General features: G+C 41.0%; 2 protein-coding genes, 1 long non-coding RNA gene and 2 pseudogenes across 9 annotated transcripts; 1 reads left to right on the top strand and 4 right to left on the bottom strand.

The window, feature by feature from the left end:
- Window positions 1–8,697: 8,697 nt before the first annotated feature.
- On the bottom strand, window positions 8,698–9,540 carry LOC101431515 (latexin-like; annotated as a pseudogene).
- A 3,560-nt stretch (window positions 9,541–13,100) lies between these two features.
- Window positions 13,101–13,815, bottom strand: LOC101431080 (protein N-terminal asparagine amidohydrolase-like; annotated as a pseudogene).
- Window positions 13,816–62,611: 48,796 nt separating this feature from the next.
- Window positions 62,612–191,062, top strand: ARHGEF6 (Rac/Cdc42 guanine nucleotide exchange factor 6). Of its 7 annotated transcripts, none has more exons than XM_058291291.2 (22): window positions 62,612–63,387; window positions 64,606–64,689; window positions 95,548–95,632; window positions 97,872–97,996; window positions 99,350–99,551; window positions 121,801–121,871; window positions 136,233–136,327; window positions 139,272–139,367; window positions 140,993–141,115; window positions 166,673–166,811; window positions 169,482–169,541; window positions 171,530–171,676; window positions 175,702–175,788; window positions 176,604–176,682; window positions 177,691–177,836; window positions 178,928–179,053; window positions 180,622–180,642; window positions 181,832–181,925; window positions 182,859–182,948; window positions 185,567–185,666; window positions 187,454–187,508; window positions 188,677–191,062. In XM_058291291.2, the coding sequence occupies exons 1-22, from the start codon at window positions 63,223–63,225 to the stop codon at window positions 188,815–188,817; spliced, it is 2,331 nt and encodes a 776-aa protein (XP_058147274.1). In that variant the 5' UTR covers window positions 62,612–63,222; the 3' UTR covers window positions 188,818–191,062. The 7 variants fall into 7 exon arrangements, with proteins under 7 accessions (XP_058147274.1, XP_004457560.2, XP_058147276.1 ...); XM_058291294.2 differs by lacking the exons at window positions 62,612–63,387; window positions 64,606–64,689 and adding exons at window positions 73,315–73,420; window positions 74,358–74,566; XM_004457503.5 differs by lacking the exon at window positions 178,928–179,053 and having other exon boundaries at window positions 62,652–63,387.
- A 25,194-nt stretch (window positions 191,063–216,256) lies between these two features.
- On the bottom strand, window positions 216,257–228,894 carry CD40LG (CD40 ligand). The gene is made up of 5 exons (XM_004457502.4): window positions 228,630–228,894; window positions 226,691–226,822; window positions 222,620–222,677; window positions 220,339–220,401; window positions 216,257–217,515 (listed from the first exon to the last, which is right to left on the bottom strand). The coding sequence occupies exons 1-5, from the start codon at window positions 228,783–228,785 to the stop codon at window positions 217,139–217,141; spliced, it is 786 nt and encodes a 261-aa protein (XP_004457559.1). The 5' UTR covers window positions 228,786–228,894; the 3' UTR covers window positions 216,257–217,138.
- An 18,811-nt stretch (window positions 228,895–247,705) lies between these two features.
- On the bottom strand, window positions 247,706–252,560 carry LOC131277182 (uncharacterized). The gene is made up of 2 exons (XR_009184349.2): window positions 252,262–252,560; window positions 247,706–249,115 (listed from the first exon to the last, which is right to left on the bottom strand). It is a non-coding gene; the product is annotated as an uncharacterized lncRNA (long non-coding RNA).
- Window positions 252,561–282,018: the final 29,458 nt, after the last annotated feature.

Raw genomic sequence — 282,018 nt, 5'->3', positions numbered from 1 at the left:
CGCCTCCACATCTCATCTCTTCCTCCCGTTCCCCACACCCAGCAGCCCCCATGGCTACCGTTCCCACACCCATTCCACATTTTCTCTGTGGACATTGGATTGGTTGTGTCCATTGCACACCTATGTCAAGTGAGGGCTTAGATTCCACATGGGTACTGGATGCACTCTTCCCGCTTCTAGTTGTAGACACTCTAGGCTCCATGTTGTGGTGGTTGACCTTCTTCAACTCCATGTTAGCTGAGTGGAGTAAGTCCAATAAGTCAAAGTGTAGGAGCTGAAGTCTGTTGAGGCTCTGGGCCTGGGTGTCATATTAGATAACTGATGATATTGAACATCATTTTATGTGCTTATTATCTTTGGAGAAATGTTTATTCATATTCTGCCTCCTTTTTAATCATGTTATTTTGTTGTTAAGTTTCGGAGTTTTTAATATATTCAGGATGTTAAACCCATATCGGATTAATTATTCGAAACTATGTTCTCCCTTTCTGTAGGTTGTCTTTTCACTTTCTTGATAATGTCCTTTTTTTTTTTAAAGATTTATTTTTATTTTATTTAATTCCCCCCCCGGTTGTCTGTTCTCTGTGTCTATTTGCTGTGTCTTGTTTCTTTGTCTGCTTGCTTCTGTTGTCGTCTGCGCATGGGAAGTGTGGGCAGCGCCATTCCTGGGCAGGCTGCACTTTCTTTCGCGCTGGGTGGCTCTCCTTACAGGGCACACTCCTTGCGCGTGGGGCTCCCCTATGCAGGGGACACCCCTGTGTGTCAGGGCACTCCTTGTGTGCATCAGCGCTGCGCATGGGCCAGCTCCACATGGGTCAAGGAGGCCCGGGGTTTGAACCGCGGGCCTCCCATGTGGTAGACGGACGCCCTAACCACTGGGCCAAGTCCGTTTTCCCCTTTTTTTTTTAAGATTTTATTTTTTATTTATTTCTATCCCCTTCCCCGCGTTCCCCAACCCCCAGGTTGTCTGCTCTCTGTGTCCATTTGCTGTGTGTTCTTCTGTGTCTGCTTGTATGCTTGTCAGCAGCACCTGGAATTTGTGTCTTTTTTTGTTGTGTCATCTTGCTGCATCAGCTCTCTGTGTGTGTAGCGGCACTCCTGGGCAGGCTGGACTTCCTTTCGCACTGGGCTGCTTTCCTTATGGGGCCCACTCCTTGCGCATGGGGCTTCCCTATGCGGGGGACACCCCTGTGTGGCACAGCACTCCTTGTGTGTATCAGCACTACGCATGGGCCAGCTCCACACAGGTATGGAGGCCCGGGGTTTAAACCGCGGACCTCCCATGTGGTAGGTAGATGTTGAGCCAAGTCCTCTTCCCTATACGTAGAAAATTGAACCAAGCAACTTCCACTTCTGGCCGTGATGGACAAATTGGTACTGGACCTGTTTCCCCACCATCAACAACTCTAAAACTGGGGAAAAATATAATGAGGCAACTAATTTCAGGCATTGTACAATAGGTGTCATAGGAGTACAACTTCTGAGAAAAGGAAAATACGTGAGGTGAGCCTCATGTTTACTCTGGTTCTCTGCCTGGGGACAATTTTCTGACTAGCACAGGAAGATAGAGTCCAAGCAGAGCACAGCGGTCCCAGTGAACAGAGGAGTCAGAGAATAGAGTTTGGGGTTTGGAGAGGAGAGACCCCAGATGTCAGTATGGGGGTTCTCTGTGGCTCCTTTGTTGAGGGATGAGCTGCACGTGCGCAGTATGAGATTCTGAGGCCCAGAAGAGAGCAGTTGTTACAGGATTGAAAGAATAATGGAGACACTAGAGTTTGCACAATGCTAGGAGATATTGTTATTCTGACCGAGCCAGAGTGGGAAGAACTTTTTTTTTAAGATTTATTTTATTTATTCCCCTCCCCTTTGCCGCTTTTGCTTGCTGTCTGTTCTCTGTGTCCATTCACTGCATGTTCTTCTGTGTCTGCTGGTCTGCCTTTGTTGCTTCATCTTGCTGTGCCCGCGCTTCGCGGGCGCGGGCCAGCTTGCCTTCACAAGGAGGCCCTGGGATGTGAACCCAGGGCCTCCCATTTGGTAGACGGAGCCCAGTCGATTGAGCCACATTCGCTTCCCTGGAAAGAACTTTTTAACATCCAAATATTCACTTGAAAGGGCATACCTTAGGAGAAAGAACCACACTCCAGAATAAGGACGACTCTATAACTACCTTAAAGCCTAAATTAAACCTCAGCAGGCTCAAGGATCAGGTAAAATAACTGCTTGTCAGAACAAAGCAACAGTTTTCAAAAGAAGCACTATAATCTAGCTTCTTTACTCAGTGTACAGTATACAATGAAAAATTACCAAACATGCCAAGAAGCAGGAAAACATGACCCATAAAAAAAAAGCAGCCATGAAATTCCCATGTTTTGTTCCCTTATATGCACATCTTCCCTTTCTTTACCTGCCCTGCCCATTTCCCTTCACTTCCTTCTCTTTTCCCAAACATTTTCCCTTCCCACCTTTCCTTTTCTTTCCTTACCATCTTTCCTATATTCCCATCGATTCCGACCTTCCTTTCCCTTTCTCATTTTCCTATCCCTTCCCTTATTTCCTTTCCTTCCAAGCCTTCTCATAGTTTATTCCCTTCGCACCTTCTCGGTATGAAAAGAGTTGGTAGTTAGCCACCATGGGTCACTGAATAGATAAGGTGAGAGCTACAAAAAGGCATATTTGTAACACGTACACCATACTTAAATGTTGTGGGGCACTGGGGCAGAGGAGGGTAGTGTGTGTCCCAGAAGTGGTAAGAAGATGAAATAGCTGGTGTGTTTGGGAAATTAGTTACATTGAGCAAATAAGTAAATTGATTAATAATAATGAAAGCAAGTTTTCTCACTGTTGGAGAAGGTACTTACACACATGGAATGCAGGAAAGCTAAAAGAACCTGAGGTGCTGGCTTGGAATTGAAGGTATCTGCTTGAACTAATGGCTTTAAATATATGTATACAGGTAGATACAGAAATGTGTGTGTATATGAGTGTGTCTAGACACATAAGTTTATTTCCTAGAGCTAAACACTGAGCCTAGAAACAATAACAACCCAATAGAATGGATATGCCAAGCACCCAAATCTTGGTTTCTGAATATAGTGGTACCTTGGTATTTGTCATTAATTGGTTCTAGGAGGTATGTTGAATACTAAAAATGATGAGTATCAAACAAATTTTTCCCATAAGGAATAATGTAAATAAATTTAATGTTTTCCCGAACCAAAGACAATGCACATTTTTCAGGCAATATGTAAAAAGATAGGGTTCTATATCAGTACTTTATATGAGAGATCTAAAATTTAACAAATACTTAGATTAAATAAAACAGAAACTCCACTTTACCTGTACTAAGAGTCCATGGCCCAATGGGATGGTGGGAGGAGAGTGGTAAGGGGGAGAGGTTACATGGAGTGTTACTTGGAAGGCGAGTCCCCTTCCAATGGAACATCCGGCACTTGCACTTTAGGTGTTCTTTCTCTTTTCTGCCTTTTTTCAACTTGCACCACAGGCTGTGACATATTCTTTGTTACCATCACTAAAAAATTATCCAGCGAGGACTGTTTATTCTTTTCAGAATTCCTCAAAAGTGTGAAATTGTTTGGTCATTCAATAAATTCACATTTCTGCTTGTCAGAGCTTTGTCTGGATGGTACTTCTCCCCAGAGTTTTGAACTTCTGCAAATTTTGCACACATTTCTTTTATCAAGGAACTGGGGACATCTGTCCTTCTCCTCACCTGAAGAAACCTCTTCAGCCATCTCTTGTTGCTGCTCCTTCTATAGTTTCTGCAGCTCCTCAGTGCTGAGCTCTTCACAACATTCCTCCAGTAATTCCTCAAATCAGCAGCATCAACCTCCAGACCCGTGGATTGGCCCAAAGATACACCATCCTGCACAACTGAACCCTCTGTACCTGCAGTCTTGGGGTCAGCCTCAAACCCTTCCAAATCTGAGTCACAGCTTCTGGCCACAAATTCTGGTCTAGTAGTGCCAGTTCTCCTTTCTTGTGATGTAGGTTCTATTTGGCATTTTTTTCCCAAAAAACTCTGGTCTCATCACAGTTAAAAGCTTGGTGGGGAATGAAACCCTCAGTCTCTACATAGTCTTGAAATTCACTGACAAATTCATCAGCAGCCTTTTCATTAGCACTCACTGCCTTGCCATGTCTCACAACACTATGGACGCTGTTCCTCTTTTTAAGATTATCAAACCAGCTGTGCCTGGCCTTAACTTCAACCCTGTCATCACTTGTTCTGGTTTGTTTTTCAAAAGATCAGTTTGCAACACTTTCACTTTTTCACATATCATGGCTTCCTATATACCTCCACTGCTAACTGCTTCCTGTTTACGCAAATTAATAACAGATCTTCAACTTCCTCGAGCATTTGGGAATGCTGATTTGTTACTGCTTTAACTCCTTTTGCAATATCAGCCTTTTTCCCCTAAAGATTTATTTATTTTATTTATTTATCCCCCCACCCTTGTTTGTGCTCGCTGTCTGCTCTCAGTTCTCTGTGGTGGCATGGGCCAACTTGCCTTCACTAGTAGGCCACGAGAATCAAACCCAGGGCCTCTGATAGGATAGATGGGAGCCCAATCGCTTGAACCACATCTGCTTCCCAACATTAACCTTTTTTATCACTTCTTTATCCTTAGTAATGGTGGATACTGTTGTTCTAGGCATACCATATTCCCTAGCAAGATCAGTAATGCAAATACTGCTCTCATATTTACTTTTTTTTTTTGCTCATTGGTGGTGTGAAGTTTCTGCTCAGCATTATCACTGCTCATTTTCTTAGGTCCCATGATGAGAAGAAAATGCAAAAATACACAAAATGACCACAGAAGCTAAGACAAGACCCCTTGCTCTTGCATGGAGCAAGGGCTACTGTGTGACTAATATGTGACCCTTTGCTTTGGCTGCAGAGGGTAGCAAGTCATGAGGCAACTGACACCGCTTGCGTGTTGAGTATCAAACAAATGGCGAGGACCAGGACAAAATTTTCACATCAAAATGCCTTGATTAGGGAAACGGACTTGGCCCAGTGGTTAGGGCGTCCGTCTACCACATGGGAGGCCCACGGTTCAAACCCCGGGCCTCCTTGACTCGTACAGAGCTGGCCCATGCGCAGTGCTGATGCGCACAAGGAGTGCCCTGCCACGCAGGGGTGTCCCCCGCGTAGGGGAGCCCCATGTGCTCCCAAGGAGTGCGCCCGTGAGGAGAGCCGCCCAGCGCAAAAGTGCAGCCTGCCCAGGAATGGCACCGCCCACACTTCCCGTGCCGCTGACGACAACAGAAGTGGACAAAGAAACAAGACGCAGCAAATAGACACAGAGAACAGACAACCGGGGGAGGGGGGAGAATTAAATAAATAAATAAATCTTAAAAAAAAAAAAGCCTTGATTACCAAATTTAATGATTTTCAAAGCAGTCGGGTAACAAGGTGTTTTTATACTATCCTCCATTTTTAAAGGGACCAGGACTTCTTGGAGAAATGACTGATTCCAGGGCTGGGGCAAGAAAATCTAAGACAAGCAAAGGATATCTTTTTGTACCAGAAAGGGGACACACAAAGCTTGATGGTGACATATCAAAAGGACACATGTTCATAGATAAATGGAGCAATTACCATGTTTTTTTGGGGGGGAGGAGAAGAGTAGAAAAAATAAGAATATTTATTGGGCATTTACCGTGTGCCAGGTACTATGTTAAGTGATTTAAATGTATTACCTTGGGGAATGGATGTGGTTCAAGCAGTTGGGCGCCCACCTCCCACACGGAAGGTCCCGGGTTTGGTTCCCAGTGCCTCCTGAAGAAGATGAGCAGACACAGCAAGCAAGCAGACTGATAAGGGAGCCATCTCGGGGGGTGGGGGGGGGTGGGGAGGGGGAATCATTAAATGCATTACCTCTCATTATGAGAGTAGATGCTATTATTATACTCACTTTATAGATGAAAAAACTGAGGCTTAAAGAAACTAACTTGCCCAAATTCATACTCCAATAAATGGTGAAATTGGAAAAAATTCTCAAAGCAAATGTTGGAAATCTATATAAAAAGAATCCTTTTTTAATCTTTGCTATTTATTTAACATATGATTGCCCATTCATCTCTGTTTTGGAACATAACTAGTGTTATTTTTTAAGAAACTTTAGTTCTGCCCAGGGAGGAGCCCTGAGCTAACTTCTTTCAGAGGTGAATTGATGTCATGTTTAAACACTTGTCACACATATTCATTTTTAGAAAAGGCTATAATTTCTACCACTACCTCAGGCATTACTTTTTTTAATGCCCCCCCCCCCCCCCCCGCATTGCTCCCTTTTCTGTATGCTAGTTGTCTTTAGGAGACACCTGGAACCAAACCTGGGACCTCCCATATGGGAGGTGAGTACCTAACTGCTTGAGCCACTTCTGCTCTCTGCTGGTTGCATTGTCTGCTGGTTGTGTTGTCTGTCGGTTGTGGTGTCTGCAGCATCTGCTGGTTGAAAAATCTTGCTTTTTGAGGCATCTGCTCATTGTGACCTTTGCTCATTGCGGCATCTGCTTGCTGCAGTATCTGCAGACATTACTTTAAAAATATATTGTGGTTATAACGTGTGTATTTGTGTGTGTGTGTGTATATATATATATATATAACATAAAATATCCCATTTTAATTGATTTAAGTGTACATTCAGTGGTAGTAATTACATTCACAGTGTGTGCTGTCATCACTGCCAACTATTATCAAAATATTTTCCTTATCCCAAACAGAAACTCATTACCCATTAAGCAATAACTCATTTCCTCTTACCACCAGCCCCTGCTAACCTCTAATCTACTTTCTGTTCCTATGAATTTGCTTATTCTAGATATTTCATATAAGTGGACTCACACAGGGAAGCAGATGTGGCTCAGTTGATACAGCATCTGCCTACCATATGGGAGGTCCAGAGTTCAATACCCAGGGCCTCCTGGCCCATGTGGTGAGCTGGCCCACGGGCAGTGCTGCTGTGTGCAGGGAGTGCCATGCCACGTGGGGGTGTCCCTCGCATAGGGGTGCCCCTTGTGCAAGGAGAGCCACCCCCCACAAAGGGCGCAGACTGCCCAGGAGTGGTACCATGCAGGCGGAGAGCTGACGTAGCATGATGACACAACAAAGAGACACAGATTCCCGGTGCCACTGACAAGAATGCAGGCGGATGCAGAGGAGTGCGCGGTGGGTGGACACAGAGAGCAGACAATGGGGTGGGGGGGAAGGGGAGAGAAATAAATGAAATAAATCTTAAAAAAAAAAAGTAGAATCACACAGTAGTTGTCCTTTTGTGTCTGGCTTATTTCATTCATTATAAGTCATCTGTAAGGAAAAAGAAATGGACATAAACCCTTCCCTTAATCCAGGAGTTGGAAAACACTTTCTTAAGGGTAGATACAGAAATATTTATGTGTATGAGTGTGTCTAGACAAATTTATTTCCCAGAGCTGAATTCTGACTGGCCTAGGTTTGTAGGCCATAGGTTCCTCTCATAACTACTTACATCTGCCATTGCAGTACAAAAGCAGCCATAGACAAAATATAAATGAGTGTGGTTGTGTTCAAAGAAGACGTTCACAAAAACAAGTGGCTGGTCCATAGTCCTGGTTTGCCAACCCCTTCCTTATATCATACACAAAAATTAACTCAATCATATTCGAAAATGATAGAATTATATAGAATATCTATCTAAAAGACAACAGGCATTTTTAAAAGTCAAGAGGAGAAAATCTTTATGGATTGGGGTTAAGCAAAAATTTCTTAGAGGGGACACAAAAGCATGAATAACAAGAAAAAAATAAATTAGACTTCATCAACATTGAAAATATTTCCTCTTTAAAGGACAGTGTTAAGGAAAATAAAAACCACAGAATGTGAGAAAATATATACACTATATCTGACAAAGGAATGTTTATAGACTATATATATAAAGAACTCTTTTTTTAAAATTAGAGAAGTTGTAGTTTTAAAGAAAAATCATGTATAAAATAGTGTTTCCATATACCACCCAATTAGTAATACCTTGCGTTAGTATGGTACCTTTCTTACAATGAATGAAAGAACATTTTTATAGTTATTAACTGTAATTAATAATTATAATTGTTAACTAGTTTATGGTTTACACTAGTGTACACTGTGTTGTACAGCCCTATGGTTTTTAAAAAAAATTCTAGAAATATGTATAAAACTAAAAAAATCCTGGACATAACACACAAGAACATGAAGACTCTGAAAGGTGAAAGAAGGTGGAATGCCTAGGGACCTCAGGACTTGAATGGCATTTGGTGACTTCCATCTGTTTTCTTTTTGCCTCCCATATATCCCAGACTGGGTGCTGCAGATAGCACTAGCACAGAACCGCGAACAGGCACAAATACAATAAGCTCCAAGAACACCCAGTTCCTCCTAGGCAAAGGACCAGGAAAAGGGCGACCTAGTAGAACCATTTTTTTTGAAAGGATGAAATTGAAGCTTTTTATTATCCCATATACACAGCACTATATTGTCATTAAGGCATTTTTACAGAGTGACACTTTTTATTATGGAGTATACTTCTACACTGTAATCAAGACATTGATACAAAGTGACCTTGTGGAATTGGCTTGGCTACATATGCTAGATACCAACGAAGACTGGCATACATTCATTAATAAGCGTGTTAGATGTCATCTCAGTGTTAGGGTCTTGGTTTATTCTGGCTGTGCTTCCTTTGGCAGATGGCTGTTATGTTTTATCTTAGTACCATATTGCAGATGCCAGAAAACTTGCATTTGCCAAGGAATAAACTTTTTTCCCCCCAAGGAATAATCTGTTTGAGATGCCATGTCATGGTATAGTCTAATTCAATAAAGTCATTTCTTTGCACTTGCTTGGCAATTTGAATTTTCACCTTTTTATATAATACCATGTATTTTCAGTAGACTTCTGTCATACTATATAACCACTGGTAACCCAAGCTAAATGTCCAATTGGCTTAATTTCTGGAGATATAGTTCCCAGACTGTCTGGAATATTTTGTGCTTCTAGTGGTTCCTTCATGGACTTGAGTCTGATAAAATGTGTTATCCTCTTCATCTGGGTTCTTTCTAATTTCTCCCTTAAATGTGAAATTGACTTCTGGTGCAAAATCTTGTCCTACTAGAGAAGAAATCCTGTTCTGCTGTGCAGTTCACTGTCACTTATTTTTTAAAACAGATTTTATTTTATTTATTTCCTCCCCCACCCCATTGTTTGCTCTCTCTGTGCTTGTCTTCTTTTTTTAAGAAGGCACTGGGAACTGAACTCAGGGCCTCCCATGTGGTAGGCAGGTGCCCAACAGCTTGAACCATATCCATGTCCTGCTTATTTTTGGATACTTTCTTCCTAAGAAAATTTAAGGTGATATTTATGTTCTCTTCCCAGAACATGCTCCATGTTGTCTGCATCAGAAACACCTTGTGTGTGTGTGTGTGGGGGGGAGGGGCCCCCTGCTGGTAACTGATACAGTTCTCTGTCACCAAGCTGCCCTGGGTGCTGGTCGGTGGGATTTCCATTCTTGGTGAGTGGCAACTGGGTGACTATGGGGGCTGTTCAGTTTAATAGGCTTGGTATCAGTGCACTTCGTGTTCAACCTGCTGCCAAGTCACCAAGGGGAGAACAAGAACAAAAAATAACAGGGAAGCGGATGTGGCTCAGGCAGTTGGGTACCCACCTACCACATGGGAGGTCCTGGCTTTGGTTCCTGGTGCCTCCTAAAGATGATGAGCAAGACTGTGAGCTGATGTGATGGGCTGGCACAGCAAGCTGACACAACAAGGAGATAGTGAGGAAACACAATGAAAGACACAAGAAGCAGGGAGCAGAGGTGGCTCAAGTGATTGGGTACCTCCTTCCCACATGGGAGGTCCCAGGTTAGGTTCTTGGTGTCTGCTGAAAGGAAGACGAGCAAACACAGTGCACACAACCAACAGACACATGTGAAGAGGACGTGGCTCAACTGATAGAGTGTCTGTCTACCATATGGAGGGTCTAGGATTCGATCCCCAGGGTCTCCTGACCCGTGTGGAGCTGGCCCACATGCAGTGCTGCCACGAGCAAGGAGTGCCGTGCCAGGCAGGGGCGCCCCCACGTGAGGGAGCCCCATGTGTAAGGAGTGCGCCCCTGCAAGGAGAGCCACCCTGCGTGAAAAAAGCGCAGCCCACCCAGGAGTGGCACCGCATACACGGAGAGCTGACGCAGCAAGATGATGCAACAAAAAACAGATGCAGTTTCCCAGTGCTGCTGGATAATGCAAGCAGATGCAGAAGAACACACAGTGAATGGACACAGAGAGCAGACAACGGGGGGGGGGGGGGGGGGAGGGGGGAGTGGGGAAGGGGAGAAGGAAAAAAAAACACACCAAATAAAACCCAGACACAGAGAGCAGACAGCAAGCACAAACAACGGGGGGTGCGGTGGGGGTGGGGAATAAATAACAGAAATCTTTAAAACACAGAAAATCTTTTTTGGCAATACTTGCTCTACTCCAGCCAAACATGGATGGAATAACTGCCTTACCCCCTGGTTTCAGTGGGGCTGGTTGGGAAGCTGACCTTCCCCTCACCTCTGTCTCCCTGGAAGCAGGTGCAGGAGCATTTCAATTTCCTTGCCCAGTGGTGTCAGCGAGACCAAGTAGGCGTTAATCTTCCATTCCCCGCTGGGCAGTAGCAGGCAGCACTACAATTTCCCTTCCGAGTGTCAGCAAGGCCAAGTAGGAAGCTAATCTACCTCTGCCCACTGCCGGGGTGGAATCAGCAGGGCTGAGCAGCCAGCTGCTCTTCAATGCCCTGCCTCTGGTCAGCAGGTGGTGCCTCGATTCTCCTGCTGGCGTAGCAGCAGCCAGGCTCAGTGGGTAGCTGTACATCCACCCCCCCCCCCCATCTGGCAGCAACAAAACTGAATGAGGATGTCTGAGGGAGGGCTCTTCAGCGCTCCAGCCCCTCTCCTCTATCCTTTATGTCAGCAGGGCACAGTGGGAATCTGAGTCCCCACCCCCGCCCAGTGGCCCAGAGGAGGACCTCATGAGACTGAACAAGGTGGTGTGAGATCGGCAGCACTAGACTTACCCATACACCACAGCGTCAGCAGGGCCCAGCGGGGAGTTGACCCTCTACCATCATCTGGAATCAATGAGGCAGAATGAGGAGGTGGAAGATGAGGCTGATTGGCTCCACTTCTCCCCCTGGTGTCAGTGGAGCCTATTTGTTGCTGAACCTGTATCTCCACTTGGACACAATGAGGCAGTGCTGTGTTAAGGCTCCACTTCTGCTTGGGAAGTGTTGGCATGGCTGAGGGGGGAGCTGAATTTCCATTCCACCCGTCTGCCATGAAGCAGTACGAGCCAGACGGGAAGCAGTGTGGAGGACGAGGCTGTTAAGTGGCTGAGGCCAGACCAGATCTGGGTCAGGCAAAGGCTGCTGACCCCAGCCCTGGCCTGGCCAAAGCCACCTCCTCCCCTGCCCTCCCCTCCCCTCCTCTTCCAGGATGTAGAGGTGCCGCTGGGCCACTGGGCTGACCCAAGCCTTCAGGACTGGCACGACTGCTCTGCCCTCCACTGTCCAGCTACTGGTATTTGGGGGTGAAGAGGTGAATACGCGGGACTCGCTGGGCCCCATGCCCCTGCACTGTGCCTCCCAGGAAGGCCACATGGAGGTTGCCAGCCACCTCCTGGATAAGGGCACTCAGGTCAGTATTGCTGGCTGGTTGCACAAGATGCCTTTGCACTTTGCTGTGCAGCAGCACTGTGGCCTCACTGCTGAGCTTTTGCTGTGCAGAGCAGCCAGCCCTGTCCTGAGGACTCAGTGGGCAAAGGAGAACCGGAACCTTGGGTATGAGGTGGGGGGCTGCCACAGGGCACCTCCTGCCCTTCTGGGGAGTGATCAGAGTGCTAGGGGCACCCAGCGCCACGAGGTTCTAAATTTCTTCCTGCACGGCTGGAGCCTCCAGTGCCAGAGCAGGAAAGAAAGCTCCTGGCCCCACAAGCCTTCCTTCCCTGAGTTTGAAGCCTTCTTTCTCAGGCATCTTCCTACTTGGCTTTTCTGAGGGTCTCCTGGAGGTATAGGTATGGGCCTGAGTCCCCACACATGGACCCGTGGCCATCCCTGGAACCACCTCCTCACTGTGGGGGACTGCCCATTCCCCCCACAGCCCAGAATGCTGCAGTAATAGGGAGGCCCCAGCCTTACTGGTCTTCCTGCTCAGGCCTTGCCTCCCTGCAGTCCATTCGGAAGACAGTAGCCAGAAATCGCATTTAATGAACTGCATAATTTAATCCCCTCTTCAAAACCTCTCTGAGAATAAATCAAATGGGGCCTACTGTATTTTTTACAGATGGCCCTAACAATCTTTCTCATCCCTCGTACTCTTTTTATAATGTCATCTTGATGTTCCTTTCATCCAGAGGTGGAGTCTGTCTCCTCCCCTTTAAATTGGGCAGACTTTTGTATTTTGATCAACAGAGTACTGTGGAAACAATGTTAAGTAACTTCCAAGGGTAGGCCAAAAAGGTGATATAGCTGCACTGCTGTCTGGAAGCCAGTTCTTGAAAACTTCAATCACCAGGCAAGCAGATAGACTGCTCTGGAACCGCCATGCTGTGAGGAAGTCCAAATGAGCCCATGTGGAGAGACCACACAGAGGAATCCTGGGACTACATAAAGAGAGAAAATGCCCCCAGCACCTCTCTGCCATTTTTCCAGCTCCATCCACCAACTGACCACAACCACTGAGACACCCTGAGCCAGATCTGCCTGCCTGAGCCCTTCCAAAATTCTTGTCACACAAGATCCTGAGCAGAATAAAACTACTGTTTCAAGCCACTTAGTTATACAATATGGTAGCCAGAATATCAAAGACCTCACAACAACTTACAAGCTGTACACAAGCTGTACCTCCTCATTTCTTAGATCTCCCACTTGCTCCCTCAGACGAGGGGGCCTGATCCTGGCACCCTTACTCACTCTCTCCAACCTCACTTGTTGCTTTTTTTTTTAGCCAAAATAAGATTTTCTTTCAAAAGTCATTTGTAAGACACTGAATAAGGAGACCTAAGACTCCACCAGTGTAGATTACAAATTCATGTTCTTTCCAATTCCACCAATGGTCTTTGTCTTGCCAAAAAGTTGCTTTCTTTGATAATTCCTCTAGAAGAAGAAATCTTTTCCCATAAGCCACCATCATTTTTTTTGGGGGGGGGGGTAGAGTCATGCTTTATTTCCAGGAGACATGGTATTAGTTGGAGATGTGTATTTAAAAAAAAGTCAAGGGAGGTCTGATGTGTTCAACGCAGTGGGAGGGCTCAGCCAGAGGTGAAATGGAAAGGTTCTCCGGTATTTGCTTATCATCTTGCTGCACCAGAAATCCACATATGGAAATGGCATCCAGGAATGCAGCCCTATATAAGCTATTCTGTTTTGGCATCATATATATTAATCATTGGCCCTCCTGTGAAAGCTCATGCAACACATAGCTCCTCCTCTGGATCTTGACCTTGAAAGGATGCTCTGTAAATTTCTGCAGTTTTCATGTTGACAGCAATGCCATAAATAATTGGAAAGTGAGTTTCATTTTCTTCTTGGTCATTTAATTCTGTCATGCATAATATCATCTTCTCTGTCAAATTCACTAAGAAGTTGATGAGTAAGTTTTTGTGACAACTGCCCATTATCCCTGAGGCTGCCCACGAGATGTACTTCCAGCCTTCCACATTGAGTGTGGTCAGAAGAGGATTTTATGGAGTTCATGATTGAGGGGAACTCAGATTTGGTGTCAATTCTGTCACAATGTGTCAAGCAGGTGACCCATTACCTCCAAAGGTGGATGGGCTCATACATGGCTCCTGGTGGACTGCTGCACTCATTGCCCTTGACCTAATTGCAGTGCTATCACCAGAGGTGGCTATGTGGCATTAAAACTTATTTTTTAACATACATATGACATAGAATTTCCCTTTTTGGCCACTTTCATGTATACAATTTAGTGACATTAATTACATTTATGATGTTGTGCTGCTAACATCTCCATCCATTGCTAGGATTTTTCCATTGCCTCTAACAGAAACTCTATACCCATTGAGCGAGCATTGACTCCCCAGTCAACACTCATTGGCTTTTTTGCTGTTCCATGACCACACCAAGCACACTCCTGCTTCAGGTCCTTTGTCCTTTCTGATCCTTCTGCCTGGCATGCTCTTCCTTCAAATACCTGTATGACTCTATCAGTCCTTCTTTACTCAAACATCACCTTCCCAGGGAGGATTCTTCTAACATTATTTAAAATTGCATCCCCCAAAAGGTAAACCTTCTCTTTAAGTAGAATGCCAAATAAATATGGGAAGAGTAACTGAGTTAGAAAATCACCAATGGATGCTAAAATTAGCAAGTGCAACTTTGATGAGGAACAAGATATTTACATGATCTCAAAGTCATGGAAGGGCATTGCTCAGGGCATGTCATTTAGCTGTAAGGAGAGGGAAGAACAAGGGTAACGTGGGGCATTTGGGGACATTGAAATTATTCTGCATGGTATTGCAATGACAGATACAGGCCATTATACATTTTGTCAAAGCCTATAAAATTGTGCAGTGCAAAATGTAAACTATAATGTGAACTATTGACCATGGTTAGTAGCAATGCTTCAATATGTGTTCATCAATTGTAATAAATGTACTACACTAATGAAAGATGCTGTTTTTTAAATTTTTATTTATTTCATCCCCCCTTGTTGTTTTGTGCTCACTGCTTTCTGTGTCCTTTCCCTGTGTGTTCTTCTGTGTCTGCTTGTCTTCTCTTTAGGCAGCACTAGGAACCGATCCTGAGACCTTCCAGAGTGGGAGAGAGGCACTCTATCTCCTATACCACCCTAGTTCCCTGGTCTGCTGCATCTATTATTATATCTCCTCTGTGTCTCTTTTAGTTGCATCATCTTGCTGTGCCCGCTCTCTGTGCAGGCCGGCATGCCACACAGGCCAGCCATGTGGGCCAGCTTGCCTTCACCAGGAGGCCCTAGGAATCAAATCCTGGACCTCCTATATGGTAAATGGGAGCCCAATCGCTTGAGCCACATCCACTTTCCTGAAAGATGTTAATGTGGGAAAGTGGGGGTATGTGTGTAGGAATCCCCTATGTATTTTTTTTAATTTCTCTCCCCCCTGCCCCCAGTTGTCTGCTCTCTGTCTATTCACGGTGTGTTCTTCTGTGTCCACTTGTATTCTTGTCAGCGGCACCAGGAATCTGTGTCTCTTTTTGTTGCGTCATCTTTCTGCGTCAGCTCTCCGTGTGTGTGGCGCCACTCCTGGACAGGCTGCGCTTTCTTCGCACGGTGCAGCTCTCCTTACAGGGTACATTTCTTGCGCGTGGGGCTCCCCTAGAAGAGGGACACCCCTGTGTGGCACGGCACTCCTTGTGCACATCAGCACTGTGTGTGGGCCAGCTTACCACATGGGTCAGGAAGCCCAGAATTTGAACCCCGGACCTCCCATGTGGTAGGCGGATGCTCTGTCAGTTGAGCCAAATACGCTTCCCTCCCTGTATTTTTAATATAACATTTATGTAATCTCTAAAGTTTCTTTTTTTAAAGATTTATTTATTTCTCTCCCCGCTCTGGTCTGCCTCTGTGTCCTTTTGCTGTGCGTTCTTCTGTGTCTGCTTGCCTTCTCTTTAGGCGGCTCTGGGAACTCATCCTGGGACCTTCTGGAGTGGGAGAGAGGCACTCCATCTCTTGTGCCACCTCAGCTTTCTGATCTGGCGTGTCTCTTATTGTCTCTCCTCTGTGTCTCTTTTTGTTCTGTCATCATGCACTGCCAGCTTTTCACACGGGCTAGCACTCTGTGTGGGCCAGCACTCCTGCATGGGCCAGCACTCCATGCAGGCCAGCACTTCATGTGGGCCAGCTCTCTGCTTGGGCCAGCTCTCCACACAGGCCAGTTTGCCTTTACCAGGAGGCCCTGGGAATCAAACCCTGGACCTCCTATATGGTAAATGGTAGCCCAATTACTTGAGCCACATCCACTTCCCAATCTATAAACTTCTCTAATAAATCAAAAGGGAAAAGAATAAAACATGCGGTGAATGTGAAAATATGTTCAATTTCATTCATTGTTACAGAAATGCAAATTAAAACCACTGAGACATCATTTCATATCCATTAGAATGGCTAAAATAAAAATGATAGACCATAACAGTTATTGGCAAGGATGCAGTGAATTGGGAACCCTCATAAATTCTTGGTAGGAATATGTATGGTACAAACCTTTGGGAAACACTCTGAGCAGTTCCTCAAAAGTTTGAATATTGAGTTACCATATGAGTCAGGAACTTCACCCCTAGGTATATACTCAAGAGAATTGAAAACATATGTCTATACAAATATATATATATGGATTTCTTTTTGTTTTTTTTTTTACAATGTACATATATTTGTTTTTTCAATTGAGATAATTCTTTTTTTTAAAGATTTATTTATTTACTTTATTTATCACCTCCCCTTGTTGTTTGAGCTCACTGTCTGCTCTCAGCTCTCCATGGTGGTGCGGGCCAGCTTGCCTTCACCAGGGGGCCCTGAGAATTGAACCTGGGACCTCCTATGTGGTAAACAGGAGGCCCAATCACTTGAGCAACATCCACTTCCCCGTGGATGTATTATAACATACACTGTAGTATAATAGTAAAATGTCCAAACAACCCAAATATCCATCCACTGATGAATGGATAAACAAAATGTGGTATATCCATACAATGGCATATTTTTCAGCAATAAAAACTAATGAAGCACTGATGCAATTTGCAACATGGTTGAACCTTGAAAACATTATGCTAAATGAAAGAAGCCAGAGACAAAGGGTTACAAGTTGTAGATTCCATTTGCATGAAATATCCAGAATGGCAAATTTATAGAGATAGAAGGTACATAAGTGGTTACCTGGGCCTGATGATGGGAACAGGGATTAACTATAAATAGGGTCTTATTGGGATGAATCAAAACTGATTTACTGTGATAATTACACTTGATTAATTTACTAAAAAAATCATTGAATTGTACACTTTAAACAGGTGTATTACATGATACACAAAGTATGCCCCAATAGAGTTTTTTTTTTTAAAGCTGGTGAATATTAGGAGGGTGTAATGGTTACTGTTGTTCAGCCCAGATATCCTCCAATCCATTTAACAATTTCTAAGCACCTCTCCCTTGGCTTTTTAATTTTATTTTATGGAGAGTGGCCAAAGGGGGCGGGCGCTGTGTGCTTTTGTGGGCTGGGGTAGAGGTGGGCCTGTGCTGGAAGTCCCCAAACTAACCTGGACCAGGGTTGGGGAGTGAGATGTGTTCCCTCCCTTGGCTTTTTTTTTTAAGATTTAATTTATTTCTCTACCTTCCCCACCCCCCACCTCAGTTGTCTGCTCTCTGTGTCCATTTGCTGTGTGTTCTTCTGTGTCTGCTTATATTTTTGTCAGCGGCACCAGGAATCTGTGTCTCTTTTTGTTGCGTCATCTTGCTGCATCAGCTCTCCACGTGTGCAGCGCCACTCCTGGGCAGGCTGCACTTTTTTCGCACTGGGCGGCTCTCCTTACAGGGTGCTCTCCTTGCGCGTGGGGCTCCCCTACGCGGCGGACATCCCTGCATGGCACAGCCCTCCTTGTGCGCATCAGCACTGCATGTGGGCCAGCTCATCACATGGGTCAGGAAGCCCTCGGTTTGAAACCTGGACTTCCCATGTGGTAGGCAGACCTTCTATCTGTTGAGCCAAATCGGCTTCCCCTCCCTTGGCTTTTGTGTATGTTTGATTCTAAAGGCCTGCAACTGTCTCTCTCTGGCTCTCTTTGAGGCTCGTTTTTGGGTTAATGGAGATGATTTACTTGTATATTCATAGAGTTGGAAATGCCTGTGAGTTTTCATCTTTCCTTACACCACCTCACCCCACTTCCTGGACAGTTGTTACTCAATGACTGACTAGTGTGGGAATATGAAAATTTAGTTCCTTTGCCTCAAATAGGGACAAACTCTGAGGCAAACTGACATTCAAGAATTCATCTGTGGGATCATGCTGAAGCACCCCTCCATGAAACACTGCCTGTAATTATACATTTGTTTAATTTCTTCTCCTTTCCTGTCCTGCTTCCTCCATTCCCCCCTTTTATTTTAAAGATTTATTTATTTATTTATCTCTTCCCTCCCCACCCCAACCCCGGCTGTCTGTTCTCTGTGTCTATTTGCTGCATCTTGTTTCTTTGTCTGCTTCTATTGTTGTCAGCAGCACGGGAATTGTTGTGTCAGCTCTCCGTGTGGGTGGCGCCATACTTAGGCAGGCTGCACTTTCTTTCCACTGGGTGGCTCTCCTTACAAGGTGCACTCCTTGCGCGTGGGGCTCCCCTACGCGGGGGACACCCCTGTGTGGCAGGGCACTCTTGGCGCGCATCAGCACCTCGCATGGGCCAGCTCCACACGGGTCAAGGAGGCCCAGGGTTTGAACCGCAGACCTCCCATGTGGTAGATGGACGCCCTAACCACTGGGCCAAGTCCGTTTCCCCCTCCATTCCCTTATTGCTTCTCCTGGGAGCACTTCCTTAATTTTATCACATATAAACATAAGTCCTCATATCAGGATCGGCTTCTGGTGAACCCAAACCAAGACAAGGGGGTTTACTTATTCCCTATTCCTCCAGGTGGGGGTAATCCATTCAAATAACATCCAGAATTCTCAAAGCCCCATGGGAGGGAAGATGTCTTGCTGAATTGTGAACTCACAACTAGAAATTAGAAATATGTGACTTTAGCTCTTTTCTGTCCTCTTTGGGGTCTTCCTGCTTGCAGAAAGCATGTGCTCTGGTCTGCTCTCAGTCATGCAGTAAGTTCAACAAAAAAGGTTCTACCCTTGCAGGTAAGGCCTATGATTCTTGAGATTTCTATGACTGGGTGGGAGTCATAGGTTGCATTCCCTAGAAGCAGAGCCTGATCAGAGATATGGGTGAATGGGATTTATTGAGGGAGGATTCTTTAGGAAAAACCTATTGTGAGGGTAGCATAATAGAGAAGGGGAGGCAATGTGTTCTCAGGTAAAGTATAGCCTTGTCCTGTTCCATGTGGCAGGGAGGGCTTGAAGAGTTCTTTCACCATGAGGAGAGGGGGTTTGGCCTATCAGTCAGTCACTGGTCACTCCTGGTGGTGGTGGTGCCCAATGGGGATGGGTTGGAGGATGGGGTTTGGGGATTGTTTGAACTTCCCAGTTGTTTTCAGGGGAGGTGGTTCTCTTTAACCAAGGGTAATTATTTGGAGATAGTTGAAGGTGTAAACTATTAGCTGCAGCACTCATAGCAGCTGGGAGATGGATCCACCAGCCGGTAAAGGGGATCAAGTTGAGGCATCAACAGTGTCTACTATAGTCCATTGCTTGCTTCAGTCAGATCTGCTTGGTACTCCATATTAAGATCACTGTATTCTGGCATAGCTTTTCCAGGATACTGGTTGGTCATAATTCTTTTGGAAATTTATAAGAGATTTAAACAAACCATAGCCTTGGCTGCTGCAGTTGGTCTTGAGATTTAGGGCGGTACTGTGGAATGAACCCAGGACCCTGTATATTGGAAGCAGGAATTCAATCACTGAGCCACACCTGCTTCCCAATGAGAGTTGGTGTTTTGTTTGTTTGTTTGTTTTGTGTTGAGGAGGTACTGATCGAACGCGGGACCTCGTACGTGGGAAGCAGGCAATCAACCACTTGAACTACATCTGATCCCCATAGCCTTTCATATTCCCATCACCCATTCTAGATTCCCCTCAACTTTGTCTAGTACTTTGCTGGTCTAGGTGATTTGCCTGGTGGGATGACCTAGACACTCATCCTTGTGGGATCTAAGCCCTAGCTCCCATGCCCTTATCAGATATATAGTTGCTGTACCTGCACATTCACTATTGAAATTGTGCATGGAGTTTCAAGAGATGCCCAAATAGATCACTTGATGCCAAACATACTCCTCCCTGCCCCATTATATAGCAGCAACCCTATAGCCTCATGATGATCAGGGTCAATTACCAATTTGGTAACTGTTTTCAGCACCTGCTCTTCTACTGGCAGAAGTTCAAAGTGATCAGGCTGTAGCTGTAGTTTTAAGTTTCATGGTGTAAGGGATCCTTCTCTGAGAACCAGGACCTCTAGACCTACATAGCTTAAAATTATGGAGACAGGAAGCACAAATTCCCCAAATGGGTCATTAGGAGTGATGGTGGAGGACCCATCCTTCCTTTTTTTTTAACTTGTTGGGGAAAGAATACCATATAATGACTTTTGGTTTAGAGCTGGAATTAGCAAACTTTTTCTGTAGAGGGTGAGATAGTAAATATTTTATATTTTGCAAGCCACATGGCTTCTGTTGCTTCTAATGCACTCTGCTGTTGTAGCATGAAGCAACCAAAGATAATACATAAATGAATGAGCATGGCTGTATTGCAAAATAAAAAACAACCTTTATTTACAAAAAAACAGACAGTGGGCCAGATTTTGCTGGTGGGCTATAATTTGCTAACTCGTAGTTTAGAGTCTATAATACAACCTAAAAGATAATGTCCCATCCTCACAGGATGGATATACTGGTCCCTCAGCTGTGCCTTCAAAATGTCATTCTGTCACTCTATTAAGTCAGCAGTTTCTGGAAGGAGCAGAATGTGGTAGGACCAGTAGATCCCATTGCCATGTGTCCACTGCTGCATCCCCTTTTTAATAAAGTGGTACCCACTTTGGTTTTCGGTGACATTATGAGGGATCCCATGTTGGTAGACCAGATGCTAAATGAACCCTCAGATAGTGGGGCTAGTTGAGGCCTTGCAAGCAGGGAAGGTGAACCCATACCTGGCATATGTGTCAATCCTGTGAGAATGAACCACTGACCTTTCCGGAGGTATGGGATGGAATATAATAATTTTGACACCAAGTTGGTTCTCAAGAGATGGTGCCATATTGGGTGTTTGTCTCTGTTATCTAGATCAGCTTTGCTGAGAAAAAGCCCATGCCATTGGGCCAATGCATCACCTCCATTTCTACCATTGTCGCGACTCCATTTATGAGCCCATTATTGCAAGCATTGGAGTGGCTAAGGACAGATCTGCTGATATCAACTGGCCAGGTCATTTTGTCCCCTCAGTTGTTTAGCATTTTTTTTCTGCAGGGAATATGCTCTCTTTCTTTTTAAGAGATATTAAATGCTTTTATTTTCAATATTAAAAATTAGTATTTTAAAATATTGAAACAGTGCTAATTTTAACAAAATGGCAGAAAAAGTGCCAGTGGAGAAACCAGTACAGTCACATAAATACACACACACGTGAACTCCTGTGGGGTCTGGGCAAGGAACAAGTACCAAAATAGTTTTAGAAATTGACTGTCCAGCCGAGCCCAGGTGGGAATGCTCTCTTGAGGGTGGTAATGTGAGGAGACAAAGACCTTCGTACTTTACACCCATTCCCAAAGTTTCAACTCACATGCTTCTTCCTCAGACCTCCTTTACCCAGATCTTTCCATCTTTCCCTTCCAAGCCCCTGATAAACCAACCAAGTCATTCATTGCTATACATGAATCAGTATGTATTTTTAAAAAAAATATTTATTTATTTATATCTCCCCCCACCACCCCCATTGTCTGTTCTCTGTGTCTATTTTGCTGCATCTTCTTTGTCCGCTTCTGTTGTTGTCAGCAGCACGGGAATCTGTGTTTCTTTTTGTTGCGTCATCTTGCTGTGTCAGCTCTCCGTGTGTTCAGCGCCATTCCTGGGCAGGCTGCACTTTCTTTCGCGCTTGCGGCTCTCCTTACGGGGCACACTCCTTGTGCGTGGGGCTCCCCTATGTGGGGGACACCCTTGCATGGCAGGGCACTCCTTGCGCGCATCAGCACTGCACATGGGCCAACTCCACACGGGTCAAGGAGGCCCTGGGTTTGAACCACGGACCTCCCATGTGGTAGACGGACACCCTAACCATTGGGCCAATTCTGCCGCCCAGTATGTATTTTTAAATGAGGTCAATTCTTCTTCTACACAATGTGAATGACAAAGTGTTTATTAAAAGCTCTGTCCACTGTCTTTCAGGTACACTCTTGAGTGGGACTGTAGGGAAGCAGCTGCACATTTTCAGCTTGTACACAGTTACTGAGTGGACCAATCAATGAACCAAGTTTGAGCTCTTTCTTTTTAGGCCAGATGGTCGTTAAGGTCCTGCCCCTTTCCATGTGCCCACAGATGTGAATTGAGGGAGAGGCACCAGTATGCAACAGTGATGGGTCACATAGGGGTCTGGACCACCTCTTCCTGAAGTTTATTTGTGCCCTCTGGGCCTGTTTGAAGTCAATCCTGCTGGATGTATCTTTGTATCTTACAATGGACTGCCGCTGGCCTGCTCAACCATAAATCTTGGTGGGCCTAACTGAACTCAGCTAGTGTGAAATTCTGAGAACATTGTCCCAAGATCAGGTGCTCATTCTCTACCAGGGCCCAGTAGCATGCCAAGAGCCCCTTTTCAGTGGCATATAATTCTCAGCTTCTGGATGACCCTAGGGGTCTGCACTGCACTGCTCTGTTTGAACTTGCCAGTGATTCACACAGAATTTTTTTCTATGGAGTTTGTTGGATAATATGACCCATGTGTCAGGATTGCATGTACATGCATCTGTTGCTTGGACTTGCAACAGATCCCTTTCTTGCTCTGGGCCCTACTCAAAACTAGTAGCCATTGATGTCATCCAATAAATGGACCAGTGGAAAAGTTCCCAAGTGCAGAATATGTTGCTTCCAAACCGACCTTTGGCCTCTTTCTTAGAAGTAGGAGTGTGACTATGTGATAATTTGTCTACCAATTTGGAGCAGATATCCCGTTATTCCTCAGACTCCAGACCTTTGAAAACTTCATTCATGGGAGCAGAGGTGGCATAAGCCATTGGGTGACTCCCTCCCACATGGAAGAGTCCTGGGTTTGGTTTCTGGTGCCTCCTAAAAAAGAAGACGAGAAGACAATGAAGATTCAGAGAGCAGACAACGAACGAAAACAATGAGTGGGGGGTGTGGGGGAGAAACCAATAAAATAAAAATAAATCTTTAAACAAATAAATAAACAAACAAACAAAAAGAACTTCAATCATATGGCTCACCCCTGAAATTTTGTAGCATTTATCTCCTATTCTCTAGAATGTGTATATCTTACCAAAGTATCCAGGGTTCTTTTACTTCTTGTTCATTAATTCCAATTAACATGATAACATCAATGTAGTGAACCAATATGATGTTCTATGAAATATCCAGATGGTTTAGGTTCCTTTGGGCTATATTATGGGAGCGAGAAGGAGAAATAGAATAGGCCTATGGTAAGACTATGAATATATCCTGTTGTCTGCCCTGTGTGAATGGGACCCATTTCTGATGGGTATGAAAATAATAAATTTACCTGAATCAACAGCCATATATCACCTACCAGAAGCTGTTAATCTACCACAGTACAGATAGCACATTCCTCTCAGTAGTTGTAATTGGGACTATTACTGGGCAAGTGCCAGAATGATGAATTAAATTGGAATATGATGGAAACCACCACACCTGCATCATTAATGTTTTGAAGGTGATACTACTCTTTGCCACTCCCTCCCAGGGATGTGATTTTGTTTTTGTTTTTTTAATTTTATTGAAGTATGTCATTCATACATAAACATACATAAACAATAAGTATATAGTAAAAGTTGTGAACTTACTAAACAAACATGCATATCATCACACAGGGCTTCCACACATCACCCCACCATCAACACCTTGCATTGCTGTGAAACATTTGTTATAAACTATGAAAGAGGGATGTGATTCCTGCCCTCCCAGAAGAAAACTCCCTCATCTGTTTGCTCGTTGTTTGCACTTGTTGTCTGCTTGTTGTCTATTTTTAGTTTAGGAGGCAGGAGGAACTGAATCCAGGACCTCCCATATGGGAGATGGGCACTCAACTGTTTGAGCCACATCTTTCCCTGTTCGTTTGTTTTTGCTTGTTGACTGCTGGTTGTCTTGCTCCTTTTTTTGCTGGATGTCTGCTCATTGTCTACTTGTTTGTCTTCTTTAGTAGGCATGTGAGAAGCAGGCACTCAACTGCTTGAGCCACATTTGCTCCCTGGGATGTGACTTTTTAAAACTTATCTAGGTCATGGGAGGGTTGAGAGGGTAGTATCAGGGTGTTCAGGGTTTCCCATGGGGCCTTCCCTATTGTAAGAGCTCTTACTTCATAGATCAAGAAACTAATGTAAGGATATTTCCAACTGATAAGTAGATTCATTCGAATTATTCATCTGGGAGCCATGGAGATGACTCCGGGACCCACTGCAAGACAGGTCTTGACCAATACTCCATTTATTATTACCAGAGCCCCATAAGACCCTCTCTAACAAGGGGGCCACAATAATACTTTGAACTCCTGGGTACCTGTGCTTACTCACTTCCTGGGTCTAATGGACCTCAAAAGATCTGTATATTCCCTTTTCCTCAGCTATCTGAGTAAATAATCAGATGGAGAAGGACTGGCGAAATAACTAGTGCATATACACACCATGATGTTGTAGGGTCCTTCCTCATGGGAACCTGTAATCTCCTTCATTTTAGAAAACTGAATGAGAACTGTCATAGGTCTGAGATTTGGGAAAGAGATTGTGACTTTCTATTGAGAAGTTGACCTCAGACTTCTGCTTATCCGAGTTTTATCTTTCTTTAATTATATATATTAAGCAATACCCTTGTTGGCAGATCTTCTATCTTGCCCCTAGGAATGCTATGTTCTATGAGCCATCTCATTAGATGCCTGTGGGTCAGGCACTCCTGGGTACCATTCTAGCCTTGCTGCCCATTACAGTAATTATGCTCACCTTGTTTATGATGATTAAGTGCTGCCACTTGGCCCCCACTAGCCCAGGATCCTATCACCCCCTATTGCTATTAGAGAGCCCAGTTCTGTAATAGCATCACCTACCATCAGTTCTGGGTTATGAAGGAGAGCTACTGTAAAGCTTTTCAACAATATTGTTGCCCCCTCACTATTACATCCCTTATTGCTTTGATAAACAAAGTATCCTCTGCATATTCCCAAACAATGTAGCTAAATGGTGATCTTCTGGTCTCATATAACAAATCTATTCTAATTATTTACTTCTTTAAGCCTTTTGTTGCATTCCTCTATAGTCTACAATGGCAGTTCTAGCATCACTACTACATTTAACGGGTGCCATTACTTTTTCCTGGCTTCCAAGAACCACCCCCAAACTGGCCTCAGGGACCCTTGGCAAGTGTTTTATTTATTTATTTATTTTACTTATTTCTCTTACCCCGTCCCCCTGTTCCCTCCATTGTCTGCTCTCCGTGTCCATTCACTGTGAATTCTTCTATGTCTGCTTGTATTCTCATTAGGCGGCTCCAGGAACCAATCTTGGGACCTTCTGGAGTGGAGAGAGGCAATTACTCTCTTGCACCACCTCAGTTCCCCCAAGTTTCTAAAATTCTAAGTCACAGGAGAGTACCTCTGTATTAACGTACTTTCTCTTATTCAGTTTTTTTTTTCAAAGATTTATTTATTTATATAATTCCCCGCCCTCCCCCGGTTGTCTGTTCTCTGTGTCTATTTGCTGCATCTTGTTTCTTTGTCCCCTTCTGTTGTCATCAGTGGCATGGGAAGTGTGGGCGGTGCCATTCCTGGGCAGGCTGCACTTTCTTTCACGCTGGGCGGCTCTCCTTACGGGTGCACTCCTTGCGCATGGGGCTCCCCTACACGGGGGACACCCCTGCGTGGCAGGGCACTCCTTGCACACATCAGCGCTGCGCATGGGCCAGCTCCACACGGGTCAAGGAGGCCTGGGGTTTGAACCGCGGACCGCCCATGTGGTAGACGGACGCCCTAACCACTGGGCCAAGTCCGTTTCCCTTAGCCAGTTTTATACTCTGCCATGTATACTTTACAGTTCCTGCTGATAAACCATCAGCTAGGTGCTTTCTGAAACTGCTTTGGTGTAAAGTCCTTCTTCTCCAGTCATTCCATGCTGAAACTTGACCTTAAGTATTGTTCTGGTAGGGGAAGATACTAAGGAGGGCAGGCATTATCCTGTAAAACAATCGCTCATTTTAGTTCTTTTTATGTTCTTCAAGCAAGGAGGATCTGCTGTCCTATAAAAGTGGGAGTGCAGCATTTCTACAGACCCAGAAGGTTTGGGAAAATCTTGGGATTCAAGGGTCTCACATGGATCTACTCACTAATCTCCATCACAAGTGCCAGGTTCCACTCTTTCTTTACGAGGGCCCTTACTTTGGTGTAGGAGACTCACTGGAACTGAGAATTCAACCTTCCCTGAGTTTTTGCTTCTTTTATGATTCATTCCTGAGTCTAGATTTTTGCTCAGTCAACTCTCTGGGTACAGAGGATAAGAGCATATTTAATCACTGCCAAAGAGGCTATTTGGCTTTCCCCCTTTACTTTGAATCTGTAAATGATTGACCTGGGCATTTTTTTCTGCCTTCAAAGCATCAGAGGTACTCAGCAACAGTCATCCTTATAATTACTATTCCCCATGCCTTTCAATTGCCAGAAATATTTTGCAGGCTAGTGCAGCCTTGTTCCCCTGTATCCCATCCCAGTTAACCACAGATGAAAGCCTTAATAGCTGCATTGCTACAAAAGGCCAGGGACTATCAGTACTCCAGGTACTACTAGTGATGGGGTCCTCATTGCCAACCAATGATCAGACAACCCAACTCTAGAGTCTAGAGATCCATTCCATGAACCGATTACCTTTAGGGGGGTTATCTAGAATCCTTAAGATAGGCATTTGGGTGTATGTGATTTATTGAGGAAGTGCTTTTTATGAAGAAGCCTGTAAAGTAGTAAGAGGAGCTGTCTAGGGCAGTGAAGGGACCGAATAAAGACATGATCTCAGGTATTATTGCACTGCAGTTATCCTGCCTTAAGGCAAGGAAGCTGGCATGTGTATTCCCCATATCAGTCATTGGCTGAACACAAGTGTGGTAGGTAGAATAGTGGCTCCCCATGACATTCATATTCTAAAACCTGGAACCTGTGAATATGTTACTTTACATGGTAAAAGGGATTTTGCAGATGTGATTAAGGATATAAACCTTGAAATGGGGAGATTATCCTGAATTATCCAGTTGAGCACAGTCTAAGTCCATGACTCATTAAAGGTGGAAGAGGGAGGCAGAAGAGTGGGTCAGAGAGATGTGCATGTGAGGATTGGGCCCTGATGTTGCTGGCTTTGAAGATGGAGATGGGGGCCATGAGCCAAGGAAGTCAGGTGGCCACTAGAAGCTGAAAAAGGCCAGGGAATGGATTCTCCCCTACAGCCTCCAAGAAGGAGCACAGCCCTGCTGATATCTTCATTTTAGCCCATTGAGACCCATGTTGGACTTCTGACCTAGAGAACTGAAAGATAATACATTTGTGTTGTTTTAAGCCACTAAGATTGTGGTAATTTTTTACTTCAGCAATAGAAAACTATAAGAGCAGAGCAGTTCTCAATAGCCAAGGGCAATTACATGGAGGAGGCAGCAGTTGTAAGCTTTTAAAAATTTATTTATTTAGTTTTTCACTTTCTTTTTTTTTCTTTATTTTCTTTTAAATGTTACATTCAAAAAATACGAGATCCTCATATACCCTCCACTCCCCCCCACACCACTCCTCCCACATCAACAACCTCTTCCATCATCATGGCACATTCACTGCACCTGGTGAATACATTTTGGAGCACTGCTGAACCACGTGGACAGTGGTCTACATTGCAGTCTACACTCTCCCCCAGTCCACCCAGTAGGGATGGCAGGACACACAATGTCCAGCATCTGTCCCTGCAGCACCACCCAGGACAACTCCAAGTCCTGAAAATGCCCCCACATCATATCTCTTCTTCCCTCTCCCTACCCTCAGCAGCTACCGTGGCCACTTTCTCCACATCAATACTACAATTTCTTCCCTTACTAATCACAATAGTTGCCCAGCAGAATACTAGTAAGTCCACTCTAATCCATACTCTATTCCTCCATCCTGTGGACCCTGGGATGGTTATGTCCAGTCCCCTCTACATTAGGAGGGGGCTTAGATTCCACACGGATGATGGGTGCAATTCTCCTGCTTGCAGTTGTAGGCACTCTTGGCTCCCTGGTGTGGTGGTTGACCTTCTTCACCTCCCTGTTAGCTGGCCAGGGTAAGATCAATAAACCAGAGGGTAGGAGTTGCAAGTCTGCTGGGGCTCAGGGCCTGGCTGTCACATGGACAGTCCAGAGATTCAAAGTCTCCTGAGTATACACCAACCCAAATGCCAAGTTGCACCACTCCTAGGAGCTGGAGGACTGGTGTATTGATAAGTAAAGGGGCAGGGCACCAGCACCTACTTCCATAAATAGGTCTGCCTAATTCTGGGATGCAGTGTAAGAACCTATTGTTTATGTTTTTTTGTTGTTCTTGTTCTTGTTCTTTTTGGGGAAATAGTCCTTACACCAAGGCCAAAATATATCCTTTTACATTTTCTTCTAATAGTATTTTAGTTTAGTTTTATACATGTAAGTATTTAATCTGTATTTTCTGAGATTTATTTTTGTGTAATATGAGGTAATGATCTACCTTGATCTACCTTTTTATCTTTTTCCAGATTGTGGTGTATCCCAGAAAATCATGTTTTTAAATCTATCCATTCCTGTGGGTGTAAAATCCATTGTAAGCAGGACCTTTTGACAAGACTGCTTCAGTTAAGGTGTGACCCACCTCATTCAGGATGGGTCTTAATCTTCTTGTTGGAGTCCTTCTATAAATTGAATGGAGAGAGAGAGAGAGAGAGAGACAGAGAGAGAGACAGAGACAGAGAGAGACAGAGAGACAGAGAGAGAGAGAGAGAGAGCACATGTAATTCAGAAGCTGAAACTTGGAAGAAAAGGGAGAGGCCAGTAGATGCCATGCCACAATGTGCGTTGCCATGTGGTGGAGGAGCCAGGGGTCGCTGGTAGCCAGTCTTTGGAAGAAAACACAGCCTTGAGTTGGACATTCTCATGGCCTCAAACTGTAATCTAATAAATTCCCATTGTTTAAAGCCAACCCATTTCAGGGTATCTGCTTTAAGTAGCCTAGCAAACTAAAACACAAATGGATAGCTAATTTTCTGAACATTATTTATGGAGGAATCAAATTTTCCCTATTGATTTGAAGTACCATATCTATTATATACTGAATTTAAATACATGCTTGGATCAGTTACTGGGTTTTCTATTTTTTAAAGATTTATTTATTTATTTATTCCCCTCTCCCTGGCTCCCTACTGTTTTTGCTGTCTGTGTCCATTTACTGTGTGATCTTCTGTATCTATTTCTTTTTTTGTCTTCTCGTTTTTCTCCTCTAGGATTCACTGGGATTCGATCCTGGGGACCTCTGATGTGGAGAAAGGTTCCCTGTCAATTGTGCCACCTCAGTTCCTGGTCTCTGCTGCACTTCACCTTGACTCTCCCCTTTGTCTCTCTTTTGTTGCGTCATCATCTTGCTGCGTGACTCACTTGCACGTGCAGTGGCTCACTGCGTGGGCACCTGGCTTGCTGTGCAGGCACTTGGCTCACCATGTGGGCACTGGCTTGCTGCATGGGCACTGCCTCACCACGCAGGCACTAGCTTACCACATGGGCACTCGTGTGGGCACTAGGCTCACCATGTGGGCACTTGGCTCGCTTCATGGGCACCCACATGGGCACTTGACTTGCCATGCCGACACTTGGCTCACCATGTGGGCACTGGCTCGCTGCATGGGCACTGCCTCACCATGCAGGCACTAGCTTACCACGTGGGCACTCGTGTGGACACTAGGCTCACCACGTAGGCACTTGGTTCACTGTGCGGGCACTCGGCTCTCCACGCGGGAACTGGCTCGCTGCACAGGCATGCTTTCTCTTCTTTTTCACCAGGAGGCCTCAGGGATGGAGCTGGGGTCCTCCCATATGGTAGGCGGAGGCCTTATCACTTGAGCCACATCCTCTTTCCTGGGCTTTCTATTTTTACTACTGATTTATTTGCTTAATCCTCAACCAATACTACACATAATTATTATAAAATAGGCTCTGCTATCTTATAGGTAAAATACCTTTTTTATTTTTTTACGTTGCCCTGGCCATTATTTGGGGGAAAGAGGGGTTGAGTGCATCTCTTTTTTTAAAATTCAATTTATAACAGCTTTACTGAGATATAATTCTTATACCATAAAATTAACCCATTTAAGGTATACAATTCAAGGATTTTTAGTATATTCACAGATATGTATCACAGTTATCACAATCAATTTTAGAACATTTTCATTACCCCAAGATGAAGCCCCATATCCGTTAAGCAGTTACTCCCCATTCTTCCCTTCTCCCAGTCCCTGGCAACCACTCATCTACTTTCTGTTTCTATGGATTTGCCTATTCTAGACATTTACTATAAATGGAGTCATATAATATGTGATCTTTTGCGATTGGTTTCTTTCACTTAGCATGGTGTTTTCAAGGTTGAGCCATGTTGTAGTAAATATCAGTACTTTATTCCTTTTTATTTCCTCTTTATGGATATACCACATTTTATTTATCCATTTATCAGATGAACATTTGCATTGTTTTTACTTTCTGGCTATTATGACAAATACTTCTATGAACATTCATTTAAAGATTTTTGTGAGGACATGTATTTTCATTTTTCTTGGGCGGATACCTAGGAGTGGAATTGCTGGGTCATAGGTTAACCCTACATTTAACCTTTCGAGGGACTGCCAGACTTTTTCAAAGCAGCTGCACCATTTCACATTTCCATCAGCATGGTGTGAGGACTTCCAATTCTCCACATCCTTCCTAACAATTATTCTCTTTCTTTCAGATTATAGCCATTCTAGGGGGTGTGAAGTGATAGCTCACTGTGGTTTCTATGATCATTTCCCTGATGGCTATCTTTGCGCATCTTTTTCATGTGATTATTAGCCATATGCGCATCTTTGGAAAAATGTCTATTCAAACCCTTTGCTCACCTTTAAATTGGGTTATTGCCTTTTTATTATTGAGTTGTAGTGCTCAAGATACAAGTCCCCTATCAGATATGTCTGTTTTCATATATATGATTACAAATATTTTTTCCCACTCTATGGATTTTTTACTTTCTTGATGGAGTCCTTTAAAACAAAAAGGTTTTTAATTTCGGTGAAGTCCATTTTATCTATTTTTTTTCTTTTATTGCTTTGCTTTAGGTGTTATATCTAAAAAACTTTGCCAAACCCAAGGTCATGATGATTTATGCCCATGTTTTATTTCTACGATTATTATAATTTTAGGTCTTAGATCCAATTTGAATTAATTTTTGTATGCTGCTAGGAAGGGCTCTTACAATTCTTTTACATGTGGATATACGGTTGTCTTAGAACTATTTATTGAAAAGACTGTCCATTCCTTATTAAATTGTCTTTTTAAAAAATATTTATTTTATTTATTTATCCCCCCCCCCTTGCTGCTTGCACTTGCTGTCTGCACTCTGTGTCCATTTGCTGCATATTCTTCTGTGTCTGCTTGTCTTCTCATCTTCTCTTTAGGAGGCAATGATCCTGGGACCTTCTGACATGGGAAAGAGGCACTCAATCACTTGAGCCACCTCAGCTCCCTTGTTTGTTGGGTCTTTCATTATCTTTCCTCTGTGCCTCTTTTTTTTCTTCTTTTTTTTCTTTTAAATTTACATTTAAAAAATATGAGGTCCCCATATATCCCCCACCCCCCCTACCCCACTTCTCCCACATCAACAACCTCTTTCATCATGGTGGCACATTCATTGCATTTGGTGAATATATTTTGGAGCACTGCTGCACCACATGGACCGTGGTGTACATTGCAGTCTACACTCACCCCCAATCCACCCAGTGGGCCATGGCAGGACACACAATGTCCAGCATCTGTCCTTGCAGCACCACCCAGGACAACTCCAAATCCTGAAAATGCCCCCACATCATATCTCTTTTTCCCACTCCTTACAAGTTTGTGCCTCTTTTTTGTTGCATCATCTTGTTGTGCCAGCTCTTCATGCAGGCCAGCTTTCTGTGTGGGCCAGCTCACCTTTACCAGGAGGCCCAAGGAACTGAACCTGGGACCTATCATATGGTAGATGGGACACCAATCACTTGAGCCACATCTTCTTCCCTAAATTGTCTTTGACTTGGCTAATTTTGACATTTCTTCTTCCGTGTGACTTTTTAAATCAGTTTTCCATGTTCTATGAAAATGAATTAGTGATTTTTATTTAGTTTATACTAAATATATTGTATATTAATTTGAGAAGATTGCCATCTTATCTATTTAGTCTTTCCAACCATGACCATGATATATCTCTCTGTTTATTCAGACATTTTTTTTGGTAAAGCTTTCAAATTTTCTCCATAGAGCTCTTTCCTATTTAAAAAAAAAGATTTATTTATTTATTTCTCTCCTCTTCCCCTCCCACCCTGGTTGTCTGTCCTCTGTGTCTATTTGCTGCGTCTTTTTGGTCTGTTTCTGTTGTTGTCAGCAGCATGGGAATCTGTGTTTCTTTTTTTTGTTGTGTCATCTTGTGGTGTCAGCTCTCCAAATGTGCGGCACCATTCCTGGGCAGGCTGCACTTTCTTTCGCGCTGGGTGGTTCTCCTTACCAGGCGCACTCCTTGCGCGTGGGGCTCCCCTATGCGGGGGACACCCCTGCGTGGCAGGGCACTCCTTGTGCGCATCAGCACTGCGTGTAGGCCTGCTCCACATGGGTCAAGGAGGCCCGGGGTTTGAACCACGGACCTCCCATGTGGTAGACAGACGCCCTATCCACTGGGCCAAGTCCGCCACCTCTTTCCTATTTTTTGTTGCATTCTTGTTTGGTTGCTACTGTTAATGGGGTATTTTAAATAATTGCCTTGTCTAATTGGTTATTGTTGGTGATTAGACATTTTGCTGAACCTTTTTTACTAGTGCTATTGATTGCCAGTAAATTTTCTTTGTTTTTCTATTAGTGGTCATATTTTCTGCAAGTATTAACAGTTTTATTTATTCCTGTTCAACATTTATACCTCACTTTTTTCTTGTCTTCTTGTTTTTATCCCCACTGATACAAAATTAATTTGTAAGAATAATGGTAGATATCCTAGTCTTTTTTCCTGACTTCACTGGAACTGTTTCTAATGTTTAAACTTCCCTGTTCACCAATCTCCAGCTATCTTCCTTTAACATTTGTGAACATCTCTACCCTTACCTGATTCTATTTTTTCACACAGATTACACAGCTTGTGACTTAAACTTGGCACACCATAACACAACTTAGCTTATCTCTGAAGGAACAATGCAGTAAATTTATTTATATGCTCCCTTTTCCATCCCCTAATTTTATACTTGTCTTTCTAGACTACTGTGATCCTCCTTCATTGAACATCACTAGCCCTTTTTTATACACATATGTACGTGGGGGGAGTGGGCACTGCTTGGGCATCATCTCATTCAATAAAAAATGACCATAGACTTCACTCCTGTCCTCAAGGAGCTCACAATCTAGTTCAAGTGGTAAGCAAAATTGAATGACAGGAGTGGAGGTGGCTCAAGTAGTTGAGTACCTGCTTCCCACATGGGAGGTCCTGGGTTCAGTTCAGTTGTCCTAAAAACAACAACAACAACAACAAGTAAACAAACAAAAAAAAACCAACTCAAGGTAGCCAATGTGGCTCAGTGGTTGAGCACTGGCTTCCCACATGAGTTCCTGGGTTAAATCCTCAGCCCCAGTACCTTAAAAAAATTGAGGGGGATCAGATGTGGCTCAGGAAGTTGGGTGCCAGCCTCCCACATGGGAGGTCCCAGGTTCATTTCCTGAGGCCTCCTAAAGAAGACAAGCAACAAGCAGACAACAAGCAGACATCAAGCAAAAAACCCCAATGAGCAGACAATGAGCAAAAACAATGAGCAGACAATGAGCAAAAAATTTAGCAAAAACAACAAGCAAGACAATAAGCAAACAATGAGCAGGCAGCGAGCAAAAAAAAAAAAAAAAATGAGCAGGAAGAGGATCTGGCTTAAGCAGTTGGACGCCCGGTTCCCACATGCGCGTTCTTGGGTTCAGTTCCTGATGCCTCCTAAGGAAAAAAAAAGCTGAATGACAACTACCTACAAGACAATTAAGTTCACAGAATATTAGAGCTGGCAGAAGCATTAGGTATCATTCAAAATAACAGTGTTTGGCTAGATACATGATTTTCAAATACTTTTCATTAATTCGTTTTAGTTTTTTTTCAAGTATTTTTAAAACAACACAATTGTTTCTTCAAACAAAATATTGTACCAAACACTACCTTATAAAATTGATAAAATCAGACCTATAGTGGTTAAAGGGGGATATGTGGAACTAGAGCACTACCCACAAAAGTTTCCCTTCACCTTCTTGGTGGTCCCTGAGGCAATGCTGAAGAAATCTAGGGTTCTGAGGAAATCAGTCTGAAAATTAGTGATCTAGTTCAATCATATCTATTTAATAGATTCAGACAATGAAGTGAAATAAAGAGACTTAAATCAAAGTGCCTTCAATGAACTCTTTTACTGGAGTTATTCATCTAAAAACAACATTTCTGATAAAATCTCAACTTGCCTTACTGACCATTATATCTGTCCAAAATTAGGGGAAATAACAGGAGGAATTACAACTCTAACCCTAGTACTCACAAATGGAAAGGAACTGTTTGAAATGGTAGGAACCTTGGGAAAAACACACATGTCTTATAGTTCATGAGCATCAAGGAAGAAAACACTGGGTAAAGGGGTGTTCCTCAGTTTTAGGAGAAAAAAACAAGTTGAAAGAATATATAAATGCATCATTTTAGCCTTGGTTGGGATTCTAAAAGGGAAAATGGCCTGGGTTCCGCCCCTCGCGGTGGAGGTGGCGAGGTTCTGGCCTGCTCCCAACTGCAGTCTCTCTGTAGCCTCCTCATCCTCCCCACCGACATCATGCTCCAGTTCCTGCTTGGATTTACTTTAGGCAACGTGGTTGGAATGTATCTGGCTCAGAACTATGATATACCAAACCTGGCCAAAAAACTTGAAGATATCAAAAAGGACTTGGATGCCAAGAAGAAACCCCCTAGTTCCTGAGGCCGACTTCAGCTGCTTTCTGGATACACTGATTCTACTATTTTGAGGGCCTCCTTTACCATCTGAACCAAAAGCTTTTGTTTTAATCTCCAGCCTCAGCAGTTTTCTTCGTTGCTAGACCCTGAGTTGCCTTAGAGCAAAAATGAGGCCACAAGTTAAGAACTATACTTATTTTCCAACGTCCTCACCTCTTCCCATCCTTCTTCCAGCTACTTGGGACATTCTAAGACTGGAATTATGGTGCTAGAATAGTAAACATGGCCTTTATTTAGTAGTTACTTCTTTATTCTTTGGGATTTCTACCATCTGTCTTTAAGAGAAAAATTGATGTTCTGTATAGCTGATCAGATACAAATACTGCTAATTTGAAATTACAACAATTACAATGGGTGCCTGTTAAGCTTTTGGTACTAAATTATGTTGTTTTAAAGTAATTAAAACTAATATCTAGAAGCCAAAAAATAAATAAATAAAAAAATAAAAGGGAAAATGGCTCAAGAGCTTGAAAGGCTGTCAAAAACACAATTTGTTCAAGAAATATTTATCACTATGTGCTGTGATAAACTCTAGGCATACAATGGTGAACATGAAGATCTGGTTCCTGTCTTCTTTGAGCTTTTATTTGGACCATGGTTTTGTGCACTGTGCAAATAGCACTTAGCAGGAGCTCAATAAATATTTTGTAGAAAGCATAGTTGATCCCCATTAAAGTTCATTTCTCTTGCTATATTATAAACACCATAAGGTTTGGAAATAGATCATCTCTTTCATAGCTCTATCTCTAATGTCTAGAAATGCACTGTCCAGTATGATAGCCACATGCGGCTATTGAGCACTTGAAGTCTGGCTTGTCCAAACTGAGTTGTGCTCTAAGTGCAAAATGTACACTGGATTCTGAAGTCTTAGTATATGATAAAAGTATCTAAAAATATCTCATTAATAATGTTTTTTCTTGATTATATGTTGAAATGGTATATACTGGGTTAAATATAACATAACATTAGTGCTATTTCTTGTTTGCTCTTTTTTAAAAAGATTTTATTTCTTTCTCCCCCCTCCCTCCATTGTCTGCTCTCCGTGTCCATTTGCTGTGTGTTCTTCTGTGTCTGCTTGTATTCCCATTAGGCAGCACCGGGAACCGATCCTGGGACCTTCGGAGTGGAAGAGAGGCGATCATTCTCTTGCACCATCTCAGCTCCCTGATCTGTTGTGTCTCTTATTATCTCTCCTCTGTGTCTTTTTTTGTTGTGTCATCTTGCTGTGCCAGCTCTCCATGTGGGCCAGCACCCTGCGTGGGGTAGCACTCCTGCAGAGGCCAGCACTCCATGCAGGCCAGCACTCTGCATGGGCCAGCTCACCACACGGGCCAGCTTGCCTTCATCAGGAGGCCCTGGGCATTGAGTCCTGGACCTCCTATATGGTAGACAGGAGCCCAATAGCTAGAGTCACATCCACTTCCCCTGTTTGCTTTTATTTTTTAATCCCCCCCCCCCCACACACTTTGTGGCTTTTTGCCTGCTGTCTGCTTTCTGTGTCTATTCTCAGTGCATTCTTCTATGTCTGTATTTATTTATTTTATTTCCCCTCCTCCCTGTGGCTTGCTTGCTGTCTGCTCTCTGTGTCCATTCACTGTGCGATCTTCTGTGTTTTCGCTTGTCTTCCTTTTTTATTGTGTCACCTTGCTGAGTTGGCGCTCCACAGTGCTTGTGGGCCAGGCGGTGCTCTGCGGTGTCTGTAGGCTGGGCGGTGCTTGTGGGCTGGGCAGCTCTCCGCAGCGTGTGGGCGAGCCTGCCTTCACAAGGAGGCCCCAGGACTCAAACCCAGGGCCTTCCATATGGTAGATGGGAGCCCAGCTGATTGAGCCACAGGCACTTCCCCCTTCATTTGCTTTTTAATGTGGTTATTAGACAATTTAAAATTGTATGGTGGCTTGAATTATATTTCTAATAGATAGTGCTGGTCTAACACAATATATGGTATGATTGAAAAAAAAAGAATTTGTTGGAGCCAGTGTAGCTCAGTGCTTGAGTGCTGGCTTCCCACATATGAGGTCCCAGGTTCAATCTCCGGTCCCTGTACCCCCCCCAAAAAAACCAAACAAACGAAGTACTTGCTCCAGTGAGGGACTAAATGGACAGGAGAGGTATAACAATTGATGTTAATACACAGGACACTCTCTGGTGAATTCATATTTTAAGGATAGTCACAATGATAGTAGGAGGGCTGTAAAGTCAAAGACGGATGCAAAGAAGTGCTATGCACTTACAAAAACTATTTTGGAAAGATTAAGGTCCAAAATGAGCTGTAGACTCCAGGAACACTAATGACTCACAGAGTGCTTCTTTTACCTTCTGTACATTTAGAGCAAGAAGAACAAGAAGATATGACTACTTCTTGGATCAGATCATGTGTTATTAACATATGTGTATTAGTCAGCTGAAGAGGTGCTGATGCAAAATACCAGAAATTGGTTGTTGTTTTTTTTGTGTGTGACTCTTTCTCTTCTTTTTTTTATTTAAAAATTTTTAAAAATGTATTTATTTATTTATTTATCTATTTACTTATTTATTTATTTATTTATTTCCCTCCCCTTCCCCACTCTCCCCAGTTGTCTGCTTTCTGTGTCCATTTGCTGTGTGTTCTTCTGTGTCCACTTGAATTCTTGTCAGCGGTACCAGGAATCTGTGTTTCTCTTTTGTTGTGTCATCTTGCTGCATCAGCTCTCTGTGTGTGCGATGCCACTCCTGGGAGGCTGCACTTTTTCACGCGTGGCAGCTCTCCTTATGGGGCCCACTCCCTGCACGTGGGACTCCCTTACGTGGGGGACACCCCTGCGTGGCATGGTGCTCCTTGTGTGCATCAGTACTGTGCATGGGCCAGCTCACCACACGGGTCAGGAGGCCTGGGGTTTGAACCTTGGACCTCCCATGTGGTAGGCAGATGCTCTATCAGTTGAGCCAAATCCACTTCCCTGGTTGGTTTTTTATTAAGGGTAATTACTTGGGGTAGGAGCTTACAGATATCAGACCATAAAGCATAAGTTACTTCCCTCACCAAAGTCTATTTTCACGTGTTGGAGCAAGATGGCTGCTGATGTCTGCAAGGGTTCATGCTTCCTGGGTTCCTCCTTTCCAGGGTCTTGCTTCTCTCCGGGTTCAGGGTTCCTTTCTTCCAGGGGCTGTCTTCTCTTTCCTCTGTGTGCTTACTTCCCAGGGCTTCAGCTTAAGGTTTCAATATCAAACTCCAACATCAAGGGAAATGGATTTGGCTCAACTGATAGAGCATCCACCTACCACATAGGAGGTCCAGGGTTCAAACCCAGGGCCTCCTGGCCCATGTGGTGAGCTGGCCCATGCTCAGTACTGATGTGTGTAAGGAGTGCCATGCCATGCAGGGGTGTCCCCTGCATAGGGGAGACCCACGTACAAGGAGTGCACCCCTCAAGGAGAACTGCCCCATGTGAAAAAGCACAGCCTGCCCAGGAGTGGTGCCATACACATAGAGAGCTGGTGCAGCAAGATGATGCAACAAAAAGAGAAACAGATTCCTGGTGCCACTGACAAGAATGCAAATGGACACAGAAGAACATACAGCAAATGGACTGAGAGAGCAGACAATGGCGGGGGGGGGGGGGGGGGAGAGGGGAAGAGAAATAAAAACAAACAAACGAGCTCCAACATCAAAAACCCTCCCATCAAACAACTCCAACTCTGTCCTTTTATCTGTGACATGACATGGCCCAATCAAAGCCCTAATTGTAACTTAATCATGCCCAGGTACAGACCAGATTACAAACATAATCCAATATCTATTTTTGGAATTCATAACTATATCAAACTGCTACAATATGCCACAGAGAAAGTAGAGTGAATAAACTCCTGTTTTGCTTACATCATTTTTTAAAAAGAGATATGCTCTGCAGATTGGAAAGAAGAGAGCAAATGCTATTAAGAGATCACTGAAGATGAAGAGAATAAGGTGATTATAAGGAAATACTTAAGCTGCTTTACATGAAATTATCTCTTGTCCCAGATGAATTACAAGCCAGGGCATCAAGAGAATGTACCACTGAGATTGTTCAGTTTTATTGTGATATCTTTGAGGAGGTAAAAGCTTCTCTAGCCCCAGAATCTAGCCCAGTATCTGGTACTCAATAAACATTTGTGAGTTAATTAGTTAACTCTTTGTATTGATGACACAGAGTTGGTGCTAAATGTTGAATGATTGTCAATGATCTTTACTTAATCCTAGAAAACAGAGTACCCACAGAATGGAGATGACTGAATGTTCTGTACTTCAAAAATGGGCAAACTATTTCCATGTTTGTAATGTGGTGGACTAGCTATTCATTCAGGTTAACTTTTCCCCTAAAGGCAACTCAAATGTTAGGTAAAATATATTTTACATTTTTCTACATAAAGATCAATTACATTTCTATATAGCAGCAAAAAAAAATTAGATGCCAAAATTTAGGAAAACAATGCCATTTACAATAGCTCCAAAAAATGAAATACGTGAGTAAAATCTAACAAGACATGTACAGGATATGTATAGCAGTTTGATATTATTTATGAATTCCAAAAAAGAAGGATTGTATTTGTAAACAACTCGTCTGTTTCTCTGGGTGTGAGCCCTTTGATTGTATTAGATTCACCTGAGATGTCTTTGATTAAATTACCCATTGAGATTAGGGTTTTGCTTTGACTGACTCGGTGTTGAGTCCCCACCCCCTTGGTGGGCTGATATAAATGGAAACTCACTGAAGAAGACACACAGGAAGAGAGAAAGAGCTCCATAGACATGGCAGAGGAGAGAGTTTTGATCCTGTGGCCCTGGGAAGAGAGATGAGCCATTCACCTAATAGTTTGCAGCTAAGCAGCTGAGAAAACCAGGAAAGAAACAAGCCCTATGCCAGCCTATAGCTGAGAGAGAGGAAGGCTGAACTCTTGCAGAGATGGGCAACCATCTTTCTTCAACACATGGCAACCAGCTCTGGTGAGAAAGCAACCTTGACTTGGACTCTTTATGGCCTTGTGACTGTAAGCATTTACCCTAAATAAATACCCTTTTATAAAAGCCAACAGATTTCTGGTGCTTTACATCAGCACCCCTTTGGCTGACTAATATGATATGAATGCTGAAAACTACAAAACACTGATGGAAGAAATCAAAGAAGACCTAAGTAAAAGGTTAGATATACTATGTTTATAGATTGGAAAACTCAACGTGGTAAAAATGCCAATTCTCCCAAACTGATCTGTAGATTTAATGAATACCATTCAAAATCCCAGCAGAATGTTTGTAAATATAGGTAAGCAGATTCTAACATGTGTAGAAAGGCAAAGGATCTAGAATAATTAAAACCAATTTGAATACAAAGAGTAAAGTTAGGGGTATTACCCTACTCAATAGTAATCAAGGTAGTATGATATTGACATAGGGATAGACACATAGATAAATGGACCCACACTAATATGGACATTTGATTTTTGACAAGAGCACAAAGACAATTCAGTGGAGAAAGATAGCCTTTAAAAAAAACTAGTGTTGGAACAATTGAAGATCTGTATACAAAAAATGAAACTCAAGCTAACCTTCACACATTATACCAAAATTAACTCAAAATCTACCAGATGGGAAGCAGACTTGGCTCAATGGATAGAGTGTCCGCCTACCACATGGGAGGTCCAGGGTTCAAGCCCAGGGCCTCCTGACATGTGTGGTGAGCTGGCCCATGCACAGCACTGATGTGCACAAGGAGTGCCCTGCCACACAGGGGTGTCCCCCACGTAGGGGAGCCCCACGTGCAAGAAGTGCACCCTGTAAGGAGAGCCGCCCTGCACGAAAGGAAGTCCAGCCTGCCCAGGAGTGGCGCTGCACACATGGAGAATTGATGCAACAAGATGACGCAACAAAAGGAGACACAGATTCCCCATGCTGCTGACAAGAATACAAGCAGACACAGAAGAACACACAGCGAATGGACACAGAGAACAGACAACTGGAGGGGGGAGAAGGGAAGAGAAATAAATAAAAATAAATCTTTAAAGAAAAAATTACCAGAATCCTCAGTATTGGGGAATAAAATATGGACTAGAGTGAATTTACTGGTATTCTGCTATAGACTTATTGTGATTCTAGTGATGGAAGAAATCATTTCATTGATGTGGAGACAGTGGCCACTGGAGGTGGTGAAGGCAGGGACAGGGAAGAAGAGGGGTAATATGGGGGCTTTTTCAGGACCTGGAATTGTCCTGAATGATATTACAGGGACAGATGCAGGACATTATATATCCTGCCATAACCTACAGAATGGAGTGGGAGAGAGTGTAAACTACAATGTAAACTGTAATCCATGCTGTGTGGCAATGCTCCAAAATGTGTTCATCAATTACAATGAATGTACCACACTAATGAAAGAAGTTGTTGATATGGGAAAAGTGGGGGGCATGGGGAGTAAGACATATGGGAATCCCCTATATTTTTAAAATGAAACATTTTGTGTGATATATGTAGCTTTTAAAAATAAATTAAAAATATGTTAAAAATTAAAAAATAAAGATAGCCTCTGAACATTAAAAAATAATTCAAAATGGATCATGAGGGAAGTGGATTTGGCCCAGTAGTTAGGGCGTCCACCTACCACATGGGAGGTCCACAGTTCAAACCATGGGCTTCCTTGACCCGTGTGGAGCTGGCCCATGTGCAGTGCTGATGTGCGCAAGGAGTGCCGTGCCATGCAGGGGTGTCCCCCGCGTAGGGGAGCCCTATGCGCAAGGAGTGTGCCCCGTAAGGAGAACCACCCAGTGCGAAAGAAAGTGCAACCTGCTTAAGAATGGTGCCGCCCACACGGAGAACTGACGCAGCAAGATGATGCAACTAAAAGAGACACAGATTCCCGTGCCGCTGACAACAGAAGTGGACAAAAAAGAACACGCAGCAAATAGACACAGAGAACAGACAACTGGGGGAGGGGGGTGGAAGGTGAGAGAAATAAATAAAAAATAAATAAATCTTTAAAAGAAACAAAAAAAACAAAAAATGGATCATGAACTTAGATGTAAAATGTAAAACTATAAACCTCTTAGAAAAGAATCATAGGAGAAAATCTTTAGGATCTAGGACTAGGCAAAGTGTTCTTAGACTTGATACCAAAAGCACAGTCCAATAAAGGGAAATTTAATAAATTGGACCTCATCAAAATTAGAAACTTTTGCTCAGCAAAGTCCATGTGAAGAGAATGAAGAGTCAATGCAAAAGATTTGGAGAATATATTTGCAAACCGTGTATCCAACAAAGAACTAGTATTTGGAATATAATAATGGACTCTCAGAATTCAACAATAAGAAATCAGTCTAATTAGAAAATGGGCAAAAGATGTGAACAGATATTTCACTGAAAAGGATATGCAGATGGCAAATAAGCACATGAAAAGATGTTCAACATCATTAGCCACGAGGGAAATGCAAATTTGAGCTACAATGAGGTATCACAGATATCAGAAGGGCTTAAGTGAAAAATAGGACAACACCAGATACTGACAAGGATGTGAGGAAACTGGATCATATTGCTGGTGAAAATGTAAAATGGTATAGTCACATTGCAAAGCAGTTTGACGGTTTCTTACAAAACAAAACCTGTAGCTACCAAATGACCTGGCTAGTGCACATTTGGGCATTTATCCCAGAGAAATGAAATCTCATGTTCATGTAAGAACCTGTACACAAATTTCCATACCTACTATTCATAATAGCCTAGGACTGGGAACAACTCAGATGTCCTTCAATGGGTGACTGGTTTAGCCAACTGTAGTACATCAATACCATGGACTATTAATCAGTAATAAAAAGGAATGGGGGGGAATAAATAAATAAATCTTTAAAAAAAGGAATAAACTATCAATACATGCAACAAGTTGGATGAATCTGAAGGGATTACACTAAGTGAAAAGAGCCAATTCCCAAAGTTTACATACCATAAAATTCTATTTACATAACATTCTGTTTAAAAAAAAAACATTTATTTTACTTATTTATCCCTGCCCCACCCCCCTTGCTGCTCAAGCTCACTGTGTCCATCTGCTGCTCATCCTTCTGTGTCTGCTTGTCTTCTTATCTTCTCTTTAGGAAGAACTGGAAACTGACCCCAGGACCTTCCGACATGGGAGAGAGGCATTCAATTGCTTGAGCCACCTCAGCTCCCTGGTTTGTTGTGTCTCTCATTGTCTTTTCCCTCTGTGTCTCTTTTTTTGTTGCTTCATCTTATTGTGTCAGCTCTCTGCGCAGGCCAGCTCTGCCGCTTGGGACAGCTTGCCTTCACCAGGAGGCCCCAGGAACTGAACCTGGGATCCCCCATATGGTAGATGGCAGCCCAATCTCTTGAGCCACATCTGCTTCCCTATATAACATTCTTAAGATGACGAAATTTTAAAACAGACCAGTGGTTGCCAGGGGTTAGGATGGGGGTGTAGGTGTTGGAGGGTAGTGTGTGTGGTTATAAAAGAACAACAGGGGGAATCCTTATGGTGTTGGAACTGTTCTGTATCTTTTAAAAAATACATATACATTCACCACCTTGAGTTTGACTATTTCCTGAAACTTAAGAACTCTTCTGATAAAATTTGTGGTGATATTAATGAACACTATTTTTTGATATTATCTAATGAAATGTGTCATTTGGGAGCTCTATACAGCTCAATGAATCAATATTTTCCTAATGATTAGCATATGATGTTATGTATGGGCAAAATATCCATTTAGTGTGCATGATAGACTAATGATTTTAGTGTAGTCCAGTACAAAAAGTTCACTGTATGGTTTCAGTTTCCATATTGCAATTAACCTTTAAGAAACTACTTCTTGTTAAGTTTTGGTGTTGGATCAGAGAAGAATATTCATTATTATTTGAGAAGGCTTTTAAAATACTTCTTTTTTCCCAACAAAATATTTGGGTGAGGTGGTATTTTCTTTTTTTAAATAAATCAATTTTATTGATGCATATTAATAAAGCATTCAATTCATCCAAAGTGTACAATCAGTAGTGTTTGGTATAATCACATAGTTGTGCATTCTTCACTTCAATCATTATTAGAGGATTTTCATTATTTCAATAATAATAATAAACAAAAACCAGGCAAACAAATAAACAAGAAAATGTTTCACCTCTCAATCTCTCTGTTTCTCCTGCTGTACATAGCTGCTATTTCTGCCTATTCTTGCACAATTATTTATTTATTAAGCATTTTTATTGTGATATATTCACATACCATATGAACTATCCAAAGTGTATAATCAACGGCATTTAGCATAATCACCATGTTGTGTATTCATCACCACAAAAAATTTTAGAACAACTTCATTACTCCAAAAATGTTCTGTATTTTGACTGTGGTTATAGATACATGAAAGAACACATGTGATAAAATTGTATAGAACTCAATACTAAACATAAACATATACACAAATGAGTACAATAAAATCAAGAAAATCTAAATTAGATTGGTGGATTGTATCAATGTTAATATCCTGGTTGTGATATTATATTATAATTTTTCTGGTGGTAATGCAAACATAGTACAGTCACTGTGGAAAATGGTTTAACTTTATTACTTGAAATTATATACATACATGTGTGTGTATATATGTGTGTGTGTGTATGTATATATATATATATACATAAGTGTGGAGTCACTGAAGCCAAATGAAGAGTCTGTTTCAAGCAGTGTCACTGCTAGCCCATATTATGCCTTTGGGAAAACAAAACAAACAAAACATAGGACACTATCTCTTCCTCTAGTAAAAAAATAGAAAATTAGTGTGCTATTTGTTTTCCAATGAGAACAATTACAAGACATACAGTCATTCTGTAAAAATTATACAAATTAAATATTGAGCACAAAAGTATAGACAATTCAAAAATGTAATAATAACTAGGAACTCTAAGTCACTAAGATAGGGAAGTGAATTTGGCCCAACGGATAGGGCATCCGCCTACCACATGGGAGGTCCAAGGTTCAAACCCAGGGCCTCCTGACCTGTGTGGTGAGCTAGCCCACGCACAGTGCTGATGCACGCAAGGAGTGCTGTGCCATGCAGGGGTGTGCCCTGTGTAGGGGAACCCCACGGGCAAGGAGTGTGCTCTGTAAAGAGAGCCACCCAGCATGAAAAAAAGTGCAGCCTGCCCAGGAGTGGCACCACACACACGGAGAGCTGATGCAGCAAGATGATGCAACAAAAAGAGACACAGATTCTGGGTGATGCTGACAAGAATACAGGCGGACACAGAAGAACACACAGCGAATGGACAGAGAGAGCAGACAACTGGGAGGGTGGTGGGGAAGGGGAGAGAAATAACTGAAAAATAAATCTTAAAAAAAGGCACTAAGATATAGGATATTATAATTTACTATAAAAGAGTTTCACATCTTGCTCTTATGGAAAAAAATCTTTATGACGATTTCAATATTTACTTGAATCATGTCTAAAGAAATGATCACTATATATGACAGTCTTTCTTTTGACATTGTAGACATTAAGTAGTTCTTAACAAATTTTAACTTTGGGACACTATGTTTTCTGTTGGTGGCCATTATTGACAAAGTTAAATACATCCTGACAGCTCCAGAAGTATTGAAATGATGTGGAGGAAGTGGCCATGGTAGCTGCCGAGGGTAGGGAGAGGGAAGAAGAGATATGAAGTGGGGGCATTTTCAGGATTTGAAGTTGTCCTGGATGGTGCTGCAGGGACGGATGCTGAATACTGTGTGTCCTGCCATGGCCCACTGGGTGGACTGGGGGAGAGCGTAGACTACAATGTAGACCACTGCCCATGTGGTGCAGTGGTGCTCCAAAATGTGTTCACCAGGTGCAGTGAATGTGCCATGATGATGGAAGAGGTTGTTGATGTGGGAGGAGTGGGGTAGGGGGGGTGGGTGGTATATGGGGACCTCATATTTTTTTAATGTAACATTAAAAGAAAATAAAGAAGGAAAAAAATAAAAAAAGAAGAGTTAATTACATATTTTAAAAAAAGAAATGCATCTCTTAAATCATTGTTGCAAATATATTGCAATAATTCAACAAGAGTCTTACTAGCTTTTAGTAACCAAGTTACTCAAAGACCATCAATATCACATTCCTTACTTCAGTCACTTCAATTGCAAAGCTTTCATAGATGTTTTAGTTTATTTTTATAATAAAGTTATATATGTTGCCTTGAACACTGAAAAGGCCATTATGGTAGGCAGAATAATGGCCACCCAAAGACTCCAGGTCCTAATTTCTTGAGCCTGTAAATATCACCTTATTTGTAAAAGGGGTCTTTACAGATGTGATTAAATTCAGGATCTTGAGCTAAAGAGGTTATCCTGGCATATCCAAGTTGGACCTAATACAGTCACAAATGTTCTTATAAGAGAGAGGCAGACAGAGATTACAGACACACAAAGAGAAGGTGATGTGAAGAGGGAGGTGGAGATTGGAGTAATGTGGTTACAATCCACCAGTATTTTTAAGAGGCAAGGAACAGATTCTCCCCTAGCACTTCCAGGGGGAGTGGTGCCCTATTGACACCTTGTTTTCAGACTTCTGCTCTCCAGAACTTTGTGAAAGAATAAATTTCTGTTGTTTTAAGCCACCAAATTTGTGGTAATTTGTTACATCAGCCATAGAAAACTACTTTAGCCATGATATTCTTTAATTGTTGTAAATCATTTCTTTCAAAAATGGTATTGAATCCAAAATAGAAAAAAGTTGAATTTTAAATTGAGTTTCGGATCCTAGGTAGACTAACCATGGATATATAGTTCAATGAGTTGCCTTTTCTCTTTTTCTAGTATTTTCTACATTGGAGATGTTGGTATCAAAGTTCAGACCCTACAATTTTTTTTGCATAATTAATTCTTTTTTTTTCTAAATATATATTTTTTTCCAGTTTTTGTTAACTAATTTCTAAATTCCTTCAATGCTTTTCAGGGCTTCTGTTCTTGGATGACCAAAAGACTCTGCAATTGTGGTGGCATGTCAAAAACTGCTTTCTTGTTTCTCCCCAAACCCACTTCTCTTCTAGGAATTGAGAAAACATGGTGTTAAATAGATCATATACGTGGATATTGAAATCACCAATCTCAAACCCTTGGAATCCTTGATTTGCAAAAATATGAAAACTTCCTAAATAAGTAAAGTATCTATCATTGTGAATGACCCTTCCTTAAATGTAAGGCCCTTGTGCAGCATACAAACTAGACAATCTTTTGTAGTGACTCTGGTTTCAAGAACAAGGGGAGTAATCATCTGTTTAAAATGCTGCCGAGAGGTCTACTAAAGGGACCTAAAATTCGTCAGTGGATTTGATAACATGGAGATATTTCAGGAATGTGTAAGATAATTGTGGCAGTAAAATCCTTGTGTAAGTGAAATTGGTATTAGTGAGGGATGCAAACAGTTGATCCATTGTAACAGGAGGGAAGGGACAGATGCAGATAGACTGGTAGATTTGGAGATTGGAAGATGACTTATTCTATCTTCTCTTTTTAATAAGAAGCAAGGTCTTTGGCTGAGAGTGAGAACTATAGAAAGGGAATTGCAGAGCTGATGAGAGAGGACTGTGTATTAAGTAATTTTCTGGTAAAGTGGGGAAGTAAATAAACAGTAAATGAACAGTGCTAAAGACCCACTTGAGGTTTAAGGTAATAAAGTTTAAGTGAGTCCAGTCATTAACATTGTATGTTTTTCTCTAGTCATATTAAGCTAGTGGAAAATTGAATTTAGTCAGGACTCGGGTTTTGGCAAATGAATATGATGGAGGGAGAGTGGGGCAAGGAAGTTGAGAGCATTTGCAAGAAAAATAATTATTGCAATGGACAATGGAATATAGTCCTATGAAGAAGAAAAGTGAAGAGTTATGATATGAGGGCAGTGATGGACCATGAAGAAATATTGGGTTAAGTAGGGTATTTTAGTTTGCCAAAGGGCAGCTGATGTAAAGTACCAGAAATGGGTTGGCTTTTATAAAGGGGATTTGTTTGGGGGTAAGTGCTTACAGTTCCAAGGCCATAAAAAATCCAAACTGAGGCACCATGAGAGATGCTTTCTCACCAAATCCAGCTACTGTTGATTCTTTTTTTTTTTTTTAAATCATTTGGGAAGTTTTCTTTATTTATTTATTTATTTATTTATTTGTTTATTTATTTCTCCCCCCCTTCCCCCCTACCCCAGGTATCTGCTCTCTGTGTCTATTTGCTGTGTCTTCTTTGTCCGCTTCTGTTGTTGTCAGTGGCACTGGAATCTGTGTTTCTTTTTGTTGCATCATCTTGCTGCATCAGCTCTCCATGTGTGCGGCACCATTTCTGGGAAGGCTGCACTTTTTTCACGCTGGGCGGCTCTCCTTACGGGGCGCACTCCTTGCACGTGGGGCTCCCCTACGCGGGGGACACCCCTGCGTGGCAGGGCACTCCTTGCGCATCAGCACTGCGCATGGGCCAGCTCCACATGGGTCAAGGAGGCCCGGGGTTTGAACCGTGGACCTCCCATGTGGTAGGCGGATACCCTAACCACTGGGCCAAGTCCACTTCCCTACTGTTGATTCTGTTGCCTGGACACTTGGCAAATCACGATGGCTGCCAATCTCTGATGATGTCTCAACCTTCCCCTCTGGGCTCACTGTCACCTCTAGCTGTTCCATGGGCCCATCCTCTTGGGACTTCATACTCAAGCAATCCTCTAATCCTCTCTCACATGGCCGGATCAAATATGGCAGCTTCCTTTTCCTGTATCTGTCTGTCTCTTTCTATGTCTCTGGGTTTATATCAGACCCATCAAGGGGATGGAGACTCAACCTGAGTCATACCTCACCGAGTAGTCCAATCAAAAGCTCTAAAGTTATCTTCACAAGTAATCTAATCAAAGGGCCCCAACCAAATTTAATGCAATTAAATAGTATCAAATCCACAGGAATAGATCAGTTAAAAAACACAATCTTTCTCCTTTTGGTATTCATAAAATAATCTCAAACTACCACATGGGGTCAAACAAGGTTATTTTCTGTGAGGAATGTTTAAAATTGAGATTTCAGAAGTGGTGTATTTTATTGGTAATGATAAGAACTTGGGTATGCCTATGAGGGTGGATGGACAGTATGAAAGCAAAGATCATTGGAAGAAAGAAAAACAAGAGAGTCAGAGACAAGGGTATTGGATTGATCATCCATATGGATGTGGGAATTACCAAGAATTACTACTACCAAGGAGTAGCAGTGGAAAGAAATACAATAAGCCAGATGCTAAAGTCTGTTATGTTGAATGAAAAAAGTAAGAAACAGAGTAAGATTTATAGCACAATATCCTTTATGTAAATAAAGATACATATAAAACTATACTACATACATTACAAGAGAACATGTGTATTTAATGACATTGATTATACACATTAGAATAGGTGTCTATGAGGGGAGTGGTGTTTGTGAATGAAGGGAAAAATGTAAAAAGAGAGGATCTTCATGTAGACCTACATGTGTGGTAAACTGAGGAGTATGATTGATTTGACCTTTTGAATCTGAAGTTTATGAAATCTTTAATGAATATTCAGTAATAAAAGCTAGGTATATTGTCCTCAATTTTTCATATACATATTTAAGCATACATATATTTTAATTTTTAGTTTAAAAGTGGGATCATACCACATATGCTATTTGGTCATTTGTTTTTCAAACTTACTCTATCTTGGACATCTTTTCATGTCAGTAAATAATTTATATCATTCTGTTTAGAAGTTATATTAGTATTTGATTTGATGGGTGTATTATAATTTAAATCAACCAGGGAAGCAGACTTGGCTCAATGGATAGTGCATCCGCCTACCACATGGGAGTTCTAGGGTTCAAACCCAGGACCTCCTGACCCATGTGGTGAGCTGGCCCATGCCCAGTTTTGATGCATGCAGGAGTGCCATGCCATGCAGGGGTGTCCCCCACATAGGGGAGCCCCATGTGCAAGGAGTGTGCCCTGTAAGGAGAGCCACCCCACCTGAAAGGAAGTCCAGGCTGCCCAGGAGTGGCGCTGCACCCATGGAGAGCTGACACAAGATGATGCAACAAAAAGAGATGTAGATTTCCAGTGCTGCTGACAAGAATATGAGTGGACACAGAATAACACACAGCAAATGGACACAGAGAGCAGACAACTGGGGGGGGGGGGGAAAGGGAGAGAAATAAATAAAAACAAATCTTTAAAACAAAACAAAACAAAATAAATCAATTGATGGGTGTTTAATTTTTAAAGAATGTACTGTTTACTTATTATTTTATAGCAGAATTCCTAACATAGAACAAAATTGGCAAATATTCAGTTGTGCAAAAATAGTATATGATGCTTAAATACAAATGGGGTTCCTTTTACAATGATACTTAAACACAATTTGAAGGTCCCACATTTAAAGTAATTAACTTCTTGATCTGCTTAGCTTGAACTTTGTCCCCTGTGGACCTATAGAGAGGATCATCTCTTCACCAGTCCCTCCACCCCCCCACCCCCGAAATGCACTGAAATGATCAGTACATGGAATTATCAGTTCCAATGACATAATACATTCTAGATGAAAGGACAACAGGAATTCCTCAATTGTCAGAGGTTGATAATAGTAAGTGCTAAGTGAGGTATTTTCATAATATTCTTGGTTCCCACTTCTATTTTGATTGTACTTAGATGATTTTCTTCAATTTGTCATACAGAATGAGCATTCCACTAATGCCTCTGTGAACGTTGTACCATGCACCCATGATAAAGGCTTTTCTACTTTCATATTCCTACCATTATATAAGAAGGTCTCATTATAGATGACTGTCTTAGTTTACCAGGGCTGCTATAACAAAATAGCACAAAGTGGTTGGCTTAAACAACAGGAATTTATTGACTCATAGTTTGGAAGCTAGAAGTCCAGAATCAAGATATCAGCAGGTCATACCTTTTCTGAAGTCTTTGTGTTCAGGCAGTGGCTTGCTGGCAGTAAATCTCTGCCTCTATCACATTGCGATCTGTCTCTGTCTCCTCCTGTGGCTTCTAATTCCATCTCCAAATTTCCTTTGCTTATAAGGACTCCTGTCATATCAGATTAAGGTATATAGGAAACTTTTTTTTTTAAGATTTATTTATTTATTTATTTCTCTCCCCTTCCTCCCCCATCCCGGTTGTCTGCTCTCTGTGTCTACTTGCTGCATTTTCTTTGTCTGCTTCTGTTGTTGTCAGCAGCATGGGAATCTGTGTTTCTTTTTGTTGCATCATCTTGTTGTGTCAGCTTTCCGTGTGTGTGGCACCATTCCTGGGCAGGCTGCACTTTCTTTCGCGCTGGGCGGCTCTCCTTACGGGGTGCACTCCTTGTGCGTGGGGCTCCCCTACGCGGGGGACGCCCTTGCGTGGCAAGGCACTCCTTGCATGCATCAGCACTGCACATGGGCCGGCTCCACACGGGTCAAGGAGGGCCAGGGTTTGAACCGTGGACCTCCCATGTGGTAGAAGGACATCCTAACCACTGGGCCAAGTCTGCCGCCTAGGAAACTTTATAATCTAATAAGTTTTGTATTGTTTGTTGGCAGCAATCTTCTACATGCAGGTTGTACATGTGAGATCCCTAGGCATTTGGCCAGGAGTGCAAGTGGGCACAGGAATTTGCAAACATAAGGGAGATAACACGGGGGCAAGTGCCTTGATGTTAACTTTTATTCCAATTTTTATTATTAGAAAAGTTGTGATGAACAATTTTGTGGGTAGATCTTTTAAAAACTTTTTATTTTAAAATTATTGTAGACTCACCGGAAGTTGCAAAAAACCAACCCAAAACAGTACAGTGTCCCATGTGCTTTTCACTGAACTTTCCTCAATAGTAACACCTTACATAACTCTAGTACTTTATCTAAACCAGAAAATTGACAGTGGCACAATACAATTAAGTAGACTATGCAACTTATTAATATTTCACCAGTTTTTACATGCATTTGTGTGTGTCTCTGTGTGTGGGTAGTTCCGTGCAATTTTATTCTAGGTATAGATTCGTATAGTCATCACCACAATCAAGATACTAGAGCTGTTCACCCCCACAAAGGAACTCCTTCATGCTACTTTTATAGTCACATCTCTCCTCCCTTGTCCTTATCCACTGACAACATCTAATCTGTTCTCCATCTCTGTAATTCTTTCATTTCAAGAATGTTATATCGGGAAACAGATGTGGCTCAGTCAATTGCACTCACTTCTACTGTATAGGAGGTACAGGGTTTGATGCCCAGGGCCTCCTGGTGAGGGCAAGCTGGCCAATGTGGGAATGTCACCCCGTGCAGGAGTGCCACACTGTGTGGGAATGCTGCCCAGCATGGGAAAGCCGTCCTGTGCAGGAGTGCTGACTGATGCAGAGAGCTGGCATGGCAAGATGATGTATCAAGAAATCATTGACTATGGGGTGCAGTGATGCTCAGAGATGTTCTTACCAGGTGCAATGGATGCGTCACGATAATGGGAGCAAGTGTTGCTGGGGGGGGGAGTGGGGGGTGGGGGCGGTGGGGTTAAATGGGACCTCATATTTTTTTAATGTAATTTTAAAAAATAAATAAATTTAAAAAAAAAAAGAAACACAGAGGAGAGAAAATAAGAAGTAATAGCAGGGAAGCGGATTTGGCCCAACGGATAGGGTGTCTGCCTACCAGGGCTTCCTGACCTGTGTGATGAGCTAGCCCACGTGCAGTGCTGATGTGTGCAAGGAGTGCCCTGCCACACAGGGGTGACCCTGTGTAGGGCAGCCCCATGAGAAAGGAGTGTACCCTGTAAAGAGAGCCGCCCAGCGTGAAAAAAAGTGCATCCTGCCCAGGAGTGGCGGCACACACGAAGAGCTGATGCAGCAAGATAACGCAACAAAAAGAGACATGAATTCCGAGTGCCGCTGGCAAGAATACAGACGGACACAGAAGAACACGCAGCAAATGGGGGGGGGGGAGAGGAAATGAGAGAGAAATAAATAAAAAATAAATCTTAATAAAAAAGTAATAGCAGAACAGGGAGTTGAGGTGGCGCAAGAGAGTAATTGCCTCTCTCCCACTCAGGAAGTTCCCGGGATCGGTTCCTGGAGCCACCTAATGAGAATACAAGCAGACGCAGAAGTACACCCAGCGAATGGACACAGAGAGCAGACAGTGGAGGGAACAGGGGAGGGGGAGAAATAAATAAAATAAATCTTAAGAAAAAGGAATGTTATATAAATGGGATCATATATTATGTAACTTTTTTAGTGAGGTGAAATTCATATAATATAAAATTAGCCATTTTAGTGTGAATAATTCAGTGGCAGAGAATACATTGAAAATATTGTGAAGCCATCAGCTTTATCCAGTTCCAAAACATTTTCATCACTCCCAAATAAAACTCCTTAGCCTTTAAGAAGTTACTCTCCATTACACACTTCGGCTTTCTGTCCTGGGATTTATCTCTTCTGAACACAGGCATACCTCAGAGATGGTGCAGTTTCAGTTCCAGACCTCCACAATAAAGTAAATATCACAATAAAGTGAATCACATGAACTTTGTTTCCCAGTGTATATAAAAGGTATGCTTACACCACACTGTCGTCTATTAAATGTGCAATAGTTTTAGGTCTAGGGAAGCAGCTGTGGCTCAATTAATTGAGCTCCCATTTACCATATGGAGGACCCAGGTTGGATCCCCGGGATCTCCTGGTAAAAAAGAAGAAAAAAGTTGTCCCAGACCTGTGCGAGGAGGCACAGGCCCCCAGGCAGTGAAGCCACACGCCAAAAAAATGAAAATGTAACCAGATTAAAAAATATATATATATTAGGTCTTAAAAACAATGTCATACCTTAGTTTAAAAATGCTTTATTGCTAAAAACTGCTAATCATTCCCTGAATCTTCAGCAAATCGTCATTTTTTTTTTGCTTGTGGAGGGTCTTGCTTCATTGTTGATGGCTGCAGATTGATCATAGTGGTAGGGGTGGCTGTGGAAATTTCTTAAAAATATGACAACAATGAAGTTTACCATATTGATTGACTCTTCCCTTCACCAAAGATTTCTCTGCACTTGTGGTGCTGTTTGATAGTGTGTTACCTACCATAGAACTTCTTTCAATATTGGTGTCAATACTCTCAAATCCTGCTACTGCTTTATCAGCTAGGTTCATGTAATATTCTAAATCCTTTGTTGTCATTTCAACAATGTTCAAAGTATCTTCACCAGGAATAGATTCCATCTCACGAAACCACTTTCTTTGCTCATCCATAAGAAACAGCCACTCATTCATGAAAGTTTTATCATGAGATTGCAGCAATTCACATCTTCAGGTTCCACTTCCCTTTTTTTTCAGCTTAACAACAGGAATTTTTTGGCTCTTGGTTTCAGAGCAGGCTCCTCTTCTAATTCTAGTTCTCTTGCTATTTTTTTTTTTTTACCACATCTGCAGTTACTTCCTCCACTAAAGTCTTGAACCCCTCATCATCCATGAGATTTGGAATCAGCTTCTTCCAAATGCCTATGAATGTTGATATTTTGACCTCCTCCCATGAATCACAAATGTTCTTCATGGAATGATGAACCTCTCCCAGAAGCTTTTCAATTCAATTTTTCCCAGGTCTATCAGAGTAATCACTATCTATCGCATGTTAGCCTTATAAAATGTACAAAATGCATTTCCTAAATAAAAAGACCTTAAAGTAAAAATTACTCCTTGATCTATGGCCTTCAGAATGGATATTGTGTTAGCAGGCATGAAAACAACACCAATCTCATTGTGCATCTCCATCAGAGCTCTTGGGTGATCAGGTGCATTGTCAATGAGCAGTAATATTTTGAAAGGAATCTTTTTTTCTGAGCAGTAGGTTTCAACAGTGGGCTTAAAATATTCAGCCAACCACGTTGTAAACAGATATGCTGTCACCCAGGCTTTGTTTTTGCATTTACAGAGCACAGACAGAGTAGATTTGGCATAATTCTTAAGGATCCTAGGATTTTCGGAATGGTAAATGAGCATTGGCTTCAACTTAGTCACCAGCTGCATTAGCCCCTATCAAATGTCAGCATGTCCTCTGAAGCTTTGAAACCAGGCATTGACTTCTCCCTAGCTATGAAAGTCCTAGAAGGCATTGTCTTCCAATAGAAAGCTGTTTAATCTACATTGTAAATCTGTTGTTTAGTGTACCACCTTCGTCAATGATTTTAGCTAGATCTTCTGGATTACTTGCTGCAGCTTTGACATCAGCCCTTGCTGTTTCAGATTATGGAAATGGCATCTTTCCTTAAACCTTATGAACCAATTCTAGCTAGCTTCAAACTTTCCTTCTGCAGGTTCCTCAAGTCTCTCAGTCTTCAAAGAATTGAAGAGAGTTAGGGCCTTTCTCTGTATTTCGCTTTGACTTAAGGGAATGTTGTGGCTGATTTGATCTTCTATCTGCACCACCAAAACTTTCTCCATATCTTCAATAATGTAATTTCACTTTGTTATCATTCATATGTTCATTGGCATAGCACTTTTAATTTCCTTCAAGAACTTTTCCTTTGCATTCACAACTTGTTTAATTGGTACAAGAGGCCTACTTTTCAACCTATCTCAGATTTTGACATGCCTTCCTCACTAAGCTTAATGATTTAAAGTGATAGACTTGCTAGTCTGCCTTTCACTTGAACACTTAGAGGCCATTGTAGGGTTATTAATTGATCTAATTTCAATACTGTTGTGTCTCAGGGAATAGAGAGGCCCAAGGAGAGGAAGAGAGATGGGGAATGGCCCATCTTATAATATAATGTTATTATAATATAATGATTTATATTATAATTTATGAATTTAGTTTGCTGTATTATATGGGTGTGGTTTGTAGCATCCCAAAACAATTACAATAGTATCATCAAAGACCATTGATCACCATAACTTATATATATAATAAAAATGAGAAAGTTTGAAATATTGAGAGAATTACCAAATGTGACACAGAGACACAAAGTGAGCCTATGCTGTAAGGCAAATGGTGCTGACAGACTTGTTCCATGCAGGGTTGCCACAAACTTTCAATCTGCAAAGCACAATAAAGCAAGGCACAATAAAATAAGGTATGCCTGTATTGTGATACAAGGAGGAGATACTTAACTGGATCCTGTTTTTTTAAAAAAAAGAGTTCATTTAGAACAGTTGGGGGGAGTCTTAATATGGACTGCAAAGTAAATGACACTAGGGAATATTATTAATTTTCTTATGATATTTTATGGTGCTACAGATTATTATTAATTTTCTGTGATTGTGTTGAAAAATGCCCTTAATTTTAGGAGAGGCATGCGAAAGTATTTAGGGTGAAGTGACGTGATGTCTGCAAATTACATTTAAATAGTTTATCTGAAAGTACAGCCACTACAGGTATATAGGCAGACCAAATAAGGCAGGATGTTACCATCGTTGAATCTAGATGGTGGGTATGAAGGAGATCATCATACCATTCCTTCATATTTTCAGTATGTTTGAAATGCTTCCTAATAAAATGTGGGGTGGTGGTATCATTCTTTTCCCCCACTGCTTCCTTCCTTATGGCTGGAACATATATGTGATAGCTAGAGTTTAAGCAGTCAATTTTTCTTAAACTTACAATTGCCTTTTTAAAAATAACAGCTTTCTCAAGATATAATTCATATGTCATACAATTCACCTATTTAATGTACACAATTCAATACCTTTTAGTATATCCACAGAGCTGTACAACCATTCTCAATCGATTTTAGAATATTTTCATCATTCCCCAAAGAAACCCCATACCCATTAGCAGTCACAACTTATTTTCCCCCAACATCCTTTCCCTGATCCCTAAGCAACTTCTATTCTACTTCCTATCTCTATGGATTTGCCTATTTCAGATATTTCATATAAATGGTCTCATACAATATGTGGTCTCCTGTAATTGGATTCTTTCACTTAGTATAATAATGTTTCAAGGTGCATCCATCTTGTAGCTCCGTGAGTACTTTGTTTCTTTTTATTTCTGAATAATAGTCCATTGTAAGGGTATACCACATTTTATTTCTCCATTCATCACGTGTTGTATCTTTGGGTTGTTTCCAGCTTCTGGGAATTATTATTAATGCTGCTATGAGGACTTATGCACAAATTATTGTGTGGGCATTTGTTTCTATTTCTTTTGGAGTGGAATTTCTGGGGCCATATGATAACTTTCTGATGAACATTTCGAGGCACAAGAAAACTGTTTTTCACCGTGGTGGCACCATTTTATATTCTCACCAGCAATGTAGCAGGGTTCCACTTTCTCCACATCTTTGTCAACACTTGTTATTGTCTTTTTTATTATAACCTTCCTAGTAGGTATAAAGTGGTATCTCATTGTGGTTTGGGTTGGCATTTCCCCAATGGTTAATTATGTTGAGTCTGTTTTCAAGTGCTTATTGGCCATTTGTATAATTATTTGAAGAAATGCCCATGAAAATCCTTGGCCAATTTAAAAAATTGAGTTATTTGTCTTTTAATTGTTTAATTGTAAGAGTTCATTATATAGCTTAGATACAAGTCCCTTATAAGATATATGATTTTCAAATATGTTCTCACATTCTGAGGGCTGTCTTTTCATTTTCTTGATAGAATCATTTGAAGCACAAAAGTTTTTAATATTAATTAAGACCAATTTGTGTATGTTTTTCTTTTGTTGCTTGTGCTTTTGATGTCTTATCTAAGAAACCATTACCTAATCCAATGTCACATGAGGCGGCATGTTAAGTATGGCAAAGTAGAAAGAGAGTGAAATACTGGGTCTGTGATGAACACGAAACTGCCTTGCTAGTCTTTGACTATTAATTTCTGGATTTATTTTACATGAAGTGAAATATTTTATTTTAAAAACTTAAGACCTTATCCTCAAAACACAACATAGAATGAAAAGACAGCAGTGGAAAGGAGATATTTGCAAACACATGTAAATAAGAAAACTTTAGTGTCCATAATGTATAACAAACTTTTACAAATCAATGACAAAAAGACAGCCCAATAGAAAAATGGACAATAGACATGACCAAATGTTTTACAGACGAGAAAACATGTGTAGCCAATAAATACATGAAAATGTTCACAACTTTATAATAATTATAGAATTATAAATTTCGCTCTCACAAAATTAGCAATTATAAAAGTCTGAAATATCAAGTGTCAGTTACAATATGGAGCAATGGAAGAAAAACCCCTGCATGTGGGGGTATAAATTTTGATTAAGAATTTTGGTAAATAATAGTTCGGAAATCCATATGCGGCCAGTGAATAGTTGCAGTGGTAGTAACTGAACAAGCAAGCTGAAAAAATGGTGGGTAGTGGTTAGAGAATGGAATGTTTCGATTTGAGGTTTAGGAGGCAAGGTGTTTTTGTGATGACAAAGTATAAGGTTGTGACCTTGCAAATGAGTGGCTGAGGTGGACAGGAAGAGTTTATTGAAGTTGTTCAACGAAACACTTAATGACAGGTTTCAGTCTTAGTCCAATCAGGAGAGAAACTGCACAGTACTTTGAACAGGGAAAGTTCAACAGTAAAGAATTATTAATTATAATAAGGGATTGGAGTATTGAGGGATTGACTAATTAAGAAGTAAAGAGAACTCTAAAGAGTATTAGAATAGCAGATATAATATACAATAACAGACATAATATAAAAAATAATATATAATAGCCACTGTCCTTAGAGCTAGGATAGAGCCTCCACCCCCATCCGGGGCTGAGATGCAGACCTTGTTAGAGAAGTTGCCATGGTGCTGAGTTGGTGGAACTTGCTGGACATCTGCTTTCTGGAATTTGCTGAAAATGTGCCCTCCAGGGTGCTGATTTTTCCATTCACAGGAGAGGGGTCTCACCAGAGGCACTAGGCTACAAAACCGTCTAAGGGTGGTCCCAGGAGAAACTGCTGCTTGCTGTGCAATGGGTAACCCAGGGCTGCAGAAGATGGGCTCTAAAAAGCTTCTGCAGGGGCCTGCAAAGTGAGCACACAGGGAACAGGAAGTAAAACCCCTTCTTCCTGCAAAGTCTTTCCACCGCCCTGCACTGATAACAACTTAATATTCTGCCATCTGGCAAAGTGAAAAATATTTAAAGGCCTCAGATCCATTTTTGCAGAGCAGGCAAAAAAGGGAAGTGAGAGGTAACAAATCAATTACCAGTATAGGAGGTCAAGGAACTGGATGGTCATGATGTTGGATTGTTGTTCTTGTGGATATTGAAATGACCTAGGGTGTTGGCAGAAATTAGGATGGGGTGGAAGGTCATAAACCAACATGTTCCTCTAAGTGTGACCTCTGGCCCACCTGTATCAGAATCAAATAGTATCCTTTAATAATAAGATTCCTTTGCCCATGACAGCCCTTCTAAACTACAGTATTTGGGAATAGGGTCCAGAACATTTTTTGCAAATGCTCCAGTAGACCTAAAATAAAAAATAATTATGAATTTTTCAAACACATAAAATTAGATAGCATAACTGGCACCAGTGTACCCAGTATTGTTTTTTAAAAAGAGTTATTTATTTATTTCCCCTCCCCTTCCTCCCTCCCCCTCCCCCCGCCCTGCTGTTTTTGCAGGAGGTACCAGGAACTGAACCCCGGGACCTGATACATGGGAAGCAGGCACTCAACCACTGAGCTACATCTGCTCCCCTTTGCTTCTTTTACTCTTGCTCTTCTGCAAAACCCACTCTTTGTTATCACTGTGACTTTCAGTTTTTCACCCTCTCCGTATTCTCCCAGTTCATTGGCTCCTTTCTTCACTTGCTTCCCTCCCCTCCTCGACTGGGCTCCACAGTTAGTCATTTTATTTTATTTTTTTATTTTTAAATTTTTTTGGAGGAGAAAAGACTTTTATTAACAATCTTGCAAGAACGGGCGCAGATCTGGATAAAATGCCGGCGCACCAAACAGCAAGAAAAGCTGTCATTTATACCCTCCACCTTGCACGCAGGTCCCTCCCTGGTCCCCACTGACTGGGCACTTCAGGGGTTCCAGTCTCTCCGTTTCGTCTAACTAAGCTCTGCCTCCCGCGCTCAGTTCCTGCTTCTGCCTCTCCACACCAGCGGGCTGGGGCGATCGGCGCCGCCTTCACTCCTGGCGGCTTTTCCAATTTGGTGCCGTATCCACTTGGCCCCGCCCCCTTCTCACCATTGGCCCTTCTCGCTCTGGCCCCGCCCCTTCGCTCACCATTGGCCCCCTCGTTTTGGCGCCACTTTTCAAATTCCTGGCAAGCCAAAGCCGTTAGAAGCCCTTTCTCTCCCTCCTCAGTGGCAGAGTGGCTCTGGCTTCCACTTTGTGGAAATTAAATGTCACCCTTTCCCACACATCCTGAGGTCCATCCTGAACCCCACACCTTCTCTCTCAAAGCATGCCTGGACCTCCCCGGCCATGGGGCGACCCTGTGTAGTCATCTCTTAGGCACTTAGAATTTTTTTTGCCCCTTCATGGGGAGGATTTTTTTTTTTTACATTTCATTTTTTTTGTCTTTATTTTTTTTAAATGTTTCATTTAAAAAAATAAGGTCCCCATACACCCCCACCCCCCTCACCCCACCAGTTAGTCATTTTAACTACATGCTTACTACTGTCCCAGCATTTCTTGCTTTCTTGACATTTTACCATTTTGCCACCCTATCCTTCTATCTTCATACTAAAGAACTGTTTTCTTCTGCCTTGAGAAGATGACCTTGTCTTTCTGATTTTATTTTGTATTTATTGAAACTTACTAGTATTGAAAACAAGGTAGATTTTTCACCCAGGTGACCTCAGTGGGATCAAGCCTATTTCAGATTTGGCTGGGTGCTGAAATTACTCAAGCTTTGTTCTTTATCAGAAAATATAAGTGATATCTCAATAACACCGCCAGATTTTGTCTGTCTGTAGAGTAAAATTTTGAAGAGCAATTTGTGAAAACTGTGCAAATGACATATAAATGTGTGTTGGAGTAGGTCATATTGGGGTATTTCATTTATAAACAAAAGGATTTTGTTGTTATGTGCATTGCATAGATATGGCCCTGGGTCAAAATTAAAGCTTTTGATTGACTATACTTATTTTTCTTGTAAGCATAATTATATCAAACCAAGCACATGGAGGTCAAATTCTTCTTATAGACACAACAACATGGATGAATCTCAAAATAATGATGTTGAGTGAGAGAAGGCAGACAAAAGAAAGTTCCATACTATATGCTTCCATTTATATAAAATTCTAGAAAAGACAAAGTCATCTCTAGGGACAGAAAGCATATTGGTGAATGCTTGGGATTTGGGGTAGGGGGCAGGGGCAGGATGGGTTTGAAAGGGCACAAGGAAACTTTTGAAGGTAATGGAAATGTTTATCTCAATTGTGTTGATGTTTTCACAGGTGTACACATATGCCCGAACCCAGTGAATCGTACATCTTAAGTATATGGGGTTATTGTGTGCCAGTAATACATCAATAAAGTTGTAAAAAAAAAATCATTATCAAGGAAAAATTTTGTTTGAATCCAGTAAAAACAAACAAACCAACAAGCCAAAATTCCTTGTTATATCCAGGCGGTGTCTCTGCCAGGGACACGATATAAATTCATACAATGAGCATTTTTGAGCATCTTCTGTGTACCAGGCACTCAGCTGGGAACACAGCAGTAAACAAGACAGACAAGATCCCTTCTATAGGGAGCTTACATGCTGGTGGGGAGGGTAGATCAGGTAATAACAGTAAAGTGTGAGAGTGTTATGACAGAAAAAGAAGGGGTAGCTTGGAAATGTTTAGCAGGGTGATCTGAGCTGATTATTTGGTAGTAGATATCTCAAGCTGTGTTGAGAAGGATTCTGAAGTTTAACAGGAAAGAGCTACAATTGATTGACAGTGTCTCCCATGCATGAGGTAGAGAGTAGTGATGGTATGAATTCCATGCATTTGTCAACATAGGGTCATGCTCTTAAAGACTGGCCTTGTGATAAATTTCCCAATAGTATGACTGAGCAAGTGACTCAGAAAATGTTTGAGGATAGTGATGATCACTTGTTATTTTTATTTTTAGTGCAAGGTGTTTCTTGTTGGGAAAGCATCAACATTCCAGACAGTGTAGACAGTGGGCAAAGCTCTCTTTTGTTCATAAACGTTTGGTTTTCAAGGGTGTTTTACCCACTTGTGTGACTGTGTGAGCCTTTGCTAAGGGGACTGCAGCTGGATTGTGTAGTGGAACCAGGTCCAGAAAAAGAATTGCTAAAGAATGCAAGTAAACAGGATGTCAGATGTTATCCTTAGCCTATTTCCCTAAACATAGCTCTTTGGCTGCAAAGTAAAATGTCATTCCTCTAGTTTCTGCTTATACACAGGGATGGCTGACAGCAGGCACAATCTTCATTCACTTGGCATGTTGTACCCTGCAATTCAATGTGTTTTGTAAGAAGAGATCGTGACACATCATCTCTGTGAGCCCAGCCATTTCTTGGAAGAATTTTCTCAGCTTACCTTCTTTGAGCCCTGTTGTTCCAATACAGCTCCCCATGAGGCTCAGATCTGTCTGACCTAAGAGCCACTTGGCATCCTCCTCCTGACAGAAGCCAGATTTTCACTGGGACTAGACTATTTATTGACAGCCTTTTCCCAGACTGGCCCAAGGAGTGTCTCATTTCCAAGGTCCCCTGAAGTGCTGTCTCACCTCTATTTTCCAAAAGCACTTGCTGCCTTCTCTTTCCTCCCTCCCCAGCATCCCCCTGACTTCCTTCCCTTTCAGCTTCTTACACTGTTGGTGTGTGTGCGCGCGCGAGAGTGTGGTGTTCTTTTTTTTCTTATCCTAGTGATTTTTTTGAGGGTTTGGAGAAAAGAAAACCACTGTTGTCCATTTTTTCTTCTCCCAAGTCTTTGAGTGGGGTCTCTGTGGTTTAAAAATTCTATGCTTTGAGTGGGTAACGTCTAAGAAAAGTTGTTTTAAACCTTGGCTCCGCAAGCCCTAGCAGAGAACTCATAAAAAGGAAGACAACAGCAGATGCAATCGCGGATGTGGCTTAGTCCTTGCAGCTGCCCCAGAGAGCTGATCGGAGTGTACAGTCCTCAGTAATGAATCCAGAAGAGCGAATCGTGACATGGCTTATATCTTTGGGAGTTTTAGATTCTCCCAAAAAGACCATCTGTGATCCGGAGGAGTTCTTGAAGTCCTCGCTGAAAAATGGGGTAGTTCTGTGCAAACTGATCAACAGACTTATTCCTGGCTCAGTGGACAAGGTAAGGTAAATTTGCAGTATCTTTGGGATTGCTTACCACCAGAGAGCAGCAATAATGTAGCTCATGAAATTTTCTATTGCCCAGGTCATGGGAATTCCCAACTTTATTACCTTTCTAAGAGTTAGACATTCTTTCTTACTGTTTTTAAAGTTAGAAAAAGTCAGCAAATGAAATGTTATCCTTTAGCCATTGCTCCCAAATAGTATAATAAGAACCTGTGATACCACTGGCAACAGAGGAGAAGGAGAACATTCATATCACAAACTGCCTCTGCTATAGAGATGCACGCTACACCTTCCTGTGTACTGAGGACATGCTTTGAACTTGGGGTACATATGTGTCTCTGGAATAATGAGATGCTTTATAACAGATACTCAAGGTGTTCGTTGACACTTTGACTACAATCAGTGTAGATTTCCTTTACAAGAAAAGATAAACTACCCATTGAAGGGCAGGCTATTTTGCATGTAGGAGAAATAATCCAAAAAGTCATAAGATTTGTTAAAACAATAGAATTCAAATATATGTTTCGAATGCAACATGCTTTCAAAGTGAAACTAAACTTACCTTCTTTTAAAAATCCAAGATTTTAAATGTTGGAAACTCATGATCATGGGCATGGATGATTTCTAAAGTAGACACTTTAAGTTTAAAGATGAAGTCCTATGTTTATTTTCAAAAAGTTAGCAGGGAATGTGACTCTGAGTATAGCTCTTTTGTCTTAGGGAACCAGTTTGTATTTTTATTGAGCAAATAGAATTACTTATAATTTCTTAAATATGAGAAACGATAATAAAATGGTGAATAAATGTAGAGAAATGTGATAAAAAATATCGTGAGCAGCAAAGAGGAAAATGTAATTTTAGGAAATTATCATGAGGAGCGGGTATTGTTTCCTTTGCTTGAATGCAAGAAGCAAGTTAAAAAAATGGTCTTGGTCTCTCTGATTTGCTAGCACCACACTTTGGCAGAAGGCATGAGAAAAAGTTTTTTAGTAGAGATGGCTTGGGGATAAAGGTTTGGTGACATTTGAAACAAAGACCAACCGTTTAGATTTTTGCATCACTTCCTTTAGTGGTTATTTCTCTTCCTGGTTTGGCAGTAGCATTCTCCCTTGCCTTTAAAAGCCTATCTTATCTAGTTATCAGCGAATGATGAATATGGTCTGCTTGGCATGGGATGACAGTCTCCAAGTGACATTTGATTATGTTTCTCTAGTATTGTCTGGAGCCCCAAACCAAAGCAGACTGCATCAACAATATTAATGACTTCCTGAAAGGATGTGCAACCCTTCAAGTGGAGGTAAGCCTACCCAGGTTCCTTCTTGGCATCATTTTTCATTCCGCTGATGGAGAGCGCCTTCGAGTAAAAGTACTTGGTTTATTTTCACTACCAGAGGCCACTGAGTTAGAGAGAGTATTTTATGGGAAACCACAACTGAGATTGTTGGTTGTCCCCAGTGGTGGATTTCTAGTCTGTCTTTTCCAGAAGCTGGTTCCAAAGAAATAATAAAAACTCAGAAAATGATTCCTCTTATATACAGCCCCCAAGGATGGAGAGCATGTTTACAGTAGCTGAGCTTGAATGGATATGCTAATTTACTGAGGGGAACCAAAAGTGAGCCCCTGGCTAGAGAGGGTCACCGCTAATTCCCCACTGTCACTTTTTCCCATTAGCACTTTACAAGAGAGGTCTTGAAAAGCCGAGAGAACCTGACCCTGAGGTAGAAATTGTATATTAAATTACACTACATTATTTATATTATATATAAAGTTAATTATGTTGCCTTATCTACATTATATATAGATGTTTATATTATATGTGTAGGAAGTGTTGCTGAGAGGTGATACCTTCACTAGGGTGTTAAGTTTTTTAACTTATCTCTGCCTCAGTGGTTTTATCAGTAAAACGGAGACATGAGCAATATCTACCTGATGGGGTTCTTTTAAGGATCAAATGAGATACTGCATAATAATTTAGGACTAAGAACTCCAAAATCAGAAGGGCTCTGAGACAATGTATGCAGACTGCTCAGCACAGGGCCAAAGACATCAGAAGTGCTCTGCATGAGTGGACAAGCTATAATAGTATTTGTGGAAAAGCAGTATTTGGAATGGTTTGGAGCATGGACTCTGCAGCCAGACTGCTTGGGTTCCAATCTTAATCTCACCAGTAGCTTCCTTTCTACGCCTCCATCTCCCCACCTGGAAAATGGGAATACCAGTGGTATCTACCTTGTAAAATTTGGGTGAGGTTTCAATGAATTCATACATATGTATATAAAGCCCCCGGAAGAGCACCTGGCAGTTAGGATTATTATCATTAGCAATAGTAGTAGCTTTGTCCCAGATAAACTTTACCTTCTTCACAATAGTTCTAAAGTTATCCCCAGCATCAGGTTACACTTGTCTCCGAATATTTTATTCCAGGTTTCCCTATTGCCCAATTTGAGCTTTGTGTGTGTGTGTGTGGCGGTTTTTGAGGTAGATGTGGCTTGAGACCACCCCGTAACCTATAGATTGATGTCCATTATGGATCAGATGATGGTATTTTCTTTTTCATTTGTCAAATAAAAGATGGTGAGGTTCCCACTGATTTTTGGACTCTGAAGCTGCTTCTTTGCAGTTCTAAGAATACTAGTAACACCTCCTGGGTCTGGCATTGTTGAGGAATGAGTAGAATTTCCTGCCAACTAATGCTTATCCTTTTAAACACCAATGCTTAAAATCTTTTTAATCCCTTTGGGTGGAAATATTTCTAAAACATACCATAATTCTCTGTCTTCTTAAATGAAAGGAATTGGGCATATTTTGAGCTCTCTTTGATGGTTCAGGCTGACCATGATGAGCATTGTAAGAAGGCAGTGTCTGACATGATGTTCAGTCACCTATGATCTTCCATTTGAAGGACTTGGTTAGCCTCTTGGCTTGGCCGGTTACTGTGTGACTCTGAAAAAGTTACCTACCTCCTTATGCTGCAGTTTCCAAATCTGTAGAATGAGGACATTGATAATATCTACTGTATGGGGTTGTTTCGAGGATCAAATGAGATAACATATCTTAAGGCACTTAATATCTCATTGCACAGAATACATGCACAATAGCTGATTGCTGTTACTATGTAGTATTCTTTGCATTGTTGTGGGCAAAATTATGCATAGGAAGTATATCAAGGCACTCCTAGAACTCTAAGAGACATCTAATAAAATCAATATCACAACATTGTGAATGTAATTACCAACCTGAATTATGTGATCGAAAATAGATAAAATGGAAAATTTTAAGTTGTATATATGTTACCAGAAAACAATTTGTAGAAACCTATAGAAAAAAAAAGGATAAAATAAAATATAAAATCCCCAAAACCTATAGAACTCCACAACACGAAGAGCGAATCCTAATGTAAACTATGGACTATATTTAATAATATAATTTTAATAATACTGTTCCAAAAATTGTAACAAAAATACCACACTAATGCAAAATGTTAATAATGGGGAAAACTGTGTGTGGGGTGGGATGTATGGGAACTGTACTATCTGCACTACTATCTGAACTGCACTATCAGGTCCTCGGTTTGGGTGACCAGAAGGTCTCTCCATTTTGCCTCCATCTTCTCATGAGGCTGTAGTGCCTTAGGGTCTCTAGAGGATCACATAGCTAGTAACTGGTTGGGGTAGTCTGCTGAAACATCTGGGAAACAAATCCCTCTCTGAAGCCCCTCCCCAACCTTAGTAGTGTCCTTTGATGCACAAATTTTTTGAAAAGTGAAATCCAATTCATCCATTTTTTTTCTTTTGTTTCTTTGCTTTTGGTATCATGTCTAAGAAACCATTGCCTAATCAGAGGTCATGAAGATTTATTCCTATGTTTTACAGTTTTAGCTCTTACCTTTAGGCCTTTGATTCATTTTGAGTTAGTTGTCTTATGTGGTAAACGGTAGGGGTCCAAATTCTTTCATTTGCATGTGGATAGCCATTCATCCAAACACCAATTGTTGAAGAGATTATTCTTTCACCCATTGAATTGATTACTCTAGCTTTATAGTAAATATTCAAATCAGGAAGTGTGAGTGTCTTCCAACTTGGTTCTTCAGTTTCAAAATCATTTTGGCTATTCTGGATCACTTGCATGTCCTTATGAATTTTAGAATCAGCCTATTTTTGCAAAAATGTGAGTTGGGATTTTATCAAATCTGTGGATCAATTTGAGGAGTATCTTAATTTTCTAGGACTGCTGTAATAAAATAGCACCAACTGAGTATCTCAAGACAACAACAAATCATCGTCTCGCAGTTCTGGAGCCTAGAATTCCAAAATAAAGGTGTTGGAAGGGCCATGCCCCCACTGAAGTTGGTAGAAAGAATATGTTCCATGCCTTTCTCCTAGCTTCTGGCAGTGGGTGGAAGCCTTGGGTTGTGGCATCGCTCAATCTCTGCCTCCATTGTCACATAGATAAGAGCACATTCTGAGGTACTGGGTTTTAGGACTTCAACATATCTTTTGAACAGGACTCAATGAAAGTCATAGCAGGGAGTGTTGCCATCTTAACAATATTAAGTCTTCTGATCCATGAATACAGAAGACCTTTCCATTTATTTAGGTCTTCTTTAATTTCTTTCAGCAAGGTTTTATAATTTTCAATGTAGAAATTGTGTATCTCTTTGGTTCAGTTTTTTCCGAAGTATTTTGTATATATTTTCTTGTTGTTTGCGCTTTGTTGTTTGTTTGTTTTTTCTTTAGGAGGCACTGGTAACTGAACCTGGGACCTTCCATGTGGGAGGCAGGTACTCAACTGCTTGAGTCACATTAGCTCCCCAGAATTTTTTTTTTTTGAGGTCCTGGGGCTGGGGACTGAACCTGGGACTTCATATGTGGGAAGTCGGCACTTAACCACTGAACCACATCAGTTCCCTTGAGTTTGTTTTATTGTTTCTTTGGCTCGTTGTTTTGTTTTGTTTTTTTCAGGAGGCACAGGGAACCGAACCCAGGACCTCGCATGTGGGAGGCAGACACTCAACTGCTTGAGCCACATCTGCTCCCCAACTCCCCAGTATTTTATATTTTTGTTGCTACTGGAAATGGAACTGTTTTTTAAAACTCTCCTTTGGAATTGTTCATTTCAAGTATATAGAAATACAACTGATTTTTGCATATTGATCTCGTATCCTCCAACCTTGCTGAATGTGTTTATTAGTTCTAGTAGATTTTTTTAGTGAATTCCTTATGATTTTCTCTATGTAGGACCATGTCACCTGTGAATAGAGATCATTTTATTTCTCCCTTTCCAATCTAGATGTTTTTATTTTATTTTCTTGTCTAATTGCCCTGGCCAGAAACTAACCTCCAGTACAATATTGAATAGAAGTGGTGAAAGCAGACATAGTAGTCTTGCTTTTGATCTTAGAGGGTGAGGATTCAGTCTTTCACCATTAAGTATGATGTTAGCTGTAGGGTTTTATAGATGTCCTTTATTGCGCTGAGGAAATTTTCTTCAATTCTAGTTTGTTGAGCATTTTTGTCATGAAAGGGGGTTGGATTTTGTCAATGTTTCTTATGTGTCCATTGAGATGATCGTGTGGTTTTTTTGTCCATTGATTGATTTTCATATGTTAAATTCCTGGGCTAAATCCCACCCACATGGTCAGGAGCAGATGTACCTATGGCTTTTTGCACATGTGTAATTATTTTTACAGCTGTGTCTTTATAGAAATGGGCTTACTATGTCGAATTTCAATAGATACTGTCAAATTGCCTTGCAAAAACACTATACCAAGTTATGCTCTTGCCTAGAATGTAGAACATGTCTTTTTCCTCATGTCCCTGGCAATACCAGATATTATTCATCTTTAATGTTTGTGAGACTGATGGGTGAAAATGGCTTTCATATATGCCATCGATTTATATTTCTGTGGTTTTTAGTGATTTTGGTATCCTCTTTTTTTTTTTTTTTTAAAGATTTATTTATTTTATTTAATTCCCCTCCTCCCCTGGTTGTCTGTTCTTGGTGTCTATTTGCTGCGTCTTGTTCCTTTGTCCGCTTCTGTTGTCGTCAGCGGCACGGGAAGTGTGGGCGGCGCCATTCCTGGGCAGGCTGCTCTTTCTTTTCACGCTGGGCGGCTTTCCTCACGGGCGCACTCCTTGCCTGTGGGGCTCCCCCACGCGGGGGACACCCTTGCGTGGCACGGCACTCCTTGCGCGCATCAGCACTGCGCATGGCCAGCTCCACACGGGTCAAGGAGGCCCGGGGTTTGAACCGCGGACCTCCCATATGGTAGACGGACGCCCTAACCACTGGGCCAAAGTCCGTTTCCCAAGTTTGGTATCCTCTTACCCCCTTATAGTTCATTTATATTTCCTTTATTGTGAACCAGATAGATCATTGCTTTTTTGCTTATAGAAATGAAAATGCAAGGAGGAATTTCAAGCCGCAAGAGAAAACCTTCCAGAATATATGAAAAAAAAATCCTCATGTCTAGGTAGAGTGTCACTAATATGTCCAGGAATTCCCTTGACAGCACTAGTTCCGGCAATGCAATTTTATTTTTGTGCTGCCTTTGAACTTGGTGGGAGTCAGACACATATATAGTTCTCCTCGTCAGTTAAGAGTGGCCTGGGTGGTACCTCTCCAACTGCATTACCCCAGCTACAGCCAGATGACTGCCTGGTCTGTGAAGCTCTAGCCCTGTAGTTTTCCTTTCAGGCAGGCCTTAGCCTTGCCTCAACTCCAGTAGGTAGTCCATGTTTCCTCCTCTGCCACCGTTACTGCCAACCCATTGCCAGGGACACCTGCCATCTCCTATTCTGCTCCTGGGCCAAGCCTACCTTATAAAGCAGCCTTTAGTTCATGAAGGATTTCATTGAATGTATGTGAATTTCAGTTAGTGCTTCTTTCTCATTTTTCCTTTTTTCCCTTCCCTTCCCTTCCCTCTCTCTCCCTCCCCCTCCACTCCCTTTCCCTCCTCTCTCTCTCCTTCCCTTCCTTCCACTCTTCCTCCCTCCCTCTTTCTCTTTCTCCATCCCTTCTTTTCTTCCTCCCTCCTTTCTCTTCTCTCCCCCTTGCTCCCTTCCTCCCTCTCTCCCTCTTTCTTTCTCCCTTCCTTCCTTCCTTCCTTCCTTCCTTCCTTCCTTCCTTCCTTCCTTCCTTCCTTCCTTCCTTCCTTCCTTCCTTCCTTCCTTCCTTCCTTTCTTTCTTTCTTTCTTTCTTTCTTTCTTTCTTTCTTTCTTTCTTTCTTTCTTTCTTTCTTTCTCTCTTTCTTTCCCTCTCTTTCTCTCTCTCCCTTTCTTCCTATCTTCCTCCACTCTTTCTTCCTTTTTTTCTTTCCTTCCTTCCAGAACCAGCTGGTATGCCTTTTACTCTGCCCCCACCCCCTCACTGCCTCCTGCCTCCCTGAGTCACTCCATCTGCCTTTTCACTGGAACAGCATGGGTGCCCTCCCCAAAGAGGGTGCCTGTGGGATGGACGACTTGCCATTTCCCAGGGACTGCTCTGCAGGCAAGCAATTCTAGAAATAGAGCAGCTCTACTAATGGTCACGACTTAAGATCAAATCTCCAGAAGAAAGTTCCAGCTCTAGGACAGCAGGACCTCCAGGGGTATAAGGCCAAACAACTAACCAGTAGTTGTAGTGGGTATCAGTGACCTTTCCTTCAAGCCCTGTCCCTGCCACCTGTGTGATGTAAGAGTTCCCTTCTCTACGTCTCAGTTGACTCATCGGTAAAATGAGACTAGAGTAGAGATTGGTTAATGTCTAATGGTTGGACATTCTGTGTCTGCATCTTTTTTTTTAGGAGGTACTGGGAATTGAACCCTGGACTTCATACATGCGAAGCAGGCACTCAACCACTAGCTACACCTGCTCCCCCATTCTGTGTTTTCAATGGCTCATTTCCTTTAGTTTCTGCTGGGCAAAAACATTCAGTTTGCTCAACTTAAGCTAGAGGGAAGACTAAACAGGATTTTGCGGGTTTTTGTTTTTTTGTTTTTTTTTTGTCTATTGAGAAAATTATACATACACTCTTAATGGAAGTTCCAAAAGTTACATTAAATGTCACACACGATTCTGGTCATACTAATGTTTTACCATTGCACTGCATTTCTGTAAACATTAGACTTCAGTCAGGTTGAAAACATTTCCCATCTATCAGGAGCCTCTTTTTTTCTCGCTCAAGGAGACTATCTGATTTGGGGCCTGTTATCAGAGCTCAGGCCGGCCATCCAGGATAGTTCAGGGAAGTGGGTGTTGGAGGGGGGGGTGCTTCCTGGAGAGCACTTCCCTGTTTGAGTGTCTCAGCGGCCCAATATACAGTTTGGGGGTTCGGAGTTGCGTCCAGGGTGGGGGGTGGGATGGGAGAGGAAGCGGAGCACCAGAAAGGGCTAGTTTGGGAGGCCGAGCTTCCCGCCCGAGGCGTGGGCTGTGACTGCCGGCAGGGTGGCCGCAGCCCGGGGCGCCGGGTTCAACCCGCGGCAGCAGCATGCGCAGTGTGGCCGCCGCCGCTACACCGCGGCTTCTGCTGCTGCCACGGCTACCCCGCTGCTGCTGCTGCTGCTGCTGCTGCTGCTGCTGCTGCTCTGCCCTGCGCCGCTGTCACTTCCAGTTCCTACTTCGGCGATCCAGGTCCGGGTCACTGCTTCCCCGCCGCTGGCCCGGTCCCTTCAGGCCGCTCTCCCTCCCGGGCTCCGGCTCCGGGGAGGAGGGGGCCAGTGTGGGCCGCTGAGCGGGGTCGGGAGTAGCCGCGAAGCCCGGTTCCCCCGGCAGCCGCTGCCCGTCTGCCGCCTCCCGGGGCACCTTCGCCCGGCTGGCTGTCAGCGGACCCAGCGGGGCGCGCTTCCCGCTCCCCGCCACGGCCCTCGGCTCTGGCAGCAAGAACTTGAGGGTCAGGCAAGGATTTGGCTTTCCCCTTAGACAGGAAAAAAAGAAAAAAAGCAAAAACAAAAACCATCCCCGTACTGGAGAGGTTGCGGGCGCTGCTCGGAGTTTGGAGACGGGCGCCCCCTCCTCGGTCGCGTCTAAGAGCAAAGTTGCAGCCGCCCCTCCCCGCCCGGGCGAGCCCAGAGCCCAGCTCTCCAGTTTCGCCCTGGTGGCGGCCGCGCTCAGGGCAGGGTCCCAGCTCTCGCTGGGCTGAGCGGTTCCCGCAGCCTTGGCACAGGCTCTCCCGCCCGCTCGCCGGCCCCGTGACTCCGGAGGGCGAGCCGCTTCCCGGAGCGGCGGCGGCGCGGCTGGAGGGAACAAGCAGCCGGAGGACAGGAGGGCAGCGGCCGAGCCAGGTGACCTGCCAGGGGGCAAGGGGTCAGGGGGAAGGGGAGCGCGCGAGGGTCTGGGAGTGGGTGTCAAAGGACCCGCGTAGGAGAGGCGCCGCCCTTCCCCCCACGCTGCTGTGGCTCCCAGCCGCGGGGGTCCTTTCTCCTCCAGGGCCTCACTGTCTGCTGAGATCCTCCGGGCCCGGGGAGGGGATGGGGGGAAGGGGAAGCGGGACCCCGCGCGCTGAGCGAGGAAGCGCCAAACTTAGGGGCGAGCCGGTCCAGCTCTGGCCGCAAGATTTGCATCTGACCGGATTCCTTCTTTTCCCCCCTCCCCCGGAACCCGAGCAGGGGTCCAAAGTACTCTTTTGATACTAATTTGACGCCTTCTCCAACCCCGGGCATCCATGCATTTGGGGCATGTCCCAGGAAGGGCTTGTGGATGGAGAAGCCCTGTGCTCTACAAGGTGTGCCACCGTACCCATAGTTAATTCCGAGTTTTCATTTTCCAGTCATTTAGGAACCCAACAGGTATTTGAGCTATTTCTTTTCTGGCTCTCGAGTGGCGAGCCCTCAAGTTTATCTGTCTCTTCAAAGATCTTATGTTTTTATTGGTGGTTTGTCATTGTTTTCGATATAGGGGGTGATTCACATGATTTTTTTTTTCTTTTTCCTTCCTTAATGTCTAGCGCGAATAAAAGTACAGTAAAGGAATATGTTTTTCTGTGCAACTATGCCAATAAAAGCTGACCATAAACCAAAAAACCTTACAGGATAGAACAAATTTCCATTTTGGTATGTAAAGTGTTAATAATTTTTAGGGTCCAAATTGCTTTTCTAACTTATATTTCCCTGGAAAAACCACAGTTTGTCCTTGAACTTCCCATCTTAATTTTGACATTGGCCGTGGTAAGAGGAGCTCCGATGACATCATTTGCTCCGGCCACAGTTCTGGTGTTCTGCGACTGAGAGCACCTCTCTCTAAAACATAAGACCTGGGTCTGTCCTTGGACTTCAGCTGAGGCATTTCCAAGGATCTCTTTTAAGCAAAGTATTATGCTACATGCCAGGCAATGCTGCAGTCCTTCCTTATATAAGAGAGCTTCACGCCGGTGTTGTCTCTGGCTGTACGTGGAGGAGTTAAAACAAGAGGGCTCTGTCTCAGTCTGGGTTGGGTTGGGGGTGGGGGTGGGGGTGGGGGTGGGGGTGGCAGTGGCAGTGATGGGAGTTTTGAACAAAGTAAATTTCCAGCTCGTATTCTCATCTTGCATTTCCTTGGTACTTAACGTTTTTGAATGCCTTCTACTTATCTTATCTGAAACTTGTAAAGGGTGTAGGAGAGGTGGCATTACTTTCATTTGACAGAGAAACTGAGCAGAGTCTTGTTAAGCAAAGGCATGCAGCTAATCAGCAGTAGAATCAAAACTCTAACCTGAATCTCCTGTTCTCAGCCCCCCCGGGGTTTTGTTTTGTTGGTTTGCCTTTATTTTTTTAAAAACTAAAACATGACATTTTATGCAAGTCTTTCATTTGACGCTTTTTATGAATGGTATGTCTTCTGAGCTACTAATTTTTTTTTTTCTCTTCATTTTGCGAACTCAAAACTTGGCCTTGTCTTTGCTTGCACAGGGCTGGCTCTGGTCTTAGGGGGTCAGGACTGGAGCAAAGCTTTCCAAAGGAGGGTGTGTTGTTTGTATTTACCTCTGCCTGCCTCCTCTCCATTCATATTCAGGGAGAGCAGGAGTGAGCGGCTTGGGCCTAAGAATGCCTGATATTCATTTGACATCATTCATCCAAGTATAATATTACTTCAGTCTTTACAAAGAAACTCATTCAGAAGGAGAAATTGGAGAGTACGAATTTCATTTGTTTACAGCAATCCACTCATCTTTATACTTGGGAACAAAAGGAGATGAGTACCTGCCATTTCTCAACTGCCAGGTACTGTGCTAGGTGCTTTAAATATGCTATTTTATTTAATCCTCACAACCATCCTGGGAGGGATGTGCCCATTATATAGTTGTGGATACTGAGGCTTGGAGATAATCTAGACTCATGCCTCACCTACTAGTGCAAAGCAGAGTCAGGATGTAATCACTGACGACCTTGTTCCAAAACTCATGCCCTTTGCCAAGGGAGCTAGTGATAAATACAGAAACACCTAGCCCCTTGGTTGTCAAACAAGGCTGAGCATTTGGATCACTGGGGGTGATTTTAAAAAGTGTTTTAAAAATACAAATGTTGGGGCCCCACCCCCAGAGATTCTGGGTTAATTTGATCTGTGGTGGGTAGGGCCCTGGCCCTGATATTTCTTTTCTTTTTTAAAAAAATTCATCTTTAAGTAAACTTTCTATTGAAGTATAACATACATTCAGGAAATTGCACAAATCCTCAGTGTATAGCTTGATGAATTTTGCAAACTGAACATAGCTGTGTGATCACACCCAGGAATGTCCCTTCCCAGTCATTACCCCTCACCAAAGGGAACCACTACCCTCACTTCTAAAACCACAGATTAGTTTTTGTCTGTTTTGACAACATTTGTTGGATTCACCGGTGTCATTGTGGATATTAGTGGGTCATTCTTTTTTATTGCTGAGTAGTACTCCATTGAAGGACTGTATCACATTTTAAAGAATTCAAGTCTTCCACTGAGGGACATGTGGGTTGTTTCCAGTTTTGGGTTGCTACAAACATCCCATGCTTGTCTTCTGGTGAACATTTATACCCGTTTCTGTTGGGTTTATACCAACAGTGGAACTGCGTGGGCATAGGGTATATGTACATTCAACTTTTTGACAGTTTCCCACATGCCAGACATTCTTATATAGTTTTTGAAAGCTCCCCAAGCAATGCTAATGTGCAGCCAGGGTTGAGAACCTTGTCCCTGGCTTAGGAAGAACTCAGCAATCTGGCAGTCTCAAGTGTCAGCCATCTAGCAGAGAACCATAGAGAAAGAAATATCAGCCTCTTCCTTTAGCCTCAGCTCTTTTAGACAGTATTCTCTGCTGGACTGTCCAATTTTCGAGACTCCCTTGTGCCAAGCTGCCTTTGTGCCGCCTGCCCACTGGCATTATGGTTATCCGTGGCCACAATCTATCTCCTGCATGAGTCTTGGAATTTCTCGAAGGCCAAAACCAGAGCACAGGACATGGCACAGAGCAGGTTCTCAGGAAATGTTGATTAAATGAACCGTCGATTAAACGACTGAATGGTTCATGAAGATCCGGGCGCAAAGGAGACCTCATCACATCTTTGCACTCAGACTTGTGTACTTAATTCCCAGGAAACTGCCTCAGACCCTCACTCAGAAGCTAATTACTTTTACTTACCTAAGCTTGTTAGAATTATGAGTAATCTGCTAGCTTACCCCCAAACCAATTAGAAATAGGAAATTAGATTAGATGAGATACGGTATGTGGAAGCCCTTTGTAAACTGGACAACAGCATCGAAGTAGAGGATTGTGATAAAGGGGAGTGAGGGGCTGCTATAAATTAGACACACTGGCAATGAGAGAAAGTATATCTGCCTATGTCTAAGTTGGAAAAAATGAAATCCACAGCATGTTGACTATAAAAAGCAGACCCTCAAACGTATAACCATCTGGGGCCTTTTGGTGTGGGGTCAAGCAATGCAACGTGCACTGTGTGCTGCGATGGTTAGAATCCGTTACTTGCCCTGCCTTGTTCTGGATTAGATTCCTTGACAGGAAAACTTTTCTTTTCTTGAGAAGTAGCATAATGTAGTGGCTAAAAGCATGAGTTTTCAAGTTGGACTGACCTAGGTTGGCAACTTATTAGGTATATGCCACCTCATGGGTAGCTAAATATCACTTATTAGGTATATGCTACCTCCTAGAGTTAAATGAGAGAAAGGAAGTCAAGCATTTAGCACAGTTCATTTTGCACAGTGCTTGAGCATAAACTCTCAGGGAAAGCTAGCTCCTAATTGGTATGTTGATATATCACAGCAGTCTGGTGTTCACAAATGATAACATGGCATTATCAAAACAAGTCACTTAGCTCAGTTATGTTAAGCAGACTCTGTTTAAAAAGTGAGTAATGCTCTTTAGAAAGGTTTCTTTTCGAAACAGCTAACATTTAAAAAAAAAACTGTTGCAGGGTGGAGTAAACTGTGGGCTTTGTGGATGGACAACTCCTCCAAGGGTTCTGAGGTTTTACTCTAGTCACATTGGGGATTTAGATGAGGGTGAAACTTAAAATAGGAAAAAAAAGTCCAGCCATCTTGACTCTTGGTTACATGCTTTATTTGGCAGAGACCACTTGTTCTTGGAAAAGTGCTCTAAAAAATAAAATAAAATGAAAGGTAAAAATCTCACATGGTTTCTAACACTTAGCACCCCTCTTCCAAAGGCAAAACAAAGTTGAGCATAACAGAGTGGAATGTTTCTGGGAGTTTAAAGTGAATAATGATGGCAGAATTGGCCTCTGTTCTCATGTGTAATAGCAGAACTTAATCCCTTCATTATTACCATCTTTCACTAATTGAAGTGCTTAATTTTCTGGCTTTGAAATTCTCAGTGCTTCTCATTATAAAAAATAATTTGAATCTGGATTAGAGTGTGCCAAAGCATGTTTAAAGTATTTATATATATATTTTATTTGGAAGGCCACACAAGGACAGTTCAAATCTCAGTGAAATTGTAGCCCAAAAATATAATGAAACAGAGGCTGGCATTTCTAACTATATAGTTCAGCCACTATACATGTAATCTTAAGAGTTTTATGACTGGTTATAATAGTTCATGTTCTATCTCCAGCTTATGGATTTGCTGTTGTTCTCAATGCCATGCCACTTTTCAACTGCTGAAAACAATTTATGTTCGGCATGGTTTCCTTTATAACAACTCAGGATTGCAAATATGTTTGTGCATCTAATTCTAAAGAGAGTCATACTAAGGCGCTAGAGAGGACAAAACAATTGCACTCTTCGGAGACCATGAATTATTCAGTTGTTAAGCACAATACTTTAACTACAATTTTGTACTCTACTAGAAACAGTTTGAATAGGTTGCTCTTGGAATTGGAAAATTAGGAAAGCTTTTCACCCTTTTCTAGTCTATGCATAAACTAGTTTCTCATGTTTACCTGAATGAAATAGTTCAATTTTTGTCTTTTAAAACAGACATTTTATAATTAAAATAGCTTGAAATGTGAATATCTGCCCCAGAACAAATGACTGTTTTTATTAAATTATGCAGTTCCATGAGTGGGCTTTTCTTTTGGTGGTGATTGACAAAAATATTCTCTTTTCCTTTGGGAAGTAAATAAGAAACCTGTTGAATTGGACATAGTTTAGGAGTAAAATAAAAAGCAATTGCCTCTGTTACAAAAACACACATGCACAGTATCTAATACCTTAAAAAGAAGCATACATCATTTCTGAGTTCTGAGTGAGGTTGAATGTATATTGATATACACCAAATGGATTGCTTTTTGTTAGAAAATTTGAAAAATTGAATCTTCCTGAATGGAGATATATCTTGTTTTAAATCTCACTCTTTTAAAATGTTGTTTTTTAATAAGAGCAGTTGTAGATTTATGAAAAATCATGCAGAAAGTACAGAGTGCCCATACATACACCCCGCACATATTAATACTAATATTAATACTTTGCATTAGTGTAATAATTTTGTTATAATTGATGCAACAATGTTATTATAATTATGCTCTTACTATAGTCCATAGTTTACATCAGGGTTCATTGTGCTGTGCAGTTCAATAGTTTTAAAAATTTTTTATTCTGGTAACATATCTATAACCTAAAATTTCCACTTTTAGCTACATTTAGATATTTAATTTAGTGCTGCCAATTACATTCACCATGTTGTGCTACCATCACCACCATCCATTACCAAAAGTTTTCTATCACCCCAAATAGAAACTCTATACCAGTTGAGCATTAACTCCCCATTCCCTACCCCCATCTCAGCCCCTGGTAGCCTGTATTCTAGTTTTTATTTTAATGTTGATTCTAATCCAGGCTGTTTCTGCAGGCAACAGAGCACAATATAGCTCTTTATAAAATCACACAATCTTGGCCAGCTATCCCTGCTCCAGGCTCTCTCTAACTTGTTATCACTGAGACCGCCCCTGAAGATGAATCTGAGAGGTGGTGAAATATTGCCAGCACAGCATAAGGTATGCAGTGCAATTGGTGATACTTGGGGTTATTACCAAAAGGAAATGCAGAGTCTGACCTTTGAATTGCAAATGAAGAAGTGTGAGGGTACTTGTCAATTTCTTAATCCCTTTGTTCCTGAACTTTTTTAGAGAGGGGGTTCCATGTCCATTCAGTCTAAAACCTGCTCTTTGCCTGCATTTTGACATTGCCATTGCCACTTCCTCTGCTGTCCTCTGGGAGAAAAACTTGTGACACCAGGCATCTGTCTGATTAACCTCAGGCTTTGTCATACCCTGGCCAACTGGACTTTACCATTCAGAGAGGTTTATGGGCTCAAAGATGTGGATCATCCAAAACAGAATATAGTCACACATCATTTTTATTTGACTTCTGACAGATTTACCATCCTAATTAAGTTCTGCTTAGACAAATAGAATAAAATCCCAGTTTTTTACTTTCTTGGGGATTTGGCCATTATTACAGAGATCAGAAACTTGTCAGTTGAGAGATTGAAGAGGGAAAAGAAGGAATTAAATTAAGTTGAGACAAAATATAGCAATTTGCAAAGCAATGAGTGAAACCATTATTAAGGAGTTGTCTTCCCCAGACAATAACATAGACTTTTACAACTCCTTGGAAGCTGGGGCATTATTTTAAGAGATACCTTTAGGGAAGTGGATTTGGCTCAAAGGATAGAGTGTCTGCCTACCACATGGGAGGTCCAGGGTTTAAACCCAGGGCCTCCTGACCCGTGTGGTGAGCTGGCCCACGCGTGGTGCTGATATGAGCAAGGAGTGCCCTGCCACGCAGGGGTGTCTCCTGCATAGGGGAGCCCCATGCGTAAGGAGTGCACCCTGTAAGGAGAGCCGCCCAGTGCAAAAAAAGTGCCCAGGAGCTGCGCTGCCCACACGGAGAGCTGACACAACAAGATGACGCAACAAAAAGAGACAGATTCCCAGTGCCACTGACAAGAATATAAACGGACACAGAAGAACACACAGTGAATGGACACAGAGAGCAGACAGCTGGGGGGTCGGGAAGGGGAGAGAAATAAATAAAAAATAAATCTTAAAAAAAAAGACACCTTTAAAGTATCAAGCCTGTAACATCTTTTATGAAGAGCCTTCCCTGTGAAGTGGGCCTGAACACTAAGGAACATTTTGTCTTGTAATCCTGTTCTTCATGGCTAGGTCACCAGCAAACTGGGAATGTTTACCAAGAATTTCTGAGAAATGTTTGCAAACCAAGAAAATGTCCTATTTTACTAACAAAAGAAATTTAACAACGTCTTTGGGAAAGGTATATTGTGATAATGTAAATAAGCGTTTCCGCCATACTATAACCAGTTTGCATTCTCTGAAGACATTCTGGTGTTTTGGAAATGTGTTGCATATTGGGAAAATCTTGAGGTGGGATTTAAAAAGTCACCTTCAAAGAAAGACAACAGAATGGAAAACAATGGTTTAGGAGATGATGTACCTGAGGGTGGCTCTTTGTTTGCCAGAGTTTATAAAGTGTCCTTTTTATTTCTCATCTTAAAACAAATTTATGCATGAATGCCAGGCATATACTAGGCGTTCAGTTAATATTTGTTGAGTGACTAATAAATGAGTTTTAAAAATTTATTTTAGATAGCTTGTATATCTAACATTCTACCTGTAGATAATCAAGAGTTGACTTCCACTTATAGAACTTACTCAGTTTCTATGTGCCAAGCTAGAGTTACATGTTCCAAGTTTTGAAAAAAGAAAAGAAAAGAAAATTAAAGGTATAAGAGTTTAGGTCCCATGATGCTATGTAGAAGAGTTTCTCTGCTTTTCCAGCCCCCAGGCCACTTTTTATTTCTTCTATTAAACAAATTCTGTTGATTTCATTGGGCTTTCAAAAATGTGGGATTTGCACATTGATACTCTTTAATTGTGGTTTTCTCCCTAGTGATCCCAGTCAGTAGCTTTACTTCCTTTTGGTGGGGTGTTGGGGATTGAATCATGTCCCCCACAAAATGCATGTTCCAATCCCAATCCCTGGTCAGTGGGTACGAACCCATTTTGGATAGGACCTTTGAAGATGTTACTAGTTAAGGTGTGCCCAAACTGAATGTGGGTGCGCCTTAAGCTAATTAGGCAGAAGTCCTTCAAGCAAAGGAAATTGGACACAGAGAAGCCAAGGGGAAAAGCAAGAAGGTGGAAGTCAATGGAATCTAGAAGAGAAAGAAGACACTGCCATGCAAATTGCCATATGATGGAAAAGCCAAAGACCAAGGATCGCCAACAGCCAACTCCAGAAATTCATAGTTGGTGGGGAGAAAGCATCACCTTGCTGACACCTAAATTTTGAACTTCTCCCCTCCTCAAAGTTATGAGCCAGTAAATTCCCATTGTTTAAGCCAACCCAGTGTATGATATTTTTTTGCCGTCAGGAAACTAATACATGAGGTAAATGCTTTATCAGCATTCTTCACTTCTTTCAAGTGATTCAAATTCAAAATCAAAAGCAGTATTTATTTTACCAAGTGATGGAAAAATACATGAGCCCTGATTCATCCAGTGCTGATAGAAAAAAAAATTACTTTTTTTCCTAGCTTTCTTTCTGGGAAAGGCATACCAAAAGCACAGGTGTTTCTGATGGAAAAAATATCCGTGTGTTTAAATTTTAAGTTGGAGTAAAGACTAACAATAAGTATTTGTTCATAGTTTATATAGTGAGTGCCAGGCCTGGGAATGTGGGGTCCTGCCTACTGGAGATTATAGCCTAGTTGGAAAGAGGCAGTGTGTAACTGTATTTGTAAAATAGTGACAATTTAACAGTGTATAACACTAGTCAGTGTATGACTAGGTATCCGAGTTAGTGGTTCCAGAATCTAGAGCATAAATGCAAGAGGAATTCAGAAAAAGAGGAGCCCATTGTACACTGAGGTGTAGTGTTTGGGAAGACCCCATGGAGGGGAGTGATTTAGGATGGGGCATGAAGGAGAGCTAGGATTCAGATGGCTCTTTATTATTTTTTTTAATTTTAAAATTTTTATTTGTCTTCTTTTTAAAGACACATAGATCACAAAAAATGTTACACTAAAAAATATAAGACGTTCCCATATACCCCACACCCCGTCTGCCCACTCCTCCCACATCAACAACCTCTTTCATCATTGTGGTACATTCATTGCAACTGGTGAATACATTTTGAAGCACTGCTACACCGCATGGATTATAGCTTACATTGTAGTTTACACTCTCCCTCAGTCCATTCTGTCCCTGCACTGTCATTCAGGACAACTCCAAGTCCCGAAAATGCCCCCACATCACATCTCTTCTTCCCTCTCCCTGCCCTCAGCAACTCCCGTGGCCACTGTCTCCACATGCTGACACAATTTCTTCCATTGCTAGAGTCACAATAGTTCTATAGTAGAATACCGGTAAGTCCACTCTAATCCATATTTTATTCCTTCATCCTGTGAACCCTGAGATAGTGAGGTCCACTTCACCTCTAAATTGAGAGGGGGCTTAGAACCCACATAGCTGATGGATGCAATTCTCCTGCTTGCAGTTGTAGGCACTCTCAGTTCCCTGGTGTGATGGTTGACCCTCTTCACCTCCCTCTTAGCTGACCTGGGCAAGTCCAATGAACTGGAGAGTAGGTGTTGCAAGTCTACTGAGGCTCAGGACCCAGCTGGCACATGGCCAGTCCAGAGATTCAAGTCTCCTGAGTATACACCAACCCCAGCGCAGATGGCTCTTTCATAAGGAAAAGCATAAATATCAGAGAGAGATAAAGTGAGGAAAATGAAGGGTTCTGGGGCATCCAAGGTGATGATGGTAAGGAAGGCTGTGCTTGCTAGGGTGGGGCCAGCTGGAGAAAAATTTTCAATGGCAGCCTCCAGAGTGTGGACTTGATCTTGTAGGCAGCTAATAGGCTGGGTGGCGTTAGGTTTTTAATGAATGGACCATTGTGCTTTGAGAGACATGGAGGTCAACTGAGCACCATTTCTGAGTCTCTGATATTTGAGCTTCTGAATACCCACCTCCCAGTGTTTAAATCGTTTCCTAGGTATAGATCATTTTTAGAATAAGATAGAGTAAATTTTTGTTACTTAATTGATGTCTGTTAAGCATTGATGGGCATCTCTAAAAATGGTCCACTTTTGAAAAAGTGGCTCACATATAGGCTTTGCAAAATGAATGACTGAAAGAAAGAAAATGGTGGAAAGTTTGACAACACGTCCTTCCCATCTAGATTAGTTAGCATAAGTGAGACTTTGGGCATGTGATTTATAATCTTTCAAATGGCCTGTTACCACTTCTTGCCTTCTGGTGAATTACTTTACCATATTTCTCCAGGTCTGACTGTGTTCTGGCTATAACTTGGAGCTGATTTTAGAGCATGTGTATGAACAAGTGAGAGTGGCTTGGAAATTAGAAAAGTCATTCTGCAATAAAATTGTTAAAAGAAAATATAGCCAATACCAGGAAAATAGTAAAATGCCACAGGTCTTTCTGGCTTCCCTTCTTTGTATACTTAGGTCATGCTGCTTTGTTGTGAGATTTAAAGGAACCTGTATTAGCTAGGGCAGTTCACCAATTTTGGACTTTGCCCATACTCAATGCAATCCACAACCATGGAGTTTTTTTTTTTTTTTATTGACTTTGTAATAATATTACATTAAAAATATATATGTGAGGTCCCATTCAACCCTACCCCCCCACCCCCCCTCTCCCCCCCCCCCAACAACACTCGTTCCCATCATCATGACACATCCATTGGATTTGGTAAGTACATCTTTGGGCACCTCTGCACCTCATATACATTGGTTCACATCATGGCCCATACTCTCCTCTATTCCATCATGTAGGCCCTGTGAGGATTTACAATGTCCGGTGATTACCTCTGAAGCACCATCCAGGGCAGCTCCATGTCCCGAAGACGCCTCCACCTCTCATCTCTTCCTGCCTTTCCCCATACCCTTTGTCCATTATGTCCACTTTTCCCAATCCAATGCCACCTCTTCTATGTGGACACTGGATTGGTTGTGTCCATTGCACCTTTATGTCAAGAGGAGGCTCAGATTCCACCTGGATGCTGGATGCAATCCTCCCATTTTCAGTTGTAATCACTCTAGGCTCCATGGTGTGGTGGTTGTCCTTCTTCACCTCCATCTTAGCTGAGTGTGGTAAGTCCAATAAATCAGATTGTAGGTGCTGGAGTCTGTTGAGGCTCAGGATCTGGCTATCACATTGTCAGTCCAGAGATTCAAATCCCCTAAATATATCTTAAACCCCAACATTAACTGCACCTCCAGCACATTAGCATGAAAGTCTTATGAAGGGAGATCCCATCTGAGTCCAGATTCATCACACATAAACACCATTTCCAAAGAGGGGCCATCTGCCCTGGTAGTTAACCCCATCGGCCATGACCATAACTCCCATGGGTCTCTTTAGCCCTCAAAGGAACCAATATCTGGGGGTTGTATCTGCTTTATCTGTCTCTCTGACTCTGCTCAGTTGTGCATGAGGGCAAACCTTCTGCCAGCCTCCAGACTCTTTTTTAGAAACTCGTAGCCATATAAACTCATTTCTCCTTTCCATTTCCCCCTTACTTTAGGTCAAACAGCATTTTAAAGTCATGGTATTTTATGTAGATATGGATATTCTGCTGATCCGCATTGAACCTTCCGTATAAGGTCATTTTCCAGTTGCATCATCACAACCATGGAGTTTTGAAAGCACCTTATCATCACAATTGTGGGACTTAATTTTACAGATGACTCAGGTGTATCTTATGTTAGACAGTAGTCATGTTCCTGGAAAGTTGCATGGATGTTGGTTTTTTTCCTTTCTTAAATTATATATATATATATATATATATTTTTAAGATTTATTTCTCTCCCCTCCCCCCTCTCTTCCCCCAGTTGTCTGCTCTCTGTGTCTGTGTCCATTCGCTGTGTGTTCTTCTGTGTCCGCTTGTATTCTTGTCAGCAGCACCGGGAATATGCGTCTCTTTTTTGTTGCATCATCCTGCTGCATCAGCTCTCTGTGTGTGTGGCGCCACTCCTGGGCAGGCTGCACTTTCTTCGCATGGGGCTCTCCTTGCAGTGTGCACTCCTTGTGTGTGGGGCTCCCCTACACAGGGGACACTCCTGCGTGGCATGGCACTGTTTGCACACATCAGCACTGCGTGTGGGCCAGCTCACCACACAGGTCAGGAGGCCCTGGGTTTGAACTCTGGACCTCCTATGTGGTAGGCAGATGCTCCATCAGTTGAGCCAAATCCGCTTCCCTATATATATATTTTTTGAGTTACTGTGGCTGGAGATTGAACTGGGAACCTGGTATGTGGGGAGCCGGTGCTCAACCACTGAGCCATATCAGCTCCCCTGAGTTGGTTTTTTCATTTGTTTTGCTTGTTGTTTGTTTTTGTTTTTTTCAGGAGGCACCGGGAACCAAACCTGGGCCCTCCCATGTGGGAGACAGGAGCTCAACTGCTTGAGCCACATCTGCTCCGATATTTGTTTTTGACTTTATTATAATTAAAGCAACGTTTTATCTTCAATTATGATTAATAATCTGTTGGCAAAAGCTTCTAAACTTTCACCCATTCATCCAATATTTATTGAGTGCCTACTATATGACAGACCCTCTTTCAGGCACTGGGGACACAGAAATGAAAAACATAATAAACACTGGCTTCATGGGGCTCGAAAAATAGGCATAATTTATATTTAAGTTTCTCTGACAGAGCATCTTTCAATCAACCAATGATGATTATTTATCAAGTGTCTCATATATGTTGAATATTGTGCCAGGGCTGTGGGGTACTTTGGACTCCAAAGAGCCCCTGTTCTAACTGGCAATTCAGGACTCATCTTCTTAAGACCCATTGAATAAATAGATTACAGTGCTAGATAATTGAAGACTTTAGTGTGCAGAGTCTATACAGAGGGTAAGGCTGCAGGTATTCAGAAGAAAGATAAATGAGGGTACGGTCAGTAGAGGACTTTATTGAAGGCAACAGATGAAAGTACCAGAAGAGCTGCTGCTTAAAGCAACCTGAAGTGGTTCATTTTTTCACTCCCGTTGCCCCTTCCTAATCTTTGTGTGGGGGCTCGTTTAACACCAGTCTCTTCTGTGCATGGAATTCATGGTGAATTGGTAGCTTCTGCCAAGCTCTTGGGCTCCAATTCTAAATCACAGTAGGTTCCTAAGAAATGTGGGGCTGCAGGAACCCCATCTTTACAGATGAGTTTCCTCTCTAATTCCTCCCGAAGGGCAGGAGCTGTCAGCTATTGAAGTCTCTGAGGATATTCTCATAGTCTTCATATGTATAGCTTGATTGTCTTGTCTTGGAGATTTCTAAAGTAAATAGTACTCAGAGTGTCTAGAGCACTGGTTCAGACTTTATATACTAAAGGACAAGGAAAAAGCAAAAAGGACTTTGAATATTGATTTGGGAACACTCGTCCAGGCGTTCTGCAATTTAAAGATGGATTATTTCCCAAAAGTCCATGTGTACAGTATTGTTAGGAACACAGAAAACATTTTTTTTTCCCATAGCAAAAAGCTTCTGCACAGTGATTATGTTTCTGGCTGGCCCACAACAGCCTGTTTAATACCGAATGTGGTTAAACTATAGAACTCACAGAGACTAAGTGGCAGGTATGACGTTATTTCTCTGGGAAAATGTGTTCCGCATTCCAATTTGGAACAGTAGGACTACAGTCTCATTCTCTGAAGGGGTGGGGGTGGCAGTGGTAAGGAGGACCCTCCACCACCCCAGGTCTGGCACGCAGCCGCTCCAGCAGCTGAAGCATCACCCGTCCACCCCCACTCCTTAATACTGGCAGCTAGTGTGTCTCCTGCCAAGGCTCTAGGGACAGGAGCACGGGAGGAGGGGCAGGTGGCTGGTCACAATGGCTGGTGGTGAGGCAGCTGGTTCTCAGCCTTTAGCTTCCCGTCCTTGGCTTGGCAAGCTCTATTGAGAAGAAAGATTTTGTCTTTCCCTTTCTTCACGCCCATTCTCTTTCTGGTGAGATTTTCCCAAACCAGTTGTTTCCTCTCTCTCTTTTATTTTATTTTATTTTTTTTTCCTCTCTCTCTTTTAAATCCTGTGACCATCCCCACCAGGTTGCCTATATCATTCCCCCATTTATTCCTCTCTTAATACTCAACAAAGATAAATCTCTGCTATGGAGGAAGCAGTTCCCCACCCCCACCCCCAAAGGAGTGCCAACAGGGAAGAATGGGGGTCAGTAGATGTGATATGGTGATGGATGATGCCGGTGATGCCCAAGTAGCCAGCAGGGAGTGGATCTGGTAACTTTGAAATGAAGAGTGAGCAGTGAAGGACTGTATTGAGATCTTTGCTGTTACCACCAGGAGCTCTATAGAGCTGAACTGCCTGGCACTGGATTCTAGGAGGTCCAAGTAATCTGGGAGCCCATACTCATTATGTAAAGTGACTCTAAATCCACAGAGACAGAAGAATATAGGTGCTTAAAGCTAGCTACAATCACAATCTAAATCCCACTATGCAGTGGCATCAAGATTCAACCAGAGCACAATGCAAAAAAAATATTTATTTTTAAAATTTATTGTAGTTTTTAAATTATTATTTTTGTTGGCTTTGTTTTTGGGAAGGTTTTTGGTTGCAGCGGGGTTGTAGATGTGATTGAGGAGGATCACTGTCCAGGATGTTGGTGTTAGGAGGATGTGTGGGGAGGGATGCACTTGGGGCAGGCCTCTACAGAATATGAATATGTTCATATGGTCTTGGGGTATTGTCTCAGTGAGTGGAGACCCATACAATAAACAATGGAATACTGAACTCTTATCCTGGGGTGTCCTGCTACATTCTCTCATAGAGTGGCAAGACTCTCTAGAGCACATGGGCAGTGCCTAGCAAAGGAGGACAGACCAATAAGCCAAGCCCTTGATATTGATGCTTGTACTTTTCTTGTGAAATCAAAACTTGTCCTGGTAATACATATTGCCTAAGAGTTACATCCTGAAAACCTCTTTTTTTGCTCAAATGTGGCCTTTCTCTAAGCCAAACTCAGCATATAACCTCACTACCTTTCCCCTAGTTGGGATATAACTCCCAGGGAAGAGCTTCCCTGGCACCAAGTGCCAACTAACGATGCATTTGGAGAAACACCTAGACCAAAGTGGGGAAATATTAAATGCAAATGAGTTTTTATGGCTAAGAGATTTCAAAGTCAGCTGGGAGGTCACTCCAGAGGTTACACTTATGCTTACCTTAGGAGGATCTCACTGACTGTCACAGTAAACAGTGTCTCAAGTGTGTGGGGGTTTCCTGGGGGATCTTGAGACATCTAGACACAATAGGCAGTGCAGACAAGCCCAGGAAATTGGCACCCCATTGGTGGGCCTTACCTGGGAATATATGATAATTCATCTCCCCCAATGTATCAGAGTTAGACTCATTTATAATTTTCCTACACATGGTTCTTCTGCCCCATTTATTTGAACCTATATTTAGCACTATACCCATTAAATATATGTCCCAGAGATGTAAATCTTTTGGCTGTTCATATGCCATGTGAGCCCTGAATCTCAGTGGAGTTGCAGCCAGTACCTACTTTCAGTTCATCAGATTCACCCAGGACAACTAACAAAAGGATGATGGTGGACAACGACCATCCTAAGAAGCAGAGAATATCAACAACTGCAGGCAAGACAGTTCCATTTATCTGTTCCATGGGATCTAAGCCCCCTCTCAATCAGAAGCAGGGTGGGCATCACCATCCCCAAATCCTCAAGATAAAGGAATGAACAAACATAAAGGGAGAATGCAGTTATCGACTGCATTCCATAAAGTAGACTTACTATTATTGTAATAATGGAAGAACTTATAACATTGATATAAAGGCAGTGGTCACCAGAGGTTCTGACGGGGAGAGAGAGGGAAGAATAGGTGTAACACGGAACATGTTTGGCACAATTTCCTGCATGACATTGCAGTAATGGATACAGGCCATTATACATATTGTCAAAACCTATATAATTGTGCAGTGCAAAATGTAAACCATAATGTAAGCTATAGTCCATGGTTTAGTAGAACTGCTTTAATATGTGTTCATCAATTGTAACAAATATACCACGCTAATGAAAGATGTTGTTAATGGGGGAAAGTGCAGGAAGGGGAAGGGTGGGATATATACTTTTTTTTAAAAAGATATATTTATTTATTTATTCCCCTTCCCCCTGTTGTCTGTTCTCTGTGTCTATTTGCTGCGTCTTCTTTGTTCGGTTGTGTTTCTTTTTGTTGTGTCAGCTCCCCATGTGTGCAGCACCATTCCTGGGCAGGCTGTACTTTCTTTCGCGCTAGGCGGCTCTCCGCCCGGAGTGCACTCCTTGCGCGTGGGGCTCCCCTACGCGGGGGACACCTCTGCGTCGCAGGGCACTCTTTGCGCGCTTCAGCACTGCACATGGGCCAGCTCCGCACGGGTCAAGGAGGCCCGGGGTTTGAACCACGGACCTCCCATGTGGTAGACGGACGCCCTATCCACTGGGCCAAGTCCGCCGCCAGGATATATACTTTTGATGTAACATTTATGTAATTAAAGCTCCTTTAAAAATAAAGAGAAAAAAAAAAGATTCAACCAGAATTTATAAATCGGTCATATTTAGAGAAACGACATTTTGAAAAATCAACTTATACATGGACAATGATCACTTTAGACTGTGACACCCCAGACTCCCTTTGTTTTGATTCTGTGTTTTTCAACATATTTCTAATGATAGTTTGGCTTACCATGAAGATTTTTTTCATTGGGAGAAAGTGCTTTGGCCAGAAAACAGCCCTCATAACTTCTTGGCAATGATAAAGCTGGAATTGGAATCAAACTCTTCTGAACCCCACACTAATGCTAATTTCAATGTACTGTATGTTATTGCAGCTGCCTCCACAACTCAGATATTGTTTCCTAAATTGCAGGAATAGAGAGAAATGGGGGAAACAAGAGGAGAGTAGAGAGCAGGGTTTGCTCTCTTAAGTTTGCTTCATATCCAAACAGGAACAATTATTGTTTAAAACCAGGCATGGCACAAATGCCATCTACTGCATTCTAGTAAGTGGATACCAGTGGGTAATTGAGACCAATTTCTGAGCTAAGAGCATTATTTGTTGCTGACTTTGTGACTGCTTTTAGTAGGAGCTCTGGGGAAGCATCCCAGGTCGCATCTGCAGAGCCAGGAGCAGTGCCACCCAGTGAAATATGACTAAGCAGCTCAGATTGGCTTGCTCTGTCGCACTAGGTAATGGCATTTCCTCTAAAGTTCAGGGGTTAACAGAGGCAGGGTGCTCAGCTGTGAGAACTAGAGAATATGATTCGAGATGAGCTAAGTTAACTTAAGATTTTGTCCAATAAGAATAATAAGAATAGGGAGAGCTGGAACATTCCTCAAATATTTGGAATCTTTATTTGTGTGTACATCTAATACATAAGATATGTCTCTATGTTCCCACTGAATCACTTGCTTTTCAGTTGATTAGGTTTTTCTTTTTAAGATTTATTTTATTTATTTCTCCTTTCCCACCCCCTGCTTCCTCATTGTCTGCTCTCTGTGTCCATTTGCTGTGTGTTCTTCTGTGTCTGCTCGTATTTCTCATTAGGCGGCTCTGGGAATCTATCCTGGGACCTTCTGGAGTGGGAGAGAGGCGATTACTCTCTTGCACCACCTCAACTCCCTATTCTGCTATGTCTTCTTGTTTTCTCTCCTCTGTGTCTCTTGTTGTATCATCTTGCTGTGCCAGCTCTCCATGTCGGCTGGCACTCCTGTGCAAGGCAGCTTTCGCACACTGGGCGGCATTCCCACACAGAGCGGCACTACTGCACAGGGTGGCATTCCCATGTGGGCCGGCACTCTGCATGGGCCAGCTTGCCATGTGGGCTAGCTTGCCTGCACCAGGAGGCCCTGGGTTTTGAACCCTGGATTTCCTATATGGTAAATGGGAGCCAAATAGGTTGAGCTACAACCAATTAGGTTTTTGTGGCTGTCACAACAAAAAGTGATGGAGCCCATTATGCTACCCCCCAAAAAATTAACTTTAAATAAAAGTTAATTGGATGATACTGAAACCACATGATTTTAGAGACATTACCCAGATGAAGTTGTTTGGTTCTGAACTAGAGTAGGGTCTTGCTTCTTCTCTTAATCAGGATGTGGCTCTGGCTGTGGCTGGTTAACTTAAGTGGCTAGAGCATGATGCCAAAGAAGTTAGGGGCCAAATGTCACTGCATGCAGCCCAGACAGTTTATCTGTGTCTTGTAACCACAGGCCGGATTCCCACCCAACTAGCATGTCACAAATGTGGACTGGGGCTCCCAAGGTGGAACCAGATGAATTATCTTCCCCACTTCTGGCAAACATGGCCAACTGCCTGCTGGGTCAGAGTTGTCTCTTGGAATGGGAAGGAGGATACAGGAACTAGGCAAGGTCCCCATGGAGACAGTCTTGTCATATGGGAGATTTTCTCTTTGGCCACAATTAGTTGAATTAGTCATCTTGGAAGTTGTAACAAATTAGCTGTGGGTGGTACGGGTGTACTTTTATTGACAGCAGGAAGGGATTTCCTTTTGTATATAAAGTGACAGATTTCTTTTTCATGCTTTTCATGTCTCATTGAAATATAAAGTATACATGCAATGTCCCTCAGAGAACTTTCTTGTTTATTTTTATTGGCTCTAACACTTTCTTGCTCAGTGACATAACCACTCTGAGTCTTGAGTTTATCCAGCTGCTAAATGCAGGAAATAATTGTACTACATTGCAGGCCTGCTGGGAGAATCAAATGTAATGAAAAAAAAATTTATTGACAAGCATGGTGCTGGGCACATAGCAAGGGCTCAGTAAATCAGGAAATGGTAGCTATTCCGTTTAAGATTAGCAAAGAAATGGAGCAGGGCAAGAGGTTAGGGAGAATTTCTTCTTGGATGCTTCCCTGCTTTTGTCAGTTTAGTGAAATTGTCATAAAATAGCATACATGTTGAAACTAAGAACTACTCCAAAAGGATCTATTTGTAAAGCCATAAAAATATTAACTTCTTTGCAGTTTTTACTGGAAGATCCCCAACAATTCAGAATTAACGCCTGATATTTGGTGGATGGAAAATAGGTTTTACTGTCATTGCAGATATCCAAAATGAAAAAAATGTGAGGAAAGATTCTAAAATTGAATGTCTTATTTGCTTTCATCTGCTGATGTAGGATTGGACTTTAGATTAGCTCTCTATATATACTTTTAAAAAAATCTTAAATCAGATTTAATCCCTGTGTCTCATTGCTTACCCAGACTAGTGTAGGTGGTTTTGTTTGTTTTTGTTGTTGTGGTGGTGGTTGCTATACTTGAACCTTGCCTCATCTAACTGCAGGAGTGGTACTTTGAAACCATCTAGCAGTAGTCTTAAGAAGCAGTCCATTTGTTCTTGTGTCACCATAGTGGTAGGATGAATGGAGAGAGGGAATCCTGCTGTTTTTCTAACCATCACTGATCCATCTGAAACTAACCAACCTATTTCTGTACCATCTACCTCTGGACCAAAATAGATTCAAGGAAATTTAAGCTAATCAGGGGCTCATTCATATACCAGAGACACTAGACAGGCTAGTAAGGCTTGCACAGGGGACTAGAGATGAGTATCATCATGGACTTATATTGGAAAATCTCATAGAGTATAAATATGCAAATTTGCATTATTTATTAGCAGGTCCCAGTACTTTGTGGAAGAAAATGGGCACTGGTTCTCTATTTTGTATGTATAAAAGAGTGGGATTAGTCCTAGGCAAATGGTCTCTACTGTAATTTAATTTCCTCTTATTTTCCTCCCACTCCCTTCACATTTGGGGATGCTCCCTTGCTCTTGCCCAGTTGGACCCTGGTGCCCTTGGACTTTCTCTACATCATCATTTCTAAACCTGGTCTCACGCTTCTCATTTCTGCTAAGGTATAAATGACTGATAACAGCTGAAAACGTTACCTTCCTTTCAAATAATACTTCCATTTTAGTGGGGAACCAACCTTATGGAAGAGGTCTGGGATAGAATTACAAATATCTTTCAATTTGGGGCTCGGGAGGGTGTGGCACAGTGGAGGGTGTTAGTGGTTATATCTGGTCTTCCGATTGCTTTGAAATCATAATCCTCAGGCATCGCCTTCTCAACTAGACCCTAGGGACCTCTTCCAACTTCCTGAGTAGGTCCTAATGCTACAAATAGGCTTGCAGCGATAAGAGCAGTGTCTGTGGGTAAACTCTAGAGTATGGGGTTTTCTCAAAAGGGAACTGTGTACAGTAACAGGCAACTTCCCTTAAGCAGATTCAGTAACTCATGTTGATGCACATTTCATTTTCTGATCAGTTTATTTGTTCTCAAATCCCCTCAAGTACCATTAAAAGTGACTAATACCAGTGTTGCCACCTATAGGCAGTCAAGTAAATTGGATAAGGAGTAACATAAAAATCTCAGCCTTACACTGCTAATCGTTAGTTCTGCTTGTGATTTTAGACCTCTACTCATCTCCACTACTCACCTAAAACATGCACCCACATGTACACACATATTCATGCCCCCATTAGGAATTATGGGCTAAAAAACGGGTGTATTTTTTACTTTATTACCATGTTGACATACATGTCATGAACACTTTCCCACTTTATCGGTGTTCTAAGCAGGCTATGATAAGCCTGGAATCCCCTGGGATACTGGATACTCTCTGCAGAGTCTATTGCATCCTGTCAGTTTATTCCTGGGAAAATATGAGTTTTATTTTGGAGCACTCAGAAACCTATTTGGATCATAGTGTCATCTAACCCTTTAGAAATGTTAGCATTATCTCTCTTTTTAAAAAATTATTTTATTTCTCTCCACTTCCCACCCCCCCTCCCCCAGTTGTCTGCTCTCTGTGTTCTTCTGTGACCGCTTCTATCCTTATCAGCGGCACCGGGAATCTGTGTTTCTTTTTGTTGCAGCATCTTGTTGTGTCAGTTCTCCATGTGTGTGGTGCCATTCTTGGGCAGGCTGCATTTCTTTCGCGCTGGGCGGCTCTCCTTATGGGGCGCACTCCTTGCGCATGGGGCTCCCCTATGCAGGGACAGCCCTGCGTGGCAGGGCACTCCTTGTGTGCATCAGCACTGCGCATGGGCCAGCTCCACACGGGTCAAGGAGGCCCGGGGTTTGAACTGCAGACCTCCCACGTGGTAGGCGGATGCCCTATCCATTGGGCCAAGTCCACTTCCCTAATGTTTCATTTTTAGGTATGATTGAGCTCTTCAGTCATGTTAAGTTTGAATAAAAAATATTAATTGAGTAAATGAATAGATGTGTGAACCCCAGAATAGGCAGACTTGTATAGGCTCACATTTACATGAATTATCTATACTGAGTCTCCAAATTTGAGAAAATTTGGATATTTTGAATTTCCATTCTAGAGTCAGATTTTAGGTTTTCAAGAATATGTACCCAGGAAAAAAAAGATAAATGGTCTTGACATGGGTCCCAGAAAATATGCAGATTAGAAATGGAACAAATGGCTCTACCCAATGGGAAGACAGACCCTTTAAAATCTTAGGCCCTTTACCAATCACACAGCCTGCATGAAAAGGTACATTTTATTCCCATCATCAAATTTGGGAGAAAATTGATGCAATCTGTTTTCTTCAAGACACTTCTAGACATTCTGGAGTGAAATATATTTAGAAGGGGTGTCCAGCCAGAAGGTATGCATCTAGTTCCATATAACATATAGATATGTTCATCTACAAAGTTGACTGGCAAATTAATAGTAATGTGCTTGTATTTGAGAATACTTCTATTCTCTGAGTCTCAATACATTTTAGTGCATTTAATTAAACTGAATTGCATTTAAAACAACAACAAATGAATAGTATCTTCATTAGGGATAGTAGTCTATCAGAATGATGGTATTTAACCTTTTGTTACTGAGAGTTGATTAGTATCAAGAAGGTCAGAGGCCATGGCCATAAAAGTCACCTGAGCCCAGGAAGAATCCACAGGTTCAGGCAAGCAAAGGTTCACATCCATGAAGATCAACTGAGAGGGGCAAGGCCAAAGGCAGAAGAAACCAGGAACCCAGACTAGGAAGCAAAAGGCAGACCTGGGCAGAAAGTTTGGGCAACATGGAGTTGGGATTGAAGGCACGTGGGATGATCCAGTGGGCAGAAGTGGGGATGAAGGAGAGCAGAGAGAAAGGTACTATCACAGTGCTGGTACGGGTACAGTTAATTAAACTGTAAAGATGAACACTATTGTCAAAAAGACTCCACCTCCTTTTTTTCTGGACTGATGAGGACATTCTGTAGGTGATGAGCATTAACTGTAGCCCATGCATTTGAATTTCCCTAATGGCAGAGAGTATTATGTTCAGGTCAGAAGAATGGGTCTGAGTTTGCACTGTGTATTTCCTGGTGGGCGCTGTGTTCTCTGCTTGGCTTTCATTTCCCATTACTGCTTCTCTCTGACTCACTGATGGCCCGCCACATGTCATTAGGCAGCTCAGCTGCCGCTTTCATTTCTCCCAAAGGTATACAGAAGTTTGTCTCTTGGCTTTTAAGTTTTTTTCTTCTGAGAGAGGGAGGAAGGGCCTTTTATTTTTAAAGTTAGGCCAATAATTTATTAAGGAAGGGAGGGAAGAGAAATGATGTTTTTGTTTTTGTTTTTCAGTTAGGCAAAGGGCCTTTTGATAGTTGTGTTTGTTGAGTTGAATGCTTATAGGCGTTCACAGTTTCAATTTTCCTTTCTCATAGGTATTTGATCCTGATGACCTTCATTCAGGGGTCAATTTCACCAAGGTTCTGAGCACTCTTTTAGCTGTCAACAAAGCAACAGAAGGTAAGCAAGAGCTTGTGATTCGTGAGTTCTGGGTGACATTTTTGGATCCACGTATTTCTGATTACTCTTGGAGCCAACCCTGGCCAGGATTACTAGATTGGGGCAAATTTCCCCTTTGTCCCCAAGTAAACCTCAGTGGGTATCAAATGCTTTACTTTTTTTATGGCTTAGAGTTTAAACATATGTACCACAGATGTCATTCCAATGCCCTTAATATAATGAACCACGAAATTATTTCATTCAAAGCTGTTGAATAACCAACTGAACCTAATAGGACAGAAAATAAAAAGGAAAAGACCAGTTCCCCTTTTCATAAAGTTTACAAAATATAGCCACTACTTCCCCTTCCCCACTAGAATTCTTTTTCTCATAGTTTTCCATTTGTCTTTGTCCATGTAAAGGAACCCCTCAGTAAGCCTGGACTGGAAATGAAACCTCAAGTCCATAGTGTATGAAATGAGACTCCCCCCCCCCTTTTTTTTGTGAAAAGAGTGTCTTTTGTTTAAATGCTTAATAACCACCACATTGGAAGTATTAAATATAAGTTCTAGTAAATGTAAAGATGATGCTAAACTTGTAGTGTAACTTCACTCTTTCTGTTATATATTATTTTACTTTTAACTGTGTAACAATCATAGTCAATGGGCTTTGAGCCCTTACCATGGGTCTAAGTGGTCTCAGTCAATCTTTGCAACAATACTGGGGGTAGGTATTATTATTATTAGGTCCATCTTATAGATGAGGAAACTTGGACCCACCCAGTTGCCCAAGTGGAAAGTAGGTGGCAAGAGTTGGCATTCAAACCCACATTCGACTCATTCTGGAGTGCTTATACCCAAAACACCGATCTCACTGCTCAGACTGTTGGTCTGGAGAGTCCACAGGCTGTGTGCCCAGCACTTTGTTATCAGGTGCAACAAAGGGAGTGTAAGATATGGTCCCCACCCTTGAGAAAATGACAGTCTATTTAGGGAGACAGCTTACACACGTGAAGCAATCAGAGCACAAGCGCAGACAATATAATCAAGTGCCAAATAGGATGGAGCATCTAGGAAGCTATCAAGTAATTATAGTTTTAGTCAAAGGAGCTGTATATAATAACAATAAATGTAAAAATACTTCTCTGAAGTTGCTCTTTTGCTATTTGGAAAAAATGTGTTTTGAGCTATCGCAAGGCGTATAGCAGAAAGTACAGCTAATTCAAGTAACTATATTTAACACACATGCCAACCATCCAGTTCTGGGCAGGGAGGATCGTATAATTCTAACATTATGCCACACAAATTATACGTTCCTTTGCCAAACTCCCCTGGCAAGTTTTACAGTCTCTTCCCTTGCCACAGATATTTATAAAAATACAAGGAGGTGAAAGTTAAAACCCACGGCATCAAGGAAATTACTTGGATACTGAGCTTGTCGCCTAGGGAATGTTTGGTCTTTAGACTTTTGCAGTTTATATCTTTTAAAAATAAATGCAGGGGGAACGAACCCTCATTTGAATTTGTCAGGAAGCCAGCTCCTCTCTCGAGTATACTGAAAACACCCAGCTCAGTTCTGGTCTGATCAAATTCACAAAGTTTGAAGGAAGAGAGGACTCCTGACTTTGATTTTTTAAAAATTATTCAAGTATCACAATGGCATCTTTCCCAGGCACACATACTCTCTCATTTTCATATTCTTTTATCCCCTTTCTCTCTCTCCCTCTCCCTTTCTCTTTCCCTTTCTCCTTCTCTCTTTCCCTCTCTCCCTCCCTCCCCCTCCACATACCCCAAGCACAGGGGATATTTTACATTATATATGCCATACATATTACATGTGAGTAAGAAAAGAACCACTCAGTTAGGGGCCAAAAAGCAAAGAGAGAAATTTGAAATATTTCAAAGTAATAAGAGCCACAAACAGCTGTTTAGTACCCAATATAGTTCTGCCTTGGATAACAGGGCATACTGTTGCAACTGGTTCAGGAGCGAAGAGTTGTAGGGAAATGGGTTAAGAGAAAATGTGGTTCTGTCGCTGTTTTTCATTCTACTGGAGAGCAATGTCCAGTACGGTTAAGAAAAAGAAGCTTCTCACCAAAAGGGGGTGGGGGGATAAAATATACCTTGGCATGTTCATAATGATATCAGTTAGAATTACAGCCAGGTTGCCTTTGATAACGTGCTATGAACAATGATGGTAGGCTATACGTGTTTTTCTAACGTGCGTGGCGCCCCTTACCATGCCTTTCCTCTTTTCACAGATCAGCTATCAGAAAGACCATGTGGAAGTTCCTCTTCTCTTAGTGCTGCTAATAGTTCTCAGACAAACCCACAGGGAGCAGTTTCTAGCACAGCGCCAGGACTGCAAAGGCAGTCAAAGACAGTGGTAAGTATAGATCCTGTCTCCCCCTGCCTGTTTTAAAATTTGTAAAATTAGATCAATATCCCAGATGTATCTCCATTCATATGTGGTGAGATAGACCATGGGTGTTTTGGGTGTTAACAGAAAACTAATTTTAAACCTAGCACCAATTCAGGCTGGCTTGATCAGAACTAATCAAAGGCAGGCAGAAACAAGAGTCAGAAGATAAGGGTTGAAGCCCCAGCTCTGTCCCTTACTAGAATTGGTAAAGTTATTTAACTCAAAACTCTATACAAGTGTAAGAGTTACTATGACTACATCCTGATGGCAGTTAGCTGTTATTTGCCCTACCCATAGGGTTATCAGGAGAATTAAATAGTGCCTGGCACATGGTAGATTATCAATAAATACTAGTTGCTATCATCCTCATTATCATCCTCATTATTTTTCCTTTGGATTCCTATTGAACAAGACCCAATTTTAAATAACAGCCTGTGATGAGCTCCTATACTGGGATTACTTGGCTATCTTTGGATATGGTTTTATAGGGAGATTTTATTTGGGAGAAAACACCTCATCTTCTGCTCTTTGGCTGAGATCTTTATTCCTCATCAAAAACTTTAAGCCATCATGACCTAGTACTTTCAAATCACTTAGATAGGTAGTTCTTAAGCTTTTTGAGGCCACAAATTGCTTTTAGAAGCCGATGAACATTATAACCCCACATACCTTGGGCCCTCTCAAATTGTATACAAAATCTCATGGGTATGTACTCAAGGAACATGTGTCTCGGGAAAAGATCCACTTTGCTCATCAGCTTCTCAAAGGATTTGTGACCCTCAAAAAGATAAGACCAATCTATGGATGGCAGGTAAAGAACTGCTTAATTAAGTAACAATGGGGTAGTCTGACCTTACGTATGACTTAGTCTTAGTCAAATTAAGATATCCTTAGTAATTGGGAAGTGGGAGGCAGATTTTATGAGACTGGACTAGTTCTTAGTCTTGGTCATATGGGCATGTAGATTGTGTGTGCCTCTGTGTGAGTATGTGTGTGTGCGTGTTGGGTAGAGGGTGGGGTGGAATATTTTAATACTCTACTTTGTTTCCTGTATCAATTAAATAGTTATCTTTAGGTAATCGGTTGAGGGAAAAGAATATGAAAGTTATGACCCCCTCCAAAACACACAATCTCACAATGCAAAAGTTTGAATACCTCTGAGGCCAATCCATGGGAACCCTAAGTTAAAAACTGTGGACTGAGATGGAGCTGAGGTTTTATCCTTGGTCATCCCACCTTACTTGCCTAAATCCATATAATTTCTACCCTTGCTTGTTTAGATGAACACTTATTGCAGTGTGGCTTTTGTTTCTCTAGGAGATGACGGAAAATGGAAGTCACCAGTTGATAGTAAAGGCGAGATTCAACTTTAAGCAGACTAATGAAGATGAACTGTCAGTCTGTAAAGGGGACATCATTTATGTCACTCGAGTTGAAGAAGGTGGCTGGTGGGAAGGCACATTAAATGGGAGAACAGGATGGTTCCCTAGTAATTATGTCCGAGAAATTAAATCCAGTGGTAAGTGAAGCTCTCAAAATCCCTTTTGAATGTATGTGGCTCTCGTACTTGCTTGATCTACTTACTGAGAATCTTGTCGTTTTAGTTAGTTACCAGAAACTGTTTATACTTGTATGTGTGTGTAAAAAATAAGACTTGCACTGAACTGGGAAAAATCTACATTAGATATTTTGAACCACAATTGTATTTAGATTACATCAAAGCAGCAAAAAAACAAAAAAAAACAAACCCAAAAAACGAATCACACACAAACTAAAAAAGCATAGGAGTTCAAAGCTCAGACAACTGTTCTACTTCAACTATGTCCGCTTATGTCTACTAATTCTAGCTCATGTAATATAGTACATAGTCCTTCCTGCTACTCTAAGAATCACCATGGCAGAATACAATAATAAGAGCGGCCATGTGCTAACTTCTTTTTTTAGCTCTAAGCTTTTTAAGCAGACCTAAGACTAAATACCTCAGAGACGTGTTCCAAAGATAACCCTCCAAGGGCTTCCAGAAGCTGTCTGGCCCCTTTGATTCTGAATAAGATCACCTTTAACTCTGCATAGTGCTGGCTGCTCACCCTTTTTTGTAATAGTATCCGGAATAAGAACTCTAATCCCTTTTTGGTAGTCCTTCCTAGAGTTTTGTTAGGTAACTTACTTGCCTTTTATTATTGAAGAAGGTGGGTCCTGTTTTTTTTTTATTATCAAACACACACACTCACACTCACACATACACAAACCCTGGTATGTAAAAATATGTCACAGTACAGATATGTCAGCGTCCAGTTATTCACATTAATACATCTCTTTGCTTTTCAAAATTATTGGCTCCTTTCAGTGGTTAGCTCATCAGTGCATTTTTTCTTTTATATTTCGTCATTATTGTTTTTTAATGCCTCAACATTAATACAGGTTCACTATAAACAAAACATGGCAGAAATGTATAATGTAGATAATAAAAGTCTCTCCCTCTCCCCCACACCCCAAAATAACCACTGTTAGGAGCTTTTCCCTAAAGTAAAGATAAAATTTAGTTTGCACACTGTGTTGTGTGTTGCATGTTATGTGTTTGTGTTGTGTGGTAGGTATTGGGTTAAGGCAGACATCTTTAATGGAATAAGTATTTACTAACAGATTTATAATTATATATGTATGTGTAGACTTCTTAGTATTTTTGATTACTAGGAACTGAGAAGTTTCTGTTCATCCCTTAAGTACTTTCACAGGCCTTGCCTGGAATGTCTTTGGATTTATGATTTTCAAAGCCCACTTCTACCCCTTGAGACAACTTTCAATTGGTTTAATCTGATTGTCAGGATCTCTAAACAGTTTTTCCAGAATCATTCCATGTTCCCTGATTCAGTGTCTCTAACTGCAAAATGAAAAGAAACAATACTTGCTACCTAGCCTGGGAATCCCAAGCACTGTTGAGGGACATAGGAAGTGGACAGCATGTCCTGACTTTGACAGCCCTCATTATGATGCCTCTTTTTGTGAAGCCTTGTAGCACAGCCTGGACACTCCCTTGTGGGCTGTCCTGGGCTGTTGTCATGGTCTTTGGGCCTTTCCTTCAAGTTTCTCTCATACACTCTGTTTCATTGCTCAGTTTCAGACTCACATTGGCAAGCTTTGGCTCTGGTTTGAGCACTTAGGTAATCACTAGAAGAATTGTATCCAAGTGTCATGGATAAGTCTGGGCAGCTGGGGCCAAGAAGCCTGTTAGCCAGGGAAGACCTGGGCCTAGAAGTATAGAGAACGGCACCTCTCACCTAAGTTTATTGCAGTATCTTCTAACTGGCCTCCCTGCTCCTGTCCTTGTCACCCCTGTAATTGAATCTAAGCCCAGTGGCCGGAGTGATTCTTTCAAAACTTAACTTGAGCCATGGCTCCCTTTCTTGAAAAGAACAAAGGTCAAGGTCATCGCAATAGACTACAAGGCCCTCCAGGATCTGGCCTCCTGTTGCTTCTCTGGCTTCCTCTCTGACCTCTCTCCCTCCCTCACTCCTCTTCAGCCACAGTGGCCTCTTGGCTGCTTGTGTCAGATGGTTTTTTTCTGCTTTATGTTCAGTACATTTTTGTAAAATGAATGAATATTGTGAGGCAGGGAACTAAACTCTTTTCAGCTTGTTTATCAAACACCTGCTAGGCACCTGGGGGCTGTAACAATATATATATACCTCATGGACTCTGTCCCCAAGGACTTTACAATCTAGTCCTCAAGATAGGTAGGGGCACAACTAACTGTTACAGGATAGGACAGAGAGAACGGTCTAAGGAAGGTGCTGTTGGAGCACTAAAGAAACGATTCAATTAGCAATAACTTAAGGGGGTGGTGCTCTTGAACTGGGTCTTAAAGGACAGAAAAAGAATTTTGACTAGTAGAAGAAAGTTACAGGGAATTAATTAGTAGATTCAGGCTTGGAGTAGGAAAGCATGGAGTGGGTGGTGAGATGATTTGGGTTGAGAGTCAGCTGAGTGGAGAGAAGGAGTGGAGCTTGCTTAAGGAGGGTGTCAAGGATAAGTTTTAAGCAAGGGATAAATATGTTTTACAAAGATATTTCTGGTGGCAGGGGATGGATTGGAGGGAAGTGGTGAGGGAAATCAACATGGATATGGGGAAATCAGTTGAGGCTACTGCTGAGGGCCATGCAATCTGGATATCGGGGTGGACTATTCTGGTAAAATTGAGGATGAAGGGAAGTGGATGGATGCAGCAGATACTGTTGAAGTGAAGCCATTTTTTTCCTGTCTTATTTGCCTACCTCTGGATTTCTGGTTATGGGAGAAAACCATATTTTGAGCAAAAATATCTTTTTTTCAAAGATTTTGCTTCATGAAAAATATATGTATGAACAATTTAGTCATATATAAAGTACAGATGATATATTAGGAGGTTTTGCTTTTTAATTTCATTTGAGTCAGGAACATTAGCAATAGGAAAATTTGACATTTATTAAATACTTTTCAATCTTTTATAATAAATCAATAGTACCTGCAAATTAACAAGTTATTTATACAGAAAAATCATGTCTGCCAATATATCAGGAGCAACATAGTAAATTATATCTCTTTTTAAAAATTTTCATCTTTTCTCATTTGCTAAGAAAGGCCAAGGGTTTTGTTGGGAATTTGCATTAAAATTTTCCTGGCAAAATTTCCATGCCAAGAAAATACTAAGGCAAGTATGATTGGAGAATATATTTTAAGCAAATTCTATTTTCTCCAATTGATTAAGTTAAGGGGTCATTAAACCCCTCTTTTAAAGTTCTTATTAGCAGGTAAATATAGATACCAAATGAGGGGATTAGGTAGATGGTTAGTTAAATTTGTATTAGGGCAGATTAAGAAATGACTCTTTCCTGATCATTATAAACCAAAGCTAGGATTGAGCTTTATATTTAGACTTTCTGTTTTAATTCCCTGGGTCTATCACACAGATGTTATAGGTCCAGAAAAACTATTTGTCACTAAGTTTCTTTTTGTCCTACAACCACCAACAGGCAATAGGAATCTGTACATCAGCAAGGGAAGGGAAAGAACCAAAATTTAATTGGAAAGGGATCCATTAGTATTAAGAAATTTTCATATGGCTATGTGAAAGTGTGGCTATCTGTGTAATATTGTTGTTTGAGTTGTATTATGCCAAATAACCCATCTGAATTATTCACTGTATTGTTGGGTTTTTTTCCTGATTGAATTGATGGAATTGAATTGACCAATCTTTTCATTGCCTTAGAAACACCACCTAAAAGGTTTCTGTTTTCATGTTAGTTAGTTCTGATTAGGTCACTTTGAACCACCTCCAGGGATTGAACTTGTGTCCTGTGCACCTCCACATATTTATTCCTTCTCTGCCTGTTGCTGGATGTGGGTTTCAGAGAGAAATCCACATGGCAAGAATAAGCAGTGGCAAGGGTGGGGATGGTTGGAAAAGGAGGAACAAGAGGCAAGAAACATTCTGAGGTCATAGTGCTAGTGCTTTTCTCTTTGCATCCCCCTCTTGAGTTTTCTTATGGGGCCAGTGGTTTTCAAGGGCTATAATTTTTTAGACTCTTCAAGGTTTCCCTTTCAAACCTGCCTTCCTTCTGCTTTTTCTGTTGATCATTCATCCGGAAGACCATGTCCACAAGCTTCTACAGTATCCAGAGGCAAGGGCTGGAGGTATTGGAATAGACCCACAAGTAACGTGTCTGCCAATGACACTATTGTCCAGGAAATCTTGGGGAGGTCTTGTGTTTAATTACAGGGGCTGGGAAGTCAGACAGGCATGAGTTCACATCCTTGTTCTACCACTTATTAACTGTGAAACTTGGGCATGGCAACCTCTCTAAGCCTCGCTTTCCTTAGCTATTAGATTTAATAATTGTACCTCCTTATCTCATAGAGGGCTAATATGAGGACTAAATAAGATAGCTTACGTAAAGCCATTTGCACATTGCCTGGCATGTAGTAGGCACTCAGTTACTATCATTATATATGTTTGAGACGTTTAAAACACTCTGGTCAGAAGGACAACCAGCAAGATGGTGGCTGAGTAAGGAGCTCTTAGAGTTAGCTCCTGTTACAGGGCAGTTAGCAAACACCCAGAGCTCTCTGGAGCTAGCTGAAGCACCTGTTTGGGGGCTCCTGGAGACTGGAAGAGCATCCTGCCACATCATTGAAGGAGTAGAAGGAGGAGACTGCCTATCTGCACAGAATATTCGTAAGTAGAGTACTCCATGCCACGGAGGCCGGTGCCCATCCTCCACTGGAGGCACAAGCTGCCTCGAGAGCTGTTCCGTGGCTGGAATTGAAAGCTCCACTTCCAAAAACGAGGGAGGAAGAGATGGTTGGGCACCAACTTCAGCTACTGAAGACTGAATTTGGCGGGCTAAAGTATAATCACGAGGAGAGCTAAAGTTTGAGCCTGTTCACGTCAGAAAGAGGCCGGGAGCCGCCATCTTAACTCTGCACCTGGCACGAGGAGAAGCGGGGCAGACTGAAGATCCCAATGCTGGTGGGGACTGGCTTCTTTCCATCCAGGTCAGATTGCAGCTCTAGCCTAGGCCCCAGCCCCACCTCCGGCAGGGAGGAAGCTGTGGGGACCTGCGCCAGCCTCTCTGGGAAATTACCGGCCAAGCCATGGAGGCTGGTGATTATCCTACTTTGGCAGCATGGGCTGCCCCAGGAGCTGTTCTGTGGCTGGAGTTTGAAGCACCATTTCCCAGAAACAGAGGAGAAGGAGATGGTTGGCTGCCGATTTCAGGTACTGATTAGTAAATTCGGCTGGCTAAAGTTTAACCCTAAGAACAGCTAAAGTATGAACCTGTCCAAGTTGGAAAGAGGCTGGTGGCCGCCATTTTGACTCCGCCCCCAGCCTGAGGGGAAGCCAGTGTGACTGTAGGAACGGATTTCTTTCACCCAGATCGACCTGCAGCCCTAGGCTAGGCTTCAGCTCCACCTCTAGCAGGGAGGAGGTTGATGGGTCCTGAACCAGCCTATCCTGGTAACTGCAGGTACATTTGCTGGCAGAGGCTGAGTGATGGGAAGTCTATTGGGGCAGCTGCGATCATCTTAGGACCTACACTGCATAGATGCTGCCCACACCTGCAGCTCCATCCCCACCCCAGACAGGGGAGAAAGGGGCATGAAGCCTCATCATTCTCTGGGCAGCTACAGTCTAGGCTTGCATGACTTGGATTATTTCAACAGCTGTGACTCTGTCCTTACCCCTGGCAAAGGACAAAGTTGGGAGACGCTTCATCAGTCCCTGGGGCAATGAGGGCAGCTTGAGCCTCCACAGGTTATAGCACCAACTACATCCTTGGCTCCTACTGCACAACCAGCAAAGGAGAAAGGATAGGAAGCCCTAAACTAAAGAGAAAAACTGCACCCAGAATAAATACTCTAGTAAGCCAGATGCCAAGACACCAGCAAAAAAATTACAATCATATGAATTTTCATAGCCATATGAAAATTTCTTAATACTAATGGACCCCTTTCCAATTAAATTTTGGTTCTTTCCCTTCCCTTGCTGAGGTACAGATTCCTATTGCCTGTTGGTGGTTGTAGAACAGAAAGAAACTTAGTGACAATTACAATCCACACCAAGAAACAGGAAGCTATGGCCCAGTTAAATGTACAAGATAAGCCTCCAGATGACATAAAGAAGTTGAGACAACTAATCATAGATGTTCAAAGAAATCTCCTTAATAAATTCAATGAGATGGCTAAAGAGATTAAGGATATTAAGAAGACATTGGATGAGCACAAAGAAGAATTTAAAAGCATACATAGAAAAATAGCAGATCTCATGGGAATGAAAGGTGCAATAAATGAAATTAAAAAGACATTGGAATCATGAATAGCAGAATTGAGGAGGCAGAAGAAAGGATTGGTGAGCTTGAAGAAATGACCTCTGAAAGTGAACATAAAAAAGAACAGATGAAAAAAAGAAAGGAAAATATTGCTCAAGGTCTCAGGGAACTAAATGACAGGGAACTAAATGTGCAAACATATGTGTCTTGGGTGTCCCAGAAGGAGAAGAGAGGGGAAAAGGGGCAGAAGGAATATTTGAAGAAATAATGGTAGAAAATTTCCCAACCCTATTGAAGGACATAGATATCCATGTCCAAGAAGCACAACATACTCTCATCTGAAAAAATCCGAATAGAGCAACTCCGAGACGCATGCTAATCAGAATGCCAAATGCCAAAGAGGGAATTCTGAGAACAGAAAGAGAAAAGCAATGCATAACGTATAAGGGAGACCCAATAAGATTAAGTGCTGATTTCTCACCAGAAACCAGGGAAGCAATAAGACAGTGGTCTGATATATTTAAGCTACTACAAGAGAAAAATTTCCAGCCAAGAACCTTACATCCAGTAGGACTGTCTTTCAAACACAAGGGCAAATTTGGAATATTCAGACAAACAAAAACTGAGAGAATTTCTAACTAAGAGACCAGATTTTCAGGAAATACTAAAGGGTGTGCTAGAGCCTGGAAAGAAAAGACAGCAGAGAGAGGCCTGGAAGAGAGTCTAGAAATGAAGAGTATATCAATAAAAGTAACCAAAGAGTGGTGAAAATAAAATGTGACAGGTAAAACTCAAATAGTCAGGAATAAATGTAACCAATTATGTAAAGCACTTGTATTCAGAAAACTGCAACTAAATGTTAAAAGAAACAAAAAAGGCCTAAATAACATGAAGAACATTCCATGCTTACATATTAGAAGACTAAATATCATAAAGATGTCAATTCTACTCAAATTGATATACAGATTCAATGCAGTCCTGATAAAAATTCCACTAGAATTAAAAAAAAAAAAGAAAACATGATTATCAAATTTATTTGGAAGGGTAAGGGGTCCTGAATAGCCAGAAACATCTTAAAAAGAAAAGCAAACTCTCATCTCCAGACTTTAAATCCTATTACCTAGCTATAGTGGTAAAAACAGCATGGTTCAGACACATAGACCAATCATATTGATGGTTCAGAAACAGATCCTCACATGTATGGTGAAATGATTTTTGACTGGTCTGTCAAACCCACACAGCTCAGACAGAACAGTCCATTTAAGAAATGGTGCTGAAAGAACTGGATATCCATAGCCAAAAGAAGGAAAGAGGGCCTCTATCTCACACTTTATCTAAAAATTAATTCAAAATGGATCAAAACCTAAAAATAAAAGCTAGAACCATAAAGCTTCTAGAAGAAATTGTGGGAAAATATCTTCAAAACCTGGTAGTAGGTGGTGGATTCTTAAAGGAGATAAGAGGAGGACTGATATGGACTACTCATATTTAATGTATATAGAAATTTTAATTAACTTTACTGTAAAAGTGTGGAAACATATAGAATGGATGGTAACACATAGTAACAGCTAGTTTATAAATGGGTATGTGGCTGAAAATGATCGTCTGGGTATGTAAATGCCAATTGACAGAATGCTAAAGAATAATCTAGGAACTGAATGGCACAGTAAACCAAGAGGTGGATGAGAATTGTGGTTGATGGGACACATGCAAAAGTGTCCTTCGTGAGCTAGAACAAATGTATATCACTACTGAAGGGTGTTGGGAACACATGGGAAAAATAAACTGGAATGACCCATGGACTGTGTTTAGCAGTAATAATATAATATTCTTGTATCTATGCCAAAGATGTACTGTGTTGATAATGGGGCAGTATGGAAAATGTGTACCAAATGTACACTATGAACATGGTAACAATCAAATGATATTATCTTATCTGTAACAAAGTTTCTACCACAGTGCAGTGTATTGACAGAGGGGTGTTGTATGGGAATTCTGCACATGTGCATGATTGTTTCATAAGGTTATAACACCTGTCATAAAAATATATTTAAAAATAATAAGGCGGCGGACTTGGCCCAGTGGTTAGAGCGTCCGTCTACCACATGGCAGGTCCACGGTTCAAACCCCGGGCCTCCTTGACCCGTGTGGAGCTGGCCCATGTGTAGTGCTGATGAGCGCAAGGAGTGCCATGCCTAGCAGGGGCGTCCCCCGTATAGGGGAGCCCCACGCGCAAGGAGTGCACCCATAAAGAGAGCCATCCAGCGCAAAAGAAAGTGCAGCCTGTCCAGGAATGGTGCCGCACACACAGAGAGCTGACACAACAAGATGACGCAATGAAAAGAAACACAGATTCCCGTGCCGCTGACAACAAAAGCAGACAAAGAAGAAGACACAGCAAATAGACACAGAGAACAGACAACCGGGGTGGGGCGGGGGGAAGGGGAGAGAAAAAAATAAATAAATCTTAAAAAAAAATAGGGTGGGTTGGGGGAAAATACACCAAAGTAAGATGAGGACTATAATTAGTAGTAAGATTTTGACAATATTCTTTCATAGGGTGTTGGTGGAGGGTTGACGTATAGGACCCCTGTATGATGTTATGCATGTTTGCTTTGTAGGTTCACAGGTTTTACTATATACATTTATTGCTTATGTATGTTCATATATAAGTGATATAAAAATAATAATAGGGTTGGTTGGGGGAAAATACTTTGGTTAGTAGTAATATTTTGATAATGCTCTTTATTTTATTTTTTTTAGAATCACCTGCTGACCTTTTTTTTCCCCCTACAATCACTTTATTATTTTTTAAAATGTTACACTCAAAAAATATAAGAGGTTCCCATATACCCCCCACCCCACCTCACCCCATTCCTCCCACATCAACAACCTCTTTCATCATAGTGGCACATTCATTGCATTTGGGGAATACATTTTGGAGCACTGCTGCACCACATGGATAATAGTTTACATTGTAGTTTGCACTATCCCCCAGTCCATTCAGTGGGTTATGGCAGGATATATAATGTCCTGCATCTGTCCCTGCAATACCATTTAGGATAACTCCAAGTCCCGAAAATGCCCCACATCACATCTCTTCTTCCCTCTCCCTGCCCTCTGCAACTACTGTGGCCTTGATAATGCTTTAATCATTAGTTAAAAATGTTCAATAACAATGCAAGATATTGGTGGTAGGATGAGGTATGAGATTCCTGTATGATATTTGTCTTGTAAGTTCACAACTATTACTATATACTTATTTAGTATGTTTATGTGTGAGTGATATACGTCAATAAATTAAAACAAAAACAAAAACAAAAAAACCAACACACTGGTCAGAGCAGATGTGGTGCAAGCAGTTGAGTGCCTGCCTCCCACATGGGAGATCCTGGGTTCGGTTGCCAGTGCCTCCTGAAGAAACAAAAACAAACAAAGCAAAACAAACGCTAAAACCAACTCAGGGAAGCTGATGTGACTCAGTGGTTGAGGGCTGGTTTCCCACATATGAGGTCCTGCGTTCAACCTCTGGCCCCTGGTACCTCAAAAAAACAAAATAAAAAAGCCACGCTGGTTTGGGAAACAGAAAACTGACATTAATGGGTACATGGGAGTTCATTACAGTATTCTGTTTTTGTGAGTATTTGGAAATATCCATGATAAAAAAGTTTTTTTAAAAGACACGAGAGAGCAAAGGCTAGCTGTCTCAGCTTTCCCTGGGTAATTAATCAAAGTTCAGATAGTTTCAGGATGAAGTCAACCTATTGAAATTCCCTATTTCACATTCCCCCCAGCAATGTATGAACGATACAGTTTCTCCACATCCTTGCCAGCATTTGGTGTTGTCACTAATTTTCAATTTAGACATTCTCATGGGTATGTGATGACATTTCATTGCAGTTTTAATGTGCATTTCTCGGATGGCTAATGATGTTCAACTTTTTATGTGCTTATTTGCCATCCTTATATAATCTTCCATGAAATGTTTCCATGTATTTTGCCTATTTTCCAATTGGACTTTTTTTTGCTGTTGAGCTTTTTTTAGCTTTCTAATACATTCTAGATATTAGTCCTTTGTCAGATAAGTGGCTTGCAAATATTTTCTCTTGCAGCTTGTCTTTTCAACCTTTTCCTATGGGTTTCCACAGAGCAAAATTTAAAAAATTTTGATGAGGTTCAATTTATCAATTTTTCCTTTTATGAATTGTACTTTTGGTGTCAAATCTAAGAACTCTTTGCTTAGCCCTAGATTCCTAAGAGTTTCTCCTGTGTTTTCTTCTAAAACTTTTACAGATGTATATTTTACCTTTAAGTCTTTGATCCATTCTCACTTAATTTTTGTATTAGGTGTGAGGTGTAGGGCAAGATTTATTTTGTTGGTGCCTATGAATGTCTAATTTCTCCAAGACTATTTGCTTGAAAAGACAGTCTTTCCTCCACTGATTTGCTTTTGCACCTTTGCCGAATATCATTTGGGCATATTTATTCCCAATTTCTCTATTCTCTTCCATTGCTCTATGTGTCTGTCTCTCCATCAATATCACTCTCGTGATTACTGTAGCTATGTAGTAGAACTTACTGTGGTGTAGAGTGATTCTACTCACTTTATTCTTTTTTTAAAGATTGTTTTATCTATTCTAGGGATTGTGACTTTCTATAAATTTTAGAAGCTTGTCTATGTTTCCAAAAAGAATTGCTGGAATTTTGATAGGAATTGCATTAAATGTGTATATCGGTTTGCAGAAAATTTATATATTTACGATGAGATGTCTTCCAATCTATGAACTCATTATTTCTCTCCATTTATTTAGATTTTATTTGATTTTTTTCATTAGTGTAGTGTAGTGTAGTTTTTCATCATATAGGTCCTGTACATGTCTTTTTTTTTCACTTTTTTTATTAAAGTTAATAGAACACAAAAACTGTTACATTAAAAAACATAAAAAAACAAAAAAACATGAGGTTCCCATATATCCCGCTCCCCACTCCCCCACCCCATCATTTTTGTAAATTGTATTTTTTTAAAGATATATACATCACACAAAAAAAGTTACATTAAAAAATATAAGAGGTTTCCGTATGCCCCCCAAACCCCACCCCACTCCTCCCACACCAACAACCTCCTTCATCGTTGTGGCACACTCATCACACTCGGCGAACACATTCTGGAGCACTGTGTACCACATGGATAATAGTTTACCCTGTAGTTCACACTCCCCCCTGTACATTCAGTAGGTTAAGGTAGGATATATAAAGTCCATAATCTGGCCCTGCAGTATCATTTAGGCCAACTCAAAGTCCCAAAAATGCCCCCACATCACATCTCTTCTTCCCTCTTCCTGCCCTCAGCAACTACTGTGGCCACTTTCTCCACCTCAATGCTATAATTTCTTCTATTACTGGTCACAATAGTTTTATAATAGAATATCAGTCAGTCCACTCTAATCCATATTTTATTCCTCCATTCTGGTGATATCCACTCCACCTCTAGCTCAAGAGGGGGCTTAGATTCCACATGGATGATGGATGCAATTCCTCTGCTTGCAGTTGTTGGCGCTCTTGATTCCCTGGTGTGGTGGTTGACCATCTTCACCTCTCTGTTAACTGACCTGGGTAAGTCCAATAAACTAGAGAGTAGGAGTCGCCACTCTGCTGAGGTTCAGGGCCCAGCTGGCACATGAGCAGTCCAGAGATTCAAGTCTCCTGAGTATGCACCATCCCTAGCAGCAACTACAGATTCAGTAAAAGTGACAGAAGAGGCATGTGTAGGAAGGTCACATCTGAGTCCAGCTCCATCACACTCAGGAGCACAAATTCCACAGTAGGGCCCTCTGACATGGACAGAACTTCAAATCCATCTGCCATGACCATATACCCTGTAGATCTCCATAGCCTTCAGGAGAATCTGCACCTAGGCTTGTATCTACTTTGGCTCTGACTGGGGTCCTGCTGAAGTGTGCATAAACGTGACCCCTCTGATGACCTCTCGACTCTTTTTGGAAGACTTCCCCCTTTTATTCAAGGTCAAAAAGCAGTTTTTAACACTTGATCCAATATATAGGCTGAGATATTCTGCTGGTCTGAGTTGACCCTGTACATGTTCTTTTTAGATTACCCCTGTTTCATTTTTTGGGGAGCAATCATAAATGGTATGGTGGCTTGGAGTTATGTATCTCAGAAAAGTCTTGTTCTTAATCTTATTCCATTCTTCTGGGCGTGAACTCTTTGAAAATAGGACCTTTTTATAAAATATATAATTAATATATTATGTTCATTAAAAAAAAATAATTTATTCCCCTCTCCCCTGAGATAGCTCCCTCATCTGTCTGCTCGTTATCTGCTCGTCTTCTCTAGGAGGCATTGGAAACTGAACCCAGGACCTCCCCCATGGGAGGTGAGTGCCCAACCCACTGAGCCACATCTGCTCCCCATAGGCTATGTTGTCTGCTGGCTGCATTGTCTGCTGGTTGCAGTATCTACCTGTTGTGGCATCTGCTCTTCACAACATCTGCTCACTGCAGCATCTGATCATCTTCTTTAGGAGGCACTGGGAACTGAACTCAGGACCTCCCATGTTGGAGGTGGTTGCCTAACTGCTTGAACCACATCTTTTCCCCAGGACATTTTGCTGAGATTACTTCAGCTAAGGTGTTACCCAACTGACTCAGGATGGGTCTTAATCTTATTGCTGGAGGCTTTATATCTGTCTTTCTTTTTGTTGCGTCATCTTGTTGTGTCAGCTTTCCGTGTGTGCGGTGCCATTCTTGGGCAGGCTGCACTTTCTTTCGCACTGGGCGGCTGTCCTTATGGGGATACGCCTTGCTCATGGGGCTCCCCTATGCAGGGGACACCCGAGTGGCACGGCACTCCTTGCGCGCATCAGCACTGCACATGGGCCAGCTGCACACGGGTCAAGGAGGCCTGGGGTTTGAACCGCGGACCTCCCATGTGGTAGGCGGACGCTCTAACCACTGGGCCAAGTCTGCTTCCCTGGAGGCTTTATAAAGAAAGGCACAGGGAGAAGCCACAGGGAGCATCCAGAAGCTGGAAGTCAACTGAATTTGGAAGAGAAAGGATAAGGCACTGCTATGAGCATTGCCATGTGTCAGGAAAGCCAAGGCCCAAGGATTATCAGCAGCCAGCCTCAGAAGGCCATGCTTTTGGGGAGAAAGCATCACCTTGCTTATGCCTTGATTTTTCTCTTCTCCTAGCCTAAAATTGTGAGCTAATAAATGCCCATTGTTTAAGCTAACCATTGTATAGTATTTGTTTTAGCAGCTGAGAAAATAAAACTGTTATTAGTATTGGAAGGTGGGGTGCTGCTATTACAAACTCAAAAAAATGTAGAAATGGCTTTGGAATTGGATAATGGGCAGAGCTGGAAAAATTATGAGGTGCTTGATTTAAAAAGCCTAGATGACTTTGAAGAGACTGTCAGTAGAAATATGAATGTTAAAGGTACTTCTGCTGAGTCCTTAGAAGGAAATAATGAATGTGTGGTTAGAAATTGGAAGAAAATTGATTCTTATTATAAAGCGGCAGAGAACTGGGCAAAATTGTGTTCTGGTGTCAGATTGAAAGTGGAACTTGTAAATGATGAAGTTGGCTATTTAGCTGAGGAGATTTCCAAGTTACGTGTGGAAGGTGCAGCCTGGCTTCTACTTGTACCTTATAGTAACATAAGAGAGCAAAGGGATAAGCTGAAAACTGAACTCTTTAGCAAAAGGAACAAGAAATTAATGATTTTGAAAGTTCTGAGCCTATCCATATACTGTGCTCTGAGACTTGGGCCAGAAGTAGCTCTATCAGGGATCTCCCTGGGCTTTCAGAAAGCAAGTTTCCAGAGGACAGGGCTCCTTGTGAGGGTTTAACTGAACAACACTTTGCTAAAGAGGGAGTAGCTGAACATGAATCCAGTCAGCCATTTCAGTGGAAGTTGATCTGAAATGCAGTAGTCCAAGAAGGATCTGTGGGAAATTCTCTCATCTAATGGTTTGGACCCACTTGAACTTCACGCAAAGCCAACAAGGTTTTTACAAAATTCATATGAGCAAAGCATTGCTAGCCTGGACTGAAAGAGAGAGAGAAGGAACAAATTAAAGGAAGATATCAAGGGCAGATCCATGAGCACAAAGGTCTAGACTGAAAAGATCTCTTTGGGGCAAGAGAGCAAACCCACCCATGTGTTTAGAAAGACTAGTTGGCCCCTGTACTTGGAGGGGCAGTTCATCTGCCCTGGTGTTTGGAGCGAGCAGGCCTTGCTCCTCATTGTTCAAAGAGAATGCTGCCACCCTATGCTCAGAGATGGTAGGGTCTGTGTTCTGGTGTTAGCAGACAGCCTAGCTAATATTCACTCCTGTGTTTGGAGAGAGCATGGCCACTGCAGAAGCACTTGGAAAGGGTGGGGCTACTATACCATCAGGCCTGGGAGAAGAAAGTATCAAGCCACAGATGGCTCTCAGACCTTGAGATATAATGGAGTTTGCCCTGTTGGGTTTCAGACTTGTTTTAATTCCTGTTTTCCTTCCAATTCCTCCCTTCTGAAATGGAGTTATCCTATGTCTTTCCCACCATTGTATATGGAAGCAAATAACTTGTGTCCTAACTTTCACAGGACCATAGATGGAGAGGAATTTTGTCCCAAAATGGACCACATCCATAGCAGAATTTGATGAGACTTTGTGATTAGCATTGTTCTAAAATGGCTTATTGCTTTTAGGATGTTGTGATGGAGTGAATGTATTTTGTATGTGGGAAGAACATGTCTTTTTAGGTTCCAGAGGGTGGAATGTGGTGGTTTGAAGCTATGTCTACCTGGTTTATTGACTCCCTTATCAGTATATAGTCACCTTTTTTTGTCCCTTGTAAAATCTTTTGACTTAAAAGTCTGTATTTTCTGATATTAGTGTGGCTACCCCGGCTCTCTTTTGGTTATTATTTGCATATAGTTCTTCCATTATTTCACTTTCATCCTGTGTGTGTCTTTGAATTTAAGGTGAGTTTCTTGTAAACATCATCATGCTTTTTTATCCATTATGCTAATCTCTACATTTTGACTGGAGAGTTTAATCCATTTGTATTTAAAGTAACTACCAATAATGCAGAACTTTCTTCAGGCATTCTGTTATTTGGTCTTTGTACATCCTATGCCTTTTTGTCCCTCAATTCCTCCATTGATGTCTACTTTCACATATATTTGATTTTTTTTTGTATGTACCATTTTGAGTCCCTACTCATTTTCTTTTTTGTATATGTTTCATATTTTTTTTTGAGGTTAGCATAGAACTTAAATTTAATATCCTAAATCTATACCATTTTTTAAAGCTGTGGTTTCTTGATTCTGTACTTGCCCAGTTACTGCAACCCTTTAATTATTTTTCTGAAGTTTTGAGGAAGATGGCTCTCCCAGTGTTTGCTAGTTGTTCAAAAATTCTATGTGGAAATAGTACCCTGGAGCATCTTATGCCTTCATCTCGGCCAACTGGAACCAGAACCAGCTCTTTTAGAATCATATTTAGCCAATCCAGGAATCTCTAAGGCAGCCACTTCTTTTATCTTTAATTCATATTTTTCCTTATTTCTATTTTACATAGTCACCATTTTGTTTCAGTTATAATCACTCATTTTTGTTGCCTTTTCTTTCTACTTCTATGTCTTAGCATGCGCTATTACATTACTTAAATGCACTATTACGGTTACCTCTTCTTTTGTCCTTGCTTTCAAAAAGTGACCACATCTTGCTGGTATCTCCAGAAAGTTTTATATATTTATTTATTTTCATTTTAAAAAAGATTTATTATTTATTTATTTCTCCCTACCTACTTGTTTGCATTTGCTGTGTCTGTTTGTTGTGTGCTAGTCTTCTTTTTTAGGAGGCACTGGGAACCAAACCTGGACTTCCCATGTGGTAGGCAGGAGCTCAATCACTTGAGCCATATCTGTTTCCCCAGAAAGTTTTATTTTTATCAAGACTGGTTTATATCATAAATGCGCAAAACAACTGTGAGTTCCAATTAGAACCATTATAGCTACATTATTGAAAACTTGCCTAATAAAACAACCAAAAGAATTTGGTAACTGCCAATTTGGAAGAGTCTAAGAATGCAGCACCATGGAGATTGGAAAGACCACAAGGCTTGGCAGCATAGTATGTGGATTCAAATCCTGGCTCTGCAGCTTACAATCTCAAGTAATAGGCAGGGTAGCTCTATATTGCTTCAGTTTTCCCAGTAAAGCATTGTGAACCCACCAGGCAGATCCTGAAGTAGCATAAAGCTTCTAGTGACAGGCCATGACCTACTTGTCATCATTGGAAAGTGACAGAATTGGCCTTCATTGCTATCTTTTGCCTTATTCCATTCTTCCCAGTCTGACTCAGCTAGACAACTCACTGTAACAGAAAATGACCTGCCTTGGACATTGCCATTTCTGTAGTTGTGCTTCTGTAATCCTCCCTGCCTAGGAGCCTCTCTGCTGTCCTCTGCCTGGTTGAGTTCCAGCCACCATCCAGGGCCAGATCAAATATCACTGCCTGTGAGATCTTTTCTGATCATCCTAGATCAAACTAATGCCCCTCAAATCTTCACTTACAACCTCTGCTCATGCCATTGTACAAGCCCTTTAATAACTTTAATCTCGGAGCATCATATGGGTTAGGAGCATAGCCTCTTGTCAAGACACACCTAGGCTTGAAGCCTGGCTGTGCCATTTCCTAGTTTCATACCCTTAGGCAAGTGAATTCACCTCTATCCCTCTGTGACCTTATCTGCAAAATGAAAAGATCATCTCTGCCTGACAGGGTTACTTTGTAAAGATCAAATAAAGTGTCTTAAAATTATTAAGTGCCAGGGAAGTGGATGTGGCTCAAGCAATTGAGCTCCTGCCTACCACATGGGAGGTCCCAGTTTGGTTCCTGGTGCCTCCTGGAGAAGGCAAGCAAGATAGTGAGCTTGTGTGATGGGCAGGTACGGCAAGCTGATGCAACAGGATGACACAGCAAAGAGACACAAAGAGGAAAGACAATGAGAGATACAACAAAGCAAGTGATTGAGCACCTCTCTCTCACATGGGAGGTCCTGGGTTCGGTTCCTGGTGCCTCCTAAAGAGATGAGCACACAGCAAATGGACACAGGCAGCAGACAGTGAGCGCAAACAATAAGTGGGAGGGAATAAATAAAATCAATCTTTAAAAAAATTACTAAGTGCCAAATAAATATAAGGGATATTATTAATACAATAATATTTAGAAAATCAAGGGGAACAGGTGTAGCTCTGTGATTGAGCGCCTGCTTCCCATATACAGGTCCCAGGTTCAATCCCCGATACCTCCTAAAAACATCAATGTGAAATGGGAAATATTCATGAAAGAATACTGTAATAGGAGAATTACAAAACTGTAAGGAAAAGCCCTGTGTGTGTATATTTATGTGTTCCCAAATATGTATATAAAAAAAGAATGGGAAGACACATTTCAAAATATTACTCTAGGTGATGGTTAACTCTGGATGATGAAATAATCATAGGTTTTTCTTTCTTTTTCTACATTTTGTATTTTTTATGGGTGGAAATGTAATAGCTTTATAATTAGAAAATATTTTTAGAAAAGAAAAATCAGGTCTGATTAATAGATTATTATTTGCTTGTTTATACTTCATCATACTTCAGAATGGGTTTAAAGCAGCTTATATTATAGCAAAATAAATTGAAATATAAAATAAAATTCCCCAATAAAACAGAGACTCATTCATAAATTCCCTATTCATGAGTTTTCTACCCCTTTTATTTGAGTCTATATTTATCATTACACCCGTAAATATATTTCTGAGAGACTCAAATTTTTGGACTATTCATATTGCTGGTTGAGCCCTGAATCCCAGCAGAATTGTGGCCAACACCTACTCTCCAGTTCTTTAGACTTGCCCAGGACAATAGGAAAATGATGATGATGAACAAGTCCCATTCAAAAAAACAAGTAGTATCTATAACTGCAAGCAAAACTGTCCCTCCCATCTGTCCCATAATATCTAAGCCAACTCTCAATCCAAAACTGTCAGAGCAGACATCATCCCAAATTCCTCAAGACTGAGGAATGAACAAACGAGGGGGAGTACAGTCACGGACCAAAGTAGATTTGTTATTGTAGGTGTTATCATGTGGTGACACAAGAACTTGTAACATTGATATAAATATAGTGGTTACCATAGGTTCAGGAGGTGGGGAGAGGTGTGGCTTGGTGGAATACAGGGCATATTTATAGGACATCAAAATTGTTCTGTACGAAACTATAATGACGGATTCATGACAAATATGTTTGTCAAAGCCTATAAAACTGTACAGTGCAAAGTGTAAACCATAAACTATAGACCTTGATTAGTAGCAATGCTTCAGTTCGGTTCATCAATTGTACAAATGTAACTCACAATGTAAGATGCTAGTAATAGGGGAAAATGTGTGTAGGGTGGGTGGTGTATATTAGCCTACCAAAGGGGTGCTAGTGCAAAGTACCAGAAAGCTTTTGGCTTTTATAATGGGGATTTATTTTGGGGTAAAAGCTTACAGTTCCAAGGCCAAATCAAGGCATCATCAGAGATGCTTTCTTACCAAAACCAGCTACTGTTGATCCCGGTGTGTTGCCCTGTGGTAAAGTAAGATGGCTGCCAATCTCTGTGAGGTTTCAACCTCCCGGTCTGGGCTTCCTCTCTCAGGCTCAGTTGCTCTGCTTTCTTCCTGATTTCAGCTGCAAACTGGCATAGGGCTTGTCTCTTAGGGCATCCTCACTCTCCTGGACTAGGGCTTGTTTCTTTTGGAGCTTTCTATATCAGTCTTCGCTATTCTGATCTCTTCCCAATTTCAGCTGTAAGCTATCAGGCAAAATGTCTCATCTTTCCCTGGGCCTCAGCTGTTTGAGCCTTCTCCTTTCTGTCATATGGGAGGATCAAAAATGACAGAGCTCTTTCTTCCTGTGTGTGTCTGAGTGTCCGTATATATCAGACCCAGCAAGGGGGTGGGACTCAGCATGAATCATGCCCACTGATGTAGTTGAATCAAAAGCCCTAATCTTAACAGGTAGTCTAATCAAAGGCCCCTCAGCTGAATTTAATGCAGTCAAAGGGTATCACACTCAGAGGAATAGATTAGGTTACAAACATAATCTTTCTTTTTTTGGGATTCATAATATAATCTCAAACTGCCACAGGGGGTTATATGGGAATCCCCTATACTTCTTTCTCCCCTCCCCCCCTCAACTGCTGTTTTTGCTGTCTGTGTCCATTTGCTGTGTGATCTTCTGTATCTATTACTCTTTTTGTCTTCTCTTCTTTCTCCTCCAGAATTCACTGAGATTCAATCCTGGGGTCCTCAGATGTGGAGAGAGGTTCCCTGTCAATTGCACCACCTCAGTTCCTGGTCTCTGCTTCCCTTCCTCCTCCCCTCCCCCTCCTGCTCCCTCAACACATGGGCACTTGGCTCTCCATGCGGGCCCTTGGCTCGCCACATGGGCAACCACATGGGCGCTCGGCTCGCTGTGCGGGCAGTTGGCTCACCACATGGGCACTCATGTGGGCACTCATCTTGCTGTGTGGGCACTCAGCTCTCCAAACGGGTACTGGCTTGCCATGCAGACATACTTTTCTCTTCTTCTTTTTCACCAGGAGGCCCCAGGGATTGAACCTGAGTCCTCCCATATGGTAGGTGGAGGCCTTATCACTTGAGCCACATCCACTTGCCCCCTATACTTTTTAAAAAGAAAATTTCATTGAAGTATACCATATATACATGTGCATAAACAATAAGTATACAGTGAAAGTTGTAAATTTACAAATCAAACATGCATATACAGGGCTCCCATATGTTACCCCACCATCAACACCTTGCATTGTTATAAAACATTTGTTCCAAACTATGAAAGAGCATTGTAAAAATATTTCTACTAGCAATAGCCCATATTTTATATTTGTTATATTTCCCCGCAACCCTACCAGTTATTAACACGCTGTATTAGCATTATAAACTTGTTGTTCATGAGAGAACATTCTCATGTTTGTCCTGTTAACCACAGTCTATCTCCCACCACAGGGTTCATTGTGTTAGATAGTCCCATGCTTTGTACAATCCATTCAAAGTGTACACTCAGTGGCTCTCATTTTCATTACAGAGTTGTGCTGTCATCACCTCAGACAATTTTACAATGTTTTCATTACTCTAAAAGAAAGATCCCATACCCCTTTAGGCCCCCCTACTGTTGTCCCTTAGAATTTATATATCTTCTTTGTCATTGCTGCAAAAGTATTACAATATGCTGCAAAAGTAATACAAAAGTATTACAATATTACCATTAATTATCACCCATAAGTGACATTAGTTGTAATTTTCCCATGCATCACCATATTCTTAACATTCTGTAAAAGAAGAACATCTTATATTTATACCGTTAACCACAATCTTCATCCACCACTGCAATCATTATTTTATATGGGTATAATTTTTTTTGTCTTTATTTTTTTATTGTTACATTAAAAAAATATGAGGTCCCCATATACCCCCCACCCCCCCTCACCCCACTCCTCCCCCCATAACAACACCCTCCTCCATCATCATGAGACATTCATTGCACTTGGTGAATACATCTCTGAGCACCACTGCACCTCATGGTCAATGGTCCACATCGTAGCCCACACTTTCCCACAGTCCACCCAGTGGGCCACGGGAGGACATACAATGTCCGGTAACTGTCCCTGCAGCATCATATATGGGTATACTTTTGATATAACTTTTTTTTTTTATCTAAAACTTTTCCAAAAATAAAGTCATTACGAATTTTAAAAGGTTTGAAAAAAAGAGAAAATGAAAGGAATAAACAAGGGTAGGAAAGAGACTATGTAGTGACATGGTTAAACTTTTATCATGGCAGTCTTGTCTTTTTATTAAGTGCTTTTAAAAAAAGAAAATAGTGTCCTAGGATGTCTCTTAGTCCTGAGTTTAATAAATAAGATTAACCTTATAAAAGAAAGGAAACATTTTACAGTACATTGTTAAGATATTAAAATGATACATCCGAGATAGAAGAATGTTCTGCCAATTTTCAGTGAGTCAAAGATTCTGAATACTTTGTTTTTGGTACATGAGAGGCACCATCCCATGAAAGGCATGGTTATTATAATTTGTATTGTATTATACTTGTGTAGTAAGTTGCAAGTTCCAATGTACACTTGGTTGCTTTGGTTTTGTTTATCTGTTTGTTTTTAAATTAATTTGTCTCTTTTTAAAAAAATATTTCTTTCTCCCCCCCCCCCCCACTGTTGTCTGCTCTCTCTGTCCATTTGCTGTGTGTTCTTCTGTGTCTGCTTGTATTCTTATCAGGTGGCACTGGGAATCTGTGTCTCTTTTTGTTGTGTCATCTTGCTGTGTCAGCTCGCCGTATGTGTGGCACCACTTCTGGGTGCCTGGGCAGGCTGTGATTTCACATGGAGTGGCTCTCTTTGAGCAGGGGCCACTCCTGAATGGGGGCCACCCTTATGCAGGGGCATCCCTGCATGGGCCAGCACTCCTTGCATGCAGCAGCACTGTGTGTAGGCCAGCTCACCACACGAGCCAGGATGCCCTGGGTATCGAACCCTTGAACTACCTATATGGCAGGCGAGCGCTCTATCTGTTGAGCCACATCTGCTGTGGTAAATAAAGGAGCACAAACTGAGGGTGAAGATCTTGCCCTGGCTCTGTCACGTATTATATAGGCCTTAACTCTTTGGCTTATTCTCTCCCTCAGAAATTAAGGGACCTGGGCAAGAAGATTGAACTCTGACCAACTATAGTTTAGTAAAGTTATGGTTTCACTTGTTGAGGAATTTATGTTTCTATTGATTCTTCCACTGGGTAATCTTTTTGGTATGTTAGTCGACCTTGTGTTATAAAATGTTCGTCTTAGACTTGTATGATATTAAAATCATTTAAATGTCTTTTTCACAGAGAGACCTCTCTCTCCCAAGGCTGTCAAAGGATTTGAAACTGCTCCACTTACCAAGAATTATTATACTGTGGTGAGTGTTCAGATGAACAAAAATTTTCTTGACTTGCTGTATGGAACTTTACAATTAAGTGGTTCACCAAACTCCTGATGTGTTTGAGGTGGGACAAATGGAAAACTGGATAAAGTTGCATTGTAAGGGTCTGATACCACGTGCATTACAATGGCACTCTTCAACTTGTAGGCCTCTTATAGATGTCTAGAAAATTTTACACCCACCATACTGAAAAATTCAACGGTAGCACAGAGATTCAGAGCAAGGCCTATTAAACTACAGGGAAGGAAAAATTGGTTAATACGTAGGCATTATGGTGAAATTCAGCAGTTAAACATAGCCTTACCAGATATTTGGAAAGTGGATTCCCTGTAACGCAACAGGTTTTAAGTGATTGCATTTTATGATTTTAGTTTAGAATCAATCAATTTTTTTATCAACCTTGTTCTTGAGGAAAACCCAAAAGGAAGACTCCTTTGGCAAAAGGAAAGAGTGAAATGGCTCTGGCTTGAATATGTCAAAACATATTAGCTATAAATAGAGCTTGTGCAACACTCAAAATAAGTTCCTGTTTAAAAAAGAAATCATATCATTCTCCTTAATCTGCTGTCTGCTTTTCTTCATGTCTCCTTTCCAGACTTGGCCCAGTCACTAATGAAAAGGTCAAGTCATCATTACCTCAAAGTTTCCCTGCCTGGTAGTCTTGTCTTCCCCCACCCCTACCTCTGCTGAAATAAGCTTCAATATTACCCAGTGTTCTTTGTTCATTTGTACTGAATACTTGTTTCATTTTGTGTATGGATAAATAGTCTTTAAACATCTCTATACAATTATGTGAATGTTGTTTTGTTTAAAAAATTGAATTTCACCCTGTAGTGAATTTGCGACATAATGATGGCATAAGCAGTAGGTGGTATAAAAAATCCAGAAGGAACTTCATAGGTAACACGGGCAATAATCATAGGGGACTATCTTGTCAATATTTTTCCTCTTACATTTCTGGGGTTAAAATATATTACCCAGGAGAGCTAGGCTCCCCTTTCCCCTTCATTCCTAGCTACTTCTTTTAGCTTCCAGGTGTTGAAGGAAAATGTTACCATAGCTTCATCTCCATGTGGATCTGGAGCATTCCTTTGCTCTGCTTTGGATCTCTCTCTGCCGTTGCTGATTCTGCCAGTTTAAAGTGGTGTTGGGATTATCCAAAGGCAGTGTAACCTCTGTGATTTTTATGGACTTTATATATAAATCCTATATACACAATAAACACACTCTGGATGTACTGCAATTTGTATAATCCACTTCCTATTGGAACAAAATCTACATTGTTTCTAGTTCAATGCTATTATAAACAATTCTGCAGTAAACATCCTTACACATGTAACTCTGCCCAAGTACAGAAACATCTGACTGGATTCCTAAAAGTTAAACTGTTAGGTCAAAATATATATGTATTTTAAATTTTTGACAAATATTGTCTCAAACTTCAAATTTATGAAGAGAAATAGAAGGTCTTGGGGAGCCCATGATGGTCTGTGAAGGAGCTATAGAGCTTAGGGGTGAATCTTGCTGAATTATCGAGTAGAGATGGTATAATTAGATATGGACATGAAGGGATTTTTTAAAAATTATTTTTATTTTTTTTTAGAGGGGATCAGGTGGGCCAGGGCTAATTGATGGCAAAGCCAAGGCCCCGAGCTGGCACCACAAGCTTTATTTTATTTTTATTTTTATTTTTTTCACATTTTTAAAAATTTTTTATTGACTTTGTAATAATATTACATAAAGAATATATATATGAGGTCCCATTCAATCCCACCCCCCCCACCCCACCTCTCCCCCCCCCCCCCCAGCAACACTCGTTCCCATCATCATGACACATCCATTGCATTTGGTAAGTACATCTTTGGGCACCTCTGCACCTCATGGTCAGTGGTCCACATCATGGCCCATACTCTCCCCCATTCCATCCAGTGGGCCCTGTGAGGATTTACAATGTCCGGTGATTGACCTGAAGCACCATCCAGGGCAGCTCCATGTCCCAAAGACGCCTCCACCTCTCATCTCTTCCTGTATTTCCCCATACCCATCAGCCACCCTGTCGACTTTTCCCAATCCAATGCCACCTCTTCTATGTGGACATTGGATTGGTTGTGTCCATTGCACCTCTATGTCAAGAGGAGGCTCAGATTCCCAATGGATGCTGGATGCAATCATGAAGGGATTTTTGTTGGTGGGTTGTTATTGATTGTTTCCTTAATTCACATTTCTTTGGCTTAGGGTATTTAGGCAAATTCTTAGTGGCAATGAATTCAAAAGATGCTCTGAACTAGCACCTAGGGTTGTATTTACTTTGGCTCTCTCTGGGTCCTGCTGAGGTGTGCGTAAGTGTGACCCCTCTGATGACCTCCCGACACTTTTTGGAAGACTCTTAGCCATATAAACTCATTTGTCTTTGCCATTTCTCCCTTTTACTCAAGGTCAAAAAGCAGTTTTTAACACTTGATCCAATATGTAGGCTGAGATATTCTCCTGGTCTGAGTTGGCCCTTTTATTCAAGGTCTCTTTCTAGTTGCATCACCAGTTAGTGATTGGTAGTAATTGTACTAGGGAGGCTCATTCTTAGGAGTCATGTTACAATTTACAAAAATGATGGGGTAGGGAGTGGGGCATATGGGAACCTCTTATGTTTTTTATGTTTTTTAAAAATGTTTTTTAATGTAACATTCTTTGTGATCTATTAACTTTAATTAAAAAGTATATAAAAAAACCAAAACACACTTGCTGACCAAAAAAAAAAAAGAAAAGATGATCTGAATGTTCTTCTGTTAGCCTAGCCCTCCCAATCTATGTTGAATGTCTTAGACAAATAAAAAGAAACTTCTAGCCCACCCACAGGATTTGGAGACCTGGAAAATCAAATTCACCTACATGTAAGGTGTCTCCATCTGATCGTATATTAAATCTTCTCCCCTCTTAGAGTGATTAATTGTAGGCATTTTCTGTCACTAGGTCTGTAAGATTTTCATTGGACATGTGTTATTATTACCAGGAACAACAACATAAACTTACACTTTAAATATTCTTCATTTAACACAGTTTTTAATGAGTGATTTGAATTTCCTTGTATTTATATATTAAGCAGACTGCGTAAAATACAAGCACTGTACTTCATACAGGAAACTGCGTATGCAGATTAAGCGTTGTTTATCTTTGGACAGTTAGTCAAATGGATATTAAAATGGAACTTCTTTAATTTGACAGGAAAACTGCAATGCCCTGTGTTAAACTGTTTTAAACTTTTCCCTATTTCATTTTGCCAATAAAGTTGTAAGTAAAGACCATCATACATTAAAATGACTGATAACTTACTCCAGTTTTTAAAAATCAGAAATATGCTTTACTTTTAATTATATATGTAATTCTAAAATAATTGTTTTAAAAATTAGGTAATACAGAAAAAGTATAAAGAAGAACAAAGTGGCAATGTTCCAATATGTGTCCATTAATTCTAACAAATGTACCACACTAATGAAGGATATGTTAATGTGGGAGGGGGAGGGAGTGGGGCATATGGGAATCCCCTACATTTTTTATGTAACATTTATGTAATCTAAGTAGCTTTAAAGAATAAAAAAGCATATTAAAAAATAAAAGAAAATTTATTAAAAATAAAATTAAAAAAAAACATAAATACCACCTGTGTCACCTGTAATCCCATAAGTCAGAGATAATCATTATTAATATGGTGGGAAATCTCACACCTAGTATTCTTTGAGGCAGAAATGTGTATACCTATGATATATACATATCTGCCCCCAATACATACACACAAATTTTATGTGTATTTTACTTTAAAATAAATCAGGAACTATGTATTCTTCATTATTTCTCCTTCATGAATATTTTTCTATCCTCACACCCCCATTCAATGTGTCTGTGGTCAGACCTGCTCTTATGTTCTTCCATTCAACAAGGCCTTGCTAGTCCAAGTGTTCCCTTTTCTTTGATCCTTTAGACTTGGGCAGGATAGAGACCTCTTGGAATTTGCAAGGTTATACACATTCTCTCCCCCTTTTTCAAGTTTCCAAGCAGTCGTTTGTCAACTTAAGCCCCATTCGGGCCTTGATGCAATTCTGGCTGCACATCAATTTTAAAGTATTAAATTCTCCAGTGTAACCAAGGTGGCTTTTGGCACCCAGCTCAGACCTGCATCTCCATGAGACATGCTCAATGTGTGTACCTGAGGCCAGGCAACTCCTTGATTTGAATGGGAGTTCAGTATTCTTTCTGGTCTTGGTAGCTCAGTGGAAGATTTTGCTGACCTTGAACCTTGACTCATTCATTGTCCTCAAAATTCTTGGCTATTTGCTAAATCTTTCTCACTACAGAAAACCAATAATTTAATTTCCATATTAATTATGTTTCTAATAAACTTCTTTTGCTCACTGGTTTTCTTTTCCCATTGTAAATTGATGTTGAGTACCAGGAACAATTGGAAAACAACAACAACAGAAAAAGGTATCTCTGCAGTTTAGTTGTCAGGCTGAATTTGTATGTATCATTTAGCTCTTGCCCTCTTGGCATCCATAGACTCATTGGGAAGGCAGGACAGACATAGTTGCATAAGTCACATGGCAGAGAATGATGTAAGGTTGCAAAGTATCCTAAAATGAATTCCTCAGAATATGGTTGGGGGACCCCTGGTATCAAAAGCACCTGGGGAGCTTGTTAAAACTGCAGCTATCTGGGCCTCACACTTGACTTGCTAAATCAGAATCTCTGGGCATAGTTCCCAGGAAATAGCACATTAACAACGCCCTCCTTCCCACCCTGGCACTCCCTTCCCTCAGCCCACCCCCTGCCACACATAGATGGCTCTGATGCTCTCTAAAGTTTGAAAACAAGGAAAGAGAAAGGCTGAATGGAGGTGGTAGGATTCAAGGTGCATCTTGGAGGAAGGGAAGGATTTATATAAGCAGAGAAGTGCTGATAGGGACTAGGACAAATTCACCTAGGCAACAATGGCCATGCCTGCAGTTAGTTCCTGCAGGTCATAGAGTAGACCGCACTCTCTTCTTCCCCCACTAAAATGCCCCTTGAAAGATGGACTTTATTTTATTTATATGTATTGTAAGTATTGCAGCACACTGTGATAAAGCTGTCCTTTGTGCTGCCCCAAATAGGCCAGATTCCCAGTAATCCTGATATTGAACTCCTCTGGGGACAAGCATCTGTCCACAGAATGAGAGATGTTTCATCATGTCCAAATAGGAAAATATAATCAGTGAGACCAGCAGCGTTTATTTTATTCTAACTTTCTTCTACTTTGTAATAACTTATGGGACTCTAGGACATGTCTTACAGAACCTGCATGCAGTAGGGAAGGTGGGAGGAAGGCTGTGGCACATTAAATAACATAAAAATCCCAGGAAGCGTCCTGTAATCCTTGCTGTAGCCTCCTACTTGCCACTTATCCCCATTTTCTCTTGAGCCAATCTCTCTACCCACTTGTTCCCACTCTGAATTTTTCTCCACTCTGTATTGCTCACCCACCTTTTTTCATCCACTAACCTAAACTACCTTATGCATCTATCTATCTATTCTTTTCTCTATATCCCTCATTCTCTTTTACCCACCCACTTTTTGATTTACTCATCCATACTTCTCTTCTATCTGAGGGCTAGAGGTAAAGGGACAGGATTTTGTAGATTCGCTGGGACTATCTGTTGATATTAGGGCATAGTGTCATTTGTTTGTGAAAGCTGAGGATGGGTGTGAATTCCATCACTGCATTTCAAAGTTGACAGGTAGCTCTACTGGCATATAAGTCAAATATGACAGAAATATAGTAATGCATTTCCTTTTTAAGTCTCAAAGGACTTTACCAGCCTTATCTGGTTTTATAGGCATCATGATTATCTCAGAATTCCTGTAATTTGATATTTTCTTCTTTGATTTAAGGTTCCTGAGGCCATTAGAGACTTCCTTTATCATTAGGCATAGCCCTATTTTCAGCCTTTGTTTATGCAGCTTAACCTCTTAAAATGGTTTCTTCATACTTACATGATTCTTTCCCTTTGAAAAACATAGTTATAAAAATGAATTCACTCTAACGCCTTTCCAAGAAATGTAGGAAATAATTTATTTTACTGGAAAATCAATAGCCCAGGACAGAGGTACAAAAGGCTTCCACTGCTTTTTCTATGGCCTCTCACTATCTGTTTTATTCCGAATCTAGGCAAAGTTTAGTTGAGAAAAAGGATGCCCAGTTGACCTTGCAAAGGCAGAATCAGGGAGGCAAAGACAGTATCTGGATGCGCTCTATTTTAGTAAGTTTAAATGAATTTCTTCATGATCAAATTGTACTGCTCTGAAGTTGGTTGGCCTGCCAAACTCTTTGCCTTCTGACTCACCACTGAGACCTTCTGTTTGGGAACACACAGCCTTCTGTGTGTGCTTCTCTTCTTATCCTCTCAGTATTAGATGCCCTGTGGCCTGAAAAATAAAGAACCAGTCTCAGAAGTTTATCAGTTGGTCTTTTGAGATTGAGGAAAGCAATAAAAGTCCAAGTGAATTTGGGAAAGAATCCCAGGCATCCGCTCTGATGAGCATTTCTGTTAATTTAACCACAGCAAGGGCAGTTCTCTTTGACACATTGCCATTTAACAGACATTTTTTCTCTCATGTTTAAATGAAAAAGACTTATTAATCACCTTTGTCATTTTAGTTTTGTAAAGTCAGCATTCTGCCACCAGCAAAACTTACAATGATGTGAGTGTAATGTATACTTCCAATTAGCTTTCCGGATCTCACTTAAAGTCAGCAGGAAGTGTCTGCCTGCCCATCTCATCTTTGCCTTCTGTCTGTCCTCCACCAGTAGTTCCAGCAGAGACAGCACCCCTAGAGTGCCTACTGTGTCGCCTAGCAAGTAAGCCCATTGGAGCAGAATGCTTGGCACCTGTCTTGCAAAATCTTAGAGATTTCATTTAAAAAGGTCCCAGATGATAGAATTTATAAGAAAGTTGAAACAAGAAAACTGTTTCAATGGGGAGGGAAGACTGAATTATATCAACCGTGGAGTGAAAGTAAGTTTTAATTGGTTTAAAAATCCCATTGTATGATGAAAATAGTATCTGTGATTTTTCTAGTTAAAAATTCTCTTCAAGCAATGGCTATTTGGTTTTTGATATTGTTTTTCTTTTTTTTTCCAACAGACATTATAATTGGGATAATGTGACAGTTATAGACAACAGTGCTTGAAGGGAAGTTGAGGATATGGGATGATTTGCTACCTGACACAGTCTTTATAGAAAAATGCTAACAAAAAGAGTTGGTTTCACCCCCTTCTGAATATATGAGCAACCAAGTAAATATTTTAATAAAGCTATATGCATACGAACCTTCCCTCCTTCTTGGAACTTAAGTAAAACATGATATTGTTGAATTCTAGTGCAGCTCTCTCCCTTTCCAAGAATAAAACATTGACTATATTAGTACTGAGTATGTATATATGTGATTACTTAAGATACTACACTAAACAATGGCCCAGCACGACAGAAGCTATAATGATGTGATGAATTTAAGTTTGGGGTAGTATCAGACAGGGTTCTCTAGGGAAACAGAATGAACCGGAGATAACTGTAAATATTATGAGCTTTTTATAAGAATTGTCTGATATGACTGTGGGGATGGACAAGTCCAAATTCTGTAGGGCACGCCACAACCTGGGAACACTAATGAAGGGTTTTTTTTTTTAATTTTTAAAAATTTCTCTCCCCTTCTACCCCCCCACCCCCACCCCAGTTGTCTGTTCTCTGTGTCTGTTTGCTGTGTGTTCTTCTTTGTCCACTTCTGTTGTTGTCAGCGGCACGGGAATCTGTGTTTCTTTTTGTTGCATCATCTTGTTGTGTCAGGTCTCTGTGTGTGCGGCACCATTCCTGGGCAGGCTGCACTTTCTTTCGCACTAGGCAGCTCTCCTTATGGGGTACACTCCTTGTGCGTGGGGCTCCCCTACGCGGGGACACCCCTGCATGGCATGGCACTCCTTTTGCGCATCAGCACTGCATGTGAGTCAGCTCCACACGGGTCAAGGAGGCCCGGGGGTTGCCAAGTGGTTAGGGCACCCATCTAATGAAGGTTTTTGATGAATTCCCCAGGAGAAGCTGACTGGCTGAAGTAGAGATGGAAATTCTCCCTTCTGACTGCTGAAATGATCACTTCTCCTTTTAAAGCCTTCAACTGATTGGATGAGAGGTCTCTCATAGTTGAAGGCAATGTTCTCAGCTGATTGTAGATATAATCAGCCATAGATGCAATCAATTTACTAATGATTTAAGTCCATTAAATGTCCTCATAGTAACATTTAGGACAGTGCTTTCCTGATCAAACAACTGGGCACCGTTACCTGACCAAGTTGACACATGAGTCTAACCATCACAGGGGAACCCTATACTGGTTAAGGACTTCGAGGCAGATTAAAAAACCACCCAACCAACCAACCCATAGGGTTTCTATTAACAGGTGAGAAATATGTATGTAGACTTTCTTTTTTTAAATAACAATTTTGTTGAGATTTAATTCATATAAACTATTTTAAAGTGATACAGTGATTTTTTTGTATACTCACAGAATTGTGCAACTTAACTGTTCTCTATTTTTACAATATTGTCATCACTCCAATAGGAAACATTGTACTCACCCCATTCTCCACTCTCTCTAGCCCCAGGTAACCAGTAATCTACTTTCCTGTCTCTATGGATTTGCTTATTCTGGACATTTCATATAAATGGAATCATACAACACATGGCCTTTTGTATCTGGCTTCTTTTACTTAGCATAATGTTTTTAGGTTCATCCTTGTTGTAGCATATGTTATACTTCATCCCTTTACATGGCTGTATAATATTTCATTGTATGGATGTACCACTTTTGTTTATCCATTTATCAGTTGATGGACATTTTGGTGGTTTTCACTTTGTAGCTACTATTAATAATACTGCTGTGAACATTTGTATACAAGTTTTTGTGTGCATATATATTTTCAGTTCTTTTGGGCATATACGTAGGAGTAGAATTTCTGGTTCATATGGTAACTCTGTGTTTAACTTTTTGAGGAACTGTTTTCCAAAGTGACTGCACCGTTTTATATTCCCACGAGCAATGTAAGAGAGTTCCAATTTTTCTATATCTTCTCCAATACTTGTTACTGTCTATTTTATTATTATTATTATAACCATGCTAATATTTGTGACTTACTATCTTGTGGTTTTGATTTGCCTTTCTCTAATGGTCAGTGTCATGGAGCATCTTCTCATGTTCTAATTGGCCATTTGTATATCTTCTTTGGGGAAATGTCTTTTCAAACCCTTTGCCTCTTTAAATTGGTTATTTTTATTGTCAAGTTGTAAGAGTTCTTTATAAATTCTGGATACTAGGTCCTTATCAGATATATGATTTGCAAAAATTTTCTCACATTTTGTGTGCTGTCTTTTGACTTTCTTGATGGTGTCCTTTGATGTACATGCATTTTAATTTTGATGAATCCCAGTTTATTATCTTTTTCTCTTGCTGCTTGTACTGCTGGTGTTGTAGCTAAGAAACAGTTGCTTGATCTAAGGTCATGAAGATTTATGCCTGTTTTCTCCTATGAGTTTTTTAGTTTTAGCTCTTACATTTATGTCTTTGAACCATTTTGAGTTAATTTTTGTATTTGGTATGAAGTACAAGTACAGGCTCATTCTTTTGCATGTGGATATCCAGTTTTTTGTTGAAAGGACTGTTCTCTCCCCTTGACACCCTTGACAAAAATCAGTTGACCCTGGATGGAATGGAGGAGAGTATGGGCCATGATGTGGACCATTGTATATGAGGTGCAGAGGTGCCCAAAGATGTACTTACCAAATCCAATGGATATGTCATGATGATGGGAACGAGTGTTGTTGGGGGGGGAGAGGGGGGGTGGGGGGGTGGGGTTGAATGGGACCTCACATATATATTTTTAATGTAATATTATTACAAAGTCAATAAAAAAAAAATCAGTTGACCTTACATGTGTGGGTTTATTTCTGGACTCTCAAATCTACTACATTCATCTATAGGTTTATCATTATGCCAGTACTATACCATCTTGATTAATGTGGCTTTGTATAGTTTTGAAATTAGAAAGTGTGAGTCTTCCAACTTTGTTCTTCTTTTTCAAATTGTTCTGGGTCCCTTTCATTTCCAATTGAATTTTAGGATCAGCTTGTTCATTTCTGCTAAAAATGGCAGTTGGAATTTTGACAAAGATTGTGTTGAATTTGTTGATCAACTTGGGAATATTGCCATTTTAACAATATCACATCTTCCAAGCCATCAAAAGGGATAGCTTTTCATTTATTTTGGTCTTCTTTAGTTTCTTTCAATGATGTTTTATAATTTTCAGTGTACAAGTCTTACACTTCTTCTGGTAAACTTATTTCTAAGTATTTTATTCTTTTTGATACCATTTTAAATGGAATCATTTTATTCATTTCATTTTTGTGTAATACATTGCTAAGGTATAGAAATGCTGTTAGTTTTGGCATATTGATTTTGTATTCTGCAACCTTGCTGAACTTCTATATTAGTTGTAATTATCTTTAGTGGATTCCATAGGATTTTCTATATACAAAACTATGTCATCTACAAATAGAGATAGTTTTACTACTTCTTCCTTTCCAATCTGGATGCTTTTTATTTCTTTTTCTTGACTAATTACCCTGGCTAGAACCTCCAGTACAATGTTGAGTAGAAGTGTTTTTTTCATAGATGCCCATTATCAGATGAGGAATTTCTTCTATTCCCAGTTTGTTGAATGCTTTTATTATGAAAGGGTATTGGAGTCTGGTTTTTTTTTTAAATGATTTATTTTATTTATTCATCCCCTCCCCCTTGCTGCTTGTGCTCACTGTCTGTTCTCTGTGTCCTTTCACTCTGTGTTCTTCTGTGCCTGCTTGTCTTCTCCTTCTTGTCTTTCTTTAGGAGGCACCAGGAACTGATCCCAGGAACTTCTGATGTGGGAGAGAGGCACTCACTCACTTGAGCCACCTCAGCTCCCTGGTTTGTTGTGTCTCTTGTTGTCTTTCCTCTGTGTCTCTTTTTTGTTGCGTCATCTTGTTGCATCAGCTCGCTGCACATGGGCCAGCTCTCTGCATGGGCCAGCTTGCCTTCACCAGGAGACCCTGGGAACTGAACTGGAGACCTCCCATATGGTAGATAGGAGCCCCATCACTTGAGTCACATCTGCTTCCCTGGAGTCTGTTAAGTGCTTTTTATGAGTCTATTGAGACAATTGTGTTTTTCTTTTGTTCTATTAATGTGATGTATTGATTGATTTTCTTAAGGTGAACCATCCTAGCATTACTGGGATAAATCCCACTTGGTCATGGTGTATCATCCTTTGTATGTATGTTGCTGGATTTGATTTGCTAGTATTTTGTTTAGGATTTTTGTATCTATATTCATAATGAATATTGGCCTGTATTTATCTTTTCTTGCGATGTCCTTTGTTTTGATATAAGGATAACACTGGTTCATAGAAAGAGTTTGGAAGCTCCTACTACATCTATTTTTATTTTGGAAGAATTTATGAAGGATTGGTGTTAACCCTTTAAACTTTTGGTAGTTATCAACTAGTGTAGCCATCTTGCCCAGGGCTTTAACTTGTGGGAAATCTTTTTGACTACTACTACATGTCTATTCAGATTTTCTATTTCTTTGTGTATCAGTTATGATAGTTTGTGTCTTTCTTGGAATTTGTCCATTTCATCCAATTTGTTGACATACAATTGTTCTTTGTTTTACTTTATCTTTTTTATTTTTGTGATGTCAGAAGTGATGTCCTCTGTTTCATTCCTTATTTTAGTAATTTGAATGTGCTCTCTTTTTTTCTTGGTCAGTCTAGGTAAAGGTTTGCCAATTTTGTTGATCTTTTCAAACAGTCAATTTTTGGTTTTGTTGACTTTTCTCTTTGGTTTTTCTCTTCTTTATTTCATTAATTTCTGCTCCAATCTTTATTATTTCCTTTCTTCTGCTTGCCTTGGGTTTAGTCTGGTCTTCTTTTTTCTAGTTTCTTAAGGTGGAAAGTTAGGTTATTTTTTCATTTTATGTATTTTTTTTTAATTTCTCTCCCCTCCCCCCCAACCCTAGTTGTCTGCTCTCTGTGTCCATTCACTCTGTGTTCTTCTGTGACCACTTCTATCCTTAGCAGCAGCACCGGGAATCTGTGTTTCTTTTTGTTGCATCATCTTGTTGTGTCAGGTCTCCGTGTGTGCGGCGCCATTCTTGGGCAGGCTGCACTTTCTTTCACGCTGGGTGTTTCTCCTTATGGGGCACACTCCTTGCGCATGGGGCTCCCCTATGTGGGGGACACCCCTATGTGGCACGGCACTCCTTGCGCACATCAGCACTGCACATGGACCAGCTCCACACAGGTCAAGGAGGCCCGGGGTTTGAACCGTGGATCTCCCCTGTGGTAGGCAGACGCCCTATCCATTCGGCCAAGTCTGCTTCCCGAAAGTTAGGCTATTAATTGAGCTCTTTCTTCTTTTTTAATATAGACATTTTCAGCTATAATTTTTTTCTAACCGCTGCTTTAGCTGCATCACATAAATTTATGTTCTGCTTTCGTTTTCATTCATCTCAAAATATGTTCTGATCTCCTGTTGTGTTTGGACCTTCTATAGGAGGGTAACTTTTATACTCCATCACTGAATTAACTTCAGAGAGCATCAGCACTTCCAGGCCCCCAGATTTACACTTTGAGAGAGTGGTTTTAGAGAAATAGAGAAACTGAAAGTAGACATGAGTGAGTAGCTTTTAAAGCCATCCTGTGTCCCATGTCCTTCTAAACCAGTGGTTCTCAATGGGTAATATTGTCCTCTAGGCACCATTTGGTAATGTCTGGAGATATTTTTGGTAGTCATAACTGGAGAAGGGCCCTCCTGACATCTCCTGAGGTGAGACTAGGAGATGTCCTAAATGTCCTACAATGCATGGCATAGCCCTCTACCTCCCATGACAAAGAATCATCCGGGCCAAAATGTCAATAGTGCGGCCATTGAGAAAACTTTGTTTAACCCCTTACATTGGTGGGACTCTCCCACTTACACACAACACCTACTTGTACAGTGTTTCACTTCCTCACAATGGTCCCTGAGGTAGGTGGTAATGTCACAATCTGAGAAGAGGCAAGTGATGCCTTAAAAGTAAAGTGATCTGTCAGTTGGTAGCAGAGCCAATACCACCACCTCCTAGTTCAGTTGTTTTCCAGAAAACCCACAGCTACTTGTTTTGGCCACTCCACCCTTCAAAAGTAGATCATCATGCATTGTCTTGTGAGTATAATATCGGCAGGCATTCAGGAGATAAATATTAATGGGCTTCTCTTCACTAAGAACGCCTCGTACTGTTTTGTAATCCCCTGTTTAATGTCTCACTTTACATCTAAAGTGGAAACTGCCTTTGAGTAGCATCACATTTGTAACAGAGTAGGCATTCAGAAAATTTTGGTTACATGAATTGGAAGATACGAAAGAAAATATACCAAAATGTTAACTTGGTTATCTCTGTAAGCTTGGAATGAAGGTTGTACCTGCCTCCAGAAGAGGCTGGGAAAAGGAGTGTGACTCCCAGGATCAGGGGAGCAAAAGAAACTGGATCCATTGGCTATGTTACCAATAGGATTTTAATTCTGTTATCATTAATAAACCTGATAAATATAATTTCCCCTGTTAAATTCCCCACATTCCAGACTCCTTTTCTCTTGGAATCAGTCATACTTGCACCTTTTACCTTTTAATTAAAAGACCCATTTTAAGTCTTCTTAAAAATTTATTCTGTTCCCTCAAAATTTGTTCCCTAAAGGCCTATCAAAGCATAACTTTAAGAATCTGGTGTGATTTTAACATTATCCTTAAATTATCCTGTCACTCTAAGTTGTAAGGTCACAGGCCTCAATGTTCTCATCCATAAAATGGCAATAATGATAATTTGTTAGCTAATGGCAATTTCCTGAGAATAAAATGATTTAAAGCACATGAAATCATTTTGAACAGTACTGTATAAGTGGCAAGACATCTCTAGTGAGTAGATACCTCTGAAAACTTGTGTTTGTATGACCAATACAATGACAACCAGTTGTCATGCCATTATTAAAGTAGTTTGCTGGATTGAAACAAAGGGCATTTGGCTTTTGCACTCCTTGCTGACATTGCTAGCCCAAGTAAATGGGATTCTTTTGTTCTTGGACTTTGGTTAAAAGGGGAAAAAAACCATTTTAGAAGCCTCCTGAATCTAAAGCTGTATTTTACCTTGGACTGTCTTGACAATCACTATACATTGACCTTTGTTTCTCCATAGGTGTTACAGAACATCTTGGACACTGAAAAAGAGTATGCTAAAGAACTTCAGTCTCTCCTTGTTACTTACTTAAGACCCCTGCAGTCCAACAACAAGTAAGATGTATTAAATAAATAAAGCAAGATAATGCCGGCATATGGAGCCATTACTCTTATGTCCCTGAATAATTGATTTTGCCCTGGAGAAGAATTTCCACAGATCACAGGTTGCCAAGAACATGGTCAGAGCAACAGAAATTATGCAAGATGTTGCTTTTGGAGAGCTTGGCTTTCTTTCTCTTCTGGCTATGGAAGGGACGAGCAGAGCTGCATTTTTTCTCTGTTCAGTTTTTATCTTGCACATTTTTAAGTGATGTATCTGGTTTCACCTTCCAGAAAAAGGACTCCCTGGTGCCTTTATTCAGAAAGCACATAAACTGGAAGTTCTTGTGCTCCCTCTGACATTTTCTTGCTAGAGTAGAACTTTTTTCCCGTGCTCAGAGTGGAAACGGGTGTAATATTTTGTGAAAGTTCAGAAGAACAATTAAAACCAGTATTTTACCCAGGCAAAGGTGAATGATTAAAAGATGCTAGCGTTTCTTTCTTTCTTTTCCTTTTTTTTCAACAAAACGTTCAAACATATTCTGGTCTTAGAAATCTGAAGTGATTGCCTAAGGCCCGAATTGAAAATTTTCAGTTTTCACAAATGAAAAATATTGGCTGTTCATTTTTTTGTGCTTGTAGGCACAATGACATATCAATAGTGGCTAACTGCATTTGTGTGTATTCTTATTTTAATTGATTAGCTTTCAGTAGAGATTATGATCTATAAGTCAGATAGAAAGTTTAGCAGTTGTCCCATATAATAATTAGAGGACAAAAGCCTTCCACTTTCACCTCAGAAAGCATTTGTGCTTGCTGGACTGTTGCCTTAACTATTGGCTTCAGACTTAAATATATTTTATATACTTCACTATTTCTTTCCCTTTTCCAAATTATGTTTGTATAGGCATAATGTCTTGCTAAATATCCCACTTCATTATTTTCATGGGATTATGGGAATGTTACTTCAGTACAAAAGGATTTTATATTCCTGTGTTACAAATTTTACACATGCTCAACAACAAAAATTCTTTTGTTGTCAGTATTATTTGAAATCTGAAGTGTTCTGTAAAGCACAGTTCTCAGAGCTGGATGAGCCCTCAATAAATTGCTGGGTCTAGTGCATGGGGAAAAAGTTACTATCCTCATAGAATTCAGAAGACAACAGAAGCCCAGCAGGGGTAACGCTTTGCCCGTCACATAACCAGTAAGTGGCCAGACTGGATCCACTGTGTCTCCTGACACTTGGTGAAATGTGCCTTCTGTTTTCTGGAGGTAATGGGCAGAGGGAGAAGGAGAGGGAAATGGAAATGGTAACCCTGGCAGGGGAGATGGTAAGATTTCAAATGGAGTGACTGACTAGAAATCCAAAAACAGTAAGAGAGAAAGGAAAGGAAAAAAAGACCCAGGGCAGAGAAGGTGAGGGACCTGAGTCAGACGGACGTGGTTTCTTAAGTAAATTCACAATGCAATTATAGTATGCTTTCTTTAGTTCTGACTGTCTCACAGGCCCCAAGTGATTTGAGCAAACCAGACTGTTTACCTTCTGATCCTGAAGGGGCCAAGTTGGCCCCCAAGTCAGGTTCTTGCTGCTTTAAGAAACAGCCAGGGAAGCTGGCTGGCTGAAGGTTTCGCTTTTGACACCCCAAATAGGGGCTTTCCAGCTTGTGGTTCAGGAGGGCTTTATAACAGAGTCGCTAGGGGCTTTTTAAACTCTAGGGGTTACTGGTAACGTTTGTTTGGGTCTTCCCTTTTTTTTATTAGTCAGCAGAAGTTACTGTCTTGGAATTACTCTCCTAGTTTTATTATAGTCTTAAGGAGAAAGAACATGTGGCAGACACTGGACCTTTTTTTTTTTGAGGTACTGGGACCAGGGATTGAACCTGGGACCTTGTATGTGGAAGACTGGTGCTCAAACACTGAGCCACATTGGCTTCCCTGAGCTGGTTCCTTCATTTGTCTGCTTGTTGTTTTTGTTTCTCTCCAGGAGTCACTGGGAACTGAACCCGGGACTTCCCATGTGGGAGGCAGGCACTCAACTTCTTGAGCCACATCCACTCCCGACACTGGCCTTTTAAGCAAATCTTCAGAAAAATTTTCCCCCTATGGAGTCAGACCATTACAGTTTGAATCCTGGCCTTCCCATTCACTGGTTTCATGACTTTGAGTGATTTTCTTAACCTCTCTGTGCCTGGCCTTCCTTACCCTCAAAATGGAGAAAGTAATTTGTACCTACTTCACAGAGTTGTTGTGGGGTTAAAATGAGTTATTTGTAAAATGTTTATATCAGTGTAAGAGCTATATGCATGTTAGCTCTTGTTGTTATCACTTACTTGCTGTTTGGCAGGGGATGGCTGAGAATATTCTTAGTACAGAGGCCCTAGATAAAATTGTTCAGTTTGCCTCTGTTTGACTTGACTCCACTACCACCACCATCACCACCGCCGCCCCCCAAAAAATCAGTACTACTTTTTTCCTTCTTACTTACTTTCCTAAATATTTCCTTTAGTTGATTTATGAGCACTTTAGTTTAGGAGAAACTAGATTTTGCTATTTTCCCAGTTCACTATGTAAGTCTATATAATATCTTTCAATTATCTTCCCCGTTTTTTAAGAGGAAGATAGTAAAAAGTTTTTACGCTGATTTCCAACTATGATGTATTTTATCTTTTTAAATAATTAGATATTAAGCACCTGTTATTCATTTGCTCATTGCTTTATAAAACACCTAAATGTTCCTTATAACCCTCTCATTTTCTTTGGATCTTGATTCTTTTTATAGGAAAAGGAAAGGTGCTTAAGAAAGTTGCTTAAGACCAACTTAAAAGGCAAGGATTAAAATATAGAGATTGCTTCCCTTATCCTATTGGGCAGATGTTAGCAAACTAGCTAGACTAGAGAGAGAAAACTAGAGTCATCCTCAAGTTCTGTTCACTGACACTACATGTATTGTTTTCAGTCTGAGTACTGTGGAGTTTACATCTTTACTGGGAAACTTTGAAGAAGTATGTGCATTTCAACAGACACTCTGCCAAGCCTTGGAAGAATGTTCAAAGTAAGTGCTACATGTTGCTATTAGGACAGCCAGCAACATTGTGGGTTTTTTTTTTTTTAATTTACTGGTGTTATTTTCTTTCTGTTGATTTAGATAAAGGCACTTTATATTCATACCTTCATTACACCTTTGATACATTGTCCCAGAACAAAGTTACAATAGAAAAAAAATGGGCTAAGTGGTGGTGGTCACAATGTCAAACCACTAGTTGTATATTAGGGCGCTACACCCAGTAATTTCTTTTAGGAGGTACCTGGTATTGAACCCAGGACCTCATACATGGGAAGCAGGTTCTCAGCCACTGCACTACATCCACTCCCCAATGAGAATTGTTTTTTTCATTTGTTTGCTTTCAGGAGGTACCAGGGATTGAACCTAGGACCTCATACATGGGAAGCAGGCACTCAACCACTTGAGCTGTATCTGTGCCCCAATATTTTTGACTTGCTTGAAAGATCTTATCAGTTTACTGCTTCTGGTTAGTATAAGAGACACATGAAATCTTAATTGCCCATAGATTCTGATTACATATTTTCTTTTGTAGGTTCCCAATTATTTGGAAAAAAAATCTTTTTGGCTTATTCATTCAGTTGCACTAGCTTATCTAACCTCTTATTAATCACTCCTGGTATCATGTCTGTTGTGCTCAAACAGTCAAAACACATAGAAAGTGGGAAAAGGAAAAGTATATCTTTGTGTGAAGCACAACACCTATCTGATGGCCAACTAGGTTGGGGAGGTATGTACTTAAACACTCCAGAGGGAACTGTAATGATCATCAGGCAGTATATTTTCTCCAAGCAGCTTGTGGTGGAGAAGTTGGAGCATTTTGTTGTTTAGAGGGAAATGGGGGTGCTTGCCTGTTTCTTGTGCTTCGTGAGGCACAGGCAGATGTCCAGGGAGGAAGAAGAAGAGAACTGTACTAAAGGAGCCCAGAGGAGCCACTCCAAAGGGCAATAGGGGTCTAGATTATGGTTATGGAAGGATGTTTGCTAAGTGAAAAAGGCCGAGTGCAAACTAGATTTTGTAATCTTTATGATTCCATCTTTGTAGATAAATACATAGAAAAAAAGTTGAAGGAATATGCAAAAGTTGTTATAATGGACATCTCTGAATGTTAGGATTCTGAGCAATTTTTTTTTGTTTCCTGTGCTTTCCTGATTTTTCTACAATACTATTGAGTATCCTGTAATTTAAAAAAAGAAATTAATTTAAAAAAAACCTCGTAACCACCAAGCCACTGAGACTATACAACACTCCTTTGTGACATGTAATCTTTGGATTTGATTAGTTTTGTCTATACTTGAACTTCACATAAATTAGCCAAGGGTATTTTCAGTGTGCCCAAGCTAAATTTGAATATAAAAATCTTTTTTAAAAAAATCTTACCTGCTAAGCCTAAGTAAGTATCTCGCCCTACCTATTAGAGCTATGTTTGGTGGCTAGAGTTCAAAGCAGTAGTCCAAAACTTGTATTTCATCGATAAAATAGCCATAATATAGTTTCTCTTTTAACTTTGGAAAACATTTCAAAATATTTAAAAGCTGCTGTGTTTAGCTGGAATCATTGTCCTTTACCTTCTGTTTCCTATTTTACATTCTGTGTTTCGCTTGTTTTGCTTACAGGTTTCCAGAAAACCAACATAAAGTAGGAGGTTGTCTACTGAGCCTCATGCCTCATTTTAAATCTATGTATCTGGCTTACTGTGCAAATCATCCTTCAGCTGTAAATGTGCTCACCCAGCACAGGTAAATCATTAATATTTCCCCAATTAGACTTTCTTAGAACCACCTACCTTATATGGAAATCCAGGGTCTCTGGTTGAAGTCTTGATTATTCCTATTTGTGATGCCAGGAATTGGTTTTTTGTTTCATGGGTTGATCATTTATTAATCCAACAAATAATTTATTGAGTGCCTACTATGCTCCAGCCCTGTGTTAGTGAACAAGGAAGACAAAGCTCCTCCCCTCATAGAGCATAGAATCTTGAGAGAAATAGAGAAATTAAACAAAACATTATAGAGGTGCTGTATTACTCAAGGGAAATTGAAAGCATACTGTGAGATTTCACAATGTGATATCAACTTAGTCTGATGGGGAGGATCAGGGAAGCTTTCCTGAAGGGAAAGCTTTATTTATATCCCTATCCCAATGAATGTTTTATCTACATTGTTGACAGATTGCTAAACTGCCTATGTTCATCTCTCTTTTTTTTTTTTTTTTAGTTTTCACAGGTCATTTATTGAGATCTTGGTTTTAACATAGATTGTCAATATATGTACATAGCATTCAAAACAGCATGTATTTAACAGTTTTCAAAACTAATCACTATGGGGTTTTCACAGTTCTGCACGTGAGTTCTGCATTTTTTTAATTCTTTTTTTTTAAAGATACATAGATCACACACAATGTTACATTAAAAAATATAAGAGGTTCCCATATACCCCACTCCCCTCTGTCCCCCGCTCCTCCCACATCAACAACCTTTTTCATCAATGTGGCACATCCATTGCATTTGTTGAATATATTTTGGAACACTGCTACAGAGCATGGATTATAGTTTACATTGTAATTTACACTCTTCTCCGGTCCATTCAGTGGGTTATGGCAGGATACATAATGTCCTGCATCTGTCCCTGCAATATCATTCAGGACAACTCCAAGTCCTGGTTCAGCAGTGGTATGGCTAAGAGCCAGATATTGGTAGGGAATGGGGAAGGAAACATACTTTCTGTGAACTGTGTGTCAGATACTTTAAGCAAAGGCTCTGATAATAATTATATATGATATGGTATAATCACAGAATTGTGCATTCATCACTTCAATCAATATTAGAGCATTTTCATCACTCCAATGGTGATAATAATAAACAACAAAAAACAAACCAAAAAACTGTCAATAATCACCTCTCAATCTCTCTACCCTTCTCCTGCCATACCCAGCTACTATGTATGTTTCCATCTCTCTAATTTATTTGTATTTATATTTTGTATAGACAGAGTCAAGCAATATGGGTAATTATATCTGAATATAAATTGTGTCAACTTCATGGAGGATGACAGAATAGTGTCTCCTTTAAGAATAAGAGTCTTTGCAAGGAACGTGGATACATGTGACAGCTCTCAGCACTCCTACCCCGCCTTGTCTCCTTCTGACTACCCACCCTTCCCTACCACACTCACTGACACATTCATTTAAGCCAGAAAACTGTATGGTAGGCTTGAAGATGCAGCTTTAATTTGGAAGTTATGTAATAGAAATTCAGGTGGTTCAGTAGCAAGACCAACACACAAAGGCTCCTATGACTTAATCTGGAGACTAGATTCAGAATGGACATGGATTCTGTAGTTTGACCAAGACTGAAAAGAATTCTCTACTCTTCCTCCGGCCTAGACCTGAACTCCAAAAACTGAGCTAGAACACCAGTTGACATCAACCATCAGAAGTGGTGGAAAAAGAATTTTTTTTTTTTGCCCTGGTTTGTTAGGAGCTTTATTGGCATAATAGAGCTATATATAAGGACATTTTAAAGGTAGAATTCAGTAGGTCCTACTTGAAGGTCAATTTTATTTCCCTGATCAAAGTTTTGAACTCGTGTAGAATAGCAAATCTGGAAGTTGGAATTCAAAGGAAGAGTAGTTATAACTGGGTTATTTTGGCAAGTGGCTCAACTGCTTATAGCTACCATCAGATAATAATAGCATTGACAATGTGCCAGGCACATGATGTAAAAGCCTATGAGGAAGTTACTATTATTACCATCTCTGCTTTACAGATAAGACATTGGAAGACTTCGGTTAAGCAATTTGCCAAAGAACTCTTAGCTGTTAAGTGGTTGAGCCAGATTTAGAATCCAGGTCTGGCAGACTTCTAAAAATGTATTATTAAGATATTTATTATACCTACAAAGAGAATAATCTAAACACAAATATCCAAGAATTATTATAAAATGAGCACTCATGTACCTACCACCCAGTTTAAGAAATAGATAGAACATTGCAATTTCATTTTGTATAGCAGCTTTATTGAGATACAATTCACATACTATTCAATTTATCCACTTAAGGTGTACAGTTACATGGTCTTTAGTATTTTAGAGTTGAGCAACCATCATCACAATAAATTTTAGAACATTTCCATCATCCCTCAAACAAACCCTGTACACATTAGTAGCCACTCCCCATTTTCCCCTAACTCAACCAGCCCAAGTCCACCACTAAAATACTTTGACACTATGGATTTGCCTATTTGGACATTTTATTTAAATGGAGTAATACAACATGTAGGTTTTGTGTCTTGCTTCTTTCACTTACCATAATTTTTTCAAGGTTCATCCATGTTGTAGCATGACCAGTACTTCATTTTTTAAATTGCCAAATAATGTTCCATTGTATGGATGCCACATACTGTCTGTTCATCCATTTGCCAGTTAATGGACACATGGATTGTGAATAGTGCTGCTGTTACCGTTTACATACAAGTCTTTGTGTGCACATATGCTTTCTGATCTCATGGGTAGATACCTATGGGTGGAATTGCTGTGTCATATAGTGACTCCATGTTTCACCCTTAGAGGAACTGTCAGACTGTTTTCCAAAGTGACTGTACCAGTTTATATTCCCACTGGCAATATATGAGGGTTCCATTTTCTCCATGTCCTGGCCAACACTTGTTACTATTGGTCTTTTTAAAAGTTTATTTCTCTCCCCATCCGCATCACCCCCCCCTCCCCCCATTGTCTGCTCTCTGTGTCCATTCGCTGTGTGTTCTTCTGTGTCCGCTTGCATTCTTGTTAGTGGCTCCAGGAATCTGTCTCTTTTTGTTACGTCATCTTGCTGTGTCAGGTTTCCTTGTGTGTGTCGCCATTCCTGGGCAGGCTGTGCTTTCTTCCTGTGGGGCGGCTTTCCTTGCAGGGGGGCACTCCTTGTGCATGGGGCTTCCCCATGCGGGGGACACCCCTGTGTGGCATGGCACTCCTTGCACGCATCAGTACTGTGCATAGGCCAGCTCACCACACGGGTCAGGAGGCCCTGGGTTTGAACCCTGAACCTCCCATATGGTAGGTGGATGGTCTATCAGTTGAGCCAAATCTGCTTCCCCTATTGGTCTTTTTGATTGTCGCCATCCTAGTTGGTGTGAAGGGGTATTTCACTGTGGCTTTGATTTGCTTCCCTAATGACGGATGATATTCAGCATCTTTTCATATACTTATTGGCTATCTGTCTATCCTAATTTAGAGAAATGTCGATTAAAATCTCTTGCCTATTTTTAAATTGCATTTGTCTTTTTCATTGATATATAATTTATATACCATAAAATTCACCATTTTTAACTATACAATTCAGGGCTCTTTAGTATCCACAAGGTTGTGCAACTAACACCACTCTCTATTTCCATAACACTAAAATGTTTAAAAAAAAATTTATTTCTCTCCCCTTCCCCGCCCCTCCCCCACAGTTGTCTGCTCTCAGTGTCCACTCACTGTGTTCTTCCATGTCTGCTTGCATTCTTGTCAGCGGCACCCAGAATCTGGGTCTCATTTTGTTGTGTCATCTTGCTGCGTCAGCTCTCCGTGTGTGCGGTGCCACTCCTGAGCAGGCTGCACTTTTTTTGCACTGGACAGCTCTCCTTGCAGGTCGCATTCCTTGTGTATGGGGCTCCCCTACATGGGGGACACCCCTGCGTGGCACGGCACTCCTTGCATGCATCAGCACTACATGTGGGCCAGCTCATCGCACGGGTCAGGAAGCCCTGGGTTGAACCTTGGGCCTCACATGTGGTAGAGGTGAACACTCTATCCGTTGAGCCAAATCCACTTCCCTCCATAACATTTTTATCACCCCAAAATAAACCCTGTACCCATTAGCAGTCACTCCCTACCACACCCCTCTTCCCAGCCCCTGGCAACCTCTAATCTTTCTGTCTATGGATTTTCCTATTCTGCCCATTTCTTATAAGTGGAATCACATAATATGAGGTCTTTTGTGTCTGACATAATGTTTTCAAGGCTCACCCATGTTGTAGTATTTGTTCCTTTTTGTGGCTGAATGATATTCCATTATGTAGCTATATTACATTTTAGTTATCCATTCATCAGATGATGGAAATTTGGGTTGTTTCCACATTTTGGCTATTATGAATAATGCTGCTACAAACATTTATGTACAAGTTTTTGCATGAGGATATATTTTTAATTCTCTTGGGTATATATATACCTAGGAGTGGATTTGCTGGGTCACATGGTAATTCTCTGTTAACTTTTTGAGGAACTGCCAAACTTATCTGTAATGGCTGACTTATTTTACTTCTCTAGCAGCAGTGTATGAGGGCTCCAATTTCTCCATATCCTGGACAACACTTGTGATTGTCCAGTTAAAAAAAACGTTGTTATAGCCATCTAAGTGGATGTGAGGTGGTATCACATTATGTTCTTTTTTTCTTTTAAATAAAGATTTTACTTTGGAATAATTGTTTATTTATCCAAAGGTTGCAATGACTGGACACTGAGTTTTTGTGTGCCCTTCACCCAGTTTCCCCTAATGTTATCATCTTACATAACCAGGATACATTTATCAAAACCATGAAAACAATTTTGGTACATTAATATTAACTAAAGTCTAGACTTAATTCAGATTTCAGCAGGTTTTTCCATTATTGTCCTTTTTTTTGGTTCAGGGATCTCATCCAGATCTCCACACTGCCTTGAATTGTCAGGTCTCTTTCTTTCTACTGGTCTATGAAAAATTGTCTCTTTTGTAAAAAATGATTTTGATAGTTTTGAGGGGTAGTGGTCAGGCGTTTTGTAGAATATCCCACAATTTGGGTTTTTCTTATGCTTAGACAGTGGATATGGATTTTTGGAAAGAATACCGCAGAGGTGAAGTGTTGTTTTCATTACATCATATCAGAGTTTACATGATATCCACATGAGATCACTGGTGATGTTAACTTAATAGGTTTCTCTATTGTAAAGGTATGCTTTCTCTATATTCTATTCTTTGGAAGCAAGCCACCAAATCATGTCCACTCTCAAGGAGAACGGAGTAACTAAACATAGTATTTAAAATTCTTCCGTAAGGAAGATTTGTCCAATCTCCCCTATTTTTTAATTTATTCAGTCATTTATTTGGATCAGTATGAACTCATACTTACTTATTTGATTTTGCATTATAATCCAATGCTATGTTATTTATTTGTTGTTCAAATTGTGTCATCTTTTATCATTGGTGTTCCTAGAGTGTGATACCTGAGTGACTTTTACATGCCCATCCTTTTGTCTTCTGAGCATTTCCTTACTTCCTGACACAATAAGAGGCTCTAGGCTCATCTTGTATTTTCCCTGAGCCAGGCTTAGAAGCAACCATTTCTCCAAGGGTGAACATATCTTTATTTTTTTTTTTAATTAGAGAAGTTGTAGGTTTACAGACCAATCATGCATAAAATACAGGATTCCCGTACACCACCCCACCACCAAGACCTTGCATTGGTGTGGAACATATGTTACAACTGATGACAGTACTTTTATGTAATTGTACTAATTTTTTCCTTAACAATAGTTTCCTCTGTTAAAATTAATAAAAAATTATTAAAATAGTACTATTAACTATCTGCCATAGTTTATACTAAGTTATTTCTTCCATATACCACCCTATTATTAACACCTTGTGCTAGTGTCATATATTCGTTATAATTCATGAAAGAATATTCTTGTACCAGTAACTATAGTCATTTGTCTACAATATGCTTCACTGTATTAAACAGTCCTATGTTCTATCATTAAATTTTTATTCTGGTAATATATATGACCTAAAGTTTTCCCTTTTAACCACATTCTACTATATAATTCAGTGTTGTTAATTACACTCAAAATAATGTGCTACCATCACCACCTTCCATTTCCAAATGTTAAACAAACTAAATAGAAATTCTATACAAATTAACCAACAGCTCCCCATTCTCTAACCCCAATCTATCCCTTGGTAAACTATATTCTAGATTCCAAATCTATGAGTTTGCTTATTATAATTTTCTCATATCAGTGAAATCCTATTATATTTGTCCTTTTGTATCTAGCTTATTTTACTCAGCATAATGTCCTCAAGTTTCATCCATGCTGTCACATGCACCAGGACTTCATTCCTTCTTAGAGCTGAATAGTATTCCATTGTATTTATATGCCATATTTTGTTTATCCATTCATTGGTTGATGGATACCTGGGTTTTTTCCATCTTTATACAATTGTGAATAATGCCGCTGTGAACATCTTTGTGCAAGTATCTGTTTGAGTCCCTGCTTTCAATGCTTGTCTTTCTGAGCTCTTGCCAAACTGTCTTCCAGAGCAGCCGCACCATTTTACATTGCTACCAGCGTTGAACGAATGTTCATATTTCTCCATATCCTCTCCAACACGTGCAGTTTTCTGGTTTCTTAAAAAGATTTATTTATAGACTTTACTTTTCTTTATTTATTCCCACCCAGATGGTTCTCTCATTTGCTTGCTCATTGTTTGTTCGGAGGCACTGGGAACTGAATCCTGGACCTCCCACATGAGAGGCTAGTGTCCAACGACCTGAGTAAAATCCGCTCCCCAAGGGATATGGCATTTTCTCTTTGCAGTGGGGACAGCGTCTGCTCATCTTTTTCTTAAGGAGAGACTGGAACTGGAACCCAGGACCTCTCTTGTGGTAGGCAGGCACCCAACTGGTTGAGCCACATCGGCTACCCCAATTTTCTGTCTTATAATAGTGGCCATTCTAGTAGGTGTGAAATAGCTCATTGTAGTTTTGATTTGTATTTCCCTAAAAGCTAGTGATTTTGAGCATCTTTTCATGTGCTTTTTAGCCATTTGTATAACCTTTTTGGAGAAATCTCTATTCAAGTCTTTTGCCCATTTTTAAATTGGTTTGTCTTTTTATTGTTGAGTTGTATGATTTCTATATATATTCTGGGTATTAATTCTTTATAGGATATGTGGTTTCCAAATATTTTCTCCCATTATCTTGCCTTTTCCCTTTATGAGAAAGTTGTTTTGATACCCAAAAGTTTTAAATTATGAGAAGGTCTTGTTTATCTATTTTTAATTTTGTTGCTTGTGCTTTGGGTGTAAAGTCTATGAAACCATTGCCTAACCAAGATCCCAAAGATGCTTCTTAAATTTTCTTCTAGGAGTTTTATGTTTATGTTTAGGTCTTTCATTCTATGTTTAATTCTTCATTAATTTTTGTATATAGTGTAAGATAGGGGTCCTCTTTCATTCTTTTGCATATGGATATCTAGTTTTCCCAGCACTGTTTGTTGAAGAGACTATTCTTTCCCAATTGAGTGGACTTGGCAGCCTTGTCAAAAATCAATTGACCATAGATGTGAGGATCTATTTCTGAACTCTCAGTTCAATTCCTTTGGTCAATATGTCTATTCTTGTGCCAGTACAATGCTGTTTTGACCACTGTAGCTTGTAATAGGCTTTAAAGTGATGAAGTGTGAGTCCTCCAACTTCATTCCTCTTTTTCAAAATATTTTTGTCTATTTGGGGTCCTATCCTTCCAAATAAATTTGATAATTGACTTTTCCATTTCTTCAAAGAAGGCTGTTTGGAATTTTGATTGGGATTGCATTGAATCTGTAAATCAATTTGGATAGAATTGACTTCTTAACGATATTTAATCTTCCAATCCATGAACATGGAATGTCCCTCCATTTATTTATTTCTTTGATTTCTTTTAGCAATGCGTTGTAGTTTTCTGTGTACATCCTTTACATTCTTAGTTAAATTTATTCCTAGATATTTCATTCTTTTAGTTGCTATTGTAAATGAAACTTTTTCTTGATTTCCTTCTCAGATTGTTCATTGCTAATGTATAGAAACATTACTGATTTTTGCATGTTGCTCTTGTATCCCACCACTTTGCTGATTTAAAAAAAAATAGGTCTAGTAGCTTTGTTTTTGATTTATTGGGACTTTCTACATATAAATCCTGTCAGCTGCAGATAGGGAAAGTTTTACTTCTTCCTTTCCAATTTGGATGCCTTTTATTTCTTTTTCCTGCATGCCTGCTCTGGCTAGAACTTCCAGTACAATGTTGAATAACAGTGATGACAGTGGACATCCTTGTCTTATTCCAGATCTTAGAGGGAATGTTTTCAGTCTTCCACCATTTCAGTCTTCCACTTTTCCACCATAACACCATTATGATGTTACCTGTGGGATTTGCTTATATGCCCTTTATCATGTTGAGGAAATTTCCTTCCATTCTTATTTTTCTAAGTATTTTTATGAAGAAAGAATGGTGGATTTTGTCAAATGCCTGTTTTGTGTCAATTCATTTTGTTAATGTGGTATAGCATATTAATTGATTACCTTATGTTGAACCACACTTGCATCCCTGAAATAAAACCCACATGATCATGGTGTATAATTCCTTTTTATGTACTGTTGGATTTGATTTGCAGATATTTTGTGGAGGATTTTTGTATCTATATTCATAAGAGAAATTGGTTTGTAGTTTTTTTTGTATAGTATTTTTATATGGCTTTGATATTAGGGTGATGTTGGTCTCATAGAATAAGTTAGTGTAACAGTTTGAAGATACTTTTGAATCCCCAAAAGAAGATTATGTTCTTAAGCTAATTTCTTCCTGTGGGTGTGGTACCCTTTGATTGCATTTGATTCACTTTATTTTTTCTTTCTCTCTCTTTTTAAAATGTTACATTCAAAAAATATAAGAGGTCCCCATATAGCCCCCACCCCCCTCACCCCACTCCTCCCACATCAACAACCTCTTTCATCATTGTGGGACATTCACTGCACCTGGTGAATACATTTTGGAGCACTGTTGCACCGCATGGACAGTGGTCTACATTGTAGTCTACACTCTCCCCCATTCTTCCCAGTGGGCCATGGCAGGACACACAGTGTCCAGCATCTGTCCCTGCAGCACCACCCAGGACAACTCCAAGTCCTGAAAATGCCCCCACATCATATCTCTTCTTCCCTCTCCCTATCCATATGGAACTATTGTGATTAGTAATAGAGTGGACTTACTGATATTCTACTATGGAACTATTGTGATTAGTAATGGAAGAAATTGATTCACTTTGGATCACTCGATTAGATTGCTTTTGATTGGATTATGTCAGTGAGGCATGACGTAGGTTGAGTCCCCGCCCTTCTGGCTGGGTCTTATATAAATGGAGACACACAGAGAGAGACATAGAGAAAGGAAGCTGACATTTTTGATCCTGCCATGTGAGAGAAGCCTCAAGGATTGCTAGCAGCTGAAGCTTAAGCATGACACCCCCAAGAGGCGAGGCCCATGGAGCAGCCTAAGGCTGAAGAGATGAGTCATATGCCTGATAGCCTACAGCTGAACCCAGGAAGAATGTAGAGGAGCTGAGACCGAGAGAGGAGGCCTGGAAAGAGACAAGCCTTATGCCTGGTTGACCACAGCTGAGCTCTGGGAGATAGCACGTTCTGGAGGGGGAAGGCAGAGATCAGTCACCATCTTTGTCACATGGAAGGACACCAGGATCACTAGTAGCTGGCTTTGGTGAGAATGCATCTCTGATGGTGCCTTGATTTGGAAATTTCACAGCCTAGGAACTGTAAGCTTTAACCTCATATAAAATCCCCATTAGAAAAGCCAACCCATTTTTGGTACTTCACAATGGCAGCCCTGTGGCAAACTAAGACAGGTAGTGTTACCTTCTGCTCAATTTTATAGAAGAGTCTGAGCAAGATTGGCATTAATTCATTCCTGTTGGAATGGTTGGTAGAATTCACCTGTGAAGCCATCTGGTCCTGGTCTTTAATTTGTTGGGAGTTTTTAAATGACTGATTCAACATTTTTACTTGTAATTGGGCTGATGAGCTCTTCTATTTCTTGTAGAGTTAGTGTAGGTTTTTTGTGTCTTTCTAGGAATTTGTCCATTTCACTTAGATTGTTTAATTTGTTAGCATATAGTTGTCCATAGTATCCACTTATGACCCTTCTTATTTCTGTTGAGTCAGAGTAATGTCCCCCTCTTTTTTCTGATTTTGTTTGCATCTTCTCTCTTCAAAGAACCAGCTTTTGGTTTTGTTAATTCCCTCTAATATTTTTTATTCTCTATTTCATGTATTTCTGTTCTAATCTTTGTTATTTCTTTCCTTCTGCTTGCATTGAGATTAGTTTGCTCTTATATTTTTAGTTCCTTCTGTTATGCAGTTAAGTTTTTGATTTTAACTGTTTCTTCTTTTTTAATGTAAGCCTTAGTGGCTATAAATTTCTCTCTCAGCACTGCCTTCACTGTATCCTGTAAGTTTTGATATGTTGTGTTCTCATTTTCATTCTCAACGTATTTACAGATTTCCCTTGTAATTTCTTCTATGACCCACTGATTGTTTAATGGTGTGTTATTTAATTTCCATATATTTGTGAATTTCCTAGTTCTCTGACTGTTATTGATTTCCAGCTTCATTCCATTATGGTCAGAGAAGATGCTTTGTTTGATTTCAATCTTTTAAAATTCATTGAGACTTGTTTTGTGATACAACATGCAGTCTACCCTGGAGACTACACAACATGGTAGTCTCCAGGGTCTACCCTGGAGAATGATCCATGAACACTTGAGAAGAAAGTATATCCTGCTGTTTTGCGGTGCAATGTTATTGTATATGTCTGTTAGGTCTATACAATGTATCATTTTATTCAATGATACAATGTATCATTGTATTCAAGTTCTCTGTTTCCTTATTGATCTTCTGTCTAGATATTCCATCTATTAATGGGATTGGTGTGTTGAAGTCTCTAACATTTACTGTAGAGGTTTCTATTTCTCCGTTCAGTTTTGCCATTGTTTGTCTCATGTATTTTGTGTAATCGTTTCACCTTAAGGAGAAGACTTCCTTTCCTCTGTTCCTCTCTGGGAATCTTGATTTATTATGTGTGTGTGTTTGTGTGTGCAGAATTTTCCTGCCAGCTCCTATGATTTGTTTAAATCTCTCTCCCTCACCTCGTGTCCTGTTTTCCTTACTCTTTTCAGTTCTGGGACTCTCCAGTCTTATAGCAGTTCAATTTAACTACTGTAAGACTGGAGAGTCTGGAGACTTACTTCCCTTTTTTCTTTTTTTCTCTATGAGGCTTTTCTGCCTCCGGTATCTCACCCTGGAGAGCCAGATGGGGTCAATCCAGAATGGTGTATCACTCCAGAAAAGTCTGTTTCGTATTTAGGTGGTCCGTACAACAGAAACTAGATTGAGTGAGTACAGCACTCTCCAGTTGCTGTTTTACTCTTGGTCTCTCTCTGTCCCACCCCTCCCCCCTCTCTCCTGGGGGGTCCTTTTGTATGCAGCAATCCTGGAAGGCTTGCGTTTCACTCTGGGTCTCTGTGGACTTGGGTCCCTGTGCCTGAATAAGTGGGGGCTTCACTGTCCTCAGTGAAAGGTGGGAGGGATCTGGACTCCCCAAGCTGTTCAGGAACAAGTGAAGGAGAGGGAGTGGATCCACAGATCTGGGCAGAATTTTGCTACCTGATAGTTTCCTTTTTCTTCAGTTCAGTGTTTGTGGAGTCCTTCTCCAGTTTCTACCATCCTCCTGAGTTCTATGCAAGTAGGATTTGCCCTTTTGTTCACTCAATCTCTGGGAAGGTTTTTTAAAGGGATGGCTTATGCTGCCATGTTGATTATAGTTTTGATTTGCATGTCTCTAATGGCTAATGATGTTGAGCATCTTTTCATGTGTTTCTTGGCTATTTGTATGTATTCCTTGGAGAAATGTCTATTCAAATACTTTGTGGGAAGTGGATGTGGTTCAACTCATAGAGTATTCTCCTACCATATGGAGGGTCTGGGGTTCGATACCCAGTACCTCCTGACCCCTGTGGTAAGCTGGCCTATGCATAGTGCTGCCGTGTGCAAGGAGTGCCCCTTGTTTTGCACTCACTGCTCTCTGTGACCATTTACCGTATGTTCTTCTGTGTCTGCTCATCTCTTTAGGCAGCACCAGGAACTGATCCTGGGACCTTCTGGAGTGGGAGTGAGGCGCTCAATCTCTTGTGCCACCTCAGCTCCCTGGTCTGCTGTGTCTCTTATTATCTCTCTTCTGTGTCTCTTTTTATTGCATCATCTTGCTGTGCCAACTCTCCACGCGGGCCAGCATTCTGCATTGGCCAGCACTCCACATGGGCCAGCACTCTGCATGGGCCAGCTCTCTGTTCAGGCCAGCTCTCCAGGCAGGCCAGTGCTCCTGCATGGGCCAGCACTCCATGTGGACCAGCTCTCTGCTTGTGCAAGCTTGCCACGTGGGCCAGCTTGCCTTCAATAGGAGGTCCCAGGAATTAAACCCTGGACCTCCTATATGGTACATGGGAACCCAATTGCTTGAGCCACATCTGCTTCCCCTTTTGCCCCTTTTAAAATTGAGTTTGTCTCTTTATTGTTGAGTTACAGTTCTTTATATATTCTGGGTACTAATTCCTCATCATATATATGATTTGAGTTCAAAAGTGTTTCTTCCTTTTCTGTTTTTTTAAAAAAGTTTATGAAGGACGGATATTAATTTTTCTTTTAAACATTTGGAAGAATTCAATAGTAAAGCAATCTAGGCCTGGGCTATTCTCTGTGGGAAGGTTTTTGATTACTGATTCAATCTCTTTACTTGCTATCAGTCTATTCATATTTTCTAATTTTTCTTACATCTCTTTCAGTAGTTTGTGTCATTCTAGAAATTTCATCTAAATTGTTTAATTTATTGGTACACAGTTGTTCATAGTATTCCCATGTAATTCTTTTTATTTCTGTAAAGTCAGTAGTATGACCCTCTTTAATTATTGATTTTAGCTATTTGAGTCTTCTCTATTTCTTTTCTTTTTTCTTGATCAATCTAACTAAAGGTTTGCCCATTTCGTTGATCATTTCAAAGTACTAACTTTTGGTTTTGTTGATTTTCTCCATTGTTTTTCTCTTCTCTGTTTCATTAATTTCTGCTTGTCTTCATTATTTCCTTCCCTCTACTTGCTTTAGTTTTTTTTTTTATAACTTTTTTTTTCATCTTTCCCCCCTCCCCTGCCCTGCTGTTTTTGCTGTTTGCAGGCACTCAGCTTTCTGTGCAGGCACTCAGCTCACCATGTGGGTGCTGGCTCACTGCATGGGCACTGTCTCACCATGTGGGCACTCATGCAGACACTTGGCTCACTATGCGGGCATTCAGCTCACCACATGGTCACTTGCGTGGGCACTTGGCTCACTGTGTGGGCACTGGCTTGCTGTATATGCACTGGCTCATCACATGGGTACTCACTTGGGCACTTGGCTTGCCATGTGGGCACTTGTGCAGGCACTTGGTTCACTGCATGGGCACTTGGCTCGCCACACAGGCACTTGGCTTGCCATGCCGGCACTCATGTGGGCACTCGGCTCACCACATGGGCATTCAGCTCACCACATGGGTACCCATTTGGGCACTTGGCTCACTACATGGGCACTCAGCTCACCGCGTGGGCACTTGGCTCACCATGCGGGCACTTGGCTCGCCATGTGGGCACTTGGCTCACCATGCAGGCATGCTTTCTCTACTTCTTTTTCACCAGGAGGCCCCAGGGATCGAACCCAGGTCAATCCCATTTGGTAGATGGAGGCCGTATCACTTGAGCCACATTTGCTTACTTGCTTTAGTTTTAGTTGGCGTTTTTTCCTGGTGTCTTAGGTGGAGGTTTAGATTATTAACATAAAATATTTCTTCTTTTTACATATAATCATTTCAGCTATAAGTTTTTCTCTAAGCACTGTTTATGCTGTTTCCTATGATTTGTATGATGTGCTTTCATTTTCATTCATTGCAAAGTATTTTCTAATCTCCCTTATGATTTCTTCTTTGACCTATTGGTTATTTAGGGCTGTGTTGTTTAATTTCCACATATTTTGATTCCCCAAATTTCTTTTTCTTATTAATTTCTAATTTTACTCAATTGTGGTTGGAGAACATACTTTGTACACTTTTAATACTTTCAAATGTATCGAGGCTTATTTTATGGCCCAGCATGTGGCCTATCCTGGAGAATGTTCCATGTGTACTTGAGAAAAATGGGTATTTTGCTGTTGTTGGGTAGAGTGTTCTATAGATGTTTTTTAGGTCTAGTTAATTTATAATGTTGTCAAACCTTCTATTTCCTGTTGATTTTCCTGCCTAGTTGTTTTATACATTGTTGAAAGTCACATATTGAAGTTTCCAACTCTTATTGCTCCCTTTTAGTTCTGTCAGTTTTTGCTCCACTTATTTTGGGGCTCTGTTGTTAGGTACATATATATTTATAATTGTGATATCTTCTGGATTAATTGACCCTATTATCATTATAAAATGTCCCTATTTATTTCTAGTAACATTTTTTGTTTGTTTTAGAATCTATGTTGTTTTATATAGTATAGCCACTTCAGCTTTCTTGAGTTTGCAGGTTGTATGGCATATCTTTTTCCATCCTTTTACTTTCAACCTATTTGTGTTTTTGAATCTACAGTGTGTCTCTTGTAGACAACATATAGTTAGATCATGTTTTCTGATCCATTCAGCAAGCTCTGCTTTTGAATTGGAATGTTTAATCCATTTACATTAATGTAATTTATGAACAGGTAAGATTTATATCTTCCATTTTGCTTTTTGTTTACTGTATGTCTCATATTATTTTGTTCCTCTAGCCCTTCTTTACTGCTTTCTTTTGCATCAAGTAAATATCTTCCAGTGTAACATTTAGTTTGTTCAATTTTTTTTTCCTAGCTCAGTTTAAAAAAAAATTAATAGAATTTGTTTTAGATCAGATTTAGGTTTTTTAGAAAAACCAAACAGATAGCACAGAGAGTTCTCATATACTGCCCCCACACTTTCCCCTATTATTAATATTTTTCATTACCGTGGTTTATCTGTTACAATTAACAATCTACTACTGATGATGATTATTAATTATAGCTCATAGTTTGTGATTTAGGTTAACTTTTTGTTGTACTGTTCTATGTGTTTTGACAAAGACAAAATGTCATGTATCCACCATCATAGTATCATAGCAGAATAGGTTGACCACTTAAAAATTCCCCGTGTTTCACCTATTTATCCATGTACCCTCCTCCAAAACCCCTGTCAGTCACTGATATTTTTACTATCTCTATAGATTTGCCTTTTCCATATACCATATAGTTGAAATCAAACAGTATGTAGCTTTTCAGACTGGCTTCTTTTTTTTCTGTATTAGATAAGTTGTAATTTTACAGACCCATCATGCATATACCACCTCACCACCAATACCTAGCATTGGTTTGAAATATTTAGATATTGATCTGTAGTTATCTTTTCTTGTGGTATCGTTACTGACTTTGTATGAGGGGTGATGTTGGCCTCGTAGAATGAGTTATGGAGTATTCCCATCTCTTCAACTTTTGGAAGAGTTTGAGCAGAATTGGAGTTAAGTCTACTGGAATGTTTAGGTAGATTTCCCCTGTGAAGGAGTCTGGTCCTGGACTTTTCTTTGTTGGGAGTTTTTTGATTACTGATTCAATCTCTTTACTAGTAATTGGTTTCTTGAGATCTTTTTTTGAGTCAATGTGTAGGTAGTTTGCATGTTTCTAAGAATTTGTCTATTTTATTTAGGTTTTCTAATTTACTGGCATACAGCTCTTCAAAATATTCTCTTATAGTCTTGTATTTCACTGGGGTCATTAGTAATGTCCCTCTTATCATTTCTGAATTTTGTTTTTTGTATCCTTTCTCTGTTTTTGTCAGTATAGCTAAGGGTTTGTCAATTTTATTGATCTTCCCAAAGAAGCAGCATTTGATTTTATTGATTTTCTCTATTGTTTTTTGACTTACCATTTCACTTATCTCTCCTTCCTTCTGCAGGCTTTGGGTTTATTTCTTCTTTTTTCTAGCTTTTTCAGTTTTGAGGTTAGGTCTCTGAATTGAAGCCTTTCTTCCTTTTTAATGTAAGCATTTAGAGCTATAAATTTCCCTCTCAGCTCTGCCTTCACTGCATCCCATGAGTTTTGGTATGTTGTCTTTTCATTTTCATGTACCTCAAGATATTTCCTAATTATGCTTGTGATTTCTTCTTGAACCCATTGATTGTTTAGTTTACACATATTTGTGAATTTTCCATTTCTCCCTCTGTTACTGATTTCTAGCTTCATTCTGCCAGAGAATTCACATTGTATGATTTAAATGTTTTTGAATTTATTGAGACTTGTTTTGTGACATAACATATGGTCTATCCTAGAGAATGACCCTTGTGCATTTGAGAAGAATGTGTATTTTGTTTTTGTTGGGTGAAGTGTTACATATATGCTTATTAGGTCTAATTGGGTTAGGTATTGTTCAACTCTTGTATTTATTGATTTTCTGGCTAGATGTTCTATCCATTATTAAGAGTGGTCTATTAAAGTCCCCTACTATTAAAGTGTAACTGTCAATTTCTCCCTTCATGTCTTTCAGTATTTGCTTCATATATTTTGCGTTTCTGCAATTAGTCACATCTATTTAGAATTGTTACATCTTCTTGTTGACTTGTACCCTTTATCATCTTTGTCTCTTATGACTCTTTTTGTCTTGAAGTCTATTTTATCTGATATTAACATAGCTACCCCAGCTCTCTTTTGTTTACTACTTGCATTTTATATTTTTTCCATCCTTTCACTTTCAGTCTACTCGTATCTTTTTTTTTTTTTTTATTAATTTTTTTATTTTTTATTGACTTTGTAATAATATTACATTAAAAATATATATGTGAGGTCCCATTCAGCCCCACCCCCCCTCTCCCCCCCCCTCCCCCCCCCCAACAACACTCGTTCCCATCATCATGACACATCCATTGGATTTGGTAAGTACATCTTTGGGCACCTCTGCACCTCATATACATTGGTTCACATCATGGCCCATACTCTCCTCTATTCCATCATGTAGGCCCTGTGAGGATTTACAATGTCCGGTGATTACCTCTGAAGCACCATCCAGGGCAGCTCCATGTCCCGAAGACGCCTCCACCTCTCATCTCTTCCTGCCTTTCCCCATACCCTTTGTCCATTATACTCGTATCTTTGATTTTGAGGTGAATCTCTTGCAGACAGCATATAGTTTGGTCATGCTATATTATCTGTTCTGCCAATCTCTGCCTGGAGAGTTTAATCTATGTACATTTAAAGTCACTCCTAATAAAAGGGGACATTATTCTGCCATTTTGCTATTTAACTTTTATATGTCTTATACCTTTTTTGCCCCTCAGTTCTTCCATTAATGCCTACTCTTATATTTATTTGATTTTTTTGTGCCACGCAATATTGAGTGCCTTTTCTTTTCTGTCTGGACATATTTTTCATCAATTTTTCTTGCTACAATGAGGTTAAAATTTAACATACTAAATATATAACAATCATATTTGATTTGATACCAACTTGGCTTCAATAGCACAAACATATTCATTTCCTCTTTTTTAGTACTTGTTTTTCACTTATATCTTTGTACATTGTATGTCCAAAGCCATAGATTTATCATTACTTTTTAAAAATCAATTTTGTTGGTACATACTGATAAAGCATAAATCCATCCAAAGTGTACAATCATTGGTATTCAGTGTAATCACATATTTGTGCATTCATCTCCTCAATCATTCTTAGAGCACTTTCATTATTCCAATAATAATAACAATAAGCAAAAACAAACAAAATCCAACACCTCTCAATCTCTCTATGCTTCCCCTGCCATAAAGCTACTCTTCTGTTTCCTTCTCTGTAGTATATTGGTATTTATATTTGGTAAAAACAGTCTTATATATGCAATATCACCCATATTTGTGTTTTACATGAGGATTTACTATCTTATACAGTCCCATTTACAGTTATTAGCTTTCCTTCTAGTAATGTACATGACCTTAGACTTTCCCTTTCAACCACTGTCATACCCATACAATAGCTCTGATAGTTACAAACACCATGATATGCGTTCACCATTTCTATTCATTTCCAAAGATTTACAAACAACCTTTTTTTGTTTTCTTTTTTAATTCTTTTTTTTTTAAAGATACATAGATCACACAAAATGTTCCATTAAAAAATATAAGAGGTTCCCATATACCCCACTCCCTCCATGCCCACTCCTCCCACATCAACAACTTCTTTCATTAGTGTGGTACATTCATTGTATTTGATGAATACATTTTGGAGCACTGCTGTACAGCATGGATTATAGTTTATGCTGTAGTTTACACTCTCTCCCAGTCCATTCAGTGGGTTATGGCAGGATATAAAATGTCCTGCATCTGTCCCTGCAGTATCATTCAGGACAACTCCCAAGTCCTGATGCCCCCATATCACACCTCTTTTCCCCTCTCCCTGCCTTCAGCAACTTACAAACAACCTTTAAATGAGTTCTGCACAGATTAACCCTCAGCTTTTCATTCTCTAACCTCCTTCTATTTTCTATATTCTAATTATTGACTCCATATCATTACTTTTTATGCATTTGCATCTTAGCACATATAGAAAGTGAGAAGTGGAGTTACATAGCAAACAACACACTGCAGTAATAATGGCATTCATAATCACCCAAATGGTTACCTTTACTGCCAGTCTTATTTCTTTATGCCACTTTGAACCACTATCTAGTGTCTTTTCCTTTCAGTCTGAAAAACTCACTTTAGTGTTGCTTGCAGAGTAAGTCTAGTGGTGATGAACTCTCTCAGCTTCCCCTGGCCCCAGGAATATCTCAATTTCTCGCTGTTGAAAGAAAATCTAACGTGTTATGAAATTCTTGCTTGGCCATTGTTTTCCTTCATCACTTTAAGTGCTTTCTTGCCTCCCTGGTTTCTGATAAGAAATCCACACTCAATCTAATAGGGACTCTCTTGTATATTACATGTTGCTTTTCACTTGCAGCTTTCAGAACTTGTCCTTTGTATTAGAAAGTGTGATCAGTATATGATGGTGTATATTTTTCTTCATGTTTATCCTGTTTGATGTTCTATGGGCTTTATTTATTTATTTTTTTAAAAAGGTTTATTTATTTATTTAATCCCCGCCCCCCCCCCCCCCCGGTTGTCTGTTCTGTGTGTCTGTTTGCTGCGTCTTGTTTCTTTGTCTGCTTCTGTTGTCGTCAGCGGCACGGGAAGTGTGGGCGGCACCATTCCTGGGCAGGCTGCACCTTCTTTCGCGCTGGGCGGCTCTCCTTACGGGTGCACTCCTTGTGCGTGGGGCTCCCCTATGCGAGGGACACCCCTGCGTGGCGCGGCACTCCTTGCGCGCATCAGCACTGCACATGGGCCAGCTCCACACAGGTCAAGGAGGCCGCGGGTTTGAACCGTGGACCTCCCATGTGGTAGACAGACGCCCTAACCACTGGGCCAAGTCCGCTTCCCATATGGGCTTTTTTTTTAATCCCCCCCTTGCGGCTTTTTTTGCTTGCTGTCTGCTTTCTGTGTCCATTTGCTGTGCATTCTTCTCTGTATTTTATTTTTATTTATTTATTAACACCCCTCCTCCGTTGCAGCTTGCTTGCTGTCTGCTGTCTGTGTCCATTCGCTGCGCTTTCTTCTGTGTTTTTGCTTGTCTCCCTTTTTGTTGCATCACCTTGCTGAGTTGGTTCTCTGTGGCATGCGGGTGAGCCTGCCTTCACAAGGAGGACCCAGGACATGATCCCAGGGCCTCCAATATGGTAGACGGCAGCCCAACTGATTGAGCCACAGCTGCTTCCTTTCTTAGACTTTTCCTTTACTTACTTTTACTCATCTGTAAAATGAGAGGGCTGAATTAGGAGATTTAATGTGGAGCCTGGTTCATCAACCCCTGGGAATTTTTATTCCTGTTTGTTTTCCTGAGGGAAAGGATTTAGATATTTTGTTAGACAAAGAGGCCCCAAATGGTTAAGACATCCATGTATATAAAGGCAAATTCCTTAATACAATGAAATGAGGTTCTTCCCTCATCTTTTTAAAAAGATTTATTTATTTGTTTGTTTATTTATTTATTTTCTCCCTTCCCCTCCTTCCCCACCTTGCTTTTTTTGCTGTTTGTATCCATTTGCTGTGTGATCTTCTGTGTCTATTTTTCTTTTGGTCTTCTCTTCTCATTTTTTTCTCCTCTAGGATTAACTAGGATTTGATCCTGAGGTTCCCTGTTAGCTGCACCACCTCATGTCTTGGTTTCTGCTGCACTTCGCCTTGACTCTCCCCTTCGGCCTCTCTTTTGTTGAGTCATCTTGCTGCATGACTCGCTTGCGCGGGCACTGGCTCACCACACAGGCACTGGCTTGCCATACAGGCACACTCTTCTCCTCTTATTTTTCACCAGGAGGCCCCAGGGATCAAACCCAGGTCCTCCCATATAGTAGGCAGAAACCCTATCACTTGAGCCACATCTGCTTCCCTCTTCCCTCATCTTCACTTACTATTTATACAAGTACGGATTGTTTTCCTTTTGATCTAGGAAGAAAATTCGGAGAATATCAATTTTGAATAAATAGCAGAAGGAAATGGTGTGCCTCAAATGGCAGACTTTTTCTGTAGTACTTAGAGAGGTTTCTATTGTAACTTTGTGTGCTAAAATGTTGCTGATGGTCTTTACCTATGTTAGGAATTGAATTTTATGAGCAAAAGCAGAAATTCCATAAAACATTATGATATTAAGTTTGTTTGTTGTACTGTTAATCTAAAGATCCTTGACATTTTAGAAATTATATCCTGTTTGCTTGATTTTGGTTAATGGTGTTGTTTGAGAATTTTATAATAACCCTTGAAGTGATAGAAGACTCATTAAAATTTCTATAGATATGAATTTTTACCTAACTGGTTGATTTACATGTAAGTGATGAAAATGAAAAGAACATGCTTAGAGTTTTCCACAGGTGTGCTTCTGATAGAATCTCAGCTATTTTACGTGCACTTTATGAAAATTTATGCAGACATACTAGAAGCAGGATATAGGTGAATGAAATGAACAGAAAGTTAGGATGAAAATCCTGTTTTGGATGAAGATTTCAGCTGACGTAGTATCATTGGTGAGTTTCTGTTCTTTGTCTACTTTGTCTTGGCTGTAGATGCTCAGAAATAGCTTAAAGCCAGAGCAGACCAGTCAGGTGAATGTCTTTCTTTTGGCCTGCAGGCGGCAGTATGAGATTAAAAAATGCTCGTGACAACTGACAATGAGAAGGACTCCAGCTTTAAAATTGTATGATTGCCTGCAAGTGCTTTGTTAAAAAAATGCGTTACCTGAATTTGAATATATAATGAACAGACCCCAACCTTGGTGTTTCACTCACATTTGCATTTATTTGATTGGCTATCCTAGGCAAAAACCTGTTATCATGGGCAGCCGGCACATACGAGGACCTGGGTTCAATCCCTGGTACCTCCTAAAAATAAAATAATTTTTAAAAACCTGTTATCCCCTGTTTGAGATCTTTTGGGATTTTCCCTCTCTCTCTCTTTCTCACTTGCTACTGTAGCTCTTGTTTCTTTCTGGGAATAACTTTTCCCTAACAAAAATACCCACTTTTTGTCTGTGCTTCCATATAGCATCCATCTTTTTTCATGAGTTGAAAGGACCAAGGATTAAAAGAGAGAGCAGGGCAGGGAGAAAGAAGGAGGTGCTAAGAGGGATCCAGACCTTACTTTCATCTCTATCTTTTTCCTATTGGTAGTTTTATGCACTCTCTGTTTATCATTGTTACCAACAATGAAGACTTTGAGAAACTGCAGAGCATTGCATACTTGCTTTGGGGACAAGGAACATAGGAAAAATTTTGTGTCTAGGTTCCGTTCTGTTTCTCTGAGGAACCAGAAAGGGAGCAAGTGAGTCTTGTCACAAAAAGTGGTGGGGACAGAAAAAGAAGCAGATAGTCTAATCCTTGGGGATAGATCAATGCAAAAGGGATAATAGGAATCCATCCAACCTAATAGGGGCCCATCCCTGGGATTTTCCCAGGCCTCCCAGCTCCTCAGGCCTCACCTCCCCTTTCTAGGCCATAGTGAAGTCCACGAAATGCTGGTGGGAGGAAGGGAAGGATAGGGAAGGTGAGTCTCTCATTCCTTTGATAGGACTGCACAAGGTTGAAATACAATAATTCAAATTAGAAATGGACACAAAGATACCACAGAAACACTGTTACATGAGATAGCTAAGTTCTGCAGTGTTATTGTAATGTTCGGTAGTACCAGGACCCCATCCACTCTGCTTTCTATGAGATAAGTTTATGCTGAGTTTCAAATAGCATTCATACGTGGAGAACTGCTGCTAGTGTATCATATCACATGGACAGAGCATGTTAAGTTTTAAAAACAAGTCTTAACCCACTGGCATTTCAAATAGGTGGTATAAAATTAAAAACTGTATTTCTAAGACAAGGGTTGTTCTTTGGTATGATGAGATATGGATAATCGGTGTATTAAATTTATTTGATAAAGAAAATATCTTTTAAGATCTATTTATTTATTTTTTTAAGATTTATTTTTTATTTCTTTCTCTCCCCTCCCCCCCCACCCCATTGTCTGCTCTGTGTCCATTCACTGTATGTTCTTCTGTGTCCGTTTGCATTCTCAGCAGCACTGGGAATCCGTGCCTCTTTTTGTTGCATCATCTTGCGTCAGCTCTCCATGTATGTGGCGCCACTCCTGGGTGGGCTGTACTTTTTTTGCATGGGGTGGCTCTCCTTGTGGGGTGCACTTCTTGTGTGTGGGGCTCCCCTACTCAGGGGACACCCGCGTATGGCACGGCACTCCTTGTGCCCTGCAGCACTGCACATGGACCAGCTCACCACATGGGCCAGGAGGCCCTAGGTTTGAACCCTGGACCTCCTATGTGGTAGGTGGATGCTTTATCTGTTGAGCTACATCCGCTTCCCAGATCTATTTAAAAATACATAATAGGTAGTGGCTTTATAAGACACTTTTGTTCTTTCGTTTGCACTAGTAAAATTTTTTTTCTTCCTCCAAACCACTGTTTATAACCTAAGATAGTGATCCCATGTTATCATGAAACATTTATAAAAGTTATAGTTATAGTGGAAGTTAGAATACTTCATGGAAAGTAATAACAAAAAAACTTGACAATTTTGCTTCTAATTGTTATAAACCTTGCATTAATTATAGCAGAATGTTAAGGGTACAGGTAGTCATTAAGTCATGGAAAGGGAAAATAAGACTTATTTACCAAATTGAAAAGAGATAAAGAAAATTATTTTCTCTAAATTACATTTCTACCCAAATGCACTCTCTAGATCCTAGTTATTTTCCTAATCATATTTTATAGACAATGAATTTTTAAACCTCTCTCTGCTCTTGATGTTGATGTAGTTGGTTGGAAAATAAACATCAGTTGAGTTTCCATTAAGTTGGAAAGCTCAGGTACTGGTAATTTTTAAAGACGTGATTTTAGCAAGGTATTTGTCCTGGAATCATAATAGTAGTAATAAAAAGAGCAGCCATTGACTACTTTAAAGTTTACAAAATACTTTCCTGTAGAGAGGCAGTCTGTTGTCATGGAACACTCTATGAGCCCCAAGTTAGCCACATAGTAGCTGTTACTCACCCTTTCTGAGTCGCAGGTTCTTCATCTGTAAAATGGGGCTAACACCTACGTTGAAATGTTGTTGTGAATAGTAAACAAGAAAGAACACTTGTAAAGGTCTTAGCATGAAACACTAGTCTTATAAAACTACATATTTAATCTCTTCGATTTTATTAGGAAGCAGGCTGTATCTCTATTTTCACAGATGAGTCTATTGAAGCTTGGGTAACTCACCCAGGGTCACCAAATCTGTTTATGAATCCAAGTCCAAGGTGCTTCCTTCCCCTTGGCTGTTCTGGAGCAAGATTCCAAAAACTGATAAAATGGTCACCATTGAAAGTTATGTGTGACCTTCCATTAAGGCAGTGATTCCCTAGCTCTTTATTCCTCAACCTCCATGTGTCACCGCAGTGACTCAAAGCTGAAACTCCATCCCTTTCCCTCTTACTCTCAAAAGCCCAAGGAAGGAGAGTGTGTCTAATATTAATAGGGATAGCCTGCAATATTTCCCTTTCTCAATGCCCTTCATCCCTTAATTATTACAGACAGTAAGTTTCTTTGGATATACTTCACAACCTATTGCCACATACCACAGTTGGCAACCACTACCGAAGATGTGTTCTAGGGAGAATAAGTAGGACATTTGGCAGTAGAGGACTCCCGTTGGGGAGTGGTGAGAAAGGTTGGTGGGGCCAGTAGGAGCCTAAAAAGTTTAGACTTGAGCTTACAGGCAATTGAAGGTTTGTGAGTAGGAAAGCAACTGGCTTAAAGTGGCTGCTGGCAAGATGGGTTGGAGGTGAAAAAAACCTGAAGTTGGGAAACCCATTGGAGTACTGTCATGGACCAGAGGGAATGAGATGAAGGCCTGAACTAAGGCAGTGTCAGTGGAAATGCAAAGGAATAAACCTACCAAAAGCCTTGTGATTGACTGCATATGCCTAGGCAGACAAGGAGATGAAAGAATCTAGTGCTAAAGCGAGGATTCAAAACATGCTGTCCTTTCAGTAGCAGGTTTCCTTCTCTAATTATATTTTGCTTAACTGTACATTAAAATGATCTTGAAGCTCCAGGACTCAGCACCCCTCTTGGTGGAAAGGAGATGGTCCAGGAGGGTGCCAAAGGGCAGAGAGAGCCCAAGCTTAGAATTAGCCATTTACAGGATAGTGTTCATAAAATGTTAAATGATTTAAACCATGTTGCTCCCTTATGGAACTGTCTGGGTGGCCTGCTACTCTGCTTTCAGATCCTAGGCTATGGGAATTTGTGGTTAGTCATAAAAATATGCTGATATGTGAATCAAAACTTGATCCCAGAACATTACAAGTGGGTACCCCAGTGATAGTTGTTACCCTTGGCATTGGACCAGAGACTAACAAGAATGTTTGAAGTGACTAAGAAAATCCTTCTTTAACCTTATGTTGCGATCGTCTGCTAGACTGTAATGCCCCAAGGGTGCAGGTTCCTCAAGTGCAGGGATTTATGTTTTATTTCCTGCTGCATCCCTAGCACCTAGAACACAGCCTGGCACTTAGTAGATGCTCAATAAATAACTGTGGGATGAGTAGATGTGGCCAGGGATACTGTGTGCCTGATTCAGCAATGTGACCCCAGTGCTGGGCACAGTGCTGGTTGCATAGGAGGAGCTGAATAAAGGCTTAATGAATTGAGTTGAAATGAATTGCACAGCATCTGGAGTAGTGAAACAAATTTTTCTGGCATGAAATACAGTAAAATAACAATAGGTTAATTGTTTACATGGAATATCAAGCAGTAACAAAACTATCATTATTCTTTTTGTAGTGATGATTTGGAACAATTTATGGAAAATCAAGGTGCATCCAGCCCAGGTATCCTCATTTTAACCACAAGCCTCAGCAAACCATTCATGCGGCTGGAAAAATATGTTACTCTTTTGCAAGAGCTGGAACGGCATATGGAGGTAAGGGACAGCGTGTGTTCCTTTTGCTAGGGAGGAAACAGGTGGTTTGCCTCCAAAGCAGCCTTGCTCAGGAATTCAGAATATGTCTTGGTCACAAAATTTGCTTTCTCCAGTCTTCAATCTTTCCACGCTTCATGTTTTCCTCTTTAGGCAGCAAAATAAGACCCCCATTCCTTACTACTAAATAATCATGATTATTCTCCCTTTCCCCTCTTCTCCTCCAGCCTTAATCCTGTTGTCTTCTGTGAGTCTGTTCTAACTTGTTGACTTCGGTTTTCTTCTGCCCTCTCAGCTGTCGAAGGTGGTTTGATCAAAATCAGGTCAAGGAATCTTCTGTTGTTCTCGTATTCTGTTAACCAATTTTATTACAGGAGATAAACAAAAGAAAACAACATCAGAAAATACAGAGAACCCTTTCCTTATAGTTAAGAATACATCTCTACTCCAGGGCACAATAATCATTAAGCTTTTGACTCTGGATTGCAATGGAAGATACTGATATCTCCTTAAAGATTAATAAATGAATTCAAGATTCATTTACCTGTCTGCATCAATACATCTACATCAAAATCCCCTCAGTTTTTTTGTTTATAACCTTATAAGTTTATTTGAAACAGTTGTTTCAACTGTTAAAAATATGAATATCTTCAGTAAGACCTGGTAATTGAAAAATTTCAGCAAGAGCCCAATTCTCTAGTTATTAAAAACCAAGCAGCAGGGCTAGATCCTTGAGCCTTCCTCAGGTGATCATGCATGGAGGATTGAGGCGTGGGCGGGAGAGGAGGGTCCACTGGGTGAGGCCACATTTACCCTAGTTGCTCTTCCTGTGTCTGGGGAAAGGTTTTGAGGTTTTAAAAGGTTTGATTATCTTAAAAAAAAAAAAAAAAAAAAGTATAGTTGCACAGTGCCGGGCTTGTCAGCACTGGTAAGGATTGAAAGCATGTACTCTGAGTGAAACCACATTCTCAGGGTTTTTGACCTGCCTGAAAGCTGGAGGCAGCTGGGAGCTGGCGAGTAAAGCCTGCCGGAATGAAATTTCAGTTAGGGCTCGGGAAGGTGCTGACCTCTGGATGCCTTTCCAAAAGCTAAACCAGTTCACTGAACCGTTGGGGGTTGGCCCCTCCTCATTTGTTACAAAAATCCAGAAACTGCTGGCCTCAGTTTCTGTTACTCCTTGGTGCCGAAGATCAAATAATACATTACATTTCGGACCTGGGGACCCAGATGTTCCTACTACCAAGATTCTCTTCCTTGGCCTTCCATGTATTGGAGCCTGCTTCTGCTCCCCCCTCTCCCCAATTTGCTGTTGGTCACATATCTTTGGCTACCTTCCATTTCCCATCAGATAATGCACAGCCTTAGCTCTAGGTCTCCATGGGGTGAAATACTTTCCCAGCTTTCTGATCATTTAGGATGGCTGCTAGCTAAGGGTAGAGTAGAACCAGAAATTCTGCTTTTGATGAGAAGTTCAACTAAAAAGGAGCACAACCTTACTTTTCATTAACCATGCCATTCTGGGCTTGGGTATGAACCTGAGTCTGATCAGCTCCTTATTTTATCACTCAAGGCTGGTCGAGCAATAGATTTTGTCTTCCCATTCTACCAGCTCAGTTCCAAAGGTTAGATATATGCACACTCCCAAGAATTTCTCCCCTTTCCTTCATAAACAGTTATGGAGATGTGAATTCCTCAAAGCCATTTTTGAATCTGTCCACTTTGGGGAGTGGTAAGTACCATGGGCTTGCTGGACCATAGGTAACAGTCTTGCTTCAGAAGGAGCTCATGGCATGACAAGTGGAATTTTTTTTCCATCTGCCCTGTTGAGTCAGCTAAAAGCAAATGGAGGCATATTTAAAAAGAAATGAGATGGAATTGATTTTGCTATAACCACCACTCTGCTTCCACAATTCCCTACCTCCTCTTGTCTACTAACAACATGATCTAATAATGATGCTCCCCCCGAAAGAATGATTATTATCTAAAGTATAGCAGCAAAGTATTACCAAAAACATGATGTCTTAACAACTCTTTTAATTTCTTAATCACCTAATAATTGGAGTGCTGAGATTCCAAATGCTGTTTTATTTTTTAACTTTAAAATCATCATCCAAGATAATGGATGGGTGTGATGGTAGAACAACAGCACTGACATATATATCTGAATGTGGTTAAAAGGGGGAAATGTTAGGTTGTATGTTTGGTCCTAGAAGAATATTTTTAAAAAATCCATGGAACTGCGCTACACAAACAGTGAACCCTATGTTAAACCATGAACTCTAGTCTATAGTACAATCATCAAAATGTGCTCTCATCAGTTGTAACAAGTGTTCCACACCACCGCAAGGTGTTAATAAGAGGGTGGTATGTGGGAATCCTGTGTTTGATGCACAATCGTTCTGCAAACCCACAACTTCTCTAATAAAGAAAGTTAAAAAAAATTACCATACACTAGAATTGACTTTTTTCTTTCTGTGTACAGTTCTATGAATTTTAATGCATGTACAGATTCATGTTACCACCATACACGATCAGGATGCAGAAGAGTCCCATCACCCTGCCAAACTTTCTCCTGCCATCCCTTTGCAGTCACACCCTCCTCCCTCCCCTAGCCCCTGGCAATCACTGATGTGTTCTTCTCTAATACTGTTTTTAAATATGTTCTTTTAATAGGATACTCATCCAGATCATCAGGATATTCTGAAAGCAATCGTAGCATTCAGAAATCTCATGGTAGGCAATGCTCTAAATTTAGAATTCTCCATTTTGTATGTTTTGTTCCTAAAAGAGTGGTTTGAGTATAACCTTTCTTTCCTTGTGCAAAGGTCTTTAGAATGGAAACAATAAACTTTAGTGACAGTATCACAGTGATTGCTTCACTTAATTTTGTCTTCCAAAAATCATGCTAACCTATGAAAGGTTGCCGGGCTGAGGGTATAAAGCAATCATATTTGAAGTCTCTGCCACATTAAGCATTGCTGTGTAGGTGGGGGGTTTCCTTTTGTCTTTGTCTTTACCCCATGTTGCTCATCTTATGTCTGTGCAACTCATAGTTCACTGATTGACATCAATACTGAATTCAACTACTTATGCCACAAGGCATGTATTTGTTCTTTGCATACGACAAAGAGGTCCTTCAAATCTAAAAGGAAAAAAATTACTAAAATACAATTGCTTTGCATAGATCGCTATTCAAAGACAACTGTAATCTTGTATTGAAGCATGATGGTTAATGTGTCGTCTTGAACCCACTGATGTAAAACCACTTTGTTCCATTTTACAAGGAAAGAAAACTTTATCTTGGGTGTTTGATTAAGTTTAGTTCCATTTTAGACATTTCTGTAGCATTCTAAGTGGTTTGGATCCATGCTTATTAGCTATAGATTCTTGCAGTAAAGTTGTGATGCAACATCCACCATCATTTGGTTGTAACTGCTTCGGGAAGATCAATAACTGATGTGCCCATGGTTAAACAGCAACTTGAAGACCAGAATAATATATTAGGTTAAAATTGCTGTTGTGTAGGTCAAAAAAGGTTGAATATTGGCAGTTTTATACGGTTCATACTAATAAAACAGCCTTCTGAAAGCCATGGCATTTACTATAATTCACATTCCACTTACTTTTTCCCATGTAAACTGAATTAAAAATTTCAAAATAAAATTTCTTGCATTCCACTTTCCACATGGTAAAACTTGCTTTGACGGTTGTAGCATATGTATTCCCATTGTAGGTTCTTCATAAATTTGTGTACAATGAATTTCTTTCTGGAAGTCGCCATTTAGCTGAAAGTGACAGCAGGTATTTTATTTTTAAAAAACCCCACCAAATCCCCCAAACCTGTTACATTCATTTGGAAATACAATAACATAGACTAACCATATGCTCATTTTCATATGCAATTTTGAAAGAATGCTACTAAATTACTTAAAAATGTCTCACACTTTCTGAAGCAGTGATTTAGTACACACACATATATGAATTGTATTCATATCTCACATAGTATTGACAAATTGTAAATTGATAACTTCTTGGTTTTTATTTTCAGTTTGTCATCACAAAATTCTGTTGCACCTTTTTCTCAATCCTTTTAAGAATAAAAATTAAGTTAGCATATTTTTTCAGAGCATTCTAATACTAGCTCATACACAAGGGACAGAAAAGTGTGTATGTTTTCATTATAAGATTGGTTTGATTTGCTGTCACATAAAGAATTGAAATTCCTATTTTTCTATAGCTCCTAGAGTTTTTTTTGGTTACTTCTTTGGAGCCTGGGCCCACTTGAGAAAAATAAATTGCTCTTCAAGCTAAAGCACTTTGTACTTGAAGATAGATAGGTGGAGAGGAGCTAGGGCAGGGGTGTTGACCAGCAAATCTGAATCTACTACCTGCTCTTCTGGCTCTGACTGATGTGATTCTGCTACTTGTCTTCCCATACCCCTTACAGGGAGGGAGAAATAAGCCCCTCCTACCATTTTATCTCAAGGCTTTGGCTAAAAGGAAGTGTAGCTCTTCCTCATAAAACTTTTAGGGGCGCTAAGCTTGAGATTTAGGAGAGAGGATCTTTCTGGGTCTCAGGAACGTGTCTGGTCTTAGAACTTATGGTAGGGAATAGGGACTCAGTGTGAATCTGAGAGTCAAAAGCTACATCTTACTTTGATCTTGTTTTGGGTCTGTTTCATAAGCTTTCCATTCCATTGTGTTCCTCTTTGGTTCTGCAGGGGCAGTGCCAAGATCTGAGGAAGAGAAAACAGCTGGAATTGCAGATACTTTCCGAACCTATTCAGGCATGGGAAGGGGAGGACATTAAGACCTTGGGAAATGTCCTTTTTATGTCACAAGTAATGGTGCAGTATGGAACATGTGAGGTATGGTGTTTTCAAATCTCAAAATCTTCTCTTCCATCTTTCATATTTCTCTTCCTTTATTTATCCTTCCATCAAGGTCAAATGCTAGAACATTTAGCTTAGAAACTGAGCACCTACTCTTTGTCCACCACTCTGCTGGGTGATGTGGAAGATAGGAGGAAAGGATAAGTAATGGTCCCTTCCTTCAAAGCATTCAAGAACAACAAATTAAAACACAAGCTGCAACTAGAAAATAAACCAAAGTAGTCCATACCGGATTGTGCAATCTTAACAGTGGATTCCATAGAAGCTCAAAGATGGGAATGATCAAGATAGAAATAGGACTTGATAGAAATAGGACTTAAGGAGGAAGGCCATGGAGAGAAAAGAGGAGGAATTTGGACAGTAGAGGTCATTCTGAGCTCAGGAGAGAACAGTGAAGAAAGCAGCCCGTTGGCAGCAGAGGAAGCATGTTGGGCATAGTGAAAGAAAAGATTGAGTCACATGGAGCCAGCTTATGGGGAACCTTAGACGTCAGGCAAGAGTTGTTCAGATTGATCCTGCAGGCAATAGTGAATTATTAAAGATTTCTGAGTGGTAGAGAAGCATGTTGGAAGAGGTGCTTATGATACTTAAACTGACAACCATATAGTCAGGTAAACCAGAGGGGATGGGTCTAGAAAAACTGAAAGTCCAGCAGGGATGGGAAGTGCTAAGTACCCCCCAACTAGGGTGGAGGCACAGGGAATGGAGTGTAAGGGGCAAATCTCAGGCACGTTCAGAAAGGAAGGTCAACAGGAAGTGGTGACCCATGGACTGAATGAAATTTTAGACACATTAACATTCAAGTGACTATAGGTATCCAAGTAGAGATGTCCTCCAGACAGGTGTTAAAATAGTATGGAAATGTGGGTGAGAGAGGCAGAGATTTGGATGTCAGTGACAGATGTACCATCCTAGGGAGTAAATATCTCCAGTAGGAAACACAGAAGGCTGAAGGTGGATTATTTCTTTTAGGAAGGGGGGAGGGTAGAGGAGGAACATTGATTATGTCCTCTGGTATGATTTTTTTTTAAATTTTTTTATTTTTTATTGACTTTGTAATAATATTACATTAAAAATATATATGTGAGGTCCCATTCAACCCCACCCCCCCACCCCCCCTCTCCCCCCCCCCCCCCAACAACACTCGTTCCCATCATCATGACACATCCATTGGATTTGGTAAGTACATCTTTGGGCACCTCTGCACCTCATATACATTGGTTCACATCATGGCCCATACTCTCCTCTATTCCATCATGTAGGCCCTGTGAGGATTTACAATGTCCGGTGATTACCTCTGAAGCACCATCCAGGGCAGCTCCATGTCCCGAAGACGCCTCCACCTCTCATCTCTTCCTGCCTTTCCCCATACCCTTTGTCCATTATGTCCACTTTTCCCAATCCAATGCCACCTCTTCTATGTGGACACTGGATTGGTTGTGTCCATTGCACCTTTATGTCAAGAGGAGGCTCAGATTCCACCTGGATGCTGGATGCAATCCTCCCATTTTCAGTTGTAATCACTCTAGGCTCCATGGTGTGGTGGTTGTCCTTCTTCACCTCCATCTTAGCTGAGTGTGGTAAGTCCAATAAATCAGATTGTAGGTGCTGGAGTCTGTTGAGGCTCAGGATCTGGCTATCACATTGTCAGTCCAGAGATTCAAATCCCCTAAATATATCTTAAACCCCAACATTAACTGCACCTCCAGCACATTAGCATGAAAGTCTTATGAAGGGAGATCCCATCTGAGTCCAGATTCATCACACATAAACACCATTTCCAAAGAGGGGCCATCTGCCCTGGTAGTTAACCCCATCGGCCATGACCATAACTCCCATGGGTCTCTTTAGCCCTCAAAGGAACCAATATCTGGGGGTTGTATCTGCTTTATCTGTCTCTCTGACTCTGCTCAGTTGTGCATGAGGGCAAACCTTCTGCCAGCCTCCAGACTCTTTTTTAGAAACTCGTAGCCATATAAACTCATTTCTCCTTTCCATTTCCCCCTTACTTTAGGTCAAACAGCATTTTAAAGTCATGGTATTTTATGTAGACATGGATATTCTGCTGATCCGCATTGAACCTTCCGTATAAGGTCATTTTCCAGTTGCATCATCAGTTGGTAGTTGATAGTGGTCCCTCGTTGCCAGGGAGGCTCATCCCCGGGTGTCATGTCCCACGCTGGGGGGAAGGCATTGCATTTACATGCTGAGTTTGGCTTCGAGACTGGCCACATTTGAGTAACATGAAGGCTGACAGAAGGAAATTCCCAGGCACAAAGTTGCTCTAGGCCTTGTTATTATTTTGGGTTTATCAGCTCACAAGCATAGTCATTAGTATCAGGGGCTCACTGTTGAACCCTCACTCCCTCCCGGTCCCCACCACTGTACCTGGGAGACTGTCGCTGCTCCCCTAGGGACCACGACAGAGCACCACTGGCCAGGAACCCAGTACCCCCCCTACTGTGGTTTTTAATTGTTGCCACTATGAGTATATCCAAACATTACCATGCACCCTGGACATATGTTCTGTACAGCTCCCTGTCAGTCATATATCACCTGTCATTGGTATCCCATACCAGTATCCCTCCATTGCCATTGTTGAAACACTCTGTGATCCAGAACTCCCCGAAATTTGAAGCCCAATATAATGTCATGGTCCCTTACTAGGGAATGGCATATAGCGATGAGTTTAAAGGATTCCTCTGGTATGATTGATCAGGTGTTAGAATTGTCTTCCCTCTCCCCAAATATCTTCCTATACTCCCTGACATCTCTCTGTCAGAGATTCATTACTTTGGTTTAATGAACAATCTCATTGAAAATGCAGATACCCTTGGGGAAGTTAATGCAGTGAGTCCAACTATTAGTCATTCAAACCTTTGGTGTAAACCTCTTAGATGAAGGGAGGAGGAACTGGTGCCAGAAAGAAAAGAAGAGGTAGAGAGAAGAGCCAGGGGGGTGTGGTATCATGGAAATTTGGAGAGACGCACTTGGAGGTAGTCAGTGAGCTGAGTGCTGCAGAAGGCTCAGAGGTTAAGAGGGATGAGAACCAAGAAGCAGCTATTGGGTTTTTGCTAGGAGGCAGTTATTGATGACTGTGAGAGAGCAGTGGGTGAGAGTTATGGAGAGAATCAATGGGGAGAAAAGGAATGCAACAAGCAATTTGGCAGTAAAATGTCAAGAAATAGGGTAGTATATATAAGGAGTTACAGGGTCAAGCAAAGGCTTATTAGATGTGCCCATGTTAAAGGCAAAAGAGGAAAAACTGGTGAGCAGGGAGGATGCTGGAAGATGCAAACTAAGCCAGGGAAAGAGATGTGACAGAATGTAAAAACCTTTTTAGAAGAGTTTGTCTTGAAGGGTTGTTCTTTTCAAATGGGAGGAAGGAGCTGGATATAGATAATTTTTATACTTACTAATTGCAAAGCTGTAAGGGGTGCGGAAAAGCTCTCACAGGTAAGCTTTCCTTTGGTACCATTAAAGCAAAAAGTATTTATTTACCTCTTTGCTTTACGTAGGTACAATAATTATCCTGTTCTTAGTCATTAAAAATGATCTTATAAATAAGAATTTAGTGCACATGTTAGAATCTAATTTATTAAACTCATTCATTTTGCTACTACTCAAATTAAAATAATCTTTTTGCTTTGTAACCCTGGAGACTTATTTTGTGCCCAGAACTACCATATCACACTGGTTGCAGCTTGGGCAGGAATATATTAACCATGAGACATTATCAGGCTTACATATTCGTGAAACAAGCACAGCTATTTGTATTTAACTGATGTGTAGGAAAGACAGAGAGAAACTATGGGTTTCTGTCCATTTCAAAGTAAAATTAAACTCATTTTGTGCTTTTATGCAGAATAGCTTTTTAAAAATCACTGCGTGCTTCATTTCATTCCATATGATCTATGTTACACAACAGTGATTCCAGAAATTCTTAGCAAACAAAACGTCCAATTTCTCTTCTCCATTTAACGTTTTCCATTTCACTTCAGGAAAAAGAGGAGCGGTACCTTATGTTATTTTCAAATGTTTTGATAATGTTATCCGCAAGTCCTCGGATGAGTGGCTTTATCTACCAGGTTAGTAAATTTCATATAAAACAAATAGCGGGGCCCAGAATGAAAACAGGTTTCCATCCAGATGCAATATCTCCACCACCATATTAAAAGCTTCAGCCAGAAAAGGCAGAATGTTCTGACCCTTCCTTGTAATTAAATAGCTTTAAGGGCAGATGCTCCTTAGATCAAAGACCTTTATATTGCTCTAATGAGTTTATCCTGAATGTCCCTGCTCTGGTGGTGAATTAGATTAGGAACGTGTAAATAGAAATCTAAGTCTGCAAATAGATAAATTCGCAGCAGCATTTTACAGGCCCATATCATTATCGCTGAGAAAATATAAAGCTGGGACCTGTTCCTATGGTTGCTACTACAATCCCATCATGGCATTAGCTCTTCTAAGAGGCAGGTCATTCAAATCCTTAGGAAATTTGACATTCCTCATTTGGCTCCCCAGATGCTGAGTATAGATCCCCAGATATCGAGTATTCTAAGTTACTTTTGCCTGTTATAACTTGGCCTGGCAATGACCAATTTTCACAAAACTGGAGTCTTTGTCTTGTTTATCGATTCTCATGAAAGTAAGTTGGAAACGTAAGCTGTTTGTAATTCCTGGTCTTATGGTCGAGGGTGCATTTGCAAAACACAACCTACATTTTCCCCTTTGCTTTCTTGTCTGATTAAAATGTAGAACAGGAAAACATGTTATCTATTGACAGACCAAAAAATTATCCCTCGCCATAATTCAGCCATGATTCCTAAGGTCAGAAAATCTAACAGAAATAAGCAGGGTCATGGATAACCACAGAATAATGGTCACATTCTTTTTCTGGTAGGGAAAAATACCAATTTCAGGAATGGTGATGACTAGATTAGATGAAATTGAAGGGAATGACTACACATTTGAAATCACAGGTAAGTCATTTTCTCTTTTTTCATGCAGTTACTTCAAATCCTTTTTTGGAATGAAGTGGGGTTTAAAGAAATAAATGCCACTATTTTCTGTGTACCCCAGGGGCATGATTTACAAGGCATGGCAAAGGATATTCCATTTGCTGGGATAATTAGGGCACAGTGACAGAACAGAGACAACTTCGGTCATTCAAAAGCCTCAGCTTTGCCACTAGTTTCAATCTTCTCTTGCATAAGAGCTACTCATTCGATCTAAGAAATAACAAAATGGACTGATGTAAATGTAATTTTCTCTCCCTTCTGTTCTCTATTCCCTGGTGGTAGAGGAGCCAATGATGAGGACTTTTATCAGCAATTTGTATCATCATCCTAGGAATTAGCAAGGTTTGGTTGTGTTTCTAAAAAGGACTGAAAAGCCATGAAATACTTTCTTCACAAATTGAGTAAAATGCTGGGCAGTGATAATGCTCCCTGACATTTTGGCACATTATCCTTTTTGCCGGACCTGGGTGATTTACATATAATGGCTGTACTATTTGCACAGTCAAACTATGACGTGAGACCTCCACCCCTTCTTCCCAACAGGGAAGCCTATGGTTCAGTGTTTGTCCAGTAATGAGGACCAGCCTCAGTTTGACCTTGTTCCAACTTGGATATTGGGAGAACCAGTGCAGTAGTCTCATTTTAGACTATAAACTAAGTTAACTATGTATCTAGAGGACATACTTGCACTTTTGGATTGTGACTTTGTTTACTGTGAAATTTGTTACTACTTCTAGAATTCCATAAGCAAATCAAGGACAATTTTAGAAAACAAATATGAATATTTCTTTACTTTATTATCACAGCTTATCTGTTCCTGATATATAAGTTGTAAAAGGGTTATCCTATGGTTGTGAAAACTGAAACTAGACATCCAAAGTTCTATTTGCATGAAGTATGTTTGGGAATGGGGCAAGCTCAAGGTTCTCCTTGCTTTTGTTTTTAAATGCTCATAATTGGGCGATACAGGTAACATAACAGAGAGAATTGTGGTCCATTGTAGCAACAACCAGGACTTCCAGGAATGGTTGGAGCAGCTGTACAGACTGATCAGAGGACCTGCCTCTTGCAGTTCATTATCTAAAACATCGTCATCATCATGTAGTGCTCATTCCGTAAGTAGTCCATTTGTTCTGTCTAGGGATTGTCGAGTCTTCTTTCAAAATCCTGCCTGCTGAATACTTCACAGAAGCATTGAAGCATGTCTTTAGTCTTTAGGTAGTCTAGATTTCTAGATTTTGCAGTACAGGTAAACCTCACCAATTCAGATTTCTTATAGTAAAGGCCCACAAAAATAAGTAAAAACTTTTACTTAGAGATATGTAGTTTTGTTTGACACTATTAACTTTCTCCAACTAACCGCTAATATAGTGTTTCTAATCAGAAGTCCTGCTAAGATACTTAATGAGTAAACAAGTCTTATTTATTATTCTCATAATAATGTCATAATAAGGTCCTGAATCTAAGCAGTTTGCCTTCATAAGTACTCAAACAACTCTGTTTAATCTCATTTATGCTATCACATTTGCTCAGTAGCCCTTGTCAAAGGTAAACATTTAGCACTGCTGACTCCTGAGTTATCACAAATTTAGAATTCATGGAATCTGAATCGATGAGATTTTACTGTACTTGATGAGTGAGATGGAAGATATGCGGTATTGTCTGCTAACACTCAGAGCCTGTGAGGCTAGAATTCCAGTTTTGAGCACTGTGCATTGTGGTAGGAAGACCATGGACTTTGGTATCAGACCTGAGTTCAAATCTTGTCTTTTCCAGTTACTAGGTAGGTGCTTCACTTTGCTGAGTCCATGTCTAAGCTTGTGCTGATGAAATAACCTATTTAAGCACTAAAAAAAGTGCCAAACACGTAACTGAATTTATTAAATGTTAACTGTTCTTCAACTCAATTTTCCTCCCTTACAGAGGAAAAAAGAATCTGACTATAATGAAATTGCAGAAGAGAGAGAGAGAGGTCAGGATCTTGGATGTTGAGTTAATTTCGTGCTGTTCCTTAGAGACCCCTTAATCTATGACTGAAAAGTGCCAGTTCTCAAACTGGAGACTTTTGTTTTCCCATCTTTCCCTTTCTATGGCTGGCTTTGCTGTTCATGCTAGATCCAAAGAAGCTATTGTTGTTCTCTCACTCTGTGGCGCAAGGTTGGGTTCAGGTGGCAGATTGCCCACATCTCATCAGACATTTTCCCAGTCTTTTAGCTCTACTGGACACCCCCGAGGACCCTTGGAGCCTCCTCAAATTATAAAACCGTGGAGTTTAAGTTGTCTACGACCAGCACCTCCACTTAGACCATCAGCAGCACTAGGTTATAAAGAGGTAATTTTGCTACGTACAGTATAAAATGCTTCTGACAAGCTAATTTTGTAATGAATTACAAATAGTTCTGTGGGAATGTTCTAGAATTTATGACAGGTGATACATGTCAGTCAGTCTAGTATTGTTAGACTCAGTGATTTTGATTGCTTAATTTTCCATTTCCCCCGTTGTCCATTTATGACTATTTATTGAACATCCATAGGGTTTAATGTGCACTGCCTGTTATTGAACATCCATAGGGTTTAATGTGCACTGCCTGTTTCCCCAGTCTTCTCCTAAAGTGCCTCTTGTTTGCCTTTACAATAATTATGATAATTCTATAAATTAATAATGGTGTCCACATACCTCAAACAAGAGCCACTTTGTTAGAGTTGATTTTCCAATCAAGGAAAACAAATTCTGCATTTTGGATCTTTCAACCAAATCAGTAAAGTGATATTTGCTACGGTTGGGGAAGGAAAGGATTTAATGAAAGGACTGTTTTTTGAAAAGAGGCTTCTCAGTGACAATCCTAGAGAAGAACATTTGATATTTGGATAGTGTCGGGATTTCATGGTTTGTTTGCTTGTTTCTTCTCAAAGTTGCAGTGAATAAATGTCAGTCACTAGCTTCCATAACCATGTGGAATATTACCTTTTCCATCCAAACAGCGTTTTTCCCCCATAACCTATTTCTTGTCATCTCAGATTTCAGAAAAGCGTTCATTTACTAGTAATTATTCTTTGAATAGGTCTTGTTGACTGAAGATTAAGTTTGTGACAGTTATGGAATGCATTTTAGAATTACGGTGCAAAGGCAGCTTATATTTCTATACCCAATGTGTGTTTTGATGAATGATATAGACTTAGCTCAATTTAGAATTAGTTTTGATTTAACACATCATGTTATTGTTTTGATTAATCATTGCCTCTAGGTCTTAGTGCAGTAAAAACTAGAAAAGCATTTGGACCCTTGAGGATTTGGATCTTTCCAAATGTATATACATACATGATAGCAGAAAAAACCCTTGAGCTGAATCTTTCTGATATGCCTATATTTAGTATTTGACCAGGAAACAGTCCCACAGATTTGCTTTGGAAATTGATCTGTAATTTCTGCAATCAGCTGGTTTTCTTCTTTGATCCCTAAACCAGGAGTGACACTTCAGTTATCTAAATGATAACTTTTTAATGATGGATGTTTTGTATTAGTCAGTTTCTAAATTCAAATTAAGGTGAGCTTGAAGGGTAAAGGTAACTTAATCCTTCACATAACTAATCTATTAAAACTAAGGCATGATCTCTTTGTTTCTGCTGGGGAAGAGAGTTATTAATATATTCTTACTGTGTAGTGTGTATTTCAGTTATTTTCAGCATTTGTTATTCTGCACAGAATTGTATTCCTTGGGCTTTTGCATGATGGTATTGCACCTGAAACTAATGTGGGAAATGTGATGATATTCTTTCTATGTAATTTATGATAACACTAACATTTCAAATGTTGTTTTAGAATTATTGATAAATGGATTTGGTCATTATAATCATCGACCTCTCACGCTCATCTTCTCTTTCTTTACATATTCACTTTAGAGGATGTCTTATATCTTAAAGGTAAGGGTAGAACGATATCTTTGGCTTACAGTGACATCATAATGCTTGTGCTGTAACCTTTAATGAATGAAGCTTTCCTCTTATGCTTGTTTTGCCCCTCGTTACAATTGGTGGCTAAAATATGAAGATGCAATTCTGACATGTAAGTACTTTCTTTAAAAAGCAGGCTCTTGTGAACTATGTAAGAAAATGTCATACTACCTTAAAAAGGCCTGTTTTCTTGTGTTTTTTTTTAATGCTGTTGTTCCTGTTATTTGTTATGTGTGAGTTTTTCATGTCTGTTTTCAAGTCTAAGTGGATCACTGTGGCTAAGTGGAAGAAATTACATGATTTATTTCATATATTTTTAAGGTACTAGTTATTATCCATGCATCACATATATACATTGCATTGGAAAATGGGATAAGATGACCACCAGGGTTGTTTTTTCCCAAGTCTAAGATTCTAATCTGTATATTGATAATGAGCACTTTTAGACCTGCAGGTTATTCATATGGTGAAAGCAAATTCATTAATTCATAATGATTTTATCCACTAATTAAAATATAGCTTTATATATGTATATTTAAACTTGGTTGCAGGTACATTATTCTAACCCAAAATTATTTATCAGGAGATCCTTCACTTGGTTCTTCTCTTTGACCTTGGGGAAATTACTTAGTCTCCCTGCCTTCATTTTCCCATCTGAGAAATGGAAATTATATACTTCTTTTTGGGGCTGTTGCTAAGAAAAAATATATAAATAGTTTTGAAGTTTTTTTTTAAAAAGTAATGTACCCCCCATTTAGTACTTACAATTATTATTTAATTCCCTTAAGAGTGCATCAGTGGGGAACATGAACTAAGCTAGGAATACTGAGATTTCTCTAAGGTTGACATCCAGTCTCTGCAGATGGTACCCTAAAGGCATTTGGCCTCTCAGAGAATCTGCTGCATCTTCAGTAGGCACACTCCATTCTTATTTGCATCCTTATGGCAATTGAGAAGATAATGCCATTGCCTCTGTTTTATTTAACCTTTTAGAGTTTATTGACACCATTCTCACTGTGTAGAGTATGAAATTTTGAGTCACTCCTATCTGAGACTGTCAAAATAAAGAGAGAGGTAGTCTATTTAAAGTTCATTTGCTCTTTTTAGTATTGTTTTTTGGAAAGAGTTTTCATTCATTGAGAAACCTTTATCCTTGCAGGAGTCTAGTAAAAGCCCCAAAACGATGAAAAAGTTTCTTCATAAAAGAAAGACTGAAAGAAAGCCATCGGAGGAGGAATATGTGATTAGGAAAAGTATGTGTTTTTGTACTCTCAGCAAATTAATTATGGATGAACTAACCTAAGGATTTTTAAAAAGCAGATGATCACAGCAATTAGATCTCAGCATCAAGTTACATGTTTCTGATGCCGGAGATATTTTCCTGTACAGAGATAGATTACATAGATCTGAAGGATGAAATCCTTCTGGAGGTCTAATGTTCAATGGTGTTCTCAGCTAGCCAGGGAATCAGCCTGCTGACATCTAGAAACATGGCTTGATTAGACCTGGACTGCAAAGTCAGTAAAGTAACCACTTTGTGCAGATTTGGGTCTAAGACTGAACAAGATACTTTGGGACACATGTTAAGGAGTAAGTACGGGTCAATCCAAGATAAAGTTTGGATAAATCTTTGCTTGAATCCAGCTTCTGCATCTTTCATTCCTCATCCCATACCCAGGTGTGCAAATTAGCATGTTAACCAGGGTTCTACCACATGGTAATTTCCAGAATGAGTTGAAGGAGGGGGAGGGATTGGGGTAAATTCGTGGTTTTATGGGTTGTTTGGAAAATGGGTAGGTTAATGGGGGAGAGCTTCCTAGAGAAGATGAGCCTTGAGATGCAATGGAGAGGAAGGATGTGGTATATCGGATGAGAACTGAAACCAACACCATGCCTTGTGCTGTAATTGTGCCTTCCAAGAGGTGGCTGGCAAGACCCCCAATTTAGAGCTCTGGGCTTCATGAGCAGATTGGTCTCCATGCTGAACTCACTGGTGCTGATCCCAGTGCTGTTTGGGGATGCCTTCACTCTTGCTCCATTATGAGCCTTGGATGGCCTTTCCTCCTGCCTTTCAGAAACACCACTGGTCAGAGAAGCCAGTGCCTGAGAATGGGATGCATGATATCATTTTGAGGGTCAAGAGGCATCCATTGCTATGAAAAGTCATTATTAATTAAATCTCACAGGTACAGCTGCTCTGGAAGAAGATGCTCAGATTCTTAAAGTGATTGAAGCCTACTGTACCAGCGCAAATTTCCAACAAGGCCATGGCTCGAGTAGGTTCCCCCAAATTACTTTCTCTAGTTAACGGTGTTTCTTTTCTTTTTTTTTAATGAGCATTTATTTTTATTGTATTTTTTGAAGCTATATAGATCATAAAAAATGTTACATTAAAAAATATAAGAGGTTCCCACATCCCCCATCCCCCATCCCCCCACTCCTCCCACATCAACAACCTCCTTCATCATTGCAGCACATCCATTGCATTTGGTGGAATGCTGGTGTGGGTGTTAATGGGAGACACATGGTTGGGAGGGAGTTCTCCAGGGCATGTATATAAGGTATATAAAAATGTTTGGATATTCGTTGGGTATTTCATAGTAGTTACAGTTACAAATGACAACTTGAGGCAGTGCTGAGCTCCTAGCCAGGGGAGCTCTGTTACATTCCCCAAAGAAACAGCAACAATCCTCCAAGTGCAAGGGCAAAGACCACTGAAGACTGTTTCTTTTTGACTGCTCACTGCCTCTTGGGAAAAGAGAAAAGCAACCCAGATGGGTTGCAGGGTGTATAAATCAGAAGACTTGGTGCAAAGTCGCCGTGCAGGACTGCACTGCATCTTTCAGATAAGGTGGTTTTAACTACCAAGCAGTATGTTTACCCACTGTTTCTTTTCACCCAGAGAGAAAGAGAGATGAAAGAGTACAAAAAAGTTGGAGGTGATAGAAATGAAAACATTTTTAAAAAGTCATTTTCCTTTGAAGTACACAGATACTTTCACCAATACTAGTTAGGAATTAAAGAGCCCAGAGAGTTCCTGCGCCTGTGAACTGATGCTAATCTCTTCTTATAGGCAGACTTGGAAAGGAAGTCAGAATACTATCTTTGATCAGCTGCATATTTAAGAGAGCAATGCTTTACCCAACTGAAGTTGCAAAGTTGTTCTGAAAATCTGGAAATGTAACTGCTTAGCAGAGGTTCAAAATGTATAAAGTCCATCAGGGCACTATTAGGTGAGGGTATCTCCCTGAACCCTTTTCAGGCTGCAAACTGAAAGTCAGATGATGTTTTCTGATTTATCCTTGTGCTTTTGAAAAGCCAGGTCACAGTAATTGTGTCTTTTGTCTTCCTTTCTTATAGAGATCCAGGAGACCTTTTGTGAGGTTTTTGCATCTGCATAGGAAATGAATACTCCATAAATAGTCCATTTTGTACAGTCAATTGGCCAATCCCTTGAGTGTGGATGGGTTTTCTTAGGTGGACTGCCTTGACCTATTCCTTCAAAGAAACATGTCTCTAAGACTGTCACGAGGAAAACATTCCATGTGAAGGTTGACTTGTGACCATCTCTTCATGAGGAGATGAAATTTTACTGATCAAACCTGGCTGTGGCTTAGGATGTGACTGGCTGAGAACAGACTTTGAGGAGACAGGAGAGAAAAGCAAAAGTGGTTTATACCATAAAAACTGGGAAAGAGAAGACAAGGAGATACACACCAGAAAAAAGCATCCCTAACACAAATGGAATCTGATTTCATACGCCTTCCCTTCCCACCCCCTTCTTTTCATGGGGCAGGTATTTGGGCCGGAAGAGCTACAGCTTCACCTCTCCTCCTCTTTAGCCCACCTTTTCCCTGTGCAAAGTGTCTAGCAGAGTAATTGGCATACAGAAGGCATTTTATCATCACGGTGTCCTACCATCCTCTATCCCTCACTAGCCAGAAGTCCCATTTCTCTAGACCTAAGGGCAACTGGTTCTTTCTGCGTTCAGTCAGTTGGCCAATCTGTTTCCCACTTCTGAAGCACCTACAAAGTGCTAGGCCCTGTGGAAAAAAAGCATATATCTGCCCTCAGTAAAAGGGAGGAGAGTGAGTGAGAGTAGTGAGTGTAGACAACTCTGAAGGAACTCAGCTCAGAGGAGAGGAGGGCTGTGGCACAGGGAGACTGAAGATCAAGGGAATTAAGCTTATTTATGAGCTGCAAGAGGAAGGATCCGGAAGTGAGGGGGTGGTTCGGAGGTGCAGGATTGCTGTTTGGTAGGTCCCATGGAGACCATCTGAGCGAGGGTGGTGAAGACACCTACATCTTAGATACGGATGTGATATCTCTCAATCTTGCTCTTCCCTTGACCAAAATGGGGTCAGTCTTAACCAACCTACCTTACGCTCTAGGACTGTAAAGAGAACAAACGAAAGGGAGTGGTGTTTCCGGACCCTTAGCACTGTGTCCCAGTGCCGTGCAACTCTCTGCATAATTTTTACTAAGAGCGTATAACGCCATAGCATACGTTGTGGTGTGCCATGCTCTGGAGATGTGCCGGGGCAGACCAAATAACTGGCCAGCTCTTTGTTCTGGGAGAGGCAAAGCAGGAAAGTACAGGAGTCTTGGCTCAGGCCAGGTATTACCAGCGGCCTTATTATGTTATTTCTCTGAATACAGAATGTACTCCCCTCCCCCCCTTCTTGACTGAATCAATATATTTGGCCATTTACAGTTCTTCATGGCAGGAAGATGTAGTCAGCAAATGTTGGGTGTGTGCACCCTGGGTACAAAGTTGCACGATGCTACCAACAACAAAGACTCATCAATAACCATAGTAGAAAGGAGCTGACACCTTAAATAGTCTTTGCTAGTAACACTCCCTTCTCCTCCCTCTTGCTACCCCTGTTTATAGGTGCTCGCAAAGATTCTGTTCCACAAGTCTTACTCCCCGAGGAAGAGAAGCTCATCATTGAAGAAACCAGAAGCAACGGCCAGACCATCACTGAGGAAAAGTGAGTGGAGCAGGCTAAACCTTTGCTCATTTGTCAGGAGGCTGGAAAGGAGGTTCTGGCAGGGCAGTGGGGCTCTTGCAAAGCCTACACTGAAGGATAGACCCTCCTCATGATTTAATGTGGCCCTTCTTAGCTGGATATGTAGATGGTAGCCTTAGGAGGAAGGGCCAGAGGAAAGAAGATGCTCTGAAACGGCTCAGCATGGTGGCTGCTGCTGAAGCCAGCTCTCCCTGTACAGCAAGGTGCATATGAGGTGCCTGCAGTGGTCGTAGCACAAATTTCCCTGCCCAGAGGGATGTGTCTTTGCATTTATTGAGTCAGGCACTGGACTTTTTACATACTTGACCTCATATAAAATCCTACAGTGATTTGGTGAGATAAGCATTACTTTCACCACTTTTACAAATAAGGAAACTGAGGTTCAGAGAAATTATGTCTCTGGCCTGCCTTTGCACAGTAGTGTGCATGACCTAATGGGGGAAAATCAGGTTAAGTACCTGATGGCTCATAAAAGAAATACAAAGTAGTCAAATAATTCATTTGCTTAAACTTGAGTCATTTCTGAAATCAGGCTTGAATTTGCATAGAACAGCATATTTTGAAGTGCTTGGCATTGTCAATGTATTTTTACATCTGGTGTATGAAGTGGTACAGCATAATAAGCTCTTGGTCTCAGGAAAATAGTACTGGTTCAGTGCCCAGTTCTGCGACTCACAAACTGTGCGACCTAGGGCAGGTTCCTTTATCTCCCTGTGCCTCAGTTTTCTCATCTGTAAAATGGAGATAATGATAAGGCTTTCAGGGTTGTTCTGAAGTTAAATGGAAAAACAAGTATAAAGACTTACTTATACTCATGGTAATCACTCAATAAATGATGATAGTTACAATAATAATAATAATAACAGTTATAGTTCTGTGAGATTTTCGGGGAATGTGGTATTGTCCCATTTTGTATGTAAAGAAACAGACCAACAGAGGATGAGAAGGAAACTGGTTGCCCAAGGTTAGAAAGCTAGTAAAGGGTAAAATCAGAACTGGAACCCACATCTCCAAATTCCTTATCCAGGGAGAGAGCCAGAGAGGAAAAGACTGCCCCACAACTCTGGGTACTTTAACCTTTTTTGGCAATATATGTACATTTCAAGAGGGTTCTTCCAGAAACAATGCCCCTGATTTTGTGCCATGTTGGGTCATGTAGGGTCAGATCAGTGAGAAGGGCAATGTCATAGCACAGATGTAGGAGAAGCAGGGTCTTGTGGTGCCTCTTACCATATGTTGGGTGATATTCATTCCTGCCTCAAAGAGAGAGAAATCTGTACAACACAACATTATACTATTAACTAGAGTCCATTGAACGATGGACTCTACAGTTACAGTACAATTATTATCATGCTCTTTCATGAATTGTAACAAAGGTACTGCACTAATGCAAGGTGTTAATAATAGGGTGGTAATATGGGAACTCTGCCTTTTAAGCATGGTTCTTCTGTAAACCTACCATTTCTGAATAAAACAGGACCTTGTCATGAACCCTAGTCTCTTATTTTGAACTCACCTGAGCGTGAAGCAGTGGCAAAGGAGTATAGAAAAGTACAATGATATGTATAGCATTTGAATGAGTCCATGTGGTAGGAACCATGTACAGCAATAACTGTATGGTTCAGCTAGAAAGTCTACTGCTTTGCAGGATCTGTATTTTTATAAATACAGATTAAGTATTACTTATTGTTAAGTATTACTTCTTTAGTGCCAGCAATTACTCTCTGAATTTGATCTCTATGTTCTAGGAGCCTTGTTGATACTGTCTATGCCTTGAAAGATGAGGTCAAAGAACTGAAACAGGTAAGAAAAGATGAAAGTCATTTTCTTGGACTGTAACAGAAGCACTCCTTCTTCCTTGTCATATGCTGGTAGTAGCGGTTCTTAGGAAAGATCCAAAAACAAGGTGGTGAGGTGGGGATTTATATTTTCCTTCTGTTTTCAAGATGGCTGGTGTTGATTTTAAGCAATTGGCCTTGGGTTTAAATGTCTAAGGCTTGCCGTATTCCTATTTGGAGGTTCACAAAAGGGTCCCAAACTTAGTTATGACATCTGTAAACAGGATTTAAGAAAAGATAAGTCATCTATGACTGTATAAGAGTAAACCACACCATAAACCATGGTTTGTGGGCACCTCTGAAGATGTGACCTGGTATTCCATGGTGCACTCTCTTCCCTGTGGATCATGGATCTCACCAAGAACTTGTCTTCCACTGTGTTTGAGGTCTGACTGGACCTGGTGGCAGGGTAACGGATGGATTGGAGGGGAGAGACCAGGGACTGGAAGACCACTTAGGAGGTTATTACAAAACTCAGGGTGAGACATGACGAAGTCCTGAACTGAGGCAGTGCCAATGAGGCTGCAGAGGAAGAGAACGAATGTGAAGGAAGGTACTTTACAGAGTTAGAACCTATTGAATATGACAGCATGATGTTGGGATTCATAAAGAAGCAGGGATGAAAAAAGAGGCATCTTACTTGGGTATCTAGTTTGATATGGTGGTGTCACTCAGGGAGATTGGGAAGCACTGGAAGAGAAGAAAGTTGGGGTGATAGGGGAGATATTGACTTCAGTTTAGGGCATAAAGGGTTTGAGGTGTCTGTATCACTTCTAGGTAGAAGTGCCAAGTTGGCATTTAGGATTGTGGGGATGGTGCTCAGGAGATGAGTTCAGTACCAGAGAGACTTGGGAAACTTTTTAACAGATACTTAAGTTGAAGGAGCAGAAGCATGAAGTGAAGAGAGTGTTGAATGAAAAGTAGACCAGGACCAGAGCCATAGGGAATGCCGGTATTGCAGGAAAGATGAGTACAAAGGGGTAATCAGAGAGGTAGGACAATCAGGAGGCTTCATCATCTTAGAGGGATGGGAGGCTGAGGAAGGAAAATGTAGTCAGTGGTGAAAGCTCCCACAAGGATAAGCAGGAAAGGGTCATTGTGTTAGCACTCAACAAGTTCTTTTCCCATCATAGGAGAACAAAAGAATGAAACAATGCCTGGAAGAAGAATTGAAATCAAGAAGGGACCTAGAAAAGCTGGTCCGGAGGCTGTTGAAGCAAACAGATGAGTGTATTCGGGCTGAGTCCAGTAGCAAGACCTCGATTCTTCCATAACCATCACTGTGCAGCTGGGCAGAGGGTGCCTTTGGGACACACTGAAATGTCTGGCTGGATGATTTGACTCCGTTTGCTCACTTCTTTGGTTTTTCATTTTGTGTTTTATCCTTTCTCTCTTTCTCACATGTGTGCGTGTGCATTTGCTTGGGTGTGTTTTTGTTTGTTTGTTTGGTTATTGGTTGGTTATTTTATTTTACGATGGGGAAAAACAGGAGGTGGTGGTAGAAGTAGCCCCAGAATCTGTTCCATTCTATAACAAAAGGAAAGCTAATGCAGGCAAGTGACTTCAAACAGTCTTCAGATGGCCTTCAATTCATAGTGCCTCTGTAACAACCGTTGCCCTGGGGTCTCTTTCGCTGGACTTATCTGCTGTCCCAAAGCAGCTGGCCAGGATTTATTAATTGTGAACCTGACTTTTTCCCCAAAGATTTCCTTTACCTTGAAACCCATCATTACCCATATCTAGCAAATCTGTCTGATGATCCTGCTGCCCTTCCCTTGCCCATCATGTGCCACCACTCAAATTTTTTTACTGTCCTTTGTTGTCTATAAAACTAAGAAAAAATGGTAGTACCCTTACTCCTTTTATTTGTTGGTTTACATTTTAACCTGGAGAGGTAGAAGGTGTGGTCGCCCACTCCAACACCAAATCTATTTGCAAATTTCCCTGGACAATCCTTCCTTAAGCAGCAGAGTTGAGCATCTCTTCATAGTGCATGATGGGTTTTTCCATAGCCTTCTGACTAATAGGTTAGTTTTATATTTCCCCAGGGCTCCTAGCCAACCATATTGAGCAGTGTGTAAACCTAGTATGTGTGCTTTGCTTACTTTTAGAAAATGTAATTAGACTGTGAGAGTTACTTTGTCTGCATTGCATATTCAACCTGCAATCATTCATCCTTCAAAACCATCTGCATTGAGGACACATAATGTGCCCTAGCAGACAGCTTACTTACATTCACTTTATTTCATGCCCATATATGCTGTGAGAAGTTGTAATATTCATCAGCCTCTTCAAGTAAGACTCTAAGCATCATTTGCAGAAATGTGCTGTTGATCCAGTTTGTATATCCAGAATGAAAAGCCCCTCTTGTAGCTGTATGCTGATTACTAGTGAAGCTGATTATTTGGAGCTGGTTCATTCAAGTTGCTCATTAAATCAAGTTGGCAACTTTGTAAATATCCCAGAAATGAGCACTATGAGAATCCGGATTTAGAAGTGAGTTGCTGAAGGGCAGCACACATCTAAATTCAGCACAATTGAGATTCTGCCCAAGGCTCTAGGACAGAGCAGTGCACCACCACCCCTGTCCCCAAAGACAGGTGAAATTTGGCCAAGTGGGAAGATCGCTGGAAAGAAAGGCAAACGGCCCAGGGACTGATCAAAGTTGTCTTCCAGACACATTTAATGGATGCCTGCAAATGTGGGTTTTGCAAATGTTTAGAAACCAAACTTGAAGCTTGAAACCCCCAGCTTGCAGAAGGTGTCCTTTTCCTTTCTGATTCTGGGGGTCTCAGTGTTCCGGAGCTACACGATAGGGGGCTGTTGTTTGCTTGAACACCATCCACAGGAAGTGGATTCTTCCTGCATTCCAAAATCATTCCATCACACACAGCAGTCTTTGGGCTGAAGAGTGAAGAAGATTTCTGGGAATGGCTGTTCTCTTTTTAAACACAGCAGTTTAGGTATGAGATCCTTCACTTAAAAATTTAAAAATGACAGCAATCACTCAGATCTTAGGATCTGTCCTGTCTGCAGTTATTCAATGGCTTGCAATAAATACGGCAAACTATATCCATAGGAAATATTTTTTTGTGATTGCAAAAGACTTTAATTGATAAGGTATAGGATTGCTTAAAATACTGAAAAGTCTTTATTTTAAAGTGATGTGTACATATGCATGTTTGGAGACTCGGCCCTCCTGATGGGCAGCCCTCAGTACTTCTAGGTATTGATGCTTATGCAGAGTGGTGTCACATGCTCACACACTAAACAATAATATAAAGGAAACGAAGCCATGTTAACCTGAGAGCGGTGTCTCCATAGTTGTGTTGTTTACAATACTCTGTAAATGGGTTCCTGTTACCCTGTAATTAAACTGCTTTCCTTAGAGGCCTTTCAGTTCCTCTTCTGTCATGTCCCTTCTTACACAAGTTCAATTTTTCTAACTTGTTTTTATTTTGAAGACTTTTAAAATGGACATTTTCAATAAATAAGAATAACAATGCTTTCTAAAATAAATTCCTTGTTTCTTTTTTTTTCACTAGCTGGTGTGCAGATGGATTTCTTGTGTCCGGTCAGCTTCCTCTCCCATTTTCCTCATTAATCACTCCACTCTCTTCAGACCCTCTAGCCAGTCTCTAACTTCTACATGTGGGGCAGATGTCTTTTGTTCCCTAACTTTATAGAGAAAATGTATGCCATGAGAGAGAAACTTCCTTAATTTCTCCACCCCTCTCCCACTGGCTCCAATCAGTACTGAATTTTATTATGGAATGATTCACATTAGTTTCTAACTGAAAGCAAGAGAGATTTATTTACTTTCCTAACAAATAATGCTTTTGCTTCTCGCTGTAAAATTCAAATCTGTCATTTGTAACGTTACCTGGCTAATCTAAACATTAACATCTTTAAAACCATAATATCCATTGTGAGCTGGGGTTCCATATTGAATGATTGGCCAACAGTGATGGGTGGAGCCACCAGGGAAAGGAGCTCAAGCTGCAGGAGCAATTTTTTTCTTTTTAAGATTTATTTTTAAAATTTTATTTCTCCTCCTCCCATTGTTGTTTGCATTTGCTGTCTGCTTTCTGGGTCTGTCTGTTGTGTGCTCTCAGTGTCTGCTTGTATTCTATTTAGGAGGCACTGGGAACTGAATCCGGGGCCTCCCATGTGGGAGGGAGGCACCCAACTGCTTGAGCCCCATCTGTTCCCTGCTTGTTGTGTCTCTCATTGTGTCTCCTCGTTGAGTCATCTCATTGTGTCATCTTGTTGTGTCAGTGTGCTGTGCTAGGCCATTGTGTCAGCTTGCTATCTTGATCATCTTCTTTAGGAGGCACTGGGAACCAAACCCAGGACCTCATGTGGTAGACCGGTGCCCAACTGTATGAGTCACATCTGCTTTCTGAACATGGGTGTTTGATGACTTGCCACTGGGCTCCAGACACTCTGGAGCAGGTGAGCTCTGAGGAGGAGGAGGATGTTCTCTTGATCTTTAGTCTTGCCCCCATTCCTCTTTATACTTTGCAGGATTTTGTCAATCACCGATATTCTCTAATTTGATCACGGTTGGAATGCTGGTATCAGCAATCAGGATGACATTTGCCCCACCTCTAGATAGAGGTGGGTGGGGACTCACAGATAAAAGGCATGGCAAAGGACAGAGTTGAGGGCTTTTAATGTTGGAGTTTTAATGTTAGGGTTTGATGCTGAAGCCTTAAGCTGGAGCCCCAGGAAGTAAGCACAGAGGAAAGAGAAGCAAGCCCCAGGAAGGGAGGAACCCAGGAAACCTGAACCTTTGCAGCCGTCGGCAGTCATCTTGCTCCAACATGTGAAAATAGACTTTGGTGAGGGAAGTAACTTATACTTTATGGCCTGATATCTGTAAGCTTCTACCCCAAATAAATACCCTTTATAAAAACCAACCAATTTCTGGTATTTTGCATAAGCACCCCTTTGGCTGACTTATAAAAACAGATAACTTCTGATGAGGAAATTAAAAGTTGATCAGAAATGCACTCAAGTTCTCCATCATTTATTGGGACAGCTTTTGCCAGTGTTCAAGTGAGGAGCAATTGTCATGTACTATTTTGCAAATTATCATGAAATGTAAAATAAAAATATATTATTGATTTCTATCGATAGCATAATTCCAGTAATTTGTTACTCCATGAATGCATTTTTTGCTTTTTAAAAGAATTTCATTCTAGTAGCATATATACAACCTAAAAGTTTCCCCTTTTTATCAGATTCAGACATATAATTCAGTGCTGTTAATTAGAGTCACAACGTTTTGCTATCATCAAAACTTTCCCATTCCCCCAAACAGAAACTACCTGTTAAGCATTAACTGCCCATTCCTCTCCCCCAGCCCTGCCCCTGGTAACATGTATTCTAATTGCCGACTCTATGAATTTGCGTATTCTAATTTTTTCCTGTAAGTGGAATCTCACTCAACATGATGTCTTCAAGGTTCATCCATGTTGTGTGTATCAGAACTTCATTTCTTTCTATGACTGAGTAATATTCCATTATATGTTTATACCACATTTTGTTTATCTGTTCATCCATTGATGGATACTTGGTTTGCTTCCACCTTTTGGCAATTGTGAATAATGCTTCTATGAACATTGGGGTGCAAAGATAGAAAGCTTTTGCCGAAGGTTTGATTTGAGTTCCTATTATGGGTACTCTGCTGGAGATAGAAAGTCACGTTCTGGTTCTAGACCTGCTAGTGATAGAGAGCCTCTGAGATTGGCAGCAACTCCAAAGGGAGACCAGTGGCATCCCAAACTGCAGTGGGAGATAGTGGAAGGTAGATGAAATACAGTGGGGTTGGGAAGGGAAGAAAGTCTCATGGAGTAGGAAGCATTTGAGCAGTGCCTCCAAGGATGAGTACAGCTATGAGAGGAAAAAAAGGTGGGTGTGGAAGGCTAGTTATCAGGACCACTTGGGCCAAGGCTCAGAGCACTCTGGTGTTTTCTGGAGGTGGCTGGGTTGGTGGAGGGTGAGAAAAGAGGACCAGGATTGCCATTCTGTCCATCCCAGGCTGGTCCCAGGTTGATCCTTCTGTCTCTCCATCACATGGTCTTTTATTTTTAATCCCCTCTGAATATTTTGTTTTAAAAGTTTAAAAACTTATAAAAAAGTTAAAAGAATAGGACAATGAATATCTGTATACCCTTCATCTGGTGCAGCAGCTGTAACATTTTGCTAAGGTTTCTCTCTCGCTCTCTCATCTATCTAAGGTATATAAATAATTCTAAACAGATTTATTCTGAACTGTTAGAAAACAAGTTGCAGACACGATGACACTAAATACTTCAGTGTATGTCTTTTAGGAAAAAGGGCATTGTATAGAACCACAATAAAATTGTCTCAAACTCCCCCCACCCCACATTTAACACAGATACACAATAATGATATTGTACATATTTTCCATGCTCAGATGTTTCCAAATGTCCACTAAATGTCTTTTACAGCTGCTTAAAGCATCCAGGATCCAATCATAGAACATGTATTACATTTGGTTCTTGTGTCTCTTTAGTCACCGCTAATCTAAAACAGTTCCCCTCCTTTCTTTTTGATGAAGGATATTTGGCAGTTCTCAAAAAACTAATTATAGATCTGCCATGCGATCCAGCAATTCCACTGCTGGGTATATACCCAGAAAAATTAAAATCAAGGACATGAACAGATATATGCACACCAATGTTCATAGCAGCATTACTCACTATTGCCAAAAGTTGGAATCAACCCAAATGCCTTTCAACAGATGAATGGATAAACAAAATATGGTATAGACATACAATGGAATACCACTCAGGTGTAAGAAGGAATACAGTGTTAACACATGGGATAACATAGATGAATCTTGAGGACTTTATGCTGAGGGAAGCAAGCCAGGCATTGAAGGACAAATACTACATGACCTCTCTGATATGAATTAAGCAAACCAAGCTGTCTCAGAGAGCTAGAGACTGGAAGAGAGGCTTACAGGAAATGTGGGGGGGCAGGGGGTGAAACAGTGTTGTGAGCCAATGCCCACACGGACGAAATCTATGATAAAGTGGAGGTAAATAGTTGTGCAGTGAAGGGACAAGATGGGGGCATAGGGATACTATTGGGTTGGGCTTTGCAGGCTTGAGGGGGTCTAGGGTTGGGAGGATGGGTTAGATGGTCCATGGAACTGGGGGGAGGGTTGGGGGGAGCAGGTAAACATGGGAGATTGGCGGATACATGATCGAAGCTATTATGTTGAGAAAACTCTTTAGACAATATAGTAAGGAAGGTTTGCTGGTTTGGGGTGTTGGGTGGGGGACACTTGGCACAGGGTACACCTGGGGCAGACATCTAGGGAGTGTGTGAGTGCTCATCTTGTCATAGTGTGTTACATCAGTGGGTGGAGTCCCATACAATGAGCAGGAAGGTGTTGTACCCCCATCCTGGTGAGACCCGATGTTCTCAAACAGAGGGGAGGGTGTCTTTCGAGAGCATGGATGGCTCCTGATGGGGGAAGACAGACTAGTGTGTCAAGACCCCAGCATTTGTTGCAAGTACCTATGAATCTTGTCCTTCAGGCAGTGAACTTGTTTGTCACTGTGGGCCCTGAGGGAAGGGGGGAGAGAGGAATAGAACAGATGGAAGAGGGGACAGTTGGGAGGCAATGGAAGTGTTCTGCATGATTATTCAATGATGGATACAGGCCATGTTAAATTTCACCAAAAATTTATAGAAGTGTATGGTCTAAAATGTAAACCATAATGTAGTTAGAGATTTTAACATGCCCCTTTCAGAATTTGAAACTAAGAAATAAGCAAAAATATTTGAACAAGTACAATTAGTAAGCTTGTATTAATGCATGGTTTTGCTTATATATAAATAAATTTCTACACAGCAAGGAGAGAGATAAATATTCTTTTCAAACTGACATGAAATATTCACAAAAACTGACAATGGATTAGGACACAATGAAAGGTTCAATAAATTGTCAGAAGCAATCCCGTGTAGTCTCACCAAGCCCAACGCTACTAAATAATGCTTGCTTTAAAAAGAAGCTCAGAAGAGTTATGAATTTCTTAGGATAGCAAGACCTAGCTAAATAAGCTATAGACATGATTTTTACACTTTTCTGTATATGTGTTTTACATTAGCAAATATTTAAAGAACTAGAGGGAAGCAGATATGGCTCAACTGATAGAGCGTCTGCCTACCATATGGAGGGTCCAGGGTTCAAACCCAGGGCCTCCTAACCTGTGTGGTGACCTGGCCCACGCGCAGTGCTGATGTGCACAAGGAGTGTCCTGCCATGCAGGGTGTCCCCCATGTAAGGGAGCCCCACATGCAAGGAGTGTACTCCACATGGAGAGTCGCCCTATGTGAAAAAAGCACAGCCTGCCCAGGAGGGATGCTGCACACGGAGAGCTGACACAGCAAGATGACGCAACAAAAAGAGACAGATTCCTGGTGCCACTGACAGGAATGCAAGCAGACACAGAAGAATACACAGCGAATGGACCCAGAAAGCAGACAACGGGGGGGAGGGGAGGGGGGAGATAAGTTAAATGAATAAATAAATAAAACCTAAAAATAAAATAAAATACTTAAAAAATAAAGAACTAGAGATCACCTATATTTTAATAAAGTAAAAAAAAACTAATTGAAATTTTGATTGGTATTATTAATACATGAAACCTGGCAAATAATTTGAAAAGAATTAGCATTAAAAAATTAGCATTTAATATTAATTTGAAACATCTTAATCTTTTCACATGAAACAACTATTCTAAACACATAGTGTATAATTGTAACTTGATTGTTTCATGTTCTTTTGGTATTAGATCATTGAAAAATTGTTTTGGTTAATGCAATTGTTTAGATTATAGTACAGATGAATTAAATGTAGCTTTTATTGATCCATTTCTACTCTTATAAATTATGTGAATGGTGAGTCAATATTAGCTTTCTCATTTACCTTATATATTCAAGGTAAATTTTTGAGAGACTATAAACATTGTATCTGTAGGAAAAATGCACTTTATTTTGTATATTTTCTACATTTCTTACATGGAACCTAATGCGCTTTCATTTTTAACCACATAATAGCCCAAACCTTTATAGTTTGATTATTTTAGTTTTGCACACCTGAAGTATATTTTTATTTTTCTATTTGAAAAATGTCTGTAGTAGGCATAGTTCTTCTATGAGATTTATTTCTTTAAACAGGGAACATTTAAAAAAATGTGATTAATAAAGCAATAACAAAACTAGAAACAACATAACTTTTATAGATTAGGTAAGAAAATGAATCAATTGCTATCTCTGTTACTTTTGAATATAATATTTTTTCTGAATTCAGAAATTTATTTCAACATACAATTTTGATTGTAATAGTAAATTATTATTAATCATAATTTAGGCACATTTTAAGAATAATTATACAATTTTTATACCTTTTTTGGGTCAACTTTGATTTGCAATTTTAGATAACATGAATGTCTTAATTTCTAAGTGCAAAGAGAAATGTGACCAATATTCTTTAAAATCTTTTCTTGAAGTTTTTTCGTGATCTGTCCACTGTCAACATCTATTTAGGCTTATAACAAGATTTGTTAAGAGCTGTTCCCTACCAAGAGCGATGCTGCTGATCCACATGATAGTACAAATCAAGTTAGTGTAATTCTGATAATAAACTTCTCTGGCTTATTGTTCTTTAAACCACTTTAAATCATCCTGATTTACATATATTTTTCATTAGGTCAAATTCTTTTTAAAATGCATGACTTGGGGAAATGTCATAGCTCAGTGGTTGAGCACCTGCTTCCCATGTATGAGGTCCTGGGTTCAATCCCAGGTACCTCCTTAAAATAAAAGCATGACTGGAACTTGTAGTTGTCACTGTTGCCTGGTATTCATGACTGATGGAACCATTTTATGTCAATTTCTTTTACTTTTATATTCTACTTTTACATATAGTTGCTGACCTGAAATTAATTTATTAATAATTAATGAATGAATGTTTGCCAGCATCCATGTGGAATTTGAGCCTCCTCTTGACATAGAGGTGCAATGGACACAACCAATCCAATGTCCACATAGAAGAGGTGGTATTGGATTGAGAAAAGTGGACATGGTGGACGATGGGTATGGGGAAAGGCAGGAAGAGATGAGAGGTGGAGGTGTCTTTGGGACATGGAGCTGCCCTGGATGGTGCTTCAGAGGCAATCACCGGACATTGTAAATCCTCACAGGGCCCACTGGATGGAATGGAGGAGAGTATGGGCCATGATGTGGACCATTGACTATGAGGTGCAGAGGTGCCCAAAGATGTACTTACCAAATCCAATGGATGTGTCATGATGATGGGAACGAGTGTTGTTGGGGGGGGAGAGGGGGGGTGGGGGAGCGGGGTTGAATGGGACCTCACATATATATTTTTGATGTAATATTATTACAAAGTCAATAAAAAATAAAAAATAAAATAAAGCCATTTCAATAAAGCAAAAAAAAAAGAATTGAAATTTGTTCATATTTAAAAAAAAATAAAATAAAAACATGTCATTATACAATAAAATAAAAGACAAAAAATTTTTTTTTAGTTGGCACCAGAGATTGAACCCAGGACCTCGTACACATGAAGCAGGTGCTCAACCATGAGCTATATTCACTCCCCAATGAAAGTTGTTTTTCTCATTTGTTTGTTTTTCAGAGGTACTGGAGACTGAACCCAGGATCTCGTACATGGGAAGCAGCTACTCAACCACTTGTGTTACATTCACTTCCTAAAAAAAATTTTTTTAAATCAGAGAAGTTGTAGGTTTACAGAAAAATCATGTAAAAATTACAGTGCCCCATATAATCTCCCCCATTTTTAACACTTTGTGTTATTATTAACACTTTGTGTTAACAGAATACCTTTCCTACAACTAATGAAAGAGTATTATAATTGTACTATTAACAATATAGTGTATATATGCCATAGCTCACAGTAGGATATATTTTTTCCAATATACCATCCTATTATTAACACCTTGCATTGGTGTGGTGCATTTGCTATAATTCATGAGAGAACATTTTTATAACTGGACTATTATTTATAATCTGTTGTCTACAATAATGCTCACTATGTTATACAGTCCTATGCTTTATCTTTTAATTTTTATTCTAGTAACCTATATATGACCTAAAATATCCTTTTTAACCATATTCCCATATATAATTCAGTGATGTTAATTATACTTACAATGTTGTGTGATCACCACTATCCATTTCCAAAACATTACAATCAACTTAAATAGAAATTCTGTACAAATTAAGCATTAACTCTGCATTTCCTACCCCCAACCCAGCTCCTGGTAACCTATATTCTAGATTCTGACTCTATGAGTTTGCTTATTATAATTACATCATATCAGTGAGATCATACAGTATTTGTTCTTTTATATCTGGCTTATTTCACTAAACATAATGTCTTCAAGGTTCATCCACATTGTTGCATGCATCAGGACTTCATTTGTTCTTGCAGCTGAATCATATTCCATTGTAAGTATATACCACATTTTGTTTATACATTCACTGGTTGAAATACATTTGAGTTGCTTTCATCTTTTGGCAATTGTGAATAATGCCACTGTATTAGTCAGCCAAAGGGGTGCTGATGCAAATACCAGAAATCTGTTGGCTTTTATAAAGGGTATTTATTTGGGATAAAAGCTTACAGTTACAAGGCCCTAAAGAGTCCAACTCAGGGTGACATAAGAGGTATTTTCTCACAAAGTCTGTTGCCACGTGTTAAAGCAAGATGGTTGCCAATTTCTGCAAGGGTTCAGCCTTCCTCTTCCTTTTAAGACTCTATTGGCCCAGCTTCTTCTGATCTCAGCTGTAGGCCTTCTTTCCAGGCCTTCTCAGCTGCAAACTGTCAGGTGAATGGCTCAGCTCTCCCTGGGACTTTAGTTGTTTGAGCCTTCTCCTTTCTGTCACATGGCAGGACCAAAATGACCAAGTTCTCTCCTCTTCTTTGTCTATGGAGCTATCTTTCTTCCTGTGCCTTCTTCTGTGTTTCTTCTATGTGTCTTCTTGAGTGAGTGTCCATTTATATAGCCCACCAAAGGGGCGGGACTTAAACTGAGTTACATCCTACTGACCCATCAAATCAAAGCCCTAATCTTAACATAATTTAATGAAAGATATCTCAGCCAAATCTAATACAATTAAAGGGTATATGCCTAGAGGAACAGACCAGTTTACGAACATAATCTCTCTTAGGAATTCATAAATAATCTCAAACCGCCATAGCTGCTATGAACTTCAGTGTGCAAATATCTGCTCTAGTCCTTGCTTTCAATACTTTGGAATTTATTCATAGTAGAGGGATTGCCAGTCCATATGGTAATTCTATACTTAGCTTTCTGAGGATCTGCCAAACTGTCTTCCATAGCGCCTGTACCATTTTCCATTCCCACCAGAGGTGAATAAGTATTCCTATTTCTCCACATCCTTTCTAACACTTGTAATTTCCTTTTTATCCTCCTCCCCCATAATACCCATTCTAGTGGGTGTGAAGTGTTATCTCACTGTGGTGCTGATTTGCATTTCCCTAATAGCTAAGGATGTTGAGTATCTTTCCATGTGCTTTTTTTCTTCTTCTTTATTTTCTTTTAAATGTTACATTAAAAAAATATGAGGTCCCTATGTACCCCCCACCCCCCCCTACCCCACTCCTCCCACATCAACAACTTCTTCCATCATTGTGGCACATTCACTGCACCTGGTGAATACACTTTGGAGCATCGCTGCACCACATGGACAGTGGTCTACATTGTAATCTACACTCTCCCCCAGTCCACCCAGTGGGCCATGGCAGGACACACAATTTTGAGCCATTTGTATATCCCCTTTGCAGAAATGTCTATTCAAGTCTTTAGCCCTTTTTAAAAATTGGATTGTTTTTTTATTGTTGAATTGTAGGATTTCCATATTTATTCTGGATATTTAAGCCCTTATTGTATATGAGGTTTCCAAATATTTTCTCCCACTGAGTAGGTTGTCTTTTCACTTTATGAAAAGTGAAGCTTTTAATTTTGAGGAGGTCCCATTTATTTTTTAAATTTTGCTGCTTGTGCTTTGGGTGTGAAGTCTAAGAAATCATTGTCTAAAAAGACCCTGAAGAAGCTGCCCTACGTTTCTTCTAGGAGTTTATAGCCCTGGTTCTTATATTTAGGTCTTTGGTCTATTTTGAGTTAATTTTTGTATATTGTGTGAGATAGAAGTTCCTCTTCATTCTTTTGCATATGGAGGTCCAGTTCTCCCAGCATCATTTGTTGAAGACACTATTTTTTCCCAGTTGAGGGGGCTTGGCAGCCTTGTAAAAAATCAGTTGATCATAGATATGAGGGTATTTCTGAACTCTCAATTCAATTCCATTGATCTATCCTTCCTTGTGCCAGTAGCATACTGTTCTGACCACAGTAGCTTTGTAATAAGCCTTAAAGTCAGGAAGTGAGAGTTCTCTGACTTTGTTCTTTTTCAAAAAATTTTTGGTTTTGGGGGGCCCTTTTCCCTTCCAAATAAATTTAATAATTGGTTTTTCCATTTCTGCAAATTAGGCTATTGTAATTTGGATTGGGATTGCATTGAATCTGTGAATTGTTTTCAGTAGATTTAACATGTTGATATTTAGTCTTCCAATCCATCAACATGGAATGTACTTCCAACTATTTAGGTCTTCTAAAAATTTCTTTTAGCAGTGTTCTGCAGTTTTCTCTGTTTAAGACATTTGCATCCTTAGTTAAATTTATTCCTAGATATTTGACTTTTTGTTGCAATTGTAAATGAAATTTTTTTCTTGATTTCCTCCTCAGATTGCATATTACTATTATTTGGAAACACCACTGATTTTACCCTGCAACTTTTATGAATGTCTTTATTAGCTCTACTAGCTTTGACTTTTGGAACTTTATGTACAGAGAGGATGATGTCATTTGCAAATAGTGAATATTTTTACTTCTTCCTTTCCAATTTTGATTTATTTTATTTTATTTTTATTCTTGACTAAATGCTCTGGCTAGAATTTCCAGCACAGTGTTGAACTACCATGGTTACAGCGGGCATTCTTGTCTTATTCTAGATCTTAGAGGGAAAGCTTTCACTCTTTCACCATTGAGTGTGATGCCACCTGTGGGTTTAAAAAATATATATATTTTATCATGTTGTGGACGATTCCTTATATTCTTAATTTTTTAAGGGTTCTTATGAAGAAAGTATGGTAGATTTTATTAAATGCCTCTTTTGCATCAATTGAGATGATCATGTGGTTTTTTCCCTTAATTTTCTTAAGGTGGTATATTATATTAGTTGATTTTCTTTTGTTGAACCACACTTGCATACCTGGGATAAATCCCACTTGATCATGATGTATAATTCTTCTAATATGCTTTTGTATTCTATTTGCAAGTATTCTCTTGAGGATTTTTGCATCTAAATTCATGAGAGAAATTGATATGTAATTTTTTTTTCTTGTGGTATATTTATTTGGCTTTGGAATTAGAGTGATGTTGGCCTCATAGAATTAGTTAGGCAGTGTTCCCTTCTGCTCAATTTTATGGAAGAATTTGAGCAGGACTGGTGTTAATTCTTCTTGGAGTGTTTGGTAGAATTCACCAGTGAAGCCATCTGGTCCTGGATGTCCTGGATTTTTCTTTGTTGGGAGGATTGTGATGACTGATTCAATCTCTTTAATTGTAATTGGTTTATCAAGGTCTTCTATTTCCTCTAGAGTCAGTGTACATTGTTCATGTGTTTATAGGAATTTGTCCATTTCATCTAAGTTGTCTAATTTGTTGGCATACAGTTGTTCATAATATCCTTTTATGATCATTTTTATTTCTTTGGTGTCAGTAGTAATGTCGCTCTCTCATTTCTGATTTTATTTATTTACATCTTTTTAATTGTTAGTCTAGCTAAGGGTTTGTCAATTTTTTTTCATCTTTTCAAAGAACCAACTCTTGGTTTTGTTAAAACTATAGTTTTTAAATTCTCTGTTTCATTTATTTCTGCTCTAATCTTTGTTAATTTTTTTTCTTCTGCTTTCTTTAGGTTTAGATTGCTGTTCCTTTTCTAGTTCTTTTAAGTGTGTTGTTAGGCCTTTGATATCAGCTTTTTCTTCTTTTTTTAATGTCAGCATTGAGGGCTATAAATTTCTTTCTCCAACACTGTCTTTGCTGCATCCCATAGGTTTTGATATGTTGTGTTCTCATTTTCATTTGTCTCAAGATATTTATTGATTTCCCTTGTAATTTCTTCCTTGAACCACTGATTGTTTAATGGTGTATTATTTAACTTCCATAGATTTGTGAATTTTCCAGTTCTCTGCCTGTTATATACTTCCAGCTTCATTCCATTATGGTCAGAAAAGGTGCTTTGTATAATTTCAATGTTTTGAAAGTTCTTGAGGCTTGTTTTGTGACTCAACATGTACTATCCTGGAGAATTATCCATGTGCACTTGAGAAGAAAATATATCCTGCTATTTTGGGGTGCAATGTTCTGTATATGTCTGTTGGGTCTAGTTAATTTATCATATTGTTCAAGTTCTCTGTTTCCTTATTGATTTTCTGTCTAGATGTTCCATTCATTGATGGAAGTGGTGTGTTGAAATCCCCAACTATTATTGTAGAAGTTTCTATTTCTCCCTTCAGTTTCACCTGTGTTTTTCTTCTGCAGATTGGGTCACTGTGGTTAGATGCATAATATTTATGATTGCTATTTCTTCCTGGTGCATTGACCCTTTTATTAATGTATACTGTCATTCTTTGTCTCTTGTAAGAACTTTTGACTTAAATCTATTTTGTCAAATATTAGTATACTACCCCAGCTTTTTTGGTTACTATTTGCATAGAATATCCTTCTTCCATCCTTTCAATTTCAATCTATTTGTGTTTTGGAGTCTAAAGTGAGTCTCTTGTAAACAACATATAGTTGGATCATCCTGTTTTATTCATTTTCCTAGTCTATGTCTTTTGATTGGGGAGTTTAATCCATTTACATTCAGTATTATAACTGTGTAGACAGTACTAACTATATGCCATATGTATATATATTTTCCTTCATTTTAACTTCCTTTCCTTCATTTTAACCTCCTTTTCTCTACAGTTGCTCTTTTGTGATGTGTTTTTTTTGAAGATTTATTTTTTATTTATTTTTCTACCCTTCCCTGCTCCCCCTCCCCCAGTTGTCTGTTCTCTGTGTCCATTTGCTGTGTGTTCTTCTGTGTCTGCTTTTACTCTTGTCAGTGGTACCCAGAATCTGTGTCTCTTTTTGTTGCGTCATCTTGCTGCGTCAGCTCTCTGTGTGTGTGGTGCCATTCCTGGGCAGGCTTTGCTTTTTTTGCTCTGGGCGGCTCACCCCACGGGGTGCACTCCCTGCACATGGGGCTACCCCATGCGGGGGACTCCCCTGCATGGCACAGCACTCCCTGCATGCATCAGCACTGCACGTGGGCTGGTTCATCACATGGGTCAGGAGGCCCTGGTTTGAACCCTGGACCTCCCATGTGGTAGGCAGACACCCCATTCATTGGGCCAAATCTGCTTCCCTGTGATGTGATGTATTAATATATGACTAATTTTGTTCTCATTTTTTCTTACGTATATACTTTAAATAATTTTTTGTTGTTACCCTGGGGTTTGCATTACACAACCTACATCTATAAGCTACTAATTTTTAAAAAATACCAAGTTATCCTCAGTAACATACATGTTCTCTGCTGCTAAAACCTTCTGTCCCCCCCCCCCCGCTTTTTTTAGGTACGGGGGTTGAGGATTGAAACTGGGACCTCGTACGTGGGATGCCAGCACTCAACCACTGAGCTACATCAGTTCCCCTGAGTTGTTTTTTTTCTTTTTGCTTGATGTTTGTTGTTTTTGTTTTATTTTGTTTTTCTAGGAGGCAACAGAAACTGAATCCAGGGCCTCCTCTGTGGGAAGCAGGTGCTCAACTGCTTGAGCCACATCTGCTCCCTTTATATTGTTTTTGTCCCACATTACCTTTTTATATTTGGCATGTCCATTATCAGGGAACCTGCCTTTTTCTTTCTTTTTTTTTAAAGATTTATTTATTTATTCATTTACTTCTCTCCCCTTCCCCCCACCCCACCACGGTTGTCTGTTCTCTGTGTCTATTTTGCTGCGTCTTTGTCCGCTTCTGTTGTTGTCAGTGGCATGGGAATCTGTGTTTCTTTTTGTTGCATCATCTTGTTGTGTCAGCTCTCTGTTTGTGTGGCACCATTCCTGGGCAGGCTGCATTTTCTTTCACCCTGGGCAGCTCTCCTTATGGGGTGCACTCCTTGCATGTGGGGCTCCCCTATGTGGGGGACACCCTTGCACAGCATGGCACTCCTCACGTGCATCAGCACTGTGCATGGGCCAGCCCCACTTGGGTCAAGGAGGCCCGGGGTTTGAACCACGGACCTCCCATTTGATAGATAGACGCCCTAACTACTGGGCCAAGTCCGCTGCCCTGCCTTTTTCTTGTTCAATTTTATTCTAACTCATAGTAATTAAAGAGTAGAGCTGTATATTGAGGATACAATACTATTGGGTTTTTCATATACCCTTTTAGTTACCTTTTCTGAAGAACTTCATTTCTTCACAGTATTCCAAGCCACTCCTTCCTGTCTTTTCCTTTCAAACTGAAGAACTCCGTTTAGTAATTCTTGTAGGGTTAGCCTTTTGTTGTTGAACTCTCTATTTCTGTTTACCTGCGAATGTCTTAAACCCTCTCACATTTTTGAAGGACAGTTTTGCTGGATAAAGAATATTTGGCTGGAAGTTTTTCTTTTTTGTGCCTTAAACATATTATACCATTGTCATCTCACCTCCATGGTTTCTGATGGGAAATTGGTACATAGTCTTATTGGAGATAACTTGTATGTGACAAACTGCTTTTCTCTTGCAGCTTTCAGAATTCTTTATTTTTGGCATTTGGCATTCTGATTAGTATGTGTCTTAGAGTGAGTCTATTAGGATTTATTCTGTTTGGAGTATGTTGCCTTTCTTGGAAATGTATAATTATGTCTTTCATAAGCGTTATGAAATTTTCAGCCATTACTTACTTAAATATTCTTTCTTTCCCCTTTTCTTCCTCTTTTCTGGGACATCTATGAGACATATGTCCATGTGTTTTGTGTTGTCACTCAATTCCCTGAGATACTGCTCATTTTTTTCTATTATTTTCTCTGTTTTTCTGACTGTATGATTTTGATTATCCTCTCTTCTAGTTCACTAATTCTTTCTTCTGCCTGTTGAAATCTGCTGTTGTATGCTTATAGTGTATTTTTATTCTCTCTTATTTGCCTTTCATCCCCATAATTCCTGCATTACCCTTATACTTTCAAATTCTTCTTTATGCTAAAATTTTTCCTCTTAATACCCTTTATCTCTTTATGCATATTTTCCTTCATCTCCTTGATATGTCATTTGAACTTTAATTAATTGTTCCAAATTCTGTCTCTCCTCTGAAGTTTTAATATGTTCCCTTGACTGATCTATATCTTCCTGCTTCTTAGTTTGACTTGTAGTTTTTTGCTGATGTCTAGGCATCTGGTTACTTTGATGAATTAACTCTGAAGATCCATTTTTCTTGTTTAGGGTTTTATTGTTGATTGGCTTTGCGTTAAAGTTCTTCTTTGATGCTTGGTCAAATTTATTCTAGATCTTCAGAACAGCCTGTATTTGATCAGATTTCTCGGCTATTTTTCATCTGATTCTGGTCCTGGATATGTGGTACAATTTTAAAGATTTCACTTTTTGTGTAATTGTTTCATCTCTAAGACAAGGCTTCCTTTCTTCTGGTCCTTTTCTGGGAGTCTTGATCTGTTCTGTTTGCTTTTGTGCAGAATTTCCCCTCAGCTCCTTTGATTTTTAAATATTCTCTCTCTCATTCAGTCTCCCATTTTCCTTATTCTTTTCAGTTTCAAGACCCTCCTGTCTTACAGCAGAACAGTTTTACCCATCCCTTCCTTTTTTTGCTCTGTGAGACTTTTCTGATTCCATTCTCTTCCCCATTAAGGCACCCTGCCTGCCATAGGGAGCCAGGTGGGGTCAATCCAGAAAGGTGGGTCACCCCAGAAAAGTCTATTTTGTGTTTAGGTGAACTTGCCAACAGAAACTGGATTGAGTAAGCACACCACTTTCCAACCAGTTCTCCCAGGGTCTCTCTCTATTTTTTCCTCTGGGGTCACTCTTGTATGCAGCATTCCTCAGTGGCTTGTGTCCTGCCCTGGGTCTCTGTGGACTTGGGTCCCTGGGCCTGGATATGTATGGGGTTCTAAATTGCTGCTGAGAGTGGCTCTATAGTCTGTGTCCCTAGTGGGAGGTGGCAGGGTTCCTGGCCACTGCCTCTGATCAACTCTAAGCTGCACAGGACCAAGTGAGGAATTGGGACATGGACCTTTTGGATTGGGACAGAAGTTTTCTTGCTGATATTTTTCTTTTTCTTTGATTGAGCATTTGTGGAGTTCTTCACCAGTCTCTACCATCCTCTAGAGTTCTAAGCAGGTGGGATTTGTCCTTTTATTTGTTGAATCTCTGGGGAGGTTTTTTGGGGGGATATCTTACATCACTGTGTTGATGACATTCGTCCTGTATGGACTATCTTTTTCCATCTTTTCACTTTCAAACTATTTGCATCTTTGGGTCTTAAGTGAGTCTCTTATAAACATCATGCAGTTGGATCATGGGTTTTTTATCCATCCTGCCAATCTGTCTTTTGATTGGGGTATTTAATCCATTAACATTCAAGTGTTATTACCACAAAGGCAGTACTTCCTTCAGCCATTTTGTCCTTTGTTTCTTATATCTTATATTTTTGTCTCTCTTTTCCTTTATTGCAGCCTCCTTCTCTGTAGAGTTGATCTTTTGTGATGTAGCTGATTGATTCCTTTCTCATTTCCGTTTCTGTATATATTTTAAATACTTTCTCTGTGGTTAGCCTGGGGTTTGTATTACACAACCTACGTCTGTAAACTACTAATTTGAAAAGATACCAACTTAACTTCAATAAAACGCATGTTCTCTGCTTCCATATCCCTCCATTTCCTCTCTTTATATTGTTTTTGTCCCACATTACCTCTTTATATTTTATATGTCCATTATCAGGAAATATGATTATTTCTTATTAAATTATATTCTAACTCTTATAGGAATTAAAGATTAGAGTTATATATTGAGGATACAGTACTATTGGATTTTGCATTTACCCTTTTACCTTTACTGAAGATATTCACTTCTTCACAATGCAACAAGTCACTTTCTCATCTTTTCCTTTCAAGCTGAAGAATTCCCATTAGCAATTTTTGTAGGGCAGATGTTTTGTGTACAAACTCTGTCAGTTTCTGTTTATTTGTGAATGTTTTAATCACTCCCTCATTTAAAAAAAATTATTTTATCTTATTTATTTCTCTCAAACCCTGCCCCCCCCCCATTGTCTGCTCTCTGTGTCCATTCACTGTGTGTTCTTCTGTATCTGCTTGTATTCTCATTAGGCGGATCTGGGAACCAAGCCTGGGATGTTCCAGAGTGGGAGAAAGGTGATCATTCTCTTGTGCCACCTCATTTCCCTGATCTGCTGTGTCTCTTATTATCTCTTCTCTGTGTCCCTTTTTGTTGCATCATCTTGCTGCACCAGCTCTTCACTTAGGCCAGCGCTCCTGTATGAGGCAGTACTGTGCTCAGGCCTGCACTCTGCGTGGGCCAGCTCACCACATGGGCCGACTTTCCTTCACCAGGAGACCCTGGGTATCTAACCCTGGATCTCCTATATGGTAGATGGGAGTCCAATTGCTTGAGACACATCCGCTTCCCTCTCCCTCATTTTTGAAGGCAGCTTTACTGGATAAAGAATTTTTGGCTGGCAGTTTTTCTCTTTCAGTACTTTAAATATATTGTACCACTGCCTTCTCACCTCCATGGTTTCTGGTGAGAAATTAGTACTTAGTTATTGAGGATCCTTTGTATGTGATGAATCAATTTTCTCTTGCTTCTTTCAAAATTTTCTCTTTATCTTTGACATGTGAAATCCTGATGATATGTCTCAGTGTATGTCTATTAGAGTTTTATCCTGTTTGGAGTATGTTGCATTTCTTGGGCAAGTATATTTATATCTTTCAAGAAAGCTGGGGAATTTCCAGCCATTATTTTCTCAAATAGTCTTTCTACCCCTTCTCCCTTCTCTTCTTCTGGGACTCCCATGATAAGTATGTTTTTATGCTTCATGCTGTCACTCAGATCCTTAAGACACTGCTCAATTTTTTTCTATTATTTTCTCCATCTGTTTGTGACTGTATGAGTTTAATTGTCCCTTCTCCTAGTTCACTGATTATTTCTTCTGCTTGTTCAAATCTACTGTTTGTATGTCTCTTGTGTATATATATATATAATTTTAGGCGGTATCAGGGATTGGATCTAGGACCTTGTACTTGTGAAGCAGTCACTCAACCATGTGAACTTCATCTGCTTCCTCTTGTGGATTTTTAATCTCCATTATTTTGCTTTTTATCCCCATAATTTCTGTTATGTTTCATTTTAAACTTTCTCATTCTTCTTTTTGTTCACACATTGTCTTTTATTTTGGGGGGAGTCTCTTTTTATTATTATTATTTTTAAAGATGCTTTAGATTACATATATGTTACATCAAAAATACAAGGAATTCCCATATGTCTTGCCCTTCCCCCTCCCACACTTTTCCCCATTAACAACATCTTTCATTAGTGTGGTACATTTGTTACAACTGATGAACACATATTGAAGCATTGCTACTTACCATGATTGTGATGGTTAGGCTAATGTGTCAGTTCAGCCAGATAATTGCAACCAGTCGTTTGGTCAAGCAAGCACTGGGCTAATTGTAATACAAGGACATTTATGGACTTTAGTCACCAGTGAGTTTACTGCATAGATAGCTGATTATATTTACATCAATCAGAGAGATTGCTGTCAGCAATGAGTGACACTTTATCCAATCAGTTGAATGCCTTAAAAGGGGAAAGGATTTCAGCATTCAGAGAGAATTTCCCAGCTCACCTTTGGACAGCCAATGTTTCCTGGAAACTCATCGAGGATCTTCATTGGACTTTCACCAGAGCCTCTGGTTTGCAGCCTGCCTGTGGAACCTATAAAATCTTATAAAATCTCATACTATTGACAGATACCTCCTGTTGATTCTGTTTCTCTAGAGATCTCTGACTAGTTCAATGGTCTCCAGTTTACATTATGATTTACACTTTGCACCACCCAATTTTATAAGTTTTAATAAAATGTATAATGGCCTTTATCCATCATTACAATGTCATATAGAACAATCCCAATGCCCTAAAAATGCCCATATTCTTTCCTCTCGTACCCCACAGAACCCCCTGCTTGAGGAACTGTTTACTAAGGCAGTCAGTGAGATTCTCCTAAAATGTGCATAAGCATAACCTCTGGAATGACCTCTCAATTTAAACTTTGAAATCTTTTAGCTATAAAAACTAATTTTTATTTAATATTTTCCCCTTCTGGCCTAGGTATTTTTCCAAATGCACCAGTAGTTGGCACTTGGTAATAATTCCTTGGTGCCAAAGAGGCTCCTCCCTGGGAGTCATTTCCCACACCAGGGGGAAGGTGGTGAGTTTATATGCTTAGTTTGGCTTAGAGAGATACCACATTTGAGCAACAAGGAACTTTCAGGAGATAACTCTTAAGCAATATATAATACTACGCTAAATTTCAATTTCACAAGAACAAGGTTCATAAGTACAAGCATCAATATCAAGGGCCTGGCATATTGGTCTGTACTCCTTCACCAAGCACTGTCTATGTACTCTAGGGATTCTTGCCGCTCTATGAGAGAATGTAGCAGGACTCCCCAGGATGGGAATTCAATATTCTTTCAGTTATTGTGTGGGTCTGCACCCACTAAGAAAACACCCCATGACAAACACATTCATATTCCATAGAGGCATACCCCAAGTGCAACCCTCCCCACATATCCTCCCACCACCAACACCCCACACCAGGGATCCTCCCCTGCCACAGTTGTGATCCTTCTGCAGTCCAAAACCTCCCCCAGATCAAAGACAATAAATAAATAAAAATAATTAAAAATACAAAATTAAGTAAATATATAAGCATTTTAGAAATAAAAATTGTAAAAATTTTGCATTGTGTCTTTCATTCACGTAAGATCTATTATCTTTTGTGTACAGTGACTATTTCTCCTGGGAAATTTTCTGCCATTATTTCCTCCAATTCTCTTTCTGCCCCTTTTTCCTTCTCTTCTTCTTCTGGGACTCTCATGGTATGTATGTTTTTATGCGTCATGCTATCACTCAGATTCCTGAGACACTGCTCATTTTTTTTCTATTATTTTCTCCACCTGTTTGTGACTGTATGATTTCAATTGTCCTCTCTTCTAGCTCACTAATCCTTTCTTTTGCTTGTTCAGATCTGCTGCTGTATGCCTCTTGTGTATTTTAAATCTCCATTATTTTGCTTTTCATCCCCATAATTTCTGTTATGTTTATTTTAAATTTTCTCATTATTTTTTTGCTCACACATTGTCTTCTTAATAACCTTTAGCTCTATATCCCTATTTAATTTATTTCTATCCATATTTCCTTCATCCCCTTGAATTGAATTAGGAGATTTGTTTGAAGTTCTTTGATTAGTTGTTCCAAAGTCTGTGTTTCCTCTGAATTTTTAATGTGTTCCCTTGACTGAGCCATATTTTCCTGTTTCCTAGTATTTCTTAAAATTTTTAAAGAAGATTTATTTATTTATTTATTTCCCCCTTCCCCTTGCCCTTCCCTGCTGTTTTTGCTGTCTGTGTTGTCTTCTCTTCTCATTTTTTCTCCTCTAGGATTCACTGGGATTTGATCCTGGAGACCTCTGATGGGGAAAGATGTTCCCTGTCAATTGCTCCACCTCAGTTCCTGGTTTCTGCTGCACTTCACTTTGACTCTCCCCTTGTCTCTCTTTTTTAATTTTATTTTATTTTATTGACTTTGTAATAATATTACATTAAAAATATATATGTGAGGTCCCATTCAACCCCACCCCCCCACCCCACCTCTCCCCCCCCCCCCCCAGCAACACTCCCTCCCATCATCATGACACATCCATTGGATTTGGTAAGTACATCTTTGGGCACCTCTGCACCTCATAGTCAATGGTCCACATCATGGCCCATACTCTCCCCCATTCCATCCAGTGGGCCCTGTGAGGATATACAATGTCCGGTGATTGCCTCTGAAGCACCATCCAGGGCAGCTCCATGTCCCAAAGACGCCTCCACCTCTCATCTCTTCCTGCCTTTCCCCATACCCATCAGCCACCATGTCCACTTTTCCCAATCCAATGCCACCTCTTCTATGTGGACATTGGATTGGTTGTGTCCATTGCACCTCTATGTCAAGAGGAGGCTCAGATTCCACATGGATGCTGGATGCAATCCTCCCACTTTCAGTTGTAATCACTCTAGGCTCCATGGTGTGGTGGTTGTCCTTCTTCAACTCCATCTTAGCTGAGTGTGGTAAGTCCAATAAAACAGATTGTAGGTGCTGGAGTCTGTTGAGGCTCAGGACCTGGTTATCACATTGTCAGTCCAGAGATTCAAATCCCCTAAATATATCCTTGTCTCTCTTTTTTTTTTTATTGACTTTGTAATAATATTACATTAAAAATATATATGTGAGGTCCCATTCAACCCCACCCCCCCACCCCCCCTCTCCCCCCCCAACAACACTCGTTCCCATCATCACGACACATCCATTGGATTTGGTAAGTTCTTGTCTCTCTTTTGATGCATCATCATCTTGCTGTGTGACTTGCATGGGCACTGGCTCATGATGTGGGCACTCATTTGAGCACTAGATCACCATGCAGGCACTTGCACTCACCATGCGGGCACTTGGGCTCACCATGCAGGCACTCACACCCACCACATGGACACTCATGCAGACACTGGCTAGCTGCACAGGCATGCTTTCTCTTCTTTTTCACCAGGAGGCCCCAGGGATTGAACCCAGGTCTCCCATATGGTAGGCGGAAGCTCTTATCACTTCAGCCACATTTGCTTCTCATATTTCTTATAATTTTTTGCTGATGTCTAGGCATCTGACTATTTTGATGAGTCACCTTTGAAAGTCACTTTCTCACTCTTGCCTATGGTTTTATTGTAGATTGGCTTTGACTTAAAGCTATTCTTTGGTGCTTGCTCCAGCTTATTCTGGACCTTTAAAGCAGCCCATGTTTACTTGTTCAGATTTTCTCAGCTCTTCTGCACCTGTTTCTTGCCCTAGACATGCAGTGCAACTTTTAAGATTGCTCTTTTATATGCAATTATTTTACCTCCAGCAGAAAACTTCCCTTCCTCTGTTCCTTCTCTGGGAATCCTGATCTGTTCTCTTTACTTTTGTGCAGAACTTTATCCCCAGCTCCTGTAGTTTTTTTAACTGCTCTCCCTCACTTAGGGCCCCCTCCCTTTTTACATTTTTTTTGTACTGGGACCCATCCTGCCTTACAACAGTTCGGTTTTCCATGTTTTTTCCTTGAGGCTTTTTTTTTTTTTTTTTGCCTCTGGTAACTTCTGCATTAGGGTGTCCCACCCCAGGGAGTCATTTTGTGTCAACTTTCCAAAAAGACCTGCTTTTAAAAAATTAGGTGCTCCTACAATCAGAGACCAGATTGGTTGTGTGTACCTTTTGCCAACAGTTCTGCTTTGGTCTCCTTTGTTTCCTGGGGACCCTTTTGTATGTGGCACTCCTCAGCAGTTCAAGTTCTGCCCTGGGTCTCTGCATGCTTGGTTCCCTGTGCTTGGGTATGTATGTTGTTCTCACTCTCTGCTGTGAGTGGCTCTGTGATCTGCATCAATGGCAGGCGATCCCTGAGCTGTGCTGCCTCTGTGTGACTCTTAAGTTGTGTGGGACTGAGTGAGGGGGAGGGGTCCTGACTGGTGGGTCCCAGTCATAGATTCCTACCTGATTTTGGTGTTTTCTTTTTCTTCAATTCAGCATTTTTGGAGTCCTTCTCCAGTCTCTATCAGCCTCCAGAGTTCCAAGCAAGTGGTATTTGTGCTTTTATTAATCATTTCTGAAGGGAGACTTTTCCAGCAGTTGTCTTATATTGTCATGTTGATGACATCACTGAATGGATTTTTATTATATAGATACTTCTGGTATTATAAGGCCCTTTAGTCTATTGTACATTTTTCCTTTAACCAACACACAAAAATTACTTCTTAGATTATTGAGTTATAAGCAGTTGTGTTTTATTCATTTATTTATTATTTCACATAATAAATACAGTGCCAATTCTATGCCAGGTCTTGTGGTAGGCACTGGAGTTACCATGGTGAACAGGATAGGGCCGTGGTCCTCAAGAAACTCACAGCATATCAGAAAAACAGCAGCCATGTTAAATGCTGTGAAGCTGAAGTGCAGGATGCAGTGGGGGAAGGGAATGGGTGTTACAAGAAGAGAAAACAGCATGCTGGGCACCTAAGGCAGGAAAGCGTTTGCAACCTTGCTTTAGAGGAACTGAGAGTTAGAACTTATGACACACAGAGGCTTTGGCAGGAGATGAAATAAATTAATTATCTCAGTCTTTATTCTAAGGTCAGTAAGAAATAGAGAAGCGGTAAAATCAGAATTATGTGCTTTAAAATTTCATTCTGGCTATGGACTGAGAATGGATAAGGGGGGCAAGAGTGGAGGATAAGAATGTGGAGGCTGTTGTAGTATTCTGGAAGAGAGATGATGGTGGTTTGGACTAAGATTATGGCAGTAGAGATAGAAATAAGTAGATGAATTTGAGAACTATTTAAGACATAGTTCTTAGGCTGAGAAAAGGCTGATGGGATTGGGCATGGCAGGTGAGGACAGCGAGAAGTCAGGCCAGGTTTCTGGCTTGAGAAACAGGGTGGATGAAGATGCCATTCTCTGAAAGTGGATGTCATTGTGTGGGAAACAAGATCATGTGTTCTCTTGTGATGCATTGGGTTTGGGGGTTCAGGCTTATCATTTGGAGATGTGGGCAGTGGGGGACATATTTTAGGGGACAGTTCAGGGCTAAAGGTATGGCATTGGCAGCATGAAGGTGGTAGTTAAAAATGTGAATGCTGGTGAAGGGTCAGCTCATGGTGAGCATGCAGAGCAGGAAGAGACGAGGGTGGAGGATGGCACCTGGAGCCCTCAGGTAGGGCAAGATAACCTCTTGAGGAAGCAGTCTGAGAGGCTAAAGACAGTTGGCTCTGTGAGGCTGAAGCTTAGTGGAAAGGTCTGGGTGGAGGTATAAGAGATGGAATTTAGAGGGCAGTAGATACCATGGGGGAGGAAGAGTTTACCCCAGGGAGTATAGAGTGTTTTTTTTTGTCTATAGCATCACCTCTGATAACAGAAATAATCTGAAAGATGATTCCCAAGAAGAAAAGTGAGATAAGTATGCGAGCATGGTTTAAATTTAAAAACAAGCGTGAGTATATAAAGATTATAAAAGATTGGTGCAGACAGGACAAGGATTCCCATCTTATTACCCCTGCTAAGTATGATAATACCTCTTGCCCACATCCACCTGCATACACCACCCAGGCAAGTTGGACAAGTATGGCTGTGCTACAAAGTGGCACTTGACTACTATGAGGAAGGGAGAGTCACAGCCTGGGTATTGTCTCCCTTACTCCCAGATGGGCCCAGCTCTCCCCTAGCTAGAGAGAGGGTCCTGGTCTCCCTAAGGAAGCTTATCCCTGTGAGAACAGCAAGACCAATGCCTCCTCAGCTGCCCCACCCACTGCCCCACTTCCTTTAAGCCTCCCATGCAGAGGTTAACATGCAGAAGGACCTTTGCTCCCAGAAGACAAGATAGCACTGTGGACAAATATCCCTAGTGAATCCCTGAACAAACAAAGGTTGCCCCTGCTCGAACCCAAGTTCTCTGGGTGGAGAAAATATACAGCCAAGGAAGTTTGCTTAGCATGATTTCATCCTTGTTTTGGATATTCATGTTCCAAGGCCTTCAGTGTCACTCAACCAAGAACAGTCTGGGCTGTCAACAGGACTGAAGAGAAGGGGCAGCTGCCAAGAACTGACCCCACCCCTCTTCACTCCCCTTTCTTATTTCTACAGTAATCGTTTTTTTTGATGAACGTGTGGTATTTGTCTTAAGCAAAGTACTCTGCCATTAAAGTTGAAGAAGCCACTCTGGGTTTCTTACATGAAAAAAAAATCCCTTTATGGGAGGTGACAAGGAATGTCTCTGCTGGGTTCAGCAGAAGACTGTGGGGCCAATACTTCCCCTCAGACTTTCCCAACTCCATTCCTCACGCTTAAAGAAGAGCTGCCTAGACAGCTCTTACTGCTTCTCATCTAAGGCCCTCCCTCCAGCCTTGCTTAGCTGTGATTAATCAAGAAAATAAACAGCCTCTTTTCAATCTCCCACAACCTTTCCAGAGTCAACTGGAAATAAAGACCCAGATTGCTTGTCATTGAATAAGTGTCCATGTTATCCATCAAAGGCTATTGCAGACTTCCAGAGATCATGCTTTTGCCAAAATATTTTGTGATGTAACAAGCCTGAGAGCAGAGTTTATGAAACCGTGAGAGAGGTTCAGAATATTTCTTCCAAATGCGTCCTCCTCTCCCAACCTGGCCTACAGCTTTAGGTACTCAATAACAACATTAATGTTATGGGATCTTTATTATTCAAAAAATAAATAACAAGATAATCACAAGTTCACTCTGGAAACAGTGGAGACTGCAGATAGATACAATAGATTTCCTTTAAATATAGTCATTTCACGATGAAGAGTGGGCAGGGCTCAGAGCTCAGAGCTGCTGTTCCTGCCCCCTGCCTCCACTCCATCTACAGTGGTGGAGATTGGGATGGGATTGAGATAAGATAACTGATTAGCAACAGCCTGACTCTGTGGTGTGTGTGTGTGTGTGTGTGTGTGAGAGAGAGAGAGAGACAGAGACAGAGACAGAGACAGACAGACAGACAGAGACAGAGACAGAGAGAGAGAGGAGAGAGACTGAGTGTCACGGTGTGTGTCGGGGCAGGATTTTTCCATTCTCCCCTGCCTTGGACTTTTTAGAGCTTGGTCCCCTCCATCATGGCCTCGGTGACCCAGAATCAAACATAACTGAATGTGAGCTGAGCTTTCTTCCCATTTCCCTTCCACATCTCCACCGGTAAATCAAATACATTCTCCACTGAAAGACACTGCACACAAAGAAACGAAACTAAACATGGCTAATTCTCTGCTGTTTACTCAGAATTCAGTCTGTGCATAATGGTTTTGTCTTTTCATATGACTCTCTGGATGTCTGTATCAGTGGGGTTTCTGCTTCACAATGTAAGCTCTTATGGAGCAGGGCCTGTTTTAGTTCTACACGCCCTGTAATTCACTCATTACAGCCCTACAGCTTCGGGGTATATAATAAATAGTTCTCCATGAGGAGGATCCTAGGGTTATAAATAGGCAGTTCAACAGAGGGTGGTCTTAACTGCTTTGCTGTATTATGAAGACTGCCAGCATTGGCTCAGCCGCAGCCTGAGAGGTTACAACTGTTTAGAGTTTGAGTAAGCCGAAAGATGTGAAGCCGGTCCCGTGGTTCACTTGGCTTGGATCAGTCACGTTGACAAATACCGAAGCGCCTGATTGCAATTCAAATACTCCTCCCAAGTGAATGGATTGTTGCCCGCAAGGTTTGGAGGAACTGTGGGTGTTTGCTGCTCTGAGTAAGATTCTCTCAGATCCACTCGTGGATCTCAGGCAGAGGCTGGCTATAAATGGGGTTTGTCCCAAAGTTTCCCGATTGGAGCAGAAGGTGACTTGGGTATAGACATAGTAGAGTCCTTCTCTTTGGATGACCAGCTGCTTCCCATTTTTGAGGGTTACCAGGTTGTTGCTCATGGTATAATATCCTTTTTTGGCCCATTGTAGCACTGTAATAGAGAGGGGAAATATCCGTGGTCAGGTAAAACATAGTATGGTTCACAATTTCAATAGAAGTTATAAGTTTAATGTTGGATACAGGCCCCATATACAGAAGACAGATTTGGGCATCACAGATTTCTAAGGACACTTCCAGCTTAGAGTCTTCAGGGAGGTATGTCTAACAAATCTGCATGGGCTTTGTAATCAGATGGAGCCAGGCTCCAATCCAGGCTCTAGTCAAGCTTGGGCAAGTCACTTAAAATCCCTGAGCCTTTGGTTCCTCATCTGCAACATGAGGCTAATAGCAAAGCCTATCTCAGAGACTTGTCATTAAGAGTAAATAAACTAACATAGAGCACAGTGCTTCCTTCTCCCTTTATAGTTCATAAAACCAATTTGCTGGGAGCAGATGTGGCTCAGTGGTTGAGCATTGGCTTCCTATATACGAGGTCTTGGGTCCAGTCCCAGGCCCTGGTACCTCAAAAACACAACCACAACCACCACCACAACAAAACAAACAAACAAACAAAACTCCATCAATTTGCCCTTAAGCTTAAGAAAGCGCAAATGATTTTGAAAATTCCATGCCTTGCTAATATTAACATCAACACCTTGCATACCTTGAAGTTTACAATGTCAAACACTTGCCAGTTTATTCTCAACACAGAGAAAGGGAAAGACCCCATTTGTTTCTACCTGATCATGCTGTTGCAAACCCAGTCTGCCTCCTACAGCAAGGACTAAAATTAGGCAAGGAAGTGTGAAAATAAACCTGCCATTTCACTGTGTGTTTTGATCTTCCATTGTAGTGGGCGCCACCAACTTGAAAGTATCTGTGTTCTTGTGGCTAAGCCGGAGTACCCACCAACAGTGTGCCATTTTCTCGGCTGAGATGTTGAGTGGGTTCAAAGTGGTGTGTGCACCCGATTTAAAATCTCAGCTCTCACAGAGGGCTAGACTGATGGGGAGTGGGAGGTGGGTTGAGGGGAAGTGAAAGTGTAATAATGCATTTACTTTCTTGGGCATTTTTATTTCCCATTTGGTGGTCTTAGACCTATCAGGGCACAAAATCCTACTTGCTAAGACATCCTTTAGTAATAGGGAGACATCCTAAAATGTCTGACATTTCTGGGCCCTCCAGACTACTCCCAGAAATGATGCTTCATTTTGATATTTTTCACGTAGAAATCAACCCCAAGCTTTTCACTTTTGGACCTTTTGATCCAGAAAAAAGAGAGAGGCTCTCTATTTTTTAGTCCATTAAGTTCATTTCCATAAGTCCAGTTTGCAGCAGCCTGACCAGGTAAGAATGAGAGGTTTTGGATGGGGGGAGGGGGGAGGGAGATGTTATTGCTTTCCCACCTCATATTCTGCACACCTACTGTGATGCAGACTATAAAATATTATAGGACCAATATCAATCATGAGCACAATGATTGATATTGGCACAATCTGAGCACCTTGAAATAAAACCAAAGGCAAGAAAACAAGGTTCAGATACAGGTGGACAAAGACCAATAGGAAGCTATTCTTCCAGTAGGCTTCTCTATTCCTGTCATCCAGACCGAATGAGAAAGTGTCAAATGGATGGCTACCCTGGACATGCCTACACAGTCAGGAGGTTCTCCCACAAGTGTATTTTCTGACAAAGCGGTACTTGGTCAAGTTGTTAAATATGGTGGGAGAACTGTGTTCATGAGGGGCCTTCTGTCACTGTTTTGACATATAAACCACTGTGAGTGAGAAATGTACTCATATAGCACTTGAGAGTGTAACTCTCCAATTAGCTGAATTGATGCTCAGAGATTTGATGTTCTGAGCAGTCATATGACATAAGCGAGGCAGGAAACTGCTACATAGGTTAGGGTACTTGTTTCAGGTGATCCAGAATGTGGTGATCATGGTTCTTGAATTTCAGTCTTCAAAAACTCCCTATCAAGTGCCCTTACTCCCACGTCATTATGACCATGACTGTGCTACTCCCATTGGCTACCTCCCACCTCAAAGATGAGGATTTGTCTTGTCTTTTTGTTCTCTCTCTCTCTCTCCCTTTCTCTCTCTCTTTCCCCGCCCCACTTCTGGAGCACTCAGCTGAATCTTTCAGACTGCTCAGGTGCTCTCGGATTGCCTTTATGTAGATGGGGGATTTTATGCTAGCATGCATGTTTCCATCCATTTATCAGATGCAACACCTTCTCCAGCACCAACTAGCATAAGGTACAGAATTGGGAAAAAAGATCTAAGGGCTAGAATGATGGAAGAATGTGTATGGAAATAAAATTGTTCAGCATTGGAAAGATCACAGTATGCCGTCTGATGTTACTTCATTGGAAAATCTAACCTCCCGGCACCTATTGATCTTAGCAGAATGATTTTACCTTTAGTTTCCCTGAGGTTGGCCCCAGTGAGGCTGGGGTTAATCATACAGGGATTGACAGATGGCAAGAAATACCCCCTGAGGCTCATTTATACCTGGGGAAAGAGGGGTTAGGAGGAGAGATGCTCTTAGTCAGGAGGTCACCTGCCATCTCTTCTATGTTGTCAGAATAACGGTCCTTCCGCCCAGTAACTCATCATTTAGAATCAGCCACTGAGCAACAGCCTAATCAGAACATCAAGATTGCTTCCCACCTCCTTTGGTTTCGCTAAGTCCCATCTGTGCATTTGAGCTCACTTTGAAGACAAAGGAGAGCATATGAGAGGTGTATGGGTGGGTCTGTAAATTGGAACCAAGAGGAAAAGAGGAAACTACTCTTTAGACTGCATTGCTTCAGCATGTGCGTCTTCCCCCTTAGGCCACGGTTTGAAGCTCAGAATGCCCAGGTACTTACCAGATCCTGTTTTACTACTGGCATCACTGACGACATGTGCCGCAATTTGAGGATCCTGATCACCTAGAATGAAACCAAAAACCAACTGTCAGTCCAGAGTAGTACAAACTGCCCCCCACAGAACTATTTGGTTCATTTCTATGACTGTGTAATAGAGGCTGTGCTTAAACAGGCTACATGCCAGGGAGAATAAATTGGTCTTGAATTCCTCCCACTGAGGGAAAAGTTGATTTCTAAAACCTTAACAGTTGCATTGACTGTTTCCAGTGATCTCATTCTCTGATAGTTGTTTAGTATTTGAATTCCCTTTTTTATAGACTGACACAGGCTAAAAATATTGGCCTTCATTAAGCATATCCTGAATTTTACTTTGCACAGCAACTCCTGTAAATTGGGAACCCCAAAGTTGTGTCTGCACACCAAGCTCCTGCAAATTGGGAGCCCCAAAGTTGTATCTGCACACCAAGCTTGGTGTCTGCACACCAAGCTAGTAAGAGGCTTATGATATCTGATTTGGTCAAGCAACTGATCAAACTTGTGTCTATCTCTGGCTGTCATGTAAAAGCCTTGCTCCTTTTTTTCTTTTTTTCTCTCTTTATTATTTTTTAAAATGTTACTTTCAAAAAATATGAGGTCAGCATATACTCCCCACCCCCCTCACCCCACTCCTCCCACATCAACAACCTCTTTCATCGTCATGGGACATTCATTGCATTTGGTGAATACATTTTGGAGCACTGCTGCCCCACATGGATAATGGTTTACATTGTAGTTTACACTCTCCCCCAGTCCACCCAGTGGGCCATGGCAGGACATACAATGCTTAATTAGCTGTCTTACTGTCTTAAGGGCAGAGACTACAGAAGTTTCTTTTTCCAATTATAAGCTGGGTGCTGGGCACTTTGTAGGTGCTTGGCTAAGTAAATGCTAAGTCAAATTGCAAGACCAAATGACCAGTTTTGTTAAGTTGCTCATTTTACTGAAGACTGCTAGGAAACATTCACATTAACTGTATCCTCAAATCTCCCTGTAATTAATAGACAACACGATAACACTCAACATATCTTGCAATCCTTCTGAATCCAAAACATGGACATTCAATGACCCTTTAGCATCCAGGCTAATAGTTAAGGCAAGCTCTTAGTACTCTCTTTACCTCAGAAAATAGTACCTGTATCTCTTTATGTATGTGTGTATCACAGCATGAGTGTATGTGTGTGTTACATTTACACAAACCATAGTATCATAGATAATAGTTTCTCTACCAACACCCCCTCTACCACCACTCCACCTTCTCCACACTCTGCTGCTAAGGTCACTTCAGGCATTATTCTATTTGATTTGGGGCACTGTGCTCTAAGAAAAACAGGGCAAAGTTAGCTGTCCAGAAAAGGAGACAGCTAGGAGAGGAAAGCATCTGGAAAGTGCCAATGGGGGAAGCATGGGGATGTGTAGCCTGGAGAAGAAAAGGCTCAGGGGGCCATAATTGCTCTCTTTCAATATCTGGACAGCTGCTGTCTAGGAGAAGAGTTTTTCTTTGGTATGACCCCAAAGGGCATAATTGGGTCCAGTGAGTGAAGATTACATGAAGGCAAGATTTGACTTAAGAGAAGGAAAGGATTCTCTCGAGTAGTATAGTAATCATACTAGTAATTCTTAGAGCTGCCCGAAGATGGACCTGGCTGCCTCATAGGGTAGAAGGTGACTTCCCTAGACATGTTCCATCAGAAGCCGGATGGTCAGTGCTGTTTGAAGGAGATTCTACTCTGGGGATGGTGCTGCATTTGAGAACTGTTAGGGTCCCTTCCCACCCTGAGATGCTCAGGATCCTCTGATTTAAGGACAGGGACAAGAATAGAATGGTGTCACACTGAGTCACACCTTGATCCTAGAGGCTACACTCAGCCACTGTTACCTACGGAAAAATGTGATTATTGAGCAATGAATGCCACTGTGACCAAATGATGACTTTCCTGTCATCTCATTTTCCTTAGGTGGTACCAAACTGTATAGTTGCTTTGATTAAGGTATTGAACATATCAGGATCTCTTCAGAATTGGCATTGTCAGTATTAAAGGCCCAAAGGCTCTCCAATCAATATGTATACACAAAGTTTTCCAAATCACAGGGACCAGAGAAGATGTCAGTTTGGCAGTTGAGTTCTTATTTTATTTCCAGGGCTAAAAGTTCCTTGATTCAATACTGAGTTGTTTAATACAATTGGCCTAAGCTTTCTTTTAGTTTTTGAGCAGGCATAGGAATTGGTAAAAGAGCAACCTACCTCTTTGCATTTCAAAGTGTTGTTCTTTCTTCTTTCCCTCTTCGTTTAGCATTATATCCTAAAAGAAGAATTGTTGCAAAAGTCATTTTGGCAGGGGTTCTGCTATGGAGATTTAGAGGTATCACTCACTGAGTATCTGTCATTACTCTGTTGCCTGTTTCTGATGAGGATTATCATATAGACACAAATCCTGTCATTGATGTTATTAATTCCATTATACCTGTTGGGAGCTCAAGGTTCTGACAAATAAGCCGATGGCTCAAAAAGCCCAGGTGTGAATCTGGTAGCAGAATCAGATCTTATTCCTTATTATCTCCACTCCAGTGCTCTCTCCAGACCAGAAGCTGTGACACTGACCCCTCCTATGACCCCAACCTCCCTGGCTTTGACAGGTAATGACAAATAATACTGCATAGGGGAATGATTCTATCCTGCGAACAGCTATTATGGACTCTTGTTAAACATAAAGCATGATGTGTATCTATTAGAATAAAACTGGTTTGAAATATCTTAGGAAAAGGTAAAATGGTAAGTTTGACCCAGACTATGAAAAGACCCTCAGGCACTTTTAAGTCACACTTTCAATGGGTTGAAAAGAGTCTTTTGTTTCTGGTTGCCCTGTATGTATGGCTTGTATTTATTTAGAATAATCAGCATTTAGGAAACACAAATAATCTCCTAAAACTGCTGACCGGTCAAAAGCAAATGTAACATTCCTTAAGGGGCTCCTTCTCACTTATGAACTGAAAATCAGCTAGAGGTACTTAAGGGAGCTAAGAGGGGATGGCTATCAACACAGGCTGAAAAATAATAAAGGCTAGGGCTACCAATTTAGAGACACTGAACCAAAGGCCTGGATGGCTTAACTGGCTGATATGAGGTCACCCAAGAAGCCTAAGGAGAAGCCAAGAACAGAAACTGTGAGATCACATTCATAGACCAGGCTCAACTCTCCATAACTCTATACTCTGAACAGCAGAGGGGAAGACAGATTATCAGATATCTCCTGATAATCAAAGTCCTTGTGACTAGTATCAATTGTCTACAGGGCCCTTCCTTTTCCTTCCTCCGCTAGAAGGAATGTGCGCTGTTACTGTTAAGTGTTTTGGTGTAGGCTCAGCTCACTTGCCAGATCTGAGGGCGTAAGTCTCAGAGCCCAAGGGGGAACCTGCACATCGAAACGCTCGCATGGGCCACAGAGCTTCAACTTTCCATTTAGCAGAAGTGTGGCCCTGTGAAAATGCGGTGGCAGGAAAATGTTTGCGAGATAACAAGTAAACAAATGACTATTTAGTGTGTTTTCAAAAAATAGAGTGTGATGATTGAGGTTGAGATACTTTTAGGTAAGTGGTTATATTGGTGTCAGGGCCTGGCCAAGATGAAAATGTGAAGTCAGCTAAGTTTGTCTTTCATGCACCCAGCATTGCCTTTCTGTGAACTTTCCCCAGCCATGTTCCCCAGAACCTCCCTGCCCCGCCCTTTTTTAACTATCTTGCTTCATTCCCCATTTCAAATGAAAAATATTTTAAAGTTGATTCTCAGAAAAGCTGGAGTTAGTTATTTCTATCTTAGTGGGAATTCTATGTGACTGATGTGGAGACGTTTACCTTTAACCAAAAAAATTAAAATGCTTTGACCCTATCCAAGGCATCTCAGGCATTGGTGGGCAGATAATTAGGGAACTGATTGTTGTAGCAGGGGGTGGGATGGGTAGTACATTTTGGTGTAAAATTGCCCTATTGAAAATGCTGTTTTCACTTACCCTACCATCCCATCTCTGAATTCCATCTCCCCCTCTCCCCCCACCCCAAAATGCTGACAGCTTGGTGCTACCTGCTTCAGGAGGTAATGAGTTCCTTATAATTAGAGGTGTTTAAACAGAGACTGGATGACCTCTTAGTAGAGATGGTAGGGAGAAGTCTGAAGTTCTAGGCTGAGAACTGCACTTGATGATTTCCAAGGCCCCTTCATGCCCTATGATTTGAAGTCCCCAATTTCAAACTTTGGGTTGCTTTGGACCAATCAGACTATGGCCCAGAAAGGAAGCCTGCTAACAATACCTAATAACATAAAAATCCAATCTAGGGCTATTCAGTAATTGTCCTATTGGGTAAAAAAATAAATAAAATCCAAAACATAATTTTAAAATGAGAAATGTTGGAGGATGGGTATTGGAAAGAGGGTCAGTTATTGAAGGAGGACTGGGTAGCTGGGGGACTCTGTATGTAACCATGATGCCTATCATGGCCACAGATGGTGATGACCAAGGTTCCATACCTGCCATGATAGAAGCAAGGAGCCTCCTATGTGGCATATATAGATGAGACCACCAGGGTCCTGACTGATATACCTGAGAAGATCTGCCCTTCTAAAATGTGAAACTTAGGCGTTGTCACTTTTCTCATACAAACCTAAGTTAAACTCACTGTTTTCCCAACACTCATCCTGGGTAGTTGATTTTGGAAGCTTTACATAATCTGACAGGAACTAAAGACATGAGGAATTCACAGTTCAGCAGTAAAACTCTTAAGTGACAAAGAGAGAGTGGGAGAAAAATTAACAATGCCATTGGCGAGAACTGAAGCCTGATCACACAATTACAGAATGTCAGAGCCGACAGTGCCCTTAACCGATAATCTCAGCTCTCTCATTCTATAATGAGAAAACTTAAGCCCCAAGAGTTGAAGTCATCTGCCCAAAGTCACACAGCCAAACACATTCAGTGTGCTTTGTGGATTATTATCCATTCTTTTGAAAATGACTCTATTTTCTTTTAAATTTACAATACCTCCCAACACTGTAACACTAGCTGAAATCCTCTGTGATTCAGAAAAACTCCAATCATGTCCCAAGGTCCGCCAGTCAGGCCTTGCAAATAAAGGGTTAGGAGTCTTCATCTAAAACCTAGATTAGTGTAAAGAACCTGAGAGCCAGCAGTGGATTTGAGCTGTATGCTACTGCCGGTTGACGGCTCGGGAACAAGGCCATAGAATCTTCACTACCGGTTTAAATTGCACATAAATGACAGTACAAGAGGAGAATAAGCTCAGGAATAAGATCTTAAGCCCTTCGCTCCTGGGTTAAACTGCACATGATCGACATGTGAGAACTAACTCCTGTTGGCTTATCCAGATATCCACCCACCTGGCACAGAGCTGCTTTCACTATGGGGTGCTGCCTTCTAGACATGGCCCCAAAGTGAGGAGAGGGCCAAGGGTATTTGACTCCATGTTCTGAGAGGGAAAAGGCAGTAAAAATAATTGAAGCTCCATCTCCGGAAAAAGACTCCCTAGAGCTCATGTCTGTGATGACAGAATTAATTTTGAAGGCATACCCTCAGAAAAGGTTCCAACAAATTCTTGGTTTAGGCACCCATTGTAGGCCAGAGCCACTGCAGTGACTTGGTGCTGGATACGAGGGTGTTGGACTAGAAGACTGAATCTTCTCTGCCTCCAGTCATGGCTGACTCGAGAGTGAACTGGCTTTGATACTACATGGGATTTGATTAGAGTGACACGGATAAGGTCCGTCACCCATTCCCTGCTCCCCTCCTCACAATAAAGAGAAAAGATCTAACTATCATGGACCTGAAATTCCATTACTGGAGAAGCATTCCTTCATGTTACAGCATACCAATCTTCAGGAGTCCTGCTACTCCTACTGAAGGGGAGTCTTAACTTGCAGCCTGCCAATACTGCAGCAGCCAATGGTCATTGCTTCTCTGGGAAATAGGAGACAGGTCATGGATCCACAGAGGGAAGGCATCATGGTTGGGATGGGAAGATAAGAAAATACAAAAAACAAGCTTGGCATCCTTCATAATTTTGCCCAGAGGCAGATGCCTGTGTGAGATCCTGCATTTGTGTGGAGGCGCCTGTGAGAATCTGTATTTTCCTTAGAGAGCTTTTTTGTTCAAGTAGGAATATGCACACTTCCAACTTTCCTTTCCATTTTAACATAGGGTATTGGGTTTGTTTTTGCTTATTTTGATACGCAATGCTTCAGTTTCCCGACCTAGCAAATTTAGGAAAACTTTTCAACTATGCTTTTACCAACAACTGAGCTACTTACCTTGACGAAGGCTTCAAATTGGCTTCTAATTTCCTCACAGTTCAGTAAGGATAAGGACCCCTCTCCTTTGTTGCATTTCTGTATCCTTTTCATGAACACAAAATCTTCATGAAGGTTCCTTTCATCTTCTATCTATTAGTGAAATAACAGGGGGATGAGAAATGCAATTCTGAAGGAGAATATAGGTAATGATGCCTGCCTCACATTCACTTACACAGATTAACAGAGGAAGACTTTGGGGACATAAATGGGGAATACCGAGTTATTATACTAGATCATTGCTATTTGGTATTTACAGTTAAAAAACTTAACGAAAGATAGAAATTAAAATGACATGTTATCTGAAACCTTAGGTAGAAATCACACCTATTTTAATAAAACATCATCACAATTGGTGCAACTTTTCAGTGTACTATAGCAGCAATATTCTAAAATTTTTTATATCCCATTGCTCCAATAATGATTGGTCATTATAAATGCAGCCTCTAAAATTGTTTTCTTCTGAGTTAATTTGTTCACTTTATTTTAGTGTTTGCGATGCAGTGCTTTATAAGAAGTTAATTTGCAATGTATGTCAGTTAACCGGGGTTCTAATTATTTCCCTCTTTGTAACTTTAGTATCTTCAGAAAACTTTTGCATTTTTAAAGAAATAATCTTTTATTCCCAAAGTTCACAAGGTATTTTATTTCCCAAATGTCTTAAAATAATTACACGAATGGAATTCACTTGTATGATCATCTAATTCTGTTCTCCTGCTTCAACTGTAGACTTTTCAATTCAAGGTAAGATCCAGATAGCTAGGCATCTTGCACTCTCACTAAGTAAAAAACCTAAATGCTAGATAAATTTGAGTCTATCCAGGCCAATATTTCTCCTTAGAGGCTAGGCCTATGTCCAGGCATTTGATTGGCAGAGACCACCAGGCCCAAACAAAGAGACCCAGAACTCCCCTCTTTTCTCAGCAGTGAAACCTAAAATCTGAGTAGCCCAGCATATTGCCTCAACTCTCACTCCCTCACCTTGTCCTGATAGACAAAAGCCCTCGTGGCCTTGATCTAGGTCTGCATCCCAAAATAGAACACCCTAAAATCATTGAGAAAATGACTTTTAGGAACAGTCAGACAATTGATCAAATTTCTCCTTTCCTTCCTGACTGATGTTTTATCAACCCAGCCAAGAATGTCCCTCAGTAGAAGTGGGTAAACACATGGAAACAGGATAAATCCTAACGGTTATTGATTCCCAAGAATGCAATACAACCTACTTAGTTATTCTACTCTTGTTCCTCCAAGTCCAGTCATTTAAGAAAATGAAACATCTCAGAGAGAAACTGAACAGCTTGCAACGCCAATTGGCATTTGAGAAAATAAACAGGGAATGCCACTTTTAGTAAAAGACTGCCACTTCTAGGACCTATCTGTGTCTATGTTAATCTGAAGCACTTTGAAATTTCAGAAAACATTGACACGCTCCTTCCTTAATGGGAAATTTAAAAGAAAAGCATTGTCTGAATCAGAAAAATATAATTTACTTTTTATGCCAAACGTCGGCAAACAATATAGCTGATTGCCTATGTAGTGCTTACTAAGGCCAGGCACTATTCTAAGCTCTTTATATAGCTAAATTCATTTACACTATGAGGTGGGGTACTATTATCATCCCCATTTCTCAGGTGTGGAAACCGAGGCACAGAAACGTTAAGAGCTGGTAGGCGGCAAAGACAAGATTTTAACCTGGGCAATCTGATGCCAGAGCCCAAGATCTTAACCAGAGACAAAAATATGGGACATCACGAGAAGATAGCCAGTACCATGCCACTAAATTTTACCCATGTGGATTTCTACCTTTGTCCATCATTTGGGTTGAACTAAAATCAACCAACCAACAAATCAACAAGAACCCTGAATTTAGTTAATAAAAGTTTGTGGTTCATCTTACCTTGTCCAACCTTCTGTGAAGATATACGGCAAAAAGTGCTGACCCAATCATCTGGGTGATGAGAAAAACAGTAAGTAAATACATAAAAATTTTCATACTGACGGAAGGTCCACTGGTCACGGATCGGGGAGAAGTTTGGCTATAAGTTTCGATCATCCTTCGTTAGAGTTGAAATGGTATCTTCTGACGGAGAAGGTGGCAGAGGCAGCATGAGAAGATTGTCAAAGTGGCCACCTTACCCAGGATTAGTTAAGAGCACACAATCGTCGCAGCCCACACTTCCTGGAAAATGTGCTTCGTAGTCTTGTCTCCCAGCAAAAAAAGTTACGTAAAGACTTTTTTTTTCTTTTTAATTATACCCATACCATTTACTTCCAGGCTTTCCCTTTTGTTAGTAAAGAAGAAACAAGTTTCTTCTTCCATACATTCATTCTTGCCTTGAAGTGTCATAGACTTCTGAATAGACAATGGCAGTATTTTCCTATCACTGTCGGATTTTTTTGGGTTCGCCAGTTGTGGCATATATGACTTCGCATTTTTTTCTCCCCCCAACCCTTCCTGCTTTTTCCCCCACTCCAAACAGTAGTGGCATTCCTGAATAGTTAAAACTGCAAGCTCCTGTAACTCATGACTGATCAATAGATCTTGTACAAGAATGCTTAATTTATTTTTCCAAAAGACTGCCATGGTATCTCTCTTCCCCCAAACTGCCTGATCACCCCTATGTCAATAAAACTTTTCACCAATGTATAACTTCTGCCCTGCTGAACACAACTGTTCCTTTAGGATCTGTTTCCTGTAAAGGTCACATGCATCTCCAGTGTGCCTTGACGATTAGTGTCATATACATTTGGCAATGTACTATGTTCTTTTGAAGGCAGCCCCCCCCCCCAGCTGCTTGTAGACATGCCCCATAAAATACCCCTCTCCTCTGGCAGTCAGCACAGACGATCAAGTTCGGAAAAATGCTGCCTCCTTCCACTATCGAGGATGAGGACCCCATGTAAGCCCGTTAAATAAATGCTCATTACTCCCCAAGCTGGACTTGCCTGAATTTTCTTTGGTCTGACGTATCCCTATCAGTTGACTGGAAGTTGTTGCTTTACTTACCTCCTTGCCAATCTCGGGACACCAGTTTCAAGGAAAGTGACAAATTAATCCACCATAACAGACTTTTTCAATTTCAATCTTACTAATATAAAGCGGGAACTTGGTATACAGGGAAAGAAACAAATGTCAACAAAAGTTTGGTTTGATTTTATGACTGGTGTACCGTTAGCTAACTGTCTCGCTCAGGTGAGAATTTCAATACTTATTTCTCTAATATTTAAACCCAATGAAACCCTGGCATCCTTTCAAGTCAAATTTATGTGGCATAAAGAAAAAAGTGGACTGACAATTATTAAATGAAATTTAGGCTGGAAAGATAATTCAAAGATATACAAGAAAAATAAATTTCTTCCAAGGCCAAGAAAAATGGGGTCAATTCTTGGAATGAAGATTAAGTAGGAATATTAGCTTAAATTAGCCAAACTGCCTGTCTACACTGTTCTAATCCATCAGATAAATTGATAATGTTGAGGTAATGGTTCAGAATAGGGAAACTAGGCTGCAATTAAGAGACCTGGATTTTCTTCCTCACTGTACTAATAAATTGCTTTGTACCTTGGGCACATCACTTCACCTCTCTAGGCTCCAGTTTGCTCATACCCAGTGGGGATAGGTGGACCTACCTTGCCTATTCCACAGGTTGTTGTGAGGACCAAATACAGATGTGTATAAAAGAGCTTTGAAAAGCATTATGCAACAGACAATCACAAATCTCGTCCTGAAATTTCTGGAATTAGTTGGACCTAAGACACGAACTTTCCAAATAATTGCTAACTCTTTAATTACTAGTGAAAAACAAATAATAACAACATCAAAAGCACCCAAAGTCTTGGCAATGCTTTGAATCATTGAGGTGTGCAGGATTATACAATTCTGAATGTTTTCTGCGTTGTCTTCTCAGATTGCCTTCAAAATAAAAGCAGCCATGGAAATCCCTACCCCACATCCCAACCTGGTTAAGGAACCGTGATGAGATTGCTTTGGTGATTCCTATGACATTGTTCTGAGAGACAATGGGAAATGTAGCATACTGCTTGATAGGCATGCTTGTTGGGTATGCTTTCTTCTCCTCCCACGCCTCAGCATCCTGTCCTGGGCCCAGATCTGTGTAGCTTTTCACTGCATCTGCCAAGTAGGTGGCTTCAATGCATGTGATGAACTTTGATCAGTGAAGTCAGAGGCTTTAGTTCTTAGACAAGTAATCTTTGTTCCACTGAAGGAAAATTATCATTGAAGCCAAAATGGTCTTGAGGACTTTTCCAAGACTAGTTTCATACAATCACAGGATGCCAGATCTACAAGGGCTCTCTGAAGATCAGCTCAGCCCAGCCCTTAAAGAGGGCACTGAAGGGACCACGGACATACCGAAAATGTCAGGATTTGTTCATGCAACCAACTTCAAGAAAACCTTGTCCAACTTCTCTGCCTTCACTTCCTGATCCCCACTCAATCTCCAGCCTGCTGTGGTCTGACTTATGCCCACAGTAGTTCCCTGAAACTCCTCCCACCATTATTAGTCATATAATTGTTTTGGCTGAATACTTTTCGGAGCCTGTTTTTAGCGTCTTCTTTATTATTCTGTAGAAAACTCCAGCCTTCTGAAAACTACCCATCCACTTTCATGGTTTTCACTATCACTTTCATTGTGATAAAACCCAGATCTACGAATGCAACCCTGAACTTCAGACTTGTAAGTGCAGCTACCTCCGGATATCCCCATTTGGATATCCTATCACACTTGGTATGCCAAAACATAACTCATCTCCCAACTCTACTTCCAACCCAGATCTGTTCCCCTTCAGGGTTCTCCCTGTCTCAGTGAGTGGCACTACTACCGACCCAGTTCGGTAGACTGGGAGTCATCCATGATTCCTTTCTTTCTCTTGCCCCAGATAACCAAGTAATCCCCAATCCTAATGGCTTCTTCCTCCCCAAAACCTCTTGATTGCCACCACTTCTCTCCACCCCCCCTACCAACATCCTGGGACAGGCCCACATCTGTTCTGTGATGGTTAATTTCAAGTGTCAACTTGGCTAAGCTATGGTGTCCAGTTGTTTGGTCAAGCAATCTTTAGCCTGTGACTGTGGAGGTATTTCATGGGTGGCTTTCCATCTGTGGTCAGTTGATTGCCTGTACAGCTGACTGAATCTACAATCGACTAAGCAGATTGTCCTCAACAATGAGGGGAGTCTCTTCATCCAATCAGTTGGCAATCTTAAAGACAGAAATGAGGATTTCAGAAGTCAGAAAGAAGTATTCCTGCCTATTTCAGCCAGGCAGCTTCTCCTGGGGAATTCAATATCACCTTCATTGTATTTCCAACTTGAGGCTTCTCCTAGGCTTTACCTTAATTGAATCTCCAACTTGTGGCCTGCCCTACAGAATTTGGGCTTGCCAGTCCCCACATTCATGTGAGCCAATTCCTATAATAACTTCTTAATATTTACATACATATTTTGTAAAGTCTGCTTCTCTAGAAACCCTTAACATGTTCTCTCTTCTGCATCACCAGATTGCACCATCCTAATTTACTCCTTGCTTTCCTTTAGCCCCACCTTATCCATTCTCCACATTACCAGTAGAATGTTAATTCTAAATCTTATAGTTGACTATAATATCTAATTTGATATTATACCTTAAAACTCTGTGCCAGGCCCAGGAAAGCATATTGACAGTGAATTGGCATGTTTAACATGGATAGGATTAGCTGTAGAACGGTCTGCCTGTACTTCGATCCTCCAAGCCTTCTCTTTTTGCCATCCTTCTGCCTGGCCCACTAGCTTGATGTAACAATTGCCTATCTTTTTAGCTTCCAAACCTTAGCTCCATTTTCTGATTTCTGATTCTATATCAGATTTCCTTTGTGCCAGGATATCACATACCTGACTCTTTGATCCAACACTGAATGTCTTGACCCTCGTGTTGGGTCCCCCTTTAAAAACCTTCATCTTTCTAATACTCCCAAAAATGATTCAAAAGTATAGTTTCCAAGAAATTTGTGAATCCACAGATCACACAAAAGTGCCAAAATCAAATATTGGCCATCTTTTCCTAGTTCACAGAATTACATGAATGGATTGAGTTGTCTATTATTTTTGTGTGTATGCAGATTTTCTTAAACCTCCCTCTGTCACTACTGCTTTTCTGCTAGTTAGTGATTTATCCAGAGCAAGTCACTGTTAAGGGACAAACTCATAGCAATGGATCATATTTCAACAGCTTGTTTTTGGTGTGGAATGTATTTGTGGTTGTGATTTTACATTTGTTTTCTAAAACACAATCCTTTGTGCTAGTAAAATTGTTTCTAGTAGCTATGAAAGAGTTAAATATATTGGTATTTTGTTTATTCAGCAAAGGGTCTCACAAGGACTCGTTTCCCATGAATATGTGTGAAAATCCATAGCCTAAGAGGATAGGGCCTTGATTCCTTGGTGCAGCACATGAGCTGAACCTTTACTACCTTTCTGTCTCATCTCCATAACACACTCATGTTCAACCCTGAGCATCAAGCGTATTGAGCTAGATTTATTTCCCTGAATATGCTGTGCTTATTCATGCTGTCACCTGTGCACATGTTTTTTTAACAAATTTTTAAATTAATATTAATAGATCACACAGAATGTTACATTAAAAAAAACATAAGAGGTTCCCATATAACCCACTCCCCACCCCCCACCCCCATCATTTTTGTGAATTGTATTTTTTTGAAGATACGTACATCACAAAAAATGTTACATTAAAAAAATATGAGGTTCCTGTACACCCCCAACACCCCCCACCCCACTCCTTCCATACCAGCAACCTCCCCCATCATGTGGCACACTCTTTGCACTCAGTGAACACATTTTGGAGCACTGCTGCACCACATGGATAATAGTTTACCCTGTAGTTCACACTCTCCCCCAGTACATTCAGTGGTTTATGGCAGGATATATAATGTCTAGCATCAGACCCTGCAATATCATTTAGGACAACTCCAAGTCCCCAAAATGCCCCCACATCACAATCTTCTTCCCTCTCCCTGCCCTCAGCAACTACTGTGGCCACTTTTTCCACCTTGATGCTACAATTTCTTCTATTACTAGTCACAATAGTTTTATAGTAGAATATCAGTAAGTCCAATCTAATCCATATTTTATTCCTCTATTCTGTGGACGCTGGCATGGTGATGTCCACACCACCTCTAGATCAAGAGGGGGTTTAGATTTCACATGGATGATGGATGCAATTCCTCTGCTTGCAGATGTTAGCACTCTTGGATCCCTGGTGTGGTGGTTGACTGTCTTCACCTCCCTGTTAGCTGACCTGGGTAAGTCCAACCAACCAGAGAGTAGGAGTCACCACTCTGCTGAGGCTGAGGGCACAGCTGGCATATGGGAAGTCCAGAGATTCAAGTTCCCTGAGTATACACCATCCCTAGCACCAACCACAGGTTCAGTAAAAGTGACAGAAAAGGCATGTGTGGAAACGTCACATCTGACTCCAGCTCCATCACTCTCAGGAGCACAAATTCCAAGGTAGGGCCCATTGGCATGGCACAGAACGCCAAATCCATTTGCCATGACCATATACCCTGTGGGTCTCCATAGCCTTCAGGAGAACCAGTACCTAGGGTTGTATATACTTTGGCTCTTTCTGGGGTCCTGCTGAGGCATGCATAAGCATGACCCCTCTGATGACCTCCCAACTCTTTTTTGAAGACTCTTACCCTTATAAATTAATTTGTCTTTGCCATTTCTCCCTTTTATTCAAGGACAAAAAGCCATTTTTAACACACAATCCTACATGTAGGCTGATATACTCTGCTGCTCTGAGTTGACCCTTTTATTCAAAGTTTCTTTCTAGTTGCCTCACCAGTTATTGATTGGTAGTAATCCCTCAGTGCCAGGGAGGCTCATCCCTGGGAGTCATGTCCCACGCTGGGGGGAAGATAATGCATTTACATGCTGAGTTTGGCTTAGAGAGTGGCCACATTTGAGCAACATGGAGGCTCTCAGGAGGTAACTCTTAGACACCTTGCAGCTCTAGGCCTAGTTCATATTTCAGGCACACAGGCTCATAAGCATTGTCATGAGTATAAAGGGCTCATCATTGGACCATCCTTCCTTGTTGGTCTTTGCCATTGCACTTGGGGGATTATTGCTGTTCCATTGGGGAATGTGACAGAGCTCCCCTGAGTAGGAACTCAGTACTCCCTCAGTTGTCATTTGTAACTGTAACTATTATGAAAATACCCAACATATATCAGAACATTTTTATGTCCCCTGTATACATGCCCTGGAGAACTCCCAACCCAACCATGTACCCCCCATCAATAATACCCCATACCAGTGTTCCTCCCCTGCCATAGTTGAACTTCTCTGTGGTCCAAAACTTTTTCAACAATGAAGCCTAATATATTGCCAAATTAATAGGAAAATGAAATATAGCGATGGGTTTAAAGATTAGAAATATACATACTAACTTAGAAATAATAAAATAAAATAAAAATAAATTGGTGTATTAAAAAATGTAAAATACTATGAAGCTTTGTTTTTAACATTTTGCCTTCCATCCCTGTAATAGGTGTTGCCCTGTATGTACAGTGGCAAGGCACTGTCTTTCATTTCTTCCTCAGTGTCTAGATCCTTTCTTTTTTTCCTTCTAATTTTTAATTTTGTCTTCAAAAAAGTTTTAGATCACAGTAACTCATATATACAATATAGGGGAGTCACATATATCCAACATCAAACCCTTTTCCCCTTTCCTCAGCAATGATCTTTTTACATGTTCATGTTACATTTGCTGTGGCTGATGTACAGATTTTGAAACATAGCTTTCAAACATGGCTCCATTTTGGTTTACATTATGGTCTGTATTTTAGACTGTAGAAATTTCTAAATTTTTAGTTTCCTTATGTTTTACATTATGGTTTACATTTTAGCTTATAGATTTTTATACATTTTAGTTGTAAGTTACCATGTACTATATCCATCATTGCATGATCTTGTGGTGCACTTCCATTGCCTGCCAGTTACCCTGCTTCCATCTATTCTATACCTCTCTCCCCCTCCCCATAGGGCCCATAGTGACAGTCAATCTTTACAGATACTTGCAACAATACTGAGGGCTTGACATACTCGACTGCCCTAACCCATTGGGAGCCACTGATTCTCTTAAGGGACACAATTCCCTCTATTTGAGAACATCAAGTCTCCCCAGGATGTGGGTACACCTTCACACTCATTGTATGGTCTCCACCCAATGATTTAACACTCTGTGACAAAATGAGCACTCACACACTCCCTAGAAGCCTGCCCCTGTGCCAGATGCCCCCCTTAAGCACCTTAAACACACAATCCTTCCTTATTATATTTTCCAAAGAGTTTTCTCAGCCTTATAGTTTCAACCAAATATCTGACAGCCTCCAATATTCAACTGTTCCCCCCAGTCTTCCCCCCAATTCCTTGGGCCATCTGACCCATCTTCCCAACCCTAGCCTCCCTCAAGCCTGCAAAGTAACACGCAAAGTTATCCCTATGCCTCCATCTTATCCCTTCTTTGTACAAATACTTAACTCCAGCTTATCACAGACTTCACCCATGTAGGTGTTGGCTTGCAACCTTCCTCTTCCCCTCAAATTCCTTTTAGCTTATCTTCCAGTCTCTAGCTCTCTGAGACAGCTTGGTTTGCTTATTTCATATCAGAGAGATCATGTAGTATTTGTCCTTCAATGCCTGGCTTGCTTCACTCAACATAAGGTCCTCATGATTCATCCAGGTTATCACATGTGTTTGTACTGTATTCCTTCTTATAGCTGAGTAATATTCCATTGTATGTATATACCACATTTTATTTATCCATTCATCTGGGTTTTTTTTTAGATTTATTTTTTTATTTCTATCCCCTCCCTCCCCCCGAGTTGTCTGCTCTCTGTGTCCATTCATTGTGTGTTCTTCTGTGACCTCTTCTATACTTACCAGCAGTACCGGGAATCTGTGTTTCTTTTTGTTGCGTCATCTTGTTGTGTCAGCTCTCCATGTGTGCAGCACCATTCTTGGGCAGGCTTCACTTTCTTTCATGCTGGCTGGCTCTACTTACAGGGTGCACTCCTTGAGTGTGGGGCTCCCCTACACGGGGGACACCCCTGTATGGGACTGCACTCCTTGTGTGCATCAGCACTGTGCATGGGCCATCTCCACACGGGTCAAGGAGGCCCGGGGTTTGAACCACGGACCTCCCATGTGGTAGGCAGACGCCCTATCCATTGGGCCAAGTCCGCTTCCCTATCCATTCATCTGTTGATGGGAATTTGGCTTGGTTCCAACTTTTGACAGTAGCGAATAATAAAAAAAAAAAGTGAATAATGCTGCTATGAACATTGGTGTGCATATATCAGTTTGTGTCCTAATTTTCAGTTCTTCTGGGTATATACCCAGCAGTGGAATTGCTGGGTCATATTGCAAATCTATAGCTAACTTTTTGAGAAACTGCCAAACTATCCTCCAGAATGACTGGATCCTTCTGCACTCCCACCAGCAATGGATGACTGTTCCCATTCCTCCACATTCTCTCCAGCACTTTTAGTCTTCTGTTTTTTTATTAGCTGCCAGTCTTAATGGGAGTAAGATGGTTTCTCATTGTAGTTTTGATTTGCATTTCCCTAATAGCTAGTGATTTTGAGCATTTTTTAAAAAGATTTATTTATTTATTTATTTTTCTTCCCTTCCCCCCTGCCCTGGTTGTCTGTTCTTTGTGTTTATTTGCTACGTCTTCTTCTTTGTCCACTTCTGTTGTTGTCAACGGCAGGGGAAACCGTGTTTCTTTTTGTTGCGTTAACCTTTTGTGTCAGCTCTCCGTGTGGGTGGTGCCATTCCTGGGCAGGCTCCATTTTCTTTTGTGCTGGGCCGCTCTCCTTACGGGAAGCACTCCTTGCATGTGGGGCTCCCCTACGCGGGGGACACCCCTGTGTGGCACGGCACTCCTTGTGTGCATCAGCACTGCACATGTGCCTGTTCCACACAGGTCAAGGAGGCCCGGGGTTTGAACCACGGACCTCCCATGTGGTAGATGGATGCCCTAACCACTGGGCCAAGTCCACTTCCCTTGAGCATTTTTTAATGTGCTTTTTAGCCATTTGTATTTCTTCTTTGGAGAAGCGTCTGTTCAGATCTTTTCCCCATTTTTTAAATGGGTTGTTCTTTTATTTTCGAGATATAGGAGTTCTTTATATATGCAGGCTATAAGTCTCCTATCATATATATGGTTACCAAATATTTTCTACCACTGGGAAGGTTGTCTTTTCACTTTCTTGACAAACTCCTTTGAGGTGCAAAAGGCTTTAATTTTGAGGAAGTCACATTTATCTATTTGTTCTTTTGCTGCTCGTGCTTTGGGTGTGAAGTTCATGAAGCCATTTTCTATTATAAGATCCTGTAGATGCTTCCTTACATTGTTTTCCAAGGTCTTTATAGTCTTGGCTCTTATATTTAGGTCTTTGATCCATTTTGAGTTGATATTTGTATAAGGTGTGAGTTGGTAATCCTCTTTCCTTCTTTTGCATATGGATATCAAATTCTCTAAGCACCATTTGTTGAAGAGGCCATTCTCTTCCATTTGAGTGGGCTTGGTGGCCTTCTCAAATATGAGATGACTATATATATAAGGATCTGTATCAGATCTCTCAGTTCAGCTCCATTTGTCAGTGTGTCTATCCTTGTGCCAATACCATGGCATTTTCACTACTGTAGCTTTGTAGTATGTTTTGAAGTCAGGTAGTGTGAGTCCTCCAATTTCATTTTTCTTTTTCAATGTCTTTGACTGACAATGATGGAGGAGGTTGTTGGTGTGGGATGAGTGGGGTGGGAGGTGGGGAGTATATGGGAACCTCTTATATTTTTTAATGTAACTTTTTTATAATGTATATATCTTCAAAAATACAATTTACAAAAATGATGGGGAAGGGGTTGGGGAGCGGGGTATATGGGAACGTCTTATGTTTTTTATTTTTTTAATGTTTTTAACGTAACGTTCTTTGTTATTTATTAACTTTAATTAAAAAAGTGTAAAAAAAATATGCCTTTGGCTATTTGGGGCCTCTTTTCTTTCCAAATAAATTTCATAGTTAGTTTTTCTAGTTCATTAAAAAAAGCTGTGTTGATTTTTATTGGGATTGCATTGAATATGTAGATCAGTTTTGGTAGGATAGACATCTTGATGATATTTAGTCTTCCTATCCATGAACAGGGAATATTCTTCCATTTTTTTAGGTCTTCTTTGATTTCCTTGAACAGTGTTGTGTAGATTTCTGTGTATAAGTCTTTTACATCTTAAGTTTATTCCTTGGTATTTGATTTCTTAATTTACTATTGTAAATTATTAGTTTCTTGATTTCCTCCTCAGATTGCTCATCATAAGTGTACAGAGGCGGCGGACTTGGCCCAGTGGTTCGGGCGTCTGTCTACCACATGGGAGTTCCGCAGTTCAAACCCCGGGCCTCCTTGACCTGTGTGGAGCTGGCCCACGTGCAGTGCTGATGCACGCGGGGAGTGCTGTGCCACGCAGGGGTGTCCCCTGCATAGGGGAGCCCCGCCTGCAAGGACTGCGCTCCATAAGGAGAGCCGCCCAGCGTGAAAGAAAGTGCAGCCTGCCCAGGAATGGTGCCGCACACACAGAGAGCTGACACAACAAGATGATGCAACAAAAAGAGACACAGATTCCTGTGTTGCTGACAACAACAGATGCAGACAAAGAAGATGCAGCAAATAGACACAGAGAACAGACAACCGGGGTGGGGGGGGAAGGGGAGATAAATAAATAAATCTTTAAATATAAATAAATAACTAAAAAAACATGAAAATTTCTAAAAGAAAAAAGTGTACAGAAATGCTACTGATTTTTGTGTATTGATCTTATAACCTGCAGCTTTACTGAACTCATTTTAAGTTCTCGAAGATTTGTTGTAGTTTTCTCAGGGCTTTCTATGTATAGGATCATGTCATCTGCAAATAGTGAATTTTTATTTTATTTTATAAAGGGTATTTATTTGGGGTATAAGCTTACAGTTACCAGGCCATAAAGCACAAGTTACTTCCCTCACCAAAGTTTATTGCCATGTGTTGGAGCAAGATGGCTGCTGACATCTGCCAGGGTTCAGGTTTCCTGGGTTCCTCTCTTTCCAGGGCTTGCCTCTTTCTGGGCTCAGCTATTCTGTTAGCTCCACAAGGCCAGCTGTAGACTATTAGGCAAATTGCTTGTTTCTCTTCCCAGGGCCTTCTCTCTTTCCTCATGACCAAGCTCTTCTTGTGCTTACTTCCCAGGGTTCCATCTCAAGACTCCAGCATCAAAAACTCCAACTCTGTCCTTTGCCATGTCTTTTATCTGTGAGTCCCCAACCACCAAAGGGTGGGGACTCAATGCCATATTGTTGTGGCCCAATCAAAGCCGTAATCATAATTTAATCATGCCCAGGTACAGGCCACTTTACAAGCATAATCCAATATCTATTAGTAGAATTCATGAACCATATCACATCACACTGCTACAACTCTCCACAAAATATAAACTTTCCTTTCCTATTTGGATCCCCTTTTTTGTGCTTTTTTTGGTCTTTATTTATTTTTTAATATTACATTAAAAAAATATGAGGTGCCCATATAGCCCCCACCCCCCTCACCCCACTCCTTCCCCCATAGCAACAATCTCCTCCATCATCATGAGACATTCATTGCATTTGGTGAATACATCTCTGAGCACCGCTGCACCTCATGGTCAGTGGTCCACATCATAGCCCACACTCTCACACGTTCCACCCAGTGGGCCATGGGAGGACATACAATGTCTGGTAGCTGTTCCCTGCAGCATCACCCAGGACAACTCCAAGTCCCGAAAACGCCTCCACATCTGGTTCTTGCCTCAGTGCTCAAGCAAGTACTTAAAACACAATGTTAAATAGAAGGCGTGATAGTGGGCATCCTTGTCTTGTTCCTGATCTTAGAGGGAAAGACTTCAGGATTTCACCATTGTAAATGATATTAGCTGTGTGTTTTTCATATAAACCCTTTATCATGTTCAGAAAGTTTCCTTCTATTCTTATTTTTTGCAGTGTTTTTGTCAAGAAAGGGTGCTGTATTTTGTCAAATACTTTTTTTGCATCTATAGATATGATAACGTGATTTTTCCCCATCAATCTGTTTATGTGGTGTATTACATTAATTGATTTTCTTATGTTGAATCGTCCTTGCATACAAGGAATGAAACCCACTTGGTAATAGTGTATAATTTGTTTAATGTGTTGTTGAATACAATTAGCAAGTATTTTGTTGAGGATTTTTGCATCTAGGTTCATTAGAGAGATGGGTCTGTAATTTTCCTTTCTTATGGTGTCTTTGTTTGGCTTTGTTATTAGGGTAATGTTAACATCATAAAATGAGTTAGGTAATGTTCCTTCTATTTTGATTTTTTGAAATAGTTTAAGCAAGATTGGTGTTATTTCTTCCCAGAATGTTTAGTAGAATTTACCTGTGAAGCCATCTGGCCTAGGGCTTTTCTTAGTTGGGATGTTTTTAATGACGGTTCTATCTCTTTACTTGTGATTTGTTTGTTGAGATCCTTCATTTCTTCTTTCATCAATGTAGGCTGCTTATGTGTTTTAGGAATTTGTCCATTTCCTCTAAATTACCTTTCTTGCTGGCATATATATATATTTTAAAGTATCCTCTTATGATAGTCTTTATTTCAGTGGGGTCAGTGGTGATATCCACTTTCTCCTTTCTTATTTTGTATATTTACATATTCTCTCTTTTTTTCTTTGTTAGTCTAGCTAAGGGTTTGTCAGTTTTATTTATCTTCTCAAAAAACCAGCTCTTTGTTTTGTTTATTTTTTTTGAGTGCTTTCTTATTTTCTATTTCATTTAGTTCTGCTCTCATCTTTGTTCTTTCTTTCTTCTTTCTTTGTGGTTAGTTTGTTGTTTTTTTTTTTTACTAATTCTTCCAAATGTGCAGTTAGTTCTTCAATTTTAGCTCTTTCTTCTTTTTTGATGTATGAATGTATGGCTATGAATTTCCCTCTCAGTACAGCTTTTGCTGCATCCCATAAGTTTTGATATGTTGTGCTATCATTTTCATTAGTTTCAAGGTAGTTATTGATTTCTGTTGAGATTTCCTCCTTGACCCACTGTTTGTCTAAGAGTGTGTTGTTTAACTACCATATCTTGGTGCCAAATCAGGGTCTGGTCCTTCCTGATTTCCAGCTTCATTCCACTGTGCTCAGAGAAATTATTTTGTATGATTTCAATCTTTCTGAATTCACTGAGACTTTTTCTGTGGCCTAGCCTGTGGTCTGTCTTGGGGAATGATCCATGTGCACTTGAGAAGAATGTACATCCTGTTGTTTGGGTATAATGTTCTGTATATGTTTATTAGGTCCAGATCCTCTAATATACTGTTCAAAGTCTTTGTTTCTTTACTGATTCTCTTTTGAGATGTTCTGTCCAATGGTGATAGTGGTGTGTTAATGTCCCCCACTATAATTGTAGAGGCATCTATTCCTTCCCTTAGTTTTTCCAGTGTTTGCCTGACATATTTGGAGGTGCCCTTGTTAGGACATAAATGTTTATGATTGTTCTTTCTTCTTGAAAAATTATCCCTTTCATTAATATTTAGTGTCCATCTTTGTCTCTCACAATAGTTTTGTATTTAAAGTCTATTTTGTCTGATATTAATATAGCTAGTCCTGCCCTTTTTTGGTTATTATTTGCCTGTAAGATTGTTTTCCAGCATTCATTTTCAATCTCCTTGAATTTCTGGGTCTAACATATGTTTCTTGTAGACAGCATATAGATGGGTCATATTTCCTTACCCAATAGTCCAATCTGTGTCTCTTAACAGGAGAGTTTTATCCATTGACATTCAGTGTTATTATTTTCAAGGAATTATTTATATTAGCCATATTTTCTTTGGACTTGTGTTTGTCATAAGTTGTTTGGTTTTTTTTTTATCTCTTTTTGTCATTTTAGTTTTTCTTACACTCTCCTTTAACTCTGTCTCTCCTGTTTTTTTTCTTTCCTCCTGCATAACTCCCTTTAGTATTTCTTTTTTTTTCCTTTAGTATTTCTTCAAGAGCAGATTTCTTGTTGGCATACTCTCTTAGTTTCTGTTTATCTGTGAACTCTCCATCACTTTTGAATCCTAGCTTTGCTGGATAGAGTATTCTTGGTTGGAAATTCTTTTCTTGTAGTATCTTGAGTATGTCATACCACTGCCTTCTTGCCTCCATGGTTTTAGATGAGAAATCAGCACTTAATCTTATGGAGCATCCTTTGTATGTGATAGTTCTCTTTTCTCTTGCTGCTTTTAGTATTTTCTCTTTGTCTTGAGTATTGGATAATTTGACAAGTATATGTCTTGGCGTAGGCCTGCTGGGATTTATACTGTTTGGGGTGCATTGTGTTTCCTGCACATGTACATCCATCTCCCTGAATAGGTTTGGGACATTTTCAGCCATTATTTCCTCCAACAGCCCTTCTGTCCCCTTTCTCTTCTCTTCTTCTTCTGGGATGCCTATAATACGTATGTTTGTGCATTTTGCATTGTCATTCAGGTCCCAAGTCCCTGGTGGATTTTTTCTATCTTTTTATCAATCAGTTCTACTATCTGATTTCAGATGTACTGTCTTCCACATCACTAATTCTTTCCTCTGTCTCTTCAAATCTGCTGTTATTTGCTGAGAGTGTATTTTTGATTTCTTGGATTGTGCTGTTCATCCCCATCATATCTGTTGTCTTTTTCTGTATGATTACAATTTCTTCTGTATGCTCTCCAAGTGTTTTCTTAATATCCTTAATCTCTTCCTTTACTTCATTAAATTGGTCCATGACATATGTTTTGAGAGCTTTAATTAGTTGTTCAATGTTCCACTCCTCTTCCTGGTTTTTGGTTTGTTCATTGGATTGGGCAAGTTTTCTTGATTATTGGTATGGTCTGTAGTTTTTTGTTGCTGTCTGGTCATCATTTTATCTTGTTGGGTTCATGTTGTTGATTAGCTTCTTTGTCTCAGGGTTTAATCGGTTGTTGTTTTTGTGTGCGTGTTAAGTCTTCTCTTTGTCACTTTGTTCTTCTTATTCTATTTCCTTGTTGTTGGCTAAGTTCCCTTGAAGGAAAATCTTAGGGCCAGAGAAAGAAAAAGGGGTAAGAAAAGAAAAATATAATAGTAGTATTGATAGTGAATGTAAGCTGAAGAACCATGTGAGATATAGGAGAATGAATATTGCACTCATGTAAGCAGTGTAGAGTTATAACAGTAAAAAGGTGGAGTACCTATAATGAGATAGTAAACTGAGTATGGGAAGGAATATAGTATGAATTAAAATGTCAGTGTGGTTTGGAGAGAGGGAAAGAGAAAAGAAAGGACAAAAATAAAGAGAATGAATAAAAGATAGAAAACAGTAAAGGTATTGTAGGTAAAAAGTCAGAAATATTGGGGGCTAAACAAAGAGAGGTGGAATGTAAGAGAAACAATAAATGATGGAGGAGAGAAAGGTGGAAAGAGGATAGCATTGGTAGCCAAAATCAGTACACACAGGAAAGGGAAATGGAGGATTAGGAAGCATAGCAAATAAGAAATGTTCCATGCAGCACCTAATATTAAAAAAAAGAAAAAAGAATGAAAAAAGGGAAAAAAGAAAAAAAGCAAGAAAGAAAAAGAGGAAGGAAAAAAAAAGAAGAAAAAAGGATCATGAAGGGATAAAGACGAAGGAAAAACAAGAAAACAAATCAACAAAAAAGACCAGACAAGGCCTCAGGCAAGGAATCCTCTTTGCAATTGAATAAACTGCTTGGGAGTCTTACCTTCCCCCTTTCTCCCTTCCTCACTTTCCTCACTTCCAGGTCAGTAGGAAGGCTGTGTGAGGACTCCTGTAGGAGATTCAAATGGGTCCCTGGTGAACCAATGCCCCTCAGAAAATGTCTCTTAATTTCTTGAGAGAGCACCCACCCCTTGCTAGGAACCCTACATATGCTATTGGAAGCCTGCAAAGTGCATCCTACTGTCCCTCTCAATGAGGTGTGCTACAGTGGGGCTAGTTAATTTTCTGACTCTACCTTCTCCCAGACCAAGTTTCCTATCCCAGGGCATGTAGGTAAATTGTACTCTCTCAGCAGATTCGCCTCTCCTCTATTCCTAGGCTCTCCCCAAGTCAGCTGGTATGCTCCTACAAACTCGATAAAAGGGGGAGAGGGCAGAAAATTGAACAGGCACTCCTTGGGCCCCTTTGTACCTCCCACCTAAACCCTCCCACTCCTGGAGTTAGTCCAAGAATAACTAGGGCAATTCCTGATTTCTGGGAGTGCTGGGTTTGGGAAACAGAGGCCCAAGAGAACGTGGACTTGGGGTACATGGGTCTGTGAAATGTGGGTTGCAGGGGTTCAAGGAACATGGGCTTGGGGTTCACGCATTTGGGGAACACATGGCTTGTGAACTCTGCCGTGTGACCAGTAGCTCTCAGGGAACACTGAGGCCCTTAGCACTAGGGGGAAGGGATTTACCTTCTCATAGCTTCCAAGTTCAGTGTTAGAAACCTGCAGTTTTACCTTGAGCAAGCACTAATTTTGTCACAGTCTCTCCAGATCAACATCCAGACACCTCCTGCTTTGTAGGTTCCCGAACAGCCTGCTCCAGCAGGATTCCATCACCACTCAGCCAGTCCTTTGCAGGAGAGATGACAATGGTGTACTTAGTTGGACGCCATCTTGCCCTGCCTCTGCCCTGTGCACATGTTAACTTCCTCCACTCTTATCCTTTGATGTTTAAGAGACATCCCCTCTGTGAATTATCCCTTCCAACTGTCAAAGTGTGCTCTTTTGTGCTTAATCTATCATAGCATTTCCCCCATCATGTCATCATTGACTTGTCTGACTTTCTTATCATTAGCTCCTAATGTTATAGACCAGTGATATCGACCAGACTCAGACTTTGAATAAAGTTTCAATTGAGAGCTTTATTAGCTGCTCCGCGACTGCCCCATCCTACGCAGAGGAGAGAGCAGCCCCGGGTCGTGGGGGAAGTTTGCTTATATAGGCCTTTAGGTTCAGGGCGGGGTGGGAGGCATAGGTCAGCAAGCAAGTGTGTACAGAAGCAGATATTTGCGGTTAATTAAGTGCTGGGGATTCTATTAGGGGAGACAAGCGGTTGGGGAGTTCTTGTTATTTACAAGGGTCTGGGTCAGGTTGGTCTTTTGGCAGGGGCTGATGAGACTTTCTACAGGAGGAAGCTTTGAGATAAGGTTTTACAGTTGAGCAAGCTTGTTACAGAAGCGAGATATATGCAGTTAGGGGGCTGTGGAATTTTCCTCTCGGGTGGGGGTGTTCACAGGCTCCTACTTCTCCACACTAAAGGAAAGAAACAAAATTTCTCTCCCTATTTTAATGTCAGAATCCTTGGTTCCTAATACATTGTAAGGACTCAGTAAATATTTGCTGAATTAAAAATGTTCTTTTAGGGGATAGAGGAGAAAGTTGTAAAGCCTGGGAGAATAGCCCTGACTAGCTTCACTGGGGATGTAATCAGAATATATTATTTTCAATTTTCTTCTTTTCCTTTAATTATTTCCCTTTCCTCTGGAGTCAGTTCCATTTGTTTATTTTGGGCCTTATTTATGTTAATAGTTTTCCTCAAATGTCTGGTGACCCTTAGTTGTCTGTTCATATTTATGAATGAAATTATGGGTTTCCCCTGAAGTTGTGTTTCTCTCTTTCCCCCACAAACCTATCTCTGGAATGGGAGGGCTGACTGTGGGTTCTATTTAAGTGGGTAGGGCCTGTCAAAAGGCAGGCTTCCCTTTAGGTTATGTGGGTGGAGATGCAGGAAAGCCAGGGACCCCCACAATTGATAGAGTAAGGAGGGCTTTCCTCTGGGGTGAAGCTCTTTAGAGGGTTTTTTAGAGTGATAATGGTTTTTCTTTTGTTTTCTTTTTCCTATACATTGTGGAGGTGTTAGCATTCTCCCTAGGGCCTTCCCCAGACAACTTTAGCCTGAGGGCAGAGGCCAAATCCTGCTGCTAAAAAAATGGTACACTGGGGGAAAGGAATGAAGGGGAAGAGGTCCCACCTGTCCCAGCTAATTCCCCTGCAACTCTTTAATGAGTTACCACAATGATTGCCCAACAGCTCACCCCTGCTCTTTGCATTTTATTGATTCTGAGATTGGAGCCTTTTTGAGAAACCCCACTCTTACCTCTGATATCTTGAACTCCAATGTTTTCTGCTTTTATTTCTTTATTAGTACAAATTCATTGGCTTTCTTGCTTCCTGTTGTCCCTAAAAATTTATGTCACATTGATTCCACCTTTTTTTCCCATGGTTGCTGTGCTTTCATTCTTTTACATTTATTTTTGACTATGTAATACATTCACATGGTTCAAAATTAAAAGGTATAAGAGTTCCGAATGTAAAAAACACAAGGTTAAGTCTTTCTCTCACCTCTTTCCCCCAGTCCTCCATTTTAAACAAAAGTCAGTTTCTTATGTAGCTTCCAGAGATGCATTTATTCACATTCTAGCAAATACATAGTCTCTGCATTTTTACACACAGTAATATGCAATACACTGTTCTGCACCTTTGTTTATTTTTTATTAGAAGTTGTGTGTTCACAGAACAATGACATAAAATACAGGATTCCCATATACCACTTTATTATTAACACCTTGTATTTGAATGGTACATTTGTTACAATTGATGAAAGCTCATTTTTACACTTATATTACTAATTATAGTCCACGGTTTGCCTTAAGTTTGAGTTGTACAGTCCCATGGAATTTCTTAAAATTTTTATTCTAGTAAGATATGTACAACCTAAAATTTCTGCTTTTAACCATATTTAGATATATAATTCAGTGTTGTTAATTACATTCATAATGTTGTGTTACCATCACCACCACCCATTTCCATTCATTCTTTATCCATTTAACAATATATCTTGAAGATTATATCATGTCAGCAAAACACTTCTTTATTCTTTTTTTTTAACAACTGCATAGTATTCCAGTGTTTACATAGCTCCTATTGATGAACATTTAGGTTGTTTTCATTTTCAGTTTTTAAATTTTTATTTTTTAGAGCTAACTTTTAAAAAATTATTTATTTCTCTCCCCTTCCCCCTGTTGTCTGCTCTCTGCATCCAGTCACTATGTGTTCTTCTGTATCCACATGCATTATCCAGCAGCACGGGGAAACTGCGTCTCTTATTTGTTGTGTCATCTTGCTGTGTCAGCTCTCTGTGTGTGCAGTGCTACTCCTGGACAGGCTGTGCATTTTCACGTGGGGTAGTTCTCCTTGTGGGGTGCACTCCTTGTGCGTGGGGCACCCCTATGTGGGGGCGCCCCTGCGTGGCACGGCACTCCTTGCGCAGCAGCACTGCATGTGGGCCAGCTCCACATGGTTTAGGAGGCCCTGGGAATCGATCGCTGGACCTCCCATATGGTAGGTGAATGCTCTATCAGTTGAGCCACATCCACTTTCCTAGGTTGCTTTTAATCTTCTGATATTTTTCAATGTTACAACAAATAACCCTATGCTTACTCATTTTCAAAGTTTCTTTTCAGACATTTCCATGGGATCTGGAAGGCTAAAAATCATATATATATTTTCTTAACATTTACCAATCAATATGCCTAAACACGTCATGCTCAAAGGAGAATTTTCAAATTATTGTTTATTTCCCATTCATTGGATTGATGCATCATAAATTATTTGTGATGTACAATGTCTTCAAAGCTAAGTATCAAATTTTTTCATTTTAAAAACATTTATTGAAGTATATCATTCATTGAACAAACCAAACATCACATTTTTTTAACTTTAAAAAAAAATTAGAATAGGTGTAGTGTAGGTTTACAGAAAAGTCATGCAAAACTGCAGTGTTCTCACATAGCCCCTTATCGTTGACACTTTGCAATAGTGTGGTCCCTTTGTTAAAATTGTTGAGAGTATATTAAAATATCTCAATAACTGTAATCCATGGTTTGTATTAGGTATATTTTCCCCATATACCACTCTGTTATTAACACTTGGTAATAGTACTGTACATTTGTTATAATTCATGAAAGAATGTTCTTACATTCTTTCTTACATTGGTACAGTTAACCACAGTCCTTCATCCACAATGGGGTACACTCTGTTATACAGTCCTGTGTTTTGTACAGTCCGTTAAAAACATGATGTTTGGTATTCAATGTACCAAACATCACGTTTTAAAGTTTCTAATGCAAAGTCCTATCTGGCCTTGAGGATTTGGGTTGCATCGTGTGGAGTTCTCCAGGTGGGATTCTCCATGTAGGTCTACAGCAGAAAGCCAGAGACGATGTAATCTCTGGTGTGCCATCCAGGATGCTGCACTTGTTAGCTAGGTTGATAAAAAAGCAATTTCAGGAGATACTTCTTTCAACTGGTACATTTGCTCAAATCAACAAACATTCACTGATGCCTACTGTGGGCCAGGTACAGAGCTGGCTGCTGGGGAAACCAAGATAAACTCATGATCCCTACCTTGCTTGGAGCTTCCGGTCAGAAAAGTCAACCAATATCTGAGCAGACAAGTGTAAATAATGTGAAAAGTGGCACAGGATTGATGAACACAGAATCCTGTTAGAACATTAAGGAGGGGTTCCTATCCAGGTGGGGGGGGGATGTAGAAAGGATATCAGGGAAGGTTCCCTGGAAGAGGGGGCACCTGTCCTAACTTTGTTTGCATCCTGTCTTTTAGCACTCCCCTGACAAATACCAACATTCAGTGTCGGCTGTCCTTGACTTTTCTTAGTCCAGAATCTCCCAGCCCTTTTCATTCTGTGGTTGTCCCCTACTTTGCTATATTTGCTCTGACACTATGAAGGCTGAGGAAAAGTAAAGTAGGAGGGTGTTGGGGATAATCATCTCCAGCTAGATAAGTGTGAAAGAGGAGGGGGATGTTTGGAGTAGTGGCCTGGTTCGGGGTATTCATTTTGAGAGTGTGGGCAGAATAATTAACCTCTATTTCTATCAGCTGTTTACCTCCATCCCAGGTCCCCAAGGAGAACATACTTGGTAAATGCCCATTCTTTGTTTCTGACTTGTGGGCACTCTGACCCCACACCCCATTTGTGCAAGATAAAAGGTTCTGTTTATTTATGCACTTGGGTAGATAAGAAACAGAGCTAACAGTGATGACCCTTGGGAAGGAGAACTGGACTTTGAAAGGTCAGTTTTACTTTATGCTCTTTGCCCTTCTATGCTGTTTGCATTATTTTTACAATGTGAGTGTTTTACTTTTATAATCATTTACTTTTTTGATAACCTTTTAATTGAAATAAACCTTTACAAACAGAGAAGTACACAAATCATAAGTGTATAGCTTGATGAATCATCATAAAGTGAACATACCCATTACAATCATTACCCGGATTGTAGACCTTTACTAGTAGCTCAGAAATCTCCCTTGTCTTCTTTTAATCACTTCCACTTCTTTTTCTTCTTCTTTTTTTAATATAACACCCTCACTTCTTAAAAAGCTAATCACTATTCTGCCCTCTACCACCACGAATTGGTTTTGACTGAAAGTTCCAGTTGCCTCTTTCCTCACTTGCTTTTGGTATCATCAGTATTATTTCTTTTATCCATTTGAATAGATTTGTCTTATTATCTCATTGTGGTTTTGATTTGCATTTCCTTAATGGCTTACCATCTGTGTTTGACATCTGTGCATGTGCTCATTTGCTATCCATATATTCTCTTTGGGGGGGGGCTTAACATCTTCCATAACTGTAGTACATAACCACTTATTTTTAAAGTTTGTTTGAAAATAATGGCATGACTAACCTGAATAGGGAATATTCTTTGCGTATAACAATCCTGTCAAGAGGCAAGTTGGGATGGTGGAAGTAGCCAGCGTTTGGTAGCAGACATCCCTAACTACACTGCTTGTTGTGGGACCCTAGGCAAACTATTTAACCAGTTTGTGCCTCAATTGCTTTGTCTATAAAGCAGTGATAATAATAACTCCTGCTTCATAGGGCTGTCATGAGGATTAAATGAGAAAAATATGTCAGGCCCTCTGCTCTGTGCCTGACACAATAAATGTTCAATATTTAGTCTCTGACTGTCTGGACAAGCTTAGGAAGGGGATGGGGAGAGAGGGCTGTCCTTGAGGCAGACAGATTTAGTATCTGAGGGGGAATAGGTGAATGATTTCCCTTTCTCTGGCTCTCAGGACAAAACTGCAGAGTTTTGCCCTTGAGGCAGGATTCAGTCCTCACGCCCTATCCCACCCCAGCCCACTATTCCCTCCCACACAGGAGGAGCACCCTGCTTTGAAAGAAATTCTGGAAGAAATTTCTCCTCCTACCAGGGCACTTAACATGCTGCTGTGTCCCTTGTATGTAAGTTCAGGAGAAAGACACAAAGCCCATGCCACTTCCTATATCATTCCTAAAGATTCTCCCATTCCTGGTTCCTCTGGCAGGACTGCCTGGGGGACCTTGTGGCTGGAACCAAGGATTCAACATCCACTCAAGAAATATTTGCTTAGCACTGAAAAAGCATTGGGTGCTCTGTGAGGCCTGGGAATCCAAAATGAAAAAGAAAGTGCTGCTAGTTAAGGAGAAAAAAAAGCACAAACTTGACTGCAGCTCTGGGTAAGTCATGCAACAATGTGCAGGGGGTTGTGGGAGCCTGGTGGGGGGCGGGGAAAAAGGGTGAGGGGTGAGAGGGTCCGGGAAGGCCTCCTGGAGGAGAGAGCATTGGAAACTGAGGGAGTTTACAGGGTGAGGGAAAGATGCATTCCCAGCTTTGGACCCTGGGACCAAAGCTTGACCCCGGGCTCTACACAGTATTCCCAGTTCTCCCAGTGGGCCGCTGATGTGGCATACAAAGTATCTGGCCTTTCTCGCAAACATTCCCTTTGTTACAGGATGGATGGTCTCAAGGACAACGCGGCACCACGCAGGTGGTCACATTATTGGCACTCATTTTCCTTCAGCATGCAGCCTGATACAGTTTAACCTAGAACACTGGGTTGTGTGGTTCTAGCCCAGTTTTCCCTGCTCCGCTCTGGTTGCTGCCGTTCGGCATCTCCCCCAGAGCTCCTGAGCTCTGGTAGACTGGCCTCTAGTTCCTGTGCCCAGAAACCCCTCCACAGAGCCTTTTCCCAGGGCCCCCACCTTGGGTGTGGGCCTCGCCTCTCTCTCTCTGTGTTATTCCTGCCCTCGTCCTCTTCCTTCATCTTGACTGAACTTCCAACTCCTAACTGTTATCCTCCCAGCTGCCGTCTGTAGATCTGAACCCCAGGCTCAGGTCATTCCCTCTCTGATCCCTGCTATGGTCCCTTCCTGACAACCCCTCAGGACTGTTGAGTGCCTCTGCTCCTAACTCATCTCCTTGGTATCCCAATGGGAGAGTGTCTTCTTACTGGGGACCTTTCTCAGGAGACCTCTAGTTCCCCCACAGTCTCTTGGGGCCAGCCGCATCATTTCACAGATCCCGGGGGTAACTGAGGCCCAGAGAAAGGGAATGACTTACCAGGGTTGTGTAGCAAATTAGTGGCAGCGCCTGGAGCAGCCCAGGCTTCCTGACGTCCTGCCCAGGGCTCCTTCCCAGGAATCAGGCGGCCTCTCACCGTGCTCAGATCTTCTAGCTGCGGCAGCCACCCACTAACAGCTTTGGGCGCCCATGGCTGTTAGCACTTCCTTCCTGAGCCACTTCATTAAAACCGAAGCTGGCCTGTCCAGGTTTCTGACTCAGCACCCTAGCAAGGGACATCCAACCATGTCTGCGTGTGATTAAGGAAATGCCAGGGGCAGGAAGCACTTTTTTTTTTTCTGGTGGGGTCGGGGGAGGAAGAGTACAAAAGGAAGAGAAGAGATTCAGTTTTATAGTAGGATATGCATTGCTCAGCACAAGATGTACCACACAGGGGCCACGGGTATGGGGCGGGGAGTGGAAAGACTGTCTCAAAAGACTTAGCATTAATTATTAGACACATTTTAGTACAGAATTGTATTTCCTAGCATTCTAGGACCCCTGTGATACACTGCTAGTAGGCATATCATAGCAAAAATTAGATATTCACATAATTCCACTGTTGTAAAAATAAGTTGAGAGTGTCCCCAAAGTGCCTATGAATGGTCGTTAGAAAGTATCTGTGTGTTCCCCATCTGTTCTCTGCATCTGTGTTAATTTTTGCCCGTGTTCTTCTGGCCAGCACCTTCCAGGTTGATGGTTGGGGGTGATTACCACAACTTCTCAGAGCTTATGTGGCAGAGGCAGAGATAAATGGAATTGACCTATTTTCTCTTTCATCAGTGTCCCATGGTGAACTGTGCCATCTTGTTAAGTGTGACCTGGAGCTGGCCCCAATAGAGCATATCCACCTCGAATCCAACGTCTCCTGCTTTTCACATCAAGATGCTCTCTAACTGGGAGGAGCAGGAAGTCCTGGTGCCCCAGGTTGTTGCAGGGCTGCTGATGCCCAGAGACCTCTCTGAGAGGTGGGGGAACCAACCACCTCAGAAGCACATTCAAATAAACAGTGGGATTGGCGAGTCTTTGGAGAAAACTGGCCCCACCTTCTGAAATACTGCCCCAATCATAGCATGAGGAGGAAGCTGCTCATCAACAGAGAACAGTCTCTCAAGCATAGGTCCTGTGAGGCTGCTCTGATTAGGATCCAAACAGGCCTACAGAGGCCTAGGGAAGCAAGTCTGAAGGTACCACAAAAATTGTCCCTGGGTGATAGGTTCTGGGAAGATTGTAATCCTTTTTCTTTAACTCATCTGTGTTTTCTAAGTTTCCCAAAACGAAAGTGTTACTTGTGGATTACATATATCTCTCTACCCATATCTACATCTCTCTCTCTCTCTCTCTCTAGCCATCCATCTTTCGTTATTAGTACTCTCAGGCACTCACAGAACCTTTCCAAATGAAATATTCCCAGAGCTTCTTCATTTCCTGTAGGTTCAAAACTAGTAACTAATCCCTAAAAGCCCTGCCAGGGATGAAGGAAGACAATAACAAAACCATATATTTAGAGGGTATTTGCTACTCTTCAAAGAGCATACCTCCACCTCTATTGACCCGTTCAACCTGACATCTCTCTAAGAGATAAAGGATCTGAGGCTCAGAGAGATCTTAAGTAACTTGTCCAAGGTCCCATAGTTAATAACTTATGAGCTTGCAGCTGGCTCCCATGGTCTTGACGCCTGGTACAGTACTAGTTACTAGAATAGAAGAGCAATGAAGGTAGGCCTTTTTGACTCTCTTGTTCACTGGTGTATCTGCAGCACTCAGAATAATGCCTGGCACATAGAAGGTGATTAGTAAATTTTCATTGGACGAATGTATAATTACAGTGTGATGAAAGCCACCTCCTCCCAAGAGGCATTTTTTGCCACTAGGAATATTTTTGTTCAAGACAGGCCATTGCGTTCCGTAGAAGGCAAGCAGAGCTGCTTCAAGGGTGCTGCTCTCTTCCCAATCTCTGTCCTTCTACAGTTTATGCCCCACTTTCCACTCCCACCCACCCCCAGCAGGGGATAGCTAACTCCTAGAGCTGGCCTCTCATAGTACCTGCAAGGAAGTACCTCGTGATGTGGTTCAGGTGGGGCTGGAAAGGACTCCTTGTCCAAAAATACTGCCACCCAGCAAAAAGATGCAGGGTCAAGGGGAGGGCAGGCTCTGTGGCTATGTGGACTTGTCACTCACAGAATGGTCCTGGGAAAAGGAACAAGGCACATAAAGAAATACAGGGGTGGAAGTTGAGAGAGAGAAAGAGAGAGAGAGGGGGAGACGGAGAAGGTAAGGAAGGTAAGGTGGCAGCAAAGTGGATGGAGAAGAGTTTCAGGTTAAGAGCAGAACAAGAGGAGGGCAGGGAATGTCCAAAAAGAAGTCAGGAGGAAAGCCTGATGAAACAAATGGGAAAAAGGAAAGTGGGGGTAGGGAGGCATAGAGGCTCCCCGCACTGGTCTCCCCCCCCACCCCCATCTTCTCCCCTTCCCAGTTCTCACGCCCTCTCCTAAGGATACCTTCTCATACACATTTCCCCACACAGGCTTTCTGCAATGTGGCCTGCTGCCGCCCCAGTTCTCCTTTTCTAGTGCAAAGCCTGAAACCTGCCCTCTCTCCTGCCAGGGAGGGTGGGGTGAGGAAGCTGAGAAATTAGAAAAGGGGCGGGGAGGCCAGGGGATCTCAGAAGACAGAGGTCAGGAAGCAGAGCTCTGGGAACCATGGAAGATTTCACAGCTCTCCCCTCCCCGGGGTTTTTGTAATCCCCATTGCCCCCCTCCCCGCCAAGACAGGAAGGCGAGTTTAAGGAGGATTAGAGACCAATAATTGCAGACAAGGAAGTTGTTTTAAAAAGGAAAGTTCACACCACTGTCTTAATTAAGGACCATTTCCGGCTAATCTGCTAGACGAACGACGTAGGGTGCAGTTTTGCATCCAAGTGGAAACACAAATATTCAGGGAAAGGAAATCTTCTGGGACCTTTGAGCTGTGTGGGAGGGAGTCAGGAAGGTGCTTTTCCTCTTTTCCAATATTGCATACCTCTGCCCCCAGCATCCTAGAGCTCACAGCATTCGTTACCACGTGACTCTAGCAATGGAAGAAATTGTATCATTGATGTGGAGACAGTGGCCACGGGAGTTGCTGAAGGCAGGGAGAGGGAAGAAGAGGTGTGAGATGGGGGCGTTTTCAGGACTTGGAGTTGTCCGGAATGATATAGCTGGGACGAATACGGGACATTATATATCCTTCCATAACCTACTGAATGGACTGAGAGATAGTGTAAATTACAATGTAAACTATAAACCATGCTTTGTAGCATTGTTCCAAAATGTTCATCAAATGCAATGAATGTGCCATATTGATGAAAGAGGTTGTTGATGAGGGAGGAGTGAGAAGGGTTGGGGAGTGGGATATATGGGAATCTCTTATATTTTTTAATGTAACATTTTGTGTGATCTATGTATCTTTAAAAAAAATTCCTCACTGTAAAATTAAATAATAAAAAAAAGGCAATCCAGGATTTCACTCCTGTGCTGAACCTGAGAGTTCATGTATTTTGTCAATTATTTACCAGTGCTCCAATTTTCATGCTTCTTAACGAAAACTAAACTGTTTCAAAATCCACTCCCAACTGGGGGAAGTATGTTCATTTGAAGTGTAGGACGCATAAGAATTTTACATCAGTGTGGTGGGATTTAGGTGTATCTTTTACAAAGTTGGTGGACAATGAAAATTACTGCATTTTCAGAGAGAGCTCCTTTGAAACTGGAGATGTGAACAGAGCTGACTTAGTGCTAATACTTTCTCTTATCCACTAAGAAAGAGGAAGGACTGTGCTAAAGGGAGCAGTGAAGTGCGAAAACCACAGTAGACGTTTTGTGAAGAAGAGCAATTGTGGCTTTTGCACAAATTATTCCTAAACCGAGGCTGGGGAGGGCCTATGACACCTTTCAAAGTAGCTTCTGGATTGGTATTTCACTGAAATGAAGAAGATCTCCGACCAAGACCGGAAAGCCAAAATCTATGCTTCATGACCTCAGCAGGAAATTAATAGTTGCATTGTGGAACATTCTAGACTGGCAGTCTCTAACCATGGTCCGGAAGAACTGTAGTCCTTTTGGGGTAGGGATGGGGTGAGGGGAGAAGCAGGGAAAATTTCATTCCCAATAGAGGTTTCTGATGGGCTTCACTCTCTCTCCCCACCTAGTTCTTTGGCTCTTCCCAGCCACCTCCTCTAGCACAGGGAATCTGATTCAATAGCTGTGAAACAGGAAGTAAGGGACAGAGAAGAAAAATAAATGTCAATCTCAGGAAGTCCAGAACATTTTTTTAACTCAAAAATGTCTTTTGAATAGACTGTATATGTAAAGAATCTGCCCCATGTACCCAGTATTGGGAATGTTCCTAAATGTATCATATACCTTGATGTGGTCCTGGGAAAAGTTCCTCACAGTCAGTGAGATTTTAAAACTATTCTAGATTTGGATAAGAAGACAAGAGTGTTTATGAAGTAAACAGAAGGAACTCAATGAGTAAATAAATGTCAGGGAAGAGCATAAAAACAGCCCAAGGCAGTAGAATGAATGTCTTCTGTTCTTCACTGGACTCCTTGGACTGGCTTAACCCCCCATGGAACAAACTAGGAATATTTTTAAATAGCTACCCCTCCCCCTCCCAAAAAAATCCCGACATCGGGCCCAGACTGTTTCATGAATGCATACTTTCAAACTTTCAAAGAATAAAGAATTCTGGTACATTTAAAGCTGTTCCAGAACAGAGAAAGTAAGAAATGTTGCCCAGTTTTTGTTTGTTTGTTTTACTAAAGTCAGCGTAATATTGGTATCAAAACCTAACAAAGAGGGAAGTAGATTTGGCTCAACTGATAGAGCGTCTGCCTCCTACATGGGAGGTCCAGGGTTCAAACCCAGGGCCTCCTGACCCATGTGGAGCTGGCTCATGCCCAGTGCTGATGCGTGCAAGGGGTGCCGTGACATGCAGGGGTGTCCCCCATGTAGGGGAGCCCCACACCCAAGGAGTGCATCCCATAAGGAGAGCCACCCCACGCGAGAAAAGCACAGCCTGCCCAGGAGTGGCGCTGCACACATGGAGAGCTGATGCAGCAAGATGACACAACAAAAAGAGACACAGATTCCTGGTGCCACTGACAAGAATCCAAGCGGACACAGAAGAAAACACAGCAAATGGACACAGAGAGTAGACAACGGGGGCAGAGAGGGGGAATAAATAAATAAATAAATAAATAAATAAATAAATAAATAAATTAAAAAAAAAAACCTAACAGAGCATGGAAAGTTAAATTGCTCATCAGTCTTTCACATGAATATTTATTGAAAATGTGTCAAATTAAAATATTAATAAATGGAATCTAGCAGTTTGTCAATAGACTCATACTTTCACCCAAAGGGACCCATTTGAGTAATTCAAAGATGGTTTAATATTAGAAAATCATTAATATAATTCACTTTAGCCACAGAACAAAGGAGGAACATTTATTTTGACAAATAATGAAAAAATTCAACGTCAATTTTTAATGATAGCTTTTTGAAAAGGAAGAATAACTACATTCTTCATTCATATAATAAATATTTCAAACTTAAAATCTCTGTAAAGTGGGACATATGATTTACTCTTTGTGCTTCAGTTTCCTTTAAATAAGTATAATGATATACCTTTCAATGTTGTGAGGATTCAACAATGTATATGTGAAGTGCTATCACACAACACTCAATCCCCTGCCCCTAACACTTTATTTTCTCACCTGTGTAACACCTGTTAACACCTATTAATACCACGTGAAATACACCAAGTGATATGTTATCATTTTTCTGTTTTCCTGTGTTTTTTCATTTGTACCAGTGGATGTAGAATGTTTTTTTTTCACTTCTGCTCTGGCTTGTCTTTATTCATATACAGTGTTGTAGAAGAAAGTAACACTCTTCCTGACCACTTAAGGCATTCCATCTCACATTCATGCTAATTCCCAGATTCCCAAGTAATATTGTCCTGATTGACTTCCTTGGTTGTAATAACCCAATGGTTCACAATTCTGGCTGCACATTATAATCCCCTGAACAGCTCCCCCAGGTGATTCTATGAGGCAGCTAGAATTGCAAACTGAGGAGATAATCATTTCATTCCAAATTCCAAATACTTTTCCTACCTTTACACAAATGAACCTATCTGTCATTTGATTCTGAAACCAGCTTTGACTTGTTGCTAAAATTGACTGAATGACTCCATAGTAGCCCAAAAGATCATTCAAGTGAATGCACTCTTGGAAAGAAAGAGGGAGTATAGTGTGAGTAACCAAACCTGGGGAATGAATCTGAAAATCAGACAAAAGGAAAAAGAGAAGCAAAAAGCATTCAAAAGAACAGAGAACCAGAACTGGGTAGTGTCATAGAAACCAAAGAGGGTAAATGATGCAAGATGGACTAAGCTTAACCTTCTTGCTTCTGTCAAGCACCCTCAACCCCACCCCCACCCCAGATAGACCTCTTCTGGGCTAATAGACCCAGGGTGACCCTCAGCATCAGAATCATAGGGCTTGACTTCAAATCCCAACTCGACCATTCCCAGGCACAGAACACTGGACGATATACCAAACTCTCTGTGTCTTCAGCTCATCACTTACAAAATGGGGACCACAAGAGTCTGTGTTCCTAGTGCTATTGTCAGGCCTAAACAAGACACCAAGAACAGTCCTGGAATACTAATATATATACTATAGTATTCCAGGACTGTTCTTGGTGTCTTGTATATATATAGTGTCTTATATATATATAGTATATATATATTATTATGCGATAGCTATTATTATTTCAAATACACCACTGAAGACCTTCAGAGCACCATGCCTTGCCCCTCTGTAGCATTTGTCCCAGTTATCATCTTCTAGTTTCTTCTTTTTTTAAAGATTTATTTACTTTTATTTATCCCCCCTCCCGATGGTTCTCTCTTCTGTCTGCTTATTGTTTCCTTGTCTTCTCCAGGAGGCACTGGGAACCGAACCCAGGACCTCTCACACAGGAGGTGAGTGTCCATTGGCCTGAGCCACATCCACTCCCCACAGGCTGTGGCATCTGTTGACTTGTGGCGTCTGTTCATTTAGGCATCTGCTTGTTGCTGGGGTGCAGCATCAAGCTCCTTGCTGCAGTGCAGCATCAAGCTAGTTGAGGCGGGGTGCAGGCATCTAGCTCGTCGCAGTGGGTGTGGGTGTCTGCTTGTTGTCTTTAGGAGGCACTGGGACCCAAACCTGGGACCTCCTATGTGGTAGGCAGTTGCCCAACTGGTTTAGCCACATCCGCTTCCCATCTTCTAGTTTCCTTTGGTGATTATGTCAGGCCCACCCAGGCTATACTCTCTGTTGAAGAACTCAGCCAACTGATTTGGGACCTTAGGTTTATCTGCACATTCCCTTCACCTCTGCCATATAGTGTAACCAAATCACAAGAGTGATATCTCATCATATTTACAGGTTCTGCCCACATGCAAGGGAAGGAAATTATGCAGGGCATCTACTCTGAGGGAGAGAATCTCAGGACCATCTTAGAATTCTGCCTACCACAGCGATTATTTGATTCATGCCTCTTTCCCTGAGGAGACCATAAACTTCACTAGGGCAGGAGTCATGTCTGTTTTGCGGAATGAAGGCATGTGCGTATGAATGGATGAATGAAAAAGGAAAGGGAGTCTGAGGAAAAGAGTTGTGGAGATATCTATCTTTTTTTTCACTGTTTAAATTTTTTAAAAAGATGCTTCGATTACATAAATGTTACAGAGAATATATAAGGGATTCCCATATGCCCTGCTCCCCACACCTCCCACATTTTCCCACATTAGCTACATCTTTCATCAGTGTATATTGTGATTCACCAAAGCCTACCATTCTGTTCAAAGCTGAAGAAGCCCTTACAACTTCAAAAAAGCTATGGAAAGCTGTAAAACTTATATCTGGATGAGCATCAAGTCTGAACCCCAATTTGGTGCTTGCCATGTTACCCAGATGTAGTGGGGGAGCTGCTTGGGACCTCTGCTGGCTCGGGCAATCCTTACAACACAGGGTCTCTGCACACCCAACTCTAGCTCCTTGCAAGCACCTGGAACCTAGCACCTGGCCCTCCTCACACAGGGGCACCATCTGATCTCAACTGTTTACGAAGAGATCAAGGGCATCCTGGGTGAGGCAAGCAGGGGGAGACATGTGATCTAGGGCCAACCCTAAACTCTTCAGAGTATGGATTCAATACCTTACCTCAAAGGCACCCAGGCTTTTTTTGCTTGGGGTGTTTGAAGTGTCGCAGTTGCTAAATGGTCTGAACACTCTATTGTTTTACCCCATTCCTCTCAAACCACTGAACCCCTTTTTAGTAACACCTTTATTGAGATATGATTCATATACCATGCAATCAACCCATTTAAAGTATACAATTCAGTGGTCTGTAATAGTCACAGAGTTTCACAACCATCACAGCTACATAATTTGGGAACATTTTTTATCACCTTGAAAAGAAGCTCCATTCCCTTTAGCCATCATCCCCAATTTCCCCTGAGATTCGATTTTGACTAAGGCAAGAACCCTGCCCGCAAGTCTCTCTTGGTCTAGTACCACATCCCTGGGCTCTGGGAGTCAGAAGACCAAGTCTTGGCTATTCTGATCAGTGGCAGCCAGGAGCACATCTGCCTATGGTGACTTCAGTGCCTGCTGCCAGCCAGATTGCTTCAAGTACAGGTCCCTGCGGCTCACCTATCCTGTGACCACAAGCAAGTTGCTTTCCCTTTCTAAGCCTTAGTTTTCTTAAATGGAAAAATGAGGGGTTGGACTATAAAATGTTCCCTAAAGGAGAATGGGTGTGGGTCAGTGGTTGAGTGCCTGCTTCACATGCCCAGGTCCTGGGTTCAATCCCCGGTACGTACTAAAAAAATAAAGTTCCCTAAAGGCTTTTCCTATTCTTTAATTCTACCTGGAAACTACTGCTGTAAGCCAGGTTTAGTTTAGCCCAACAGCCCAGCCACCCTTTTGTCTCCAAGATACGTTTGTTTCTTTGCTTTTGTTCACTTCACTTGCACTGGCTTCTTTTCTTTTCACAACCCCTTTGCCAAATCCTCCCCAGCCTTCAAGAGCCAACCCTAGCTGTACCTCCTCCAAGAAGCTCCCTCTTTTATCTAAACTTCTATGACAACTAAACAGTCTACCACACAACTTGGGCCTTCCTTAGATAAAGAAAAGCAGTACTTCTTTGCATTGCTAGGGAACGGTATCAACTATTTTCGCTGGATCCCACAATGCCAGCCTCTTTCTCCACCCAGTACATTATATTGCTATGTTTTTGTGATTCTTTTCTGTTTGATATCTAGCAAGATATTGCAATACTTCAGAGCTTGGGGTGGGGATGGGAAAGAAATAGATGGGGTTGTTTGAGTGTTTATTATTCTCTCAGTCCATGCTAAGAGTTTGATTGTGCTCTGTCTCACTGGAGACTCACAGGAATGACTTGTGAGATAGAACCGAGGCTGGGAAGGGAGAAGTTGCTTGGTGAAGCTAGTAAGCAGCACAAAGATCAAGACAATCCAAGTCTTTCGGATTCCTGTTGCTTTTAACCTCTATACTGTGGGGGCGCTCTCTACAGTAAGGGATGTAATCAGATAAAATCCAAATTCCTTCTGTGAATAAGGAGTGTTGCACTCAGCAATCATGGCCAAGGGCAGAGACCTCTGTAGCCCCGCCACACCCAGAGTAAGGCTGGGCACAGACTAAGTCCTCAGCTCCTGCTCACTCAGGCTGGGGGAGATCTGTCCAGGCTGGGATTTGGTTTCTGACAGAGATACTAGGGCAGGTTTGTGAGAAGGTGTGGCTGACCTCTGGATCTCAGTGGCAAGTTTACCTCAAAGAGGCCTCATTTCTGTTAAGAATCCATTTTGCCTCAATTCGTCAGGTATTTCTTTAAAATTGTACTTAAGCCCGTGTTAGTATTTTCATGGGGAGCACTACATTTTAGAATGCTTCACCTACCATTGCCTGATGGAGCTCTGGTTTTCTGATGAGACAAGTGATAAGTGTTCATTGTGGGAAACTTTAAAATGCAGAAAAATATAAAGAAGGAAATAAAAAGCACCCACAATTCAAAGATAACCACTGATAACATTTTGGAGTATTTCCTTCTAGGCTCACTGGCTTGCTTTTGCTCTCTCTCTCAATAAAGAAATAAATATATATTCGTTATACATCACAGGGTCTTACAGAATATATCATTTTATACTCTGCTTTCCCCCTAAATGTTATGTAGGGGTGTATTTTTCTATTTAAGTTGTTAACCGAATTTGTCCCTATTAGGATCTGATTTTATAAATGAATAAGTTGATTTTTAGTGCTGACTCTTAAAGACACCAATAAACAAATGAAAAAAGCTCCAAAGCCCAGTGGATGGCACAGCAGAGTAATTCACAGGGGTTATTCTGAGAGCCCTGGAGTTCTCCACTCTTTTGGCATTTAGTTATGTAGCACCAGGCTCTGGCACTTAACTGCTTCTAGTCTCTTCATCTAGTTTCAAAGCTACAGAAGAAGCACTAGGTATTACACTTTTTTTGGTGCCCTGTAACTTTAAGCCCCAATTATCAATAAATAATTGCTGGATTGATTTGCACATACTTTTGTGATATTTTTTGTTGATGTGGTTAAGAAGCCCCCACAAAAATATTTTGGTGGATCTGGTAGTTCACCTGATGACTTGTGGGTTCCACAAAGGTCATCTTCCTTCGCAGGAAGAGGAGGACCATCTTGTACCCAGCAGGGCTCCTTTTCCCCTTTCCTTACTTCAGGCCTGTTCACACTGAGCTTAAGTCAGGTGTGGCCAGCTTTTCCTTATCTTCCTCCTTGAGGCTCAGCTTTCAGGCACATATAAAAATGGGTTGCACTAGGGCTTCAATTCAGAACAGAAAGGAAAGAGGCTGGTGGTTTTGCTCTGATGTGACTCAGAGTTTCTTCAGGCCTAGTCAAGGAGAGAGGAGAACCCAGCCTAGCCCCTCTTATAGAGAACCCTTTTTGAGGTGAGGAATTGCTCACCCCCTTGGGATTCTCAGTTTCTGGGACAATGGGTTAAGCAAGGGGAAAAATAAACTCATGCTTTCAACCTGGGAATTTAATTTTACAATAATTTGACAGGAACCCCTCTTTTAAATAGCATTCTGAAAAACTGTAAAAGTAATTTAACCATATCACGAAAGAAAAAGAAGGAGAAAAGGAATAAGATCGTATATAAATCTACCTGTATAACATAACCATTGTTGTCATATTGTATTTCCTTCTAGTTTTTTCTTCACAAAGATCTTCTCGTGGTTGTAACTATAGAACCCGTGCAATGTATGAATTCTACCCTTTCTACTTAACCTTTACTAATAAGCATTTTTCTATGTTAGTCCATATTTTAATAACCACAGATTTCAAAGGCAGCATAATAGGAATGGTTCTTTTTAATGACCTCGCATTACTGGGAGATTTTTTCTCCTATTTCTCTGCAATAGGTACAGGGTTTAAGACCTAGGTGCTGCCCTCAAAGAGTTTTTACTCTTTCTGGTGGAGATAGCCTTTTCCTCAAAGGCCTTTAAGTTGGAGTCCCAAAGCTAAGTAGCATCAGGTTCAGGACTGTCTGGACAGGTCCCCCTCTCTAATCAATGGAGTACATATGGGTGCAAGTGGGTGAGTCATTTTCAGTGACCCAAGTCTACCACCCTCAAACGCAGATTCTTTACTGGCACCTATATGACCTACTCCTAGCTAAAGGGGGGTTTCAGCAGCCTTGATGTGTGGGGTGTATGTGTGGAAGCCTCTCCCACACCCTTTTCATCTGTTGGGTGGTTTGATGGAGCACGTGCCCTGGTGGGTTTACACCCCACCCCCATAGTAACCGAATGAGAAGATCCTAGCATCTTGGAGGTATCAAGTTAAATCTTAACAATGAGAAATAGAATCCTTGCCTTCCCAATTCTAAGTGGTTTAGCCAGGGGAGGTATCACCCAGACTCTTTAGTCCTGAGAGGGATCACTGCATTTTGTCACAATGATGAAAACCTACCATCTAAAGTTTTACTCTGAGGCCAGTAAATGCCTAGAAATGGTTGCAATCCATAATTGGTGTTTGTTGATTAGCATAAGCATTATCGATCTAAATCATTTGCATGGCAGCGCTCTTTTATTAGTGTGCATACTCTTTAGCGTCCAGGATTCTATAAAAAAACCAAGCATTTCATTTCTGAGTAAAAGGAAATCATCAGTGGCTGCCAGGCTGCCAAAACTTAGGAAATCACAAAGCTGCCAGCTCCAATGCATTCTCAAGTAAAAAGAGTCGTTGGAACATTTGGGGGCTTTAGGTACACTAAGTGCTATTCTGACTTCTCAACAGGGTACCACACCTTTAGCCAACACTTGGCTTTGCCAAAAATCATTTTCCTGTGCTTTTCTAACAAATGTTTTGATATTGAGCCCAAGAACATGTTTGATTGTGAACTTACTATTGACCTTGATCTCTGGATCAAGTGGCATTTGCCTGAGGCACTAACCCAGGCACTGGAATATTGGCAATGCCACATCATCTGAAAACCAAGGTTTAAACTCTCAATTAAAGGAAGGTTGTGAAGAAAAGATGTTACAGAAGGTCCTGGCAAGCACCCTTCATTGCCATTCCCTGCAGCTTCCTAGAGTGAGAGGGAGTCTTGAATACTCATCTCTCCTCCTCATCTTTAGGATAACTTCTGGGCATGTGCCTGCCAAAAGGTAGAAGATTGTTCCCCACCACTTTACAGTTTTTCCATTTGAATTGCCTACTTGGCTTCTTCAATAAATATCTAAGTAGTTCTGTCCACAGTCATTAGTCTTCCTCTAATTGTTCTGACTCAACTGGAGATCGACTTTGTGGTTGGAAATTTTGTGACATTACCAAGAAAACTCAGTCAGTACCAGGACTCTTCTCAAACTCCTGTTTGCAAGCCCAAGGAAAGACCTTTAGTAGGAAAGGACAAAATACTGATATGCAAAACAATTATGCGATGTTTGGTAGAACTCAAATGATTTGTGAACTTACCCTTCTCTCTTGTTTTTTTGTTTTTTTGTTTTTTTTTTTTTTGGTTAAAGGAACCAGTTCAAGGAAATTTTTAGTGAGGCTACCTACTGATCATTTGTGTTCATGAGGGACAAACAGGTTCTGGAAAATTAAAAACCAGACAATATCAAAAGCTTATGTTCAACTAGTAGTTTCAAAATGATTCCCCATCAAACCTTTATTTTTGCCTTCCTCCTTGCCATGGGTCATCCTTTTTTGGAAGTAGACATATAGCTTTTACAGCTAGAAAAGTGCTTCAGGGGATCAACAACTGCACTAAGGATCAATACAGAAAGAAGCTAAGAGTAGCAAGGGGCCCATGTGAGGAGGCGACCATATTTCTAAGTAGATGATGGAGATGGAGTGGAGTGGATAACAGGTTAGAGACTCATGAGATTTTGAGTTGAAAGTCACTTTAAAGCAATTGATCTAAAGCTTCACTGTATACAAGAATCACTCCAGGAGCTTGTTAAAATGCAGATTCCAAGACCCCAACACCTGCTATTCTGATTCAGTGGGTCTGAGTTAGAGCCCAGGAGTCTATTTATAACAAGTGTCCTAGATGATTGTACTGCAGTTGGTCCATGCTAACCCTACTTTGAAAAGCCCTGCCTTAGTAGGCAGAGGATGCCGCCCATTCACTTTATAGATAAGGAAAAAGACGTCCTGAAATGTTAGATAATTTGTACAAGTTCCTTGAGAACAAGACTAAGAAACCAGGTTTCTCAGTCCAGGGCATTTTCCTCCCTTCTATAGTCCTAGAGCAAGTTTCCCCCTTCTTTCCTCATTCTGGGCTTTGCACTCAAGTCTATGTCCATGGCCAAGGCAGTTGGGCCTGTCATTTCCGGATAGTGCTGGTATCTCTCTTCACTACACTAAGACTGAGTGGACCATGATGGTAGTAAAGGGATACCCTCAAAATGGATCTGTTCCCTTTAGCTTCATTGTTCCTTATAAACTGACCAAAAACTGCAATACACTTTCCGAGGGCCAGAGCACTAAGTTGTAACGACAAACTGCTGAGCTCTTAGAGTCACCACTGGTTAAGCCAGCCAGCTAGGTCATATCCAATTACATATAGAGGCCCCTGGACCCTGAACTGTAACCTCTCTTTTTGAGGACCTGCCCCAGGAAACCTGGCCCTTTGACATATACAAGGACATTAAGAACTTGGATTCTTAATAGCTGATCATCTTACCTAACCAAAAATAATTGGCAATACACGTAGCCTTTGTTTTTTTTTCTCAAATGCACATTACAACAACTAGGGATAAACAACCGATGGTGGATGTGGGGTAGGGTGGATAGTGGGGAGAAAAGCAGAAAAGTAGAGACAAACCTAAGTATAGGACTGCCTAGTGAAGCTAAAAGTGTTTTTAAGTAAAAGAACTCAAATGTCATGTAGGAAATTCCATCAATTCAAAACTAAATTATGCACTATATACTTTTAAAAAAAGATTTACTTTATTTATTTATTTATTTATTTATTTCCCTCCTCATTATTTGTGTTTGCTGCCTGCGCTCTGTGTCCATTTGCTGTGTGCCCTCTGTGTCTGTTCGTCTTTTCTTTAGGAGGCACTGGGAACCAAACCTGGGACCTCCAATGTGGGAGAATGGTTTTCAGTCACTTGAAACACCTCTGCTCCCTGCTTTGTTTTCTCTTTCATTGTGTTTCCTCTTTGTGTCTCCTTGTTGCATCATCTTATTGCATCAGTTTGCTGCACCAGCTTGTTGTATCAGCTTGCTGTCTTGCTTGTCTTCTCCAGGAGGCACCAGGAACCAAACTCCCCTATGTGGGGGGAACCCCAGCATGGCGCAACACTCCTTGTGTGCATCAGCACTGTGCATGGGCCAGCTCACCACACAGGTCAGGAGGCCCTGGGTTTGAACTCTGGACCTCCCATGTGGTAGATGGATGCTCTATCCATTGCGCCAAGTTTGCTTCCCCCTATATACTTTTATTTGCACTAAAATCCAACATTTCATAAGGACAGATGAAATGTTTCATGAAACCTCTCCACATGAATGAACTGATAATATATTTACCGATAAGATGTGCTCTCCTGAATGAAGAAAAAAAGACCATCATACCTTTTTCAGGGGAGCCTTCTAACATTAAGTTCTCCAAATCTCTTAACTTTAAGGGAAAAAATGGTAACAGATCATTTTAGAAATAAAAAAAAGTTATAAGGATGTCAAACATTTTACCACTGAGACCATATGTACAAGTGTTTATAGACCTTCTATTCAGATGCTCCTAAGTTGTGATTTGCTATAGCTGCCTTTGAGAAAATAGAGGCAATGTTTCAAGTATAGCCTGGCAAGAGAGGGCAGGATATCATGAGAAGGGGGTGGAAAAGACCAAGTTGGTGATGACAAAATTGTCCTGGATCAGTATTATGGTTCACTAACAAAGATTTAGGAAGCTATTTTAGGTGGAATCTTATTTGTTTTGCAAATGAGAGATTAGGCTATTTGAATCCGACTTGCTACTGGGGATGTAGCTTTTGCCCCATTAGAATTCCACTTAGGGAAGTTCTGGAACCCTAGGTCAGCAGCCTAAGGAATGTCTCTTTGCAGGGAATCCTACCCAACTGGGGTCATTGTAAGGCCACCAAGTACCTGAAAGAATTGGAGGAGGCAGATGCTGAAGGAAGGAATGAGAGGAGCCACCCAATAGACTCTGCCAATGTCATCCACTGTTGTGGTTCAAGCTAGCTGCAGGTTAGGGTACAATGGGGGAATTAGGAAGTGAGTGCTGAGTCACCTCTCTTGAGTTGCTAGAAGACAGAGGTGGGCAATTCTGGGTTTTGGTGGCCACAGAATGTGGCTTCTGGTGGGCCACAATCTAACTATTCTGGAGCTCCAGTGGAGAGAGGAAAGAGAAATAGTTGGTGCCCTGCTTTTAACTTGCAAGCTTAACCTTCAACTTGCTGCTTATCCTATTTGGTAGATTATTTACCTGGGCCAATGTCCCATCACAGGATCATTTCTTACCTGAAGCAGCATGATAAATTACGTAGTGTTTACTATGTGCCAGGTCCAATTTTAAGTACTTTACATTTATATTTACATTTACTTCTTGCAAAGGAAATGGAGGGACACAAAGATGAAGATTATAGTGCAAGCAAGTGACAGGGCCAAGATGAAAACCCCACCAGTATGACTTCAGAGTCCATGCTCGTTATCACTGCAGTTTAATGTTGCCTAGTTACTGTGTATGAAGGAAGGACACTCGAGGCAAGCAATGTTTCAGAACCATTGGGGAAAGCCTCAACTAGAGAGACTCATTTTGCATATAGCTGAAAGTTTGTCCTTTAAGTGTGGGAACTTATAAATGATAGATAGTTTTTGTTTGTTTGTTTGTTTTTAGGAGGCACTGGGGATTGTACATGGGAAGCAGGCACTCAACCTCTGAGCTACACCCACTCCCCGATAGCTGTTTTTTTTTTGAAGATATATTTTTTTATTCCCTCCCCACCCTGGTTGCTTACCTCTGCTCCCTGCTATGCCATGTCTCCCATTGTGCTTCCTACTTATGTTTCCTTGTTGCATCAGTTTGCTGCACCAGCTCTCTGTCTTGCTTCTCTTCTCCAGGAGGCACTGGGAACCGAACTTGGGACCTCCCATGTGGTAGATGGGTACCCAAATACTCGAGCCACATCTGCTTCCCCCAATAGCTGTTTTTTGATATAATTCTTTCTAACTTCTGTAGACTTGTTAACAGGAGACTCTAAACATGTGGTCATTTTTTCTTAACGATTAAATGTCTTCATTACAGACATTATTCATGCATTTACTCCACATTTATCAAGGGCCTGTGCTGTTGATGTACCTATAGATGGCAATGGTAACTGTGTGGGGCAGTAGCTGAATGAGCGTTCTGGTTCATGGAGGACAACTGATTCTCAAAGTTCTACTTGAATGCTGTAGCGTACTGGTTGCCATATCTTCAGTTGGAAACATAGATGCCTTAATATTGGTTCTGGAATCAGAGAGACCTAGGTGATTCATGTTCAAGTTGCTTTACCACTTATTAGCTTTGTGACCTTGGGCAAAGTCAGTGAGCTTTAGTTTACTCATCTGTAAAATGGGGATAAAGATCATTCCTACCTCAAGTGTGTTGTGAGGACTCAATGAGATAATGCAGGGGAAATACTTAGCACAGTGTCTGGCTCCTGTGAAGCAATCATGAAGTAATCAGAAGGTTCCTTTCATTCTACACAGGAAACCCACCACTGTTCAGCAATGGGTGTCAGCATAGAGGCTCTTATCTCCTTAGCGCTGTTCATTTGTGGCTCAAGTACAGCTTCCTTGCTGTCAGAGGAGCCTCTCTCAGCGCAGAGTCGACAAGCCCAGGCCTGTCTGAATGGAAGAAATAACATGGGCTACTGGTTGACATGTCTAAAAAATTATGCTCTTTACCAAGAAGGCACTCAATGAGTAGTGGCTTGATTGGAGTACGTAGTAAGCCAGATGGCTGATTCACTTCACGGCGCCTTGTCTGTGCCTCACTTTCTCCACCTGCACATGGACCTAATAATACACGCCACCTACACACCTTATTGCTAGTGTGAGGGTTATTGTAGGCAAAGGCCATAGAGAGCGGGGGATCATTAGAAGATCTGCATCTAACAAAGTGGAAACCTTTGAACTTTCAAAGTTGTGGGGTTGTTTTATGGAGACCTGTTATCTTCATCTTTCAAACTCCTCTTCAGCATGTCAATTACGTTAGAAGCAAAGTGTTCCCTTCCGGCCCCAAGCTGGTGTATACATATCCAGGGGTGCAGCCCATACTCCAGTTTTGCTTCTTGAACAAAGCTTGCTCAATAATTGGTGCTTCCTACTACTGCCACGGCTCTGTGCTATTTAAGGAAGGAGATAGTGTACCGACAGGACAACGGGTAGTCTTGTTTGCTCTATAAGAAATGTATGGGGTCTGAATGGCAAAAGCTGTGGGGGCAGCATAAGACACGGGGTGAACAGTTTCTTTACAGGGGTGCTTACCGAAAAATAATTTCAACTCATTATTCTTTCATTCACTCCACAAATATTTCCTGAGCACCTATTATGTGCCAGGCACTGTTCTAGCCCCTTAAGGATACAGGAGTAAATGAACCAGCTAAAGTCCCTGTCTGCATGGACATTACTTCTGGAGAGTAAAAGCAAATAAATAGATAGATCAGCAAGACAATTTCAGAGAGTCATAAAGATTATGAAAAAAATAAAATAGAATAATTGGTTAGAGAATGACCAGGATGGGGGAGATGGTTTAAGTTGGAATACAGAAACGTCTCATCCTAGCTTATGTCGCCCTGGGTCTCAGAGACTAGAGGTCACAGTGCCTGAGAGGCCACATTTAGACATTTCTTACCCTAGATACTATTGTCTTCAAATTGTAAATACCACCCAAAGGGGTTGCAACCCATGACTACTAATATCTTAATGTGAATCAATGTGTCAAATCCTTCCTTCCTCGTCCAGAGTGATGAGGAAACATGGGGACCGAGGGACTGAATGGGGCAGCACATGAGACAGTGTAGAGAGGGCGCCCTTGGCAGCCTCTGTGTCATCGTTTCCGCCTTCTCATCAAGGTGCTTTTACCCCTCAGGAACAATCTTTAGATGACTAGTGACTAGAAATTGGTTGGCGAGGTTTCCAGAGCCGTAGGCATTGTAATCACTGTTGCCATACTTGCATTCTTCCCTTCCTATCAACAAACACTGGAAAAGCTCTGATTCATGGCGACGGGCTTGCCATGCGGGCCTCTCATTCTGAGTCAGAATGGAAGAGCTCAGAGGCCTTCGGTTGGTAGGGCTTAGTAATGAGGAAGGAAACGGTTACCAGGAAATGAAGAGTTGCACTCATCAAAGTGATCAGTAACCAAAGAATGGTGACTTGGTTCTTTGTTACATGGTGGAATAGAAAAGAGTAGGTGTGTGACAGAACCAGACCCAGATGACCCCGCACTGCTGTTTGAGGGCCAATGCCAGCTTCCTATGAAGCTGCCTAGGAAGTAGGCGGGGACGGCCCCATTTGTACCTCCATATTATTTAGTTTTGCTTTTCCCGAAATAAGCAATTTCAATCTTTAATTTCCATGTGGAAACACTCCCCACTCTCCCTTACCCCAGAAATGTGGGTGTGTAGACGAACAAGAACACAAAATTGCTTCAATGATAGAATTTGTGGGCAGCAATGAATGACCTGAACTTGGAAGTTTTACTCATGGCAACTCTCCTTTCACCCACCTTTGCATTTCCCTGTCCTTAATGGCTGCTTGCTAGCCTGGATAGCACCCAAACATCAACTGAACATTTTAGAAACATTTACAACTCATAAACAATAATATGCAGCACTCAGTATGTGCTCAACTGTGTTTGAATCACTTTCTATGTTATAATTCATCTAATTTTATTTATTTATTTATTTTTATTTCTCTCCCCTTGCCCCCCATTTTTTGCTCTCTGTGTCCATTTGCTAAGTGTTCTTCTGTTTCTGCTTCCATTCTAGTCGGCGGCACCAGGAATCTGTGTCTCTTTTTGTTGCAACATCTTGCCGCATCAGCTCTCCGTGTGTGTGGTGCCACTCCTGGGTGGGCTGTGCTTTTTTTGTCGTGGGGCAGCTCTCCTTACGGGGCACACTCCTTGCGCGTGGGGCTCCCCTGCATGGGGGACACCCCTGCATGGCACAGCACTCCCTGCACGCATCAGCACTGCGCATGGGCCAGCTCACCACACAGGTCAGGAGGCCCAGGGTTTGAACCCTGGACCTCCCATGCAGTAGGCGGATGCTCTATCTGTTGAGCCAAATCCACTTCCCATCATCTAATCTTATAACAGCTGCATGAGGTAGCTATTCTATTATTATCCCCATTTTGCAGACTTAGGAAACTGATGGCTGAAGAAATTAATTAAATTACCCATCTAGGGAATACCAGAGCAGTACCTAAATCTAGGCATCCTCTTTCCTGAGCCTGTCTCTGAACCATTATGCTATTCTTACTTCTCCCACTGACTGTGTGATGGGTGCTAATTCCAGCTTTCACAGTGCTTTTGGCTGCTGTTGTGTGTTTGCTTAAAACTCTGCCTCTGCTGCTCATTTCATGTATTATCTCCTCCCCAACAGCTTCCAGGAAAGATTGGAGGTGGTGACTTAGCCTCTAAGGATTCGGTCCACGTAGGAGAGTAGTTCACCAAATGTCTACCAGCTGGCTTATAAATATTGGTTACCCACCCTCTCAATTCCTCCAAGTGTTTTTCAAACTTCTACCTTCCTCAGAAAATCAGGACTGTGAACTTCTGAAGCCCAAATGAGCACCACAGCATTATCTAGAAACTGTGAGTTGGGTGGGCATCATGCCCAGGGATGGCCCTGGCAGATACTCCACTTTTCAGAGATGACTGATTTCATTTTCAGAAACTCTGAGCCAAGGCAAAATCTTGCTGAATGCTGGGATGAAGGCCCAGAGTTCGGTTATGTATGGCAAGAAATCCTGCCCGGGGCATTTTATTTATCTCCCCTCCCCTCTCCAGTTGTCTGTTTTCTGTGTCTTTCCCTTCGTAATCACACTTTATTTTCAACTCCCTTCTCAGAATTCACTGATTCCATGGCAATAACCCATAGAAAAGGTTTTTAATCATAGGATACTTGAAAAGTTCGTCCTCTTTTCCATAAAGAGAACAATAAGAGGAGATAAATTTATGGCTTAAGAAAAGGGATGTTCCGGATTACCACAATCCTATACCAGACTGCATCACTCCTTAATCTGGTGTTACTTCAGCACTTGACTCATGAACCTCCAGTTTACTACATGGCATGTATGTGTCCATATATTGCTTCAAGAGGGCAGTGCTTGTCTTTTTGTTTGCTTGAGCTGCATTTGTTTTTCCCAACAAAGTCCTTTTGGGCTTCTCACAAACCTATGTGAGGTTTGCAACATTCAAAAAAAGTTGGGTGATATGAAGCAAAACCTGGAGGAGTTGCTTTCTAGTTGAAGTTAGCGAATGCTATGCATTCTCATCTTGGTTGAATTCTTGCCTGTTTGGGGTCAGCAGTGGTTCTCCAAAGGCATGGCGGCATTTTCAATGAGCCCTTTCCACTCTGTGGTGCACTCTACAGGCTTGAGAAGAGTGGCATCATCTAAAGAAGGGTGACACTGTCTAAAGAAACCAGTCTTCAACACATCAGACCCTTCCCCTTCACTGAACACCGAAGGGAAGGCCCCTCATCTGAGCACACCAGGAATTCAAATGAAAGTTGAAAATGGTCCCCGTTTACCGAGCACTTGCTGTGTTCAAGGAACTTCATGTGGATTATCTCTTTTTATCCTCACAGCTGCTCCGGGGCTAGAAAATGTTCCCATTTTCCCAATTTTTGAGGAAACTTTGGATCAAAGAGATTTAGAATCTTCTTCAAGCTCACTCAGTTTGTAAGCAGCAGAGCTGGGACTCAAATGCAGGGAGTGAGAGGCCACTGCCTGTGCATTGTGCCTTTTGCCACTGCCCTAACTGATCCTCAGAGGTCCTTGAGGCATGAAGATAGGACTGAAATTGAACTTGTAGGCACCCTTTTTAAAAAATTTAATTTTTAAATTATCTTTTTAAAAAGTTAAGGATCACACGAAACATCATATTAAAAAACGTAAGAGGTTCCCATATACCCCAGTCCCCAGTCCCCACCCCCCATCATTTTTTATTGTATTTTTGAAGATACATAAATCACAAAAAAATGTTGCATTAAAAATTATAAGAGGTTCCCATATACCCCACACCCCTACCCCACCCCTCCCACATCAACAACCTCTTTCATCATTGAGGCACATTCATTGCATTTGGTGAATACATTTTGTAGCACTGCTGCACTACATGGATTATAGTTTACATTGCAGTTTACACTCTCTCTCATGTCCATTCAGTGGGTTATGGCAGGATATATAATGTCCTGCATCTGTCCCTGCAATATCATTGAGGACAACTCCAAGTCCCGAAAATGCCCCCACATCACATCTCTTCTTCCCTCTCCCTGCCCTCAGCAACTACCGTGGCCACTTTCCCCACATCGATGCTACAATTTCTTCCATTACTAGTCACAATAGTTCTATAGCAGAATATCAGTAAGCCCACTCTAATCCATATTTTATTCCTCCATGCTGTGGATGATGATGTCCACTCCGCCTCTATATCGAGAGGGAGCTTAGATCCCACATAGTTGATAGATGCAATTTTCCTGCTTGCAGTTGTAGGCACTCTCAGTTCCCTGGTGTGGTGGTTGACCATCTTCACTTCCCTGTTAGCTGACCTGAATAAGTCCAATGAACCAGAGAGTAGGAGTTACGACTCTACTGAGGCTCAGGGTCCAGCTGGCCCATGGACAGTCCAGAGATTCAAGTCTCCTGAATATATACCAACTACAGGTTCAGTAAAAGTGACAGAAGAGGCATGTGTAGAAAGGTCACATCTGAGTCCAACTCCATCACACTCAGGAACACAAATTCCAAAGTAGGGCCCACTGACAAGGCACTGAACTCCAGAGCCATCTGTCATGACCCCAGAACCTGTGGGTCTCCGTAGCCCTCAGGAGAACCAGTACCATTTAATCAGTTTTAACATGCCATGGGGTTGAAGAGACACCACTGTTTTAGAAATAGATTTTGGTTTAAAGATTAGAAATAAAATACTTAATAATTTAGAAAAACTAAAATAAATTTTAAAAAAATTGTGGTATTAAAAAATGAAAAATATCATAAATTTTTTTTGGCTTTTGCCTTTCATCACTGTAATAGGTATTGTCTTGTATATACAGTGGCAAGTCAATCTCTTCTATTTCTTCCTCAGTATCTACATCCTTTTTTTAAAATTATGTCTTCAGAAAAGTTTTAGGTCACAGTAAAGTCACATATAGAATACAGGGGATTCCCATATACCCAACATCAAACCCTTCTCCCCCTTCCCTAGAGATGATCTTTTTACATGTGGATGTGACATTTGCTACAACTGATGTACAGATATTGAAACATAGCTACTAACCATGGTTCCATTATGATTACATTTTAGACTGTACACTTTTATATATTTTCGGTGAAATTTAACATGGCCTGTATCCATCATTTCACGATCATACAGAACACGTCCATTGCCCCCCCAGTTACCCCCTCTTCCATCTATTCTATTTCTCTCTCCCCCTCTGCTTGGTGCCCACAGTGACAGCCAAGCTTCACTGCTTGAAGGGCAAGAGTCATAGATATTGCAACAATGCAGAGGGTTTGACACTCTAGTTTGTCCTCCCGCCCTGGGAGCCACCCATGCCCTAGAGAGACACCCTTCCCTCTGTTTGAGAACATCAGGCCTCCCCAGGATGGGGGTATAATACCTTTCCGCTCAGTGTATGGGTCTTCACCCACTGATATAACACATTATGACAAGATGAGCACTTACACACTCCCCAGAAACCTGCCCCAGATGCACCTGTGCCAGATGCCCCCCATCAAACACCTTAAACCAGTAACCCTTCCTTATTATATTTTCTAAAGAGTTTTTTCAACTTATAACCTATCATTACTATTTCATTTTCCTATTTATTGAATTTGGCAATATATAAGGCTTCACTTTTTAAGAAGTTTTGGATCACAGAAGGGTTCAACTATGGCAGGGGAGGAGTATTGGTGTGGGATGTCACTGATGGGAGATGCATGGGTGGGAGGGAGTTCTCCAGGGCATGCATATAGGGTATATAGATATGTTCAGATGTTTGCTAGGTATTGACATAGTGGGTAGAGTTTCACACAACTAAGGGAGTACTGAGCCCCCATCCTGGGGAGCTCTGTTGCATTCCCCAATGGAAGAGCAACAATCCCCCACGTGCAAGGGCAAAGACCAGTGAAGAAGGATGATCCAATGATGGGCCATTGATACTGATGACTATGCTTATGCGTCGGTGTGCTCGAAATTTCAACGTGGCCTAGAGCTGCAGGGTGCCAAATAGTTACCTCCTGAGAGCCTCCATGTTGCTCAAATGTGACAACTCTCTAAGCCAAGCTTAGCATATAAATACATTACATTACCCCCAGCATGGGATGAACCTCCCTGGTGCAGAGGGATTACTACCAAGCACCGGCTGGCAATGCAACTAGAAAAAGACCTTGAGTAAAAGGGGGAAATGGTAAAGACAAATGAGTTTATATGGCTAAGAGATTTCAAAATGAGTTGGGAGGTCATCAGGGGGTCATGCTTATGCATGTCTCAGCAGGATCTTAGAGACAGCCAGAGTAGATACAAACCCAGATAGTGGTGTTCCTGAGGGCTATGGAGACACCCAGATCCTATGGTCATGGCAGACAGCTCTGGAGTTCAGTGCCTTGTAGTGGGCCCTACATTGGAATTTGTGCTCCTGAGTGTGATGGAGTTGGACTCAGATGTGACCTTTCTACACATGCCTCTTCTGTCACTTTTACTGAACCTGTGGTTGGCACTGGGGTTGGTGTGTGCTCAGGAGACTTGAATCTCTGTACTGTCCATGTGCCAAACTGGACCCTGAATCTCAGCAGAGTTGCAACACTTACTCTCCAGTTCATTGGACTTACCCAGGTCAGCTTTCAAGGAGGTGAGGATGGTCAACCACCACACCAAGGAACCAAGGTAGTCTACAACTACAAGCATGAGAATCCCAACCATCAGCCATGTGGGATCTAAACCCCCTCTCAATTTAGAGGTGGAGTGGGCATTGCCACCCCAGCATCCTCAGGATGGAGAAATAACATATGGATTAGAGTGGACTTATTGTTATTATACTATAAAATTATTGTGACTCTAGCAATGGAAGAAATTATATCATTGATGTGGAGACAGTGGCCATGGGAGTTACTGAGGGCAAGGAGAGGGAAGAAGAGATGTGATATGGGGACATTTTCAGGACTTGAAGTTGTCCTCAATGATATTGCAGGGACAGATGCAGGACATTATATATCCTGCCTTAACTCACTAAATGTACTAGAGGAGAGTGTAAACTACAGTGTGAACTATAATCCATGTGGTGCAGCAGTGCTCCAAAATGTATTCACTAAATGCATTGAATGTGCCACAATGATGAAAGAGGTTGATGTGGGAGGAGTGGAGGGATGGTGTGTGGGATATATGGGAACTTCTTATATTTTTTTAATGTAACATTTTCTGTGATCTATGTATCTTTTAAAAAAAGACATTTTTTTTAAAAAAGAACTGCATTTTACTGATTCCGAGATGCCCCTATTTCACATTTTAGCATGCCTGAAACCAAGGTGTGTTTTAAAATCAGTGGTATATAGAATTTAGGGGGCAACTTGTTTTTCCTCTTTTAATGGTGCATGGTCTTAACGATTGATAACATCTTAAAGTTAGTGCAATCTGACAATTTGTTCCTCACGACAACCCCATCATGTAGAGACTATTGTTATTAACATACTTACATATGATATAATTGAAGTTCAGAGAGGTTACACAGGTAGACGCTTCAAGGTTGTTCAAGGTCACACAGCTAAATGGTGGATTTGAATCCAGAGGGCCTGACTTGAGAACCTCTACACATAGAAGATGATTGACTACACCTAGATAAATACATCTCCCAAGGTCACCTAATGATCAAGAAAAGTCCAGTCTAATTCATATTGAGGAAGAGAAATATTTTCCAAAGTTTTCCAAACCTGCCCATCTGGCCCTGCCAAGTCATATTGCTAAGAAAAACAAGTGTCAGCAGTTTGTGTCTCTTTCCCCTTTCACATTGTGCCCTGGGGTGAGGAGGGAGAGGCCCTACAGAAATAAAAAGCCGGCCTGTCACAGAACTACCTACCTCAAGGATGATGATCACCTTGTGGCTATACAAAGAGCTGGCAGAAGCTTTGAAATGGAAAATTTTTCCTTATTTTGGAGGGCATGTCAAATTCCAGAGCAGAGCTACCTCCTGCAACTCTGAGGAAGGAGGCTGGGTAAGAGGATGGATCATTCTGTCCTAACAACGTCTCCATAGTGGAGAGCTGATGGGCTGGGGAATAACAGGTGGGGAGTAGGTGTTTTGTCAGGCACATATATTTGTGATATTGTATGTAATGTGACTCATCTGTTGAAAGTATATCTTCCATCAATTCCTTACCTATAAATCTGTACCAGAAAGAAGGAAGTTTGACACAAGAAGCAGAGATTTGTCTCTCTCAAACTGTGTCTGTGTCAAGTGAGCAAAAAACCACACCAAAGTGAGGATGGACCATCTTGAGCCTGTGTCTAAAATCTGAGGGAAGCAGTTGTAGAAAATGAAACAATTCATGACTTTGGGGGAGGTGTAATCTAAGTTTTCAATTGATGCAAAATGTGCAGGTTGTGTTCTTCCTTTTGTTACACAGATCTTTGTGAAACACAATTTTCACAATCATCAGGAAAGCAAAACCAAATTAGGGAATAAATTTAATATTAAAACTGACATGGGAATCATGAAAATTCATTTCTAACATTAAGTGGGCATGGAAAATTTTTAAAAAAGTTTTTATGTCTATGTTACAAGTTACTATGTTAACACAAGAGAATAACTATAATAACAATAAATATGCTTTGGTCCATGGTTACACTCCCTCCTTATTTTTGTTCATTCCTCAATCTTGAGGGATTTGGGATGATGTCCACCCTGACTGCTTCAGGCTGAGAAGGGATATAGATATTATGGAGCAGAGGAAAGGAATTGTTTTGTTTGCAGTTGAAGATAATCCTTGTTTTGGGGATGGGATTAGTTCATCACCATCATTTTGTTAGCTCTCCAGGTCAAGTCTGTAGAACTGGAGAGTAGGAGTTGGCTGCAACTCTGCTGGGTTTCAGAGCTCAACTGGCATGTAAGCAATCTGAAGATTTAAGTGTCTGAGAAACATTTAACAGGCGCATTGAAAATTATAGGTTCAAATAAAAGGAGTAGAAGAATCAGGATTAAGGGAATTATAAATGAATATAACTACAGTATATTGGGGAAAAAGATTTTCAAATGGGGCCTGCTGAGGGTTTGTTGATTTCATGAGACTGTGTGGCTTGCCTATGATATCCAGACATCCCTAAAGCCCTCAAAGGACTTTTGTTTGAGGCTTTGTTTACTGTGGCAGTTTGTGAAATCTGCCTGAGACCTGTACAAGCATAATCTCATAAATGACCTCCCAACTCACTTTGAAATTTCTTAGCTATAACAACTGTTTTATTTAATACTTCCCCCTTTTGGTCAAGGTCCTTTTCCAAATGCATCACTGATTCATGCTTAGTAATAATCCCTTGGTGCCAGGGAGGCTTATCCCTGGGAGTCATGTCCCACATCTGGGGGAAGGTAATGAGTTTATTTGCAGAGTTTGGCTTAGAGAGAGACTATGTTTGAGTAACAAGGAGGTTTTCAGGAGGTAACTCTTAGGCATTAATTATAATTAAGCTTAGTTTCATTATTTCAGGAATAAGGTTCATAAGTGTAAGCATTAGGATTGAGGGCTTGCGTTTAAGGATTGTAGTCTTTCTTCTTTGGCTAAATTATTTCCTGATGTGTTGCTCCATGGTATTTCCCTTCTGAGTAGAGGAGGTGACCTATGGCACCCCCCCTTCCCCCCCAGAGATACAGCTGGAGCTGGGCTTCAACGTTTATTAAGTGTCCACTCTGTGTCAGGTACTGTGACCTGTGCTTTCTTCTTTTTTTTCCTTAATATATTTTTTATTTATTTCTAAAAGATAGATTACATAATATGTTACATTAAAAAATATAAGGGACATGACACCCGGGGATGAGCCTCCCTGGCAACGAGGGACCACTATCAACTACCAACTGATGATGCAACTGGAAAATGACCTTATACGGAAGGTTCAATGCGGATCAGCAGAATATCCATGTCTACATAAAATACCATGACTTTAAAATGCTGTTTGACCTAAAGTAAGGGGGAAATGGAAAGGAGAAATGAGTTTATATGGCTACGAGTTTCTAAAAAAGAGTCTGGAGGCTGGCAGAAGGTTTGCCCTCATGCACAACTGAGCAGAGTCAGAGAGACAGATAAAGCAGATACAACCCCCAGATATTGGTTCCTTTGAGGGCTAAAGAGACCCATGGGAGTTATGGTCATGGCCGATGGGGTTAACTACCAGGGCAGATGGCCCCTCTTTGGAAATGGTGTTTATGTGTGATGAATCTGGACTCAGATGGGATCTCCCTTCATAAGACTTTCATGCTAATGTGCTGGAGGTGCAGTTAATGTTGGGGTTTAAGATATATTTAGGGGATTTGAATCTCTGGACTGACAATGTGATAGCCAGATCCTGAGCCTCAACAGACTCCAGCACCTACAATCTGATTTATTGGACTTACCACACTCAGCTAAGATGGAGGTGAAGAAGGACAACCACCACACCATGGAGCCTAGAGTGATTACAACTGAAAATGGGAGGATTGCATCCAGCATCCAGGTGGAATCTGAGCCTCCTCTTGACATAAAGGTGCAATGGACACAACCAATCCAGTGTCCACATAGAAGAGGTGGCATTGGATTGGGAAAAGTGGACATAATGGACAAAGGGTATGGGGAAAGGCAGGAAGAGATGAGAGGTGGAGGCGTCTTCGGGACATGGAGCTGCCCTGGATGGTGCTTCAGAGGTAATCACCGGACATTGTAAATCCTCACAGGGCCTACATGATGGAATAGAGGAGAGTATGGGCCATGATGTGAACCAATGTATATGAGGTGCAGAGGTGCCCAAAGATGTACTTACCAAGTCCAATGGATGTGTCATGATGATGGGAACGAGTGTTGTTGGGGGGGGGGAGAGGGGGGGTGGGGGGGTGGGTTTGAATGGGACCTCACATATATATTTTTAATGTAATATTATTACAAAGTCAATAAAAAATAAAAAAATTTAAAAAAAAAATATAAGGGAATCCCATGTGCCCCACTCCCCACACTTCCCACCCTTCTCTACATTAACAACTTCTTTCATTAGTGTGATACATTCATTGCATTTGGTGAACACATTTTGGAGCATTGCCACACAGCATGGATTATAGTTTACATTGTACTTTACACTCTCTCCCACTCCATTCTGTAGGTTATGGCAGGTCATATAATGTCCTGTATATGTCTTTGCAATGTCATTCAGGACAATTCCAAGTCCCAAAAATGCCCCTAAATTACACCTCTTTATCCCTCTCTCTGCCTTCAGCATCTCTAGTGGCCACTATCTCCACATCAATGATATAATTTCTTCCATTGCTAGAATCACAATAAGTCTATAGTAGAATACCTGTAAGTCCACTCTAGTGTGTTTTCTTCTAATACCTCATTTGGCCCATGTGAGGCAGGGATTATTAACCTTAATTTACAGATAAGGAAAAGAGGTCAAGATGGGCTTGATCCAGGTCACACAGATGGTGGTAGAGCTAGGATCCAAATCCAGGTCTCATGAATCCAATTCTGTGCCCCACATCTCTGTGCCTTAGCCACTTCCTGTGCCTCCTACCCTCAGAGTTTCTCTGGCTTCAGGAGGACTCAAAGGGCACCTAACCTCCCTGAATCCTTGTTCCCTAGAATTGCTCGTGTCTGAGCTCTCTCTCTCTCTCTTTTTCTCACTGCATGACTTTCAAAGGCAAGAAAAGAAAAGAAGGCTTGGTTAGGAAAGGAGGCCTGGTTTC

This window comes from Dasypus novemcinctus, chromosome X (assembly GCF_030445035.2).
Source record: "Dasypus novemcinctus isolate mDasNov1 chromosome X, mDasNov1.1.hap2, whole genome shotgun sequence".
In the NCBI taxonomy this organism is placed as follows: domain Eukaryota; kingdom Metazoa; phylum Chordata; class Mammalia; order Cingulata; family Dasypodidae; genus Dasypus; species Dasypus novemcinctus.
This window is presented reverse-complemented; position numbering and strand designations above follow the sequence as displayed.

Excerpts from the sequence above, each read along its gene's own strand:
- ARHGEF6 (XM_058291291.2), top strand. The coding sequence starts at position 63,223 with ATGAATCCAGAAGAGCGAATCGTGACATGGCTTATATCTTTGGGAGTT. Across the intron at positions 182,949-185,566 it reads CCAACAAGGCCATGGCTCGA|GTGCTCGCAAAGATTCTGTT; the intron begins GTAGGTTCCCCC and ends CCCTGTTTATAG. Across the intron at positions 185,667-187,453 it reads CAGACCATCACTGAGGAAAA|GAGCCTTGTTGATACTGTCT; the intron begins GTGAGTGGAGCA and ends TCTATGTTCTAG.
- CD40LG (XM_004457502.4), bottom strand. The coding sequence starts at position 228,785 with ATGATCGAAACTTATAGCCAAACTTCTCCCCGATCCGTGACCAGTGGA. Across the intron at positions 226,823-228,629 it reads TTCACAGAAGGTTGGACAAG|ATAGAAGATGAAAGGAACCT; the intron begins GTAAGATGAACC and ends TTTCACTAATAG. Across the intron at positions 217,516-220,338 it reads CAGTAGTAAAACAGGATCTG|TGCTACAATGGGCCAAAAAA; the intron begins GTAAGTACCTGG and ends TCTCTATTACAG.